At 59.9% G+C, this 263824-nt stretch overlaps 22 protein-coding genes, 1 long non-coding RNA gene and 1 other non-coding gene across 54 annotated transcripts in view; 15 read left to right on the top strand and 9 right to left on the bottom strand.

Annotated features, from left to right (window-relative positions):
• RAB11FIP3 (RAB11 family interacting protein 3) overlaps nucleotides 1-74518 on the top strand; it is an 83494-nt gene extending 8976 nt beyond the window's left edge. The window contains exons 2-15 of the mRNA XM_042921346.1: nucleotides 34919-35012; nucleotides 43820-43911; nucleotides 51035-51246; nucleotides 55076-55225; nucleotides 57405-57539; nucleotides 61489-61524; nucleotides 65407-65500; nucleotides 66033-66136; nucleotides 69024-69164; nucleotides 70913-70994; nucleotides 71758-71895; nucleotides 72151-72306; nucleotides 72485-72625; nucleotides 72707-74518. Of these exons, the coding sequence (XP_042777280.1) occupies nucleotides 34919-35012; nucleotides 43820-43911; nucleotides 51035-51246; nucleotides 55076-55225; nucleotides 57405-57539; nucleotides 61489-61524; nucleotides 65407-65500; nucleotides 66033-66136; nucleotides 69024-69164; nucleotides 70913-70994; nucleotides 71758-71895; nucleotides 72151-72306; nucleotides 72485-72625; nucleotides 72707-72820 (1689 nt within the window). The 3' untranslated portion in view covers nucleotides 72821-74518. The remainder of the gene's footprint in view (nucleotides 1-34918; nucleotides 35013-43819; nucleotides 43912-51034; nucleotides 51247-55075; nucleotides 55226-57404; nucleotides 57540-61488; nucleotides 61525-65406; nucleotides 65501-66032; nucleotides 66137-69023; nucleotides 69165-70912; nucleotides 70995-71757; nucleotides 71896-72150; nucleotides 72307-72484; nucleotides 72626-72706) is intronic.
• LOC122210255 (60S ribosomal protein L35-like) lies at nucleotides 5958-33446 on the bottom strand. The gene is made up of 2 exons (XM_042922853.1): nucleotides 33381-33446; nucleotides 5958-6294 (listed from the first exon to the last, which is right to left on the bottom strand). The coding sequence occupies exons 1-2, from the start codon at nucleotides 33444-33446 to the stop codon at nucleotides 5983-5985; spliced, it is 378 nt and encodes a 125-aa protein (XP_042778787.1). The 3' UTR covers nucleotides 5958-5982.
• A 3117-nt stretch (nucleotides 74519-77635) lies between the features above and the next one.
• On the top strand, nucleotides 77636-102169 carry CAPN15 (calpain 15). 4 transcript variants are annotated; one of them, XM_042921375.1, is made up of 14 exons: nucleotides 77636-77792; nucleotides 79875-80039; nucleotides 86749-87044; nucleotides 95074-96559; nucleotides 97315-97523; nucleotides 97599-97782; nucleotides 97864-98087; nucleotides 98793-98918; nucleotides 98990-99142; nucleotides 99590-99751; nucleotides 99837-100069; nucleotides 100177-100343; nucleotides 100424-100602; nucleotides 100772-102169. In XM_042921375.1, exons 3-14 carry the CDS (start codon nucleotides 86863-86865, stop codon nucleotides 100947-100949), a joined length of 3483 nt encoding a protein of 1160 aa, XP_042777309.1. In that variant the 5' UTR covers nucleotides 77636-77792; nucleotides 79875-80039; nucleotides 86749-86862; the 3' UTR covers nucleotides 100950-102169. The 4 variants fall into 4 exon arrangements, with proteins under 4 accessions (XP_042777309.1, XP_042777308.1, XP_042777311.1 ...); XM_042921374.1 differs by lacking the exon at nucleotides 79875-80039; XM_042921376.1 differs by lacking the exon at nucleotides 77636-77792 and having other exon boundaries at nucleotides 79431-80039; nucleotides 100776-100866.
• Nucleotides 102170-111111: 8942 nt separating this feature from the next.
• On the top strand, nucleotides 111112-113402 carry PRR35 (proline rich 35). The gene is made up of 2 exons (XM_042922325.1): nucleotides 111112-112235; nucleotides 112513-113402. Exons 1-2 carry the CDS (start codon nucleotides 111112-111114, stop codon nucleotides 113144-113146), a joined length of 1758 nt encoding a protein of 585 aa, XP_042778259.1. The 3' UTR covers nucleotides 113147-113402.
• A 1583-nt stretch (nucleotides 113403-114985) lies between these two features.
• Nucleotides 114986-117626, top strand: NHLRC4 (NHL repeat containing 4). The gene is made up of 2 exons (XM_042922232.1): nucleotides 114986-115030; nucleotides 115547-117626. Exon 2 carries the CDS (start codon nucleotides 115817-115819, stop codon nucleotides 116498-116500), a length of 684 nt encoding a protein of 227 aa, XP_042778166.1. The 5' UTR covers nucleotides 114986-115030; nucleotides 115547-115816; the 3' UTR covers nucleotides 116501-117626.
• A 509-nt stretch (nucleotides 117627-118135) lies between these two features.
• PIGQ (phosphatidylinositol glycan anchor biosynthesis class Q) lies at nucleotides 118136-130795 on the top strand. The gene is made up of 11 exons (XM_042922204.1): nucleotides 118136-118263; nucleotides 121204-121902; nucleotides 123594-123725; nucleotides 124083-124203; nucleotides 125936-126062; nucleotides 126381-126534; nucleotides 126644-126755; nucleotides 127455-127535; nucleotides 127989-128103; nucleotides 129657-129718; nucleotides 130535-130795. The coding sequence occupies exons 1-11, from the start codon at nucleotides 118220-118222 to the stop codon at nucleotides 130685-130687; spliced, it is 1800 nt and encodes a 599-aa protein (XP_042778138.1). The 5' UTR covers nucleotides 118136-118219; the 3' UTR covers nucleotides 130688-130795.
• Nucleotides 130796-137523: 6728 nt separating this feature from the next.
• RAB40C (RAB40C, member RAS oncogene family) lies at nucleotides 137524-167276 on the top strand. Of its 3 annotated transcripts, none has more exons than XM_042921585.1 (7): nucleotides 137524-137707; nucleotides 138481-138704; nucleotides 157856-157916; nucleotides 158398-158458; nucleotides 164216-164293; nucleotides 164575-164797; nucleotides 165380-167276. In XM_042921585.1, exons 2-7 carry the CDS (start codon nucleotides 138563-138565, stop codon nucleotides 165658-165660), a joined length of 846 nt encoding a protein of 281 aa, XP_042777519.1. In that variant the 5' UTR covers nucleotides 137524-137707; nucleotides 138481-138562; the 3' UTR covers nucleotides 165661-167276. The 3 variants fall into 3 exon arrangements, with proteins under 3 accessions (XP_042777519.1, XP_042777516.1, XP_042777518.1); XM_042921582.1 differs by lacking the exon at nucleotides 137524-137707 and adding an exon at nucleotides 137797-137991; XM_042921584.1 differs by lacking the exon at nucleotides 137524-137707 and adding an exon at nucleotides 138301-138348.
• Nucleotides 167277-169033: 1757 nt separating this feature from the next.
• WFIKKN1 (WAP, follistatin/kazal, immunoglobulin, kunitz and netrin domain containing 1) lies at nucleotides 169034-171669 on the top strand. The gene is made up of 2 exons (XM_042922049.1): nucleotides 169034-169447; nucleotides 170140-171669. The coding sequence occupies exons 1-2, from the start codon at nucleotides 169277-169279 to the stop codon at nucleotides 171616-171618; spliced, it is 1650 nt and encodes a 549-aa protein (XP_042777983.1). The 5' UTR covers nucleotides 169034-169276; the 3' UTR covers nucleotides 171619-171669.
• Nucleotides 171670-172070: 401 nt separating this feature from the next.
• On the bottom strand, nucleotides 172071-174433 carry METTL26 (methyltransferase like 26). The gene is made up of 6 exons (XM_042921632.1): nucleotides 173538-174433; nucleotides 173225-173387; nucleotides 173001-173060; nucleotides 172553-172620; nucleotides 172371-172449; nucleotides 172071-172291 (listed from the first exon to the last, which is right to left on the bottom strand). The coding sequence occupies exons 1-6, from the start codon at nucleotides 173732-173734 to the stop codon at nucleotides 172244-172246; spliced, it is 615 nt and encodes a 204-aa protein (XP_042777566.1). The 5' UTR covers nucleotides 173735-174433; the 3' UTR covers nucleotides 172071-172243.
• On the bottom strand, nucleotides 174153-174223 carry TRNAG-CCC. The gene has a single exon. It is a non-coding gene; the product is annotated as a tRNA-Gly (tRNA).
• Nucleotides 174434-177068: 2635 nt separating the features above from the next.
• MCRIP2 (MAPK regulated corepressor interacting protein 2) lies at nucleotides 177069-183799 on the top strand. 3 transcript variants are annotated; one of them, XM_042922175.1, is made up of 6 exons: nucleotides 177069-177246; nucleotides 178377-178911; nucleotides 179014-179131; nucleotides 182729-182856; nucleotides 183087-183188; nucleotides 183419-183799. In XM_042922175.1, exons 2-6 carry the CDS (start codon nucleotides 178860-178862, stop codon nucleotides 183487-183489), a joined length of 471 nt encoding a protein of 156 aa, XP_042778109.1. In that variant the 5' UTR covers nucleotides 177069-177246; nucleotides 178377-178859; the 3' UTR covers nucleotides 183490-183799. The 3 variants fall into 3 exon arrangements, with proteins under 3 accessions (XP_042778109.1, XP_042778108.1, XP_042778110.1); XM_042922174.1 differs by lacking the exon at nucleotides 177069-177246 and having other exon boundaries at nucleotides 177257-178911; XM_042922176.1 differs by lacking the exons at nucleotides 177069-177246; nucleotides 183087-183188 and having other exon boundaries at nucleotides 177257-178911.
• Nucleotides 183800-184649: 850 nt separating this feature from the next.
• WDR90 (WD repeat domain 90) lies at nucleotides 184650-200822 on the top strand. 6 transcript variants are annotated; one of them, XM_042922148.1, is made up of 43 exons: nucleotides 184650-184729; nucleotides 185077-185168; nucleotides 185275-185451; nucleotides 185537-185645; nucleotides 185832-186002; nucleotides 186272-186386; nucleotides 186471-186538; nucleotides 186828-186931; nucleotides 187011-187229; nucleotides 187349-187411; nucleotides 187642-187710; nucleotides 188183-188293; nucleotides 188587-188644; nucleotides 188813-189003; nucleotides 189146-189264; nucleotides 189407-189550; nucleotides 189635-189765; nucleotides 189836-189952; nucleotides 190175-190410; nucleotides 190624-190763; nucleotides 190905-191035; nucleotides 191517-191647; nucleotides 192010-192171; nucleotides 192390-192518; nucleotides 192786-192916; nucleotides 192997-193058; nucleotides 193226-193357; nucleotides 193498-193680; nucleotides 194024-194121; nucleotides 194701-194803; nucleotides 195130-195251; nucleotides 195415-195574; nucleotides 195670-195860; nucleotides 195949-196117; nucleotides 196238-196349; nucleotides 196498-196669; nucleotides 198639-198761; nucleotides 198913-199087; nucleotides 199201-199331; nucleotides 199441-199584; nucleotides 199660-199779; nucleotides 199866-199950; nucleotides 200436-200822. In XM_042922148.1, the coding sequence occupies exons 1-43, from the start codon at nucleotides 184720-184722 to the stop codon at nucleotides 200645-200647; spliced, it is 5622 nt and encodes a 1873-aa protein (XP_042778082.1). In that variant the 5' UTR covers nucleotides 184650-184719; the 3' UTR covers nucleotides 200648-200822. The 6 variants fall into 6 exon arrangements, with proteins under 6 accessions (XP_042778082.1, XP_042778084.1, XP_042778083.1 ...); XM_042922150.1 differs by lacking the exon at nucleotides 188813-189003 and adding an exon at nucleotides 188372-188517 and having other exon boundaries at nucleotides 192997-193037; XM_042922149.1 differs by lacking the exon at nucleotides 188813-189003 and adding an exon at nucleotides 188372-188517.
• A 292-nt stretch (nucleotides 200823-201114) lies between these two features.
• On the top strand, nucleotides 201115-207451 carry RHOT2 (ras homolog family member T2). 3 transcript variants are annotated; one of them, XM_042922431.1, is made up of 19 exons: nucleotides 201115-201246; nucleotides 201364-201417; nucleotides 201507-201588; nucleotides 201677-201720; nucleotides 202613-202666; nucleotides 203154-203206; nucleotides 203281-203389; nucleotides 203585-203686; nucleotides 203788-203886; nucleotides 204019-204127; nucleotides 204218-204338; nucleotides 204579-204663; nucleotides 204749-204891; nucleotides 204975-205075; nucleotides 205155-205285; nucleotides 205418-205498; nucleotides 205613-205735; nucleotides 205824-206023; nucleotides 206309-207451. In XM_042922431.1, exons 1-19 carry the CDS (start codon nucleotides 201220-201222, stop codon nucleotides 206433-206435), a joined length of 1845 nt encoding a protein of 614 aa, XP_042778365.1. In that variant the 5' UTR covers nucleotides 201115-201219; the 3' UTR covers nucleotides 206436-207451. The 3 variants fall into 3 exon arrangements, with proteins under 3 accessions (XP_042778365.1, XP_042778366.1, XP_042778364.1); XM_042922432.1 differs by having other exon boundaries at nucleotides 201359-201417; nucleotides 203809-203886; XM_042922430.1 differs by having other exon boundaries at nucleotides 201359-201417; nucleotides 206309-207450.
• Nucleotides 207452-208453: 1002 nt separating this feature from the next.
• Nucleotides 208454-211142, top strand: RHBDL1 (rhomboid like 1). Of its 7 annotated transcripts, none has more exons than XM_042921458.1 (8): nucleotides 208454-208618; nucleotides 209079-209237; nucleotides 209477-209701; nucleotides 209779-209927; nucleotides 210045-210157; nucleotides 210232-210332; nucleotides 210413-210473; nucleotides 210550-211142. In XM_042921458.1, exons 1-8 carry the CDS (start codon nucleotides 208580-208582, stop codon nucleotides 210819-210821), a joined length of 1119 nt encoding a protein of 372 aa, XP_042777392.1. In that variant the 5' UTR covers nucleotides 208454-208579; the 3' UTR covers nucleotides 210822-211142. The 7 variants fall into 7 exon arrangements, with proteins under 7 accessions (XP_042777392.1, XP_042777394.1, XP_042777391.1 ...); XM_042921460.1 differs by having other exon boundaries at nucleotides 209076-209237; nucleotides 210643-211142; XM_042921457.1 differs by having other exon boundaries at nucleotides 209076-209237.
• A 1561-nt stretch (nucleotides 211143-212703) lies between these two features.
• On the top strand, nucleotides 212704-215104 carry STUB1 (STIP1 homology and U-box containing protein 1). The gene is made up of 7 exons (XM_042921464.1): nucleotides 212704-212988; nucleotides 213518-213716; nucleotides 213803-213968; nucleotides 214181-214268; nucleotides 214393-214449; nucleotides 214539-214655; nucleotides 214734-215104. Exons 1-7 carry the CDS (start codon nucleotides 212830-212832, stop codon nucleotides 214857-214859), a joined length of 912 nt encoding a protein of 303 aa, XP_042777398.1. The 5' UTR covers nucleotides 212704-212829; the 3' UTR covers nucleotides 214860-215104.
• Nucleotides 214037-216815, bottom strand: JMJD8 (jumonji domain containing 8). Of its 4 annotated transcripts, none has more exons than XM_042921465.1 (10): nucleotides 216609-216815; nucleotides 216426-216527; nucleotides 216235-216283; nucleotides 216061-216157; nucleotides 215918-215986; nucleotides 215694-215813; nucleotides 215531-215619; nucleotides 215320-215454; nucleotides 215137-215233; nucleotides 214037-214559 (listed from the first exon to the last, which is right to left on the bottom strand). In XM_042921465.1, the coding sequence occupies exons 1-9, from the start codon at nucleotides 216722-216724 to the stop codon at nucleotides 215153-215155; spliced, it is 858 nt and encodes a 285-aa protein (XP_042777399.1). In that variant the 5' UTR covers nucleotides 216725-216815; the 3' UTR covers nucleotides 214037-214559; nucleotides 215137-215152. The 4 variants fall into 4 exon arrangements, 3 of the variants coding, with proteins under 3 accessions (XP_042777399.1, XP_042777400.1, XP_042777401.1); XM_042921466.1 differs by having other exon boundaries at nucleotides 215531-215598; XR_006197647.1 differs by lacking the exon at nucleotides 216061-216157 and having other exon boundaries at nucleotides 215531-215598.
• Nucleotides 216816-216931: 116 nt separating this feature from the next.
• WDR24 (WD repeat domain 24) lies at nucleotides 216932-222049 on the bottom strand. The gene is made up of 8 exons (XM_042921456.1): nucleotides 221007-222049; nucleotides 219842-220019; nucleotides 219020-219692; nucleotides 218346-218464; nucleotides 218146-218267; nucleotides 217947-218051; nucleotides 217527-217867; nucleotides 216932-217373 (listed from the first exon to the last, which is right to left on the bottom strand). The coding sequence occupies exons 1-8, from the start codon at nucleotides 221485-221487 to the stop codon at nucleotides 217020-217022; spliced, it is 2373 nt and encodes a 790-aa protein (XP_042777390.1). The 5' UTR covers nucleotides 221488-222049; the 3' UTR covers nucleotides 216932-217019.
• A 2965-nt stretch (nucleotides 222050-225014) lies between these two features.
• On the bottom strand, nucleotides 225015-228219 carry FBXL16 (F-box and leucine rich repeat protein 16). The gene is made up of 5 exons (XM_042922438.1): nucleotides 227453-228219; nucleotides 226265-226773; nucleotides 225761-225845; nucleotides 225353-225416; nucleotides 225015-225192 (listed from the first exon to the last, which is right to left on the bottom strand). The coding sequence occupies exons 1-5, from the start codon at nucleotides 228095-228097 to the stop codon at nucleotides 225044-225046; spliced, it is 1452 nt and encodes a 483-aa protein (XP_042778372.1). The 5' UTR covers nucleotides 228098-228219; the 3' UTR covers nucleotides 225015-225043.
• A 7354-nt stretch (nucleotides 228220-235573) lies between these two features.
• Nucleotides 235574-237700, bottom strand: LOC122209850. The gene is made up of 3 exons (XR_006197777.1): nucleotides 237549-237700; nucleotides 236929-237110; nucleotides 235574-236549 (listed from the first exon to the last, which is right to left on the bottom strand). It is a non-coding gene; the product is annotated as an uncharacterized LOC122209850 (long non-coding RNA).
• A 1337-nt stretch (nucleotides 237701-239037) lies between these two features.
• On the top strand, nucleotides 239038-245555 carry METRN (meteorin, glial cell differentiation regulator). 2 transcript variants are annotated; one of them, XM_042921423.1, is made up of 5 exons: nucleotides 239038-239128; nucleotides 241623-241731; nucleotides 242620-242679; nucleotides 242764-242970; nucleotides 244430-245555. In XM_042921423.1, the coding sequence occupies exons 1-5, from the start codon at nucleotides 239111-239113 to the stop codon at nucleotides 244870-244872; spliced, it is 837 nt and encodes a 278-aa protein (XP_042777357.1). In that variant the 5' UTR covers nucleotides 239038-239110; the 3' UTR covers nucleotides 244873-245555. The 2 variants fall into 2 exon arrangements, with proteins under 2 accessions (XP_042777357.1, XP_042777356.1); XM_042921422.1 differs by lacking the exon at nucleotides 239038-239128 and adding an exon at nucleotides 241073-241182 and having other exon boundaries at nucleotides 241331-241731; nucleotides 242764-244510.
• Nucleotides 245547-247822, top strand: ANTKMT (adenine nucleotide translocase lysine methyltransferase). The gene is made up of 5 exons (XM_042921428.1): nucleotides 245547-246634; nucleotides 246834-246938; nucleotides 247031-247171; nucleotides 247384-247434; nucleotides 247571-247822. Exons 1-5 carry the CDS (start codon nucleotides 246473-246475, stop codon nucleotides 247790-247792), a joined length of 681 nt encoding a protein of 226 aa, XP_042777362.1. The 5' UTR covers nucleotides 245547-246472; the 3' UTR covers nucleotides 247793-247822.
• Nucleotides 247823-247896: 74 nt separating this feature from the next.
• On the bottom strand, nucleotides 247897-252335 carry CCDC78 (coiled-coil domain containing 78). Of its 5 annotated transcripts, none has more exons than XM_042921418.1 (14): nucleotides 252245-252335; nucleotides 251707-252079; nucleotides 251323-251409; nucleotides 251164-251250; nucleotides 250803-250928; nucleotides 250423-250490; nucleotides 250219-250297; nucleotides 249989-250114; nucleotides 249567-249754; nucleotides 249328-249499; nucleotides 249100-249188; nucleotides 248327-248393; nucleotides 248149-248249; nucleotides 247897-248052 (listed from the first exon to the last, which is right to left on the bottom strand). In XM_042921418.1, exons 2-14 carry the CDS (start codon nucleotides 251764-251766, stop codon nucleotides 247941-247943), a joined length of 1362 nt encoding a protein of 453 aa, XP_042777352.1. In that variant the 5' UTR covers nucleotides 251767-252079; nucleotides 252245-252335; the 3' UTR covers nucleotides 247897-247940. The 5 variants fall into 5 exon arrangements, 4 of the variants coding, with proteins under 4 accessions (XP_042777352.1, XP_042777354.1, XP_042777353.1 ...); XM_042921420.1 differs by having other exon boundaries at nucleotides 249100-249143; XM_042921419.1 differs by having other exon boundaries at nucleotides 249989-250096.
• A 499-nt stretch (nucleotides 252336-252834) lies between these two features.
• On the top strand, nucleotides 252835-255667 carry HAGHL (hydroxyacylglutathione hydrolase like). 3 transcript variants are annotated; one of them, XM_042921425.1, is made up of 8 exons: nucleotides 252835-253212; nucleotides 253561-253625; nucleotides 253716-253833; nucleotides 253921-254029; nucleotides 254107-254210; nucleotides 254444-254542; nucleotides 254892-254971; nucleotides 255235-255667. In XM_042921425.1, the coding sequence occupies exons 1-8, from the start codon at nucleotides 253108-253110 to the stop codon at nucleotides 255380-255382; spliced, it is 828 nt and encodes a 275-aa protein (XP_042777359.1). In that variant the 5' UTR covers nucleotides 252835-253107; the 3' UTR covers nucleotides 255383-255667. The 3 variants fall into 3 exon arrangements, with proteins under 3 accessions (XP_042777359.1, XP_042777358.1, XP_042777360.1); XM_042921424.1 differs by having other exon boundaries at nucleotides 254441-254542; XM_042921426.1 differs by lacking the exon at nucleotides 254892-254971 and having other exon boundaries at nucleotides 254441-254542.
• A 34-nt stretch (nucleotides 255668-255701) lies between these two features.
• CIAO3 (cytosolic iron-sulfur assembly component 3) lies at nucleotides 255702-262949 on the bottom strand. Its single transcript, XM_042921417.1, has 11 exons — nucleotides 262844-262949; nucleotides 261547-261642; nucleotides 260710-260853; nucleotides 260297-260429; nucleotides 259658-259792; nucleotides 259248-259366; nucleotides 258896-259025; nucleotides 258128-258200; nucleotides 257495-257632; nucleotides 256911-257068; nucleotides 255702-256675 (listed from the first exon to the last, which is right to left on the bottom strand). The coding sequence occupies exons 1-11, from the start codon at nucleotides 262907-262909 to the stop codon at nucleotides 256437-256439; spliced, it is 1431 nt and encodes a 476-aa protein (XP_042777351.1). The 5' UTR covers nucleotides 262910-262949; the 3' UTR covers nucleotides 255702-256436.
• Nucleotides 262950-263824: the final 875 nt, after the last annotated feature.

The raw sequence follows: 263824 nt of genomic DNA, 5'->3' as shown, positions 1-263824 counted from the left end.
AGAAAGAATGCAAAATTAGAAGAGGAAATAAAATGTATATATTTGTTTCTTTTTGCAAAAAGAAATCTAGGAAGGATAGATGAGAAAGCAATTTAAAAAACTTAAGTGGGTGGGGACAGGTTGTAAGGTATATATGGGTGGGAGTGAAACTTGTTTGAGTCTGCCTTTTTATATATTTTTGAGTTTTGAGCCATCCATATATTCTACATATTAAGAAAACAAATTAAGACAATGATATAAACCAAACTGAATACACATAGGAGCAAAGGAAACCGAAAGTGAGTCGAATTACTGATATAACCACGTAAGAAAGATTAATTCACAGGTCATGAACACAGTACTCTGTATTCCTTTAGTGGGTTGTATTTAAAAGAAAAAAAAGAACTACAAAGAAACTTAATACAAAGTAGGTTTGTTGTTGATAGATCAGCATAGAAGTTCTGAAATCTCTTTGGCTGTATGTCAGAGCAAACAAGTGTACTGCTTCTGGGAACCAGGGTTCTCTGGGAGGAAGGAGGTAAAAACATTTTATGGAGGGGCACCTGTGGCTCAGTCGGTTGAGCCTCTGACTCTTGATTCTCTCTCCCTCTGCCCTGTCCCCCCACTCATGTTCTCTCTCTCCCTCTCTCTAAAATAAAATAAAAAATAAAATAAAAAAAATATGTTGTAGGAAAGGTGAGGGAGAGCCTGTTGTCTTGAGATTTAAATTGAGGGTATCGGTATGAATACGTGATTTAAAAAACAATTCCTAGCTCTGTCTTCTGAAAGAGTTTAGGAGCAGTGACACTCCAGTAGCAGTGAGGACACTTAGCCCCCCAGATACCGGTTACAAACACCATTTCCTACTAAAGCACTCAGGGGCCCTCGGAGAAGTGACTTACTTCAGGTTTGGGGCAGGCAAAATTCAATGCGAGCCTGCATTATCTTGTACCAGAAAGCAAGGAAGTGTTCAAAAATTGATAGGGACGTGTCAAAAATGGAGCAGCTTGAATGGGTTCCCAGTGGGCAAATCTGGGACATTGGGAGTGTCAGAAAAGAGTAATGATGATAACAGATACATCGAATTTAAAAAGTCTGTGGCATACAGTGAGTAACAACCAGTCCTAGTCACACTCCAAAGGAGGCGCGTAGTTCCTTACAAATGGCCTTTGAAGGAGAAAGTGACAGATTTAGAGAATCAGTGTTTTGTTGTTGTTGTTGTTTGTTTTTTTGTGGGGGGAATCAGTGTTTTGTGATGACCAAGGTAATTATTGATTCAAGTGAGGATCATCAGTGGTTGCCAAAAACAGTCTGCAGTGTCATTCCACAGATGATTGATTCCAAAGGTAAAGAGAAAAGTCCTTACATTTGGAGAAATATGTCAGACTCTACCTTGACCAGGTGATCAAACTCTGACTTCCCAGTAATGGAGATTACATTGCCCCTTGAGGGGATACAGTGGTGGGGGCGGGGATGTGTGTGTCCACATTCTTGCCAAAAATGCTTAACCTGAGTCAAGTAATGAGGAGTAACCAGATAGCCCAGAATGTAGGGCATTCTACAGTTGCCTGGACACTTGAAAATATCAGTGTCATAAGAAGGGTGGGGGCCCATCTAGATTGAGGAGGTGAGAGAATTGTAACAACTCGTGACTGGTTCTTGATTAGAAACTGGTTTAAAAGGAAACAAAACAAGTGTGAAGGCCATTATTGGGACGACTCGGAAAATTTGAATATAGATGAACTTGGGATCAGTGGTCATAATGGTATTACAATAGTAGGAGGACGGTCCTTGTTCTTAGGAAATACACGCTGAAAGGGTTTAGGGAGGCATCGTGATGTCTGTACCTTAATACAATTTTTTAAAGATTTAATGATTTTGTTTTTAAGTAATCTCTATACCCAACGTGGGGCTTGAACTCAAGACCCGGAGATCAAGAGTTGCATGCTCTACTGACTGAGCCAGCCAGGTGCCCCTCTGCGGCTTATTTTTTTTTATTTTTTATTTTTTTAAATTTTTTTTTTTCAACTTTTTTAATTTATTTTTGGGACAGAGAGAGACAGAGCATGAACGGGGGAGGGGCAGAGAGAGAGGGAGACACAGAATCGGAAACAGGCTCCAGGCTCCGAGCCATCAGCCCAGAGCCTGACGCGGGGCTCGAACTCACAGACCGCGAGATCGTGACCTGGCTGAAGTCGGACGCTTAACTGACTGCGCCACCCAGGCGCCCCTCTGCGGCTTATTTTTAATAGTTCCACAATTAAAGTGCAGGTATGTAGAAAGAGATACAAAGCAAATGTGGAAGGACATTAATAATTGAATATAGAGGAGGGATATACAGATGTTCTTTGTGTTCTTCTTTGAACTTTACAGTGGGTTCACTTCAAAATAAAAAGGAAAAGTACCATATGGGAAGTTCATTGAGGATAACCTGTACTTCATCTTGTACTGTACGTTAGATTGTGTGTCCTTTACCAATACCCGATATAACCCTGAAACCCTTTGTTCTCAAACATGTTTTAAAAGGAATGTTAGGGGCACCTGGGTGGCTCAGTCGGTTAAGCGTCCGACTTTGGCTCAGGTCATGATCTCGCGGTCCGTGAGTTCGAGCCCCGCATCAGGCTCTGGGCTGACGGCTCAGAGCCTGGAGCCTGCTTCCGATTCTGTGTCTCCCTCTCTCTCTGCCCCTCCCCCGTTCATGCTCTGTCTCTCTCTGTCTCAAGAATAAATAAAACGTTAAAAAAAATTAAAAAAAAATAAAAATAAAAAAATAAAAGGAATGTTACACATGCACACAGGTTTTACTTGTTATTAACTTCACAGCCAAGGTAGCATTTATTGATTGACAGTTACACAAGGTATGAAAGGACCCTTTCCTTTGACACAGGGGTTGAAATGGGAAATTAACAATAGCTGTACGTTGAAACCTTATTTATGAAGGGATGGTGCTTCCCCAAGAGATGTAAATATCTTGTCCAGTGTACAGATTCCCTCAGAACGAAATTTATAAAGAGCTCTCTTTTTCCCTCCCTCCCATTATTCAAATGGATAAATCCATGTTTGAATAAATACGTGAAAGGAGCTTTGAAATACTTAGGGTGTCTAAAAATTAATTTCCTGTTGCAGGGTAACTTTATGTATTTTCTGCTTTGCATTTTGTCTGGGTGTGAAAATGTTCAGTTAGATGCTGTTGTAGAGAATGAGGTGTCTCTGATGGGGTGTTGCACGTAGAAGTCCTGAGGTCATTTTGTTGTGGATTTAGGTATCAACAAAGTACAGTAAAACTGGATTTGTGGTTTGGGTTGTGCTTATGCCACAAATGTGTTAACCATATGGTTAACTATGTACTGTGACCTTTTAGTGATGGTCAGTCCTTGCTGGGCTTGTTAAAGCCCTGGACTGCTGGTTCATAAACTCTTTGTCTTAGACACTGCACATTGTGATCTCCCTCTCTCTCTCAAAATGAATAAACATTAAAAAAAAATTAAATATTAATCCATTACATGTTAACATTAATGACAATTTGTTTTTGAGAGGGCACACAGGGGAGGGGCAGAGGGAAGGAGGGAGAGAGAAAATCTTTTTTTTTTTTTAATTTGTTTTAATGTTTATTTATTTTTGACAGAGAGAGAGAGAGAGAGAGAGAGAGAGACAGAGAGACAGAGCATGAGTCAGGGAGGGGCAGAGAGAGAGGGAGGCACAGAATCTGAAACAGGCTGCAGGCTTTGAGCTGTCAGCACAGAGCCCGACTCAGGGCTGGAACTCAACATCAGTGAGATCATGACCTGAGCTGAAGTCAGATGCTCAAACGACTGAGCCACCCAAGTGCCCCGAGAGAGGAAATCTTAAGCAGGCTTCATGCTTAGTGCAGAGCTTGACATGGGGCTTGATCTCACTACTGTGAGGTCATGACCTGAGCTGAAATTAAGACTCAGACACTTAACCAAGTGAGCCATCTAAGCACCCCAACATCAATGACATTTTTTTTAATTAAAAAATTATTTTTTTTTATTAAAGAAGATTTTTTTTTAATGTTTATTCATTTTTGAAAGAGAGAGAGCACAAGCAGGGGTGGGATGGAGAGAGAGGGGTGGGGGGGGACACAGAATCCGAAGCAGGCTCCAGGCTCCGAGCTGTCAGCAGAGAGCCCGACGTGGGGCTCGAACTCACGAACCGTGAGATCATGACCTGAGCCGAAGTTGGATGCTCAACTGACAGAGCCACCTAGGCACCCCTAAAAAAAAATTTTTTTTAAACATTTATTCATTTTTGAGAGAGAGAGTGTGAGCAGGAGAGGAGCAGAGAGAGGAAGACACAGAATCTGAAGCAGGCTCCAAGCTCCGAGCTGTCAGCACAGAGCCTGATGCCAGGCTGGAACTTGCAAACCATGAGATCATGACCTGAGCTGAAGCCAGATGCTTAATCAACTGAGTCACCAGGTGTCCCGTCAATGACATGTTTTTTTTTTTTTTTTTTGATTAAGAGAAAATTTGGGGGGCGCCTGGGTGGCTCAGTCGGTTGGGCGACCGACTTCGGCTCAGGTCATGATCTCACAGTCCGTGAGTTCGAGCCCTGCATTGGGCTCTGTGCTGACAGCTCAGAGCCTGGAGCCTGTTTCAGATTCTGTGTCTCCCTCTCTCTCTGACCCTTCCCCGTTCATGCTCTCTCTCTGTCTCAAAAATAAATAAATGTAAAAAAAAAAAAATTAAAAAAAATAAATTTTTTTTTAAATGTTTATTTATTTTTGAGAGAGAGGAAGAGACAGCGTGTGAGCGAGGGAGGGGCAGAGAGAGAGGGAGACACAGAATCCAAAGCAGGCTCCCGGCTCCGAGCCATCAGCACAGAGCCTGATGTGGGGCTTGAACTCACAAGCCATGAGATCATGACCTGAGCTGAAGTCGGACGCTTAACCGACTGAGCCACCCAGGCGCCCCCCCCTCCATCAATGACATTTTTAATGAAAAATGCTTCCTAAAATAGTGAGAGGAGTGGCATTGTTTTACATTTTTGCAAGTCCCTTAAATGTCTGGCTTAATTGAAGAGAACTAGATTCTTCTGTCTGCTTCTGTGAGCAGTCTATGTGTCATGTGGCCTGCAGAAAACCCTGCTGTGCACTCGTGAGAGTGAGAGAGAAGAAAGCAGAGAAGGTCTTGGAGTGTCGTGAACCTCATTTGGTCTTGCAGAGCACCCAGGACAGTCATGGTCCCTAGGACCCCTGAACACTCTTTGAGAACAGGTGTCTTAACTGCTGAAGTGACAGACTTGTTGCCTGATCTCACATGCTTGCACACATCAGGATCACCAGAGATCCTGTGAAAGCTTCTGCATCCAGCCCAGGGTGTCTGGTTTGCCTTGTCTAAGTGGGATCTGGTAAGAAATGTTTTCTTTTGTTTTTTGTTTTTTTTCCTAAAGATGGGAACATAAATTTTATTCAACTTAAAAAAAAAATGTTTATTTACTAGAGAGAGAGAACCGGTGGGAGAAGGACAGAGAGAGAGAGAGAGAGAGAGAGAGAGAATTGGAAACAGGCTCCAGGTGTGGGGCTTGAACTCACGAGTGTGAGGTCATGACCTGAGCTGAAGTTGGTTGCTCAACAGACTGAGCCACCCAGGCACCCCGAGATGTGTTTCCAACCAGTTCCTGGTGATGCTGCTGCTCCTTGTCTGGGTTCACAGCCAGAGAGCTGCTGATCTTGAGACTTTTGAAATGTTTGCATCTATTTATTTTATATTTTCATTTTTCCAGTTTGTGTTCTCTTTTAAAAAAATTTTTTTTTTTTTACTGTTTATTCATTTCTGAGGGAGAGACAGAGCATGAGTGGTGGGGGGGGGGGCAGAGAGAGGGAGACACAGAATCCGAAGCAGGCTCCTGGCTCTGAGCTGTCAGCACAGAGCCTGACGCGGGACTCGAACTCACAGACCATGAGATCATGACCTGAGCCGATGTCGGTTGCTCGACCGACTGAGCCACCCGGGCGCCCCTGTGTTCTCTTGAAGCCAGCACTCAGGCCTTGTCCAAGTACTGCCGCAGCAGGTGCAGCTGCTCTGTCCGCTGCTGCTGCTGCTTGGTCTTCGGGTTTTCCTCGTGTCTTCTTGCGCCGCAGATCAGGGGTTTGTACTTCTCACCCGTGTGGAATTTCCTGAGGTTCTCCTTCTGAGTCTGGTTGATGACGGTGAGAATGCAGGTGATGGATTTGCGAACGACCCGGATCTTGGAGAGCTTGGAGGCCGCGCCGCCTGTCAGTTTGGCCACGCGAGGCTGGGACAGCTCCACCTTTAAATCTTCGGCTGCCTGCCTAAACACCTCCTCCTCCCCCTTCTTGCCTCACCTTAATCTTGGCCACGTCTGCACCCTCCACCTTCGCTGCCAATGGAAGAGGTGAAGGAGAGAGTTTGCGTCTCTTTAAAGACCCAGTTCCATTTGAACATCACTCTTCCTCACTCTGTATTTACTCCGACATTAATTTCACAAATGTTTACTTGGGGCCCACTCTGCTGACCCCTCAGGAGGCCTCAGGGCTGCCCTCTGCCCTCACTGCTTTCTGTTTGGTAGAAAAGCAGAGGTGAAGCCAGGACTCGGAGAGGGAAGTCCACGTGCACCTTGGCCCACCTTTGCTGCTCTGTAACTTCTGCTTGCTGTGCTCGTTTCTGGTACTTGTTTTAATGTTATATTTCAGTTTAATGTTAATTTTTATCATGTGTAGTTTGAAAAGTCAAATGGGGTACTGCACGCTGCACAACAGGAGGTAGCTGTGGTCTCCTTGCCTTTCCCGATCCTGGACTCCTGGCTTTTTCCTTCTCGGGTTCTGTCCCCCAGGTTTAGATAGTTGCTGTTGTGTTTCTCTTGGGGAAGGTACACCCGCATATTTCCCTTCCGTCTCCTCTGTTCTTCAATGTAGTGAATCCTAATGCGGATTGAATAGACCTTTTGTGTTTGTTTTAATTGCAGATAATTTCCACAACTGCCCCATGTGGTGTGCCAGGAATACATTTCCTGCCTAATGCAAACTTCAGCTTCACCTGGAATCGCTTTACATTGTTTTTTAATGGTTTTTTATTTTGAGAGAGACAGAGAGTGAGCATGACCAGGGGAGGGGCAGAGAGAGAGAGAGAGAGAGAGAGAGAGAGAGACAGAGAAAATCCCAAGCAGGTTCCACACTGTCTGCCCACAGCCTGATGTGGAGCTCGATCCCACGAACCTCGAGATCATGACCTGAGCTGAAACCAAGAGTCAGACATTTAACCGACTGAGCCACCCAGGCACCCCATTAGTTTACATTTTCACGTGTTCTGTTTTCCATGTACCCATCAATAGTTCTTGCTAGCCTGTCTGCTGGGGATCTCACCAGTCAGCATGAACTCTTGGACTTCCATTGTTGTGTCCTGGCCCCTCTTCTCATGCTGGGGCTTGTCTCCTCACCTCCAGCCTGGTGTCTACTTTTGGAGCACCTCTGCTCGTCTGTCCTGAGTCCGTATCCTGCCTGAGGTTCCATGTCAGACATTCACCCGGGCTTTTCTTGTCAGGTACGACACATGATGCCCTTTCTACTTCCTGCACTTTGCTTGGTCATCTGGCATCCTCTCTGTGGCCATTATGTTACTGTGTTCTTTGCTCTAAGTGAGTGCCCACTTATCCATCCCCGTGCATCTTCCAGAAGGTCAGCGTCTCTCCTCTGGAGCAGTGTTTTTCCAGTGGACTTCCAGGAGGGAGTGGAGAGAAACCCGGGTTTTCATTCCGTTGAACTCTATTTAAGGCCATTTCTCTCCTCGACATCCTGCATGTGCGCCTGTCAAAACTGGCTCAGTGCTTGTCTCCCTGGCCTCACCATTGTCCGTGTTGTGGGTGGAGCAGGACTTACTAGTGTCCCACAGCTAGGGGACAGTGCCGGGACACAGACTGCTGCCCCTGTCCCTTCTCCCCTGATTATTGTCTGTGGGAAATCTGTGCCAACAAATGGTTTGGTTTGGGTTTCCTTATCTTGCATTTTGTGTGTGTGTGTGTGTGTGTGTGTGTGTGTGTGTGTAAGTTTTCACATTTTGACAAAGTCCACATGCATGAAATGAGGTTTTTGTAACTCTAGAATATTCCATCACATGGATGTACTAGGTATTTATTGTTTGTTTTCTCCACCAGGAGTAATGCCTGTATGCCTCCAGCTGTACAGATTAGTTGTCACAGCTTCTAGCAAGACCTAATTTTTGTGCTGGGAAGATTGAGGTTATTGTCTTGGGCTTCGGAATTGGAGGTATTTGGAAGAAGTGTAGTAAGGCTTTCTTAGCATTTTAGAGCTTTTCTGTGGCATAGTAGAGGAAGGAGGCAGAGCGTCCTTGGCTGTGTTGTGGGAAATCCCTCGTCTGATTCAGCAAAAGTTTCCTGTTACTGGTCTAAAATGTAGTCCCTGAGGGTCCCCTGGGGGACTCAAGTCGGTTAGGCGGTTAGGGATCTGACTCTTGATTTCGGCTCAGGTCATGATTGTGAGGTCCATGGGTTTGAGCCCCGTGTCGGGCTCTGAGCTGCTGACAGTGTGGAGCCTGCTTGGGATTTCCCCCTGCCCCGCCCTGTCCCTTCCCTACTCATTCCCTCCTTCTCTCTCTGTCTCTGTCTCTGTCTCTGTCTGTCTCTCAAATAAATACATAAATACATAAATAAATAAAACGAATGAATGAGTGAAGTCCCTGAAACTGTGAGTTGAGAAGCTGCCTGCTGCCTGCGTCTCCTCCCCCTATTCGGTTTGCAGGGGCCAGCGTGGCCCCAAGTGGTCACACTTGATGTGCTAGGGAGTGGAGTGTGTGGGGGCTGTTCTTTGAGGAGTGAGGTGCTATGGCCGATGCCACGCTGGCAGTGGCACTCCTGTGTCTATGTGAGGTCTTTGCCGACCCTCAGCGAGATGTCACGTACGTTCAGGGAAGCACAGTGGTGTCGTTGGGGCCTTAGAGTCAGATCTGGGCTTTGTTTCACTCAGCAGATGTGCATGGTGGTGTTTATTGAGTATCTTCCTCGTGCCAGCCAGTGTCATAGGTGCTGGGGACAGATGATACGCCAGAGCAGCATGCTTCCTGTCCTTTTGGTAACTGCCAGCACTGCCAGGTGCTGTGAAAGAAAAGCAGAGATTATTTAAGGTTGTGTAACAGGGAGCCCGACCTAGTTAGGAGTTTCCCTCAGGGGAGTCCCTTTCTTTTTTTTCCTTTTTCTTTTTTTTGAGGTGACTCTTAAGCTGACGTTCTGAAGCTGAGTAGAATTAGTGAAGCAAAGGGTGGCAGAGGAAGGAGGGTCCCAGGTGTAGGTGCAGTGGGGAGAGGCCTGTGTGGGAGGAAAGAGGGCACAGAGCTGGAGGGGTGGAGAGGCAGGGACCTCGGCACCTGCTGGGGAATTCGGGCCTGTAGTCTCTGAGAGAGGGGTAGGTGATAGGATCTATTGTTTAGAGAGAGGGCCCAGTTAGGAGAGGACAGGAGTGGATGGGGGAGAGCAGTCGGGAACCCAGCACAGTCCCCTCACACAGGACGAGCTGTAGGTACGTGACTCCTGACAACATCGTTCACATCCGACCCTGCCTGTTCCACTCAGCATGCTGGCCACTCTCTTCATGGTCGTGGCTGCAGCTGCCAGTGTCCCGGGGTAGAAAGAGGACCCCGTCTCTCTGTCTCTGTTTAAGAAACTCCCCTGCGGTTTCCTGGGTCCACCGGCCCCCCACCCCTTCATTAGCCATGCCAGTTCACAGGTGCTTTCCAGCCAGGTCCCTGCACTGCATGGGGGTCGGGGGATTGGAGGCATTGCAGTTGGCTTGAACAGTGCCTCCCCAAGTGCTGTCCCTGGGCCTGTAGCAGCAGCAACATTGCCAAGAGAGCTGCCAGGGATGCAGCATTCACCTTGAGTGTGAGGAGTGTGGGCATCAGTGGTTAGACCAGTCAGCTTTGCTCTCTTGACCTGGCTACAGTCAGCCTTCCCTGCTGGGACCCCCCCTTGCCTCCAACACTGCCACTTCCCCTTTCCCCATTTTACTGTTCTCCCTAGCTTAGTGTTGTCTACAGATTCCATATTTTACTTATTCTCCTATCTGTCATCTCTGTCTCCATTCCCACCCACGTGCCACGAAGGTGCCTGGCAGGCCTGGCATGGAGCAGTGCTCCTGGCTGTTTATTACTGAGTCAGATGAATTAAAGAAGGATTAAAGTCTGCCGGCAAGGGAGAAGTGGAGAGTGGTGTTGGAAACCAGCCGGCAGTGACCACTGGTGCCATCCGGAGACCCCACTGGACACCTTGGGAAAACACCATTGACAGGGTCCAGCAGGAGGTGTAGGGCATGCAGGGAATGACAGGGGGAAGGAAGGCTGAGGGGCAGGGGGCCGTAATTATTTTAAGATAGGCAAGGGGGCCCTCCCATGTTGCTCAGCTGCTGTAGGCCTCTCTCTAAATGAGGACCCAGGACGCCTGGGTGGCTCAGTCGGTTGAGTGGCCGACTTCAGCTCAGGTCATGATCTTGCGGTCCGTGAGTTCTAGTCCCGCGTCGGGCTCTGTGCTGACAGCTCAGAGCCTGGAGCCTGCTTCAGATTCTGTGTCTCCCTCTCTCTGACCCTCCCCTGTTCATGCTCTGTCTCTCCCTGTCTCAAAAATAAATAAACGTTAAAAAAAAAAAATTTAAATGAGGACCCTAGGGGAACCTGATTCACAGGTGGTTGTGAGCAATGAACCAGGCAGGTATAGCACTTAAACCGTTCCTGACATTTGGGGAGTGATGTTAGTTTATTATATGTGTGTGTGTGTGTGTGCACGCGCGCGCACACTCTTTTAAAGGTTTCTTTATTATTATTAGTTTTTAACAATCTCTACACCCAACGTGGGGTTTGAACTCACAACCCCGAGATCAAGAGTTGCTCACTCTTCTGCTCGAGCCAGGCAGGCACCCCTTGGGGAGTGCTCTTTAAAGAAGTCTGCCTGATCAAGGGCTCACTGTGTGCAAAGCCGCGTTCTCTGGACTTTAATTCCCTTTTGGACATCCTAGGGGAACTTTAAAACACTGCATGTGTATTTGTGGCTTGTGACTCCAGAACTAGGCCCTGGGGTGGCTTGGGGTTACTGACACCATGTGTCGGTGTTGCTGATTGCCGACTGGGCACTAAGCTCTGGGCTGGCTTTTTATGGGAGTTGCCAAAAGAAATTAGGAAACACGTTTCCTGCCTCCTGGGAGTTAATGGTTTGGGGGCTGTTTGAATTGGGGTAGGAAGAGTAAATACTTTTCTTTTTCTTTTAATGTTTTATTTATTTTAGAGAGAGAACGCAAGGGTGCACGTGGGAGAGGGGTGGAGAGAGAGAGAGGGACAGATGCAGGGCTCGAACTCTTGAACTTTGAGATCTTGACCTGAACTGAAGTCGGGTGCTCAATCCACTGAGCCACCTAGGTGCCCCAGTACTTTCTAACTTTTAAAAGGAGATTTGGGGCACCTGGGTGGCTCAGTCAGTTAAGTGTCTGACTTCGGCTCAGGTCATGATCTAATGGTTTGTGAGTTTGAGCCCCGCATCATGCTGTCTGCTTTCAGCAGGAGTCCACTTCAGATCCTCTGTCCCCCTCTTTCTGCTCCCCCTATGCTCGCTCGCTTGTGTGCTTTCTCTCTCTCTCTCTCTCTCTTTTGAAAATAAACATTAAAAAAAAACAAAGGGAGGCTCTATTTCTTGTCTGTGGTTTTTGTGTGTTTGTTTTTGCAATGTCTGGTTATTTAGGACCCTTTGAACAGATCACTCCTTATTTTTTTCCCCCTTTTGTTGATTTCTATTTAATTTTTGTGTGAAAAGTATTTATCCTACCTCTTAGGAATCTTGTGTTCCTGTTTCTGTAGGTGTGAGTAGCATTTTCAGTATTTCATTTCCTAAAAGTAAGCATGCTGTAAAAACATGGTGTATTTACTTGGCTATGTGTTATACATTTTTATCTTATGTTATTAGTAGATTATATATCACATGACCTGGTGAACTTGTAGATAGTTTCCAAAATTGGAAAGTGCTTAGAATGTTTTTGGACCACAAGTTTCTGTGTTTCTTTTCATTGTGTTGAAGACTGAGTAAGTGGCTTAAAACGCTTGAGGTGGATGCCACCGGGGGGGGGGGGGGGGTGAAACTGCTTACCAGGCGAGGGGGACCAAGGCAGTGTCCTCCTCCTTCCTGTTCTCTGTAGGCCTGGGTGGCAATCTTAATTTCCCGAAGAACTTTTCTGCTGGAAGAGAGCACCTTGCCTTGCCCCCAGACTCCTGCCTGTTGCCTCTGAGGTCAGACATGTGCCTTCCTCACAGAGACTTTCAGAAGATACAGTGAGACTTTTTAATCTTTTTTTTTTATTATTATCACAGTCTTTTTATTTAGTATTTATTTTAGAGAGAGAGAGCGAGCTTGAGCAAGGGAGGGGAATAGAAAGAGAGGGAGAGAGAATCCCAAGCAGGCTCCGTGCTGTAAGTGCAGAGCCTGACACGGGGCTCAAACCCATGAACTGTGAGATCATGACTTGAGCCGAAATCGAGAATTGGAAACTCAACCGAGTGAGCCAACCCAGGCTCCCCAGACGCTTTTATCTTTTTAAAAATTGTTTATTTTTGAGAGGGGTGGGGGACACAAGCAGGGGAGGGGTAGAGAGAGAAGGGAACAGAAGATCCAAAGCGGGCTCTGCTCTGACAGTAGAGAGCCCAACGTATGGCTGAAACTCATGAACTTGAGATCGTGACCTGAGCCGAAGTCGGACACTTAACCGACTGAGCCACCAAGTACCCTGAGACTTTTTTTTATCTTTTATGTCAAGAGAGACTGCCTTCTGAAAAGGTGGTGTGCTGCCTCTGGACATGTCAGAGCCTGAGACCAGCCACATCAGGAGAAGTCTGTTGATGGGGAGGGAGGCTCCCTTGTGTCCTTGATGGCACAGCTGGGGACTGTGAGGTGAGGCAGGGCATAAAAAGGTGAGAACAGGCACTCTATCCACACCCACTCACCTTCTTCCTTATCCAGCCTCCTTTAGAATGGAGGAAGACAGGGGCGCCTGGGTGACTCAGTCAGTTAAGTGTCTGACTTCAGCTCAGGCCATGATCTTGTGGGTTTGTGAGTTCAAGCCCCGTGTCAGGCTCAGTGCTATGTCTCCCTCTCTCTCTCTGCCCCTCCCCTGCTCTCTCTCTCTCTCTCTCTCTCTCTCTCTCTCTCTCAAATAAACATTAAAGGGGCGCCTGAGTGGCTCAGTCGGTTAAACGTCCTACTTCGGCTCAGGTCATGATCTCACAGTCTGTGAGTTCGAGCCCCGCGTCGGGCTCTGTGCTGACAGCTCAGAGCCTGGAGCCTGCTTCCGATTCTGTGTCTCCCTCTCTCTCTGACCCTCCCCCGTTCATGCTCTGTCTCTCTGTCTCAAAAATAAATAAACATTAAAAAAAAAAAATTAAAAAAAAAACATTAAAAAAAAAAAGAATGGATGGGAAAAACTTGGGTTGATATTCCTCATAGCTAAAGTCATACTCATTTGTCCATTATTAAAAAAAAACAAAGGTTCCAGAAATGTACACCACAGGACATGAAATCTTCCCCAGTTTCTGTTGGCAGTGGGAGTGTTCTCTCACTTGGGATGAATCTCTCTCTCTGCGTGTCCCCCCAGCCCCCCGTAAAGTGCTGCTCGTTAATTTACAGGCCCGCATGTAGGCAAGTGACAGAATACCTGAAATAGTAATGAAATACTCCCTCATAGCTGACACTGCTTGGTTTCTGCCGCGAATTGGTTTCGTGTACATGAACCCTAACGTGAGCCAGGACTGGCGCAGCAGCCAGGCTGGAGTGCTCTGCCCTGAGCCGCGCTGTCGTCCTGCTGTCGTCTTGCTGTTGAGCAGGCGCACGCCGGGCTCCCCCCACGCAGGCCCCATTCCTCTTCCTACCATGTAGTGACACGTTCTTTGAGTGATTGGTGATCAGGCGTGTAGTTCTGACTTGTGTGCTTAGAGAACGGGGAACCTGGGTTCCAGTTCACAGTCTGCAGTTGGAGCCCCCTGTGTGACGCTACTGTTTGAAGTGGGTCGATACTCTCTCCAGTCTGTGTCTTGGGGGGGCTTTGGGGATGGTGATGGAAGTTACAAATGTAAACAAATGGAAGTTACAAATGTGAAAAGGATCTTTGGCTCTTTTTTAGCCCTGTCCCCTGTCTCATCCCCCAGAGTCATCCGGGACTGGGCCTGACTCTCTGCATCCCCATCCCTTGTCGGCAAGGCCTGGCTGGGGCTGGAGAGTCTGCAGCCCTAGCGCGTCCCCAGGCAGTGCTGCAGTGTCCCCTCTGGAGTTGTGGCCGCACACAGAATTGACCAAGGAGCTACAGACTAAGGGGCCCGGCTGTGCCACAGTTTCAGTCCTACTCTCTGGGGGCAGGAGCAGGAGGAGTGCGGCGGAACCTCCCCTCTGTGAGGCTGAGAAATATGCAGCGGTGACGGAAAAGCCGGCCTCCCGGAGCAGGCGGGAGCACTTGAACTTGGAGCGGGTGTGGGTGCCTCTCTTGTGTGGGTCTTATTGAACACTGTGTTGTGGGTGAGGACTGTAACCTCAGACCTGGGGGCTTGATTGATGAACAGCTCTGAGGAGGCCGGAAAGATAGTCGGTGAGAGCTATCTCTGTGGAGGGTGCCCTGCGGGGCCCTGTCCCCTGTCTGGCTCGGGCCCAGTCGGTGTGAAGGGGGAGAAACTAGGGGGACAGGATTGGTGTGGTGCACAGGCTGTGAATTAAAGAAATTTTTTCCCCTTTCATTCTGGAGCCTTTGATAATTCTCCAGAAGGCTGTCCTGGGCTGTGCTCAGGAGCTGCTATCCCTTCCGCTCAGCTCGGTCACACTGGAGGCGTTTGGATGCTTTCATGGATTTCTGCTTCTGGATCAGAAGCAGAGCTGAGTTGGTTTTTTTTGTTTTTTTGGTTTTTTTTTTTGCTGAGCTGCTAGAAGGCACAGAGGTGTGACCAGAAGGTGTTTTGCATCTGTGCTTGGGTGTCAAGGGCAGTGCCTGTGAGTGACCCCTTGTGGGCAAGAGCCTGCTTTGCTGGGTGGCTCTCTGGAGAACGGGACAGGTGGACGGTCTCTCTTGTTGGGTGTGGTTTGGAGTGTGACCTGTGCAAGTGTCTGCCCTCCCCACCCGCTCCTTGCTGCCCTCCCCCTACTTGTTTACACAGTGCCCTGTCTTTCCAGCATGGGGTGTGCTGGTTTACTTTACTAGAACCCTGGAGAAACAAGGCTGGATTTTTTTGCTGTGGGAAACAAAAAGCCCTTTTGTGAGAGTTCTTCCTTCTCAGTGTGGTTCACTCTGGCTGCTGAGGAAAGGCCACAAAGTCCCAGACACTTTCTTCTTAGTGATTTCATTTTTAAGAACCCCCTTCAAGGAACTGCCTTATGCATTTCACCAGACGTACCAGTTAGTGAGGCTTAATCAGCACCTAGAGAGCATTTGGCTTTCTCTTTTACCAAAGAACTTCCTAGCAGGAGGAATCTTAGCATTTGTGATGGTGAATCAAGAACCTGTTCTCATTGGTTCATATTGCCTTAAAATTTTTTAATGTTTATTTTTGAGAGAGAGAGACAGAGCACGAGCAGGGGAGGGGCAGAGAGAGAGGGAGACACAGAATCAGAAGCAGGCTCCAGGCTCTGAGCTGTCAGCACAGAGCCTGATCCAGGGCTTGAACCCACAAACTGTGAGATCGCTACTTGAGCCAAAGTCGGATGCTTGACCGACTGAGCCACCCAGGTGCCCCGGTTGTTATTGCCTTTAAAACAGTAACAAGAAACTTGAAAAGAAAAAAAAAAAAGGCAAATAATGTTCGTTTAAACAAAAACGTGCAGATAAATGAGAAAACAAAAACTTAGCACTGTGAATCTTTAAACTTCTAGACTCTTAAATTATTATTTATATGACTGATGGACAAAACCAGAGTCATAATTAACTTAGAGTTTTAACCTCCTCCAAATCAGTATATTGTCAGCATCTCGTGAACATATATCTACTTCCACAACATGATTTTAGTGGGTAGTTTTCCATCATATGAACGAATGTGCTGGAATTTGATTAATTCTCTGTCTTTGGTATGTTATATTTTCACTTTTCAACATTATAGGCTTTCGTGTAGCTGAATCTTCCAGCACAATCTTTATTATTTCCTTAGGTTAAAGTCTTAAAAATGGAATTGCTGGGGGAACAATATAGATTTTAAGAATTTATTTTTTGTGACCAAATTGCCCTCTAGGAATGTACTGCCAGTGTGATACAGGAGAAACGATGACCACTTACTGCTTCAATTTGCATGTTTCTTGTGACGGTATTTGATGTTCCTCTAAAGTGTTAATGAACAAGTATTTCTGTGTCATCCTGTGCTGCTGACTGGCCTTCAGCCTCCATTCCTTCACCTGTGATTGGGGGATCAGCCCAGGCACGCTCTAAAATCTGAGGGAGAAAAATCTAAAAAATGTTACAAGTTCCCGTAGAGTTCTTTTCTATTGTGTTATTTTATAAGTTTCAGAAATAGGCCATTGATCTATATCATTAAATAAGCAATAAATAGTGACTTTGTTTTGGTTTAACAGTCTGCTTTTAAAGAGCTGTGTGCAGAAGATGAAGGCTGAGAAAAATACCATGATGTTGAACACAATGAGAACTCAAAGAATGTTCTTTTTGTATGGACTTAAACGTTTTCTCCACTGTTGAATGATCTCTTGATAATTACTCAAACTATCCCTTAGACTTGAGGTCGGTTCTACAGTTTACTTTATTTAGCAGTGGTGGTCTGAGGCTCCAAGATTTCATGCTGAGCATTTTAGAGTTTCTGGAATGTTTCAGTCCTCTCAACTTTGGATCCTAGACACTGTTCCAATCTAGGAACTGTCACTTCTAGGTTTAAACCGAATCTCAAAAAAACTAAAACACAGACCACCCCCAAGCTACACAGGAATCGCTCTCATCTGGTCCGGTGTTGGGAATGAGATCTGAGGGGCGTCATCCCCAGTCAGGTGGCTGCACTGTGAGCCCCCGTACTGGGTCTCCCGCAGGGAGAAACGCTCTGCTGGAAGACCCGAGGGAGATGCAGAGCAGTGTGGCTTCTAGGCCTCACCCATTTCATCCAACACGTCGGGTTGTAAACGCCCGGCACACTCACGGGGGTCCGAGTTGGGGCTGTGGGTGGTTAGGTACTGTACGGTAGTGAGTCTTATCTGTCTCACGTACCTACGTGAGCTGTGTCTGTTCTTACCTAGTAAAATAGGCACACTCCCTTGAGAGGCTCTGCCATGTTCCCAGGCGTGTTCCCCTGCCTGCTAGAGAGCCCTCAGATGTGTGTGTGTCTTCCCAGTTCTTTTCTGTGGTTGTGTGTACCTTCCCAGGACACAGAGCGAGTGTTTGTGCCATGTCCTGATTATAGTCGTGACAACTGTGCTGGGCCCTACTGCAGGCATTCAGCACTGCCTCGTCTCTGGGCTGGGAGGTACCGTTATGAGTCTGCGCTTTTGTGATTGGCATCTTAGGCAGGCTGTCCTGCCGGGCGGCTCTGGGGTCCCTTTTCTTCCAGAGGAGAGACAGGCCTTCCCTTGAGGCAGAGCGTGGGGCCCAGGAGGGCTTTGGGTTCCCCAATGGGGAGGTGGGGGTCTGTCCCCATAAAAGGGAAACATGAAAGTTGACTCTGGACAGCCGCCCATTCCAGGAGAAGCAGATGTTCTTATGGCCACAGTCAGTCCCGCCGTAGTGATAAACCAATGAGTCTCTTGACCAGCTTCCTGCTGTTGCTTCCAGCTCCTCGTTGTGGTGGTGGATCCCTCTTTTCCCTGAGTGAATGTTCATTGAGCACCTGTTGTGGGCCAGAGGCTACTCTCGCCTGCGGGGTGTAGCAGTGAGCAAAGTGACTGAAACCCCAGGTTTTTTCTCATTGTTTTAGATGCACTGTATCTATAAAATGCAACAGGATTTAGTAATACAACAGATATGTTTCTAAAGGTTCTTTTAAAGAATGAATCATTTTTCCACTTATTCCATTATATTCTCAGAAACATGTTTAGAAAAATAAAATTCTCCACCTGAAGTTTAGCCCGAAGAAAAGGTACACATTGATGACATCAAGTTAAAGTTAACATGACTGACGTTCATCAAAGCCTGAACTAAAATCCTACATGTATCTTACTGTAGAAGTTCTTTGAGAATTGTGCTCAAAACCACTGATTAATGTGAACAATTTGAGCACGTCAGCGGCCCGCAGAAAGGGGTGACATTAAAGGTTTAAAGCCAGCATTAGATATGTTGAGTTTGTTCTAAATAGAGTTATTTGATTTAAAACAGTAGGATGGGCGCCTGGGTGGCTCAGTCGGTTAAGCGTCCGACTTTGGCTCAGGTCATGGTCTTGTGGTCCGTGAGTTCAAGCCCCGCGTCGGGCTCTGTGCTGACAGCTCAGAGCCTGGAGCCTGTTTCAGATTCTGTGTCTCCCTCTTTCTCTGACCCTCCCCTGTTCATGCTCTGTCTCTCTGTCTCAAAAATAAATAAACATTAAAAAAATCAAAACAGTAGGATGGAAGTCGTATCTCAATAAAACGGTTATTTAAAAAAAAATGTAAGGTGGGTGTGGTAGGCTAATAATGGCCCCCCCAAAAGTTGCAGGTTCCACTTCCTAGAACCCGTGAATACAACCTTATATGACAAAAGGGACTTGGCTGATGTATTTAAATTAAGGGTCTTAGGGCACCTGGGCAGCTCAGTTGGTTAAGTATCTGACTCTTGGTTTCGGCTCAGGTCATGATCTCACAGTTTGTGAGTTTGAACCCCACCTTGGGCTCTGTGCTGGCAGTGCAGAGCCTGCTTGGGATGTTCTCTCTCAAAATAAATAAACTTAAAAAATATATAAATTAAAGGTCTTGAGATGGGGTTTTCTTGATGGCCCCTACGTGTGATTGCAAGGGCCCTTCTGAGAGGGAGGCAGAGGGGGATTTGAGTGTAGAAGAGGAGGTGGTGATGTGGTGACTGAAGCCGAGACTGGAGTTTCCCGCCACAAGCCACGGAAGGCCGGCAGCTGGGGGACCAGGGAATGGGGGAACGGGCTGCCCCTGGAGCGCCCAGGAGTCAGCACTGCCACCTCAGCACTGCCACTGAGGTCAGTTCTGTCCTCATTTCAGACTTCAGATCTGTAGGAGAATAAGTTTCTGTTGTTTTAAGTTACAGAGCTTGTGGTAATTTGTTACAGGAGCAGTGAAGCGGTTTCCCGAGAAAGGGAAACAGCCAGTCTCAGCAGAGAGGTCTCAATTCAGAGCACTTCAAATAGCTGTGGGGGGAGGATTGGAAGTGGGCAGAGACCACTACCGTTTTACACGTAGAAGATGTAAAGAGGATGTAAAGGAGACGACTTGGAGAAGTCGTGTGATAGTATTTACCCAGGTAGCTTAATACCACTGTGTTGTAATTACACTGCTTGTACAGTTGAAATATTTCCACACCCACGCTCACTGCAGCACTATTCACAGCAGCCAAAAGGCGGGAGGAGCTCATGGGCCCATCGGCGGATGGGTAGAATGTGGTCTGTCCACGCAGCGGACTAGTCCTGTACCTTAAAGGGGAGGAGATTCCGACACGCGCTCGGACGCGGATGGACCTCGAGGACGCCGTGGTCAGTGACATAACGCCTGTCACGGGAAGACGGTGCGGGTGCCCCTGGGGACAGAAGGAGACGGTGGTCCCCAGGGGCAGGGGAGGGGTGGGCACAGAGCTTCCATTTGGGGCCATGGGAGAGCTGTGCGGATGGGCGGCGGTCGTGGTCCCACGCAGCAGGGATGTGCCTCCTGCCACTGAACTGCGCTTCTAGAAACGCTTAAGGCGGGAAACTTTGATTACGTACACTTTACCACAATTAAAGAAAACCAAAAACACACGTCTAAAAGAATACTGTCATAGCCTTTCTGAAAATAAAGTAGCAGTAGGCATTAAAAATGTTCAGAAAGTGAGGCTGTCGACAGAGCCACCCTGGTTCTAAATTAGGTGTGTGGAAGGCCACAGGGCTGTCCGCGCAGGCTCTGCCTCATGACGACACCCTTGCTGTTACAGCCCGCCTGTGCTCCTCGCCCTCGCGCACGGGGCCTGCGCGGCCCATCGTTCCTCCGCCTCCGCCTGGCACTCGGTTCGTCCTCTCACTGGCCTGGGTGCTCCATCCTCACCAGGGACCAAGGGCCCAGGCCCACGGCCTCCCACCCCTTCCTCTGCACTCACTCCGGACTCACTTTAAAGGTGTCCTGTGTGCCCTCAAGCCCGGCCTGCTCCTGAACTCCGGGCTCACACTCGGATATCGGATAGGCCTCTCAAACGCAGTGGCCGAAGGTTTGAGTGCCACTATCTCCGTTAACAGCAGTCCCGCTCTCTGGGGATGCAGGCCATCCCTCTTTCACATCTGGTCCATCAGGAAACCCTGTTGGCCACACATCAGCACACATCCAGAATCCCACCATGTCTCAGGTCTCCTCTGCTAACTCCCTGACATGAACCACCATGTCTCTGTGTGTGGGGGAGCACTCCTCATGCTGTCACTGCCACCAGCCCACCCTCCAGCCGCTTCTCAACAGGCGACCAACACTCTTTAGCCTAATCATGTAATGCCTGTGCTTAGGGTTTTCACTTCCTACTGCCAACCCTCTCACCTGTTCTGCTCCAGCCACCCGGCCTCCTGGAGAGTCCCTCCATACCACAGGCACACCTCTTTACTCAGGCCCTTTGCATTGGCTGTGCCCTCTGCCAGGGACACTCCCACATCTCTTCTGTCCAGGATCTCTCCTGGCCTTTTTCTACCTGGAGCTCAGAGTTTCCTCCACACTCATTAGGCGTTTGGCAGAATTCAGTTCCCCTTGCGGTCGTGGGGCTGAGATCCCTGTTTTCTTGCTGGTTGCAGGCAGGCAACAGCCTTAAGTCCTAGTGGCTCCCCTCATGTCCAGCCACCTGCGCCTGGCCCTCTCACACACCACGACAGCTCACTGCTTTGCAGCCCACTCTCTGCCACAATTAATGTGTGCGCAGAGAGATTGGCTCACCACATTGGCCACGCACAGCTCTCTCATCATGTTGACACGCCCTCCCAGGGTCCTGCCTCCAAAGTGTCCAGTCCCGGAGCAGCCAACAACACAGGAGCCAGGTTGCTGCCAGGAGTACCTGCTGGAAAGCCTGTTGTCAGTGAGCCCACCATGCAGACCACATTAAGCTTTTAATCAACTTTTAAGCGGTCACTTTTAACTATAAAGTGGCTACTTACTAACGTTTACACTATCAAGGACCTCAGATAATTGACGAAAGACTCCAACGAGAAAGGGAGAGATCATAACCAAAAACAAAAAAGAAGGAAGAGTAGAAGGCGCTTGAAGGGAAGAGAGTCAATGCAGAGAGCAGAAGAAAACTTGGAAAATAAAACTTGATTTATATCCGGTTAAAGAAGACATCGCATTAAGAGAACTAAAACATATCCTCAGAAATTAAAAATGAAATAAAAGCATCCAGTTGAAAGGTTAGAAGGTCAAGTCAAGAATAAATCCAGAGGGGCGCCAGGGTGCCTCAGTCGGTTAACCATCTGTCTTCGACTCTGGTCATGATCTTGCGATTAGTGAGTTCGAGCCCCTGTCTGGCTCTGTGCTGACAGCTTAGAGCCTGGAGCCTGCTTTGGATTCTGTATCTCCTTCTCTCTCTGCCCCTCCCCCACTTATGTTCTCTCTCTCTCTCTCTCTCTCTCTCTCCCTCCCTCTCCCTCTCCCTCTCCCTCTCCCTCTCCCTCTCCCTCTCCCTCTCCCTCCCTCCCTCCCTCTACCTCCCTCCCTCCCTCCCTCCCCCTCTCTCTCTCTCTCTCCCCCCCCCCACTCCCCCCTTCCTTTCTCAAAAATAAACATTAAAAAAAATATATTCCAGAAAGTTACTTTTTTTCCTCAGCTTTTTGTTTAAGTAATCTTTGCACCCATTGTGGGGCTCGAACACATGATCCTGAAATCAAGAGTCAGATGTTCTTCGAACTGAGCCAGCCAAGCCCCCACCCTGGAAAGTTCTTTAAAAGATAGAGAATAAGAGAGAAAAGATAAGGAAAGTACATGATTAACGAGGCATAGGACCTGACAGATGTGCCAGGGAGGAGGCTAGAGATGGTATCGGAGGCTCCCTCAGGAAGGCTTACAGAGCCCAAGGACTGCGTCTCTGTTTGAAAGAGCTCTTCCTGTGGTCAGAACAGGGAGGAAGTACCCCCAGCAGACAGGCAATTCCCGCCGATACAGAGGTTCTCCACAGCTTCCAGGGATTAAAACAGACCTCACACAGGGCATTAGGACTGGATGGTGGCAGGCACTGTGGCACCTGCAGGAGTGAGTGGAAGCGGGGCACTGACCCCTCTGGCACCAGGGAGCTGGATTTCCCACCTGCAGCTCTGTGCATGGGCACCTGTCTCGTGGAGGGAAGAGTGCAAGGTGTTGCAGGCAAGAAGGGTCCCAGGTGCATGCTGTACACCCCGTCTCAGGAGCTACAGCCGTTTCTCTGAGAGGAGGGGGCACCGAGAGAGGAGGATGCACAGGAGGCTCCTGGGGGCATCGTGGGAAACACCTAGGGGTCAGGTCATGGTGGGGAGGGTTTGAAGGGGTGTGCAGTCCTGTGGAGGGTTAGATCAATAGGGATGCAGAAAGTAAAGGCAACAAAAAGCAAGAGAATTCTTAAGTATGGAAAAAGTGTACAAGAAAGGTGGTCCTGGGGGCACCTGGGTGGCGCAGTCGGTTAAGCGTCCGACTTCAGCCAGGTCACGATCTCGCGGTCCGTGAGTTCGAGCCCTGCGTCAGGCTCTGGGCTGATGGCTCGGAGCCTGGAGCCTGTTTCCGATTCTGTGTCTCCCTCTCTCTGCCCCTCCCCCGTTCATGCTCTGTCTCTCTCTGTCCCAAAAATAAATAAAAAACGTTGAAAAAAAAAATTAAAAAAAAAGAAAGGTGGTCCTGTAGTTTAAATGAGCAACAGCAAAAAATATTTATGTAGTCAATGATGTAAACACGGCAGAAGACCTAGGCAAGCTCGGAAGCGGGGACACTGAATTCTCATATTTTTCCATAGGAGGCCAAAACACAGCATGTAAATTTTGAAAAGCCAAGAAATAGCACCAGAAGCATATTAATTAGATATGGAGGCAATGATCCCTCCCAAACTACCCAAAGTTAGAAAGAAGGGCTTCAGGGAGCAGGGTGGGGGTGGGCGAGCATGTTCCAGGCCTTACTGTGCTGTAACATTTTGCACCGTGTGCCGGTATTTGATAACTGAACTTTCTCTCGGGTCTCTGTTGGGCCATGAGTTGAGGGATGTCTGGGTTCTCTGTTGAGTGCAGCGAGGTGAGGGGGTCGGTTGGAGGCTGGAGTAGCAGTGTTCTGTGATCTGAACTTGGGTAGCTTTCCAGAGAAGAGCCGTGGAGGGGACCTTTTCCCAGCCCCTTGGAGGGGGCCTCAGGGCCAGGAGAGTCCTAGCAAGAGCTACTTTCCTTCCATTTCTCTGGTCCCCCTGACTCTCCTGACGACAGACCTGAAATGCAGAAATGCCTTGCTCTTTCCTCTGATTAACGTGGTTACGTACAAGTCAAATGTATGTGTTCTTTAGTTATTTTTATGAAGTCTGTGTTATTTCCTCAGTATGTTTGCATAAAACTTGAATGTATGCACTTGACTGTTTTTGGAGTATTCTCATGTACATTTTGAGATTTTATTGTCTTTAAAATAACACGGAGATAGCTCTGTGAATATACTAGAAAACACTGAGCTGTGCTCTGTAAATGTGTGAATTGTATGGTATGTGAACTGTGTCTCCATAAAGGTATTAACAGAAATAACACAGAGTCAGAACTGGCGCGCCCCTGAGCATTGGGAGTCTGCCCCAGACCTGGGCCTCCTGCCGGCCTCCCTGCCTCGCCTCCCCTCCCACACCAGGGAAAGCTTCAGAGTGGATGGTGAACTTGTTAGGAGAGTTGCGATCTGCCAAAATCCCAGTGATGACAGATGTAAGGAGAAGGCAGCTTCTGGGTGCTGGAGACAACCCACGCCCCTGACCCAAAGCATGTCAGGAGGAGTGAGCCAGTCATGGCTACAGGTGGGTGCGGGCAAGCTCCTGTTGATGAGGGGCACGGCTGGTGACCTTTGGCACCTACTTCTGAAAGACAGGGATTCCTGAATGTGATACACGCCTCTTGGGGGACATATAGAATGACCTTTAACATGTAAGACCAACATGATGCCTTTATTGTAGAATTTTCTAAGCCTTCCCCATGAAACTAGGGATGATTAATATGCCCATCATCACAGATCTAGGAAGGTGTTCTTTTACTTCAAGTGGAAAAACTGGGCTCCAGAGCTCCCGGCTGGTTTAGTCAGTGGAGCCTGGAAAGTGTGAGCCCCACCCCCGCTGGGTGTGGAGATTACTTAAGAGTAAAATCTTAAAAAAATAAATAAATAAAATCTTTTAAAAAATAAAGAAAAAGAAAAACTGAGCTCCAAATGAGCACATTCAGTGTTGGAAAATTTATCGTATTCAAACTGTCTTAATTTCAAATTTAAGTTTAGAAGTAAACCTACATTGCCTTCTAAGTTGCCCCAAATTAGACATTCGATTTACTGAAATGACTTCATTTTTCCCCAGCCGGACACAGTAATTCCAAAGCGATTTAGGTGTTAGGGCGACAGCACGTCTTTATCTTATGTTCACACACCTGGCTGATTTTTTAAAAAAAGTAAGTGTTCCTTCTCACCTGGAGAAATCTGTGAACAGGGTCTTCAAGTATAAATTGCCAAGCATAATCCCTGAAAAAGTTACTTGATATAATAGTTGGTGCAAAGCAGACCTACTAGGGTTAAAAAGTCCTCTGTGGTGCTCTGCATCCAAGATCCCAGAGCCCTGATGTGACACTGTCCTGTAGGCTTAGGGAGTGTAACATATGGGAAGCTCTCTCTCATTTCGTTGGTTCTCTAGACAAGGAGGAAGAGAAGGAAGCTGGAATCATCTGTTATTTGTGCCTCGCTTTCAAAGGCTCTACGAACAAAGTTGTGACATTTCTTCTTATTTATTTATTTTTCTGGTCTAAGAACTCAAACCAGTGCCCACTCTGGCTGAGCACACAGCTTTTTCAGCTTTTATTGTATTAAGTGTGTTACTGTAATGATTTATCAAGCATCTTTACACTTCTAAGATTCCTTCAGTTAACTCCAGTAAAATGAACCAACCAGCAAAATCCCCCTACTCAAGTGCATATCTGTACTCTTCATGATTACTGATATCAAGAGTTTTAGCTTCTTCGGAGTTTAAGCTAGAATAAATGACTCATTGATTCCTGGTGCTTGTGGGATTTGAAACTTATTTCCAGGGGGATGTTACAGAAAGAATTTTTACTAGTGATTTGGCTGTGTGTGACATACCTAAATCTATCAGTAGAAGTTGTTTTCTGTGATGGAGGGGAACAGGGAACAGTGTTACTGTGTATGGGCACTGTCTGCTTGTGCCTCCTCTGTGCATCTGTCCACAACTCTTCTCGTGGGTCTGTCTTTATTTTTTAAAAAGATATATACATTTATTAAAAATCTGAAGATAGTTAACAATTTATTGAAGTCAGAAAAATAAATACATAAAATTTAGAAAGGTGGAATTAGGTTTCACAGGATTTAGAAAGAATTCCTTATAAAAGTTTTTAATATTACATTCCTTGTCAAACTGGGACTTGGAGGGCTTTTGGTATTTCACCCCTGACTGCCTGCCTTGATGAGTCAGTCAGCAGAGGCACATGAAATTGTGGATGGACAGGAGATGCATATTCACTCTTATCCAAATGTAGCAAAAAGCACCATGTTTCCTACTAAATAGAATTTGTAGTTTCTTCCCCAATTCTTTAGAGCAATAAGCCTTGAGAATGGGTCTGTCTTTAAATTTTTATTTTTATTTATTTTTGAGAGAGAGACAGAGAGAGACAGAGTGTGAGCAGGGGAGGGGCAGACAGAGAGGGAGACAGAATCCAAAGCAGGGTCCAGCCGCTGAGCTGTTGGCACAGAGCCCGATGTGGGGCTCGAACCCACGAACTGAGAGATCATGACCTGAGCCGAAGTCGTGTGCTCAACTTACTGAGCCACCCAGGCACCCCCTGAGGGGTCTGTCTTATTGCATCACGTGAATTCTTTTTTTTTTTTTTTCCAAGTTATTTTGAGAGTCGGAGGGAGGGGCAGAGGGAGAGGGAGAGACAATCTTAAGTAGGCTCCATGCTCAGCATGAAGCCCAACGTGGGACTTGAACTCCCAAACCGTGAGATCATATGAATTCTTAACCCATCTCTGGTACTTAGATTTTCTAAGGGTCATCTCTGGTACTTAGATTTTCTAAGGGTCATTGTATCTGACATAATTACTGTGTGATCAGTAAGATTCCTGTAAGAAATACTGTTCAGCAAGGAAACCAACGTAGTGCTGAAAAGTTTGGATTATACTCCTACTGCCTCTCCCAGACATGGAAAATTCACTACTATTCTTTTCTTTTCTTTTGTTTAATGCTTAAGAGATTGACTCCTATGACCTGTACCTATCCTGTCAGCTCCCTTAGGTGTGGAGAGAGACTTCTGGCGAGGAATGCCGGGGTCCTCAGGAGCCCACGGTTGGGAGTGCACCTGCAGGTTGGGTGATGGCCTCTGGTGGGCTCTTTAGAATGGGAGGGATTCCTGGAAAAGTGGCAAGTGGGAATGTCCCGTCCACGGCTCTTTCCTGCTGCCTGCCTGAATTTAATAAAGGATTCTTCTTATCCCACATCAGAAGTTGTTTCCCTCCTTGGATGAAGTTTTTACTCTGCCAAAAAGCTGATTATTAATAAGTTGCAGGAAGGGAGTGCAGACTGCAAAGTAACAATAGATCTGGGATTATGATAATCAAAAGGTTTAGATTTATATAGCTGGGTTTTTTGTTTTTTTTTTTAACAATTTAAGTCAGTTAAAATGTCCTCTCAATTCAAACTTGTTCTGCAGGAAAGAACTTACCTGACATGAAAATTTCCATCATTTTAATAATCTAATAGAAAATGGCAAATGCTTGGCAAATTTGAACTTCCACACCCAGTTTTTGCTTTTTTGTGCCTCTCCCTCCTCCTTTTTTGCTTTATTAAGGTATGTAATTCTGCACTTAAAAAAAAATCTTACTGTTACGGAAATTTTCAACATATACAAAAATAAAGACAATCGTGTAACAAACTTGTGTGTGCCCATTGCTCTGCAAAACTGTCAGTTCCCGAAAGTCTTGTCCCCCCGCCATCAGTGTTTTCAAGGAAATCCTAGACCTCACATCATACTAAATACTAAATACTAATATCTAATATCATACTAAATACTTTATCTTGATACTAATATCCTACTAAATATGATTATTTAGGTTAGGGTTAGGGTAAGGGTTTGGTTAGGGTACCTCCAAAAGGTACCTCCAAAAAATAAGGATTCTTTTTTTAAAAAATCACATACCAGTATCACATCTAAATAATTAAAATAATTCTTTGGGGGGTCTGGCTGGTTTAGTTGGTAGAGCATGTGACTCCTGATGTTACAGTGTGAATTCAAGCCCCACGTTGCGGTAGAGTTTACCTAAAAAATAAAAATAAAAAATAAAATAATTCCTTGGTGTTATCAGTTCTTTTGTCAGCACCACCCAAAGTTAAATAGATGCTACCATCTGGCTGTTTTGGGGGTTCTTATTTAAGAGAGCACCCTACACACATGGTTGCAGCCTCATGCAGCCCTTTTCCCTCCTCACCTGTTTGTCTCCATTTCCCCCAGAAGAACCACAACCTTAAATGTCTACTGAGAATCATAGCTCTGTCTACTTAAAATACGCCTGGCTTATTTCCACAGATGTCAGTAAAGAAGCAAAACATAAACATCTTTCCTGACGCCTGTTCATAAACTTTGAAAATTATATGACATTTGGTATTTTCTCATTTTATCAAAATGACTTAATTTTTGCTCATCCCTAAGTAAGGAAAGTTGGAAATGGCGTCTTGAGTGTTGGTGCTTGCTGTGACGCACACCTCTGGGTGCAGAGGCCAGTGGGGCTGTCTGTGGCAGAGAGCTCTGGGTGCCTGGGGCACTGGCTGTCCCCTGCAGGTGGGCGCTGGTGGGGGTGTCCCGGCCGGTGCATCTCAGGACAGCAAGAAGGGCTTCTTCAAAGCAGCAGGGAAAACCCAGAGTATATGTGCTTTATTGGAAGAAGTGCAGATGCCAGAAGGTGGGTGAGGTTCAGAAATGATGTGTAATCAGGCTTTTGGGAGTTGCTTCCCTCCCTAGCCCCTCCTGCCCACTCACACAGCTGACCTGAAGTTTATGAATAGCTAGAGGGAGCCCCAGGAACCTTGTACTTATTTTCATGGCTTCCCCCTCCCCGCCCCCCAGTACCACAGTTTGTTCATGCATTCGTGTGTTGATGGACATTTAGGTTGTTGCCATTCTTTTGACCATTGCAACTAAAGCTTCTCTGATCATTCATGTATGAAAGGAGTTCCCAAATGGTTCTCCAAAGTGGTTGTGTAATTTTACATTCACAACAGTGCCTGAGAGTTCCAATTCCTCTGCATCCTCCCAAACCCTTGGGGTGCATGGTTTGGCCAGTCTTTTTAACTTTAGCCATCAAATAGATATGCACGTCATTGAAGTTTTAATTTGCCTTTCCCTAATGACTAACGATGTTGGTTTGAATCATCTTAAATGTATTGGAACTCGTTTTCTGTTTTCAGACTGTAGTCTCTAGAGGAATGTTACTCTGCACTCTTTTCGGCTGGAGTGTTCTAGAAGTGTGAGTTGGAGGTGACTTTCCATAAGAAAAGTTTTGTTGATTGAGAATATTACCGTCTAGGCATGGTAGTAACAACAAGGTGCAGAAATGAGGGTAGTCTGCCCTGTCCTCGTGCAGTGCTTTCAGCGTGATTGCTGGGAGAGCTGCCTCTTCAGCTGGTGCTGACTGTGGTCAGCAAAGTTGCTCTGGCTTCTCCTCCCACGTTGTGTGTCCGCATCTGTAGTAGAAATAGTATGATTTGTTAGTTTCTCAGAGGAACCCTGTAGGGAGGGACCAGCGGTATCTGTCTGAAGCTGCTTGCAGGGTGGTTTTCTCTCCCCTGGTGTTTCTGTGACTTACTGAATCCATATCCTGCAGAGGGTACGGGCTCGCTTTGACCCCTCAAGTGCATGTCCCTTGGCTTGTTTTCTGGCCCTGCTGGATTGTGCAAGAAAGGGCCTGTTCTTATTTTTCACAGTCACCTTACTTTCTCTGAAAGCTTCTGAATGGAGTACTTTGGGCTTGGAGAATTAGAATCATCCCCAAATCATCAGCCACATGGAAATTGATTTATTCTCCAAACTATAAAGAAAGCATAGTTAAAGTGGGCTTTAAAAATGTATACTTTGGGGCGCCTGGGTGGCTCAGTCGGTTAAGTGTCTGTCTTCGGGTCAGGTCAGGATCTCACAGTTCGTGGGTTCAAGCCCCGCATCGGGCTCTGTTCTGACAGTTCAGAGCCTGGAGCCTGTTTCGGATTCTGTGTCTCCCTCGCTCTCTGCCCCTCCCCCACTGGCACTTTGTCTCCCTCTGTCTCAAAAATAAATAAACATTAAAAAAAGTATACTGGGGCGCCTGGGTGGCGCAGTCGGTTAAGCGTCCGACTTCAGCCAGGTCACGATCTCACGGTCCGTGAGTTCGAGCCCCGCGTCGGGCTCTGGGCTGATGGCTCGGAGCCTGGAGCCTGTTTCCGATTCTGTGTCTCCCTCTCTCTCTGCCCCTCCCCCGTTCATGCTCTGTCTCTCTCTGTCCCAAAAATAAAATAAACGTTGAAAAAAAAAAATTAAAAAAAAAAAAAGAAAAAAAATGTATACTTTGATTCCTCTTTGCTCATACTGACATGGTAACATGTCAAAAATTCTACTCTTAGTTAATGATTTGTTTAAAAGGCATTGGGTTAATGTTTCAGAATGAGCAGCTTGGTACTTTGTGTTCAATTCGCTAGTTGCTTTGTTGTTGAAATTCTTGGAATCTTTTTTTTTTTTTTAAAGTAAGCTCCATGTCCAATGTGAGGCTTGAACTCTTGAACTCATGACTCTGAGATCAAGAGTCACATGCTCTACTTACTGAGCCAGCCAGGTGCCCCCAAATTTTTAGGAATCTTAAGGACAGATTTGTCAGTATGGATTCCAGGTTAGATCCCCGTTCATGTATCCAGCAAGATTCTCACTAGACCTCATGTGCTTTAGGAATGAAGTTTTTTGTGTGATAAGGAAGGAGGCCTTTTATAAATAATTCCCATTCAGTTGTTTGAAGAAGTCATTGGATGCATGGACTTCCAAGACCTGTATCTCAGTGGCACAAAGGCCCTGCGCTGTAGGGTCCGTGGCCCTCGCCTTCTCCGGGTAGCAGAGGGAGAAGGCGGGACTCAGTGTGTGACTCGAGGGCCCCACACCCTCAGGGTCAGTCAGCTTGAGCCGGGCCTATTCCACTCTGACTTTATGTTACCTGAATAGCGGTGAGGGGGCTGAACATGGTGGCTTCCAGCCTGCCCTGTGCCGAGGAGGCCCTGGGGACGTTTGTGGATGTCGTGGATTAGTGGGTTTGCTCTCAGCCGCGGTTCGTGCCTGCCGAAGTCTTAGCCCTGGTTTTCCACCTTTGTATAAATTGTTTGATTGTTTATTTTTGAGAGAGAGAGAGTGGTGCATGTGAGCGGGGTTAGGGCGGGGGAGGGGGACAAAGAATCCGAGCAGGCTCCACACTGTCGGCCCAAAGCCCGATGTGGAGCTCGAACCCACAGACTGTGAGATCATGACCCAAGTCGAAGTCAGGACTCAGACACTTAAGTGACTGGCCACCCAGGCACCCCTAAACATGATTTTAAAAAGCAATTTATTTGAATCAAGATCCAAAAAGCCCCTCCAGGTCACAGATTGCTGTGTGTTCTGAGTCCCTTAGTGAGGGCTTCCCGTCTGTCCTTTTTGCTTTGGAAGCAGAAGGTCACTCATCTGTGTCTGTTGGGGCCTCACGGACTGGATTCGTTGGTTGCATCCGTGCAGTGTTGTTGAAACGTGTTGCTCTGATCATTGTGTTTTCCTGCAATTTGGTAGTTGGGTTCAGGCTTCATTTAGGTGGTGCTGCAGAGTTCGGTCAGGAGCCGTGTGGTGTCTGGCCATCTGTCTTTCTGTGGCCTCGGGAAGCCCTGAGGGTCATTGACTGTGCATTACTTCACTGAGGATTGCAGGCGTGACGTTTGGTCTCCATCCTTCCCCCATTTACTAGCTGGATGCTCCGTAACTACGTGATTCTTTTCCTTTATTTATTTGTTTTCACAGTAATAACCTGGTTCACTCGTGTCCTTCATTGATGACCAGTTGGTTTTGTTTGTTTGTTTGTTTTGTTTTACCATAATTATGCCTGCACAGTTTGAGGTATGTTTGTGTTTCATTCCACTGAGCCAGCACTCTCCCCCGTGCCCGTGTTGTCTCGTTTTGGGCTGTGAAAGCGTCTTCTGGCTGGCCCCTGAGTTACTGGATGCCACCCAGTGAGTCTCTGATAGCTTCTTTGCTCTCAGGTATGACTGGGTTCTAGGCTCCGCTTGCACACTTCCTGACACGTCTCTGCGGGTCCTGGTTCCTTTGAATGGGAAGTGGGGTTTAAATATCCCAGTCTGGATGCTAGGGCAGCTTGCTTTTAATTGGACAGAATTGGAAAGTCTTCATTTTGTTTTAGTACATCGTGAGTGATACTTCACAGTGATAGTTCAGATTCAAATTCAGGGTCATGAGGTGTTTGCTGAGTACTTTCACTCTGACATCTTTTGCTTCTTTGTCAGTCACGTGAGGGTGCCTGTTCTGAACAACGCTTCAAATGAGGGAATTGTCATGTTCCTTATTACTGGGTATTCCTGCTGAAAAGTTTAATGATAATCAAATTTTCTTTTATAGTCACCTGAATTTTGCATAGCTTTTTAGAGGACGTTCTTTCCTTTAAAGTCCAAGAAACTCACCAGAGTGAGTCCCGATTGGATACTCAATACCCAATGTACTCTTTCAATATGTAGTTAAAATTACTTTTTTATTTTAAAGAAGTTTTCTTAAATATAGTTTTAATATTCTGTCCCTTTGATTTTTCTTCTCTGGGGCTTCTTTTATTCATATTGTGAGAAATCAGCCCTCCACCCCCATTAAAGGGGCACAAGGAGACTCGGAGCACAGTGAAGTGAGGCTTTAGTTGACGTTCTTGCAAGAGCAGGTGTCTGACAGACAGGGACACTCAGTGGTTATAGCAGACAACTTATCTCCTAGCACGTAAGTCCCTCCCCTGGTTCCTTATTGGCTGAGTGCTACAGAGGTTATGGCCTTACCCGGATGTCGCCTGTGCCCACGGAAGGCCAAAAAGTAGTCTGAATGGAACAAGTGTACATTCCTTGAGGTGACGCAGAGACATGAGTTTGGTGGCACATGCTCATCGCAAAGCCCGCGAAATGGAGAGGGGACGAAGAACCAGGAAGTGAGGTGTGTAAGGGTTTGGGACTCCACTGTCGGGGGCTTGGGCGGGGAGGGGGGGTTCATACATATTTCCAATAGGTTGTAAACCTATTGTTGACTAAACAGCACAGCTTTTATTTGGTATTTCTGAAAATGAATCATCTCACTTCTCACAATATAGTAAATTGTCTTTGTCTTCAATATTTGTCACTTTCTCTTGAATCCTTTTTATCTTTTTATTCATTTATTTTTAAAAGCTTTGTCAATGTGTAATATTTTTGAAATTGTTTTACATTTATTTATTTTTGAAACAGAGTGAGACAAAGCATGAGCGGGGGAGGGGCAGAGAGCGAAGGAGACACAGAATCCGAAGCAGCCTGCAGGCTCTGAGCAAGAGGTCAGCACAGAGCCTGTTGCGGGGCTCGAACCCATGAACTGTGAGATCATGACCTGAGCCGAAGTCGGACGCTCAACCGACTGAGCCACCTAGGTGCCCCTGTCGATGTATAGTTTACATGCCATAAAATTCACCCATTGTAAGTATATGATTGAGCGAATTTTAGTAAGCGTATAGGATCGTGCAGCTCCCGCAACCTAGTTCAGTGTTTCCACACCCCAAAAGGTCCCTCATGCTGCCTGCAGCCCGTGTCCGCCACCCCACACGGTTCCAGGCAACCACTGATGTGCTTTTTATGTCAGTAGAGTGGTCTTTTCCGAAAGCATTCTATAAATGAAAGAATATAATTTGTGGTCTTTTGTGTCTGGTTTTTAATTTGGCGGAATGGTTTTGAGATTCCATCCATGTTGTGTGTGTCACTATTTCATTTCTTTTTAGGGCCAGATAGTGGCCCATTATATGGCTAGACCACACCTTGTTTACCCATTCCTCCCGTAATGTGATGGACAGTGGGTTCCTTCTCCTCTTACCTGGCGGAAGTGATGCTGCTTGCTGCGAACATGTGCATGCACACCTTTGTATGTGTGGTGGGACATCCCTGAGAGCGGAGTTGCTGTGTTGTGTGGTGTAGTTACGTTTGACTTTTCAACTGCTAAGTGGTGCTCCCCACTGGCCAGACCATCTTCCCTTCCTCCTGGCATTGTGTGAGGTTCCAGGTCCCCACACCCTCCCCAGCACCTGTTGTCGTTGGTTTTTTTGGATACAGTCATTCTGGTGAGTGATGTCTCGGTTTTAATGTGCATTTATTTCCCTGAGGACTCACAATCTTGAGCATCTTTTCATGTGCTTTTCAGCCATTTGTCTGTCTTATTTATTTATTTTTATTTTATTTTTTAAAGTTTATTTTTGAGAGAAAAACAGAGCATAAACAGGGGAGGGGCAGAGAGAGATGGAGACACAGAATCCGAAGCAGGCTGCAGGCTCTGAGCTGTCAGCACAGAGCCCAATGCGGGCTCAAACCCACCCCACCTGCTTGTGAGATCACGACCCGAGCTGCAAGCTGGATGCTTAACTGACTGAGCCACCCAGGCGCCCCAGCCATTTGTCTGTCTTGTTTGGTAGAATGTTTATTTAAATGTTTTGCCCATTAAAAAAAAAAAAAAATTGTGGTATTGTTGAATTGTAAGTTTTCTTTATACATTCTGGATACAAGTCCTTTATCCAGATACATGATTTGCAAATATCTTCTAGTCTAGGTCTGGTCTTTTAGTTTTACTAACGGTGTCTTGTGAAGCACAGAAGTTTTAAATTTTGATGAAACACAGTTTATACTTGAAAGTATAAATCTACCTTTTTTCTGAAGAGTTTCATTCTCTAACATCCATGTGTGAATCATCTTACTTAAGATTTTTGATATCCAGCATCTTCTTGCCTAAGTTATTTTTACTAAGGACTCTGCACAGTTGGAAAGGCATGTCAGAATGGATAGGTGGGACTGTGCTGTAGTAATAATCTAGATACCGGCTAGAATAATATCTAAAACTTCGACACTTCCAATCTTCACAATTAGGAAGCATGACTAATTTCTTTTTCAAAGTTTATTTTTATTTGGGGTGGGGGGAGAGCAGGTGAGCGCAAGTGGGGGAGGGGGAGGGGGAAGGGGGGTGGATATGAATGAATGAATCCCAAGCAGGCTGTCAGCGCAGAGCCCAGTGCAGGCCTCGGTCCCACGAACTGTGAGATCATGACCTGAGTCAAGAGTCAGACGCTTAACCGATTGAGCCCCCAGGTGCCCAAGAAGCATGACTATTGACCTTTGAGAGCATAGCCTTAACTTCCACGATTCATGGTCCCAGGTGCCTTTGGCAGCTTTCTGCTGGGAGGCCACTTGTCTTTGGCTGGAGCTGTGGGTGGCCTTCGGATCAGAGGAATAAATGGCTCTTATTTTCAGTACCGCACCTTGCAAGAAGGCTGCTCCTCTGAATGTGGTGAAGGGGTCAGACACCTGGTGTACTCTCCCTCTGATTTTGTACGGCTTGGGTAACATACTCTCACTTGACAATTGCAGGTGAAGGACTTAACGAAATACTTGGACCCCGGCGGGCTTGGCGTGATCAGTTTTGAGGACTTCTACCGAGGGATCACCGCAATCAGGAATGGAGGTCAGTCTACCCCACCTTGTGCTTCCTTCTCGCATTCTGTCTTCCAGCCCTTGCCCTGCTGTGCCCTCAGCCAGCCTTAGGAATACCCCTCACTCCTCAGGCTCCTTTGGCTGGGCTTAACATCTTCCCTTCTCCTCAAAGCCCCTAAAATACTCCGGTTTCAGGGTGCTCTCTCACTGTTCTTTGCTCCTCACACACCCTATCTTAGAGAACTAACTCAGTCTCTTATCCATAATGTTAGAAAGCTACTGCCCCTTTCCCCAGACATACCAGAATATCGAAAGGCTTACATGTGAGCACCCACATGCATCCTTGCCGTTGGTGCCCTACAGGCCGCATGTTGCTGTATTTACATTGTTGTGTATCAGTCCATCCTCTGTCTGGCCGACAAGCCATCCTGTTTTTAACGGGATGTGTTTCAAATCACATACTCCCGTACACTCACCCTAACAAGTTGCATACTCCTGTACGTTTTACCCTAAACACTTCAGCATGTGTGCCAGTCATTACCTACAGTTCAATATTTGTTTGCAGTCTTACCTTGAGTAAAAATTTACAGTGAAATGCACAAATGTTAAGTAAATCTTAAGCCTGTCTGAATTTTGACAAATTCTTATGTCTACTAATGCAAATCGCTACCAAGTGTTACCATCCCTGCAGACCTCTTCCTGATGGCCTCCACGTGGCCTCTCTGTCCTCTCAGCACCGTCTTGGCTGATTTTCATCACCCTACGTCAGTTTTGCCTCGTAGGGGCTTTGTTGACACAAAGAAAATGATCAGTATGTGCTCTACGTCTGGTGTCTCCCTGCGTGTGACGTTTTTGAGACGCACGTATGTTGCACGGTTGGGGTCTGTGTTTCACTTGATCTTAGCCAAAAGGCCGAGAAGCGATTGGGGTCTGTGTTTCGGTTGCAGAGCAGTTCCATTGTATTCTTGTACCATGTGTCGTTTCTCTCTGCCTAGGGGTGGACACTTGTTTTGGGGCTAGTATGTTTCCAGTTTGGGGCTGTTATGAATAAAGGTCCTAGTGACATTTGTGTATAATTCTTTGTGTGGGCACATGTTTTCATGCCTTTGGGGCCTGTACACAGGAGTGGGATGGCTGGCCTTCTGGGCGTGAGCTTAGTATCTCACGTGCACTCAAGTTGCCCGTATGCTGTCCCTTCACGTCGAATTCTGGAGCTCTGGAGAGCCCTCTTTTTTTCATGCCCCAGCTTCAGCCAGGTGTGTGGGGGTGATGGTGGCCGAAAGGCACTGGTTGCAAGCAAGCCCTTCCCTTCTTCCTGCACTTGTCAGAGAAGGAAGAGGGAGAACAGGGGCAGGACCTGCAGTGGCTGAGTCAAGGGAGGCCCTTGGATTCCAAGTCTTATCAGCAGTTGTTGGCAGAGTCACCTATCTTGTCTGTCCTCTGTCTACTGTATTGCCCAACGGTGTCCTATAGGAACTGGGTTTCCTGTGATGCTGAGCCCAGGTGGTTCTGAGATGTGCTCTGTGTCTCGGGACCTGTGTGAATACTACCATAGTCTGGGGGTCCTGTGGTCCTTTGGGTCCAGAGCACATATTGAGAGAGGGAATGTTCTGTATGGTGGCAGGGGGCCATGCCATAGAACCATGCAGCCTGTGGTAGGAGCCCTCCACCACAGAGGTAGGAGCCCTCTGTGAGGAGGGCCGGAGGGGAGCCAGGTAAGGGTGGCTGGAGTGAGGTCTGGTCCAGGTGGCGGAGCTGTCCTGAGGCCTGTGATGAGGTTGGCTGAGCCCACTGATGGAAAGTCTGCAGGCCCTGGGGCCGTGGTGAGGATGCCACCATCTCCTGGGCAGATGGGGCCTGGGGAGAGACATGTAGAGCAGGTGTGAGGCAGAAGACCCTCTGGGAGGTGGTACTAGCAGGGGATGGATGACGTGGGTAACGCCATGCGGGCAGAGGGAGGAAGAAGAGAGCCCTCAGATGAACTTGGAGTGTTTAGGCTTAGCACCACATGCCTATGTCTCTCCCCTTGTAACCAGTATGTTATAATCCTTAGGTGATTTTCTGAGGCTAGACATGTAGTTAAAACAGGAAGTTGTTTAAGCCTTCACCCTTTTGCACAAAAAGTTTGATGGTGGTTTCATGCACATTTTGGCCTCTGCTCCACCTCCAGTGCCTTTGGAGGCTTCCTGAATGGAGCACATTCACTTGCCCCCAGCCATGCTCCTCAGGACCTCCCTGGGCCAGTGCACCTGTGCCCAGGACCCTTGGAATGGCTTTGTGCTCCAACAACTTTCGGTAAACCTTCGGGGGAAATCCAAGTATATGCTTTTTCCTCTGTGTTTTAAAATCCAGTATGATTTCCTTGACTCATCAATTATTTAAAAGTTATTTTAATTTCTAAGTGTATTTTTTTTTTTTTAATGTTTATTTTTGAGAGAGAGAGACAGACAGAACGTGAGTGGGAGAAGGGCAAAGAGAGAGAGGGAGACAACAGAATTCGAAGTAGGCTCCAGGCTCTGAGCTGTCAGTACAGAGTTCGATGTGGGGCTCGAACTTGTGAGCCATGAGATCATGACCTGAGCTGAAGTCGGATGCTCAGATGCTCAACTGAATGAGCCACCCAGGCATCCTGGTTTCGAAAGGTATTTTAAAATCTCACAGCCTGGAGCCTGCTTTGAATTCTGTGTCTCTGCCTCTCTCTGCCCCTTCCCTGCTCATGCTCTCTCTTTCCCTCAAAAATAAGTAAATGCTAAACAAACAAATAAAAATCTGGTCATTAGGGGTATTCAGGTGGCTTACGTTGGTTAAGCATCAGACTTTGTGGTTCAGGTCGTGATCTCAGATTCATGAGTTCTGGCCCCGTGTTGGGCTTTGCGCTGTCAGCCCCGAGCCTACTTTGTATTCTCTGTCTCCCTCTCTCTGTCTCTGCCCCTTCACTGCTCGTGTTCTCTCTCTCAAAAATAAATAAACAAACATTAAAAAAAGAAAAAAAACTTGAAAAAAATCTTGTCATTAGTTTTAAACCTAATTGTGTGTGATAGAGAATGGGATCTCTGTGTTCACTTTTTTTACGTTTATTTATTTTTGAGAGAGAGAGAGAGAGGGAGGGAGTTGGGGGAGGGGCAGAGAGAGAGGGAGACACAGAATCCGAAACAGGCTCCGGGCTCTGAGCTGCCAGCACAGAGCCCGACGTGGGGCTCGAACCCACAAACCACGGGATCATGACCTGAGCCAAAGTCGGGTGCTTAACCGACTGAGCCATCCAGGCGTGCTTCTCTATTCACTCTGTTCCTTGTTGAGTTTATTTTGCGGTGTGCCACACAGCCGGGCCTCACACGTGTTGTGTGTGTGCTTGGTGGAATACTTACTCTCTGACCAGAGTACACGGGCTCATGCGTGTACGGTTGAGACTTCCTGTGTTTGTCTGTTTGATCTCGGCGTCACAGGGAGGAGACGCACATCTCACAAACGTGGTGGCATCATTAGTTTTAGATGGCTTTGTTTCACCCTCGTGCTGGTTTGATGGTGATGGAGTCTGAGGAGCTCAGAACCGGTAGGTCAGTGGAGAAGGCTTCACTGCTCTGCCTGATGGTTTGGGGGTAAGAAGGCGACAGAGTACAGAGGCCAAGCCTAAGTCCCCAGAAAGCAGTTAACATTGCCGGGAAAAACAAGAAGCCTAAAAAGAGGGAAAACGTGCTTCTAGAATACTGCGTGGCTGGGCAATGAATGCCATTTTACGCAGTCATAGTAATTAAACAGATTAACCGTTTATGTAATCAATGACTGGGACTTAACCATTTTGGAAGGTTAGGAGAGGGAAGGTGGAGAAGCTAATGCTAAAATCCTCAAGTACTATGCAGGATGTTGGAAGAAAATTCTAGAATCCAGGAATTCACAGGAACTACTTAGAAACACCGTGTAGAGGGACAAGGACGACAGGCTAAGGGTGTGAGGACTGCCTTGTGCTGCCTCAGCCTGTCAGCACCGTTCCGTTCTCTGGCCCCGGGAGTGATGACGTGTGCCCCCTAGGTTTGTCGTGACCACTGTCCGTCACAGACAGGAACTCATCTCCCTGGGTGACCGCAGATGCACAGCGTGCTGGTCACGCCTGTCAGGTGGGAAGCTTGGTGTGTGGGCTTACTGATGGCACAGCCACAGCAGCATCCATGGGCTTCCTTGGGTCTAGGGGATTGAGCAACACAGATTCCTCTGAAGAGTCAGGGCTGGGAACAGCAGTGGCAGCTGGTCCCGTGGGCCTGGGCAGGAAAGAACCCAGTGTGGCAGCCAGCCAGGTGGCCGGTGCCGTCCGTGTGGCTCTGAGGCCCTCTCTCAGCCACAGTCCAGGATTCTGTGGGCAGGCTGGTGGCTGGTCTGCTCTGATAGGCACAGTTCATGCAAAATGGAGCTCGGCTGGAGGAGTTCCTGGAGGGTCGTGACCTGGGAGTCAGCAAGTGCTCCTGGAAAACTTGTGACCCGCTGACGCCTGGCAGGGGAGAAGAGCCATCCCTGCACAGGCTGATTCTTTATCTGCAGAGAAGGAGGGGCTGCTGGCTGTTGCCCCGTGGGGCCGTCTCGTGGGTTGCATGTGTCTTGAAGTTGAGTGACTCAAGGAGCACATGGGTATCAGTGTGGTGCGAGAAGTGGCCTGTGCCCTTGAGTCCTGATCTCACCCTGACTCATTGAGACAGGGCCTCTGCCTGCACCTGCCACCCCTCCTCCCTCCTGCTTGCCTTTGTGTGGGCTGTCCCCCTGTGTCTGTCACAGGAGCTGGCAGAGGGGAGCCTGAGGTGAGGCCCTGGGAGGGTCCTGGGCTGTGCCTGAGAGGGGCTGGCCGGAGTTGCTCTAGCCCGCTCTCCCCTGGGGCCCCCTCTCTTGGCTCCCCTGACCAGGGATACCTGGTCCCTCCCCACCCTCATGGCACCTGGCCGGCTGCGTTCTGTCTGTCCAGTGCTGCAGCTGCACTGCCTTTTGAACCTGGGAGCAGTGCCTCGCTGCTCTGAGCCTCTAAGTCAGGATACCACAGTGAAGTCCTGCCTCGGGCCGGCCCACGCACCACACAGAGCACCCACAGGAATTGTTTGAGTCTCAGTATTTTCTCATTCTTGCTGGTAATAGTTCCACTTTGGTTTAATTAAAAACAAAAACCTCCCAGTCAGTCCCAGAGTTAGCATGCATGCTCCAGGAAATAGTGCTGTGTGTTTTCCTTTGGCGAGAACATTCTGGAATAGAAGCGTCCCCAGAGGGCGAGGCTTGGTCTCAATGCGATGCCACATTGCAGGTGATGTCCCCCTGCCTGGAATTTAGCCTGCACAGAGCAGACCCCTGCTCCCAAAGTGAGGTGGTGGGCCGTGGGGGCACATTCTGCTGCCAGGGTGCATGGCAGAGGGGCTCTGGCCAGAGGCTGGGCTGAGGGGGATTGTGGCGACGAGAGCTTGAAGCGGACGGCATGAGGGCCGCAGCCAAGGGCGGCACGGCTGAGGCCCGTGAGGAGTGCGGGTACAGATATCATCGAGCCGGACTGATCTAGGCTCCAGGGACACAGCCCATGTGGAAGAACAGTGTTCCCTGCCCCTGGGAGCTGGCTTTCCAGTGGAGGACAGCCCGCAGACAGTGAGGCACGGCAGCTACAGGGGGAGGGTGAAGCAGGGGTAGGGGTAGGCGCGCGTTGGCATGTTTGGGGGCTGCAGGGAGGCCACCATGGCCAGGTTGGGCAGGCGGGGTCAAAAGGTGGAGGTGAAGGCACTGGGGACGTGGCCAGGCTGTAGGCAACGAGGGAGGACTTGGACTTCCCCACAGGGTGGGTGGGTGAGTGACTGGCCCCTGGGCTCAGTGCCAGTTCACAGGGACCACATCCGAGAGGGAGGCGCTGGGCCTCCAGGTGTCCACAGCCCATGTGGGCTCAGGGGAGGCCGTGTTGGTGGGGATGCCCCACCTGCATCGGACATACTGTCAGGTGGTATCAGGGACTCAGGCTTTGTTTTTCTTTTCTCTGTAGTTGACTTCATCTTTTAAGTTTCATTAGGAAAGGAGACTGAAAATAAAATCGTAATGAAAGCAAGTCAAAGCTGATCTTGAAGTTGTGACGTGATAGCATTTGGGAGGGTGCAGCATGTGATCACGGACCCATATTCCATGGAGCTGTCTCCAGTGCTCCTCCAGCGTGCGGGTGGCCTGTCTTGGCCGGCGGGCCTCTTCTGCACCCAGGGGCGACACACCAAGGGACGCGGTGTGTTGACCCAGTTTGCAGTGAAGCACAGGGAGATTTTCACTGTCATACCACAGGCCTGCCTTATTTCAGGAATAGAATGAGTCGGGGCGGGGGGGCGGGGGGGGCGCTGCAGATTGCTACAAATAGGCCATTACACTGGCTACGCCCTCCCCCAAGCTCTGGAAGAGTAGGATGAATGCACATTAAAAATGTCCACTTAACTGAAAATTGTTTTAATTCACATGGAGAAAACTTACAGGACAATCATACTTAGTTCCCATGAGGAATATGGCAGCACCAGCTTTGTCCCCACCCCCCCTCTCCACAGTGTGGGGCAAGACCATTTGTCCACCCCTGGAGGCTGAGCACAATCCACCACATCTAGAACGATCGGTTGTGTTTTGAGAGCTTTGAATTTTGTGTTTCAGGCTTCGGAGGGCAGGGAAGACTTAATGTCTGAGAGGGGTAATAGGCCAAAGACAGTGTAGCTTTTTACAAAGACACGTGCAAGAGGGTGATTGGGGCCCTCCACCCCCTGCCCCAGAATCCCCAAACTTGTGTCCACAGCAACCTTCACCGCGTCGCCTGCACCAGAGACCCCACCTCCCAGTACAGGGGCCCCGGCGTGTGGGTTCCCATGCTCCTCCTTGCCTGCTGCCATCCGCCCCGCTGGGATACTTAACCACACTCCTGGGGAAAATGGTGTGAAACAACAGCAACAAAAGTGCCCGTGATTCTTAAAGGCCACATAGGAGTTTTTTTGGCATAAGGGCTTTGATCAGTACTGCAAAGTAGCTTTGAGTTGACAAAGGCATCTCATAATTGCGCGATACATAAATATTTCAATTTACACTGTTGTTAAGGGAAAGCATTATTCTGTTTAAATTGAGAGTCCTTTATTAAAAAAAAAATTAATGTTTATGTTTGAGAGAGAGAGAGAGAGAGAGAGGGAGACAGAGCGTGAGCAGGGGATGGGCCGAGAGAGAGGGCGACATAGAATCCTAAGCAGGCTCCAGGCTCTGAGCTGTCAGCACAGAGCTGGACGCGGGGCTCGAACCCACGAACTGTGAGATCATGACGTGAGCTGAAGTCGGATGCTTAACTGACTGAGCTACCCAAGCACCCCAAGAGAGTCCTTTAGAGACAGGACAGAATGGCTGTGGGTCCTGCCGTTGCTGTGTGGTGAAGGGCCCTTCAGTATCTGTTCTCCCTTCCCTGCTTACCAGGGCTCTTGCGGTAACTTCAAACCACCGAGTCTTCAGAGTCCGGCTGGAGGACATGGGGATGGCTAGCAGCATTCTCCCCATGTGGTCCCATTGGCAAAGTTGTCCTCTGGGGGCGACTGGCTGGCTCTGTTGGAAGGGCTTGTGACTCTTGATCTTGGGGTTGCAAGTTTGAGCCCCACGCTGGGCATAGAGCTTACTTAAAAAAATAAATAAGGGACTGATGTTACGTTAGATCATGTGAGATATGTTAAATAACTTATGTACTTAAAATATTTTTTTTAAGTTTTCTTATGTATTTTGAGAGAGAGAGAGAGAGAGAGAGAGAGAGAGAGAGAGAATGAATCCCAAGCAGGCTCCGCGCTATCAGCACAGAGCCTGACACGGGGCTCACTCCCACGGATCGTGAGCTCATGACCTGAGCCAGAATCAAGAGTCGGACACTTAACCAACTGAGCCACCCAGGCGCTCCTAAGTGATGTATTTTAAATAAGTAATTCCTATTATGATCTGTGTTCTGTTCATAACACTGACACCAAGTATGTGGGATTTCCTCACTAAGTGATTCTCCAGTTCTCTGGGATCTCCAGTTCTCTGGGGACACCAGCTGGGTGTCCCACAATTTAATTTGCCCTGACACCAGCTGTCAGAGTTCGTGAAGACCCCACTTCACCCTCCTGGGCCACCCACACTTCTCTCTGACCTGACAATGAATCCGGGGTCCTCAGTACCCCTCCCTCAGGTGTGATAATTTGCTATAATGGCTCATAGAACCCAGGGAAACACTTTACTTACCATTAGCAGTTTACTCACAAGGTTACAAAGGAACAGCTAGATGAAGAGGTATATGGGGTGAGGTGTGCAAGGGTCTGGAACGCAGGGGATTCTACCCCATGGAGTTTGGGCTCACCTCCCGGTATGCTGGTGTGTCCACTAACCCCTTTATTTTGGATTTAAAATTTTCTTTATTATGAGATAAGACATTTATTGCTAAAGATAAAGTTCAACAAAAATGAAGGAAATAAAAACTGCCAGCGAGCCCAACACCGAGCGCAAGATGCTATTTTGGTATAGTTCCATCACACCTACATGGCCCCAAACACACACACAGTTTTAAAAAATTTAAATCTGGTACCTGATACTTTTTAAAGCCCATGAACAGTGTCATGGGCTTGAGATCTTGCTCCTTCTCTTTTGCAGTGCTGTTGGGGGTCTAAAGAAACAAACGTTTTATCATTCTGCCTCTACACCACCTCTCTGGGGGGAGGGGGCACGTGCTTCTTTCTCCCCTGGGCTTCTCACTGGCTGTCCCGAGCAGGGCTCGCCTTCACCCTTCTGGCGCCTTCCCCCATGGCCTCTGGGGCTGGTCTAGGCTTCCTGCTGAGTACTGGGTCTTCTCTCCTGCAGAGTCTGATGGCCAGCTGTGCGGGGTCGCACCTGCCCAGGACGAGGAGCCGCCCGCCTGCCCCGATGAGTTCGACGACTTCGTTACCTTTGAGGCAAGTGGTTCTCACTGAGGGGCTGAGAGGGAGTTTGATGTGACACGTCTTCCTTTCTGCCCTCTGAATCCCGCTCCACTTAGTGGTACCGGGGATATTTCTGCAGGAAGTGGCAGGGAGGGCAGGGCAGGGCTCACTCTGCAGCCCTGTGCGTGCAGCCAGGGCCTCTGGGGGGGCTCCTGGTTGCGGCAGAGGGTCGGCAGGTGTCCGCTCCACCACTGCTCACCTGAGATCATTGACGGGGGTCCCCTTGGGGCCTGTTGTCATCAGAGAGCTGGGCTGGGCTGGTAGGGCTCTCCAATGCTATTGCTGTCACCTTCTGCCAGGCTGGCCAAGCAAGGCCAGAGCAGAGGTCTTGTGTAAGGTTTTCATGTTACCGAATTTCAAGTCGTTTTTGGGGTTTAGGGACTTGTAACACCTCATGCTCCTTTGCCACCTGCCTCCAGGGTTGCTATGGTTACATGGTGTCACCTGTAATTGTGGGTGTTTTGTTCTCTGCATGGCAGGGCAGAGGTCTGTGAGCACAGGAGGCTACCACAGTTCTTCCCCCCCCCCCCCCGTTGGAGGGGTGAGCAGATGCTGGGACAGCCCATGTGGCTGGACCTGCAGTTTTTTCTTATTAAAAAATACATTAGAAACTCCTGAGCACCTGAAGAGCTGTGGGGAAGGTGGTGATGGTAGCCACCAGCCCCTCAGTCCTCTGTTGCTCAGAGGGGTGCAGGGAACAGGGCCAGGCTGTGACCCGGTGGCTGTGAGCCTTGGTGCCTTGGTAAAATGAGGGAGTTGCACAGAGTGGCTTCTCACAGTCCACAGGGACTCACTACTTTCCTTTGGGGTCTTGTGTCCTGGCTCTGAGAGGCTGCTCCAGGTATTGGTCAGACCTCAGATAACATAGGTTCACTTTCTGACGGTCTCGTCTGCTGGCATAGGCCTCTGGGCCAACTGGGAGCATTCACCACAGCTTTGTCCCAGAGTACCAGCCAAGTGTGAGCCTCCCGAGGGCAGGGACCACCCCACCTTGCATCCTGTTTGGTGAGGTTGGTATGTTCATTTTGCGTGTGACTTTGTGGGGTGTCAGGCCCGGTCCTGGCACTGGGCACCAGATGTCACATGGGGCACGTGTGGCCAAGTAGGGGCTGCAGGAGGGCAGGATTCTGATGCATCACATTTCAGATGGGCTGCCAGACCCTGTGATGTAGGGTGGCTGCTCTCATGACTGGAGCGGGGCTGGCTCCCTTTCCAGCAAGGTGGAGAAGCCTCTGTGCAGTTTGACACACCTTGAATTTTCCAGGAATGTACCTAAGGTCAGGGGAGTCCTTCTTTCCTTGTTTAGAGCATGTGAGGGGTCACAACACTTCTGCAGTCAGTGACCATCAGACCTCTATCCCCCTCCCAGCGGAGCCCGAGCACCTACATCAGGATCTTCTGCTCTATCCCTGTCTCAGGTTTCTGCTGGATCATCATAGTGGGGGCAGTGGGTTGAATGGTAGTCTCCTGAAAGGTACGATCACTTGGAACCTGTGAACGTGACCTTATTTGGAGATAGGGTCTTTGTGGATGTAATAAGTTGAGGGTTTCGAGATGATATCATTCTGGGTAGTAGGCTGGGCCCTGAATCCAATGACTGGTGTCCTTAGAAGCCAGGAAAAGACACACAGGGGCCGTGTGCTGATGCAGCAGACGCTGGAAGGATGCAGTCGGGGCCACCAGGAGCTGGACGAGGCAGGAGGGAGCCTCCCTTGGAATCTCAGGAAGAGCTTATCCTTGCTGGCCGGAATACATTCCTGTTGTTTGAAGCTGCCCGGTTTGTGCTCATTTGATGTGGCTGCCCCAGGACACTGATACAGGGGGTTGTCCCTCAGGGTAGTAGGAGGCATCAACACATTTTGTACTTCCAAGAGTTCATTTGGTCCAGAAGCGTGGGAGCCTCTGATGTTGGGGCTGCCTCTTGAACCCAGAGCAGAGCAGGCCCGGGGGTCCTGTCCAACTCTGCATCTTCCCGTCCTTGTGCAGGTGGATCCCCGAGGCCCACAGGAGTGTGGTACCCTTGGGGGTGCCAGCTCCCGCCTTGCGCTCGCTTGTCACCTTTGGAAGGCATGGTGGGAACCCGATGTTTCAAAGAATGCAAATTTCAAAGGATGCTAATTTGTTTTTCAGAAAGGAGGATACGGTTATGTTTTGTTACTTAAAAAAAATTAATACACTTTGTATTTTAGCAGTTTTAGCTTTTCAGAAAATGAAGCAGATAGTACGGAGAGTCCCCATTCTCCCCTGTACACACACACACACACACACACACACACACAGAGTTTCCTTCATCATGAACGTCTTGCATTAATTAGTGTGGTGCATTTGTTATAACTGATGATCCGGTACAGATCTGTTGCTGTTAACAAAAGCCCACAGTGTACACTAGGGCTCCCTCATGGTGGTTTCAACAAGTGGACAAGGTCATGTGTCCCCTGGATAGTATCCTGCCAAGGAGTTTCACTGCCTTCCGCACGCTCTGCTTCCTGGACTCACCCTTCCTTCCCCGATAGCACCTGGCAGCAACTGACCTTATGCTGTATGCATAGTTCTGCCTTTTCCAGAATGTCACAGAGTTGGAATCCAGTGTGTGGCCTTTGCTGCCTGGCTTCTCTTGCTTAGTAATGTGCATTTAAGGCCCCCCCCCCCCAAAAAAAAGGCTCTTCCGTGTCTTTTTATGATCTTTAGGTGTAACTTTCAGGGGACCGGAACCAGGTACTGTGAAACTTCTAGAAAGATGTTCTTTTAAAAAAGCTTGCATGTCATATAATCTTCCAAGTTCAAGGGCGCCTGGGTGGCTCCATCATTGAGCCTCTGACTTCAGCTCAGGTCGTGATCTCGTGGTTCATGGGTTCGGGCCCATGTTGGGCTCGCTGCTGTCAGTGCAGAGCCTGCTTTGGATCCTCTGTCCCTGTCTCTCTCTGCCCTTCCTCCTCCACCCCCTCGTGTGCACATACACACTTTTTGTCTCAAAAACATTTAAAAGAAAAAATTTCAGTAAAAATATGGGTGGAAAATATGGGCATTACTTGCAAATCTTACCTCTTCTGGTGATCTTCAGAGATAAATAAGCTTTGTAATGACTTCTGGCCCAGCATGCAACGGTGTGGGGGCAGGGGTGCTTTGCAGTCCACTGGTGGGCTGCTCTGGGGTCCTGTTCCCCCCCCCCCCCCCCCCCCCCCCCCCCCCCCCCCCCGCCCCCGCCGCTTCCTGTCGGCTCCTTGCTGGAGTCACCCCTAGGAGAATAAGTTATGATGTGACCTCCCTGAGGAGTGGGGGCGGGGTGAGGGCAGCGGGGAGGGGAGGGGACGAGGCAGGCGCACGGAGAGGAGTGCCCCAGGCCCTGCAGCGTGCTGGAGGCGGGGGTGGCGCTCTGCCCCCAGGGTTTCTGGAAGGGCCATGACCATGGGAGGGTCAGAGAACTGGCACAAACAGAAATGATAAGAACTGTCCCTGCTGTGCCTTCTCTGTCCCTCCCTCCTCCTACCAAGGCCCCTAGAGGAAAGAGCTTCCTTAATAAAATGATGGCGACCATGCCTTTTCTGTAAACTGTTACAACAGAGGTTTGAAAGTCAAGAACAAAAGCCACTGTTTTGAGGAGTGACTGTTAAAAACCCAGCAAGGACACTTCCTGAACTTTGTCCCCCTTCCCCCAGTCAGCACAGCAGGACGCTTAATGGAGCGTGTCTGGGAGCAGGTTAAACTTTTTTCTGAGGCTTCATTGTTACCTTCAGGGGAGCACGAAGGTTTTGCTGAAACGCCAGCACCACTTGCAGATAGGAAGGCCGCAAGGTTAGTCGAACGAAGCTAGTGACTGATCTGGACAGATGTCCCCAGTATTTCCGTGGGAGGAATTCTGAGTATTTTCTGGGGGGAGGGCGTCTGTTTCGGAGAGCGTGCCCTTCCTGGGGCTGGTGCGTGGAGCCCACTGAGGCTTCCCCGGGCTAGCGCCCGCAGGTCACGGAAACAAACAGTCACCATCCCACAGAGGGGCCATGACCTGGACAGTGAGGACCCCGGGCAGTGTTGGCCACATGGGAGCCCCTCGCCGGTGGCTCTGAACCCTGCTTCCTTGTAACCGGTGACATCAGTGCTAGCGTGTGGCGCAGCTGTCCAGGTGCACTTGATTTTCAAGTGTGTTTGTCCCAGCCTGTGAGTTTATAAGTACTCTGAAAGCAGATAGCATAGATTTGTGTGCTTCCGGGCAAAGTTGGGTCCCTTGTGGTAGCAAATTTGAGCTGATGGGGCAAGTCTGTGAGCTTGTCCCGTGTCTTTAGACTGCCCCCCCCCCCACCCCCACCCCCGAGGTGAGCTCTGCCTGCTTCTCTGAAAAGACAGATGCTTACCTTGCTGCAGGCAGGAAAACTGCCTGGCTTGCTGGGATTTTTTCAGGGCATTCTTGAATTGTGAAAGTTGACCCTCAGGGGGTGAGGAGGTGTAGAACACGCAGCTCCTGTGCCCTGAGGCTCTGACCACCGCCAGGTAAGAGGCTGTTTGCAGCTCAGCACCCCCAGCGGGTGCCTGACACTCCAGGACCCGACCTCCTCCGGGACACTATTTATTTATAATTTGGAGTGTAAGTGCAGATATGAAGCCTTCAGTGAAATGGGAAACAGGGCTCATCTCTTTGTCCTGTGTCGGAGGAATGGCTTTGCTTGAGGAACGAGGAGTGGAGGGTGGAGGGGAACATTCGCCCTGCCCTGCCCTGCCCTACCTGTTTAAAAGGTGAGTGAGTTCCCTAGAGCAGAGTTCCATGCCCAGCCTGCGGCGGGCGCTTTGTGACGCCTTTGCCTCCTTGTTTCTGTGTCCGTGGACAGGGACTTGCACCCACAACTGTCCTGGCCAAGCCCCAGGGAGGGTTTAGGCCACAGCCCCAGCCTCACTTGTGCGATTCGGGTGGGCTCCTTGCACACAGAAGAGACAGGCCCGAGTGCCTGGACCCTCCTTCCCTTCCTGGGGAGAGGGTGCTCAGCCCTCTGGCACACGCTGAGCTGCCCATCGAGGGCTCGGGGTCCATGTGGGCCAGAGAGGAGCATTGTGGGGAAAGGGCGCTCAGCCCCCTGGCACACGCTAAGCTGCCCGTCGAAGGCAGGGGGTCCATGCGGGCCAGACAGGACCATCTTGGGGAGAGGGCCCTCAGCCCCCTGCCACACGCTGAGCTGCCCGTCGAGGGCATGGAGTCCATGAGGGCCAGAGAGGAGCGTCATGCTTTTCAGAGGTGCTGGTTCGTTGGTTTTTTTTAAAAGCTGACCTCAGGAGTTAAGTCCTGTTTCCTGTTCCGTCTAGGAAATCATCTCAGGGTCCCCAGTCATTGTCTGGGGGCCCCTTGATGGACCTGTCTGGTGGGGATTGGAGGGTGTGGGTCTTGCTGGCTTCCCAAGTGTGAGGACTAAGTAGTCAAGGTGAGCAGGGCTGCGTGGGACTGTTTTGCAGATGAGGAAGTGTTTTCTTTTAGGGGTTTTCGTCTGGATACTAATAGCCAACACTGGTCTTTGTTGTTGTTTGAAGTCTAGGGGGTGGGGGAGGTCTTCCTCCCGCCATTGGGTGAGTCTCAGGCAGCCCCCCCTTTGTGAGTGTGCGGTGTCACCTGGGCAGTAAACCAGCAGCCACCCCTCAGCAGAAGCCAGGAATTGGCTGTGAATTTTGTGCCTGCTCTGTTGTGCCTACCCTGCGGGCCAGCCCCGACTTTGAGGAGCCTGCCTAGCTCACCTTGCCCGTCTCTGCCCATGCTGCCCATCCGCGGAGCAAAGAGCCAGCCCTGAACCTGGCAGAAAGTGGTACCTGCTCATTGATGGTGATGTTAAACAGTATTAGAGGCCATGCCTCTGAAAGGGATTTCCTGGTTTCAGGTTTTGAAGTGAGTGCTTTTTAGGAGTTCCTTAGTTGCCTTAGATTCCAAGGAAGATTTGGTTTTCCTTTGGAAACATAGGTAACGTCAATGAGTGCCTGCTCTCACATCATTCTGTTTCATTCTGGCCTTACAGACATTGGGCAGGGATTCTGCCTCCCCAGGGACTCGCGGGCCCCACAGTCCTCCAAGTTTCTGTACCTGCCTGTGTGGTCTCTTAATCCCAGTCCCACCTGACAGGACTCAGAGTGGTTGGGACCCCAGTGCAGGGGCATTGGGCTGGTGGATGGTGGACCACGGATGGACCCTGGCCTGTCATTGGCATGCTCGGCTCTTGCCAGCTCGACCTGGGCCCTTCACGCCTCTTCGATGGGACAAGGTGCCCCGGGAATGCAGCCAGGAGAGGCCCTCAAAGCTAGCGGAGGATGGGGGGCTTTTTGTTACCAGGCACATCTGAGCACACTGTCCCCTTGTGACACCAGAGCAACTGGACAGAATGCACTTTCTTCCAACTCCTTTTCTGGAATCTCACTTGTTTGCAAGTGGTTAACCTCAGATTCTTTTGAGCCTGAAATGTTGGCTCCTTTCCCTAGCCAGTGCACTTGCATTGGAATTACAGCTGAGGTTATAAATTGAAAATGGCCTGTTGAATAGTTCTTTGGATTTAAGTCATTTGCGCTGCCGGACCCTGTGCTGGGTGCTGGGTCCATAAGAGTGGAAATAAAGGTAGGTTCTGTGGAAAGATCTTTAACCAGTGAACACAGTGGGTTGGTTAAATAACTGATGGGTTAGAATTTTGAGGTTAGACCACGTACTTGAATTTCAAAGCAGTAACCTGAACACACATAACACATATTGATGGTGACTTTTTAATTGAAAAACGCATGTTCTTATACTGTTCTTTGGATAGAAATAATTTCAGTGCTGGTAGCCATATGGGTGGTTCCACTCACACTTAATCCTACGGTGTTGGATGCCTCCTGTTTTAGGTAACCTCTACAACTAACTTTCAAAATTGCTTTAGTACTTACTCTGCTTTGGAACATGTGCTATGTTTCAGTTTTCAAAAACATTGGATTGTTTTGTAAGCTACCGTTTCTGCTTAGAGATGCTTTGGGGGCCCTGCCTGAGGCTGTCTCTCCACGCTGTCTCTTCGATGCCTGCAGCAGAGCACTGTGTGGAGCGTCGGGGTTTACTGACATGTGACCATTTCAGGGTGTGGGACTGACCCTTGGCGCTCTCTCCTAGGCCAACGAGGTGACAGACAGCGCATACATGGGTTCCGAGAGCACCTACAGTGAGTGTGAGACCTTCACCGACGAGGACACAAGCACCCTGGTGCACCCCGAGCTGCAAGCCGAAGGGGATGCCGACAGCGCCGGTGGCTCAGCTGTGCCCTCCGAGTGCCTGGACGCCATGGAGGAGCCTGGCCACGGCGCCCTGCTACTGCTCCCAGGGAGGTCAGTACCCTGCCCCTGCACAGCACGAGCATTGGTTGCAAGACACCAACCGAGTGGCTGTGGCCGAAGGGCAGATTGGGTTTCTGGACGGGTTGGTATCAGAGAGCTGTGCAGTCATTGTGGGATGAGCCCATGCTCATCGTGGCCCCGAGCGGGCTCCCAGCCCCCACGGACCTCCCTGCCTGGAGGTGCTCCTCCTGCTGGCCACAGATGACCCTGGCTAGACATGTTGCACAACTTCCTTGGCTGTAGAGAGAAACCTGATCCTGGATTTCTCACCGAAGTTCTTAGAAACCAGGGCAGGACACCATATTCAGGGCACATCTCCCAGCAGGATCTTAGAACCCACTTGTCTTTATCGCACCCCTGCCCAGATCTGTTTTCCGCCCTCCCCGCCCCTGCTCCAGGCGTCCCCCTGTGATTGAAGACCAGCGAGGGGAGAGGGCAGGGTCCGACAGGTTCTGGGTGGCAGTTTGCCTCTGCTGTGTGGGAAGCCATCATACTTAGCTGCTTTGGAAGTGGTTTGGTTTTATTTTGTTTTGCCTGTTTTATTTGATTTCACTTTTTGTTTGGCCCTCACAGAGTTTTTGTTTTTTTTCTCTTTAACTGAAGTATGGCATACTGGCCTGTGAGTGCAGCCGTCATAGGTATACGGACCCGCCAGCAGCCTCACAGGCGCCCTCTGCCTGGCGCTTAGGAAGAGTAACTACCCAGTGGCGCCTGGGTGGCTCATTCTTGATTTCTGCTCAGGTCTTACTCTCACAGTCCATGGGGTCAAGCCCCGCATTGGGCTCCATGCTGACCGTGCAGAGCCTGCTGGGGATTTTCTCTCTCCCTCTCTCTCTTCCCCTCTCCTACTCATGTGTGCACACACTCTCTCTCAAAATAAATAAATAAACTTAAAAAAAAAAGAAGTAACCACACAGGATTGTAGCCTTGTTACACCTGGCTGCTTTTGCTTCATGTTGTGGCTGTTGCGGTTCATCCAAATTTTTGTATAGTTGTCAGTTATTTGTTTTCATTATTACTAGAGTTTTCCGCTGTATGAATGTGCTGCAGCTTTTGAATTCATTGTTGGTGGCCATTTGGGTCGGGTTTACAGCTTTGGTTCTGTGAACAAAGTTCCTATAAACACCACGTGTCTCGTGGCCTGTTTGTACCCAGGAGTGGGACAGTGCTGCATGTGCGTGTTGGGCTGTGAGGCTCCCACACCAACTGCAGTCCACACAGGTACGGATGGGGCTTCTCGTAGTTACCTGCCTGCCAGCTGCCTGCTGGGCTCTGGTCACTCCCCGTCCTCCACAGCGCCTGGGCTGCGCTGCTTTCTCGTGTGCCTTCTCCAGAGGGCATGGAGCTCAGTGTTGGTGTGGGATATTCTTAGTCGCATTTCCTTGGTGAGTGCCTTTTCTTGCATTTAATGCCCATTTGGTGAAGATCCTTTTTTGTGAAGTGCTTGTTCAAGTCTTTTGCCCCACTTATTTATTGCAGGGATCTGCAAACTTTTTCTGTAAAAGGCCAGATAATAAATACTTTTTGGTTTGCAAGCTGTATAGTCTCAGCAGCCAAGTTCTGCTGTGAAGTGGAAAGTGGCACAGCTCGTGTCTGTGTCCCATTCCTACTTTCCCAGAACAGGCCATGGATGGGATTTGGCTTCTCCTGATCTGTTGGGTTGTCTTTTTCTTACTGATTTGTAGGAATTCTTTATATATTTTAGATATGAGTGCTTTCTCTGGGATGTGTATTACAGGGATGTGTTTCCTACTCTGTAGGTTGCCTTTGCACTTTCCTGCTAGTGTCTTTGAGGAACATGTGTTTGTTTTTTTTTTTTTAATGTTTATTTATTTTTGAGACAGAGAGACAGAGCATGAACGGGGGAGGGTCAGAGAGAGGGAGACACAGAGTCTGAAACAGGCTCCGGGCTCTGAGCTGTCAGCACAGAGCCCGATGCAGGGCTCGAAATCACAGACTGTGAGATCATGACCCGAGCCGAAGTCGGACACTCAACCGACTGAGCCACCCAGGTGCCCCGAGGAACATGTGTTTTTAATCTTACTGTGGCCTGGTTCATCCATTCCTATTTTGTGGCTAGCACCTCTGTATTGTTTTAAAAACCTTTGCTTACTGAGGCGCCTGGTGGTTCAGTCAGTTAAGTGTCTGACTTTGGCTCAGGTCATGATCTCATGGTTCCTGGATTTAAGCCCCACGTTGGGTTCTTGCTGACAGCTTGGAGCCTGGAGCCTGGAGCCTGCTTTGGATTCTGTGTCTCCCTCTCTGCCCCTCCCCCATTCGTGCTCGTTCTCTGTCTCTCTCTCAAAACAAACATTAAAAAAAAAAATCTTTGCTTACTTCACACAACTATGATTACTTCTGCTTTCCTTTAAAAGCTTTTTGTTTGTTTCACCTCTGTGTTCAGATCTGTAATCTCCCCATAACTGACTTTTTTGTGTGTGGTGTGACACAGGGGTCATCTCCCAAATGGGTATCCATTCAATTCAGCCTCAGTTTTGAACAGATTCCTCCTTCCCTCACTGTCTGGTGTCACCTTGGTCCTGCGAGGTGGCAGAGTGTGTGGAGCTGTGTCTGGACTGTGCACTCTGTTCTGTCCGTTCTCAGATCAGTACCACATAGTCTTGTACTCCAGCGTGTTGTAGATTGTACTGTCTGTGTAAGTCCTCCAGCCTTGTTCTTCAAGGCTGCGAGGCTGTGTTGGTGCCTTTTGGCCCTTTGGCCTTTCCATGTGGGTTTTAGAATCAGCTTGTTGGTTTCAGGACAAAGGCATTTGCTGGGATTTGGGTTAGGGTTGTGTTCATTATAGATGAATTTGGGGAGAATCAACATCTTCACATTGTCAGATCTTCAGTCTTTGAATATAGTATCTCTGTCCACGTATCTGAATTTCAGTGTGTTTATGTATATGCCTCAGGATGATGAGAAGTGGGATCATCCCCATCTCATTTTACTCAGGTTTCCTTGTTCCTGAAAGCGAGTGTGTGTAAGACCACGGGATTTGTCCTGAGTGGCTTCAGGACTGCTCTTTGGGCACGTGCATTTCTGGGTGGGCAGTGGGCGCGTGCTCCGAGGGTTGAGCAGCCGTGATGGTCTTGGGGGCGTGCACAGGGACCCATTTCTGCCCCTGACTCTGCCTGTGAGACCCTCACTTGGTTCCCCGAGGCCCCTTTCCCCTTTGGAAAGGGGCAGCTCTCAGATCCGTGTGCCCGTCAGTGGTGATGCGCTTAATCCAGCCCTGGTGGAGGTGCTGGTGGAGCCACAGCTGTTTCCTGTTGTCTCTGGTGAAGCGCCGGGCCTCCCAGCACTGGCTCGGCTTCTGCCAGCCCCCGGCGGTGCCGGGGCACCTAGTGCTCTGGAAGCTCTGGAAAGCGGGTGTGCAGGAGTGACCTCTGTCTCAGAAGGATGGGTGCTAGCAAACCCTTTACCTTCCCTGCTTGGAATCCTGCTGTTCTGAACTTGACATCCCAGCAGACGTCTGCGCTCACACTCTCCAGCAGTTGTGTGAAGACAGCAGCTGCTGGTACGGGCACAGGTGCATTTGCAGGAGACGCGCCGAAGTGTACGGTGAACTCCCGGTTTCGAATACTTGTTACAAAATAAAGAATAAAGAGTCTTGCTTCTGAAATGATGATATTTGGGATGTGTTGAAATCTATTGTTAAAATCAATCTCACCTGTTCATTTCTTTCTTTCTAACGTGGCTACTACAATGTTTGAACCCAAGCCTGTGGCTAGTAGCACATCTCTGCTGGAAGGTGCCATCACAACATCGGTTCTGGAGCCACCAGTCACAGTGCGTTGCTTTTGTGTTGCCTTTGCAGATCCCACCTGCACAGCCAGTCCGTCGTCACGGTGATAGGTGGCGAGGAGCATTTTGAGGACTATGGTGAGGGCAGTGAGGCAGAGCTGTCCCTGGAGACCCTCTGCAATGGGGAGCATGACTGCAGAGACCCCGCTTTCCTCACCCCCAGGTAATGCAGCCCTGCACTGCCCTGGCATGTGTGTGTGCGTGCACGCGTGTGAGGAAACGTGTGCATGTATGTATTTCGGAGAACATGTGTGCATGTATGCACATATGTGGGAGAACATGAATGTGTGACCATCCGTATGAACACATGTGAGACCATGTGTGTGTTTCTGTGCACACATGTGTGAGACCACGTGTTGTGTATATGTGCGTGTGTGAGAGAACATGTATGCATGTATCAGCATACACGCGCGAGAGCATGTATGTGTGTGTCCATGTGTACACACGTGTGGAAGACCATCACGCGTACATGTGTGGGAACATGTACATGTATGTACGCGTGAGAGAGACCACATGTACATCATGTATCTATGTGCACGTGTGAGAGAACGTGTGTGTACACGTGTGAGAGACCACGTGTGTATCTGTGTGTGCACGTGTGAGAGAAAACACCTGTGTGTCCGTGTGTACATGTGTGTGAGAACATGCGTGTATGTATCCGTGCGTACACGTGTATGTGAGAGAGAACGTTTACAGTCTGCCTTCAGCGATTTCAAGTACATGATACCGTGTAGTTACCACGTTCTACGTTCGAGCCTTAGACCTTACTCCTCTTGCAGCTGCACGTTTGTACCCTTTGATCAGCCTCTGCGGGGGCTTTAACATCGCAAGTGATTCTTTGGATTCATGCCCAAATTGTCTGGAACGTTCTGCATGAGTAGGCCGAGGTGCTAGGTCTAAAGGGTGAGACCTTTGCTCATGGAGTAGATCCTCTCCAGCCCACCTTTCTCTTAGGGCTCCGCGTGTGTCCAAACAAGGGACCTGTGGACCTGGCAGTCTTTTGCTGGTGACTGGCCCATCTGAGGACGTGCCTGCCTGTGCCAGCGAGGTCCCGCCTGGCTCAGCGGCTGCTCTGCGCCAGTCGCGGATCCGCTTGGCGCCAGGTTCCTCAAACCCTCTCTGTTTGCCGACAGCGGAAGCCGAGTATCTCTGAACCTGCAGCCGTGAGGCCCTTCTTTTGCCGAGACCGTTGCCCTGGCCCAGAGGACCTGCGGCCCGGGAGAGGGCCTCTGTGGCGAGCCTCTGGGAGTTGGTGTGAGCGAAATATGTGCGTGGTTTTAGCAGCTTTTCTTTCCACGTGCGTGTTCGTGGTGGTGTGAGGCAGAGGCCAAGGACTGGACGCTGCTAACCCCGTGTCTGTCTAGTTGGGGAGTCTTTCTGGTCTGCTCGTCTGTGCCTCCCAGCCAGCCTTTTCAGTATTTTCTGTCTCAGGTGTGACTTCTGCGCTACCACTAATATTTCCCTTCAACCTGTCTTCACATGGAACTTCCAAACCAGCTTCCAAAAGCCAGCAGGTCCTAATGTCTCAAGGACATCACTGCCTTCCTGCTTTCATCTTCCTGTAGTGGGTGTCCCGCCAGTGCTGTGAAAGTCCATTTAAATTAGATCACAGGGAGGAAAACAGAAACTTGAGTTATTTTATTTAGCCAGTTAATTTATTTTTGAGAAAGAGAGCGTGTGCGTGTACAGGGCGGGAGCACAGAGAGAGGGAGAGAGAACCCCAAGCAGGCTCCGTGCTCGGCACAGAGCCCGACGCTCAGTCTTAGGATCGTGGCATCATGACCTGAACCAAAGTCAAGACTCAGACACTCAACCTACTGGAGCTACCTAGGTGCCCCTGAATCCTGAGTTTTTAATGAAGGTCTTAAAAATGACAGAATTGTTGGTGATCGTCATCCATGCATAGTTCTGACACTGGTGGGCTTTAGAGCAGCGAGTAAAGGAGCTGCAGTACAGTAAGTTAAGCCCCACCTGGAGACGCGTGCTCTGCTCTCACACTGGTGTGTTTTTGACAAAGGACAAGGCAGCAGCATCTCCAGTCATTTCGCTTCTTGTTAAAGAAGAGTTTGTGTTTTACAATGAAGCCCATGGGCTACCTATTTCCTCTGAGCACCTGACCAGGAAGGAGCAGATGTGTGGCCAAGTCCCCTCACTGCTCCAGCTGGTGTGTGTCACCGGTCCTAGAGGTGACGCTTGAGGGAGGTGGGCTCACAGCAGTCTAAAAGCAAGAGCCAGAATGTTCCATAGCCTGACACAGTGCTTTTGTCCAGCCCCTCTGTGGGGTCACAGATAACCTGACGGGTCCTCGCTGTCTTCTGAACTGACACTTCTCGTCTTTCTAGCACTGATCCGCTTGCCGCAAAGCTGCACAGCATCCTCACTGATGAGGCTTTTGAGTTTTACTGTAGCCAGTGCCACAAACAAATCAACCGCCTTGAGGATCTTTCTGCTCGCCTGAACGATCTTGAAAAGAATAGGTAACTGACTAGTGCCTGGCCTTGCTCTGTTCAAGTGGGAGGGAGACTCCAGTCACCCACAGCTCCTGCCAGTGGGTCTGGCTGGAGGCGCTGCTCGCTCGGCTGGGCTGAACCGCAGCCCGGAGGCAGGACCCCTCCCCTGCCCCCCGCCTCCCCAACCCTGCATGTGCTGAGCGTCTGCCCTCCTCGCCCTGTGCATGTGACACCCTGGGTGTGTGCTGCAGCCTGAGCCACTGCTTCTGTTCCCAGGGGAGGAGACTCCCTTCCCATGCTGTGTGTCCTGGGAGAGGGAACCCAACGTAGGAAAGAGAGTCTGCCTCCGGAAAGAGATACATGTTTCATTTTACTAAAAGGTTTCTTTAACTGGGAGTCACTCGAAAGAGCTTTGGGAAATTTAAAGTGAGATTTGGTCTTTAAAAAAAACAAATTCGTAACAGCTTTCAGAAGTATATGTTTACATCCAGTGAGCTCTTCCTTGAACTTATTACTTTATGTTGTTGGGGGTTTTTTTCCTCTATATGTTGTTTCTTTAAAGTTTTTTTATTTTTTTAAATATATTTTTAAAAACGTTTGTTGGTTTATTGTGAGAGAGAGTGAGCACATGCACTCAAGCAGGAGAGAGGCAGAGAGAGGGGGAGAGAGAATCCCAAGCAGGCTCCACACTGCCAGCACAGAGCCCGTGTGGGGCTTGAACCCACAAACCATGAGATCATGACCTGAGCTGAAGTCACGAGTCCGATGCTGAACCGACCGAGCCACCCAAGAGCCCTTAAGATTTTTATTTTTAAGTAATCTCTACACCCAGGGTGCCAACTTTGCTACCCTGTTTTTAAAATAAGCAGCCGGGACCCGGCATGTGCCTGCTGCTCCCTGGCCTTGGTCATCCCCGGTCTGTCCCTCCTCCCCGTCTCCCAGTTCTGGTTTGTGTCAGAGTGTTAGCCTCCCTCTCAGCCATCTGTACCCAGCCCTACTCAGGTTGGAGCTCCAGAAGGAGACCGTTCCTTTTGCTGGATCCCCACAGCTTCACACCCTCCAGTTAAAGAAAACATGTTTGAGTAGCTTGCACATATTCACGTCCATGGAGCATATTGTTGATTTAGGCCCCAGGCCAGCAGAGTTGGTGAGTGACCCACAAAGAGCTCTCACACTGGGCAGGAAGGGATGGTTTGTGCTGGTCAGTGGTGTGGGCTCCCAGGCGGCAATCTCAAGTGGCTGTCTGAAAAAGAGGGGACGTGGCTGGTGGGAGGTTACATAAAATGTGGCAGAAGGGCAAGCCATCCTGACAGCTTCAGCCTGTTTAGAGTGGTTTTTTTTTTTTTTTTTTAACTTTTTTAAATTTATTTTTGAGACAGAGGCAGAGCATGAATGGGGGAGGGGCAGAGAGAGAGGGAGACACAGAATCGGAAGCAGGCTCCAGGCTCTGAGCCATCAGCCCAGAGCCTGACGCGGGGCTTGAACTCACGGACCGCGAGATCATGACCTGAGCTGAAGTCAGATGCTTAACCGACTGAGCCACCCAGGCGCCCCTAGAGTAGTCTTCTAAAAATTCCTCCTCTGTCTTGAGGAGCCTGCCCCCTTAGGGCCTCAGCCCAGGGCAGCTCAGTCTTCCTGGTGGGTCCCCGTGGCTGAGAGCCCTGCTGTGCTCCTGACCGGCCTCCAGTTCCAGCTCAGGACATCTGATGTCTTCACCCCTTTGTCTTCCGTTCTGTGCAATACTCACCACACAGACCGCAATCCAGCAAATGCCCAGTTGGGTGGAGAAGATTCTTTGTGGCCAGTCGGAAGCCTCAGAGGGGAGTCTGGGGGGAGGTCCCAGCAGTACCGATGAGAACCTAGCCTTCCAGGGAGACTTGGGGGAACTGTGGCAACTAGGGATTTCGAAGACCCACTGGGCTCTTCCGTAGGGAAAACTAGTCTTCTTGTATGTGGTTAGCTGGGTGTTCAGTGCCTCAGGAAGGTCCCTCCACCCGACTGTTGAGGGGTCACCTGTCTTTCCCAAATGGAGACCGCTGTCCTGCTAAGTGGGTTTGAGTACAGGAATGCCATCTCTCTTCTTGAGAGTAAGCACGAAGACCTGTCTCATCTCTCATTTCTGAAGACTTGATGCAGAAGTGATGTTTTGCCGTGTTGAGAACCTGCCGCATAACGGCCAGGATCGCCTCTCTAGGGTCCCCTTTTGAGAGGGGGAGCCTGGGATGTGGCTGAGTGTGGCCGGCAAGTCCAGTGGGGCCTTCTGTCCAGTCTGAGCCATTCCCTGAGAAAGACCCTACCAAGGTGGGTTCATGTGCCGTTAAAATCGTTATTCTCATCAAGACACAACTGTCAGGAAAGTTGTCCTGAACACTGAAGTTAAGGAGATCTAAATCTTGCTTGTTGGTTTCCAAGAAATTGTCTCAAAATAAATGTATTTGGTTATGGTTTGTGGATGATGAAAGGTGATTTAGTCCCAACTGTGTTTGGAAGCTTTGATGTCATTTATATTTTCTACCCAGTGAACCTCGGAATGTGCCCACAGTGATCATACTTTCCAGGTACTTACCGCCTGTATGAAAACAATTCATTTTGTAGAAATTAAGAATACTAAGAAGAAGTTAAGAGTAATAAGGTCTATTTACAAATTATAAACCTCAAAACTGGACTGGCAGTGCAGCCCCTGAATAAGTAAACCGAGTCTGTCCTGTCCCATCAGCCTCAGGGAGTCCCCAGGATATTAGGGTGACATATGTGGTGTGAGTCGGGGCCCTGCCAGGAGAGGGGACACACAGGAGTGGGCGTGAGGAGTGTGATGAGTGAGTAGCCCCAAAGGGATGGAGCGATGAGGGCCCCGCGGGAACAGCAGCTGTGAAGAGGCCAGGCAGCGGGTGTCCCCCTGACGGCACACCAGTGGAATTTGCTGGGAATTTACCCTCTAGAAGTTGATGGAAATCTGCCCTCTGGCCTGTACCGGAGGCACTCCATGGCAGAACTGCCCGGGGAGGCGCTGGCCCCTGGGGAAGCTGCCAGGCAGGATCTGGGGTGAGTCCCACCAGTGTCTCTCAGAAGCTAGGTGTAGCCGAGGACACATGGGGACCCTCCCACGAGGGCCCTCTCCAGCACCCTCTGCTGGCAAAGCACGGCAAAGGAAGACTGGGAAAAACGCCCCAATCCTTTTCCACAGAATAAGTGGGGAGGAAGAGTCTGGAAGTGGGCGGCCGTAAATTGGTAGCTGACACAGTGTAGGTTTTTCTGCCCGAACTGTGCGGGAATCACAGGCGTGTCTCGGATGAGCAAGCTGAAGGGAGACGCCATGGGTCTGGTTCCTGGCGTGGGAGACGAGGGTTGTCCTTGTGTTGGAAGAGGGCGTGTGTCTTCTCGTGGGCTGAGGCCGGGAGCTTAGCAGTTACCTTTGAAAATAAAACTCGGGACTTCAGCAATGAGAGGTAAGGTAAGTTTGGCCTTTTTTGCCACCTCAGAGGATTCTGTCAGCCGGACGATGGGTCCCAAGGCGGCAGGGGGAAGGGCTTCCAGATCACCGCCCAGGCACATGAGGTTTCAGTGCCTGAGTTAAAGTTCGAGTCCGAACTTTCCTGTCACAAACAGGCTTACGTCACATTTCATGTGGGGCCTCTGACGGCCAAGTGATTGGAGGGTAAGCGTTTGGCACGTGGCACTCGTGCAGCCCACCGGTGGGTGTGGTGCTGGGCTCGGCCTCGGAGCTAAGGTCTGGTCGCGGCTCCATCTGGGACCTCTGGGAGTGGGAAAACGGGACTTGGCGAGGCCCTGGGACTGTCCCCCGTGTCCCTGAATGTTTTGCTGAGCAGGCCTTTCTGTGTATGGCGCTGGTCTCGGCGGGTGCTGCACGCTTGTGAACATGCCCCATCCCCGTATCTCTTCAGCCTGAATTTCCTGTTTCCTCCCCTTCCTCCCTGTTCTCTGACACGATTTTCCTGTTTATTTTGATTTTGCACAGTCCAGCGAAGCGGCTCTCCAGCAGGAAGGTGGCAAGGTAGGAGACCCTTGGTTATTTACAGAGATGTTCTGAAATGTATCATTAATCATAGCTCTTTAAAACGTGTTTAGAAAATAGTATCTTCCAAGATAAGTTTTTAAAACTTTGGGAAGTCACCTCGCATGGTTTGGGACTGAACATAATTCCTGGGGATGGGTTGTGAAACCAGTTTCCACCGCCACACCATGCCACGATCAGACCCTGGTTTGTGACAGGGAGGTTTGTGCTGAAAGCTTCCGGCATTGTGCCCATCTTACCAAGTCTTCGCAGAAATGTCCTCGGGCGGCCCTTGGCATCCCCACGTGTCATGTCTGCTGTAAAGTAGCCCACGGTGTTATCCGCGAGGGTCATGGCAGAGCCCTGGTCTGGGTCGGCCTCCTTCAGATGCTCTGCCCTTCACGCCCACGCTGGCTCTCCAAGGTGAGAAGAGGGTGAAGGCGAGCCAAATGCCGAGTTTCTGAAGAACACACTCTTGTGGCCATTTCTCCACCTCCCAGCTTTGGGTCTACCTGTCGGCTTCCTGCGTAAGAGGTGGCAGCACACACAAGTACCCTGTGCCCCCCAGGGCTGGCTCACCAGTTTTCACTGGGCTTGTCTGATGCCAGCGTTTCTCACAGGAAGCCATGGAATGCTCACTTACTTCCTTTCTCCGACAAGTTGCCGCTTCTGGAGTCAGTGATGGCTGTGATATTGCCACTTGCCTCGCCTTCTCGCCGCACCCCTGCCTGCCCTGCCCAGCTAGGGCCTCTGCCCTCTGCATGGGCACCATGGCTGTGGGCAGTAGCACTGTGGTCCCTGGCCTGCGCTAAGTGTGTGTTTCAGGGCTGGGGTCATGCTGCTCCCTGAACCCGTCTCCCTTCTTTTATCTTCATGTTTTTCGTTCGGCACATCTTGTAGCTTCTTGAGAAAAGAGGTGTCCAGGAGATACATTTTTGAGACCTTGCTGGATACTTGACTCCCGTGTGTGACTTCATACAGAATTTGAGGTTGGGAGCCCCTCCTCTGAGGAGCTGTGCACACACCGCCCAGTACCTCCCAGCGCTAGGGCTGCTGCCAGGGCCCTGAGGCTTTCACGTTTTCTTCGCAACTTTCTCCCTGGAAGCTGAATTTTCAGGTGTTTTCTCTATCCCTGAAGTTTAGAAACTTTGTGATAAGTCTCATGAGTCCTTCCTATTAATTATGCTGGACAGAATGACAGACTGACCGTTTAGGTCTGGGAGTCTCCACCCCTTGGTCCCGTGGACCTTTCTTAGGCTGTTGGATAGCTTCATCCATCCCCCATCCTCCCTCTGGAACCTCCTTGCTGCCCTGTGTGCCTCTGCTCTGCTTCCTCCTGTGACAGCCACAGCGTTTTCTTCGTGTCTCTTCCCCACGTCCTGGTCCGGGCCATCTTTCTAGAGACTTTTCCCTCACAACTGGGGCTGCTGCCGTCCGTGCTGCTGTGGTTGCTTACAGCTGGCGGGTGGCCTCTGGCCCATGTGTGGTGTGGATAGGCCTCGGGCCGGCTGGTGTCCCGGAGGGGGATCTGTGCTGGGCCCGTGGTGCGGCTCTCCTCCTCTGTAAGGGTGTGGTTTGGAGCCGCTCCTGTGTGGTCTCAGGTGCCGGGCCTCCCTGGGTTCTCCAGAGCGACGGGCTGGCTGCCAGCGCCTCCCTGGCCGGCCGCAGCCCTCCTACCCACTTCCGGCGTGGGCACCTTTTCTCTGGTACGGCCCAGTCTCTTCTTTGCCCTTGGCGTGGGAACCTGCTGTGTTTCTTTTTCTAGTGTCTTAGGGGTTTAGCGGAAGCAGAGGTGGAGGTTGTCAACCCTTTTCTGCACTTGTTCTCACCAACCCCCTCGTAGAGGAGCATCGAGACTCCAGGGAACATAACGTGCAGTCCAAACTACACGTTTGTTACAAGTTTGGCATTGCTTTCCTCCTCCCCACCATGTTCCACCCCAGACGGCCTACAGATGGTGACAGGAAAGAAGGTAAAACCTCTCCCCCCAGCCTCCTGCGTCCAGGATGTGGACAGGCCCTGGGGTCCCTGGGCCCGTGGGCCCGTGCTACCTCAGCTCTTAGTCTCTCTCTGCCTGCTCCTTTGAAATACCCTCTGAGAATTTGATCTTTCCTTCACAGATACCATTTGGTATGAAAGAGTCTAGTCTGCGACTGTTTATAGTTTGGTTCACAAACAGCATATTTACAGTCTACACACGCAGACGCACACACACACACACAGTTTTAATCTGCCATTTTACGCTTCAAGCCACCACTAGAATTCTAAGGAAAACTCAGTCACAGGTGCTTTCGCTGTTCACATTGTCTCAACCCTTTACATGTGGCACTGGACCGTGTGGTTTGGAACCTCCAGCTCTGGCCTCTGAGCCCTGGCTGTGTGCCTGGCCTAGATGGAAGTGGTTCTGGGGTCGGTGTGCGTACAAGGACCCGGAGGAACCTGCACACAGCACAGCCGACCTCAGGACAGGGGGCAGCACCAGCGGGATGGCCACAGGGCTGACGGCGGCCGTGCACAGAAGGCACCCTTGGGGTGCATCAGGCATCTCCCACAGCCCCCTCTCCTGGTGGGTCTCCTGCGTGGTGGTGGATTTAGATACACAAGGCCTAAAGGGGCCACACGGTGAGGCCACATATTAGGAACCCATGTTGGGGCCAGAGTCATGGAGGGGTATTTAAACACAGCAGTTGGACAAAAACAGGATGGCCCTTTGGGTTTAGCACCCTTCGGGGAATCAGATGAAATCCACAGAAAGGTGCTCAGTGTCCCACCCAGGATACCTCCGCTGGACTTCTGATCCCCAGGGGTGAAGATGTCCTCCTTTTTTGTTCCCCTTAGAACATACCTGGAAAAAGATTTAAGGAATGTATCAGCTCAGTCAGTGCTAAAAACGAAATAGAATTTCATGCCTTTGATGACGTAGAAATCTTCAGTGTAGTTTTTAATAGCATTTTATTGAATTCTTATCGTGTGTTGTGTCCTTAAAAGGAGCTGTTTATTTATACAGCCTCATTTACACCTCATAATAGCTCGTGATCCCCATTTTATAGGAGAGTAAGGCTCAGAGAGGTGAGCGGCTTTCTCAAGGCCACACAGCTGTGAGCATCAGGCTACTGAGTTTGGAGCCTGGGTCATTGTGGGTAGACTTGCTGCTGGGACTTGTGCAAATGGTCTGAGCGTTTTAAGTGCAGGTAAATTAAGCTGATACAGTGTCACCGTAGCCAGTGAGACTGCCTCTGGGGTGACTGTGAACATAGTTTGCCGAGCACCTGCCAGGGCGCCAGTGGCTGGGGAACGAAGGAGGGGCTCTGAGGCTACTGACGGCGCTTCTGCAGGTCCACCTGGCGTGGCCCACGGTGCGGGGCTGCGGCCGCAGGGGTGCTTGCGTCTGCGCGTCTTCCCAAGCTTGACCCCGGGAGAAACTCCAGGCGCGGCCTTGAAAGAGACCCCTGGTCTCTTGCTGTTACTGCCACGTGAGGAGTGTGTTTGAAAACCAGGTAGCAAGAGTGCGTGTGGGTGACGCTGCGTGCAGAAGGTATGATCCCGAATTAATGTTTCACGGGCCTGCGGCCGAGAGGAGATTAGTTCATATCACAGAGAGGAATGAAGTCGTGTTTTATTACCCGAGGACAAAGTACCCTCATCCATTAGCTTCCCAGGAAGGCGGCCAGGACGTCAGGTTCCAAAGAGCAGCGGGGCTATCCTGTGGCCCTTGGGTGGCTGTGTCCTGCCGGGACCCCCTTTGGTGGAAGCCTGGGCCCGTGGTGCTGGCTTCTGGTGTTCAGCCCAACAGATGCTCACGTTTATAGAGCTAGTGACTTTTCCTTGCTGTGCTCTGCTGAAGGACCTTTTCTGGACTGGGCTATTGTTTCTTCTCCACAGGTACCTGCACCAGTCAGGGGCCCTGACCGTGGAGGCCCTACAGGACCCTGCCCCAGACCCTGTGGAGGGCATGGAAGAGGACATTGCTGATAAGGTAGGCCCTGGACCACCTGCAGATGGCACAGCCAGGTCTGAGGACGTGTGCCGGTGCTGCCGCCTTGGGATGCAGGCCATGCTGGGGTGGGGGGTGCCAGCCTCATCAGAGGCCCCAGTGACTGTGCAGTGGAAGGAGCGTTTCCCGTTGTGCATGGAGAGGCCGGTTGTCAGCCGTATCTGTCTGTGGGCCCATCTGGCCGCACCGACGTGCAGGGACTCTGTTCCCCTGACTCCTGGAGGCAGAATCTGGGGGTGCTCGAGGTTACAGGGTGGTGACCACAGAGCCAGACAACGTGTGGAGTCAGAGTTCCCAGAGAGTCCGTGTGGGGGGTTCCTTGGGGCAGGACAGCCATGCCGTGGAAGCGACCCCAAGTTTCTCAAGGGCCAGCTCAGCCAGAAGGGAGGAGGAGTGGCAGAATACCCGCAGCTCTTCCCGGGTCCCTGCTTGCTTCCTCCGTGAGCTGGACGGACCCCGGTCCCGCCCAGTGGACACCGCCTCCTGATTCTGAAGCCCCTATGTCACTCCCGAGGTCGTCTTCCTGGAGAAACGGGTGTCGGAGCTGGAGAAGGACACGGCTGCTAGCGGGGAGCAGCACAGTCGGCTGCGGCAGGAGAACCTCCAGCTCGTGCACAGGTGAGGAGGGCGTCCGTGGCCCTGGCTGCCTGTCCGCGTGTGACCCCGCAACCCCCTTGCTGCCACGATGTGGCTCACACGTGGAAGTGCCCCTCCACCAGCCACCGGGAGCCAGGTCAGGGGATGGTGCCAGCGGCCTCCCAAGCGTGGTTCCCACTTAGTGCTGCCCCCGCCCCCGGCGTGTGTCCGGCCCCAGGGGAGACCAAAGGGAGGCACCACCTCAAGTCTCAGGAGTATGACGGCCAGCACCCAAGCTGCCTGCGCAGAGTGTCCAGGAGAGGCTGGCGGAGGTCACATGTGGAGAGTCATGGAACTCTCTGGTAGGGTTCCCGATGTGTGTCCCTGTTTGCGAGAACCTGTCCTGGCCCAGATATGCCTGGAGATGGGCTTGCTACTCTGTGACTGTTGCTGTGCTTGGTACACCCCTATCGTCCCCTCTACCATGTCCTGTGAGGCAGATGCCACCTAATGTGCCATCTCGCAGGCGAGGACACTGAGGCACAGGCCATTGTCAGAGCCAGCCAGTGGGGCCAGGAAGGGTAGGGCCTCCAGAGCTCCTGCACTGGGGAGCTGGACCCACCCTGGAGCACGCGGGCTCTTGCAGGGACGGGAGGAGAGCGGGAGCCACCGGCAGAAGGCACGCACAGTCTGGCTCAGCTGGGCATCCGTGCTGACCTCCCCCACCGTTGTTTTGTCTGCATTTTGGAACCACTCCTGCCATGTAGCCTCACACCCAGTATAAGGGAGGACGTGTCTCCTGCAGCATATGAGTTTGGCTCAGGAGCGTCAACTCCCTGGGCTGTGCCTGCGTGCAGCTGGGTGTCACGGGGACACAAACAGCATTGTGGGGACGAGACAGTGTGGGGAGGCCCTGGAGGCGGGGGGAAGGCTGGAGGCTCTGCCCTCACTGGGCGGCCTGTACCTGGGCCCGGGCCTGAGGCTGGCTCTGCCACACATTCTGTGATCTCAGGCTCACCTGAGTAGGTGTTGTGAGTGCTCCCGATGGCAGGACACAGGCCCACGTGCACTCACGGCTCCAGGGGTTGCTTGGCTCCTGCTGTGATATGTTCATCCTGGAAGGCACTGACCTTCCCCACCCGTCCTCCGGTCTCCTCTTTGGATGCTGAGAATTAGAACGAGTCGTGTTACTGCACACCTACTCCGTATGTCACTTTAACAGTAGAAACAGGTTCCCTATGTAGTCGAGGGCTTGGGCTAGGCAGCTGCATGCCCTCCAGGCTCTCACGGGAGGGTCTGCCCGTGGCCTTGCTGCAGAGTTGGGTGGGGTCGGCACGCTCATGGAGGGGCTTGGTTCCAGTGCTGCACAGAGCATCTGCCACATCTCCGGAGGCGCGTGTTCTCCCTCCTTGTTCGCGTCCAGAGGGACGTGGATGGGCCACCGCACTCATTTCTCAAGCTGACTGGTGAGGCTTCGTTTGATCTGATGACACTTATCAGTTATCCACGTATGGAGTGGAAAGTCCACGTGCTGTGCCCCGGGGCTTGCCACGTCCAAACCTGTGGTATTTCTTTAGGTGTTGCCTGAGCTCTCCTAAAAACAGCATGCTTCTGCTGCCTTTCCTGCCATCCCAGCGACAGCCCCCCCCCCCCCCCCGCCCCCCACGCAGGTTCTGGTGCTCAGCTTCGTACTTTCTGGATCACCACCCCGGATGATCACCTGGGGTGGGCGGAGAGAAGCAGGTTCTGTGAGGCCTTGTGTGTCTGCAACGTGTGTGTCTGCTGCCAGTGTGACTGGGTCTGGAGTTGTTCGGAAGCAGGGGTCCCCGGGACCTGGCAGGCAGGCTCTGGGCCTTCTGACCACACTGTGACCTCAAGCCTGGCGCTCCTGTTCTTCCTGCCCTCTGTGGGGTCTGAGTTCTCTGCCTGGATGCCGGAAGGGTCTTGTTTCCTGTGCTGGCACGTGGTTTCCAATCTTTAAATCTGGAAGCTGTGCCTCCGCTTTGGGAAGGTTTCTAGAATTATTTCTCTGCACGGCTTGTTCCATTTTCTTATTTGTCTGAACTTCTGTTAATCTAACGTTAGACCTTCTGGACTTTCTCATTTTCTTTACTTTTCTATTCTCTTTGTCATTTCCGTCTTTTAAAATTCTAATATCCTTGTTTTTCTTCTTCAGCTCTCCTGTTGAATTTAAAATTTTTTCTTCTCATGTTTTTAATTTCTGAGAATCACTTTGTAAATTCCCTTCTGGTGTCCTGTTCCTGTTTCCTGGAAGCAGTGTCTTTGCTCTGAGGCCTGGGTTACAGGGCTTTCTCCTGCATGAGGTCCTTTTTCTCTGTTTGCTTTGGCCACTTTGTGTCAACACCTTTCCCATGGTTTCTGGTGATCTTGGGCTCTCCGTTCACTCTTACGTGTGAGGCACCCCAAGGAGGTTGAGAAGCCCTGTGTGCATCGACAGCTTGTGGATGTGGGCTCCATGGGCAGGGCCCCGAGCCCTTCTCTCTGGGATGGGCATTCCCTGCTTCCTGCACGTGGGTGTGGTGGTCTGGGAAGGTGCCGGGGTCAGGGCCCCCATGTGCACGTTTCCTTTGTCTCCGGTTACTGCTAACACCCACCCGTGCCTCTCCCATGGGTGACCTGGGTGCTCAGCCTACAGTGTCCGTGCAGGGTGCTCCCGGGGGCGGGCTCCTGGTGGGCTTGTGCCCCTGGGAGGGTCTCCTGGCCACACGCCGAGCGAGCTTCCCGAGAGCGCTGGAGACCGTCCCTGCTGTCACAACTTTGCCACCATCTCGAGGCCCTGGGTGCGGGCATGGGAGGCCGAGGCTGTCTGGGGGGTACGACCCCTCCTTCAGAACCATCCTTGACCAGAGCTGTTGGGTGGGGGGGGTCTCTCTTTCTCTGCTGCCCCTCCTTCCCTTCGCCTTCACAGAGCCAATGCCCTTGAGGAGCAGCTGAAGGAGCAGGAGCTGAGAGCCTGTGAGATGGCGCTGGAGGAGGCGCGGAGGCACCGGGAGCTCGTGTGCAGGATGGAGCGGGAGCGCAGCATCGAGGTGGAGAGCCTGCAGGCCAGGTGGGGCGTGCAGCCCCGGTGGCTGCCCCTCCCAGCACATCCGGTGTCTTAGGATAAAGCCGATGTTAGAGAAAGGGAAAGCCCACGCGAGGAAAGCTGTAAAAGTGCTCAGTGTCACAATTCAGAGACTGACCCTCCGTGGATGCCTTCTGAGTCCGTCTCTAGTTGGGGTTCTCCTAGTCAGAACGCCAGGCCTCTTGCAGACAACTTGACGCAGTGCCTTTGTGCTGCTCCGGAGGTAGGAACCTTTGAAGAGTCAGGAAAAGTGGGGAAAGCAGCGTGGGTTTGCACGCCCTGCATGAGACAGCCTGTCAAGGCCCAGGAGCAGCAGCAGCCACCACGCGGGGTGTAGGCCGGACATGCGGCACACGCGTATGGTTGTCTCTGCGAGCGGGGGTCTTACAGCGTTGGGGAGAGAGAGCCCGCGTGTCCGTCAGCGGAGAAATGCTTGAACAGGCCGTCTGAGAGCTCCCCAGAGGTCCTCCCCAAGGTCAGAGAGGGCAAGGGCATCTGATGGCTCATTTCGTAGCTGAGCTGGAGCCACTTCCCGAATTCGGGACACAGCAGGTGTAACTAGATGAGCGGGTTTCCAGGCTCTGCAGCCCGAGTGTCCCTCCCCCACTCCTAACGCTGGGGTGCATTGGACTTTACTGGAGAAGAGCTCCTGTGCGTTTTTAAGAGTAGGGGTGCAGGAGGGGCTGCATGCAGGGCTGTGCCAGCCACCTGGACACGAGGCCCCCTGGCATGTAGACGCAGTGGGGTGCTGCTCTGGGTTCAGCCGGGCCCAGATTCCGGCTTCCAGAGGACAGAGAAGGACGGGAAAATGCACCTGACATAGGACACACCCGGAAACACACCTTCACCAGGCGATCCAGGTCAGCATCACCTGTGGGGAGTCGTGAGGACTCAGACACCCGATCTGGTGACGAGAAGGGCACCTCCCCCCCATGACCCGTCTCATCACGAGAAACACCAGATCAACCCAGCGTGAGGGACACTACCAAATAAGTGACCAGAACTGCTCAGAACTGTCAAGGCCACGAAAAGTCAGGAAAGGCCGGGAGACTGCCACCAGACCCCAGGGGACAAAGCAGACGAGGCAGCGTGTGCAGTGTGGCCCAGGGACTGGAGGGCACGATTGGGAGATGACATGAAGTCTATGGTTTGATGACTAGTATACCCCGCAGGGCTGTGGTAAAGGCACCACGTGACCACATGACGGGCAGATGCCATGCAGGAAGCAGTACCGGCCAGGCCCACAGGGACTCCACGCCACGTCTGCAACTTTTCTGTAAACCCCAAAGTATCCCCAACCCCAAGTGTATTTTTTTTAATGTTTAATTTTGAGAGAGAGAGAGAGAGAGAGAGAGAGAGGGGCAGAGCACAAGTGGGGGAGGGGCAGAGAGAGAGGGAGACACAGAATCAGAAGCAGGCTCCAGGCTCTGAGCTGTCAGCACAGAGCCAGACATGGGAGCTTGAACTCGTGAACTGTGAGATGATGACCCAAATTCGGGTGCTCCACCAGCTGAGCCCCTGAGGTGCTCCCCCCAAGTGTATTTAATAACTATCCCAGCGTAAGGGAAAGCTTGGGCCCAGAGCACTTGAGTGGTACGTAGGGTCGGAGCATCTGAGGAGGCCTCTGTGGCTCCCTAGGCAGCTCCTGGCAGGGCTGCCAAGACACTGGGTCTCCCTTGCCCCAAGGAGCCACGTTTCTGGGTTGAAGTCCCAGCTTTGTGCTTGTGTCCCAGGCTGCAGCAGCTAGATGAGGAGAACGGAGAGCTAAGGTCCTGCACGCCGTGTCTGAAGGCCAACATTGAGCGCTTGGAGGAGGTGAGCGGTCAGTGGGGAGCACAGAGTGGGTGGAGCCCAGCCCGGTCACATGTGGACACGCGGTCAGCCAGGCCGGCTCACGGGCCTGCCACCCTCTGCACCTCATGGGTCCTCTGAAGCGAGGCAGCCACACGGCCAGCCACGGGGTGGGACCAGAGGCCAGGAAGCTATGCTGTTCCGTAGCGCAAGCTGTTACCCTGGGCCCACCGGCCCCATACGGTGAGGACAAGGACAGCTCGGTCCCCGCCTGGCTTCCCAGCTTTCTCACGGATCCAAGAGTTCAGTTTAGATTAACCTGTGGTCTGAATCCAGGGATGATGTCCTCCAGGGGCTGACTCCCAGCTGGACCCCTCGTGCCCTGTCCTGCAGCTGTTCACTCGAGAAGCCTCTCCTCCCCTCCTCTCCCCTCCCGGTCACGTGTCCCCTGGGAAGCTCCGAACCCGGAGAACATCTAAGACCACCTGGGCTCTGACTCCCATGAACTATTCCCTCTGGGCAGCCGTGGGTCAGATCCTGCTCTTGCATGGATCCTTTCTGCCCTGCCTCGCCTGAGGAACAGTGTCTGTGGCCTGTGCAGACACCCTGCGCCAAGAGCACCCCAGGCGCATCTGCAGGCGCGGTGCTCGGGGTCAGCACTGCCCCAGGAGCACCATGCCCGGGTGATGGGATGGCTGAGACGCAGCCATTATGGGCTGAGCCCGGGGGCCACGGAAGACTCAGGAAAGCTGTGTGGTTGGGCCAGCAGGCAGGCTTATTCCCACAGGAGAAGCAGAAGTTGCTGGATGAGATGGAAGAGTTGTCCCTGCGGCTCAGTGATGAGCAGGAGAACAGGAGGAAGCTGGGGGACAGGCTGAGCCACGAGAGGCACCAGTTCCAGAGGGACAAGGAGGCAACCCAGGAGGTGAGCGTGGCACCCGGTAGGGGTGGGACCTGCGTCCCTGCGTGGGGTCCGTGCCTGTGCCCTCCACATCCTGAGACCTGCAGCTGGCGGCCACGTGGTGCTGGGCGTGAGGTGGTGTTTGGGAAGCGTGGCTGGCATTGTCCTCCCACTCGGACGTGGCGCTCGGACTGACCCAGAGGTTCTGAAGCTGAGGGCTGAGCTGCCACTTGCTGCCGCGGGTGCCCGAAGGCCTGCTCACCCTGTGGTTGCCTGCAGTTGATCGAGGACCTGCGCAAGCAGCTGGAGCACCTGCAGCTCTTCAAGCTGGAGGCCGAGCAGAGGAGGGGCCGGGGCAGCAGCATGGGTCTGCAGGAGTACAACAGCCGCACCCGCGAGAGCGAGCTGGAGCAGGAGGTCCGCAGGTTGAAGCAGGTGTGGGCGGCCACACCCCTGTATCCCCGCAGAAGCTTCCAGGAGCCCAGCATGGGGCAGGGGGCACGCAGGGAGCTGGTGCCCGAGCCAGAGGCCACTCCAGCCACTCCCTATGCGGGCTCAGCCACTAGCGGGGGCCCCCCGCCCCGGGAGTGACCCTGTCGTGTCCCCTATTCAGGATAACCGTAACCTGAAGGAGCAGAATGATGAGCTCAATGGGCAGATCATCAACCTGAGCATCCAGGGTGCCAAGAACCTCTTCTCCACGTCCTTCTCAGAGTCCCTGGCTGCGGAGATCAGCTCCGTTTCCCGAGATGAGGTAAGGCCCATCCAGGCCCGGCCACCGGGATGTGCCACAGTCTGTGCACCAACCCAGCACTGACCGCTGCTCATCCCACAGCTCATGGATGCGATTCAGAAGCAGGAGGAGATCAACTTCCGCCTGCAGGACTACATTGACCGGATCATCGTGGCCATCATGGAGACCAACCCATCCATCCTGGAGGTCAAGTAGAGGCAAGAAGGCCCAGCTCGGTGGGCCCAGGACCCCACCCGCACCCAGGAGATGGCCACGGCGCGCACACAGCCGAGACAAGCGGCTGGGCTGGGGTGCATAGAAGGGTCTGCACAGGGAAGAGGAACAGGAGCTCCGGGGCCAGGGCCCACGCAGGAGAGGGTGGGGCTGGGCCTGCTCTCTGCAGAGATGTGGGGAGCACGGCTCAGGCTCAGGCGAACCCCTCTGCGAGCTCTCTCTCATGTGGCAGATCTCTCTGCTGCCCTACTTGTCAGGGAAGAAAGGAAGGACACGTCCCCACCGGGACACTGCCATCTGCATCTGCTCAGGGGCCCTCACCTGGATGGCACAGAGGCCCCAGGACCCTCTCACCCGACGTGGTGGCGTGGGAAGGACTGCCAGGCAAGGCGGTGCACATCAGGCTCTGGCCGGGAGCTGCAGGACCCCGGCTTTCCTGGGGCTGTGACTCTTGAGCTGCTCCGCCCAGCCACCCATCCAGAGAGGGCACCGCAGTCCAGCTTCAGACCCAGGGGCTCTGCAGCTGGCCACGCAGCTGTCCCCATGCCCCAAACCCTTGCTGCGGTAACGGGGCTGGGGCCGAGCCTCTGCTCCAAAATCAGGACCTGAGAGTCCCACCACATGGAGCATGCTCCCTGCACAGGGTGGGTCTCAGGGCCCCTCTGACTCCAGGTGTGGCAGCATCGTGGTGAGAAACTGCTTCCCCATGGGTGTGGTCCCCGGCCTCCTGGAGCCCTCCCCTCCCTGAGCACGTCTCAGCTGCTCTGGGTGAAGTCCCGGTCTCCCAGGCCAGAGTCCACATGTCTGGCACCATGGTTCCTCTGGGAGTTTGAAGTCGCTGAAGTGGCCATCCTTCCCCGAGCTGCATTTTGGAGGAGGCTGGGTGGTGCGGGTTCTCTAAGTACATAGATCCGGAGCAGAGATCAAGGCCTTCCTGGCAGCTTGTGGGTTCCTTCAAGAAAGCCATTGCCTGGCTCTGTGCCACCACCACCAGGCACTGCACCACCGTGGGGGCTGCTGGGCCTGCCCCGACCCTGCGCCTGAGCACTGTCCAGGAGCCTCTGGGTGCTCCAGGTGGGTCAAGACCCCACACACAGACTGGCCACTGCTGCGTGCAAGTGCGTATGTGAGGGCGTGTGTGTGTGTGTGTGCGCGTGTGTGTGTGCGTCGCCCTGTGTCCCTCCATCCTCCGTGTGGCCCACCTTCTACACTAAGATTTAAGATGTTGCCTCGTATTGTACATTTTGGGGAAAGCCTTGGGTGTAAATCAGTGTAAACTTGGAGGAGAGATTTTTCTATCATGTAGAGTAGGTATTTTTTATAGATTGAAGGTTGATCAATTTTTTAATACTTCCAAGAGAGAAAACTATCTGTGTATACACATGAAATATATATATATATATATATGTATGATAATAAATACTGGAACTCTGCTTTCCGTGCCCAGCCCTGCCCCCGTGACACAGACTTGGATCTGTTTCTGTCCATCACCCAACGGTACCGTAGCTGTAAATATGAGTTGCAGGGAGATGTTTCATGCACACACCCAGGTGTGGACTTGCACAGTGATCCTCTGTCCTTCCCCTTGAGAAAGACTTTTCAGGCAGAGCAGTGGTGACCTGGATACTAGAGGGCAAGGCCAGGACGCTCTCACCGAAGATTAAAGCTGTCTATACCCACTGAGGCCGGCTTCTTCCTCCGTGGGGTCTGAGGGCTGGGTGGGGGTGCCATGGGCCTCGCCTGGTCCCCCAATGTATTTGGGGGTTGGAGGCTTTGCGCCACGTGAGCTCAGACAGCAGGAGACCTTCTGGTCAAGCTGGCCCTTCCTGGAGGCCCCAGGGTTGCACCTCCAGTCTGAACCCCCAGCGGAGCTCAGCCAAGGGTCCCTCCTGGGGCGGGGCCACGTGATGGGGCTTTGGGGGCCATGGGTGTTCATGGGAGGACACAGCCCGAGTATAAGCTGGGCTGAGGGGTTGCATCGCAGATCTGGGGCTCCTCAGTGTCCCCATGGGACAGCACAGGTCCCGACAGGATTTGGCTTGAATATCAGGAAGAAGGTCAGGCTGGGTGCCCAGGCTGAGGAGGAGAGCTCAAGTGCCACCGTAGTCAGGGAGGACAGTGAGAAGGTTCTATGGGCAAGTGACTAAATCTAATTTGAAGTGGGGGTTGTTGGCCAAACCCCCCAGACTCGATTCCCCAGCCCAAGTATCCATAGGAGCGGCAAACCGTGCGTTTACCACGTCCCTCGCACTAAGCTACCTGCATGCCAGTCACAAAACTGAAAGACAGGTCCAGGGAAGACCAAAGACCCCACCCCCAACCACCCAGCAAGGCCCCAAACGGGCTTGAACCCAGGTGTGCGGGCCCACCGGGCCAATAACCTGAGGGCCATGGGGAGGGGACACGGTCTGGCCTGTGGTGAGCAGGGGCCCCAGGACTCCTCCCCAGCTGGGGCTGCAGCAGCTGGACTCCAAAGGGTCACCAGGGTCAGGCCTGGGAGCCCTGGATCCTGTGTGGGTGGCAGTGAGGACACAGACTGTCATCCTGCACGTGGCCCACTTGCCCCTGGTCCAGCATGTGCGTACCACCACCGAGGGTCCCTGTGCCCGAATCCCGCTAGAATCTCCATTCCGTGAAGGTCTTTGGGTATGTCGTCTACTGCTGTGTCCCAAAGCCGAGGACAGCATGCGCACACGTGGGATCTGCACAGGGATGCTTGAGCCAACGCCTCCCACCGATACACAGGGCTCTTTGTCACAGGGCTGTTTGCGTTCGGCCCTTTCCAACCCTTCTCCAGCTCCCTCCCCTTTCCTTGGACACAGAGCCACTCCACAGTCCTGAAAACTCCTCCTGAGGCCCGCTTGTAGTGACTGGGCTTCCTCCCCCTTGACAACAGGCCCTGGCCCCTTGCTGGGAAGGGCAGGAATGCTCCTCTCTCCTTAACCCCCCCCCCCCCCCAACGCCCCTGGTGTATGGCCTGGCTCTGAAAAACTCTGCAGTGAGCGGACAGGAAATCTCGATTCAGTTGCTTATCTTGCTGGGAAGTTACATGATACCAGTTGAAACACAGCCACCCCAGGCAGTGTGCTTTGGAAGGGGCAGGGGAGGGAAGGGGACCTGTGGAGTTTGGCCCTTGACTATCTCCTGTGATTCCACAGCCATCATGCGGGGGAGGAAGCTAGGGACAGGCAAGTCACAAGCTTGCTGCTTAGAGAACTCAGGAAGGGGCACCATCCCGGCTGCAGCATGTGGAGAGTCAGAGAGAGGTTTTCCTGGGGCCTGGTCTCCTGGGAATACTGAGCTCTGTCCCTGTAGGTCCTACTGAGCTTAGCTTAGATTTTCTGGACACTGAAACAAACCAAGCTTCCACTTAAATTCTAAGTGTGACACCTGGATGGCTCAGTCTGTTAAGCATCCGACTCTTGATTTGGGTGCGGATTTGTGAGTTTGAGCCCCACACTGGGCCCGTCACTGACCCTGCAGAGCCTGCTTGGGATTTCCCCCCGCCCCCCACCCCCATGCTATGTCTCTCTCAAAACAGTTAAAAAAACACAAAAAAACAAAACCCAACTCTACCCTATCTGGAGGCAGAATTGAGCCACCGCCAAGTACTCTTCCTGACTCTCTTAGACTACATGCCTGGTTTTTCTTGTCTCTTGCATGACCAGTGCCTCCTCAGGCTCCCCAAGTGCCCCCTGAACACGACGAGTCTTTAGGGCTCTGCCCTCAGCATCCTGGCTCCCCATTCCACAGCCTCCCTGTGCTTCGGCTGCAAGTGAACGTTTTGCTGCATGTCCTGCTGCCTCCGAACATTTAGGCGGCACAGGGGCCTCCAGTTTCGTGACCTCAAGCCGTCCAAAGGGAACTTCACGGTCGAGACCGGACCTAGGAAGCTCTTTTGTGAACGGTGGTGGCGGCGGGGCGGGTGTGTTTCGAGGTCCCCGTGGAGCAACAGCAGCTTCCCGGGTTTAGGGGTCTTCCTGTCAGGCACGAGGCTGAGCGCGCCGTGGGTGGTATCTCACTTCGTCCCCCTTCACCGAGAAGGAAACCGAGGCTCACAGAAGTAATGTGAACCAAGTCACGCTGTAAGTGCCCAGGCCGTGTCTCCACCCAGGTCGGTCCCACCAAAACCGGAGCTTTTGACCACGAAGCCTTGGGAGGACCCGCGGAAGCAGACAAGTTGCAAAGAGAATTGCGGCCGATGGGAAGAGGGGAGGTGAGAGGGCTGGGGAGACCCCGGGAGGACATCACGGAGGTCTGCGGGCCCCATGGAGACGCAGGGACCAGGGCCTAGTCGGGCGCTCCTCCAGACAGCCGCGGAAGCAACCGCAGCACCACACCTGGGCCTGCAACGCATAGCCTGAAGTTCAGAGACCGGCGGGGTGGAAGTCCCGCCCCTTCCTCCAGCTCAGGGCATTCTGGGAGCAGCAGCGCAGTCCTCTCCTGGAAGGATCCCTTCCATCACTCCGAGCCAGACCCGACCCGCAGCGCCGCCCGTGGCGCGGGTCTTGGCATTCTCCAGCGGTGCTGGCGGGCGGGGAGGCCCGGGAAGTCGGCGGGCCCCTGGACGGAGACGGTCGCGGCGGCTGTTGGCCAACACCCGAGGACTACAGCTCCCGGCCTGCGTCGCGCACCGGCCACCTCCCCGAGCTTCCGTCCTGGCGGTGCCGCGCGGCCCTGTGGGAGCGGTAGTCCGCTCGCGCGATTCACAGCGCCGCGTGCGCCCCGGGCGCGCCGTAGCCGCGGGGCCCCGGCCGGGCGCTACGCTACGGAGGCGGCGTAGGGCGGGCGCCGGACGCGGGCCGGGTCGGGGCCGGGCCGGCCGCGCGGTTGCTCCGCCGCTCAGCGCGGGAGGCCGGCGGCAGAAGTTGTGGGTCGGCCGGCGCCGGCGAGCAGGCCTGGGGCCGCGCCGTCCGGGCCGCGGGGACTGAGGAGGCGTCGCCGGGTTGCGGAGGTGAGTCCGGCCGGGCCGGGCCGGGCTGGGTCGGGGGCGCGGCCTGGACCCCCGCCGGAGCCCGGGCCCGGCGGGCGGCGCCTTCCGAGCGCTGGCCGGAGCCCGAGCAGGGCTGGGGGCGCCGCCCGAGAGGGGAGCGCGCGCGGACCTGGGTCATCTGGGTCACTGGGAGACCAGCCCCGGGGTGCTGCGGACGCTGGAAGCGGCCTCAGCCCCTGCTGCCCTTGAGTGCCCTTATCTTCCAGGCCTGTCCTGATCCCGCTTGCATTAGGGGATGTGCCCCCTGCTGCCCCCCGCATCCCTGCCCACAGCGCGTCTCCGGGCACTTCCCCGGGGGCGGCGCCCTCCGGCCACCCCACACTTCCTCTTTCTCTTGGTTTGGCTCTCCGGAGACAGGGAAGTTACAGGGGTGGCCCCTGAGAACGTTTGCCAGGCTGCTGGCCACCCCTTCTCATACTGACCAGTGAACCCTTGTGTGGTCAAGTGGCCCTGACTGGGTGGCTCGGGGGGGCGCGCGGGGACGGGAGTGGGGGGGGAGGGGCGCTTCATGCAGGAGAGTTTGTGACCGGACTGCAGGCGACAGGGCTCCTGGGCCACCAGGCCTGGGAGGGCAGACAGGCCCAGCTGAGCCTGCTCTCCTCCCTGAGCCCCTCGTCGGGCCAGGTCTAGTGGGCTGTGCCATGTCCGTGACCCCCTCCGTCCCCCCAGAGACTGGGCTAGAGCAGGAAGGGGAAGTCACTGCATCCCTCCACTTCTGACTTTCTCAGATGTGAGCAGAGAGTTTCCCTGGTCTGACTCACAGAAAGAGGGCCCCAGACAGTCAGGGGGCCACACTCAGCCTGGCCTCGGGTCGGGCACATCTTACTTTCTGCTCCCAGAAGGAGCACTTCTCTCCCTTCCCTTCCGCCTCTGAAATCTCTCTGAGTTGATTCTGGGCCCACTGGCCGGTGACCTCGTGACCTCCCGAGAGCCAGGTTTAAGCCCTGCTGAGTCCAGGGCTCAGTGATAACACTGCCAGGCTGGGACCTCCGATCTCGGGTCCTGCGTCTTTGCTCTGGGTCCCCTGCCCTTCACCCAGCTCTCCGGGCCCCTGTCCTGGGTGGCTCCCTGGTAAGTCCTGCTTTCAGACGAGCAGACTGAGGCCAAGGGGCCCAGGGGGCTGCACATCCAGGTCTCCAACCCGTGAGGCTGCCTTTGTACGTCCTGGTTCCATGGCCTGTTACATTTGCGGCAGTTGGAAAGAGTATTCTGCCCTGAAATATCCCTCGAAGACCGCAGGTGTCTTTTCTGGACCCACGGTGGGTGAAGAGCCCCAGGGGGTAGCCACCCACAGGCTTGCATTCGTGGCTGTTGGACACAGAGCAGCCTCTGCCTGCCCCCCATCCCCCCCCCCCCCCCCCCCCCCCCGTACACCTCAGGCACGGGAGGGTGTGGTTAAACAAACTGGTTAGGCTTTTTTTTTTTTTTTTTTAATTTTTTTTTCAACGTTTTTTATTTATTTTTGGGACAGAGAGAGACAGAGCATGAACGGGGGAGGGGCAGAGAGAGAGGGAGACACAGAATCGGAAACAGGCTCCAGGCTCCGAGCCATCAGCCCAGAGCCTGACGCGGGGCTCGAACTCACAGACCGCGAGATCGTGACCTGGCTGAAGTCGGACGCTTAACCGACTGCGCCACCCAGGCGCCCCTGGTTAGGCTTTTTGAAGAACCAGGAAGCCTTGGTGACTGGTCACGTGTGTCCATGAATGTCTTGGGTTCCTGCTCTCCCCCGGAGTGTGAGGCTGCAGTGAGAGGCCCACATCAGAGTGGGGACAGGCATGGGGTGCCTTGGGTGGCTTCCTCATCAGATTTTCAAAGCCTGGGCCGGCATCCCAAGCAGGGACACTCCGGCTCCGGGCGTCCGGAACGAGCTCTGGGGTCACTCAGCCCTGGTCCTGCTCCCCCCTCCTACCTGGGCTGCCAGCACCTCCTCAGTGCTCCATTCCTCTGGTCCCGCCCTGCACCCCATTACTCAGCACCAGCACCCCGGGAATGTCCCAGAGCAGGACTGTGATCGTGTCTGTTGCCCAATCTCTTGTGCAGAGCTCCTCGGCATGGACTCCGACTCCCCCACCTTCTTCCCTTCCTGCTCTGCCGAGAACACCCAGGAAGCCTGTGCCGGGCTCCGACTCCACCTCTCGGGCCCTGTCCCTGGCTCCTTGTGCGCATGCGGGCCCTTGGTGCTCAGCGGTGTCCCGTCCACACCGAGTAGGTGCTCCCTGAGCTGCTTGCTCCCCACCTGCTTGCTGGCAGGTAGCTCCAGGCCTCCCAGGGGAGTACAGAATGGCACCCCACAACGTTTTGGGGGATTAACCGTGGCCTTGCTGGCTTCCGCCCTCTGTGAACGAAGGTTGGGCTGCTTCCGTCTCTCAAGCTTAGAGACCTGCCCAGCCACACCCCATCATTCTGTGGGTCCCTGCAGGGTCTGAGTAGGGGCTTGGCAGACAGCTGTGTGAATGCCGCCGGGACAGGGCCGACTGGGTGCAGGGGGCCAGGGGCCGGGGGCTGTGGGAGGACAGAGGGCTGTCCTGGCCCAGCACAGACACCCCAGGAGGGGCCGCTCGGGAAGTCAGTGACTCCGTCCCTTCCACAAGGACTAGTCTGGGTACCAGGGGTGGATTTGCAGGAGATGGGAGTGGGACACATGGTGGCTGTTCCGTGCCCTGTTTCTCTTGCTTCTGCATGCTTTGTCCCCACCTCCCTGGTGGCCAGGCTGAGGGACGTGCCTGGACGGTGCTGTCAGGTAGTCAGGGAGGAGAGCGGGTGGATAGCTGCTGCCCAGCGGTGTCACGTGTGTCTGTCCAGAGGAGGCCTTCACAGCAGCCCCTACCCACCCCTGCTGTCACAGCCCGGACCTGAGGCGGAGGGGGTTCGTTCTGGAGCTCCATCTCCCAGCATCCACACTTCTCCAAAACGTTGCCCTTTGCAATTAAATTCACCTTGAACTCCAGGGCCGTCTGCCCTGGCCTGATAGTCCCCTCCCTCCACTTAACAGGGAGGTGGTACATTCTGGAACCCTGCCGTTCGGGAACAGTGGCCGCAGGGAGGCCTGAGCCCCTGGGACCTAGGCTGCACGGCTCCCCGACTCCCCGACTCACCTTCTTCCTCCCTTAAAGTGAGCTTCAGGCTAGGTGTCCCCACGGCCCCGTGAAACCTGTGCTGCTGTGAGGCCAGAGGCCACCAGGCCTCCCTAGCCAAGGAAGGCGCCCCAAGTGAGGGGGTACATCTGGTGCTTTTTCTTTCCCTGTAGAACATATCATCTGACATTAAACAATATTGAACCTGTGAACTAAGAAACTGAGACCCTGAGAACGTCCCTGTTCCTCTGACAACAGCGTTTTGGAATGTGTACGCTTTCTCACGATGCACAGCTGAGGTGGTGTAGGCCTCCACAGACTCAAGGATGCTCAGTGACCCCGCTCGCCTCCGTGCAGGCAGCCCCGAGACCCCCGTGCGTGAGTGCGTCTGTCTGGAGAGGCCCTCCTCTCCTCTCCCCGGTCACTGGCCGCCTGTTTCCCTGTGACGAGCAGAGGTGCTCCATGTGCCCCGGCGCCGGGACCTGACTGACGTGGACAGGTCCAGAAATGCCGACGAGCGTGACCGCCATCCTGTAGTGCCCTCAGGCGGCAGCTCCTGGTCCCGAGGGCAAGGGTTTGGGACAGAGTATGGTTCCTTTCAAGTTCGGTAACGGGAAGTGCTAGGTACCCTTTCGGGGCCCACGACCTTCACCCTGCACCTGGCTCTCTGAGCTCAGCAGGCTGGTGACATCACCTCCCAGGGCACAGTGGCCTGCGAAGCAGGTGGGGGAGACCGGCCTTGTGTTTGCCTAAGGGCAACAGAGGGCTGGTGGAGGAGGCCACAGGGAGGCGGAGTCTGGGCCCTTCTGGCCTGAAGGACCGAGCAGGCCGCCGGTGCCCCTCCCCACCGCGGTCATCCCGTACCAAGGAGCACAGCTGCACACGGTTGCCCCGTCGGTGGGTAGAGTGGCCGGTGGTGCTGGGGTCTGAGTCCAGGTGAATCTCCGTAGCTGGCAAGCTGCTGGCCTGGAGCCCTGCCCGCTTGGGCACCTTTCTCTGGCAGCCCCTGTCCCCTGAGGACTCAGGGTCTTCAACAGCCCCGTCTGCCACCCTGGCTGGCCCATGGAGTTCAGGGGTCTTGAAGCAGGCAGCAAGGGGCTGGTGAGCCACGCAGCTGTCCTGGAGCCCCTAGCCTTCTCTGGTTAAGGGACAGATGCAGCTTCTAAAGGGACCTAGTCCCTCAGCCACCAACCTTGGAAGCGTTGTCCTGCTCCCTGGCACGTCAGGGTCTAGCACGACAGGGGAATCCATCAATTTGCTGCAATGACAAATAAATACATAAATCAATGTCCCATATTTATGACTGTGCAGGACCCAACTTTTGGCCCCAGTACTCTTTAAAAAATATGTCGAGACAACTCCATGATCGTACTTAAAAATAGAGACCTCTGAGACCCTTTCTGGACGCCGCCCCTAAAATTGCAAGTGCTTCTTCAGGGATGAGGTGTCCACCAGGCTCCCATCTGGACGTTTTCCTCAGGGAACCGTCCGGACGGCATACGGCCTAGACAATGAGGGTTGTTCCTCGTCCAGGCCCACGTGCCCAGGGTAGGACAGCCTTCGTGTGACCCTGGCCCGGGGGTGAGAGGCAGAGCCTGGACGGAGTGGACTCTGGCTCGTGCTGATAAGCCTGGGGGTGGGTGTGCAGGCCCAGGGCCAGAGTCCAGAACCTTCCAGGAAAGGGAGTGCCCTCCGGGTGGATGTACCGCCGGCAAGCCTGCTGTCACGGAGCCTTCCCTCTGCGTGGAGGGTCTGGCACCTGAAGCGCTGGGAGGGCCCCGTCCCAAGGGCTGTGGGTGCGTCTGGGCCACAGGGCTCGTGTGCAGTGCAGGCAACCCCTCGCCCTGCCCAGAGAGAGCTTGGCTCTCGGGGCCACCTTGCATCAGGGCGTGCTGCAGGGAACCCCTACTCGCCTGGTGGTCCAGCCCCGACTCCGGCACCCTGGCGGGATGGCCTTTGAGGGAGAGTGCTGTCCTGTCAGTCCTGGGGTACAGGGAGGTCGAAGTCTGGCTCTCCCCGGGGCGGGTCCGGCCCGATTGCACTCGGGCTGTGGGGGTGCTGAATGACCGGTTTTGTGTCTGCTGGGTGCGATCCTGGGCTTCAGCACGGTGGCTGCTCCCCCCTGTCCCCCCACCCCTGCCAGCAGGCTGCTCCCCGCCGTGCCCCCTCTGTTCTCCCCCCCAGCAAGCTGCTCCCCCCATGCCTCCCTGTGCCCCCCTCCCCCGTGCCCCCCCAGCAGGCTGCTCCCCCTGTGCCCACCCCCGTGGGCCTGTCCTGGGGCTGACCTCAGGCAGCCTGTCAGGGTTGCTGTGGTTCTCACCCTTATTGTGGGACTGGGAGGTACATGTAGACTTGCTCCCTGGGACACCTGGGTGGGGGTGTTGTGGAGCTGGGACACAAAGTTCACCTTCTCACCTGGGGAGAACTGGCACAGCACGGGGAGCATGTGCAGCGTGGACATAGTCGTGGTGCTGCGTGTTTGGGGAGGGGCTTGGGCGAGGAGTGTGCATACGGGAAGAGGCATCATTAGGCAGCATACAGCTGTGTGGAACCCGGGTCGTTGCCACACGGGACTAAGGGACCCAGGAGCACAGGACATAGTGGGCCATAAACACCCCGATTGGCTCCTGGGGTGTGACCCATACTGTGTATTCACCACCCCCCCCCCCCAACCGTGGCTTTTACTTGCCCGTAGTCTTCTCGGTTGACAAGTCACGGTGACCCCTGCGGGGTGGGTGGCCCCTGCTGGGTGTCACCTGGGTGAACTCTCGCTTGGCGGAAGCAGCTCACCTGACCCCCGCACCTCAGCACTCCACCCCTACTCTCCCCGCCCTGCGCCTGCTGAAGTCTCAGTGCTCACCCTCTCAGAGGGCCCACAGGGGCAGGGGAGGTGGGTGGGGGGACAGAGTAGTCCTCATCTAGCCCTTCTCGTGCTGGTCCCTCTGGGCGGGTCGTGCCCTGCCAGGCGCACGCCTCACCCCCCGCCGGGGGACAGGCCGCTCAGCCCCTGCTGGTCAGCACCTCAGAGCAGAGACTGCAGCCCTACCTCCGGGCTTCCATGAGGCCAGATCTAGGCCACTGCCCCGTTTAAATCTAGGGCAGCGGCTCCCGAACAAGGCCGAGGGGGCCCGGGTGGTTTGTCAGGCTGCGGGCAGGGCTTTGCCCTCGGCGCCACGTTGCCAACCGAGCACGCTGCCCTTTGCGCGTCGCGGGAGTCTGGCGCCACCACCGTGTGCGCTCTGGCTTCCCCCCAGAGACGTGATGTTCATCGCGCTTGTCCTAAGGCACGGCAGCGGAAGGGGCGCCCTTCACGCACAGGGTTCGAGTGTTGTCGCTTGCCTGGCCCACGCGGGCACCTGACGGGTGTTTGCTGAATGAGCGAAGATGCAGGAGGTGTGGATGTGTGGCCCGTGTCCACTCTTTCGCCTGGGTGAGGGCTTTGCCCACCCAGCAGGCCCTGCAGGAGAGGAGGGCGGCGTGACGCCCGTCACCCGGGGTCGGGGTGTGCTCTGTCCCACAGGAGGCCCTCCCCTGGGTTTCGTCTTAAGGGGCAGGGCCTGTGGAACAGGGTGTGGAAATGTCCCCGTGCCTGGTTGTTCTGGCGCGGAGCCAGCGTGAGAGTCCGGGACTGACCAGCGTGCCTGGCGGAATTTCCCGCACGTCACCTCGCGCAGGTGGCACTCTCGGGTTAGCACGGGGCTGGTGGCCATTCCCCAGGGGGCCTCACTCCACCAGGGTGCTCCTTCGTGGGGTCTCACTACTCCCAGTGGGGCCAAGACAGAGGATGGGATGCAGGGTGCCGTCCTCCCTGGCGGTCCCAGAGAGGCCCTCTGGAGCCAGCTGCTCTCTGGGGAGCATTTCCCCTTGCAGGGCACCCCTTGTCTTGAGCCCCTGGGGAGAGGGACCCTGTGCTGCCTCTGCCCTCCCAGGAGACGCTGGGCTGCTACCACATAGCCCACCCCAGATGGGGCCTGAAGGGTCCCAGTTCCCCAAAGACATGTCAGGAGGCTGTTGCTCAGGGAGCCACGTGCAGGGCTCCCTGAGCGACCGGGACAGGCCTAAGCGCTCACCGCCCTGCCGCCGAAGACCTGTTCTGGGCCTTACTGAGGAGCCGGTGGGTCCTCGACGGTGCTTCGGTGCTTTGGTGCTTCGGACAGCACGCCCAGCCTGTGCGAGGGCCTTGAGACCTCTTCCTTCCGGGCAGAGTCACATCCCCCTGGGAAGCCTGGGGCCACACCCTCACTCTGCTTGGGGGCTGGTTTCTCCTCAGCTCTGCCTGCCTCGGGTACGTGTGGTGCTGGCACTGACTCAGGGCAGGTGGCATGGTCCACCCCCCACCGGCCCTCTGCTCTCCCGGGGGGGCACAGGCAGAGCTCTTGGTCAGGGACGCCCCAGCCCTGGAGCCAAGCCTGAGCATCTGCGGTCCCTCCAGTGCATATGGCCCCACCTCAGGCCCCTCTGCCCTGGATTTGGCTATGAAAGGTGGGTCAGAAATACTCGGGCCCTTCCTAGGAGGGGCTCCCGCGTGGACCGGAGTCCAGGGGGCTGTTCTGATTGTTCGGGGTCTGACTCGAGCTCGTCTCGTCCACACGAAGGGGTGCCATCACAGCAGAGTCCGAGGATCTCGCCTGGAAACGCATCACTAGCTCACACGTGGTTTTACCTCAATGTCACGCTGACGCGGGGACAGTTAGGATGTGTTGGGTTGCATGAGATGCATCTTTCAGAGTCCGCTCATGTGTTTTGCCTTCCTCACACGGCTGCCGGGCGACTGGAAAGGGCATCTGTGGCTCGTGCGGCCCCTGTGGGTCGGTGCCCGCAGACATTCCTTCATGGATGGGGCGGGATGGCGTCGGTGTTGCAGGCCACGGGGTCTCTGCCTCCCAGAATCTGCTCTGGCGGTGCCCCGTGGGGAGGCCCGAGTGGTGGGGGCTGGCGCTGCTCTGTCCCACCCACGTCCCCATCCCTCCAAGGCAAGGCTGTGCACAGGACCCGGGTGATCTGGCTGGAGCTCTTATGGGGCAGGGGACCCAAACTTGTCCCGGCCCTGGCCTCCAGAGCCGCGTGTGTGCTGCTGGTCACTCTCGGCTCGGGGAGCCTCTGGCCCCACCCACATACCCTGTCCCCGTGGCCCTCTAGAGCCTGGGCGCCCACTGGCCTGCGCTGCACGGAGGCCTCCCCCGGTCCCACCCCAGCCGCCGGCCCCCTGGGGGCTGGGCTCCTTGACCCCAAGCCTCATTGGAACTTGCCTTGTTTGGGACAAGCCTCGAGGTCTCTCCCTCGTCCCATGGGGCGTCAGACGGCCTCCCCTGAGTGCAGGCCGTCTCTGCCAGAGTCCCCTTGTCTTCCTGGGCCCTTGGGGTCCGTCTGGCCTGGGAGGCTCACCCTCAGGAAGGCTCCGCAGGAGCAGGTGGATCGAGTCCGCTTGCCTCTGCCGGGCCACACGGGTCCTTGGTGCCCCCTCCCGAAGGCCGTCCCTCGGGCTGCCCAGCTCCACTGCGCACACTTCCTCGCTGCTCTGCTTTCAGCCTGATGCTCCTCCGGCCTTGTCTCTACAATAAAGCGTGACCCTGTGACTTCTTTCTCCCTGAGGGTGGGGCCCTCTGAAGACCAGCGGGACACGTGCCCGACCCCCCCAGGGGCAGGTGATGGGCTGGCTGTGGTCGGTCGTCAGGAGCGGAGCAGGGGCCCTGGTGGCGGGGTGGGGGTCCTGGGTCCCCGAGGTCGCTTGTGCCCCGGGGAGCCTCCCCAGGCTTTGGGGGTTCATTCCCGTGAGTCATGCTGTTTCTCCTCTTTCTCTTTATTCTCTCTGTGTTTATTTCTGTCGTGTGACTGACCAGCCCGGCCGCCCTGTCTCCGGCGTGGGCGCTGTCCTCCCTCCATGCTCCACCTCACCCGCTGCCGGCCGCGTGTGACCAGGCCCGGGTCTCAGCGCGGCCGCCACCGCGGGGGCCATGGGGAGCTCCGCCTCCTCGCTGGCCACCGAGACCGAGTCGGACCACGGCTTCCCCGGGGGACCGCCTTACCCTGGGCCCCCTGCAGCAGCCGGCTGGTGTAGGAGCGGCCCCGGGGGGCCCGTCTGGGGTGGTGCCCTGGTCACCCGGCAGCACCCGTCCCCGCGTCCCCGGGCCCGAAGGTAAGAGGGTGGGGAGGGGAGGGCCCAGGGGGCGGGAGTGCTGTTGTGTCAGAGTGACCCTTCCTGGGCAGAGGGCGGCGGGGGGTCCTGTTTCTGAGAATCCTCTGGCAAGTCGCTTCCCCCACAAGGCCCGAGACTTGAGAGGCTCTTGGAGAAAATCTGGGGCGCCAGCCCTCCCCCCACACGTGCAGCGTGGGTCTGGGCCTGGCTGGCTGGCGTAGTTGGGACAGGGACTGTGTGGCCTGCTTGCCAGGTACAGGGCTTGCTCTGCTGCTCCTCCTGCCGGATGCCCCTGCCCGGGCAGGCCTTCACGTGCCAGCCCAAGCCAGCTGCGGGCACGACCGGGCTCCACCCAGGTTTCTCCGCCGAGGCCGCCCATTGAGTCACCTGGGTACCCTTCCCCAGGAGTTCTGGGATGAGTGGTGGGGAGCAGCCTGGGCGCTGTGCCCACTGCTCAGGTCTCGGTGGGGAATGGGCTCAGATGGCCCACCCCTGACTTTGGCCCCTCCTGTGGCCTCGCTGGAGAGGGGAGCCTCGTGCTCAGCAGGCACTCAGGGTACCTCCAGCGGTAGCCCCTGCTCTCTTGTGACTCCCGCCAGTGGCGGCACACCTTCCCTCAGGCACCTGCCATGCTGCATGCGCTTGGCCGTCACTTCCTGTGGACGCAGCTCACTCTGCAGGACAGTCTTCTGGTGTCTGGACCCCAGGCCTGTTCTGGGGTCACCGGCTAGGTGGATAGTAGACAGGGTCCTGACGGATATCCCTTCTGGAATGGCATTGGAGGCCCCTGCAGGGTGCTGGAGAAGTGAGCCCAGCCGGTGGTGGTATCTGGCCGTCTTACCTAAGTTACCCCGGTGGCAGGAGGCACTGGGCCTGGTGGCCCAGTGAGCGACAGGAGGAGTTTCCGCTGTTCCCTCGTCACGGTATTGGTGACGCACGGGTAGACATCTGTGTGTCTCTACTTGCGTGCCCTCAAATTCACCCCCTTGTAAGCGTGCAGCTGCCTGGTTTTGGACGTCCATAGAGTTGTACGCCCAGGTCTCTGAGCCCCCGGGGACCCTGCCCATTTGCCACCCTTCCCCAAGCAGCCATCCTGCCTCCTGCCTGTAGATTTGCCTTTTCGAGAAATTTCATACCAGTGGAATCGTATAACTTTTGCATCTGGCTTCTGTCACCGAGTGTAACTTCCTCAGGGTCTGTCCACGTGACAGTGGGTGTCAGGGCTTCTTTCCTTTTTGTGGCTGAATAATAAATACCCCCTTGTACGGATGGACCCCATTGGGTTGTATCCATTTCTCAGTTAACAGATACTTGGTGGTTTCCACTTGGTTTTCATGGATCGTGTAGTTGTGAGCAATCACGTACAAGCGTTTGTGCAGACACAACGTTTTCCTTTCTCTCGGGCGGGGACCCAGGGATACAGCTGCCGAGGGTCACTGTAAGTTTGCCCGACCTCCTGAGACAGCGCCAGCCTGTGTTCCACAGCGCTGTACCGTTGTGCGTCCCTACCAGTGATGGGGGGGAGGGTTCTAGCTTCTCCCCGCCCTGGCCAACACTTGGGAGCATCTGCCTGGTTGAATCCAGACACCCTGGCGGGTGCGGGGCACTACCCCCGTGTGGTTTGGTTTGCGTCTTCCTGACTGATGACGTGGGGCATCTCCCCGTGTGACCCGTCTGTCCACACGCTTTTCACAAAGTCCCACTTCCTTCCTTCCTGGGGGTAATTCCTTACTGGGTCCTGGGGCGGGGGCTGGCCGAAAGGAGCAGCAGGCCAGGTGTGGGCCCTGCACGCCACACCCCAGCGTGCTGAGGGACACGTGTGCCCGTCAGACTTTGGATCCTGGCGCGCGCTACCGAACCGAGTCAAACTTTTTCATTCTGGCCTCCTGCCAGGCTCTTCCCCCGGGCTGGGGCACCGGCGGCTCCTCCTGTTGCCTCCTGCAGCCAGCCAGACCCGGGGCAGTCGCTGTGTGCCCTTGCGAGCAGCAGGCGAAGCAGGAGGAGTTGACAGACGCCCCGACTGCGGAAGAGAAACGGCTGGGGGCAGCTGCACCAGGCAGATGGCCGGAAATGGGGCAGGAAGGCAGGTGCCCACGCCCAACCACCCCTCAGGACCCTTCCCCTCACGCACACCTGGACGCGCGCACACACGCGTTGGGCGCTCTGCCAGTCTGGAGGGCGCCGTTCACTGGAGAGCCTCCATGCCTGGGCACGCTGTCTCCTTGGCCGGGACCGTCCCGTTGCACCGGCTTCCCTGTAACCCACCGCCAGGCCTTGGGAGCTACTCACCTTAATCCATAAGCGGTGGACGAGGGCATCGTCGCCTGCAAGCCCTGGGAACACAGAAATGAGGAGGATGACCCCAGAGGAGGGCACCTAGGCCTGCCTCGAGACCTCGGGTCGGGGGTTCTGTGGTCACGGCCAGTGGGGCATCCGGACCTTTTGGCGTGGCCTGCCCAGGACCCTAACAGCCTCAGGTCTGGCGGCTTCACTGAGGGCCTCGAGTGTGGACACCACTTACCACTCTCCACTGTCTGGGGAGGAAAGGCATCCCCCCAGGGCTGTGCTGCACCCTGCGCTGATGACCCCTAGCGTCCGTGTTCCTGCAAACGTGCGTGTCCTGGGTACTAGGGGGAGCTTACAGTGTGCCCCCAGAGGAACTCCGTAGCCTCCCTTTTGAATTGGAACCGGGTGCCGGCGACTCCCGGAAGACTGAGGGCACGGTAGGCATTTGGAGTTGGGATTTTCTGGACAAGTGCCTCAGTTTCCCATTGACTTGGCCTTCTGTTGTAAGCAGTAACTCAAGTCTTTCCGTGGGCAGCTGGCTCCTCCCAAGACACAACTCAGCCCGTGTCCTGAACTGTGTGGTGTCGTGGCGCTCGGGTGCGCTTTGTGTTGGAGTCTGGCTTGGCTCCGGGTCCCGACGCCGTTGCTTCCTCCCAGGCTGCTTGGGCGCTCTGGCCTCTCTGGGTGTCTTGTGAGCCCTCAGCTCCTCCCCGGGCCCTGCGTCACATCGGGGCGACCTGGGGTTCTGGGGTTGTGGAGTTGGAGGTGACCTGAGGGAGGTGAGGGCCAGGGGCCTCTGGTCAGCAGGTCACTGACCTCTGAGCCACTTCTCAGCCTGCCCAGTGACCCCGAGATGTGGGCTGCAGGGGTCAGTGAGGGAGCACAGCGCCCTCACCACTGCCTGTCCTGGGAACCCCTGTGCCACTGCCGCCATCCCCAGGGCCGCCCCTGCACAGGGCTAAATTTGAGTTTTGGGCACTACTTTGATTGAACCCTTTCTGAACCCCAGACAGAACCTTCCTGGTGTGTTTTGTCCACCACGATGGCTGTAAAACCTGCCGCATGCCGCCAGTGTCCCCAGGTGCTGGCCAGGACCAACAGACACCATACCTCAAGTTTACTGGGCCCAGATGGGAGACTGGCCAGCTGGCAGATTAGGAGGGCAAACGGGAATTGGGCCCCCTCCCTCCCCATGCTGTCCTTGCTTAGAGCATCTGGGACCCCCAGAGCCTTGGATCCAAGGGCAGATGTGTCCTAGAACAGGTGTCATCTCCCCTTCCTGCACCGGGGCCAGGGGCTTTTCTTTGGAGACCCCGCTCAGGAGTGGACGGTCTCCAGAGTGGCACATTAGCTCTGGTGGCCCCCGCGACCAAGCCAGGTGAGGCGTGCGGGGTGAGTGACCGTGCCCTGGTCCTGGAGCTGGGGTGAAAGCAGCCTAGGACTTAACCCATGCTTGTGTGCGTGTCTCTGGGCACACACTGTGACCCACACCCTGACTGTGGACCCTTCTCCGAGTGGGGAACGGTGTGGGGGAGGGCCCAGTGGTCTCCAGGAAGATTTCTTAGGCTTTTTGTAGCACGGAAGCCAAGGCCAAAGCTCGTGTGCCCCTCTCTGCTGGTGCTGAGTGCCTGTACTGAGCCCAGCCTGGCACCCATTCACCCCACCGCCCGTCTGTCTGCTTGGGCACTGCCATCTGTGGGCAAGGCTGTGTTGGCTCCTGAGCCTCGGCCACACAGGCTGGGAAGGTGGCTTCACAGAGTTTGCCCTGGGCCCTGAGAAACTTTCCTGTTGCTTGGGTTTTTGTTTTGTTTTGTTTTTTTGTGTTTTTTTGAAGAGGCAACTTTTCTTTCTTCCTGAACCAAAAGGTTTTGGCATAAACAGCATCAGAAGCACGGGCTTCGTGCCTTGTAAAGAACAATTGATTTTTCCGCCAGGCAGAACAGCTACAATCGGTGAGGAGACTGTGTGTCATGGAGTGTAGACGCCCCCTTGCACCCAGATTAGCCCTTGAGAAGCAGGTCGAAGGGCTCTCTCCGCCCCCAGGCATTGACCCATCTGAGGCGGCAGAGGAGCCGGGAGCACCCCCCCCCCCCCCCCCCCCGCACTGCCCTCCAGCGCTACTAGACCCATACGCGCACACGCCACAGCCCAGCCGCTGGGAGGTGCTGTGTCCTCTGTGGCCACTACACCTGGCATCTGGGGCACACGGCCGTGCCTGCAGGCTGCCCCCTCGGGACGAGGGACAGGGGCTCCAGGCAGGGTGCGGTGCACTGTGAGTGTTGCCAGCCCTGCAGCCGCCCGTCCTGGGAGGGGCACGGGATCCCTCGGGTCTGGGCACTGCCAGCACTTCGGGATAAGCTGCTGGTGGAAGGGGCTCTCCCCTTTCTCCCGCCTCCTTTGACCTTGAACACCTCCCCCGGGATGCCCCTGGGCTGGGCAGCTCCCCACCACAACCCCACGGGACTGCCAGCTGCGGGTGGGCCTCACCGGGCCTGGCCCCCGCAGCTTGGGCGCGTGCCACGGGAGGGCAGGTTCGAACGGTGCCGTGGGGCCACACAGGGCGGGCCTGCGGTGGTCTGGGTTGGTAGTGGGCAGGTGAGTGGGCAGTGGCCAGCCCCGCAGGATGCAGCCTGCCCCTCCCTTGACCCAGCGGGTGAGCCTGGACCACTGCTAGGCTGCTTTTCGTGGTCAGATGTCTGCCCAGGGTCCCCAGAGAGACCAAAGAAGTAGCTGGGCTGGGGGAGCCAGCCGTTGGCCCTGAGTGGGCATGACCCCCAGTCACTTAGGCCCTCCCCTTGAGTTCTCTTTTTTTTTTTGAGATGAAATTCATACAATATCGAGTAACCATTTCAGAGCGAATGGCCAGTGGCATTTAGTACATTCACACTGTGTGTGCCCAAAACCTCTACCCAGTCCCCGGACTTCATCACCCCGGTGCTCCTGAAGAAGCTGTCCCCAGCCCTTGGGGGCCACCACACTTCTTACTGCCTCTGGGTCTCCCGTCGTGAAGATTTCCTGTAAATGGACTCCCACAACGTGTGGTCTTCTGTGCTTTTGTGTTTGTTTTCTCTCACTTAGCTCTACGTGTTCACGGTTCATCCACATTGCTGCCTGTGTCGGAATTTCATTCTTTCTTAGGGCCAAATAACAGTGCACAGTTCGTTTACCTGTTTATTCACTGACGGGCCTTTGAGTTGTTTCCATCTTTGACTGTCGTGAATAGATCTGCTCTGAGCATGTGTGTGCGTGCCGGGGTACCAGTTGTCATTTGTGGGGGGGTGCACACCCAGGAGAGGAATTGCTGGGTCAGGTGGTAATTGCCACGTGCTGAGGGCCGCCTCCGCATGCCCGCTGGCGATGCGGCGTCGGGTTCTCTCTTCTCCGGTGCCCGTGGGTCCTTGTTGTCGTCTGCACTGTGGATTCCGGCCAGCCATCATGGTGCCTCTCGGGGGCTTCGGTTTGCCTTTTCCTGGTGGCCGGTGATGTTGAGCATCTTTCCACAGGCTTCCATAGCCACTTGTGTGTCCTCTTTGGAGAAATGTCCGTTCACATCCTTTGACCATTTTTAAAACAGAATTTTTGTTGTTATTCAATTATAGGAGTTACTTATATTTCCTGCATGCAAAACCCTTGTCAGACACGTTTGCACATATTCTCTCTCGTTTTATGAGTGATTTTTTCACTTGTCCCGCTGTGCCCTTTGAAGCATGGAAGCTGTTCATTCTAAGTCCGATTTTCCCCTTATTGGCCTGTGCTTTTAGTGTCGTAACTGGCCCATTGTCAAATTCAAGGTCACAGAATTTTCTCTTTTTTTCTTTCTTTATTTTATTTTTTATTTAAGTAGCCATTATGCCCAGTGTGGGGCTCAAACTCACAACCCTGAGATCAAAAGTTGGATGTTCTACTGACTGAGCCAGCCAGGCGCCCTTCAGGGTCCCAAAAATTTACTTGGTTTTTTTTTTGTAGGAGTTTTATAGTTCTCACTCCTGCATTTAGGTCATTGATCCATTTGGAGTTACTGGTGTGAGGTAAGGGCCCCACTTCATTGTTTAGTGCTTAGATCCTGCTTTCCCAGCACCATTTGTTGAAAAGACTGCCCTCAACCTGAGCGGCCTTGGCACCCTTATCTAAAATCATTTGACTAGGGGCGCCTGGGTGGCTCAGTCGGTTGAGCGTCCGACCTCGGCTCAGGTCACGATCTCGCCGTTCGTGAGTTCGAGCCCCGCGTCGGGCTCTGGGCTGATGGCTCAGAGCCTGGAGCCTGCTTCCGATTCTGTGTCTCCCTCTCTCTCTGCCCCTCCCCCGTTCATGCTCTGTCTCTCTCTGTCCCAAAAATAAATAAACGTTAAAAAATAAATAAATAAATAAAATAAAATAAAATAAAATAAAATCATTTGACGAGGGGTGCTCAGCTGGCTCAATTGGCAGAGCATGTGACCCTTGATCTCAGGGTCGTGAGTTTAAGCCCCACGTTGTGTGTGGAGCCTACTTAAAAAATAAGAAGTTTGACCATATGTGTGAGGGTGTTTTCCAGACTGCTCACTTCTGTCCTGTTGGTCACACAGACCATATGTAGATATATGCTTTGTCCTTGTCTTGAGTTCTTTTGCAAGATTGTTTTGGCTAGTTGAGGGGAGGGGGGTGTCCTTGCAGTTTGATACGAATTTTAGAAACAGGTTTTTCCATTCCTGCAAAAAAGAAAAGAAAAATGGGATTTTGATTGGGCTTGCATTGAATCTGATTTTATCAATCACTTGGGAATTACTGTCATTGTAACCGTATGAAGTCGTACGGTCGAGGGGGTGTCTTTCCATTCCTTCATGTCTTCTGTGATTTCTTTCAGTGACGTTTTGTACTTTTCAAGGTACAAGTCTCTCCTCCTTAGTTAAATGTATCCTTAGATATTTCATTGTTTTGGATGAAGTGGTATTGCTCTCCTAAGCTCTTGCTGGCCTAGAAACCCAGCTGACGCTTGTGTGTCAATCTCGTGCCCTGTAACGTTGCTGAATTCATTTATTAGCTCTGGTGGTTTCTCTTTTTAATGTTTATTTATTTTTAAGAGAGAGAGCACGCACATGAGTGGGGGGGGGGTGGGTGGCGGGGCAGGTGGCAGAGGGTCCCAAACAGTGTGAGGCAAGATCGGAGCTGAAGTCGGTCACTCAACCAACTCAACCACCCAGGCGCCCCAACTCTAGTATATTTTTTGTGGATTCTTGGGATTTCTAGAGGTAGTGTTACTTCTTCCTTTCCAGTTGGATGCCTCTTACCTCTTTTTCCTGCCTAACTGCTCTGGTTGAGACTCGAGTACAATGCTGACCAGCAGTGCTGAGCCCCTGGTCTTGGGAGGAAAGCACTCAGTGTGTCACCTCTGGGTATGATGTTCGCTGTAGATTTTTGAGGATGCCCTTTTTCCCGTCCAGGAAGTTCACTCATACTCTCTCCTGGAACTGGCTAAAGACTGCCCGCCTCCCCAGCAGAGCGCCGTGGCCACTAGGGCAGCATGTCTTGACCCCATTGCTCTGTTCCCACAGGTCGGCCCCTCCAGAAGGGGTCTGAGGACAGACCTGTGAGGTCCCTTGGAGGCCTTGAGGGCTCCTGACTCCTCAGAATCCTTGAGCCCCTCGTAGGGTGCGCTCTTGGGGCCGATGTCTGTTACGGCCCGGAAGGACACAGACCCTGCGGCTCAACCCCTTTGTCCCAGGTGGACACTCGGGCCTGCACTGATCAGGACCTTCCCTTGCAGCCACACGCACTCTCCTGGGTCCATGGCCGCGATTGGGGAGTGGTCCTGTGCGCGCTGCACCTTCCTGAACCCAGCCGGGCAGCGCCAGTGCTCCATCTGTGAGGCCCCCCGGCACAAGCCTGACCTCGACCACATCCTCCGGCTCAGCGTGGAGGAGCAGAAATGGCCCTGCGCCCGCTGCACATTCCGGAACTTCCTGGGCAAGGAGACCTGCGAGGTGTGCGGCTTTGCCCCAGAGCCTGTGCCTGGCACGTCCCTGCTGCCCATCATCAATGGGGTCCTGGCGGAGCCCAGGGGCAGCTGCAAGGAGGAAGCCGGCCCCGTGCGGACGGTGGGGCTGGCGGCCTCAGAGCCAGCTCGGGGGCGGCCCGAGGAGGAGGAGGAGGAGGAGGAGGAGGAGGAGGAAGAGGAGTTAGAGGAGGAGGAGCAGGAGAGGGCAGCAGAGCCTGGGAGTGGCTGGGCCTGCCAGCGATGCACACTGCACAACACGCCCGTGGCCAGCTCCTGCTCGGCCTGCGGAGGCCCCCGGAAACTCTCGCTGCCCAGAATCCCTCCCGAGGCCCTGGTGGTCCCCGAAATCGTGGCCCCCGCCGGCTTCCACGTCATACCTGCCCCACCCCAGCCCGGGGAAGGCGCCGAAGCTGACCCTCCCTCTGCCACCGACCAGGAGCCCCCCCGGGCGCCGTCCTTCAGTCCTTTCTCGCCCACCCTGCAGAACAACCCTGTGCCTCGCAGCCGCCGCGAGGTTCCCCCCCAGCTGCAGCCACTGGTGCCTGAGGCCACCCAGCCCTCACCCACTGCCGGCTCCAAGGGGCCCCCCCAGGGCCCAGGGCGGACCGCAGCCGGGGCCTCCCGCTTGGCAGAGCTGCTGTCAAGCAAAAGGCTGAGCATGCTGGAGGAGGAGGCCACTGAGGGTGGCCCTGCGCCGCACCGGTGTGGCTCCTGCTCTGTGCCCGGCCCCGCGAGCCCTGCCCGCTGCGAGGCCTGCGGTGCTGTGCCGGGCAGCGACGTCATTGACCTGGCTGGAGACACTGTGCGCTACAAGCCAGCCAGCCCCTCCAGCCCCGACTTCACCACCTGGTCATGCGCCAAGTGCACGCTTCGGAACCCCACGGCAGCCCCCAGATGCACCGCGTGCGGCTGCTCCAAGCTGCATGGCTTCCAGGAGCACGGCGAGCTCGCCACCCGCTGCCCCGACTGCGGCGCCGAGAAGTCCGGTCCCTGCTCAGCCCACAAGGCCAGCTGCCCGGTTCTCGTGGGGCCGCCCGAGCGCCCAGGCCAGTGGGCCTGCCCTGCCTGCACTCTGCTCAACACACCCAGGGCCAAGCACTGTGCCGCCTGTCACACGCCCCAGCTCCTCGTGGCCCAGCGCCGGGGCGTCGCGCCCCTGAGGCGCAGGGAGAGCATGCACGTGGAGAAGCGGCGGCAGACCGATGAGGGCGAGGCCAAGGCCCTCTGGGAAAACATCGTGGCCTTCTGCCGGGAGGTGAGCGCCCTGCTGATGGTGGCCCCGCTCCGGGTCTGGCACTCTGCTTCCACAGACCTCTCCTCTTTGTGGGCACCACCCCCCCCCCCCCGCCCCGTCCCCCGACCAAGGTGTCTGCGCCTTCTGTCCTTTCTGGGTGGTCCTTCTCTGGCCGGAGGGACAGCACCAGCACTCTTTTCCCCAAGCTCTGTGCACCAGCCTGCTCTCCCACCCCTTGCCCTTTGATCCTGTCTACGCATGAGGGTCTGTACTCCTGACCCTTCTCAGCTGTGATCTCCCGTAGATGGTGAAGCCACGGGGAGGTGGGGACACAGGTGCAGGCTTCTTGCCACAGGCAGGCCTGGTGCCTCCTCCAGCCAGGGAGACCCTGCGGAAACTCGGGGTTGGGACACTTCCTCACTCTCTTCTGCCCTTGTAGCTGTGGGGGTCCTGAGTCCAGGGGAGCATTGCCCCCCCCCCCGCGTCACTTGGAGGGACTGTCTGTCCCCCCCTCAGGTTGCTGCCCCCATCACTGCCAGCAGCCCACCCTGACGGCCTGTCTGGGGGTTTGTGCCCTGGCTTCCCCATCCCAGGTTCTCCGCACCCCCATGCCTGCCATCCCTGTAACTTCCAGGCTGGGGATGTGCAGTGTCCCCCGTGTCCACATGGCATGGTGTGGCTCACGCAAAGCCTTGGCCAGGACCTCCAGATCGGTCAGGGTGCTGGCTCTGGCCTCAGCCAGGAGGAGACTGAGTGTGAGGCCATGGCCCTTGCAGAACAGTGTGAACTTCGTGGATGACAGCTTCCCCCCTGGGCCCAAGTCTGTGGGCTTCCCCGCGGGTGACAGCGTCCAGCAGCGTGTGCGGCAGTGGCTGCGGCCCCACGAGATCAACTGCTCCGTCTCCAGGGACCACAACGCCTCGTGGTCCGTGTTCCACACTCTCCGGCCCTCGGACATCCTGCAGGGGCTGCTGGGGAACTGCTGGTGAGCGGGGCGCCCACGGGGGGCTGGGCAGCGGACGGCCCAGTGTGCTCACAGCAAGGCCCTGGTTCCGTACAGGTTCCTGAGCGCTCTGGCCGTGCTGGCCGAGCGGCCTGACCTGGTCGAGCGGGTGATGGTCACACGCAGCCTGTGTGCAGAGGGCGCCTACCAGGTGCGGCTCTGCAAGGACGGCACGTGGACGACAGTGCTGGTGGACGACATGCTACCCTGCGACGAGGCCGGCTTCCTCCTCTTCTCCCAGGTGGCGGGATGGGGGGGCCTGGGGCGGGCATCATGGGTCTCGGCGGGCGCCAGGCCTCTCGACTCCAGCCCCTCCCTGTAGGCTCAGCGGAAGCAGCTGTGGGTGGCGCTCATCGAGAAGGCGCTGGCCAAGCTGCACGGCTCCTACTTCGCCCTCCAGGCGGGGCGCGCCATCGAAGGCCTGGCCACGCTCACCGGTGCCCCCTGTGAGAGCCTGGCGCTGCAGGTCAGCTCCACTAACCCCCGCGAGGAGCCCGTTGACACTGACCTCATCTGGGCCAAAATGCTGAGTTCTAAGGAGGCTGGGTAAGAGGGGCGGGCGCTGTGGCGGTCAGCGGCGTTGGGAGGAGAGGCGAGACAAGGGGACGGCCAGGCCGGGGCCTGGAGCGGTGGGAGAACCGGGGCACGCGCCCTCTGGCCCGCACCCTGCATCTCAAGTTCGCCAGCATCTCTTACGGCAGGCAGGATGCTTGCCCATTGGCCTGACCTGGAAGGCCTCATCCTGAGTTGGGCCTCTGGTGACTGCCAGGGCCCAGTCGGAGCCGCATGGAGAGAGAGCCCCACGGAGGCACCTGGTGGGAGTGGGGCTTGCCTTCTAAGACCTGGCACGCGCTGGCCAGGGTGTCTGTGGGAAGGGCTCAGAACCTTAGGCCTGGGAGAGACGGCTTATGAGTGCCAAGACCTTGTGCTCTCGGCTGATAGTGGGCAGTATTGCTGCCCTCCGAGAGCCACAGCCCGGAGCCGGCAGGACCAGCCAGCCTCGGGAGGCTTGTGGGGACTGGAGCCCAAGGCCTCTGAGCTCCTGGACCACAGCGGAGGGGGCTGGGCCAGCAATTTCCCGAGTCCCCTGTGTCTCATGAGGGTCCCACAGGCAGGACCCCCCCCTCCCCCCACCCCTGCTACCTTCCGCTCTCCTCCTATCCCCCCCCCACCCACTGGGGGGCAGGGCCAGCAGTCGCTGAGGCTGCTTACTAAGGGCCCCCAGTCGCTGAGGCTGCTCTGCCCGTGCAGGTTCCTCATGGGTGCCTCCTGTGGTGGGGGTAACATGAAGGTGGACGATGCCACGTACGAGAGCCTGGGCCTGCGTCCCCGCCACGCCTACTCCATTCTAGATGTCCGGGACGTCCAGGGCTCCAGGTAGGGGCCGGGTGGATGTGTGGTGGAGGCGGTGGGGGCACGGCCATGGCCCTCAGCCCTGTGGTCCGCAGGCTCCTGCGTCTCCGGAACCCGTGGGGCCGCTTCTCCTGGAACGGCAGCTGGTCAGATGAGTGGCCGCACTGGCCAGGGCACCTGCGCAGCGAGCTCATGCCACATGGGAGCAGCGAAGGCGTCTTCTGGATGGAGTACAGCGACTTCATCAGGTACCCAGACGCTGCAGGCAGGCCCCATGGCAGCCCCTGTGCTTCAGCCACCTTCACCTTGGCTCACCTGATCTCTCTGCCCCAGTTGACCCATCGTGTGGTGCCCTGCCCTGGGGACCCCACCTGCCCTTCCCGACAGCTTGAGCGGGGCGGGGGCATTCCAGAATCCAGCTCAGCACAGAATCAGTGAGGGAGGGGCTTGTATTGCCAGGGCTGGGCCGCCGCCTCCTCCTCCTCCTCTTCCTCCTCCTCCTCCTCCTCCTCCTCCTCCCCCTCCTCCCCGCTTCATGATGCTCAGGGCTGGGGACCCCTGGTGGTGTCCAGGGGCAACAGGCCCGGACCAGGGCTTCCCGACCCCGGTCCCAGGAGATGCCCTGGGGCAGGGAGTGGAGAGGGTGCAGAAGTGCCTGCACCCGAGCGCAGCGGGGCTGTCCTCTCGCTGCCCAGGTACTTCGACTCCGTGGACATCTGCAAGGTGCACTCGGACTGGCAGGAGGCGCGTGTGCAGGGCTGCTTCCCCAGCTCTGCCAGCGGGCCCGTGGGGGTGACTGCTCTCACGGTGCTGGAGCGCGCGTCCCTGGAGTTTGCCCTCTTCCAGGAGGGCAGCAGGTGGGCGGGGCCCTGGGCTGGCGGTGGGCGGGGCCGGAGGTGGGCGGGGCGACTCCCCTGACCGCAGCCCCGCCTCTGGCCGCAGGCGCGCCGACTCGGGGGACAGCCACTTGCTGGACCTGTGCGTGTTGGTGTTCCGCGCGTCCTTCGGCAGCGGTGGCCGCCTGAGCCTGGGCCGCCTGCTGGCCCACAGCAAGCGCGCGGTCAAGAAGTTTGTCAACTGCGACGTGATGCTGGAGCCCGGCGAGTACGCTGTGGTGTGCTGTGCCTTCAACCACTGGAGCCCCGCCGCGCCGGGACCCCCAGCCGGCTCGCAGGGTAAGCCCCACCCCGCCGCCCCCCACCCGCAGGGAGGGCCGCGCTGTGCCCCCCCCCCCCCCCCCCCCGCCTCCCCCACTCACGCCCCCAACTCCCGCCCCCCACAGCCTCCAGCCCCTCGGCGGGAGTCCCGCGCTGCGCCCCGCAGCCGCCCGGCCACGTGCTGGCCGTGTACAGCTCCAGGCTGGTCATGGTGGAGCCCGTGGAGGCCCAGCCGACCACGCTGGCCGACGCCATCATTCTGCTCACGGAGAGCCGGGGCGAGCGGCACGAGGTGGGCCGGCGGGCGGGGTCCTGGGTGGGGGGAGGAGGGGAGGCCCGGTCCCAGCCCACTCTGTGCTGTCTGGTGTCCAGGGACGCGAGGGCATGACCTGCTACTACCTGACGCACGGCTGGGCAGGGCTCATCGTGGTGGTGGAGAACCGGCATCCCAAGTCCTACTTGCACGTGCAGTGTGACTGCTCCGACAGCTTCAACGTGGTGTCCACGCGCGGCAGCCTGCGCACCCAGGACAGCGTGCCCCCCCTGCACAGGTGGGCACCGCCCGGGCCCCGGCTGCTTCCTCGACGCCCGCCCCCTGCCCGCCCCGCTTCCTCTGCCTTCGCTGGCCCCTTCCCCCCCCCCCCCCCCCCCCCCCCCCGTGGGCACCGGCCCCACCCCTCACCCCACCCCACCCCCATCCTCACCGGCCCCCTCCCCCAGGCAGGTCCTGGTGATCCTGTCCCAGCTGGAGGGCAACGCAGGCTTCTCCATCACCCACCGCCTGGCACACCGCAAAGCCGCCCAGGCTTTCCTCAGTGACTGGACGGCCTCCAGGGGCACCCACAGCCCCCCTCTCACGCCGGAAGTCGCTGGCCTGCATGGCCCCCGGCCTCTGTGACCACCCCACCTTCCCAGCCCCCACGTGCACTTTATGAGGGAGACCCCCACAGAGGCCGCTTGAACCAGAATCTCAGGACCCCGCCCAGGGAGCCACTGGCTGCAGTAGCTTCCCCTAGGCCTTCCTCCCTGCCCCTTCCTCCTGCCCAGGGCCTCCCAGCTACCGAGCAGAATACCTCGAACCTGCCTCTGGCACACGGGGCCTGTACGCCGGCCCCCCTGACCAGCCACCTCCAGGTCGGGTTCGGACTGCCAGGGCCAAACCAAGGTGAGGCTTCTCTTCCCTGGGGGCCTGGGGCCTCCTGCCTGGGTGAGGCAGCCAGGGGCCCTGTTCCTAGAACCAGATCTGGGCAGGTCAGAAGCCAGGACCCCAGGGTGAGAGCAGGGATCGCTCCCGTGTAGGGGTCGGAGACTGGGACTCCAGGCTGAGCAGGGACCACCACCTTCTGTGGGGGTGAGGACAGGGACCACCCCTCATGGGACATGCGATCAGGAGCCTTCTCGCCTCAGCTTACCCCCGGAGCACGTTTCCCCGCCCTCCGGCCCCCACGAGGCAAGCAGGGGTCCTTGGAGTCCCAGCAGTGTGTCCCGGGAGGCCGGTGCCTGGCGACCGTGGGCTCAGGGCCAGGGATGGGGAAGGTCCCAGCTGCCCCTCTGGCGACACTATGCAATTCCTGGAGCGCCTGCCAGGATCGAAGCCATGCCCCGGGGGCTGGAGGTCAGAGCCTCCCGGTCAGGGTCCAGCCGGGCCCAGGTCCCGCCCTGCCGTTTGGCGTCCGCATCCCCGGCAGGCTCCCTGTCTAGGCACGTGTAGGGCCCGGCGGCCCCTCCCTGCTCCTCCCCCACCTCAGAAGCCCAGGGAGCCGAGCCGCCACTTGGCCACCCGGCCGTCCTCCCTTGAGGTTGCTGTCAGGCCAGAGAGCTGCAGTTGCCCGCAGACCTGTGAGGCCGGCTTTCTGGGGCCCCGGCCGGCCTCGGTGTCCTGCAGTTCCCAGTCAGCGGGCAGCCCTGCGGCCTTTTACACCTGGAGAAACGCCGGGAGGCAGTCCACTCCCCTTTTACTCGGAGCTGCGAATATTTTTAACCCTGTATATATGGCCAGCTCTTCCGACACAGAGACTGTTTTACCAATTGTCAGTCCCCATCCCCGTAGGATGGCTCCCCATGGGTGTTTCCAGACTCAGGCTCCAACGGACCAAATAAAAATGTTTTGTTTTGTAACGACGCCTGCTCGTCTGCCTGCTGCCCCTGCCAGGGTCCCTGGCCCCTCCCCTCCCTGTGCAGGCAGGGCCGTGCCGAGGGGCACCAGCCTGCCCGGTGGCAGCACCTCACTTGAGGGGGGCTTGCCAGCTGCCTGCACGTCGGAAGGGCTGGGGCCGGGGGTCCGGGCAGGGCAGAGGCTGGGGGCCGACCTCGGGGCTGCCGCGGCCAGCAGGCGGATCCCACGCACACAGCACACCCTGCCACGGTCAGCAGACCGGTCCCCACGCACACAGGACTGTGGAATCTGCTTCCAGGGGTCCCGTCTGAACCCGTCAGGCTCGTTAGGCGGGAGCAGATGGGAGTGAGGGGCTGCACCGGGAGAAAAGTTTCCGTCTGGGACGGCAGCTGTCCTGCTCCTGCTCGGCCCCAGCCAGCCCACGTCCCCTCCTGCCCATCCTGGGAGGCCCCATCCCCGTGTCTCAGGTGGCGGGCCGAGGCGGGCGTGCCGAGTGGCTCACCGGGCTGCGGTTTGCACAGCGGGGGCCGCCCCCCCACACACACACCCAGAGGCTGCGGTGGTTGGGGGGGGGGGGGGGCTGCACAGGCCGGTGCTCGGGCGGGTGTAAGAGGCCTGTCACAGGCCAGCCTATCGAATGTGAAAGCAATTAAAGCCACCAGCAGTGTTCGCTCCGGGCGGGCCTCGGGCAGCGGGGCAGCTGCCACAACACATCTCACGGGCGCCCTGCTCCACCGCGGCTGCGCCGGCCACGCTGGGCCTCGTCCTGCGGGGCGGGGGCCCAGGCGCGTCCACCTTGAGTTGGCACGGGGCTGGCCCTGCCACCCCTGGGGTGTCCCAGCATCCTGGGCCACATCCCTCCCTGGGACAACCCAGGAAGCAAGACGTGAGGACAGCGGGCTCCTGACGACATCCTTGGGTCCCGCCAGGCCGCAGTCTCCACACGAGGCTGGAGTGGGGGGGCGGGGGGGGGGCTGCTGTGTGCCCACCCCTTCCCCTAGAGCCCCGGTGTGCACGGGAGGAGGCTCTAGCAGGGAGGGGGTGGTAGAAAGAGGGGCCACGTGGCCCCAGCCTGAAAGGGCACACGGTGTCTGGGAAGGAGTTGGGGGACCCCGTAGTCCAGACCCTTAGTTTTGATTCAGGAGCTCACGGGAGGTGCTGGAAGGGGGTCGAGGTGGGCGCTTGGCCAGGATCAGGGGGCTCCTGGGGTGTGGACTTAGCCACCAAGCCCTTGGCCGTGGCTGGCCTCACCTGGACCCCAGGGCCACCAAAATGGGGATCGGGCACAAGGCCAGAGGCCGTCCCCCTTCTGTTGGGTCCCGGCTCCCCACCTCAGCCCACTGCCTCCTGTGTCTCCCACCCTCTGGCCGCTGAAGCTGCTGGTCCCGGGCCCTCCTCCCCGTCTCTGCCTGCCAGGTTGGCCTTGGGCCTCCCACAGCCCTCTCTCCTGGCCTCCCGGCCAGGCCACCTCACTGCCCACACGGCCACGGCGGCCTTCTCCAGGCGGGCGGTGGTGTGTTCTCACTTGTGAAGCGTCCCTGTCAGAAGCACTTAGTGTACAAATTAGCCGCAGCCTCCCGCCTCCCTCTGCACGGCTGTGGGCGCCGGGCTGACAGGGCCGAGGCTCCGGGCGCTCTCCCGCCTGCCCCGGGCGCCCACACAGCCCGCGTGCACCCCTGGCCGCCCGCCCACGACTGAGCAGGAGGGCTGTTCCTTGCCAACCAGCCAGGGGTCCTCCCGGGGCCCCCGACCCTGACCTGGCCAGGGAGAGGGGTGGGGGGACCACACCAGGGCAGGGCATTCAGCAAGATCCCGGGGGTCCCGAGCTCAAGGCCCAGCACTTGGACCTACCCCAGAGTTGCAGGCCCAGTGTTGAGAGCCTTGGGGGGGGGACCTAGAGCCGGCACAGAGGCTCGGCAGCCCCCACCTGCCCCTCCTGTTGGCTGGCCTGCCACTCAGGCAGGGAAAATCATGTGTGACAGGCCCAGGAAGGCCGGGCCCGGGGGGCCGCGGAGCGACGCACACAGCTCCTCTTCCAACATATGGCTGCTGTCGGCCCCAGGCGCTGCTCGGCCAACGCCGGCTTGGGAGCGGGTGGGGGCTCCGGAGGCCCGAACCTCTCATCCCACCCGTCTGGCCACACTGCTCCCTCAGAGATCGGAAAGGCCCCTGCCTTAGCTCACATGCCTCCCGTGACAGGGAGCTCACTCCTGCTGGACCTCTTCCCTGTGCCTCCAGGGAGCGTCCAGGAGCCCCCCTCCCCCTTCCCGGCAGCCCGAGGCACACAGCCACCCCATGCCCTGCCCCCGGGGGACCAAGGATCTAACATGTCTGGGGACTGATCTGGGGGTGGGGGCGGGCGTGGGGGTTTCCAGGAGAGGTAGCCCGCAGCTAGGGACACAGGCAGGCTGGGGCTGCCGCCGGACCGTCCTCCACAGGCCCGGGGGAGCTGGAGCCAGAGGGCCTCTCCTGGGGACCCTGGGGCCAGAAGTTTCCTGGCTGGGCCAACTCCCTCAGGGCGGGCCCGCTCTGCTCCCCAATTCCTGGTCCCATTCCAGTGGCCCCCTCATGGACTCTCCAAGAATTCCCCAGGCCTGGCACATGTCCCCTGTGGGCCACACTCTGCCCAGCCCTTGTTAAGCCTGCATTGGGGACCCCCAGACCCACTCACAGCCCTGCCCACGTCGCATCCCTGGCTCTGCTGCTCCCCTCACAACCCCGCCGTGAGCCTCCTGTGGCTCCCCAGTGCTTTTCGGGTCAGCAGCCACAGGCTAGCACCCGGGGCCTTCAGGTGTGACGCTGCCCCTTTTGGCCAAGCCCTGGGCCCACCCCTTTTAGCCAGGAGTCCCCGAGTTTCACCTCCAACGGGTGAGAAGGAAGAAGTACCAAGGATGATCCATGTTCTGGGATCAAGGGGCTCCTGCATGGTGCCACCCCTCTCAGGGACTCGGAGCCCCTGCCTGGGGGCTCCAGCCCCTAGATCTGTGTTCCCAGCACAGGCTGGCCCGGCCCCTATACCTGTCCCGGGGAGGGCTGTGTGCCGACACTGAGAGAGTCAGACAGGCCCGCCGTGGGCACTGCTCCACTGCCCCCTGCCTGGCCTGGCCCCGCTGTCCGTCCTGACTACTCGCCCCCCGCATGGATGTACCAGCATTAATAGAGGTGACAGGCGGACAGCCGTGGGCCAGCCAGGCAGAGGAGGTTAATGGCCAAGATGAGGCTCTGGCAGGGATCAGATGGAGGGGTTGTGGGTCCCCACTGCACCCCACGCCAGCCCCAGCTGAGGACGAGGCTGCTCCCCAGGCCCCCACTGGTGCCAGAAGCACCCAGAGACCAAGCCTCCTGTCACCCGCTCTGCAAATGAAGGGAACACGACAGGTGTCTCAGAGCTCAGGGCCACATGGATGACCAAGCCCCAAAGCCACAGGGGTCCCTGTCACTGCCTCAGGGGGCAGGAGCTATCTCTGCAGGCCCTAGATCTTCGCAGCACGCGTGGGGCGGGTCCCAGTGGGAGGTTTATGACCCACCCTCACTCCCCACTCCTGAGTGGAAAGTGTGACAAGCCACGGGCACAAGGTGTGCCAGCGACAAGGGAGCAGACGTGCCCCAGCGAGAACACCTTGGGCAGAGGGCACGGGGGTGCAAGGGGCTGGCATCAACGTCCCTGCCTTGCCTGGCCGTAGGTGCTAGGGAAGGTCATATGTGCACCCGATGGGCCGGCTTGACTCACACTCCCACGCAGAGGTATTGGGTTGCAGCCACAGCTGGTCTCTAGGGACCACCCCTCCGCAGACCCCTCCCGGAAGCTCAGAAGTGCACAGGAATCATGCCCCTTAGGGCTGGGTTCCTCTGGAGGTGCCCCCACCCCTCCTCTTACTTCAGCTTCTGGAGAAGCCCGTCCATAGCGGTGGCCTCCACGGCCGGTCCCCAGGCATATCTTCCTGGGGCTCCTTGGTCACCTGGGTGTCACTGGGTGCCCTCTCTGCATGCCGGAACGAGGGCTTCCTGATCCACGTCCTTCCTTCCCCAACCAGCCCATCCCCTGTGCTGGCGGCTGTAGCCTCTCCCAGACCCTCAGAGGGGTCAGCCAGTGAGGTGTGGGGAAGCACAGAACTGTCCCGGGAACAAGTGGCCAAGGCCTGGGACACCCCCCCACCACGCTGTCTCTGGGCGATCTGTGCCCCTGGCTCCCTTGGGGCCGTGCCTGTGCCTGTGATGAGGGGCCCAGGCCTGGCTGAGCACATCCAGGGGTCTGAGCACAGAAGGAACAGGCCTCCTGGCCTCCTCTCTCCACAGGGCTGCTGGCGTGACAGCCGCTCAAGCTGTCTCCCGGCCTAGGGCTGCCTGCACGGTCAGCTGGTCAGCTGGGCCAGGCCAGGCAGGCAGAGAGGAGAAGGCTGGCGTGCCGTGCCGCCCAGCCCCCAGCCCTGCCCCTTGGACTCGGTGAGAAGTGGGTCCCCTCAGGTGGTGCCAGGGAAGGTGACACTAGGGCAGACGGGAGCCAGACCGCAGGACCCTATTTCCTACAGATGCCTGTCGTAGTTACCAGAGCCCCAGGAGACCCGCGCCACCCTCCTGCATAGACAGGGAAACTGAGGTCAGGCTCCCAGGGTTCTGACTCTGGATCCAGTGCTCTCCTCTGTCTGCCCCACTTGAGGGATAACACTCGGAGGCCCCTAGAGGACACTCCTTCCTTCCCCAAGGTGCTCCTGCCCCCCAAATTTAGCAGGGGATACCCCAGGAAACCTATACCTGCTTCTGTGCCCCCACGGCGCTGGCCTGGAGCCTCACTCCCGCTCTGGCTGCAGACCCCATCCTGAACGTGAAACGACACGGTCACACGTGTCCCCCAAACACAGGTGAGACTCCCTGAGAGAGACACAGTCCGGCCCTGCCCCAGCAAGTCTGCGTTCGCATCTGGAATGGGACCCGCCAGTCAGGTGAATTTCTACGAGGATTTGGCTGAGAAGTGGGACCCCTGACCGTTACGTTTTGGCAGCTTGGGGAGCAACGTGGACTTTGGCATACTTTGGGAGCCGGGAGGGAAACAGGTCTGGCCGAGAGGACATTGGGGGCAGGGGTCTTAGGGTGGCTCCTGGATACCCAAGTCTTTCCCCCGCCCCCACTCTCACCCCAGGTCCTCCCGGGAGGGATGGCCAGCGAGGACCAGTCCTGCAAACGCACAGGCAGGCCTGGGCACCCGTCAGCGTCGTGAGGAGTGATGTTTACAGAAAAGGGGAAGCAAGCCCACGGTGGCCGTCCCTTCCTGAGCCCGTAGCCATCAGGGGGCAGGGCAGGGGTTTACAGGGTGCAGACCCGTTCAGCCTCCTGCTCAGAGGAGAGGAAACATCTCTGGAGTCAAGGCTTGGCCAGGGACAGCTGGCGGGGAAGGGAGGGTTGCCGCACTGTCTGCTGCCCGGCTCCGGGCTCCAGCGCTCTCAGGGCTCAGCTCCCTCTCGGGCGGGTCTGGGCTCCCATCCCATCCCCGGCCGGGCTGCGGCCCTCCCCAGGCTGGCTCCTGGCTCCCCCTGTCCCAGGGCTCAGCCTCCGGGCTTTGGCTCAGGAGGGCGGCTGTCAGGGGCCAGAGCCCTGCCCTGACGGATGAGTGCTGACGGCGCCTCTCCCCGCGCCCTCGGCCGCTGACACCCCGTCACGCCGCTGCGGGGACCCCGGGAGACCTGGCCGCCTCTGCGCACCCCCGCAGCAGCCCGCAGGCGACGGGGGCGGGGACGGTGCCAGGAGCCCCTCATTCGGCCGCACACCTGCGCCCGCACCGCCGGCTCCTCCACGCCGCTCCCCGTCCCTGCCGGTGTCACCGGCCACCGCTCGACCCAGGAGTGGCCGGCGCCGCGGAGCGAGGTGAGTGCGGCCAGCGGGAGACGCGGGCGGGGGCACCTGGGGCGGCCCCGGGGACGCCGCTCCCCCGCGCTGGCGCGTCCCCTCCCGCGTGAGCCCGGGTCGGAGGTCGCGGCGCCCCCCGAGCCCGGCGCCGTGGCGCACGCGCGCCAGTCCCGCCGCCAACTTCGGAGGGTGCGAGTCGGCGTCGGGGGGCCGCGCGCGGTCGGCGGCGGAGGCTTCGGGGGGCTCGCTGCCGAGTGAGTGACTGCGGACCGCGCGGGGGCCTCAGTTTCCCCTGCGGGAGTCGGTGTGACTGCCCAGAGGGCCTGAGCCGGGGGCGCGGGCGGGGCTGGGGCCGGAAGTTTCCGCCGCGTCCTCGGGGGACGCAGCCTTCGCGGGGCGCGCAGGTAGGGCGGGCGCGGGCGGCGGCGAGTCCCGAGAAGTTTGGGGGCCGCGCGGGGCCGGTTGGGCGCCAAGGGCGCGGGGGCGCGGGACGCCGGGAGTGTCCAGGCGCGGGGTGGGGGTGGGGGGGTGGGTGGAGGAGGCGGCCCCAGTCCCCATGTCCCTCATTTCCGCGCGGCGGACCCCTGGGCGCAGCAGCCCCATCCCTGCAGGAGGGCGCCCTCCCTCCGGGGAGGGCAAGCGGGAGAGAGTCGGGGTGTCGACCTCAGCCAGGGAGGAGGCTGGCCACCGCCTCCCTACCAAGCCCTGTGGGGTGCTCCCCAAGTGTCGGGTGGGGATGGGTGGACTATATTCCCCCCCCCGGTGGCTGGTGGTGGCTCCCGGCGCTGGGTGCCCCCTCTCCCACCCCGGGGTGGGGCCTCCCACTACTGCCCTGCCACCAGTTGTCTCCAGCACGGGGAAAGGTTAGCCGGCTCAGGGGTCCGGGCCAGCACACTGGGGGTGTGGGCCACCGAGGACCCAGAGCACGCACCCAGTCACGGGTTGGGACACGTGTGCAAATGAATGTGTTTTTGGGTGTGTGTGGGTGCATGCTACTGTCCGGGGGTGTCTTCTGCTCATGCACAAGCATGCGGGGGGTGGGGTGCGGCCAGGGTCCCCTCCGGGGTCCCCGTGGGGTCAGTAGCTGCCAAGACAGATCCTGGACAAGTCCCCCACCCCCAGGGGACGGATCTGAAGAGGGAGCACGGGAGGAGCCGCACCTCCGGAGTCCAGGGGCCTGGCGGGGAGGTGGGATGGGTGTCGGCACCAGGCGGCACAGCTGTGTGGCTCCCAGGGCTGGGTGATCGATGGCCGCGGCACAGCCGCCTCTGTCTCCCAAGCACATGTGCCCATTTGTCATCTGTGTCTCGGGGAGGGTTCGGAGGACAGGGATGGGCCCACCTCTGCACCCACCACCAAGTCCACGAGGGTCTGCTGCTCCTCGGGGAGCCCAGCTCCCTCCTCCCACCCTCTCACTTCTCTCAGCGCCCCTCCCCTCCAAGATGTGGCCGTGCAGACCACCCAGGCTCAGTCCGCCTGCCTCACCCTCCACACCCTGCTGGTTGCCATGCTGACCCCCCTCTGAAGGGCTCCTTCGGGTGGGCTGCCCTCTCCGCCCCTCTGGCCGTCCCCACACCGGGGGTGCCCACCCTCTGTTTGGGGACAGCGGACGTGACTGCCTGCCGTGTGCAGAGCCTGAAGGCTGGTGAGGAGGATGGCCTGTTCCCAGTGGCTGCCCGGCTGCCCCAGCCCTGCCCCACTCAACCCACCGGCCATCCCTGAACCCCGGGGGAAAGGGCGAGTGTATGTGTGTCCACACCTGTCAGAGTGTCCGTGACCGTGGGTGTCCTCAGATGTGTGTGCATGTGTGTGTCTGTGTGTGTGTGTGTGTGTGCGCACAATCGCCTGAGTGTGTCCAAGGGTCTACTCACACCCCGGCTCTGCTGTGAGTGCTTTCATGTGCACAGCCACTGTGCCCACTCTGAGTGGTGTGTGAGCTCCACAGTGTGTATGTGTGCGTGTGTGTGTGTGTGTGTGTGTGTGGCAGTGGGCGAGCTCCCAGGCCCCGTGCATTTTGGCGGCCGACTGACTCCGTTCCCAGTCGGCCCAGCCGTGCAGAGGCTGTGCCTCCGGGCGCCGGGTAAGGGCTCGTCTGGAGCCTGGTAACGCTTGTGTGCACACACCCGAAGCCGGTGTGCACACACTCACCGTGTGCCCCACGCAGGCGCGCACTGGGGCGGTGGATGGCCCAGGTGGCGGCCCAGATGGAGTGTGGAGCGGCTTCCGAGCGAGTGTGTGGGGCGTGGGGAGAGGAGGGTCTTGGCTGAGCTTGGCCGCTGCAGGCTCGGCCGCTGACCTGCCTGAAGCCACCCAGATGGAGCCAGGCTGAGCAGGTGGCTGGGCCGGGGGGCCATGCTGTGACGTCCACGCCCCCCAGCCTGGCCCGGCCCCACATGAGGCCGACCCCCTCAGAGACCCGCGTTGCGCACCCGGCACCCTGCCGGAGCGGAACACGCGTACGGGGGCTCAGTGGTGGCGAGACTCTCGGAGCCTTCTGCCGGGGTCTCTCACCCAGGCAGCTTTCGTCTCCGGCTTCCCAGCGCGGCAGAGGCCTCCGGAGGGGAGTGAGGAGGGCTGGTGTCCCAGGAACGGGCCTCCTCACGCCTGGCTTCTGGTCACTCACCAGATGCCCAGCGGGTAGACGGGTAGACGGAGACCCAGGCGGGGGGGGACAGAATCATCCCCGAAACGGGCCTGCTGGAGGCTGATGGGCGTGGCGGGGGGTGGCGTGGAGACGAGAGCTGGGCCCACGGATGGGATGAGACACAGGATGCTTAGTTAACCTCAGATTTCCCATAAACAGCAGGGGTTCTTAGCGTACGTTCCAAGTATCGGCTAGAACATACTTCCGCTACAAAAGTGTTTGCCGTTTACCCGGATTTAACTGGTGTCTTGTGTTTTTATCTGCCGCATCTGGTGCCCCTAGACGTGTGCGTGAAGCAGAACGGGAGGATGAGGGGGGCGGGCCAGGGAGGCAGGGCTGCAGGGCACAGGTGGGCAGAGGGGGGCGCGGAGCCGTCAGGGGCCGGCGCTGACCACGGCCCCCCTCCCCCGTGCACAGGTGGCCATGGGCCCGGGCCCCGCCCACTAGCAGGCCGCCGTCATGTCCCGAGAGGCAGGCTCGTGCCGCCTGGGCCCCGGGGCGCGGGCGCGGGCCCGCAAGCCCAAGAAGCCGCACTACATCCCGCGGCCCTGGGGCAAGCCCTACAACTACAAGTGCTTCCAGTGCCCCTTCACCTGCCTGGAGAAGTCGCACCTCTACAACCACATGAAGTACAGCCTCTGCAAGGACTCGCTCTCGCTGCTGCTCGACTCCCCGGACTGGGCGTGCCGTCGCCCCCCGGCCGCGCCCCGGCCCCGCGCGCCCACCCCCGACCGCCCCTCGGGCCCCACAGACGCGGGCGGCCAGCCCCGAGGAGGAGGAGGAGGAGGAGGAGGAGGAGGAGGAGGAGGAGGAGGAGGAGGAGTGCGGCCCCCCGACGCTCCCCCTGCGCCCGACCCGGCCTCCCCAGTCCTCTCCCTGCGCCGCCACGTCGGGGGCCCTAAGCTGGGGGCGGAGGGGTCCCCTGCGGCCCGGGATGCTCCGAAGGGTGTGGGCCTCGGCGGGCTCCTGGCTGAGTCCTGGAAGCCGGGGCCGGGCGGGGGTCCCGGGGGCCTGGCCGTGGTGGACGCGGCTGCAGCGGGCCCTGAGAGCGGGGTCCCCTGCTACCCCCCACCCGCCCCCAGTGAGTTCCCCGAGGCCCAGAGCCTCCATGTGTCCCTGCTGGGTGTCAACTGCCCTCTCGGGCCGGGTCTCTTCTCCTACCTGGGACCCTCCTTGGCCGCTGCGGCCCACATGCCCTTTCTGGCCTCGGCCAGCCCCCTGCTGCCGCCGGCTTCCACTTTCCCTTCCCCACAAGCCCCCGAGCGCCCTGCCCTCGTCCCCCGCCTATACTACCCCCTGCTCCTGGAGCATACCCTGGGGCTGCCAGCAGGCAAGGCTGCCCCTGCCAAGCCCCCAGCAGCCCCAAAGGGGCCCCCTGGGGCTCTGGCCCCGGGGCTGCTGAAAGTGCCAGTGCCTGGGCTGGGCAGGCCCTGGCCCCGAGGAGGAGCCCCTAGGGACTCAGGGCCGGAGGGGGAGCTGGAGCCGGCTGCCCAGAGTGACCCCAAGAGGAGGCTGCCCCTGGGAAGCAGTCTGGAGCCCCTGAGGGCCCCCTGTAGCGTGGTGAAGTTTGGTTCCCAGAGCAGGTAGGTGTCAGGGGCCCCTGGCCATGGGGGTTGGGAGCGGTGGGAGGCGAGCTGGCCAGGATGGCTGGGCCCCCTTCTGAGCTTAGCTGCCAGGAATGTGGGCTTCAGGCCACAGAGGGGAAACCAAGGCCACAGAGCCAGCCTCTCTATCCTTCAGGGGTCTCAAGGCCCTCAGCCAGGCTGAAAGGGGTTGGGGGGGACCCAGGGGGAGTGTGGGGCAGGGACTGGGCACGCTGAGGGGCACAGTGCAGCCTCTTGACTGGCTTCTACCCCCTAGCTTGCAGACTGGCCCCTCCGCGATGCTCTGGCCTGAGGACAAGGAGCCCAGCAACCCTGAGCCCCCAGGCCCCATGGCCCTCCTGCCCCAGCAGCCCCTGGACCTAGTGCCAGGTGGCCCCGGGCACGTGGGTGAGGACCTCACCCGGGCCCTGGGTGACTATGCCAGGGTGGAGCAGCGCCTGGGGCAGTTGGCGCCTGCCGGGGGCCTGGCCCCTCGGCCTCTGCGGGAGCAGCTGGGCAAGATTCGCCAGGAGCTGCTCACCATCCACCAGGCCCTGGAGCGGGCTGTTCGGCCGCCGGACGCACCCCTCGACCTCTCTGTGAAACGGGTGCCCACCAAGGGGCTCAAGGGGCCTGTGGGGCCCTGGGGGCAGCGGGAGCTGGGCCCCACGCTCGCCCAGGGGGCCCCCGAGCCACCCAGCATGCTGGGCCCTGCACCAGCTGAGCCTTTCTCTGGCCATACTACCAAGTGCGAGGCTGACTCCAGTGTCCCACCTCCGGGCCTCCCCCTTCAGGCCCCGGAGGACCCTGTCATTCCTGGTAGCAGTTGGGGTACCCGAGGTGGGCCTGTGGGCTCCTGGCCCCCTGAGGCTGTCCCTAGCATTCAGAGCCCCCCTGGTGCTGAGGTCTGACCACAGCTTCTGTGTTAGCTCTGCTCTTAACAGACAGGCACTCCTCTCCAACCCCGTGTCCGCTGCCTGGCCCCCCACCTGCCCCAGCCCCAGAGGCGTGGCCTAGAGCCTGTCCAGCATGCCTGTGGACTGACCTGCCATGGCTGTCGCCTGTCTATGAGGCCATGAGGGACAGTGGAGGGTCATAGCTACGTACTGATCACAATCGTGGACGTTAAAATAGAAACCATCTTCACACACCCTGTCTGGGCCTCCTTCTTCCCCTGCCTCACCAGCATCACCACTGGGACACTCTCTGACATGGAAATGTCCCCGGCCTCGGCTTCTGAGGTGGCCAGTGTCCTGGGCTATCTTGCTGGGTATTTACCTTCAGGCGCTGGCCTGCTTCCTGTAGGCTGGGCCCTCCCTGGGAGAGCCAGAGTCTGGAAACCGAATGGGGGGGGGGGTGGCTTTCCATCCAAGGCGGGTAAAGCAAGCAGAGGTGGGGAGGCCCCTGTGCATGGTCTTGGGGCCAGTCAGGCCTGTGTTTCAGCACGTTGGTGGTGGACAGGGACCCCTGGGCCTGCCTCCAGCCCTCGTGTCTGGCAGGGCAGCCCTAATGTCAGATCCATGCTGGAGGCGGCCCCCTCTGTGGTTACACGGTGCACCCACATTCTGTGGCCCAGGGCTGCTTGCCCAGCGTGGCCTTTGCTGGCCCCCCGCCAGCCCCTGCAGCTACGATAGGCATCGGTGGCCTTCACAGTTCACTGCTTCCCTCCCTGCACGGCCACACTTGGCCTTTCCCACAGGCGGGGGCAGGGGGAAGACAGGGAGGGGTGCCCGGGGGGACCCTTGGACCCAGCTAATCACTTCTCTCCTGGGAGCTGGCCATACCTCCGTGCCCACCCAGGAGTGGCCCCAGGGAGGACGGGTCCTGCCTGTGCCTGGTTCCCCAAGCTGGGCCGGCCGGGCTGGGGCCAGTCGGAGCAGGACCTATGGCTGCCCCATTAATTGTGCCGGGCAGCAGATAGCATCGGCCGCCCACCCCACCTCGGGGTATTAAGAGGCCAAGTCCAGAGCTGGGGTGTGAGTCAGCCAGGTGGGAAGTGCGGCAAGCCACAGACAGGGGCTGACCCCCCCACCTTCCAGGGGCTTCCTGGATGGGCTGCAGGGTCTGTGGGCTGAGTTGGGAGTCATCCGGAGACCTGCCCCTCCTTGGCACCCTGTTGGCACCCCCATGTGCCTACTGCACCCAGATTTCTCATCACCCCCCAGGCAGACCTGAACTTAGGAGCATCAGCCCAGTTTCACAGGTGTAGAAGCAGGATCAGAGAGACAGGACGCAACCCTGCCGGTTTTGGGGGGGCAGGATGAACACCCTGGAGGTTCCCCACCCCAGACTCTGGTGAGAGTCGCATTCAGCATGGGACGAGTGCAGCCCTTTCCCCGAAGTCCTGACCCTGCAGTCGTACCCGGGGGACAGCGCTCTAGGCTGCCTCACACGCATGTCCGCTCAGTGCCCTCTGAGCAGCAAACCCACGAATTACATTACGGCGGGTTTGGGAGGGCTGTGCGGGCCTCCCTGAAGGGGGGTGGGGGTGGCTGGGCTGACCGCGAGTGGCATCCAGACCAGGTGGGGGCAGCGGGAAGAATGTCCCAGAAGCCAGTACAAAGTCCCCGAGGCAGGAATGCGGCAGCACTGGGGCGCCTCTAGGGGTTTAGCAGCTGAGTGGCGGCTCCACAGAGGTTTCTTGGGCCACTGCTCAAACATGTTCTTGGCCAGAGTCCCACCTGCCCCTCCCACCTGCCCATGCCAGCTCATCAAGGCGGCCCCTCCCTCAGACTCCAGTTTCTAACAACAGAGGCTGTTGCTGCCGGAGCAGGGCCCAGGGCGACTAGCCCCAGGTAGGAGACCCCCACCCAGCCTCTCTGGGTGGGAGCAGGCAGAGAGGCCCAGGAAAGGCCCCCTGCCTAATCCTTCAGGGGTCGGAAGCTTCCAGGGGCTCTGTGGGGACAATGGGCAGACCCTTGGGCTGCCCCCAGGAAGAGTCATTTTCCCTGCCTGAGGGAAGGCAGGGTTCCCTGGGCAGATGAGTTTGAGAAACACCCCACCCCCACCCCCCACCCCCCACCTCAGGACCTCCCAAGGCCCGTGAGCTCATTCGGGCCTTCACAGGCCTGTGTCTCCCAGAATTGTGTCTCAGGGGCCATGTCTGGTGAAACGGGACCCAGACACATGGCTGGCTGCTGGGCTTGCGGACTGTGCCAGCACTCGGGATCTGGTGGAACTGGGTTTGAATCCAGCTCCCCACCCCCATGCCTCAGTTTCCTCTTGTGTAAAACAGGAGAACGCCAGCACGGAAGGGAGCAGGGGAATAGGGGTAGCCACTGCTTGGCCCACAGTGGGTATTTCTCTTGCAGCCCCACGCGCGGCCCAGCTGCAGGAACTCAGCTCAGAGGGGCCGAACTGTGATCTCTGCCCACCACCTCTCTGTCCTCTGGCCTCCTGGGCCTCCCCGCCCAGCTGCTCCCAAGCTGGACCCACCTGGAGACCCCACTCGCTCCCGGCAGCCCCGGCTGCTGGGACAGATCCCAGTGCCGGCAGGGGCTGTGGGAGGCCCCCGGGGTCTGCACTGCTCCCCGGATGGCCTGCTCTTCCTGACGGCTGGGGCCGCACCCTGCGTCCACGTGATGGACCTCGAGGGACGCTCCATCTGCCACCTGCCCTGCCATCTGCCGGGGACTGGGGCCTTCGTGCCGGAGGACGTTGCTGTGACGGCCGCTGGGCTTGTGGTGGTCAGCGACCTCGTCCGTGGGGCTGTCCACGCACTTCAGCACGCCGCCCGAGCCCCCCTGGGCCGCTGGGTCACGGTGGGCACCTACCAGGCCCCCCGGGGACTGGCTGTGGATGCCGCTGGCCGCCTTCTGGTGACAGACTATGTGCTCGGGGCTGTCCACAGCTTCACATTGAGCCCTGCCTTGCAGCCACTGGCCCCAGCCTCCATGCTGGGTCTGGAGGGCCCGTGCTGGGTGGGCCCAGGGCCTGACGGGGGCCTCGCTGTGAGCGAAGAGTTTGGGGATGTGTGGCTGTTCGGCAGTGCCTGCCAGCCCCTGGGCTCCCTGGGAGTTCTGAAAGGGCACGCTTTTGGGAACCCAGCAGGCGTGTGCACCGATGTGGAGGGCAGTGTCGTTGTGGCAGATGAGCAAGGGCGCCGCGTGACCCTCTTTCCTCGGGCCAGGGAGCCTGTCTGCCTGGTGTCTGAGGGGCTGGGGCGGCCCCTGGGTGTGGCCTGTGCCCCTCAGGGCCAGCTCGTGGTGGCAGACGCAGGGGACAGCTGCATCAAGGTGTACCAGTACCACTCAGAGCCAGCCTGACCCGTGGACTCAGATGGGAGCAGCACCTCGCTGCATGTGGGCCCAGCCCCCGGGGCCCTGGACCACTACGGGAGGGACATTCAGGGTTGGTGGGGTCCTCCAGGGCTGCCGGCCGTGCCTTTCTGACCCGATATAATGGCTGACAGTTGCTAAGCACCTGTTGTGCCAGGCTCTGGGCTGGCCCCGTCCTCCTCTTGGAGAGGATTCAGACTTGCCACAAACCAACCACCTCTCGGCCTCCCCTACCAGGTGCACAGCCTCCAAGTTTGGGTCCTCTCCACACCCCAGTTTAGTGGGCCCCCCAACTCACTGCCCCCATGGCCACTCAGGCCCTGGTCCTTCTGGCTCAGGGCCCTGGAGGCCTGAGCTTTGAGGCCAGCAGCTGAAGCCTGGAGATGATTGGTGTGTCGGGCTGGGCGCCCCAGGGTCCTAATCAGACAGAAGCAGGCGGGGAGGGTTCTGCTGGGCTGGGCTGGGCTGGCAGGGGTGTGGCCTCTCACTGTCCCCCATCCTCAGAGGCACCCCAGACGCCAAGCCTCTCGCAGCTTCTCTGGGCCTAACTGAGGTAAGGGAAAGCAGAGGAAGGACCACCCCTGAGGCGCCTAGGGGTGGCACGTGGCTGGGCTGGGAGCCTCCATACCCCTGGTCTCCTGCTCCCATGTAAGACTATGTCTCAGGCTGAACCTTCACTTTCTCCTCTGCAAGCGCTCCAAACTCATGGGTGGGGTGCGCTGGGAAGGTTCCAGACCGTGGTCAAGCCAGGAGAGCCTTCCTATGAGGAGAGACTCATGTTACTTGAGCACAATGAGCAAATGAGGCCCCAAAGGGATGGGAGATGAGGGCTTCCTCTGAATCTGGGGCCCGGCCAGCCTCCCAGTTCCAGTGAGGGGGCTCATTGGGAGGGGACAGTGCCTGGTCCAGTCTGTCACCAGGACAATCCCTCTGACAAGGTCCCTTTCGTATGTACCAGCCCCTGTGAGTGGCAGGGTTATGTGGTCAGTGTAAGGAAGCGTGTGCAGTAAGTGCTCAGTAAATGTAATTTGTTGCTGCTGGTGTTGGTGGTATTGTTCCCTGGGGCAGGAGGGGCCAGGGACACCTCTGACAATCAAACCAGATGGCCGCAGCCTTCCTAGCCCACTTGGCCCTGGGGGAACATGGGGGCGCCCCTTTGCAGAGACCCCTTTGGAGGGGCCAGCCTGGGGCTGGGGAGGCAGCTCCTTTCGCAACCCCATGCAGGGCTTGGGGGTTGCTTTTCACCCTCGGAGGGTGGTGGCCCAGTGAGGTTGGGGACCCTCAAAAGCCAGGTCCGCTGGGTCCCTCAGATGAGAAAATGGGGGATGGGGGAGGTTTGGCAGCTGTGAGAAGTTGGGGGACGGGAAGGCAGTGGTGTTGGGGACACTGCGGGTAGACCGGATGGGGTACAAGAGCTGGGGAGGGGACATGAATGCCTTGGCGGGAGCGAGGATGCCGCATGAGGGGGACAAGGACGCCGCACAAGCCTGCCTCCGACTCCCGGGACTGGAACGTTGCGTGCGCGGAACGCTCGGGCGGGGCCGGCGGGCAGCTCGGGCGCCTTTGGGGGCCGGACCGTCGCGCGGCAACGCTGGGAGCCGGCGGAAATGGGGCTCGTGTCCCGCGGCACGGCCGCGGCGGGGCTGGGGGCCGGGGGCCGCGAGCGCTGTCGTCCGCTCGGGCCGGCCCGACGCGGTCCCCGACCCCATGCCGACTCCGCCGCCTGAGAGCGCGGCCCCGGGGAACAGCCGGTGAGCGTTCGGCGGGGGGAGGAGGGGGGGCCGTGCGGTGTGACCTTGGGGCGCCGCCCCTCCCCCCGGGGCTGTGGGCCCCGACTCCCCGGGCGCCGCGGGACCGGGCGCGGGGCGCGGGCGAGGCTGCGGAAGGGGCCCCGGTGGCTACCCCCAGCCCCCGCCCGGCCGGCGCGGGCCTGTCGCCGCTGGAGCCTCTGTTTCCTCATCCGTAGAGTGGGGCCCGGGAGGGGCGGCGGCGGGGCCGCGTGGGCGCCCTTCGCGGGGAGCCTTGGCTCAGCGCGCTCACCGCGGGCCGGCCCTGGCCCTGGACCCTCCGGAAGGGCATTCAGGGTCAGCGAGCGGGCCTCGGCACCTCCAGGCGTCCCTGACTGCGGGAAGGCGGCGCCTGGTGGCTCATTCGGTAGGGCAGGCGACTTGTTGTTGGGGGGGCGGGGGGGGGGGGGGGGGGAGGCAGTTCAAGCCCCACGTTGGGCTTAGAGCTTACTTAAAAAAAAAAAATAAACCCAAAACCAGAATCGTAGATTGAGTTCTTCTGTAATGAGGGGTAGAAAGCAGTGTGTACCCCGTGCAAGAAAAACAAATGAACGGTTGTTGGTTTTTTAAGCACAAACTACACGGAGTAAAAGTGAATGTTCCCGGATTATGGAGGAGCAGTCGTGGGGAGGCTTGTCAGAGGACGGCTCCAGCCAGCGAGCTGTCCCTGGCCAGTCCCGTCTGCGCTTTTCCCCAGTGGCCGCTGGTGCCCAGGAGAGAAGGCAGTAGGCTTCCACCCTGTCAGGGAGACCTTGTGGGAGCAGGGCTGACCCAGCCCCCCGAGACCTGTCACCGGACAGATCGGGAAGGGAACTCGCTGGCATTGTGAACACGAGGCCGCCCTGGGCACGCGCCCTGGCTTTGTATTCCCGTCTTGAAAGAGCAGCGCTTTGCCCAAGTTACTGCCCTCCTCCCTTTGCACCTCTGCTATCGATTGCCTGCTCTTTCTTCTTTGTCTGGATGTCTGATCTGAGTAGACTTCTCTGTGTTCATCCCTCCCAGAGGCTGAGGTGGGGGTGCGGGTGGGGATTCGCCCCATGATGTGTGAAGAGTTCTCTCTCTCTGCCCCATGGATAAGAACACCAGCTTCTGCCCTCTGCTCTCCGTCCTTCCACACGAGGCGCCTTTTCTTCCTTCTTAGGCAAACTTTGTAGATGAAGCGTAACGCACACAAAGAAAACACACTCACCGTTTGTGCACAACTCAGTGAAGTTTCCCGAAGTGAAAACACCTTTGTTTCAACAGATGCAGCTTTTCCTCCAGAGCATCTGTTCGCTGTTGGGCCGATCGTTGTTCTTTTCCGGCAGTAGCCACGCGTAGTTTTCCTTAGGTCCCGTGAAAGGGGTCCCCAAGGAGGGCACGATGGTGTCGTTCGGCCAAGCTGGTGTATCTCAGTGGGCTGGCACTGAGAGGCCTAGGGTGGGATGTCTGGTCCCCCTGCTGGTCACCAAACCAGAGCTGCTGGGTTCCTCCCAGGTCTCACAGTGGCCCCTGTCAGGAGGGTCAGGAAGATAAGTTGGCCTCGATGCCTTTGATAGTGGCCGCAGGGATTTGGCCCCGGCTGCTCCAGGCCGTCCCCTGCCTGCACTTGCTGCTGGCTGCCCTCTCCGGTCGCTTGGTGAGGAGGGGGCGTTTGGGAGTCCTGCTGCTCTGCCCGGAAGGACCCTCTTCAGCTGGAACCCACAGCTGTGGGAAGCCCCCTTTACAACCGGCTGGAAGAGGCCTCTACCTTCCAGCCCCGGTCTGGGCCCCTGCAAGGGAGGAAAGCAGCCATACCAGTGATCTCTTGAGCCCTGGGCCTTTGTGTCTGCCGAAGGCCTTTCCCAGAGCCCCCCGACAGATAGGAGGAGGATGAAATGTCCTGCCATCCCAACACGTATGTCCCCAAGGACCTGGGGAACAGTGGGCTTAGTCCCAGACCTGTGTGCCTCCCTCAGGTGTAGGCTCCAGCTTGGGGGTCTTAGCCCAGGGCGGCTGTTATGCCGCTCGTGCTGCCAAGGTTGGGGAAGTCAGTGTCTGAGAACGAGCATGCTCCAAGGTGAAGCCCTCAGTGCTCTGCTGGGTGAGGGCCTGCAGCCCGCCCGGTCTTATCTGGGAGGGGCTTTGCTGAGAGACCCACATCCCTGGTCAAGTTACCTCTGGGCAGGGCAAGGCTTGGGGTCTCCCAGAATTCAGGGGTCGCAGCCACTTGGGGCCGTGTGAAGGTTGTGAGAGGCCATGAAGACTGGTGCCCCCCAGCTAGACAGAAAACAACGGGGAGCCTGCCATTCTCCAGGGTCCCCATGTCTAGACAGCTGCCTAGCTCAACTGTGACCAGAGGGAACAGTCCCCCCACCAGGAACCCAGCCCCGATGCGACTGACAGGCACAGCCGTAGGCGGTGGGGGGAGAGTCAGAGGAGTGGCCAGAGCCCCACAAGAGCAGCAAGGCTCCTCTGGTATATTCTGGGGCTCCCGTCCTGTGCCCACAGCCGCCAGCATGTGGTTTCCCTCAGCCCAGCAGGAATCTGTTTAAATTTTCATCTTTAGTCTCGCTGGCTTAGTGAGTAAATCAAGGTTCGTCAGATTTTCATCTGTATCTTTCATTGTTAATGAGATCGTGCGTTTTTCCACGTGCTACACGTAAAACACTCTCATCACTTTCCTTAAAAACAAGAAGTAGACCTTCACGTTCAGCCCTGCACACCCTTGTGAGTGGTACCGGGGTCACGTAGCCTCGCCCCCTTTCGGCCTGCTTGTCTCTGAAAGGGGGGAAAGCGTTGCCTGGCCTGGGGTGGGGGTGGGGGCGGTACCCACGCGAGATGGGCAGCTGGGGTCGACGCGGCCCCGCGGCCGTGTGCGCATGTCCGTCAGGGCCGTCGTGGGGCGGCGGCGGCCCTGAGCAGGGTCTCTCCCCTCTCTTCCAGCGTGCCCGGCATGGTGCTCAAGGCCTTCTTCCCCACGTGCTGCGCCTCGGCCGACAGCGGCCTGCTGGTGGGACGGTGGGTCCCGGAGCAGACCAGCGCTGTGGTCCTGGCTGTGGTGCACTTTCCCTTCATCCCCATCCAGGTGAAGGAGCTCCTGGCTCGGGTGCAGCAGGCCAGCCAGGTGGGGGTGGCCGTGCTGGGCACCTGGTGCCACCGCCGGCAGGATGCCGAGGAGAGCCTGGGCCACTTCCTGGAGGGCCTGGGCGCCATCTTCTCCCATGAGCCCTGGCTCCAGCTGTGCCGGGAGAGGGGCAGCAAGTTCTGGAGCTGCAAGGCCACCCGCCGGCAGGCACCTACCTGCCCCGGTGCCCCCGGCGAGGACCAGGTCATGCTTGTCTTCTATGACCAGCGCAAGGTGCTGCTGTCCCAGCTGCACCCGCCCGTGGCCCTGCCTGACCACCAGGCTGGCGATGCCATGGCCGGTGCTGGGGGCTTGGCTGCTGTCTTTGACACGGTGGCGCGCAGTGAGGAGCTCTTCCGAAGTGACCGGTTCGACGAGGGCCCCGTGCGGTTGAGCCACTGGCAGTCGGAGGGCGTGGAGGCCAGCATCCTCGCGGAGCTGGCGAAGCGGGCCTCGGGGCCCATCTGCCTGCTGCTGGGCGGCCTGCTGTCACTTGTCTCAGCCGCCAGCGCCTGCCGGTAAGTGCCCCTGGGGCCGGGGCGGGAGGAAGTCCGGCCCCTGAGCCGTAGCCCAGCCCTCTCTGGGTATGTCTGAGGCTGCCTGAGTGCTGGTTGCTGTCCGTGCCCCTTGCTCCCTGGGTAGAGCATGCCTCCTCGGCAGCGTCTGGCTGCATGGGACCCCGCTGGGTCAGGGGCCAGAGTGGACTTCAGGTGGTTCGGTCCCCTACACGGGCAATCAGGCCATGAGCAGGCCCAGGTGGTTGCCACCCGAGGGCTGGTGTTTGCCCTGCCTGGTGCCTAGGACTTGTTTGTCCTGGAGGCCTTCGGGTCCCACCCACTTGCCTGGCCCTGGAAGGGCTGGGGCCCGCTCGCTGGTGGCCGTGTGTCTGGGATGGTGGTCCCTAGCCTTGGCTCTTCTCCACAGTGGCCTGGGCTACTCCTGGCTGCAGGCCTGACTGAGGGATTTATAAAAGTCCTTGAGGGCCCTGGGGAATGCTGGCACCCCTCCCCCTGTGAGAAGCTGGCTTCCTCATGGCGCCGCCCACCTAGGTCCTGGGGTTCTGGCTGTCGGGTCTGGGGACTGGCCTCACCTCCTCACTGAGGGCTGTGGAGTGCTCTCGCCTGTGCTGGCAGAGAGCCCTTGGCAGCCGTGTGTGGACAGCACCTCGGGTTGAGGGCTGCAGGGGATCTGGACACGAAGGGCGGGTTTCGGATCTTCACTACTCCCTGGAACGAATGACAGGAAAGTGTGTGTCAGCCAAAGTACGGTTTTGGGGAGAGACGGTCCTTAGCTTTTATCAGCTTTCAGAGGACTCAAGAAAGGTTAACAGTGGCTCATGTGCCCCGAATCCTGATTAGCCCATCGGGTTAGAGCACAGGGACAGTCATGCGAGGCAGAGCTGTTACTGTGCAGAAGGGCAGCCCCCTCTTCCCCTTGGGCAGCCCCAGGGGTGCTGGCGGTGCCCTGGCCGCCCACGGCTGGTGTGAGCCTCGGGGAAACAGCTGTGCAGGAGGGGGTCTCTTGTGCAGACAGTGCGAGGCCGCCTTCCAGCTGACTGGAGTTCAGGAGGGGTGTGCTGAGCACGTCTGGCTCCTGGAGTTGGCTCAAAGACCTCCTCCTTCCTCCCGAGGGCCCGGCACTCGGCTCGTTGGCGGCTCCGCGCCCTTCAGGCTCCTGCTGGCGGCAGCGGGGACTCAGGTTCGAAGCGGAGACTCTTGAGTGTAGCCGAGTTCCGACAGGGCACTTTGCTCACAAACGTCTCCCCTCAACGTCCCACTGTCTGCAGAAGCATCTCAGTGCTTCCTTTGCCTTGTGAGAAATCAGTCTCGTGGGGCAGCCCTGGCAGCCTGGAGACCCTCGATGAGGGTCACCCGTCCAGCGGGGCGAGGCTCTGGGTGGCTGGACAGCACATTCTCTCACTCCTGGGGCAAGGTCTTGGCGCTTGGCCTTGGGTGTGCCTCAGGTCACTGCTTTGTGAGGAGGTCAGGTTCCCAGTTAACGTCCGTGAGTGCGTCATGGCCCTCACCGGGCTGCCCGCCTGTGCCCCCCGCCCTGTGCCTGTGCTGCCGAGTTCGGGAGTGTGGCCATCGGTGTTCGGGGACTTCCAGGGCCTTGCGTCGAGCCTGGTGACGGCACCAGCCAAGGGGGCCCTCGGCCCTTGGCCGCCAGGGAACCCCAGCTGAACATCCGCCTCTCGGTTCCTTCATAGGGTCTTCCAGCTGTGGCCCCTGTCCTTTATCTGGAGCAAGCTCTCCACATGTCAGCAGCTCAGGCACCGGCTGGAGCAGCTCACGTTTGTCTTCAGCACCCAGAAGGCCGAGAACCCCACCCAGCTGATGAGGTGCTGGGTCTCCACCACAGCTGCTGGTCATGCCACCAACCCGTGCCCCCAGCCCACTTCTCTACACCCAGCCCATCCACAGTGACCCTTTCGGGGCCGGCCCCCTCACCGCCCGCCCCGTCGGACCCCTCCTTCCAGAAAGGCCCCCTCACCACCCGCCCTGTTGGACCCCTCCTTCCAGAAAGGCCCCCTCACCACCTGCCCCGTCGGACCCCTCCTTCCAGAAAGGCCCCCTCACCACCCGCCCCGTCGGACCCCTCCTTCCAGAAAGACCCCCTCACCACTCACTCCCTCCCGTCGGGCTCCTCCTTCGGGCTGGTCCCCTCACCACCCACCCTGTGGGGCTCCTCCTTCCAGAAAGGCCAACGTGCTTGTCTCTGTGCTTCTTGACGTGGCCCTTGGTCTTGTGCTGCTGTCTTGGCTTCACGGGAAGGACCGGATTGGCCACCTGGCAGAGGCGCTCGTCCCCGTGGCTGATGTGAGTCGGTTGGGGGAGCCTGGCGTGTCCCAGGGGTGACTTGGTTGGGGGAGCCCAGTGTGTCCCAGAGTTGGAGGTGGGGCCCTTCCTGGGGGCGGCAGAGGCCGATCCGCCGGCCAGAGTACCATTGCCCTTTCCCTCTGTGGGGCCCGTAAGCAGCCCTTGTCCTTGACCCCAGACGGGTCCCATCCCCGGCTCCTGGCTTGGGCGCTCTGCACAGAAAGCATCGCGGAAACCTTGCGTGTGTCCAGGGCTGTCTGTGTGCGGTCAGGCTCGGGCCTCACGCCCTGTGGCAGTCAGGCCACTCGCACTGCTGATTCTGCAGTTCCCATGCTGAGTGCTGGGGGCCCAGCTTGTCCGTGGGGCTCCCTCCTCTCCTTCCACGGCCCTCCTCTCAGCTTCTACCCTGCTGCTCGTTTATGCCGGCACCGAGCCTTCGGCTTCTCTGCCTCGCCTCCTCAGAGCCACAGGCCCTGTCACTCCTGTCGGGGAGCTTGTCTCCCTGCTTAGAGCAGTCCCTCTGGCCCCTTGGGCCTCCCCCACGCCTCTGCCAGTGGCCTGCTGGCCCTGGTGTGGTCCCTGTGCGTGCCACCCCTGCCACTGCCATCAGCATCAGTCGCAGCTGTGCTCTGGGCCTGCTTGTGGGCAGGAGCCCTCACAGGCCGGGAGCCCCCATGGCTTCTCTGGGAGACCTGGTCGGAGAGGAAGAGAGCAAGGAGGGCCTGGCGGCTGGGAAGGTGGCTTGGTCGCTTCACCTTGCTTGTCCATGCTCTGCCTCTTGGCCGCTCATCTTAGATCTCCCTTTTGCAGAATTGCGCAGAAATATAAATATTTAATTTAAAAATGAAAGCTCCTTCCTGCCGCCTAGCTCTTATCCTTTAAATATTAGATAAGCTCTATTTATAAAGAATGCTTTGTTTCTTTCCTCACTGCCTCTGACATGGCTGAGGCTTTCATAGGCCCGCACAGTGGGCAGGAGGGGGGTGACAGGTCGGTGACCGTGGGGCAGTCACCGCTGTGGTCTCAGCATTGCTGATAAGGCTGAGGGTCCTTAGGCCTGTGCTCTGGGACGGGCACAGCGCTTGGACATTGGCTTCCTCCGTGGGCAACCAGGATGCGGGTCAGCTTCCTTGCTTGCCTGTGAGAGTCCCCGTGCCGTCTCTGGCCCTCGCTCACTGTAGTCGATGACTCACGTCTCATCCATCCTTTTCTCCCGGGAACTCTCTGGCCTTCTCACTGGCACCTGGGCCCCTGATGGGCTCGATACCCTTCAGGATTACCTGAGGGCACCCGCCCAGGGCAGGCCTGGGCCTCTGCAGCAGCAGGTGGTGGGGTGGGGTCCTCAGCAGAGGGGCACTGTAGACCCATGGGCTCCCCCTACAAGGTTCATGGTGAGCTGGGGTCTGTCCCTCATCTGGGCATGTGGGGCTGAGTGCTCCGGTAGGCCCAGTGGCGGGAGGGTTGGGACGCGGGAAAGGGTGATGGCCATTCGGGCCCCCATGTCCAGAGGGCCAGGGGAAGACTGTCAGCCTTGTAGGTTGTGCCTCTCAGCGGGTCCCAGAGCATCTGCGAAGAGGGATTTCCTGGCCAGACAAGCATGGGAAAGCTTGTGTGCCCGTCATGTTAGGAGACACCTGGAGGGAGGCACCCAGGCTACCTTATCCCTGCCCAGATGGGCTGGCCGCGGTGGGGTGCAGCTGACAGACCGCGTGCCCCTCCTGCATCCCTCCAGCACGTGGCTGAGGAGCTCCAGCATCTCGTGCAGTGGCTGATGGGAGCCCCTGCTGGGCTGAAGATGAACCGGGCGCTGGACCAGGTCCTGGGCCGCTTCTTCCTATACCATCTGCATCTGTGGATCAGTGAGTGGCAGCGCCCCCCGGCCCCAGTGACCCCCCCAACTCGGCTTCTAAAGCCTGTGCGCCCAGGGGACAGCCCTGGCTGGGTGGGGCCCCACCCATCCCCTTGGTCCCTGCTTTCCTCCCTCTCGGTGCCGTGTGTGTGTGTGTGTGTGTGTGTGTGTGTGTGTGTGTGTGCGCGCGTGTAGCCCTGCTCTACCAGGCCGGCTGCTCAGCCAGGAGACGGCCAGGAAGGAGAGCAGTCTGGCAGCCTCAGGCGCGCCTGGTCCGTGAGGAACTGGGGGGCCAGGACCCATAGCTGACCGTCCCCCATCCCACCAGGCTACATCCACCTCATGTCCCCCTTCATCGAGCGCATCCTGTGGCACGTGGGCCTCTCGGCCTGCCTGGGCCTGACGGTCGCCCTGTCCATCCTGTCAGACATCATCGCTCTCCTCACCTTCCACATCTACTGCTTCTACGTCTACGGCGCCAGGTGGGCGTGTGCTCCCCGCTCGTGAGCACCCTGGACGCTTGCCGGGCCCGGGGGGCTCCCGGGGTGGCCCAGAGCCCTGGCCCTGATGCTGCCCGTGTCCCTCCCGCAGGCTGTACTGCCTGAAGATCTGTGGCCTGTCCTCGCTCTGGCGTCTGTTCCGGGGGAAGAAGTGGAATGTTCTGCGCCAGCGGGTGGACTCCTGCTCCTATGACCTGGACCAGGTACTGGGCAGGACTGCAGGGGAGGGGCACCCCTCCAGGCGGCCGGCGGGACCCACAGCCGACTGCCCCCCGAGCTCCAGTCCATCCGGTCCTCTAAACGGCTTGGCCAGTGTAGCCGCTTGGCACCCTGATGGGGTGACCACACTCCTGTCCGTGGCTCACCTCACCTGCCAAGGGTCAGCACGGACACTGGGGAACATGAGGAGCCTGCAGGGGGCAGGGTGCATACGGAGCCTCAGACAGCACGGGACCTTGCCCCAGGCGGGAGGTGGACGCTGCTCTGGGGAGGGTGCCGGACCCCCGGGAGCCGCTGGGTGGCAGGGCATGGAGGTGACCCAGGCTCAGGGCCTGCCTCTGGCCTTTCCCGTAGCTTAGACCTGGCACATGGACCCTGCGTGCTGCCCTCCAAGGCCTACTTTTGCTGCCCCAAATTCACAACCCGCCCGCTTCTGGTGTACGTGCTCATGTCCTGCTGGCTGGTTCTGTCCGCCCGAGTCTGGAGGGCACGCGGACACGTCCCTCCCAGTACTGGAGAAAGCTGTCCTGAGCAGCTTTTCCTGACTTGTCTCAGGAAGCCAGAGTGTCCTGGCGGCAGGCGTCCCTTTTCCGCTCGGTTACCGGATGGGTCTGGTGGGGACGGGGCTGTTCCCGGCGTGGGGCTCTTGCTGATGCCGACGGTGGTGTCCTTTCTCCCTGCAGCTGTTCATCGGGACCTTGCTCTTCACCATCCTGCTCTTCCTCCTGCCCACCACAGCCCTGTACTACCTGGTGTTCACCCTGGTGAGCCGAGGGGCTCGCGGCCTGGGAGGGCCTTGGCCACAGCACCTGGCCGAGCCGGCCCATGGGCCTCGCCCACAGTGCTTGGGGTGATGAGTGTGTGCTCTGCCTGCCGTCTGTCCCCGAAGTCCATGGAGGGTGTTCTTCTCCTATGCTCTCGGGACACTGTGTGGTGGGCCCTACCCTCGGGGGACAAGCGGCTGGGCGCAGGACTCAGGGGCATGGCACCCAGGTGGCCCACGCCGAGGGGAGGGGCTGGTGGCGTGTTTCCCTGGGCTCAGCCACTCCCGCTCGCGGCCCCCTGCCTCCTCATACCTGGGCCTTAGGATTGGGGTGGGAACCGCGCCCTCCCCGGGGGTTCCGAGCTCCTGGTCGCCCTTGGTCGTGCCCCGGGACCCTCCCGGCTGCTCTGCTCCTGGGCGTGCGGCGTGGCTCTGAGCGCTGTCTGTGCTGTAGCTCCGGCTCCTGGTGGTGGCCGTGCAGGGCCTGATCCATGTGCTTGTGGACCTCATCAACTCCCTGCCGCTGTACTCCCTCGGCCTCCGGCTCTGCCGGCCTTACAGGCTTGCAGGTGGGTCCGTGTGCTTCTGGAAGCAGTAGTGTGGGGCATGGGGGCGGCTGGTGGGGGAGGGCAGAGACCCCTGGTGTCCACCGGGCCGGCTGCCTGCAGTGAGCTGGAGGGAGACCCACCTCGCCCTCGGGTTTAGAGGCTGCAGAGGCGACCTTTCCTCTTTCTCACCCTTTCCTGCGACGAGTGTGAGATTTGCCCTGAGGTCTGTGTGTAGTAGTGTAGGTGGCACCTGAACGTGGCTCAGAAAAGTGTCCCCGTGTGCTTGCGTGTGACTGTGTGTGCCTGCTCATGCCCTTCAGCCTCGGAGAGGACAGGCCAGGGCGGAGACTGCTGGGCTGGCCAGATCTGTGAGATAGGAGCCTCGCCCCACCCCACAGACCACTGCCCACCGGGACAGTACCCACCGTCCCAGCTGCTCCTGGCTGTGCCCCCTGTAGCTGGCTGCCCCTGTTTTCATGATGACACCAACCACTAGGTTGGCCAGATGCCCCTGAGGGGAGGCTGTCCCCACAGCAGGCCCAGGGAGGCAGACCAAACCGGTCACAGCATCGTGAGTTGGCCAGTCCCGTTCAGGGGCTTTGCGCACGTCAGGGAACACGGGGAGGGCAAACCTGGCCCTGTGTCCGGTTTGCAGCTCAGCCCCCACACCAAGCTCAAGCAGCCTCTTCCAGCCCGTTGAGGGCCAGAGGACTTGAACCTGCATGTTCCGTGGGCTTTGGGCCTAACATCTGCCTACTGGGTATCCTTGAGTTCCCTTTCCAGACCACTTCCCCTGCAGGCCCCCAGGTGGCCCATGCCAGGGGCTCCAGCCTCTGCCCATACTTTATTGCCAGGACCAGGCTGGTGAAGAGCCCGAGACCCAGGGTCTCCCTCCCCCAGCCCACAGCTCGTGGCCAGAGCCGAGTTGTTTTAACTTCACATAAAAACCCACAGATGCTGCTGCTTTCTCTCCTTTTCACTGAGTTTGCCGTGGGGCCTCTTCATCAATTGATAATTAGCTCCTGCTTCTCTTTTTAAGAACTTTCTGCCTTGGGAATTCCCAGGCTTGGGAGCCCACACTGTAGGCCAGGGGCACGGTGGGTTCCCAAGTCGGCCACGCACACAGAATTTAGAAGACCTTTAGATGCCAGGAGGGTGGCCACAACCCAGCAAGCACCCTGTCCATCCTGTGGGACAGCCCAGCCCAGCCTGCATCCCATTTGGAAAGCAGTACAGCCCGTGCCCCCGATGCCCAGCTGACTCTTCCCTGGCTCCCAGACACGCAGCTTCTGCCTTTCGGTGAAGTTCTGTGGAGGCTTTGATTCCGGCCAGGCAGCCAGCCCAGAGACAGACGGGAAGGTTGGGGCTGGGCTGGGGGCGGGTGAGCCTGTGGCGCCACCGGGGCCGTCCTCAGCCTTCTGAGTGCCACCAGAGGTGCAGGGCCCTCTGCCCACACCCACCCGCCTGTGCTGACACGAGGAGAGGGAGGCCTGGGAGGCTGTCTGCAGGCCGTGGGCCTTGGGTGGGGCTGGGGGGCTCCGCCCTCCCTCACAGCCGCCTTGCCCTTCCTGCAGCCGGCGTGAAGTTCCGAGTCCTGGAGCATGATGCTGATAGGCCCCTCCGCCTCTTGATGCAGGTGAGGCCTCTGCGCACCCCTCACGCCGCTGCCAGTGGACTAACCTGGCACCCACCTGCTGTGGTGTTGCCCAGATTCGGGGGCAGCTGGGATCTCATCCCTCTGTGCTTCCCTGGGCGTAGGGCTGCAGGGTGCAGCAGAGTTGATGGGTGGGGCCCAAGGGGAGGCTCCCTCACCTCCGAGACATCTGGGCACTGTGACCCCCTCTGCCTGGACCCTCCTTCGGCAGGACCCTGGATGGGATCCCTTGTGCTTTCAGCCACCCAGGGCTCCTGCCTGCTGGGCCTTGCACCCTTGTTTCCTGCCCTGGGTCCCACGGGCTCTCATTCCAGGTGGACAAGGACAGACTTGGTGAAGGCCTCGGGACACACAGGCCTTTTCTCTTGGGCTCTTTTCTCGGAAACAGCCCCTTTGGCCTGTGGGAGGGAGTAGGTGGGTGGCTACTGGCCGCTGGGGGGCGGGGTGGTTGGCCTGAGGGCCATATCTCAGGGACAGTCAGATACTGAGGCAGCCAGCCTGTGTGGTTTTCTCGGGATGGGGGGTGTGTTCCCAGACCACTTGCGAGGCTCCTGCGAGGTAAGTCCTTCAGTAGAGGGGTCTGTACCCCTCCAGTCTGGCCCACCTCCCCTCCCCGAAGCCGATCTCGAGGAGGGCATGCCCGTCTCGGCCAGAGTGTTCCCTTTTGAGCTGCTCACGCCACCCCTGGGTGCTGCAGAGAGGGCATGACTGGGCAGCGCCGGCTCCGACACGGGCACGATCGACAGCCCGGTGCGTTGGGGGCTGTGTGCTGGCTGACCACCGCCCTTGTGCTTTCAGATAAACCCCCTGCCCTTCAGTCACGTGATACGCACCTACCGCCTCCCCAGCTGTGGCTGCCACCCCACCCACTCCTGGGGCTCCCTGTGCCGCAAGCTTTTCTTCGGGGAGCTCATCTACCCCTGGAGGCAGAAAGGGGACAAGCGGGACTGACGGACCCTGGCCACCGGCCCGCCCGGCACCGCCACACGGCCACAGTCAGCCCTCCACCCTGCCGGGGACGCTGACTGTCAGGACGGCACGCATCCGTGCCGTTTGCCTTCTGTGCCCCCGGTTGTCTGAGGCCTCTACATCTGCCCCTGGCTCTGAGGCTGCGGGGTGCTGAGCAGGAGGTCACAGGGGCAGCCAGCCGGGCCAGCAGGCCCGTGCTTCATCACTAGCAGTGTTTGCCTCAGGACCCGCCTCCTGACCTGCTGGGATGGCATCGGCAACCCGGTGCCCCCACAGCCCCCGGGGGCCTGCCCAGGAGCCCTGCTCTGCCCCTCCCATCACACCCAGACTCTGGGAGGGGTTTGTAGGCCTCTACCCCTGACCACCACGGCCACTGCCAACGGGGCAAGCTGGCAGCTCTCCCTGTCGGGAGATGGAGGGACCCCCTCCCGGGATGCGCTCAACGGTCCTTGAGGCGGACCCCCGGCATCCCGTCCTTGGGGGTTGCTCCAGGGTCCCCAGAACCAGCAGCCCCGGTGGCCCCGAGCCCTCTGGGAAGCCGGCAGCACTGCCCTCGGAGCCTGGACCACACAAGGGTTTGCTTGATGCCACCCGGAGAGGTTGTCCTGCAGGGGGAGCTGCCGTGGGCCTTCAGGTCTCCCTGTGTGAAGCCGGGCCACGCGGGTCCCCGGAGCCGCCTTGCCAGAGACCAGACAGCCATTCACCTTGCCGCCCTGTCCCTGCCCCACACCCCTGCGGGAACAGGCCCCTTGGCCAAATACCATCTCCCTCACTGACGTCGCACAGAAGCAGGCAGCTCCTAGAGAGACACGTTTGTGGTCTCCAGCGTGTGTGTGGCGGGGGGGTGGGGGGCAGCATTCAGGCCGCGTCTGCCTGCCGGCTGGCGTGGCATCTGACTATGGGCGCGAGCCCCACAATCCCCAGGGGGAGGAAGACTGTACGTGCGGATGGCATCGTCTGTGTTTTGTCCTCCTGGAGTTGTTTGTGCTCGTGCCGTAGCCCGAGCAGGAGAAGGGGCAGCGGCCTCTGTTCACTGCGGGCACTTGGGCCTGTCCACCTCTGCCACCTGCACTCCTTGGCTGCGGGCCACGGCGGGGAGCCCCTGGGGGAGTTCCCAGCAGCTCGGCATGTGACAGGACAGGTCCTGGCTCTGCCTTTTTCTGCTGAGACAATAAAACTTCCCACCCGTTTGGAGCGTACCCTCTACCTTCCCATCGCCATCGCCACACGGGCAGTGGGTCTGAGGAGGCCCCCCACCTCCACCGTGACGGTGGTGGGGCTGAGGTGAGGTTCCCCTTCTCCTGGGGTGGTAGGACAGCTGGCCCCCGTTGTTTTTCCTACGGTGTCTGTGACACCCATTTCTTGTTCGATGCCAGCCTGGGGAGCAGTGGGCACACCATCCCCTGAAGCAGGCCTCCCTGCGGGTCTGGCAGGCGGGTATGGAAGTTCTGGCCCCTTGAAGATGTCCTGGCATGGATGGGCGGACCCAGGGTCACGCACTCTCTGGTTTTGGCCTTGCCCTGGTATGAGTGACAGGGCTGAGGGTAGGGGTGCAGGCCTCCCTGGGGCAGGGGTGAGCTGCCCTGGCTCTGATGAATAGACCACCTCAAACCTGTGGACTCCTCGCAGGGCAGGGATCCTGCCTGCCTCCCTCTACCCATCCTGCAGCCTTGAGGGACGCTTGGCTGGCCGCCTGTGCACCTGCCGTCCTGGCTTTGCAGGGAAGGGCTAAAGTCCAGAGAGGTCCGTCAGCACCTCCCAGTGCTGTGCCTCCACTAACGGGTCAGCAGAGGCTGGATGGGGAGCCCTACGAGGCCCCTGTGGGTTCTTGTGGTGCCTTTCTGGTCTGAGGCAGGTCGGTGAGAGGTCAGGGGTGGGGAGTGGTGCGGGAACCCAGTGGAGGGCCCAGAGCCTCCGAGGAGTTTGCTCAGGTCTGTCCCCAGGCCCCCAGAGCCTGCTGAGAAAAGCCTCCACCACCCGTCTTTCTTGCCGGCAGATGCCAAAACTCGAGATCACGTGGGGCCCACCGCCTCTCCTCTCGGGGCTCTGCCCAGCCCATGGGACGGTGGTGGCTACTTGACAGGCCGTGCCTGGCAGCTGTCCCCCTCTGCCCGGCTGCCTCCCCACCTCCTGAGGGCAGCACCGGTCGCTCCAGCCGCTGCCGCACCTCCCAGGCTGCTCCCATCCTCCCAAGAACAGCCTTCTTCTGTGCACGGCCTTGTCCTCACCCCAGGTCTCTTACCACCTCTGCCACGCTGACCGGGGCAGAGCCCTGTGCTCCGGCTTCCCTGAGGCTGGATCGCAGGTCGCCCCGAGAAGTGGACATTTGCCTTCCATTCAGGGCCACCGCTTCCCGCTCCGGTTCTCACGGCTGGAAGACAGTGGCCTCACGCACATCAGTCAGGAGATGAGCTCAGAGAGGGAGGGTGACTAGTTGAAGGCCACACAGCGGGCAGGTCTGAGCCCCACAGTGTCTCCGCACCGGCCCCTCCTGTGTTTGGAAGCTCCCCGTGTTGACATATTTCAAACTTACAGAAACACAGTGCACAGTACTGTCTGGCACCCTGACCCACACTCCCCATCGTTCACACTGTGCCACTTCGGGTTTTGTACTTGTGCCGTATTTTTTTCCAAACAATTTGTCACTTGCCCTTAATTTTGCCCCTAAAACGTCCAGTGTGTACCTTGCAGCCACAGCACAGCGAGGGGAGTCGATTAGCATGGGCGGGCCCCTTGCTGGGTGCCCCCAGGTGACCTCTGCGGTAGCCTGTCCTCCCCCCCAACTCCTCCGCCCCCCCCCCCCCCCCCGTCCCTGCCACACACTCGCTGTGCCGCTCCCCAGGGCCCTGTAGCCTCCGGTGCCCCCAGCCTGCCTGCCTTTCACCACAGTTACTCCGTAGGATGTCCCTCTGTGGGGCTCATCTGATGATTCTGACCAAAAGATTCAGCCCCTGGGCTCTTGGCAGGAAGACCCTGGACATGCGACTGTGTCCTTCCCAGGGTGTCACCTTGGGAGGCACATGGCGTCCGTCCATCCTGGTGACGTCTACTTGGTCGCCAGGGGTTCTCCTCCGCAAAGCCACTTACTCTTTAATAAGTAATTTGTGCTGAGATGTTTGCGACGACGTGAGTGTCCACCCTCCTCGCCCTCCGGCTCGCCGGCTGCGCCATTGGTTGTTGCTGGACGCGCACGGGGACTTCCGGCTTCCTCCTGCTGTGGGGTTTCATGGGGCCTCTCCTTGGCTCCAGCCTTGGTCTGGGGGGAGTTCCAGAGTAATTGAACTTTTGTGGGTGCCCCCAGAGAGCCTGGGCACAGGACTTTGGAGCCAAGATCTGTTTGCCCGGGGAGGGGGGAAACCCCAGACCCTTCTTGGAGAGCAGAGCTTGGGGTTCAGCATAGAGAGCAGTGGGAATCCTGGAGGGGAAGGCAAAGACATCCCAGACCACTCCCCGCCTGGACAGGAGCCGTGTGTGGAGGCCTGCGGGGGGGCCTGGGGGGTTTCTTCACTAGATGCTTCCTGAGTCTCCCGAGAGAGGGGGGTGCCGGGAACCACCCTTAACCACCTAACGCGTGGGCACCTCAGCAAGGCTGAGCCAGGACTTGGAAGCAGAGGACTGCTCTGGACTGCTTCGTTCTTGGCCTGAGGCCCTTCTTGGCAGCAGGGATGCCGTCCTGTCCCCTCCTCAGTCTGGAGAGCTGGCATTTAGCCCCAGGATGTCTTTGCAGAAGGGCACACATCTGCGTGGGAGGCAGCGCCTCTGTCCACAAGGCCTCCCGGACACCAGGGAGTTCGCCCGCCACCCCGTCCCCCCATCCCGCCCTTGTCTGGGCCCTACTGCCCCAGACCCTGTGGGTTCCTATGGTGCCTTTTTGGTCTGAGGCAGGGAGGTAAGAGTTCAGAGGGGCTGGGAGCAGTGCAGGAACCCAGCGGAGGGCCCGAAGCCCCTGAGGAGAGTTCGCCCAAGACTGCCCCCAAGGATCACACCCCCGGACGGGCCTCCAACCTACAAAGCAGGGACGGTAGCACCTGCTCCACAGGCTGTGCTGGGAAAGGCCCGGTTGAAAAGCCTGCATACGGAGCCCAATTCCTCGGTTTGTCCTGGGTGATGGGGAGCAGGCGGTGGAGCTAAAGCCACCGGAGCCTCTTCGGGGGAAGTCCTAGAGGGATGAAGGATGCTTCTGATTTAAAATCTCTGAAAAAAATTTAAAAATAAATAAATAAAATCTCTGGGGAGGGGATGATAGTGGGTTCTCACCCACCGCCCCTTTCAGGCAGCCTCAGAAACCAAGAAGGAAAGTGGCAACCCCACAGTGCTTCCAGTCCCGGAACGAGGGTCTTGGTACTTCCGAGCAGGGAGCGGGCGGCGCCAGGGCAGAGCCGCCACTGACCGCTGCGGGAGAGGCCGGTCCCGTCACCCCCAAGCACCCTCCCTGCCCTGCCAGCTCGAGGTTCAGGGGTGGGCAGACACCTGCCAGCTCCCTTGTGCTGCACCAGTCAACACTCAGTCCCTGGCCCCTCTGGGGACTCGGTCCCCCACCTCCCAACAAGACCCTGCCTTTGGCTGTTTCTGTAGCATTGTGTGAGGCGGGTGGCTGTGCCCTTCCTGTAAATGCGGAGGCTGTATCTGCTGCCACCCAGCATCCAGGGAACAGCCATTTCGCAGGAGGAGGGCGTGGCCTGAGCAAGTGCACGAGCAGGATCGTCAGGGCTCCTTTGCAGGTTACAAACGAGCCAGGTGGCCCTGCCCATCCCTAGTCAGTCTCTGCCCTCAAGTGTCCCGGCTCTGTGCGTCCCCAGAGGACCAGGAGCACCAGAGGAGAGTCTCTGAAGGCAGGTGAGGAAGGCCCAGGTGCTACTCACCCAGCAGAGGAACCAGCTCCTCAGGAAGCCCCCCAGGCACCACATCAAAATGCTCAGCGGCCTGCCCGTGGCACACTTCCCGGGAAAGGCTGCTGCAGCTTGGGGACGAGGTCACTGGTGTGGTGCCATTCACGCTGGGGTCGGCTGCCTGACAACCACCTGCTACTGGAGGGATGGCCTAGGTGACCATGGGAAGAAAGTTCTTGCAACCAGCTCCTTACTTCCTGGGTGGACATGCCAGCTGGGCTGTCCTCAGCGCAGCACACCGGCGGATGGCCCTTGTGGGGACATGCCTGTTCCCTCTGCACAGATGTGCTTTCCAGGGAGCCCTACCTCTCTGTGGCCTCTCCACTGCACGTAGCACTCAGCGCCTGTTCTGGTGAGGGCTGTGCTTGGCTCAGCTTTGGCAACTAATTCTTTTATTAACAATTTTACTGAGGCATATTTTACATATTATACAATTCACCCATTCTGTGAGCACAATTCAATGATTTTTATTCAAGGCGAAAAAAGTGCTTTTATCATTAAATTTTTAAATGCTTATTTTTGAGAGAAAGAGAATGAGCGGGGGAGGGGCAGAGAGAGAGAGAGGGAGGCACAGCATCTGAAGCAGGCTCCAGGCTTTGAGCTGTCAGCCGGGAGCCTGACGAGGGGCTCGTACTCACCAACTGTGAGATCATGACCCGAGCCAAAGTGGGAGGCTTAACAGACTGAGCCACCCAGGTGCCCCAGGGCTACTCATTATTAAGCGTCATGTGTAAATAATGTTCTCATAAAAATGTTATCAATGAAGAGAAAGCCACTTTTTTTAAAGTTTATTTATTTTCAGAGAGAGAGAGAGCGCGAGCGAGCACGTGCAGGGCGGAAAGGGAGATGGGAGTCCCCAGCAGGCTCCGCACCATCAGGACAGAGCCCATCGCGGGACCGAAATCACAAACCTTGAGATCATGACCTGAGCGGAGACCAAGAGTTGGAGCTACCCAAGTGCCCAGAGAAAGTCACTCTTGATCCGCAATCCCAGAGGAAAGGATCCTGTCATACTTCCCAGACCACTTCCTATGGACGTATTATGCTTTCATAGACCTAAACCTGGAATCAAATGTGTTGTCAGCTTTTTAAGAGCATAAACTGAAATCACACTGGATAGACCATGCTGTCATTTGCATTCTTCTCATCTCTTCTCACGACAGCGTTGTTTGCACCTCATCTCGTTCACTGTAGAACTGCATGAACGGGGTTGATTCAACAGCTCCCAAACAGCGGTCCTAGATGTTTCTGGACCTTCAACATGACTACAACGTTGTAGTGAAGTCCGTTGACCTCGTTTCTGAGGACTTCTCCAGGCTAAATTACGAGCCTGTCCGACCCCCTCAAGAGAGCTGTTTCCCACGTCCTGGCCCACAAGCGCTGTTGCCAAGCTGATGGCTGGAAGGGGAATTATTTTGCTTTAATTTCCATTTTGCAGAGTGAAAATGCGTCTTCACACGTGTTCACAGGTTCTGCATACTTCTTTGCCCACTAAGAAAAATAACCCTTTCTTCTTGTAAACAACTGCGGGCTGACTTCCTCCTGGAGGCCCCCCAGTCCTGCCCCGGACCGCCACGCCCCTCTCCTCCTGGGACCCCCACCCTGCCTGACTCGCTACGACCTGGTGGGCGGCGCGGCTCCTGCCTCGAGACCCTGGGGGCAGGCCCCGTGCTGCCGTCCTCCCAGGCGCCGAGTTTCGAGAACTTTGGGCCTTCGCAGTCGTGCACCGCGACCTAAGGACCACCGGGCCAGGCCGCGGCGCCCCTTACCCTCCCCAGTTCGCGGGAGGGTTCTGAGCGCCTCTGGCGACCCCACCCCCACCGGAGAGGAAGTCCCGCCTCCCAGGCCTCCCCTGAGCACCGATTGGCCGGACTCGTCCCGCCACGCCCGGGCCCCGCCCCAACGCGGGGAGGGCGGCTCCCGAGAGCACAGTTCCAGGGGGGCTGTCTGCCCTCGCTGAGGTCTCTGCGGGAGTAGCGACCGCAACTTGTTAGAGGCTTAAGTCCTCCGGGACCCAGCCGCGTCACCTGACCCCCGGGGACGGCCACCATCCTGCTCCCGCTTGTGGGAAGGGGGCGTATGCAAACAATCTGGAGTCCCAAGCTCCTGATTGGTGAGCATGTAGGGAAGGGAGGAAAGCACGGGGTGAGCGGGGCGGGCTTAGAGGGGCCGTGATCGACGTGTGGGCGGACCAGTGGCTCTGGGAGGATAGGCAGCGGTGGCCAATGGCGACGGGGAGGGGGCGGGCGAGGGCCGAGGTGTTGCGAGGGCAGAGAACGGGATTGCTGTTGACTCCCCGGGAGTCACCTCCCCGGGAGGTGCTCTGCGGGAAGCAACGGGGGCGGTAGAGGTGCTGACGGACGTGCCGGCAAACCAGAGGTTCCGGGAAATACGGAGGTGAGTAGCCAACGGCGACGGTGACCAGGCAAGACGGTCAGCATCTTCGCAACGCTGCGTGGGGAACGGTGGGGGCGGACAGTCGTGACGGACGTGCGTATGGGCCAATGGCGATGAGAAAATGCCGGCGGGCGACCAATGAGGATGGCGTGGAGGTGGGGCGACAGGAGGCTTCTTGGTGCTGTGTGGGAAACGGTGGGGGGGGGAGGGGCCGGCGACCGTGACGGACTTGCGCAGGGGCCAATGGGCCTGGGCGGGCGGGCGGGGCGACAGCCAATGGCAGCGCTCGGTCCGGGGGCGGGGCGGCGAGGCAGCTAGTCTCCGTGCGGGAAGCGGCGGGGCGGCGGCAGCGTTGAGGTGAGGCGGGCGGGTGGCGGCGGCGGCGGCGGCGGCGGCGGTGGTGGTGCAGGTGCAAGCGGCGGGGGCGGAGGAGCGGGCGCGGCCCGGGCCTCGCCGGCCGGCCCCACTCACCCGCGCTCCGGCCCGCAGGTCGTTCCGAGGCCTCCTCCCCGCCGTGCTCCCGCGGCCGGCGCCGTGGGCATGCGGGCGCGGCCCGCGCGCGCGTGAGAGGATGGGGACGCAGGGCAGCCCGGTCAAGAGCTACGACTACCTGCTCAAGTTCCTGCTGGTGGGCGACAGCGACGTGGGCAAGGGCGAGATCCTGGAGAGCCTGCAGGACGGCGCGGCCGAGTCTCCGTACGCCTATAGCAACGGTAAGGCCGCGCTCCGGGCCCGCCCGGCCAGCCCGGCCGGCAGTCGCGGGGGCCTGCCTTCTCGCGTCCACGGCGCCCGGACCGACCCCGCGCCGGCGGGGAGCGGGCCTGCGTCCCCGCCTCCTCTTTCTTCCCCGGAGGAGGCCCCCGGCGGCGCCGCGGCAGCCGGAGCCGGAGCTCTCGGCGGCTTGGCACTTTGCTCATCGGCCTGAGGCCTTCGTGGGGGCTGCGCGCTAGACGGGCGGCCGCGACTTGGCGGCGAGCGGCCTGGTGGCTGCGGGCCCCCGCGGGGCCGGCAGTGCCCTGAGAGGGGCTGTGAAAGTGGGGGCCAGGATGTAGGTGCGGGGGCTTCTGTGCGGCGCACAGCCCGTGAGCAGGTGTGCCAGGGGTGGCCGGGCCGCTCCCGTGACCCCGCGGCTGCGCCCGGGGAACCGGCGCCGGTGCTGGAAGGACATGCCCCGCTCTCAACGCTAGTGGCTGCGCGGCTGAAATACGCAGCACATACGCGTCCCCTGCGAAGGCAGTTAAGACGGCCAAGTGCAGCGGTGGGGCCGGTGCCCCCTCTGTGCTGGGGCCCGTCCCAAGCCACGTGGACTTGGGGTCCCTTTAGAGGAACCAGGAGAGCCGCTTCGGAACGTCAGCACCCAGGTTTTGCAAGGACCTCTGTGCTCCCGCAAGTAGTTTTATCTAATTTTACCTCTTCAGGTCTTTGTTCTCCACGCCCTTTGTTGCTTTGTTTCTTGGACTCTGGTCGGTCCTGTCAGACTGCTCTGAGCGTTTGCTGTTTGCTAAATTGCTCGCCTACAGGCGGCTGGCGGCGTGGACGCTGTTTTTCCCAACCTTTCGTTTTAGGACTTGTCAAGGTTGTTGGATCACCTGGACCGGCTGCACGCCCTTCCTGCTGGGACGGCCTCGGTGGTAGGCAGCCGCCGCCTCGCCTCCCAGAGCATGTGTTCTCAGCCCTTCTCAGAGGAGGTCCCTCGAAGGGCAAGAAGGGAGCAGCCCTGGGTGTGTTGTGGGTGAGGGAGGGGCCCTACTGGGGCCTTAGCGTGCCCCGTCATGGGCTCCTGCCACCTCGACGGTCGCTTCGCAGTGACGGTCAGAGCTGTCTTTCCTGACAGTGAGCGGTTGGCTGCCTTTCCAGGGGGAGCCGCGCTCCCCGGAGGCCGGTGGTGCGCGTTTACAAGAGCGCGAGGGGCCCTGGCTTCATCAGGGGCAGCAGCGTTTTTCTGGAACCTGGGTCTGTGCTTTTGAGGCCTAGCTCAGCCTGCCGGCAGCTACTCCAGTCGGGTGCAGTGAGCACTCAGGGCACACAGAGCCACGAGTCGGAGAGAGGGGTCCCGCCTCCTGTCCCCTCTGTCGGGTGGTGGCGGTGGCTGCCCTAGTTCCTGTGGCACGTTGACTGAAGTAGGGCCAGTATTGAGTAGAGCATGGCGACCTGCCTGAGGCCAGGGAGCTGGGCCAGGGGGAGGGCCGTCTTCCAGAAGTGGTGAGGAAAGCCCACCCTTGGAAAGGCCGCATGTGCAGTTAGGGCCAGGGCACACTCACAATTCCCATCGAGTAGAAAATACGAAGCGCCAGCCTCTGCGTAGCGTCCTCAGGGTTAAGACGTGTGCAGCAGGGGAGCGGGTGTTTGTGGTCAGGGCATCAGCTCACGGACCCCGGGGGCCAGTGCTCTTTCGCCGAGTGAAGTTGGTGGTTCCGAGAGCGCCTCTTTCTTCTCTGAAGGCTGCTTAAGGGAGACTCTTGAGGGTTTGGGGAGCTCTGGAGCAGCTGGTTCTCGGGTTTCCGTGAGAACCTAAATTCGCTTTTTGGAAGAGTTAATAACGTTCAGGGATTTTTTTTTAGTGTTTATTTTTGAGGGAGAGAATGAGCGGGGTGGGGGGGGCGGAACGGACAGGATCCGAAGCGGGCTCGGTGCTGACAACAGAGAGCCTGATGTGGGGCTTGAATTCACGAACTTCGAGATCCTGACCTGAGCCGAAGCTGGACGAAGCTTAACCAACTGAGCCACCCAGGCTCCCCGGGAATTGTTGTATTTTTGATTCTCTTGCAAGGGATATACGTGCATTTCTTTTTCCCATTCACCGTTGAAAGCCTTCAGCGTCTGTCCCGGTTTCTTTGTGTTCTGCCTGAACGTGCATGGTTCCTGTGACCAGGACCATGGTTCCTGTGACCAGGTTTCTTTCCATGGCAGGGAAATCCCCACTTCGTGGAGGACGGGTGATCAAAGTCCCTTCCTTGGGCCGACCTGATTCCTCACCTGCATCCAAGTCTCGCCTAGCTTGTTCTTGAGGCAGGTATGTGAGTGCGCGTCGTTCTTCTCGGCTTTGCAGACACGGGAGTCATCCAGGTGGCCTTCCTCGTGCTGGCACCCAAAGCGGGGACAGCCGTGTGCGACACTGTGCCTGTGCCCCAGGGAGCCCGCAGCAGGCTCTTGCTCTCTGGCCGGGCCGCTGTGCTCTGTGCGTGCAGGTCTCCGTGGTCTGGAACCGTTCCCTGCAGGAGGTCTCTGTCTCCCCTACATACGCAGCAGTGGTTGTAGAGGAGGCAGGCGCCGTCTCTGGGGGAGAGGCGTGCTCTGCCCAGAGGTCCAGCCGGGCTACCTGCCGGGACGTTACGCTCCGGAACCAACGTGCCAAGGGGTCTTGGTTGTGAGAGCTGGCTGGAAGGAGGTGCGGGTGTTTCATGAGCAACTTCTACTCCCGAGTGCACCCCGGCTCTGCGTCTGCCCTGGGGGTGTGGGCTGGCCGCCCCCGGAGCCCAGGGACGCCCTTGCTGTGGGTGCACGGGCCCGCTGCCACCTTTCTGAGGGCAGCGAACGTCTTGGCGCCCACAGGTCTTCACCGTGAGGCTCGAGGGCTGACGAGCAAGTGCCCTGTGGTCGATAGGCCCACGTTCTGAAAGCCTCCCTAGCGGACACGAATCCATCCCGGCCTGTCTGCTTCTCCCGCGGTCGGTGTGGTGGGAGCTGCTGGGTGCGCTTTGCGCCTCGGGCGTGGCTGGCGGGTCAGCAGGAGGAGCGGGGCGTTTGTGACAGGTGTGGACGGAGCCAGGCAAGCGTGACGTCTGCGTGAGCTTCTGGGGCCTGCTGGTTGCTGATGTCTGTGGGAGCGAACAGTGCTTGCCGTGCCCGTGGGGGGGGGCGGTCCCGAGCGTCGGCCACAGCCCCTGCCAGCCACCCGCTGGCTAGGCTGGAGCTCACCGTTCCCCCAGCTCCACGGTGCTTCCTCGGACGGTTCCGAACATCTCTTCCCGCCTGGCTGGAAGTTGGTGTGTGTCCTCAGCGCCAACCCAGGGGAAAGGCCGTGCTGTTTTCCCGAGCCGGGACGGGTCCCGGACGGTATGCCTGTGGCGCGTCATCCGCTGCTTTGTCCCCAGCGTTGGAGTGAGATGTGTACCCGGGAGGCATCAACTGCTGCGTGTCCTGAATGGACAAGCGGCCCGTGTGCAGCGTGTCTGTGTTGACAGAAACTTGCTGTTGTCTCTGGGCCACCGCACAACCCCTCGTAGTCTCTTTTCTTTCTCTGTGTGTGGTTGGTGCTTGTGTCTGGGTTCTGTCCGTTTTCCGGGCGATTTACTAGGCTTTACCTTTCTTCTGTCAGATGCCAGGTTCCAAGAGGGGCGTCGGCCCTGAGTGTGAGGTGTGCCCGGCACGGTCACAGTGCTGGGCTCCCCCTTGGCTCTCTGTCATCTCGTCCTATCCACCACCCTGTGACGGAAGCACCACCATCGTCCCGTTTTGCAGATGAGGAGCTAAAACTCAGACAAGCCGAGACTCTGCAGCTGTCACAGGCAGCACGGGGCCTGGCACCCATTGTCTCCCTAGGCGCTGGCTGCCCGACCCCCTTCTCCTGGGCCCTGAGCAGCTGGTTGCCGAGTTCCTGGGTGACACTTCTCTCCAGGCTTTGTCGGCCGGAGTGTGGCTGCTGGGCACCTGGTGCTGATGGGTGTGGGTGCCCTCTTCTCACCACGTGCCCTCCCTGCCACGTGCCCTCCCTGGTCCTGGAGCTGCCTCCCCCGCTGCTCTGGGACGTGGGCCCAGTCATTGAGGCCTATTTGTTCTGCCTTCACTGCATTGCTCCTGCCCTGCCTGCCTCTCTCCTAGCTGTGACCAGCGGAGCAGAGCCCCAGCAGCTCCCAGGGTCAGTGGCTAACCAGGGCAGCAAACCACCAGTTTCCAGTGTATGCGACTCATCTGTGCGGGGCTGGGTTTCTTACCTGTCCCTTTGCCAGAGGCGCTCACCTACGCTGTGTGTGATGTAGAGATCGGCCTACCCCAGCCGGACAGGGTGGCAGGCTGAGAGGGGCAACGTTCTGTTTCTGCTTCCGGACAAGCTGACTAGGCTGATTTGTAATTTGAACTGGCATGGCCTTGCCTAAATTTTCTTAAAGTGGGTAGGTAGAATATTTTACTTTCTTTAAAATTGTTTATTTTTTGAGAGAGAGAGACAGAGACAGAGAGTGAGCAGGGGAGGGGCAGAGAGAGAGGGAGACACAGAGTCAGAAGCAGGCTCCAGGCTCTGAGCTGTCAGCACAGAGCCTGTCGTGGGGCTTGGACCCACGAACTGTGAGATCATGACCTGAGCCAAAGTTGGACACTCAACCGACTGAGCCACCCAGGCACCCCATAGAATATTTTAAATTTTCAGTTTTTTTTTTTCCCTCCAACCTGCAGCAGTTTCCATAAGCTCGAGCGGATAACAGAACAGGTGTCTCAGTGACATTGCCCTGTCGTGTTGGGTACACGTAATGTCATTGTCCCCGCCAACAAGCGTGTGGCTTGGATGATGAACTAAACCGAAGTGTGTTTCAGGGAGGAGACCGCAACAGGGAGCAAAGGACGCAGGCAGGAAGGGTCTTTCAGCCACGTCACTTCCTTTCGTAACTGGTAAGGTGCGAATTTGCCGGTCCCTGAAAAGTTGACCACATACCTAGTCTGGGGCCTGTGGCCAGTGAGGAGGAGAAGGGAGAGGGTGGAGTTTCAGCCAGGCCCCCGGCAGTGGGCAGCACCTAGTGTGGGTGTTGGTGGGTCCCGGGGCCACATGGGTCAGGGCGTCGCCATCAGGCATTTGGAGAAAATGGAGTAAGGTCTCAGTGTCCAGCACCCTGGCTTGGAACAAGGTGGCCCGTGAGGCTGGGTTTACTGCCCTGGGCATTCAGGGGAAGGAGGCTGGGACTGTGAGTGCAGGTGTCAGAGACCCGGAAGGGGGCCGACTGCGCCAAGGCTGGGTGTATTGGGTCGCCCTTAGGGTGGGAAAGTGGGCCCCTTAAGTCTTTTGGGAGTGAGAGTAAATACAAGTGAACAAAATGAACTTGCACTTTGAGCCAGGGGACACCCGAGGCTTGCTTGTTGTGACTGTGCTCACGTGGTCCTGGTAGTGAAGGAGAAGCAGTGAAGTGTCCACAGCGTGCAGTTGTCTCCTGCCAAGACTGGAGCGCTGGGTACCTCATCGACTGTGGATGTGTGTCCTTCGGAGGGTAGAGGGGGGCCAGGGGAACAGAGGTGACCGGGTAAGCCTGGCACTGACGGATGTGGTGGGGACCCCGGGACACGAGCGGGACGGTGGGGTACCACCAGACAAGCTTTGGCCCTTCATGGTGCTAGGCGTTTATGTCCAGAGGGGTACGGCCCTTTGGCTGGAATGCGTGAGGGGGAGGCGATTTGGGAAGTGATTCGTGCAGGGTGAGCGGCCGGTGCTCAGAAAGACAGGGCTTCGGGATCGCGAGGAGGGAGGGAAGGTCAGGAGTGGTCTAACCAGGAAGGAATGCAGAGGGCCTGGTGTCAGGAGGCCAGCCTCCTGGAAGAGAACGTGCCGGCATCTCTCAGCAAGAACAGAGAACGGAAGAAGGCCCGAGTGCTGGCCACAGGCAGACACTTTGCGGATCTTGGAAAGTGTCAGAGTACGGACAGTCAGGAGCTGGGTCATCGCCGACCTGGGTCTTCCTGGGCAGCGGTGCCCGTCACCCAGGCCGAGCTCGGGTGAGCCCCTGGTCATCAGGTCTGTGCAACACCTCGCTCGGGGGACGGCTAGTGGGTTCGGTGACAGTATCCGGACTTGCCAACACTGTGTACGGCCTTGAGCGACGGAAGGAACAGGGTGGTTTCGTCCTTCCTGGGTCTGATGTCAGCAGTCTTCAGAGTGCCGGAAGACGTCGGGAGCGGAGTCTGATTTCCTTATAGATGCTGTTTGGACAGGGACAAGCTCTGTCCCTGAGCACAGATTTCAGCCGAGGGATGGCACGTGGCTTCGCGTCACCGTGCGGAGGCTGCCGCGCTCGTGTGTGACGTGGCTCTCCCGCGGGAGCCAGAGGTCCTGGGTGTGTGTGCACACTTACAGCTCTCGTGGCCACTGGGGCTGGCAGGGAGCAGGTTCCTGGATAAGTGACAACAACTTGGTGGCAGTATCATCAGTAAGAGGATCTCCCTCATTTTAAGTCGCTTGGCCAGGGCCACACACAGTTGTCAGAGGTGGGATTCTAACGAAAACCAATGCATGGAAAGAAGTTGAGCTTTATTTTTTTTTTAATTGTTTCTTTTATATTTGAGAGAGAGAGAGAGAGAGAGACAGCGAGACAAAGCCCGAGTGGGTTAGGAGCGGAGGGAGAGGGAGACACAGAATCCGAAGCAGGCTCCAGGCTCTGAGCTGTCAGCACAGAGCCCATTGTGGGGCTCGAACTCACGAACTGTGAGATCGTGACCTGAGCCGAAGTCAGACGCTTAACCGACGGAGCCACCCAGGCGCCCTGAGATGTTTAACTTTAAAATTACGTAAGTATATTGCAAAGTAATTGTGTAAGTATATTACAGAGAAAATCTGGTGACACTCAACGTTAAAAATGTGCCGGGGTATGTATTTTGTGCCGTAAGGGAGTCAGCAACATGTGTTATCCAGAGCCTTAAAGAGCCTTCCCTTTTGACCTAAGTAATTAGGAATCTTTGCTGAGGGATAATAGGGGACACAACTGAAGAAAGTCAAGGCTTTTTTTTTTTCTTTTTTTTTTTCTAACGGTCCAGCAGTAGATATATGGTATATTCATAGAGTGAGATATTACATAGCCTTTAAAAACGCTGGTTTGGGGGGCACCTGGGTGGCTCAGTCGGTTGAGCGTCCGACTTCAGCTCAGGTCACGATCTCGCGGTTTGTGAGTTCGAGCCCCGTATCAGGCTCTGGGCTGATGGCTCAGAGCCTGGAGCCTGCTTCCGATTCTGTGTCTCCCTCTCTCTCTGGCCCTCCGCCATTCATGCTCTGTCTCTCTCTGTCTCAAAAATAAATAAACATTAAAAAAAATTAAAAAAAAAACAAAACAAAAAAACACGCTGGTTTGGGGGCGCCTGGGTGGCTCACTTGGTTAAGTGTCTGACTTTGGCTCAGGTCATGATTTCATGGTTTGTGAGTTCAAGCCCTGCATCAGGCTTTCTCAGGTCAGCACAGAGCCCACTTTGGATCTTCTCTCTTTCTCTCTTGCCCCCCTCCCCAAATAAATAAACAAGAAAAAAAATATATATATGTATATATATATTTGTTTATTTTTAAAAAAAGAAAGAAAGAAAGAAAAATGCTGGTTTGGGGTGCCTGGGTGGCTCAGTCAGTTGAGTGTCTGACTCCTGATTTTGGCTCAGGTCTTGATCCCAGGGTTGTGAGATCCAGCCCCGTGTCGGGCTCTGCACTGAGCGTGGAGCCTGTTTGGGATTCTGTGTCTCCCTTTGCCTGCCTCCCTTCTCTCTCTCTCTCACACACATAAACAAAACAAACAATGTTTGTTTGGAGGAATGACCAGTGAATATTCAATGAAATGAGGAAATCTTTGATATCTTGTTAAGTGGGCAAAGTATGTCTAATTACATAGTGTATAAATGTGTGTCAAATGAAAGAATTGGGCAATGAAATATGAAAAAACATTATGGTGTGTTATCTCTGAATTTTGGGCTTATGAGTAATTTTTGTATTTTTTGTAAGCGTTCTTTATTTTGCCAAGTTTTGTGCACAAGGGGTGCTTGCTGTTTATGAAAGCTTTTGCTTTGGTTTGCTCTGCTGTGGGTTTTAAGGCATTAAGGAAAAGCTCTTTCACGGAAACCGGTCCACAAAGTGGCCCAGAGCCCTCCTGAAAGCCAGCATGTAGCCTAGAAAGGCATTTTGAAATTGATTAGGTAACTTCTGCTTCCTTTTCTGTCCTTCCCCAGGCAGCCCCTGCCTTCTTTCCCCAGCGACAGACTTACTTGGGCCCACAGTGGCAGACCCTGGCCTGTAGAAGGGCAGGCACTAGGAGCTAGCAGGCTGTCCCTGTTCCAGAACATCTGTGCCCTCGGCATCCAGCTCTGGTCAGTGTTCAGACCCATCTCGTAGGGTAGTTCAGCCCCTGGTGGTCAAAGGGCCTGTTAACCTAAACTCCATACAGGTCCTATCCTGTGGGTTTATCATTTTTTTAAATAAAGTTTATTGAGATCTAATGTACGTGTGATGAGATGTACCCATTTCAAGTGTATAGTTCAAGGAGTTGACCAGCGCGCATACCTACATAACCACTGCCTTATTTGGCGTAGGGAACGTTTCCACTTTGCCTACACATTCTGCCATGGCCCTTGGGAGTCCAGCCCCCGGCCCCCGAGGGTCTGCTTCCTGTCACTATAAGGTTACTTTTGCCTCTCCAGAACTTCCTGTAAATTGAGTCACGCAAGATGGTCCTTTGCGTTGTTGGTTTTTTCACCTGGCAGGACGTACGTGAGACTGGCCAGGGCGCACACCATAACCGTCTCTCCTGTTCCCGAGCCCCGTTCCTTTGCGCACATAGACCCCAATTCGTTTATCCTTTTACCTGTCAGTACACTTCAGAGTATCTCCTGATTTGGGCTGTTGTGAACAATGGCAGTATGAGCGAACGTTCTTGAACAAATCCTTAAAGTTTTTTTAAACATTTGTTTTTGTGGTACATGTGCATATTATGTTGGCCGTTTGTTACGTGTGTGATTTAGTGGCATGAAACACATTCCCAGCTCACACGTCCTTGTGTGAATGTGCCTCTGCGAGTGGGGTTGCTAGGTCACATGTGTGCGTGTCTGCCTAATTCATAAGAAATTGCCACACTGTGTCCAAAGCCCTCTGTCATTCTGAATTCCCACCACCAATACTGCGTTACATCTTGGCAAATGCTTGCTGTTGTCGACATTTTTTTTTCTTATTAATCAAACTACGAGGTATAACCTGTGTACCAAAAGCCTGGATCCATTTAAAATTTGCAGTTCAGGGAGTGTTGACAGGTGTGCACACCTGAGAAGCCATCGGACACCCGTGGTCTCTGCGTCGGCCTGTCTGCTGCCAGATCTGGCAAACTCTGGTTTTCATGTTACAGACTCATTTGTATTTCTGGGGTTTTTCTAGAAGTGGAATCACACAGCACTCTTGTGTGTCTGGATTCTCTTTCTCCGTTTTCATTTCTTTAAAAAAAATTGTTTTTAATGTTAATTATTAATTTTTGAGAGAGGCAGACACAGCATGATCAGGGGAGGGGCAGAGAGCGAGGGAGACACAGAATCTGAAGCAGCTCCAGGCTCTGAGCTGTCAGCACAGAGCCAGACACGGGGCTCGAACTCACGAATTGTGAGATCATGACCTGAGCCGAAGCTCAACTGACTGAGGCCCCCCCCCCCCCCCCCCCCCCCCCCGCGCGCCCTCTCTTTCTCCATTTTCTTTGAGATGTAGACGCACATCTCACACCTTTGTGTTATGTAGCATTCCACTTGTGAGGACTGCAGTGCGTTTATCTCTTCTTCTGCAGTGGACTTTTGCATGGCTTCCGTGTTTGGGTTTTTCTGAACGGTGTTCCTAGGAACATTCTCATACCTGTTTCTGGTGACTGTATGTATACGTTTCTGTCGGGGATACACTGGTGAGTGGGTTTACTCCAGCCTTAAAAGACACCAAACTGGTTTCCATGCGGTCCCGTGGTGGCGGGGTGACAGTTCATCTGCCTTCCTTTTATCCTGTTACTTTGTAACAGCCTTGCAGCACTGGGTCCTTAGGACCACCTTCTGTTACTTCACCACCCCCCAGTGGGTGGGCTTTAGTTTGTTAATAATGCAGTAATTAACCTTTAGTTACTTTTACACAAGGTACTCGAGCCCTGTTAGTGCTGTAACACATTATCTTACAGTTAGTTATGTGGTCACAAGTCAGCAGGGAGGACGCTGGGGGTTGGGCTCTCCTTTCTGTGGGCTTTAGGGGAGGTCTGTTTCCTTGCTCATGGGCCCGTCCCGCCCTTGTCTTTGCTGACCGTGAACCAGTAGCTGCCCCAGCTTCTAGAGACCATCCACATGCCTCGCCCACCTTCCTTTTTCTCCGCCTTCAAAGCGGGGTCAAGTCCCTTTCAGACTGAGTCTCTCCTCCTTCAGTTTCATCTCTGACTCCGCCAGGAAAGAGTCCACATCTTTTAGGGCTCCTGACACATCAGACCTCAGGCCTACCCGGATGACCCAGGGCGCTCTCCCTCTCAAAGCGCACAACTACCCAGGTGCACCTGCAGGGTCCCCTCGCCTTGTGGGATGCATGTTCACAGGCTCCAGGGATTAGGAGGAGGGCATCCCCAGGGACAGGGCAAGGGCATTATTCTGCCCACCACACCGCATGAAAAGTTCTCTGTATCTTGTTGGTTTGGTTAGATTTTTATAGGCTGGTGAGAGGGATGCAGGTCTGCATTTCTGGTAGGTACTGGTGGTCTTAGTTATTGCTGTGGACTGATGTTTGTGTCTCCTGACCCCCCAGGGAATGGTCAGGGGCGGTGCCTTTGGGAAGTGACTCAGTCATGGGGGTGGAGCCTCAGGAGTGGGATCAGTGCCCTTGTAGAAGAGACACCCCCCCCCCCCCCCAGGGCTGCCTGGCCCCTCCCGCTGTCCATGAACCAGGAAGCTGGCCCTCACCACATACAGGCTCTGCTGGGGCCTTGTCTCCAACTTCCAGCCTCCAGGGCCGCGAGAAGTAAATCTCTGTTGTTTATAAACCACCCAGTTTCTGTATTTTGTCACAGTAGCCCGAGCCGACTAAGAAATTACTACAAACATCACCCACTTTATCAGCAAATAGTTTCTGTGAGTCAGAAGTCTGGTCACAGTGTAGCTGGATGCTCACTGGGTCTCAGGGTCTTTCTCGGGCTGCAGTCAGGTGTGGGCCGGGACAGGAAGAATCCTTTTCAAGTTCGTGTTGGCATGAGGCTCGGGTCGGCAGTGCTCACTGCCTCGCTTCCCAGCTGCGTGGGGCTGGGCGTGGGCGGCCTGCCCCATCGAGCCAGCAAGGTAGACGCTGCCAGCGGCATGGTCCCATGCAACATGATCGTGGAGGGACGTCCATCACCTTGGCCCCCCTCCACAGGTCAGTAGCAAGTCTTAGTTCCCACCACCCTCGAGGCGAGGGGCGGGACCCCGGGCCCATGTGAGAGTGCCTGCCACGCTGCCCACCATTGCTTCCTGTCCGCTGGGGGCGTGTGCAGTTCCCTTGTGGGTCCCCAAGCGTGCCCTGTGCTGCGAGGCACATCTCCTCAGCACAGGCATGTGCCGTGGCCTTCCCCGGGGCGGGGGGGGGGGGGCGGCGTGAAGGCTGCACACGTACGTGCCGAGGGCCGCCTGGGCCTGAGGCCGGAGTGTGGGTCCCAGGGCGTTCTGTGTGTCCACCTGCGCTGCGGGAAGCTTTTTCCGGTTCTTGGAAGACCAGCATTCCTCTTCTGCTTCCCGTCTATCTTTGGGGACTTGAGGACAGCTCACCTGCCTTCCCTGGGGAGTAACATTTAGGAAACAAGAGCTGCCTGTGCTGGGTTTAGACGCCCGGTCCTCTTGGAAGCACACGCTGGGAGGTGGGGTCCGGGAGCTCCGTGGGTGGTGTCTCTGTGGGAGCGTGCTCGCCCCGAGCGCCGGGGACCCACTCCCGTCAGTGGGCCGCTGCGGTGGGGACAGCCTGCGGGGTTGGCCTCCTCTGCCTCGGGACACCGCTGGCACGTGAGTTTCAAAGGAAGACACCAATTAGCATTTTGTTTCGTTCCTTTTTAAATTCCTTTTTATAAATTTCCTCTCACTGTGAGGCATTTAAAAAAATTTATGTTTGGGGCGCCTGGGTGGCGCAGTCGGTTAAGCGTCCGACTTCAGCCAGGTCACGATCTCGCGGTCCGTGAGTTCGAGCCCCGCGTCAGGCTCTGGGCTGATGGCTCGGAGCCTGGAGCCTGTTTCCGATTCTGTGTCTCCCTCTCTCTCTGCCCCTCCCCCGTTCATGCTCTGTCTCTCTCTGTCCCAAAAATAAATAAAAAATGTTGAAAAAAAAAATTAAAAAAAAAAAATTTATGTTTTATTTTTTATTATTTTTTAAGTGTCTTTATTTATTTTGAGGAGGTGGGGGCGGGAGAGGCGGAGAGAAGGAGACAGAGAATCCCAAGCAGGCTCTGCGCTGTCAGCACAAGAGTCGAACGTGGGGCTTGAACCCATGAACCATGAGATCATGACCTGAGGTAAAGTCAGACATTTAACCAACTGAGCCACCCAGATGCCCCTATTTATTTTTGAGAGAGAGAGAGAGAGAGAGAGCGAGAGAGAGAAAGGGAGAGAGAGAGATCGAGAATCCAAAGCAGGTTCCAGGCTCTGAGCTGTCAGCACAGAGCTTGACGCGGCACAGATCATGACCTGAGCCAAAGTCAGACGCTTAACCAACAGAGCCAGCCAGGCCCCCCTTACTGTGAGGAATTTTTACAAAGTCCTCCTGTGGGGTGCCTGGCTGGCTCAGTTGGTAGAGCATGTGACTGCTGATCTCAAGGTTGTGAGGTCAAGTGCCACATGGAGCATAAAGCTTACTTTGAAAAAAAAAAAAAAGTCCTCCTGTGGCTTTTAATCATGTTGTACAGTAGCTGGATAATTACCCATTTAGTGTTGCCTTTTTTCCATAAAGACTGGACCCTCAGGGGGCGCCTGGGTGGCTCAGTCGGTTGAGCGTCCGACTTCAGCTCAGGTCATGGTCTCTGTGCTGACAGCTCGGAGCCTGGAGCCTGCTTCAGGTTCTGTGTCTCCCTCTCTCTCTCTGGACCGCTCCTGCTCCTGCTCTGTCTCTCTCTCTCTCAAGATACATAAACATTAAAGAAAAAAGTCTGGAAGCTCAGAGAGGTGGTGCGACACACGTGCTGTCTGGGCAGGTGACGAGACACCCTTCCTTGCCCGCTCCCGTCAGAAGGGTCCGGCAGGCGTGTGGGAAAGGGCCACTCCCAGAGGTCAGCCAGGCTGTGTGCAGGGTCTCCAATCTGAACAGCCCCTGGTCCCTCTCCACAGTGGAAAACTGAGCCAACAATCTCAGTTTCCGCACAAAGTCAAGCTGACCGGGCGGGTAGCCGAAGACACTTGGTTCTTTTTGGTGTGTTCCTCTCACCATGAGTCCCATGTAATTCCTGGTGACAGGGGGTCTTCTTGGGGGGGGGGGGTCTGTGGTCCTCAGTCGGTGCTGACAGTCGCGTGGGCATTGGTGAAGGTCTGAAGGAGGGAGCTGAGGCGGAGAGCGTGTGACCCGCGGCCTGTTCTTTATTTATTTATATATATATTTTTTAACGTTTATTTATTTTCGAGATAGGGAGAGACAGAGCATGAACAGAGGAGGGCCAGAGAGAGGGAGACACAGAATATGAAGCAGGCTCCAGGCTCTGAGCTGTCAGCACAGAGCCCGACGCGGGGCTAGAACTCACGGACCGCTAGATCATGACCTGAGCCGAAGTCGGCCGCCTAACCCACTGAGCCACCCAGGCGCCCCGACCCGCGGCCTGTTCTGTCGGGTGACTCCTGTTGGGACATCACACCTCCACTCGGGCCAGCGGCGTGGCTCTTGTGCCACCTTGTCTTGACAGGCTGGCCACGTGGCCACCGACGCCCCACCTGGTGGCAGGCGTCCCACCCCCAAGCGTGAGAGGCCAGGGGCGACAGAGGGTCATGTCCTGCTGGTTGGTGCCGCCCGTGGCCAGACTTCATCCTGCGCACGCCCGCAGCTCTGGTCACAGCACCTGGTGAGGTGGTCTCGGCGGGAGGGGCGTACCTTGGTGAGTCCCCCAAACCACCCGGGAGGGGGACACTGTCAAAACCTGGCGTTCCCGAAAGTTGAAACCTCATGACCTTTTCTGCACCGTTGCTTCCTCCTTCCACCTCCCCTCTCCGACCCGTCTCTTCGAAGAACGCCGCAGTCCTCAGCCCGTGATTATGGTGTTCCTGCCCCTCCAGCCTCTGTTGGTGTTTTCCTGGGGCCGGGAGCTGCTCACCTCGCACTGTCCGGGCTGTTGTCAAGGGCAGGGACTCGAGGCCAGTGACGCAGGGACATGGTGTCGGGGGGCGGTGGCCGGCGCCATCCTCGGCCCTGGCAGGCCTCGCTGGACCAGGGCTTTGCACACGCCCCCACCGCCCCGAAACGGAGCGGAGTGAGGCTGGTTCCGGGTCACGTGCTCTGCCTGCGCGCAGAGCCAGATCCCGCACGCGCAGGCGCGCTGCAAGGTGAAGTGGAGAAGTGCTCGCCCCCTACACCATCTGTGCTCGTGCGCCGTCGTACTAGATGCCGAGGCGGGGGCGGTGAAAACGTACCCGGTGCGTGTAACACCCGTGTTACGACGGGTGATGTGATTTTTTCCCCCAAAATGGTAAAGAACTTTCGGTAAAATTCCGCACAAACGAGACACCCGTGGTTCACAAGGTGGTGGCGTCCCTGCCAAGTGTGGTGTGCGCCTGGGACACACACGCTGCGCAGGACAGGTCAGGATCTCCGCTCAGAGTGAGGGTCACGGGAACTTCACCTGTGCAAACACCTGGCGAGATGTTGGAGGTGTTTTCAGGACTCGGGATGATTCCCTGTGCTGCACAGTGATCACGTGCATGGCAGTTCACCCGGAGTCCCTGGCCTCTGCCTCCTGAGCTTGTGACAGCAAGACATGTCCCCACGGTCTCTAAATGTCTCCCTGGAGGGACCCTGGGTCGCTCTTGCCCCCGGTGCAGCTGTGGTACAGCTGGCAGCGATGTGAGCCCCTTTACTTCCCGGAACGATGCCTGGTGTAGAGTAGGAATGTAAAGGGTAATTTGTGTCAGGTGAATTGCCACTCCACTCAGAGACCCCAGTAAAACAATAGAAAAGACAGCCTCAAAAACCCGTGACTCCGTCAGGTGAGAGAGGCTGACAGGTTGGGAAGCAGGTACCGCTGCCAGGATGAAGTGCAAAAGCCCGAAGGAGGCTGCGAGGCGCCGGCAGGGCCCCCGGGCCCCTCTGAGCTCAGCGCCGGAAGGCAGGGCTGAGCTGGGCTGGGGGGCGGCTGGGCAGGGGCACCGCAGGTCTGCTCCCGGCGAGGCTCAGGCGGGCGTGGTGGAGGGCCGGCCAGCCCTGCCTCTGGTGCTCAGGCGGTGTTCCCGTGCTGCCCCGAGGCGGCAGCCAGTTCTCTGCTGGGACAGTCCCAAGTCCAGGAGGAAGGACCTGCACGCCCCCCGAGGCTCCAGGCAGCTCTGCCGGGAGCCCCGTGTCAGTAGAGTAGCCGAACATCCTGCAGCTTCTTAGGGTCTCTCGGGTAGACATCCAGGCACTGCCCCACTGTGAGGAAGACAACAATCTACTAAGTAGTAGTGTTACCTGAGGTACAGAGATACTGGCTCCAAGAACTAGGAACACGGTGTTATTCGAAAGGAGCGTTCAGAGGGCCAGAAAGAGCGTTTAGAAGTTAAACTAGAGAGAGCAGCAGATGGGAAAGCAAACGGGCGCAGCCACTCTGGAAAACAGTATGGAGGCTCCTCAAAAAATTAAAAACAGAACTGCCCTAGGACCCAGCAATTGCACTACTGGGTGTTTATCCAAGGGGTAAATGAGTCATGACCTCGCTCTTGATGAGTTTGAACCCTGCATGGGGCTCTGTGCTGACACTGCGGAGCCTGCTTGGGATTCATTCTCTCTGTCTCTGTCTCTGTCTCTGCCCCTTCCCCACTTGCATTGTCTGTGTCTCTCTCAAAATAAATAAACTAACTAAATAAGAAGAATCGTGAATCAGAACAGCACCTGTCTCCCCTGGGTGCCTCTGGCCACCTGCCCCTGGCCCCTCCTGGCCTCCCAGTACCCTGTGGTCCATCCAGAGAGTGTTCGTAAGTCCTTGGGCCTGAGACCTGCCCAGGATGACTCCTCCTTGTGTTTGAGCTTCGTGCGTTGAGCGCGTGCACTGCGGTGGCTGGGGCCCAGCCCGTGAGAGGCCCGGTCGCCCCCGGTGCCCTCGGGCAGCTGTTCCTGCCCCCGCTAGCTGATTCTGTTCTCAGCGGTCGCGCCTGTGCCGTACAAGCCACTCAGCATTTTGAATGAAGCCTCTGGTTATCATGTTTTCCAAGAGACGCTCGGTATTTATGGACTGAGGGGCTGAAGTAGGGGGAGGAGGATTGAAATTCTCCAGCAACAGATCTGGAGACCCGAGACGTGTCCGAGCCGACGCAGCACTGAAGTCTGGTTGGTTCCGGCACAGGTTTACGGCAGGGAGATCCTGCCTTTCTCTTTGGACTCTCGTCTGTGTTTTCTAAGGCTCTAAAAAGTACGCTTTAAGTTTCTGTCCAGATTTGGGAGGTGGGGATGTGGGGCAGGGCAGTCACGAAGCTCTCTGCCCCATCTGGACCTCTCGGCCAGCGACCAGGCCACCTGCAGCTGGGCCCTGCTGTCTGCTTTCCGCAGGCCCCTCGCACGGGCTGCCCGGTCTTCCTCGGGGATGGGAGGGCATGGCTCCGAGCCGTCTCCGGGCTCTCCTGTGTGGCCTTCCCCGAGAACCCTGTGCTCTGGGAGCCCTCTGACCTAAGCTGGGTGGGCTGTGCGGCAGGAGGGGCCAGGAGCAGAGCGGACCCTCCCTCGGTCTGGCTCCCAGCTCCGAGTGCCCATCTGCGTGGGTCCCGCTGTGCGCATGGCCAGGCCTTCAGTGGAGCTGCCGGTGGGCAGAGACCGGAGACCGCCGTGGACGCGCTGCCGCATTGGGTCGGGTGGAGCGCAGGCAGACAGGTCAGCGGGGTGCCGGGCTGCACACGGTGCGGTCCACGTCGACGTCGTCTCCGGGGCCTTTCCCGGGCGCGCCCTCCTCCCTGCGGCTCCCAGCTGGGCTTCCGGGAGTTGCCTCGGGGGGACTTGGCGTCAGGGCGGCCCCTTTCCTGGGAGCCTCAGAGACGTCCTGGGCGGTGTCCAGTCCCCGAGGCCCAAGCCTGCCGGGCTGATCGCCACCCGGAGGAGATGTTGCCCGGAGGATGGGCGTCCACACCAACAACCTTTCTGGTCATCTCTGTTTCCCACATTATCCTCCTGTGGTCCATCTCACAGCAGCTGTAGAGCCAGAACCAAAAGGAGGCGAGTTTCGGGTCAAACCTGTGCTGCTTTTTTGACAGAATTACAGGAGCTTCCTCTGAGGAGGGTCAGGGGAAGGGCAGGTGTCGAGGAAAGACGGTGGGACAGGCCTGAGTTTGCTTCTTCCGAGAAGTGTCTCTGTCACTTGAGAATGTGTACAAGACAGTCTTCTCCCTTTTCTGTGTGTTGTGGTAAAGCGTACGTAGTCGAAGTTCCCCGCCTTAAGCGTTTCTAGAAGCGCAGTTCAGTGGCAGGAGGCGCATCCCCGCTGCGTGGGACCACGACGGCCGCCCATCCGCACAGCTCTCCCACGGCCCCAAGCGGAAGCTCTGTGCCCACCCCTCCCCTGCCCCTGGGGACCACCGTCTCCTTCTGTCCCCAGGGGCACCCGCACCGTCTTCCCGTGACAGGCGTTATGTCACTGACCACGGCGTCCTCGAGGTCCATCCGCGTCCGAGCGCGTGTCGGAATCTCCTCCCCTTTAAGGTACAGGACTAGTCCGCTGCGTGGACAGACCACATTCTACCCATCCGCCGATGGGCCCATGAGCTCCTCCCGCCTTTTGGCTGCTGTGAATAGTGCTGCAGTGAGCGTGGGTGTGGAAATACATCCGTGTTTGATTCCCTGCTTTCGTTTTTGGTTGTGCACCCAGAAGTGGAATTTCTGCATCATAAAGTAATGGTGTTTAATTTTTTGAGGCATCACCTGAGTGTTTTCCGTGTGTCTGCGCCCTTTTCTTTTCCTCCCGGCCGTGCACGACGGTACAGTTTCTCCACATCCTTACCAGCGCCTGTTATTTTCTGTTTGTTCGTTTGTTTTTCTAGAACTGTCTGAATGGTGCGCGGTGACATCTCGTTGTGGTTTGATTTGCATTTTTCCTGATGATGGGTGCTGTTTCCGTGTGCTTATTGGTCATTTCTGTATCTTCTTTGGAGAAATGTCTACCCAAGTCTTTGGACCATTTCTTAATTGGATTTTTTGTTGTTTTTTTCGTGTCGTGTTTCCTTCTCTATTCTGGATATCAGCCCCTCATCAGATACGTGACGTGTAAATATTTTCTCCCATTTTGTGGATTCCATCTTCATTCTGTCGAATGTCTTTTGACGCGTGGGAGCCAGGTTTAGGGGCACACTTGGGAGTTCGCCAGGCAGAGGCACAGCGAGGGTAGAGGCACCGGTGCCGGAGTGGGTGTGCCATATGCACAGTGTGAGAACAGCACCTGCATTAAAAATGCCCATTTGCAAGCCCTCTTGGAGGAAGTGTTATGAAAAGACAAGAAACCTGTGAGATATTTACGGGTTAAAGAGGTGGAGGGAAGACAGAGCTTGTGCAAAGCTTCCAGATGGCCCACAGAGCACTAGAAGATGTTACATGTAAGCTAAGTGTCCCTGCTCCTGCCGACTTCTCTTTACATGAAAGCGTGAAAAAATAAACACTAAAGATATGGCAAGCATAGGTCTTTCAGAAGGCTCTCCAGGGAAATGGCATTTTAGGAATTACTTTACCCTTAATAATGCTCCCACCACGCTCCAGTTGCCAGTACCTGGGGACTGTATTGAGCCCAAGGACCCAGAAGCACACCGAGCCTTCGGGAGGTCGACGACAGGACCTACAGGAAGTAGGTCAGCATGGAGATGAGCCATCCTCCTGCAGCCTCCCTCCCTGCAGCCGGGGCTCCTGGGGCAACACGGGGGTGGCCAGCTCGGGTTGCTGGGCTGGAGCCACAGGAAGGCTCAGGTGGGGTGGCACACCTCTCGGCCCTGGCGGGCCCGTTCCCAGGCGTCGCCTAAGCTGCCCTCTGCTTCCTTGCAGGCATCGACTATAAGACGACCACTATCCTGCTGGATGGACGGCGGGTCAAGCTGGAACTCTGGTGAGTCAGGCCATGCCAGGCAAGGTGCCTGGGGGCAGGGGCTGTGGCACCTCAGTGTCATTGCACAGTGCCTGAAGTGAGTCAGGAACTCTTAAAGAGAGCGGGGGGCGTCCTGGTTTACATTCACGTGCATAGCCATTTGCACAGACCCTATGTCAGTGTGGAATGGACTTCGCTCCGTGGAGCAGAACCCAAAAGTCCGAGCCCAGCTCCCTGTTCCCGTAGAGACTCATTCCCACAGTGGCCATGGCCCCTCTCCCCTTGCCCTTTACTGGGCTACACATTAAGGAGCATTTTCCAGAACCTCAGTGTGGAGGCGTAAAATCCCACAGGGGTGGGGTTCTCCAGCCCAGCGGGGTAGGGTTCCAGGGAACAGAGGCCCGTGGGGGTCAGCCAGGGCACGCTGTGTGTGGGGGGAGGGGGCGCGCGCCTCCCAGGATTCACGCTGTGCGTGCTGCGTCCCCCGTCCCCTGTGTTGCAGGGACACATCGGGCCAGGGCAGGTTCTGCACCATCTTCAGGTCCTACTCCAGGGGCGCGCAGGTAAGCCCAGCATCATCAGTGCGGGTGCCGTTCTCCAGGACAACCTCCCCGGCTGCTGTGTTGTCACACCCCACGTGCGTCACTCTTTCTAAGCAAGTCTTGGTGTTTGAACACCCGGCTTCCGCTAGGAGTTCAAACGAGGATGTCCTCTGAGTGACGCAGCCTTGGCCGTCAGAGCTCTGTGGCGCCAGTCGGCGTCCCGAGCTCTGCGGGAGGTGTGGTGGGAGCCTTGGGGAGCCGCTCAGTCACCGGTTCACTGGGAAGAGGGGGCTGCCCGGGCAGGCTGGCCGGGATCACTGTTGAGGACTTCAGGGACTGAGCATCGGAGCCACCGCGGAGGGGGCTGCTGCAGGCCCTTAGGGGCAGGGGCGCCTGCCCGTTTCTGTCTGCGCCCCCAGGTTCCCCCAGCGTGCTTACGCGCTGACTGGGTCTGTGTGGTTCAAGGCTAGGCGAAGGGAAAGTAGCCACACCAACAGAGCTGTGGACTCTCACTGCCGGGTCGGGTTTGTCAGCTTTGATTCAGGGCAGGCTGTGACCCCCCTGCGGAGGAGACCCCTGGAGTCAGAGCTGCCCTGCACCCCAGGCAGGGTCCCCCGTCAGGAGCACCACACACTCGTGCAGGGACCTGGCGCTTGGGCACGTGGCCGGGCCTCTGGCTGTGGGGCACGGGCCACAGGTGGGTCTGCATCTAGCAGGAGCAAGCGCTGCCTGTCACCAGCCCCCCACTCTGGCTCGGGCTTGAGGGGAGTCCCCTGGGCATTTGTTTTGCTTCGTGAGCAGGGATGAATGCCCAGCCATTCCCGTGCTACTCTTTCTGGTCCATGGGACCTGGGAAACCAGAGGGAGATTTCTTCTGTGACAGAGTCGGATGGAGTCTGAGTAGATGTCGACAGGAGCACCCAGCCCCAGCCTTTCCTCCAGGGCCTCCTGAGTGGGAGCCTCTCTGGCATGGTGATCGGGAGGAAGACCCCAAACGGGGCCCCCATCTGCTTTCTGCTGAGGTTGGGGTGGAGGACCCCCAGGCTGGGCTTGGGAGCTCCTGTCCTGGGAGCTCTGCCCCTGGAGCGGCCAGCTTGGTGATGTGACCCATGCACAGGCTACCCCCAGTGCGTGCCCGATGCCTGGGGGGGCCCTGCAGAGGTGGTGTGCACCCGGCAGGTCCTAAACTGAGCCTAAGCAAGGAAAGACAGAGGGACCTCCGGGTGTGGGTCGCAGCTTTGGGGCCTGTCAGCTTGAGTGAGCACAGGGAGAGTTTAGGCACGCACGTGTGGTCCACGGGCCGCTTTTGCTTCAAGGCGGGACGCCACGTGTGGTTTTATACATAGGAGACGAGAAGGCTGTCTTCTGACCGCTAGTGTTCATTGTCAGTGGACCATGGGTCACTGGTGAGTTCCGACGTGTTTCTTTTGCATTTTACCATTTCCTAACTTTGCTACAATAAATGCATACCACTTTTGTAATAAAACGGAAAATGAAGAGATGGGAGGAGTTACGTTGGGTATGATAATAAAGGCCCCCTGGGAGATGCTGAGAAAAGACCCGAGAGGCCTCGGCTGCCCTGCCTGCTGTGAGTGTGAACGTGGGACAGACCACAGACACCCACTTCTGTGTAGACACTTGAGGACCAAAGCAGCAGCCAGGCCTGCACGTTCGCCAGACTGTGCGTTCTGAGGAAGCACATCCTGTTACCACGTCCACGTTCTCTCCAAAGCATCCAGCCCAGTCGGTTGTGTATCAGCTGTTGCTTTTGCTTTGCTAGCCCTGGGGTGCTGGTCGTTTCGGGGCTGGGTGGCCGGCAGCGGGCGCCGAGTCTGGGGTGCTTCTGCCTGTCGTGCTTCTGTCCCGTCTGGTGGTGGCAGTGAGGACGGTGGGGTCTGCATGGTCAGCACTACCTGACTTTGCAGCTGATGATACCGCTAGTGGAGTTTCCTCTCTCCTGTCACTCTCCTACCCTCGGTTAAGGTCAGAGAGGCCTTGCGGGTCCCGTAAGGTCCAGAACACAGAAGCCCCTGGCCAGCCCCTGTGTGTTGTCACCTGCCCCACAGCGGTACTGTCTCGTGGCTCTCACCATGAGTACCTTTCTGTCCTGGACCACTGGACTGTGGCCCGTGTTTGCTGTTGCTGGGTGCTGAGGTGGCCCTGGGAGGCCGGTGCCTCCCGTGGGGGTCCCCTGGAGTCCCAGGGAGGGGACTGGGGGCCAGGAACAGGGAACGTTCTGTTCAATTGAGGGTTTGGGGTCACCTGGATTAGCACTGGGGAGAGCACGGCCAGGCGCTGGTCTGGATAGAGAGGGTTCGATCCATTCCCGTGAAAAGGGGTTTCCTGTGAAAAATGGTCTCGGGCTCACATTTGCCATTACACGATTGCTGGTGAGGGTACCAGCATGCCACCTGTCACCGCCCAGCTTGGGGGGCATTTGGGCCAGAGACCGTTTGACAGACACCTGCTCCCCATTTTCAGTGCTTGTCTTGCTCCTGGCAGAAGCCTGGGCGCGTGTTGGGGGCGTAGGCAGAGCTCCTTGGGAGCCTTACCGTACAACATGTATCACACGTGCCAAAAACTGACTTCATAAAAAGTGCACCTCTGCACCTCGGTTGGGGTGCTGGTGGCACAGGTACGTACGTTTGTCCAAGCTCGTCAAACTGCTCACCCTTAAAATCTCTCTGCATCTTCGGAGGGATAAGCGGTAGCTCAGAAATGGACAGAATGAGGACCTGGGCCCCGCACTCCCACCTCTGGGAATCCTGTGGCCCGGGTCACGTTGTACGTGCTCAGGCCTTCATCTCAGGTGTTGGTAATCACACAGTAGGTGAAGTCACCTGAGCGCCAACAGCCGCGCCACCCGCTGAGCCTGGCGTGAGGCTCTGGCGTCTGTGGGGCAGGGGGTCCCGGGTGGGGGCTGGGCAGCTTGCACCACATCCCCGTCTGTGTCAGGAATGAGACGGTAAGCGGTTATCCCTGGAGCGATGGGGAGAGCTTCTGTTTGTACCCTGGAGTACCCGCTCATTTAAAACCTCTGAGCCTGTGGTACTTTTATTAATTGAAAAAAACAGTATAGTGAGAATTTATTTGCTCCTCCTTCTGCCTCTTTGGAATGCACGGCCGACTTGGGACCCCTTGGGGTCTTCTGGTAACGAGCAGCCTCGCTTTGGTTTCTCATCGGTGCCACGTGTGCTCGATCCCACCTGTCCTTCCCGCACTCATTTTGGTCCCTGCTGCCTGCGATGTGACCAGCTCTGTGTCCTTCCTCCCTGTGATGGACCGCGACTGGGGCAGCCGCAGGAAGATGGTTGTGGGTGCAGGTTGGCGCCAGCTGGGAGGGACAGCCAGGGGTTCCACAGCCGCCTAGGGGCGTGGCTGAAGCCTGAGCCCAAGAGATGAGCTTCTGCCTGCTTGTTTGAGATTTTCAGCCTCACACAGGTGAGCAGGAGCAAGAAGGTGAGTCCCTGTCGAGCTCCAACACGTGGTTGTGCGTGGAAACTGTTGTCTGTGGGTTGTTGTGTGTTTGTACTTCTGTTTCTAAAAACTGTGCAGGGGCACCTGGGGGGCTCGGTTGGTTAAGCGTCCCCCTCTTGCTTCGGCTCAGGTCATGATCTCACTTAGGGTTTTGTGGGATCGAGCCCCACATCGGGCTCTGAGCTGATAGTGGAGTCTGCTTGCGATTCTGTCTCCCTTTCTTTCTGCCCCTCCCCCACCCCCCACTTGTGCTCATTCTCTCAAAAAAAAAAAACAACTTAAAAGGTCTGCACATCTGTGTACTTCTCACAGTCTGCTGTGCACCTCCGTGTCTTACGTTTATACCCACTTGGTACGTCCATACCTTGACTTACTCCAGTCCTGGGACTGCACGTTTAGCTGTATGAACGGGGCTGAGATGAGGTCACTACATGCGCCCTCTGTTATGTCGAAGAAGGGGGGTTTCCAGGGTTGGCGGTCAGGGGCCCCCCACTGCAGCACTAGCCAGAGGCTTTGTTCCTTGTGCCCCAGGCAACAGGGTTAACCCCAGCTGCTCACGGGTCCTGTCCAGTCTCACTCGTGGCACTGCCCCCGCCAGACTGGTGTCTCCGCCCTTGACTTCAAGTGAGTCTGTGCACATCTGTCTCCAGAGAATGTTGCTCCGGGCCTGGCTCTTCCTTCCCTGCAAGGGTCCCTCCCGGCTCGGCAAGCGGCTCTGCCCTGCCAGCGGCCTTCCGGCCCAAGAGTGGGGTTTTGAGCTCCACGTCGACAAGATCGAGGGCTACACTTCAGTCTTGCAGGATTTGAAGGACACTTTTTGAGGGGAAAGGCACATTTGGAGGTGGAGGGTGCCCTGTCCTTTTGATCTCAGCTGCATTGTCCCCGTGTATGACAGAGACACAGGCTGAATGGAGCCTTGATGGGGCAGGATGGGGTGGATCCTGTCTGCTGAGAGGTTCCGGCTCCTGAGCCTGCTTCAGAGTGGCCTGAAGGGGCAGAGAGAGGCGGGAGCCCGCAGCTACGCTCTCTGCTGGAATCACCTTTCTGCGGCTCGTGATGGAGATCTCTTGGGCAGGGACAATGGGTGAGCCAGGCAGGCGGAGACAGCCCAGAGCTGAGCTCTGACTGCTTGGTCTCTAAGGGACGTGCGGCAAAATCCCCACAGCAGATCCTCTGCCCAGTTCGGGGGGCGGGGGGCTGCTAGAGTGACTGGCGTCCTGCCTGCAAATTTGGGTTGGAAAACTAAGAACCCGTCTGCTCGTCCCCCGGGTCCCCTGAGCAGAGCTCCGTTGGACAGTGTCAGGGACATCACCCCTGTCTGCCTGCCAGGGTTGTCCGCAGGGCCTGTCCACACTGTCTGTAGACCTGTGTAGACTGTCTTAGCTTGGGTGATTTTTTTTTTAATGCTTATTTATTTATTTTGAGAGAGAGAACTCGAGAGCAGGAGAGGGCCAGAGAGGGGATGGGAAGAGAATCCCAAGCAGGCTCCACACTGTCAGCACAGAGCCTGACACGGGGCTCAGTCCCACAACCCTGGGATCGTGACCTGAGCCAAAATTAAGAGTCGGATGCTTAACCGACCGAGCCACCCAGGCGCCCCTTCAGCTTGAGTCATTTTTAAATGATCACAGGATAATGCTTACAATGTGTTTGGAGGAAAGAAATTGAAAAAATACCAGTTTTCCCAGCCAAGTCTTCAAGATAGGGAGGGAAGAGGCAGCACTGAGCCCACGAGATCCCCCCATTGCCATCACCCCACACAGAGGGTATCCAGGACCACACGGGCCTGCCCTCGGTGAGGAGATGGGGACAGGGCTGGCTGAGCCCTGCGTGCAGAGCTGATGCCAGCAATGCCTCTGAAGCGTGACAGAGTCTCAAAGCCAGGCGTTTTTCACATGGAAAACGTGTGACCCACACAATCCCCTTGAGGGGCGCCTGGGTGGCTCAGTCGGTTGAACGTCCAACTTCGGCTCAGGTCATGATCTCACAGCTCGTGAGTTCGAGCCCCACGTCGGGCTCTGTGCTGACAGCTCGGAGCCTGGAGCCTGCTTGGGACTCTGTGTCTCCCTCTCTCTCTGCCCCTAACCCACTCACATTCTGTCTCTTGTCTCTCTCAAAAATAAATAAACATTAAAAAATAATAATAAAATAAATAAAAGCTGTCTGGCTGGAGCCGAGTGGCCCTCGCCCCGCCTATGCTGGAAAGGAGTGGTGCTTGGCCACATAGGGCACTGTGCCTGGAATAGGACCCCTTCCATCCAGGCGGCCCCCGGCCTCTCGACGCCCGTGTCTCCCTTGCAGGGGATCCTCCTGGTGTATGACATCACCAACCGCTGGTCCTTTGACGGCATCGACCGGTGGATCAAGGAGATTGATGAGGTAGGTGTGCATCCATAGATAGCCCTTGCACGGTCCCTTCCCAGGGTGCACTCCCATCCCCGGCAGGAAGCTGGGGGACCCCGTTGGCTGTCCCTACCCCCGCCTCTGCCCGTTGCCCTGGCTCTCTGTCATCTTGCACACTGACTGCCACATACTCGGTGGCCACAGAATGGACAGTGAGGGCCCTGCCTGCTTTGGGGGCAGGGGGACAGTGCCAACATGGGGGTGTCCTGTGCTCGTGCCTCTGCTGAGTCCTGTGCCCCCCCCCCCCCCCCCGCAAGCATGCACCCGGGGTCCCCCGGATCCTGGTTGGGAACCGGCTACACCTGGCCTTCAAGCGGCAAGTTCCAACAGAGCAGGCACGCGCCTATGCAGAGAAGAATGGCATGACCTTCTTCGAGGTCAGCCCTCTGTGCAACTTCAATGTCATTGAGTCCTTCACGGAGCTGTCCCGCATCGTGCTTATGAGGCACGGCATGGAGAAGATCTGGAGGCCCAACCGAGGTGAGGTGGTGTCGCAGCTACGGTCAGGAGAACGGAGGCAGAGGGGGCCTCTGGCAGCCCACTCAGGGGCCTGCCTCCCCGGGTTGGAGGGGAAACAAGATCCCCGCTGCTTCCCTGACACCTGGAAGCTAAGTTAGCCTGCGCCCTGTGTCTGCTCTGTGTGGGGTCCCGGCGCTGTGCAGGGGTCTGCGCCTCGGTGCTGGGAGGGAGTGCTGTGGACTCTGCCCTGGAGCAAACAGGGGACTGGCTCCAAGCCTCCCCTCCTGGAGCTGACCCATGAAGATCCTGGCTGTGTGCTCCCCCGTCCCTCAGCCCCGTCCCACCCCAGCTGCCAGAGGGCCAGGGCTGGCTGGAGGCCTCCATCTCCCGTTAGGCCCCAGGGCAGGGCTGGCGACCCTTGGAAGCGGGGTCTCCCGGGGCACCTCTCCGCGTGCGGCTTCAGGGAGAAGTCGGGAACGGGACACCGGCAGCTGGGCTGTGGAGTGGTGGGCATCCAGGGTCCCGAGCAGGGCGAGCCTGAGCTTTGCGGACCTCTGCACCCCGCCGCCTGACCTTTCCCTCTCCCCCCGCCCCCATCCGTAGTGTTCAGCCTGCAGGACCTGTGCTGCCGGGCCATCGTCTCCTGCACCCCGGTGCACCTCATCGACAAGCTCCCGCTGCCGGTCACCATCAAGAGCCATCTCAAGTCCTTCTCGATGGCCAACGGCATGAACGCCGTCATGATGCACGGGCGCTCCTACTCGCTGGCCGGTGGGGCAGGCGGGGGCAGCAGCAAGGGCAACAGTCTCAAGAGGTCCAAGTCCATCCGCCCCCCGCAGAGCCCGCCCCAGAACTGCTCAAGGAGCAACTGCAAGATCTCCTAGCAGGACGGGCCGGGTGCCACCCCGTCCGGTTCGCTCCGGGAGGGCTCACGCTCGGGGAGCGTCTCTGGCCGGGCGCTGGGCCTGGCGCTGTGTGCAGGGAAGGCTTTGACCTCGCCGCCTCCTGGGAAGCGTGGGGGCTCACTGCGCGGGCAGTGGTCTGGGCCAGAGAAGCTCCGCGGGACCGGAGAGCGCTGCGGGGATCTTGGCGGAACAAGCCCGGGACCCCGCAGTGCCGTGCGGCTGGGAAGTGCCCGGGGGGCAGCTCTGCCCGGCCCGGCCTCAAGGGGGCGGCCCTTGGGGACCCAGGAGGCCTGGCTCCCTTTCTTATTTATGTGGAAGATGTTCACCTTTCTGTACATTTTTAAAGGACGGGCAGGGAGGCCTTTGGTGCAGCCACACGTGAGCCCCTGTCAGCTGTGGGCTCAAGCTTCGGGACCTTGGGAGAGGGAGGGGATTTGAGGCAAAGACGAGGAGGAACCCCCAAGACTTCACCCTTTGAGTTCAGACACGTCACGTGGGGTGTGGGCTGTGCATAGACCATAGGGGACAGGTGGGAGCTTCGGGCAGGGCTCTAGGGCCCGTGGCTGCCTCCGCCAGCCTGAGTACGGGGCTCCTTGTGCCCCCCTAAGGGGCTGGGCAGCCCGCACGGCTCCGGCCGTCTGAATGGTGCGGCCACACCTTCCTGGGTGACATCCTGCGCGTCTCAGATGGGCTCAGAGCTGGGGGCAATCTCCTAGGTTCCCCAGGGGAATGTTGGGGCTTCTCAGAGGGGATAGTGGGATGCACTCCCCCCGTGTCCCTCCACGTGTGGGGGCGAACAGCCTCCCCCTTGACTCTGCCCCTTCCCTTCCGGTCCTGTCTCTGTCTGTTGCTCCATGAAACCGGCCCAGCATCTCCCGTGAGAAGGCGCCGAGATCCTCAGGGGGGCTGCCAGGTGCTCTGCGGGTCTGGACAGATCTGCCTGTTTGTCTCCTGGGGCACCTGGCCTCCACTCTTGCCACCTTCCGTCTGCTGGCCTCGGGTGTGACCCCACAGCTGCTCCTGGCCTGGCGTCACCCCTCGGGGTCACACGTCACCAGAACCGTTCTGACCCAGATTTTCTTAGTGATGCTGCCTGGAGTGGTCCCGGCAGCAGAGACACCGAGCCTCTCCTGGAGAACCCGCCAGCCAGCCTCCTCCTGCCACCTGGTTGGTGACACGGCCACCGGGTCACACTGGTGCTCAGCTCTACCTCCTACTCACGGCCCCATCCTGGGCTCTGGGACTCTCCTGTCCTGGGTGTCTGGGAGGCAGGGTGGGGGCCGTGGCCCGGGTGTGCAGGGGCACCCAGGGTCCCCGTGTGAGGCCTGGCCTCAGCAGGGTCAGGCAGAGGAGGCCACACCCATCCTGTCTTGCCTGTCAGGCCCCTTTCTTCGGACTTTGAACCCCGTCACACAGACTGTGTTTTGAGGACGTGGACAGTCCTACGTTCACCTTATCAACACTACTTTTCGCTGCTGACACACCATTCCTGTGCTCATTTTGGACGGTTTTTGTTTCTTTGTACAGTAAACCTAATTCAGCTCTGATTTTCAGGCTGCGTTTTATAGAAATTAAAGCCTCTGGTTTTAACTGGCCAAGTGGTGGGTGTGACGTGGCAGGGTGGGTCCGGTGCCGCTTCGTTGACACCCCCTCCACGCCTGGCCTGGACGGCTGGTGCGCGTCTGGCTGTGAGGGCTGAGCGTGGCCGCACGGCCTTTCCCGGTGGGCCGGACGGGTGCGACGGAGACGCTCTGTGCCGCGCTGCCTCCGAGGGTAGGAACGCCCTCGATGTCCGTGGGGCCAGGGCCTAACTGCCGAGTTCGCTCCGCCGCCTGCGAGGGTGGTGGGCACAGAGCCAGGGATGCAGCGGATGACTCGGGATCGCCGCCTGCCAGCGCTCAGCACGGCACTACCCGGGCCTGGAGTTGGCGCCCTCGCCGGAAAGCCACCGGGCGACAGTGCGTGAGGCCCAGTCCAGGGCTGTGGTGGGCGCTGGGGGGTTGGGAACGACCACTCTGAACCTGGCAGCCCCGCGCTCGGGGACCCAGGCCTCTGGCCGCAGCTCTGAGGGACCGTCCTGGACCCCGTGCCCACAGTCCCCCAGGATGCATTCTCCGTATCTGGGCCGTCTCCCGGTCTCACGCTGACCAGACACGGCTTTTATTACTCTGCCTCCTAGGTCATAAGGTCAGACGTGGGGTCATGGGATGTTTTCCATCCCATCTCAGAGCAGATGCTCGTGGGGCCCCAGACCCTGGGGAAGGGTTTGGAAGGGCGGGTTCCAGCGGCTTTGTCCTGTTTTGCTGCATTAGCTCTCCCTGCCAGCCCTGCCAGGGAGGGGCTTCCGTACCCGTCTGAGGGAAGGCTCCTCCTCCCAGGCGCTTGTGCGGCTCCCAGGAAACCGCCCCCCCCCCCCCATCTCCAGGGTGCTTTTTAGGTGGCCTTGGCCTCTAGGGACTGGCCCCGCATGGGGCCACAACCACTGAAATTCAAGTCCGTCCAAGTAGATACACTCAGTGCCTCGCTCACACCAGCCATGTTTGCAGTGTTTGCTGCCTGTGCGACTGGGGGCCATACTGGGGGCACACAGTTCCCTCCCTGCTGGTCGTCCCGGGACCTCACTCTGGTGGCACGTGCCTTGTCCAGTTGTGGAAGAGCCTGGACCAGGGCCATCCTGGGGGCGGGGGCAAAGTCCAGCCCTGCATTGGCCTCCCCCAACCCTCATCTGCTGAGGGTCACCATGGAAAGGCCCAGGCCGAGCTCGCTGTGCACCCCTGTGCTTCAGGGACGTCACCACTAACTTTAGAGAGGGTTTCAATTTGACCCCGAGACCTGTTGGCAGGTCGTGACCCTTCTCCCAGGAGAAGGTTGTGGAGTTTTTCCTGGGAAGGAACAGAATGCTTACTCATTGCTGGGCTGAACACGGTACCCCTGTGCCTCTGTCTTGTCTGGAAGAAATAAATCTAAGGAAGGGGCTGGCCTGGGCCTGCTTGGGGGAGACCCAGGCCCTGGACAGCTGGGGCAGGTTGGAGAGCCCGAGGGGGTTGGCCAGCCTGGCCCCCTCCCCTGACCTGGGCTGGGAGGGTCTGAGAGGCAGCTTTGATCCCAGGGCCCTTCCATCCGAAGCCCAGCGCCCAGAGGGAGGAGGGGCTCCAGTTACAGTGTCCCCTCCCCTCCCCTCCCGCCGCAGCCAGCCCTTCTCTGGTCCTTCTCCGCCCCTTGGTGACCCTCGCGGCCAGTGTCTTCTGTGCTCCTGGGCCTCGGCCCCTCCCCAGCTCTCCTCCCCTCCCCACCCCCTGCCCTGCGCTGACCACAGAGGGGCCAGGCAGGGGAGGGGCTGGCGCCGCACGCACAGACTCAGAGCTGGGAGAGGCCCGGAACCTACCCAGCCCCTCGAACTGGGGTGTTGAGACGAAGCATCTGCTGTGGGCTTAGACCTTGGGGGTGAGGGGAGAGCCCCGGGATCAGCTGGGGGCTGGAGGGCAGGGGCAGCGACCACAGGCCTGGGGAGGCAGATGCCTTCAGGGAGGAGGCTGGGCAGGGCCTGAGGAGGGACCGGTGGTCACATCCCCCACCCCCTGTCCTGGCGGTCCCCATGCTGGCCCCGAGGCCACTCCTGCTGCCGCTCCTCGTGGTTGGGCTGACCTTGGGGGCCAGCCTGCCGCCAGGACCCAGGAGCCACCCAGGCGTGTGCCCCAACCAGCTCAGCCCCAACCTGTGGGTGGATGCCCAGAGCACCTGTGAGCGTGAGTGCATCGGGGACCAGGTAAGCAGAGGCACCACCCCCGCCGGCCCTCGTTGGGGGTGGGGGTGGGGGGCTCAGGGCATCTTGGCGGCTTGCCCCCTACCCCTGCACCCAGGCCTTGCCCACAGAGGGGGAACCCAGCAGCTGCACTATGGCCCCAATCCTGGGCCCCAATCCTCAGGCTCCCCACGCTCTGCTGCTGGTTTTGGGCTGCTGCACATACGAGGGCCCCAGGGAACACCCCCAGTCTGCGCCTTCATGTGTCTGAAGATTAAGAGCCCCCTCCTCGCTCCCCGAACCCACCTGCCCGCACCCTGGGACCAGCAAGCCAGAAAGGCAGGGGGCCATGCGGGACCTCTGCCCTGCAGCCCTGCAGTGGCCTTGAGCACGTTGTGCACGCCCCGCCCCGGGCCTCGGTTTCCTCGTTTCTGCGGTGAAACCTGCCTGGTAGGGGGAATGTCTGAGGATGCGGTGAGGCTCAGGGAGACAACACCTGTGACGGCCCCCTAGACAGCGGGCAGCTGTGGCTCACTGTAGAGAACAGGAGGGAAACTTCTGCAGACGCGCTCAGCTTCCCACGGGGGGGGGGGGGGGGGGGGACAGGTCCGGGAGGGGCAGCAGGAGCTCAGCCCCCCTCCCTCTGGACAGCCTGCCAGGCAGAGCTAGGGTCCCCGCTGAGCTGCCCCCACTGAGCTGCCCCCCCCCCCGCCCAGGACTGCCAGGCCTCCGAGAAGTGCTGCGCCAACGTGTGTGGGCTGCAGAGCTGCGTGGCGGCCCGCTTCCCTGACGGCGGCCCGGCTGTGCCCACGCCGCCGGCCTCCTGTGAGGGCTTCACGTGCGCACAGCAGGGCTCCGACTGTGACATCTGGGACGGGCAGCCCGTGTGCCGCTGCCGTGACCGCTGCGAGAAGGAGCCCAGCTTCACCTGTGCCTCCGACGGCCTCACCTACTACAACCGCTGCTACATGGACGCAGAGGCCTGCCTGCGCGGCCTCCGCCTGCACGTGGTGCCCTGCAAGCACGTCCTCAGCTGGCCGCCCAGCAGCCCCGGCCCACCCGAGACCACGGCCCGCCCCACGCCCGGGGATGCCCCGACGCCACCCGCCCTCTACAGCAGCCCCGCCCCGCAGGCCGTGTTCGTGGGGGGCACGGCCAGCCTCCACTGCGAGGTCAGCGGCCGCCCGCCGCCGGCCGTGACCTGGGAGAAGCAGAGCAACCGGCGTGAGACCCTCATCATGCGGCCCGACCAGATGTACGGCAACGTGGTGGTCACCAGCGTCGGGCAGCTGGTGCTTTACAACGCCCGGCCCGAGGACGCCGGCCTCTACACGTGCACCGCACGCAACGCCGCGGGCCTGCTGCGGGCCGACTTCCCGCTGTCGGTGGTCCGGCGGGAGCCGGCCGGGGACGCGGCGCCCACCCCCCCTGACCCGGCCGAGTGCCTGCCCGCCGCGCAGGCCTGCACCGGCGCCCCCTCCGGCCTGGTCCTCTGGCAGTACGACCCCCAGCGCGGGGGCTGCATGACCTTCCCCGCCTGCGGCTGCGAGGGCGGCGGCCGGGGCTTCGAGACCTACGAGGCGTGCCAGCGGGCCTGCGCCCGCGGCCCCGGCGACGCCTGCGTGCTGCCGGCCGTGCAGGGCCGCTGCCAGGGCTGGGAGCCCCGCTGGGCCTACAGCCCGCTGCTGCGGCAGTGCCACCCCTTCGTCTACGGCGGCTGCGAGGGCAACGGCAACAACTTCGAGAGCCGCGCGAGCTGCGAGGACGCCTGCCCCGTGCCGCGCACGCCGCCCTGCCGGGCCTGCCGCCTGCGGAGCAAGCTGGCGCTGAGTCTGTGCCGCAGCGACTTCGCCATCGTGGGGCGGCTCACCGAGGTGCTGGAGGAGCCCGAGGTGGGGGGCGGCGGCATCGCCCGCGTGGCCCTGGACGAGGTGCTCAAGGATGACAAGATGGGCCTCAGGTTCTTGGGCACCAAGTACCTGGAGGTGACGCTGAGTGGCATGGACTGGACCTGCCCCTGCCCCAACGTGACAGCTGGCGACGGCCCCCTGGTCATCATGGGAGAGGTGCGAGACGGCGTGGCCGTGCTGGACGCTGGCAGCTACGTCCGCACGGCGAGCGAGAAGCGTGTCAAAAAGATCTCGGAGCTGCTCGAGAAGAAGGCCTGTGAGCTGCTGAACCGCTTCCAGGACTAGCCCCACCCCCCCCACCAGTGTCTGCCCACCCTGCCTTCCTGTCCTGCTGAATAAAAGCCTGACCTCATGGCCTGCGGGTGCCGGACCTCCTGGTGGGACCCTCACCCCACTCAGCCTGCCTTCCGGCTGGTAACCCGCTGCCCGAGGGAGCGCTGGCTCCTCGGGCACCTCCCATGTCCCTGCAGGAGCACAAGCCATGACCGGCCCGAGATGGGCACCTCCTCTCGTGGCAGCAGAGCCAGGCAGCCAGCTCGGTCCCGCCTCGGCAGTCCCTGGGCTCTCCCTCCTTCCTCTGCTGCCGGAGCAGAGCAACACGGTCCAGGATGCCCCCGAGCCCTGACTCCACAGGCCAGACCCCTCCTACCCCTAGTACAGAGCCCCTGGAGACAACAGCCTGCCCACCCAGCACCGCCAGAAATGCCCCCAGGAGCAGGCGCGGTTAACATCAGCAATGAGCAGCAAGAAACACTTTATTCCCAGGTTCTAAGCAGCCCAGTGGCCACCAGCCAAGAGCCCCCAGACCAGGCAAGGGCAGCCCCCAGGGCCCAGCCCTGGGAGGCAGGGGCTGGCATCTGGGTTTATTCCAGAACGGGTCTTGGTGAAGACACAAACATGCGGGAGAAAGTTACTCTTTCCGGAATATCAGGCACTTATTGTTGGCTGGCATGTCCACCTAGGGAAGATGTTTTGGCTGGAGCAGCTGCCCCTGGTCCCCAGGGAGGTCACCTGTGCCCCCGGCCCTTCCCACCTACCATCCTCTCCAGGAGCAGGCCACTGGCTTGGCCCAGGTCCTCCAGAAGGGCTGTGTCCCGCAGCCCCCACTCAGGGTTCCTGCAGTGGGAAGGAGGTAGGGGAGAAGGTGTTGTGGCGGCTGGGGGGTGTCACCCAGCCCACCTGCCCTCCCAGCCAGGCCCCCCACCTATCCAGCTCTGACCTGCATCTAAGAGTGAGATCAAAGTCCACGTTACTCTGCGGAGTGATCTTCCCATTGATGGCGTAAGGCTGTGGAGACGGGAAGACAGCTCTGCCGGCCACCCACAGACACAGGGTCAGCCATTCCTCAGCAAACAGGCAGACTGGCATGCTGGCACTCAGACAAAGAAAAGAACACAGCCCTCCCCGCCCCCAAGATGGGGGACAGCTGAGGACCAGCTGGTGAGCCAAGGGGTTGCAGGGAGCCTGGCAGGTGACCAGGAGGGAGTTCGAGACAGAAGACACCGGGTGGGGTTTAACGGTGACAAGCAGTGGTGGGAGAAAGCAACCGAAAATACTGAAACCAAAATGAGAGAGTCCAGAAAGGAGAGCTCAGCATAGACTGGCTGGGATCAGGGTCAGGACTGGCCTGCCAGGGGAGGCCCATCATCTCCGGCAGGGACACTAACCCCATAGGTGATCAGCAGCGCCTTGGGTTTGAGCAGGTGTCCTGCTGCTCTGAAGAGCCCCTGGGGAGTGAGAAAACAGGGCACCGGTGAAGAGCGTTCTCTCCCCCACGCGCCTGAAAGAGCCCTCAGTGCCCCATCTGAGACGTGGGGCAGACCGCCGCCCTGCTCCCTCCCTGCTGCACCGGGAGGGGTGCTGCATGGCCCACAGACCTGCTCCCACAGACCTCGGTGCAGTTGAGGGGGCTGATGTGGATCATGTTGATGCAGAGCAGCAGGTCCAGCGACTGGGGAAGGATCCCGCCCCAATGCTCCCAATCCCAGGTCACGTCCAGGTACAGCGGGGCCTTCACGTTGGACAGGCCCTGAGCCTGAGTGGTGGCCGAGATGCTGTGGAAGGGCAGCACCTGGTTGGGGGAGCTTCGAGGGGTCTGGGTGGCGTGAGGAGTCTGGACAGCGGGACAGGCCCCGCTCCACCTGCCCTTGCTTCCCGCCCACTTTCACCAGCCGGGACCCGGCCTTCCGGGAGCCCTTCCGCACCTGTCCAGGCAGCGCTGGTCCACGTCGGACGGCTGCCACTCGGCGTGGGGGAAGGCCCGCGCGAAGTGGGCCGTGTGTTGGCCGGAGCCAGAGGCCACCTCGAGCACTCGAACGCCGCGCTGGGCCGGGTCCATGTACTGCCGCAGCACGCGCAGGATAGGCTCCTTGTTCCGCTCTGCGGCCGCAGCCACCAGCATCGCAGCAGCTCAGCCGGCCCGCGGGTCGCCGTACTCCGTCGCCGCGAGGCCCGCCGGGAGCCGTAGTCCGTCGCCGCGAACACTGCCGGGAGCTCTGGTCCGGCCTCCCCAAAGACTACAATTCCCAGGAGGAGGCGCGCAGCGCGTTAAGGGGCCCGCAGCCGCGGGAGTCGCACCGGGAGCGGCAGCCAAGCCGAGGGGACTGGGCAGTGAGTTGGGGTCACTGGTTTACAGGTGACCATCAGCTCAGCGCCCGGGTGTCCGTGGCCGCTCTGGCATTTTCAAAGCTCTTGTTCTCTGAAATCGTCTCGTTCGCGCTGCACTAGAATTGGTGCTTCCCCGGTTCTGGTTTTCTTTTGAAATTGCAGTCGTCAGCGAGTCCGTCTAGTCGACATGGGGGAAAACTAAAACTAACGCTTGCGCCGCCCGGGAATCGAACCCGGGTCGCAAGAATGGGAATCTTGCATGATACCACTACACCAGCGGCGCCGTTGTCCAGCTTCCTACCCGCGAGACTTAAGAGATTGTGACGCACCCTCTCCTCGCGCAGAAGTACTACGGTGCATGCGCGCTGCCTCGCGGGAGGCCGGCCCCTGCGCGCTGCAGCCGGCAGCCGCGGTGGCAGCACCGATCTTGGCGGGGTCCGCGTGCTGGGGGATCTCGCGGCGTCGCTTGGGCGCCCAGCGCTAGAGAGGAACGAGGGGGGCTAAGGGAGGCTGGCTTGAGGCCCGGATTCGCGCCGGCGCCGTGGAAACCATGGCAACCGCGGGCGTTCGGTGGGGCGGGGGCCGGGGCGGGGCTCCTCGTGGGCGGGGCTCCCTGCGAGCGGGGCCGCGGGCGAGCGGGGCGGTCCTAGCCGCCGGCCCCGCGGTCCTGTGCTGCTCGGGGCTTTCCGGTGACGCTGACCTGACCAGCGCTAGCCCAGGGTCCCCGGACGTTGTGAGGGGGTCGGAGCCCTATTTGTTGTGTCCAAGGGTGTTTTCCCCGTGGACGGCTTGGGGCCCGTGTCTCCTAGGGGCCCTGTTCTGCAGCCGGCCAGTTTATCTTTGGTGGGCAGCTTCTCACGAGTGAGATCCCCAAACCCGACGTCACTCTGGCCAGAGCTCAGATGGTGGCCCTGACCCGGGCTTTAACCTGGGATTGTCGTGGAGGGGCCGAGATGTGGGTTTCGTCAGGGGAGGATGGCAGTCTTGCAGCTTAGGCTGGGGAAGTGGTGTGGGGCTGGCCATTCTGGACAGGCCCCCTGGCATTCTGTACGTGACCACCATTTCACAGCCCCGGCTTTCCTTTCCTGAATGCGCTTTTGCCTCCAGCCACGTTGGGTGTACTCTGCATTTTCCTTGTCCTTCCATGTGTGGGCGTGGAGAGGAGACTGCTGTTTGTGCGTGACAAGCCCCTTTCAACCTTACCTGGGTTCCCACCAAGCAGGTGACCCTTGGGCCTTGGGGGCTGGTGGCCGGGGGACCCAACCTGTGATTAGCAGGTGGGAGACCGAGCTGATCACCCAGGACCGATGATCTCATCAACCACACCTGTGTCACGGGGCCTCCACAAAGACCCCAAGGAAAGGGGCTCGGGAGCCTCCGGGCAGGTCAAGGGACACACGGAGTTGCCGGGAGGGTGGCGCGCCCCCGTGGGGCCTGGAGGCTCCCAGCCCCCTCCGCACCCCTTGCCCTGTGTGTCTCTTCCATCCCTGTTCCCAAGAGTCCTATCCTTGACGATGGACCAGTAAACATGAGTGAGGGTTTCCCTGAGTTCTGTGAGCCGTTCTAGCAAATTATGGAGGCTGAGAAGGGGGGGGGCATGAGAACCCCGACTCAGAGCCGATGGATCAGAGGCACAGGTGACAGCCTGGATTTGTGACTGGCATCGGAAGAGGGGGTGGTCTCGTGGGACTGGGCCCTCAGCCCCGGGGGTCTGCATAATGCCGGATAAGAGTGTCAGAATTGAGTTAAGTTGTAGGACACCCGGTCAATGTCTGCAGAGAACTGCTTGGCGAGGGAAACCCACACACTTGGTGTCTAAAGGGTTGAAAGTGCAGAAAACGTTGCTTTCTTTTACACCAGATGTTCTCTTGAGGCGGGGAACCTGACTGACCGGTGTCCCTGCTTCCTCCATGCCCTATGGCCCTGCTTCGGAAGTTGTCCAAATGCTCAGCAAAGTCTTCCTTTCAACAGTACTTGACCTTAGGTTGATACCCGCCTGCCGTATTTGTCATTCCGGGCTGGACGCCATGTGAGATACCCCCTGCACTGGGCGCTCACCAGGCTCTGACCTGGCGAAGGCAGACCTGAAGCGTTTCCTGCTTGTTGTGTAGGTGAATACGTGCACATGCCTGTGAAGGCTGGTGTGCACACTTGTGAACGCACACTTTCTGGAAAGTCATGGATGTGTGTCAGATTCTGGGAGGATCTAGGCCCCCCAGCAAATGCTGAACGGTGGACCCCTGGAAGTGTCCCCTGATGTAGAAAATGTTGGGGTTCGGCACTGACAGTCAAGAAGGAATTCTTGAGATGCGTTTTGGTGCAAAAAGGTGGTTTTATTAAAACACGGGAATAGGAAATGTGGGCACAAAGAGCTGCACTGGGGGCGTGAGGAGCGATGGATTATGTACTTTCAAGTTGGGATGGGCTTAGAGATAGTATAAGTCTCTAAGAAATTTTGGAAGCAAGGTTTCCAGGACCTCGAGGGGGCCAGCTGTTGTTAGGGAAGGGTCATTACTACTGTCCAATAAATCCTAGTCATGAACCCCTTCAGGTGTAGATGAGCAGGCCATAGGCTTGGAGTGTGGTTGCCAACATGTATCGTGGGCAGGAAAAGACAAGGGCAGTTTCCAAAGGAATTTTTACATGTTAAAGTAGACTTATAGGATCGGGGGTGTCAGGCTAAGGTTGCCTTTTGCCCTTAGCAAAGCGTCATCATGGAGGCAGCTGAGCTCCCAGAGGAAGGTCACTCTGCCAGTTTCAAGGACTTGTCAACGGGCTGTAAGTTGTAAGGAAATTTCATTTTTCCTTTGCCTTTGGTTCTCACGTCATCCCCCCCGCCCCACCCCATGGCCCGTGCTCCGTGGGGCCTCCTGAGGTTTTGTGTCCTGAGGTGGAATTCAGCTCCCAGGCAGCCCTCTTGAGCTTCTCACCCACTGTGTGGAAGTTTCTGTGGCACGGGGCACCTTTCCAAGTGAGTGTTTATCCACATGATAAAATCTCTAGTGCCCAGAGAGCCACGAGCAAACAAGACATCCCCTGCCCTGCTGCCCACCCCGATGGGGGTGCACGCTTCCTCCCTAGCCCTGCCCCCCCCCCCAGCACTTCCTATTTCCTTATCACTGCTTCCCTTCCCTTGGTTTCACGGAGCTACCGTAACAAATCACCCCAAACTGGGTGGCTTAGAACAACAGAAAAATATTTTCTCCTGCTTCTGGAAGCCAAGTCCAAGGTAAAAGTGTCTGCTCACTCCAAAGGCCCTATAGGAAGATGGTTCCAGCTGCTGGTGGCCGCTGTTCTGCGTGCTGGGTGAGGCCCCACCCCTCTGTCTAGCTGCCTCTCTCCAGCTTGGGGATGGGTTCCCAGCTTCTCCACCAAAGGCCATGTTACCGGCCCCTTGCAGGGGGTTCCCAGCCAACTTGCCTTCAAGGACAGTGTAGTCTAGGGGAAGGGGAGTGAGTCTGGGGACAGAAACTTCACTCCCCAGGCTCCATCCCAAGCTAGGGTGTGTTCTGGGGGCAGCGAGGCTGAGCCGACATCTCTGGGGGAGACCAGCCCTGCTCCCTACAGGTGCCTTCCTCCTGATGTCACTACCCCCCCCCCCCCACTGGAGCTAACCCCTCACAGTTCCCACTCCCCATGTTGTGCTCTCTGCCTGTTTCAGCCCTGCTCTGAAGGGGAAGTGTAGGGAAAGTGGGGCTGCGTTTGCTCCAGGGCTACTGCCCCTCCGGTGGCAGCTCCGGACTGAGACATGGCCCCATTGGACTCCCCAGGCCCGGGTGCCTGCTGCATTCAGCCTCCTCAAATACTTGTGGGAACAGTGTAGGAGCCCCGTGGGAGCCACACAAGCCTCGGGGGTGGATTCCAAGACCCCTGGACAACTCTGGACAGAGTGTTTTCTTGGGTGGGGGGATGTTAAGGATTGAATTCAACCAAATGGAGGACGAGGGGAGCCTTGTGCTGAGCCCACCAGGTCCTCAGGCTCACAGGCTCCAGAGTGCCCTGGTTCCCCGGCCTCAACCTGAGGAGCTCGGAGCAGCCTGTGAGCTAGAACGAAGGAAGCCTGCGGGTGGGAGGCCACCTGGCCCCTACATTCCAGGCAGGCCTGGTCCCCAGGCAGCTCTGGAGGGGGACCTCTATGCCTCCAGGAGGGCGGGAGTGGCAGGTAACTGCTCCCTTCCAATTGGAGTGAAACAGGCAAACTGGGCGTCCTCACCCACCTTCTCTCTCCCCAGGATATCACCCTCACACTGGTCCCAGTCTATAAGGGGCCTCCCCTCCCTGAAGCTGGGTGGGGACCCTGGCATGGGAGGCTGAGTCAGGAAATGGAGTGCACCCACTATTCCTGTCCCCTGGAGTGGAAGGGAGATTCCCAGGGCGTTGGGTCTCTGCCCAAACCCAGGGGGCGGACCCACTTTTTCTGGTCTCTGGCCCAGCAGTCCCAAGACACAGGCCCAGAATGCCCCCTGATACTGGCCCAGGCCCACGCAGGCACCTTGGCCGAAGCTCCCCGACAGGAGCGGGGGCAAGCCTTGGTTCCAGGGTCCACACAGAGCGTTCCCAGCGCCTGCCAACGCCCCCGCCTCCCCCGCGGCTCACCTGGCCTTCAGGCGCCCGAAGGCCGTCCCAGGCCTCAGAACGCTTCCTCTGCCTTGGCCTTGAGCCATGCGGGGTGGGGCGCTGGTTACTGCGGCCCCGGCCGGCCTCCCAACAGCCCGACCTCCGCCGCGTGCCCCGAGGCCGACCGGTACGCGCGGGCCCTTTAAGGGCCGGGGGCGTGTAGCGGCCCGCCCCCTCCCCGCCGCGCCCGGCCGCCGGTTAAAGGGGCCGCGCCCTGGGCCCCCGCCGAGTGCGAGCCCGGGCGGAGGGCAGGGCAGGGCGTGCGTCCGGGCGAGCGCGCGGGCTGGCTGCCCGTCCGCACCATGTACACCATCACCAAGGGGCCCAGCAAGCTGGTCGCGCAGCGCCGCACAGGTGCGTGGGGCGAGGGGCCGGGGGCGGGCAGGGCGGCCGGGGGGAGGGTCCGCGCAGTGACCGCCCAGCCTCGGCGGCGGCTGACGCGCCCCGTGCCCGCAGGTCCCTCGCAGCAGCAGGTGGAGAGCAGGCTCGGCGAGCTCCTGAAATGCCGGCAGCCCGCGCCGCCGACCCCATCGCCCCCGCGGGCGCAGCCGCCGGGACCCTGGCCCCTGTCGAGGTGAGACGCGTGGGCCGGCCGCCGCGGCACAGAGAGGGTGACCTTGGGGAAGGTTTGCGGAGACCCGGCCACATGCCCCGGGAGGGCGCGGGGGCGGGGCATCCGACCCCGCCCGCGCGGGCAGCTCTGGCTTCCTCGGCGCCTCCACCTCACCTGGCACCTGGCTGGGTCGGAGGGGCTGGGCTGGATGTGCATGAACCCCTCACCCGCGCTGGCCCTGTGGGATCCTGGCGACCCCGAGTGGGGAGGAAGCTGACCAGCTCCTGGATCGGAGGAGCTCCACGCGGCTGACTCACATGCCCCGGGCGACCTTGGGCGGCAAGGCCGAGGTTTGAGGCGAGCTGCCCAGGAGGACAAGAGCAAAATATCCTCGGGAGTGCTGGCCCTGAAGGCCTCCTGGCGCTGGCCCCGTCCTTGCGGAACCGGCTAGGGGAGAGGGTGCACGTGGTTCCCTCTGGCCCTGCCAGGCCACTGCCCTCCACTACCCTTCACCCACAACACCCTGGCTGGGCACTGGGAGGCCTCCCACAGATGGTCAGGGCTTGCTGGAAGCTGCAGTTTTCTGCCTTTTTATGATCACCAGTTTTGCCAGCCTACCACCCCTGTGGCCCCAGGAATGGCAGTCCCAGTCAGTTTGGCCTCCACGTGACCTTGACCTGAAGGTCAGATCCTCTCCATCTCCCAGACCTGAGCCTTTTACTCTTTTGTCTCGACTCTGGGCCTTTGGTGTCAGCTCTTCTATGCATTGCCTGGGCCCTGGGCTTTCTTCTAGGCCCACAGAGGCCTGAGGCCGCCTGCACTAGGGCTGTGTGTCCAGGCAGCAGATAAACAAGGTGGCATGCTGAGGAGGGTGCAGGTGACGGGCGCCTGCCTGGAGGGGGCATCCTGTGGGGATCTTTCTGGGCCGAGACTCTTCCCCGGGGGGCCTTCTGCTGGGGGCCGGTTGACACTTGGAACTTAGTGGTGAAAACGTTCTGGGCCAGCCACAGGTGTGTCGTGGGGAGACAGGTGAACAGGGCCTTGGGGGGTGACTCCTGGGACCCAGGCTGAGCTATAATATTGCCTTGTGATTTCAGCTTGGGTCCTCACAGCTGCCCTACTGCCCAGAGGAATAAATGAGACCTAGGCATATAGCCACCTCTGGTCACCCAGGCAGACAGTCTGGGACCCAAGTGGCCCAGGCGCTCCACCTGGAGAAACTTACCACCATCTGCCCGTTGTCGCTGGCCCAGGGTGCACCCGGGACACAGCTGGCAAGTGCTAGGGAAGAAGACGGGACAGACAGCATAGAGCCCTTCAAACCCCCAGGAGGCCTCACCTTTGTCCTCATCTGGCCCTAGCCAGTTGGGCACACTGCAGCCTGCCAGGCCAGGGTGGTGCCGACCAGCCTGGCCTGAGGGAGCATGTCCCTCAGTGTCCCGCTTGCGTAGGGAGTAGTGAGGCACGCTGTGTGCTCGCTGGGCCGGCCCACTCCCTTCCCAAATCACTCCCTCTTTTGGAGCTGCCCCTGCCCCCAGTCCCAGTTGCCTTGAAAGGACCCTGCCAGGAGGCCAAAGCAGCCTGCGGGTCCTCCCTACCCCCTCTCCTGCACCTTCTCAGGCCCCCCCCCCCCCCCAAAACGGCTGCTCCGTTCCTGTTGTTTTCTCTGCAGCACCCTGACTGGCCGGTGAGAGAGGGCGTGTCTGGGCCGCTGCCGCATCCTCTACGCCTGGTGCCCTACAGGTGTGCCAGGTGTCTGACCAGCTAAATATACAGGCTGGGGTTCCAGCCAGGCATGGGTCTGGGCACGGGCCATGGTGGTGAACAGGCCACGTGGGGTCTGTGCCTCTGAGGAGCTCTTGCTCCCAGTGTGAGACCGACGGGAGAGAAAACATCAGTGGAGGTGATATCCGTCCTTGGAAAGAAAATAATACGACGCCGCGTGACCACCTGTGGTCATGTGAGCAGGCGGGGGAGGCGGCCTGGGGGTTTTACTGAGTTGTGGGCTTTGAGGTCAGACAGGTGTGCAGTTAAGTCCTGAAACTGCCACCCATACGCAGCATGTGACTTTGGGCGGGTCACTTCTCTCTCGAGTCTGGGGCCCTGGGCTGGAAAACGGGTGGGCGGTCGACCTCAGGGGTCGGAGAGGAGACTGTGTGACAAGATACCCAGGTAGGCCTGAGCAGGGGCACTGGAGCATGCCTGGGGGCACCACCCTTGGGAGCAGGCACAGTGTGGCCTTCATCTACAGGTGCACGCTCGAGCCAGTGTCCTTTCACCAGAAGGCCTGTGGAGGGGCCTTACGTAAATGACTCCAGGCAGCAGGCAGGTGGGCGCCTGCCCCTCGGGCCCCTACGCAGCCTTGGTCAGGCCACCACCGTGGTCCCTGTGATTCACAGCCTATGGCTGCAATTCCCTTTTTTGTTTTGCTTTTTTGATGCCCGGCCTCCACTTTCCTGGAACCAGCAGCCTTTGTGGGGGCGGGGGTGGCAGGCGAGGGGCTGTCCGAGGCAAGGACAAACCTTCACACCCCCTGGCTGGTGCAGCTCAGGCCTGGGAGGAGCCCCGCCCCTCTACATTTTCTTGGGCCACCAGACCCTGCCGGCCCAGAGCTGGCGGGACCGGTGCCCCTCAAGACCCTCCTCTTTATTTTAGTGGCCCTCTCAGCCAAGGAGGACCCCCGAGCGGCGGTGGGGCACCTGAGCCCAGGAAGGCGAGCAGGCCGGCGGGACCGCGAGTGCCTGGCGGAGTGGCACGTGCAGCCCAGGACTCCCGGCTCCCACCTCCTGCTGTAGGTGCGGGCCCCGCCCCCTCCACGGCCCCGTCCTGGGCTTTGTGTGTGCAGGGCCAGGCCAGCTGCCGCCAGCTGGAGCGGCCCATCACCGCCCTGGGCCCTGCTGACTGGGACAGACCCAACGGCTCCCTGGACATCCCACACCCAGTAGGCTGAGCCCTGGGCTCCCGGGGACCGCCTCTTCACTCAACATTCCCACCCCTGTGGGCAACAGCGGTGCCTGGTCTGGGGCCTGCAGGGTTGGGCTGGGGTTGTAGTCACACCTTCCCGACCCAGTGGTCTTCGGCCAGACCATCACTTAGGGCTCATCCCCACGGAGCCTGGGGCGGCCAGGAAGAGGGAAGGGCTCAGACCACCTTCTTGTTTGGGTCCTTCCTCCCACACCGGGGGTAACGGTGAGACGGAGAAGCTTTTGTGGGGGAAGAAGATGGCCGAGAATTGTGCTTGGGACAGTGACCCGGCAGTAGCTTAGGTCAGAACAGGGACTGCCAGAGGCCTGGCCCGTCCTGGGGAGGCAGGATGCAGGTGGCAGCAGGGGTGCCCGAGAGACCCTTGGACAAAGAGCACCTGTGTGCCTTGAGCAGGGAACCCTGCTGGGGATCTGGGACATGGCTGGGGACCGCAGGTGTGAACTGAGCTGCTGGGGGCTTGGGCCTGTGGGGAGCGGCCTCGACCACCCCTGCAGCCGCCCTGAAGTTCAAGGAAGTGCCTGGGCTGGGCCCGGGCCCGGGGTGGGGGGGTGTGGCCTGAACCTGCTCCTGGAGCTTTGCCGGGCATCACCTGGGCTCTGGACAGTTGCTGACTGGCTCCTCCCCCCTCCACAGCCCAGGGCCAAGGCTCGTGTTCAATCGGGTGAATGGCCGGCGGCCCCCCGTCACGTCTCCATCCCTTGAGGGGACCCAAGAGACCTATACACTGGCCCATGAGGAAAACGTCCGATTTGTGTCTGAAGGTAGCGTTGAGGCCCGAGGGTGTGGCTCGGGCCCCTGTTCCTCTTCCCCACTGCCACCTGACTCAGAGTAGCCAGAGGGCTGGGCCCTTCCTAGACTCTCTATTTGTCCCATGACCGTCCAGGGGACTGCCTGCTCCAGTTCTGGGCTGGGGTCCAGGGTGGCCACCAGGCTCTGGGCGGAAGACAGGATGCCAGGGCCCTGGCTCAGTCCGACTGCCCTCTCCCCACAGCGTGGCAGCAAGTGGAGCGGCAGCTGGGTGGTGGCCCAGCTGGCGAGAGTGGGCCCAGGCCCGTGCAGTATGTGGAGAAGACCCCCAACCCCCGGCTGCAGAGTGAGCCCTCCCCTGCCCTCAGGGAGTCCCCCCCACTCCCTCCGACCCTGACCTGGGCCCTGCTGGGTTCTAGCCCCAGGGGATTGGGGAGGGCGCTTGAACTTGACCCGCTTTTTCCTAGCGCTTGCTACATTTGGGCCTGGGTGAAGGGCTTGTGGTCAGCTCACAGGGAGAGACATTGACCGACCTGGAAGGCAGCGTCACTGCCCAGCCTTCTACTGTGCCCGCAGACTTCGTGCCCATTGACCTGGACGAGTGGTGGGCGCAGCAGTTCCTGGCCAGAATCACTAACTGCTCCTAGCCACCTTGGAAGGAACCGCTCCCCTGCAGGGCCCAAATGAGCCTCATGGTGGACCCCTGCCAGGAGAGGACCACGGCGCCCTGATGAACTGCTGAGGCGGACCATGCTCCACCCTGAGCCCGGCCAGGCGCCGGCCACACCTGAAGTGCCAGCATTTGGACTTTTGCACCTGCTGACCCCTTGGCCCGGCTGTCCCATGCTGCCAGGGGCTGAAACTGTCTGACCTCAATCCTGCTCACTGTGCCCAGGGACCAGCCCCTAGGGCTGGCAGGGAGGAGCTCCAGGCTAATAATAAAGTCGAGAACCTGCCCTTTTTGAGTGGCTTTTACTTGGTGCGTGGGGGGTGGGGTCAGGGTCCTCCTGTCCCTGTGCCGCGTCCAGCCCGACCTTTCCTTGGCTCCACAGTGCGGTTCTGCCCAGTTCTGGCCCTTCTGGGTCCTGACAGAGGTGCCGGGGCCCTGGGCCAGCTCCTCTTCCTTGGATGTCACTGGACCTACCCTGCACCACCCGGCTTTCTCTTCCCTTGGCAGGTGCTTTACCCCATCTCCAGACCCACAAATGTTACGAAACTAGCCCTGGGATATAGTCCCAGTGGCTCGGGGCTGGGGCCAAGTCTCAGGACGCCTAGTCCTGTCTCTTAATCCCCCAGAGCTGCTGGACACTGAACACAGGTGAGTTGCCCTGTGAAACACTGCTTTGCCTCTCGGGTGGGTGGGGTTGCCTGCGGCTGACACGGGACCGAGTGGAGTACCCCCGGTGTGGACGGCATCGCTAGAGGGCTGGAGGCAGCAGGTGGAGCCCAGTGTGGGCCGTCGGTGGGTAGGGACTAATTCTGCCAAGCGCGTTCCCACCACACATGGTGTTCCCGCTATACAGGTGGGCCCCAGAGAGGCCCCTCCCAGGTCCCCACAGCTAAACTTGCTAGAGCATCCCCGCAGGGTCCCGGCTTGAGAGTGGCCGCAGAGGCCCGAGGCGCCCGAGAGGCTGAGGACAGCGAGCCAGGAGCACCCTCCGGCCGTGACCCGGGCCGCGCGACCGGACTCCTGGCCGATCGCAGTCACGCGGCCACCACCGCGCGCTCTCGTGCGCCCCGCCCCGCCGCAGGTCACGTGGCCCCGTCCGCGGGCCGGCGGAAGTGGCGCCGTTGCCAGGCGGCCGTTGCTAAGCGCGCGCTGCGTGCCCTGCGTAGGGTGAGCGGCGGTCTAGGCGGGAAGTGCGAGCCGGGACGCCATGGCGAAAGGTAACGGCGCGCGGGAGGCCGGGGCTCGGGGTCCGGGGTTCGGGGACCGGAGCGTACTGAACCCGCGCTGCCCCAGCCGGGTCCGCGCGCTGTGATCGCCGTCACCGTGGGGGCGGCGTAGAGCCAGACTTTGGCCCCTCCGTGGAAGGTCTGGTGGCCCACGGAGGGATGCCGCTCTCCTCTCCCAGGACCCGCAGGGCTCTGGTACCTGGGGACGGGTCCCCCGTCCCCAGGACGCGCGGGTCTGGCACCCGGGGACAGGTTTCCCCCAAGGACCCGCGGGGGTCTGGCACCTGGGGTCAGGCCTTCATGCCCGTGGGGGTCCTCATACCTTCGTGACCCCCCAGCGTGGCAGCACCCGTTCCTCAACGTCTTCAGACACTTCAAAGTGGGCGAGTGGAAGCGGTCTACTAAGGAAGGCGACGTGACTCCTGTGACGGTAAGTGGACAAGGGACTTGGTGGCAGCAGCAGGGACCCGTTCGCTCCTGAGACATTTCGCAGAACCACCCAAGGGTCACGCGTGTGCTGCTTTGTCTCTTTTCAGGATAAGACTCTCAAGTGCACGGTGTATCGCATCCGGGGTTCCGTGTCTGCCGGGAATTACATCCAGCTCCCCCAAACCGCCACCCAGTCTTTGGGGCTGACGGGACGGTACCTGTATGTGCTGTTCCGGCCCCTGCCCTCCAAGCACTTCGTCATTCATCTGGACGTAGCCACGGAGGTGCCGGGCTCGGGAGTGGGGGCTGGGGGGTGGGCTGCGTGCCTGCAGCCCCGCTTGTCTTCTCATGGTCATGCTCTGCCTGCAGGACAGCCAGGTCATCCGTGTGTCCTTCTCCAGCCTCTTCAGGGAGTTCAAGTCTACGGCCACGTGGCTTCAGTTTCCCTTCATCTGTGAGGCCGGGACGTCTAGGAAAGGTGAGGTGGAGGCAGGGAGTGAACAGGATTCAGCGGTCCGGGAGAGGCAGCCTGGGAGCAGGGAGGGAGGTGGGCAGGCCCAGGCACAGGGGTAGGTGCTGGGGGGCACGTGTGGTTGCGGCCAAGTGGAGCGCCGTGGGCTGGCCGCCGAGACCACGGGCACTGATCTTGGCTCATGCTGTGCAGACCTGGCTGGCGTTGCCCCCTCTGGTGCCCGCTGGACGTGCCTGCAGCTGGATCTGCAGGACATCCTCCTGGTCTACCTGAACCGGCGCTATGGTCACCTCAAGAGCGTCAGGCTGTGCGCCAGTCTGCTCGTCAAGAGCCTCTACACCAGCGATTTGTGCTTTGACCCCGGTAGGCGCCGCAGCCCGCTCGTACCGCAGCGTCCCCTCCCGCTGCCCGTGTGCGCCTCCCCTCCCTCCGTCCCGGGCTTCTCAGCAGGAGGGGCTGGCATCGCAGCCGTCTTGGAGCCCCCCGACTCCTGAGGCGCCCGTGGGGGGCAAGGGGCAGTGGTGGCTGGGCTGGGGACCGGGTGACACCGTATCGTCCCCCGGTATTGAGTCTCGCCCGTGTTGGAAGAGGGAGCCGGGTGGGCTTCCTCGAACCGGTTCTGCCTTTCGTAGCCGTCACCGTTGCCGAGGCCCGGCGGGCAAAGCTGCCCGTCACTCCTGTACCTCGAGAAATGGCATTCCCGGTGCCCAAGGGGGACAGCTGGCACGAGCACTACGTCCACATCCGGTGAGCGGCTCTGCCCGTCCCGAGGCGGCTGCCGAAGGGAGGGCAGGGCAGTCTGGACACTGACTCTCCCTCCACCCCGTTAAGGTTTCCAAGTGTCGGCTCAAGAGCATCTTCCGAGCCGGCTCAGAAGAGCCGCTCCCCTCCTGAGGCAGGTGGGCCTGTGGGGTCAGCAGGGACGTGGAGTGTGGCAGGAGCGGGTGTTGACACCGTTTGGGGGTGGTGAGCCTGGCGGGATGGGGCCCGCGGGGGCCGGGCCTATTCTGGAGGCCGTCCTGGGGTGCCAGAACCGTGCGGGAGGTTGTGTGGGGTGCCTGCTGGTCTCAGACTTCACGGGGGGCCCAGGGTGGAAGGGTGGGCTGCTGCCGGAGGAGGGGCGAGGCCAGGGCCCACGTTCTCCCCAGGCCTCTGTGCTCTGCTCCACATGCGTTTGCTCTTTTCCAGTTTTCCGGGGGCACGTGCGGGAGCTTGTCCCTCCCCCAGTGGCTTTCAGTAATCCTTTCCCGGACGGCGTGTCCCCCGCGGTCCGGATGTTTGGCCCCACAGCCGTGAGTGCTCCTGCGCCCTCGGGGATGGGGCTGGAGGGTGGTGGCCCTAGGGTGCTGACAGGTACTTGTACCCCTGCAGTCTCGCCAGGCCCGGCCTGTGCCCAGGCCCCTTCCAGAGGTCAGCTTGTTCCGTGAGCACTCGGAGGTCCCCAGTATGAATGGCCCCCGTGACCGGAGCCAGGAGCCCTCGGCCAGGGCGGAGGTCACTGACAAGCACACAGCCGGCAACGGTGTTCACACGGCTGTCCCGGAGTCAGCCATGGTGCCCGTGGCCCTGGAGGATGTGGCCCCGCGCCAGGTCAGTGCCTTTTCCAAGGAAGGTAGGGGCCTTGAGTGGGGGTGAGGCCTTGAGGGAGTGGGGCCTTGATGAGGTATGGACAGGGGCTGCTGGGCTTCTGGTAACCGTTTGTTTTCCAGCCTCCTGGCAGAAAGCAGAGCAGGCCAGAGATGACTTTGGGCGAGACTGTCTTTGAACAAAGAGTAAGGAGGCACCAAGTGATCTTCAGGGGCCTTGGACTCCAGGCAGGGGCAGGAGCCAGAGTCCCCAGAGGATCCGCACTGTGGCCACATCCTGGCTCCCTGCCACAGTGCAGCTGGCAGCCATGAGGACGATGACACTTTCTCGGGAGGGAGGGACTAGCCCTGGCTGGTGCAGTCCCAGCGGGTGGGGCCTCGCCTCCTGTGTCTCACTGGGACTTTGTTTCTTTCAGAGCTTTCTTCCAGATCCGATCCTTAAGCTCAAGGGCGTCATTGGCTTTGGGGGCCACAGTACCAAATGGGTGAGGGCTCTTATGTTCTTTTTGGAACTACACAGAGGGTGTTGAGGTCCTCAATCCCATGCCTGCACGTGGCTCTGGGTTTTCTTAGTGGACGTGTGGACTTCCTGTCCGGACGTCCCTTGCTTGTTCCACGAGCACAGGCTGGGTCAGCACTGGCCCGGCTGCTTGCGCTTCTGTCGGCCCGAGAACTCACACTTGGCTGTGTGAGGCGCTGATGCTTGTCGTCTGGCGTGTGGGGCTGGGCATGGGCACCACCTCTGGGTCTCTACGGTCCTGTGCTTGCCACGAGGTTCTGTGGGTTCCGGTGTTTCGTTGTCTGGGCCCCAGAGTTTCTTGTATCGCAGACGGGGTTCAGAGGAGGCCCCGTGTCTGTGTGCGTGTGCATCCCGGAAACACAGGGTGGGGTGTGCCGGGGTTGAGGAGGCGTGAGGCCAACCGGCCTGTGACACCGGACTCTGGCCCCCGTGCACAGGCCCTGTGGACCAAGGATGGGGCTGCTGTGGTGTATCCCTGCCACGCGGTCATCGTGGTCCTGCACGTGGACACTCGGGAGCAGCGCTTCTTTCTCGGCCATACTGACAAGGTGGGCACCGCCGGCCCGTCCCCAGGGGGGCTCGCGCCTGCAGGCTGAGCCCCGTCCCTCAACCTGCCCCCTCCCCAGGTCTCTGCCCTGGCGCTGGATGGGAGCGGCTCGCTGCTGGCCTCAGCCCAGGCCCGGCCCCCAAGCATGCTGCGCCTGTGGGACTTCCAGACCGGGGGGTGTCTGTCCCTGTTCCGGAGCCCGGTCCACGCCCTCTGTTCCCTTAGGTGGGCGCGGGGCCTCTGAGGGGTGGGGGGCCAGCCCCAGCGACGCTCACCGCCCGCCTGCCCTTGCAGCTTCTCCAGCAACGGGGTGCTGCTCTGTGGCGTCGGCAAGGACCCCCATGGGAGAACGGTAACGGGCCGGGGCTGGGGGGCCGGGGCGAGGACCCCCACGGGCGAGCGGGAACAGGCCGGGGCTGGGGGGCCGGGGCGCAGGTAGAGTCCAGACTGCTTGGGAAGCAGAGCTCCCCGGCCCGGCCTCGCGCTCCGTGCACACCATGTGGTACGGCGGGTTTTTCAGCCCTCCCGGACGGGGGCAGCACTTATACAAGGCACGCTGTCCTTGCTGGCCGTGTGTTACACGTCAGCTCTTCGCAAGTCCGCTGCGTCCACGGGGTCTCCTATGCTACCGCGGGTCCGTCTCTGCTTGTGGGTCGGTGTTCGCCGTTTCCGCAGACGCGCCCGGCTTCGAGTGTCTGTGGAAGCCGCGGGGTACGCGCGTAGGCCGACATGCCCACACTCCTGGCCGCCGAGGGCCCAGGCGGGCCGGTATGGGAAGGGAGAGCTGAGGCGTAGGGGCGGCCAGGCGGGGTGGGTGGGCGGGCTTCGGGCCCTCAGCACGGGTTTGTCGCAGGTGGTGCTGGCCTGGGGCACAGAGCAGGTGGGACGAGGCGGCGAGGCCGTCCTTCTGGCAAAGACGCACACCGGCGTTGACATCCAGGCGTTTAAGGTTGCCTTTTTTGATGAAACCAGGTGATCGGACTGTCCTTGCCCTGCCCCCGCCCCTGCCCTGCCGGGATGGGTCCTGGGCAGCCCAGGGGCCCAGGTGGGGGCTGAGCCTGCCCCTCCTGCCTGGCGTGCGGACTGTCCTCAGTGTCGGGTTTCTGCCGGGCAGGATGGCGTCGTGCGGGCAGGGCGGCGTACGGCTCTGGCGGCTGCGAGGCGGGGAGCTGCGTTCCTGCCCCGTGGACTTGGGGGAGCACCGCGTGCTGGAGTTGACCGACCTGGCCTTCGGGCAGGCCCAGGACAGCCATACGCTGTGAGCCCTGCCCTCGCTCCGGTAACTGGCTGGGTCCCGCTTCCTGCTGCCCCTTCGGCCCTCAATTGTCGCTTTCCCGAGCAGCTACGTGTGCGGCCGCAGCGGCCACATCCTGGAAATCGACCACCGGCGCAGGGCCGTGCGGCGTGCTCGCCGCCTGTTGCCCACACAGACCCCTGGCGGCCACTCCTCACAGAAGCAGCCATTTGGCACAGGTGGGTGGGTCCCCCGCTGCGGGGGGGGGAGCGGTCCCAATGCTTTGGGCTGACGCTGCCCACCCCCTAGGCCCCGGCATTTCCATCAGCAGCCTCAGTGTCTCCCAGACCACGTGCGCCGTGGGCTCCGACGACGGTTACGTGCGCCTCTGGCCCCTGGACTTCTCCTCCGTGCTCCTAGAGGCAGGTGGGGCCATGACACCGACTGCCACCGCCAGAGCTGCCGCGGGAGGGCCGTGTTCTGGGGCCGTCCCTTGGCTAGAAGGCAGTCGTGGGCTCCAGAGGGCTGAGTGCTGAGCCCAGAAGCCGGTGGTTATGGGGGAGCCACAGGCCGCAAGGAGACGGGTCTGTGTGGGTTGGGTAGGGGCCGAGAGGTCGCCGAGCCCCACTCCTTTCCCCTCGCCTGCAGAGCACGAGGGCCCGGTCTCTTGGGTCTGCGTCAGCCCTGACGGTCTGCGTGTGCTGTCCGCCACCCTCTCGGGCCACCTGGGCTTCCTGGACGTCCCCTCCCGAGAATACAACACGCTGGCTCGCTCCCACACTGCGCCGGTGCTGGCCCTGGCCACCGAGTGCAGCCGAGGGCAGCTGGCCACCGTGTCCCAGGACCACACCGTCCGCGTCTGGGACTTGGCGACCCTGCAGCAGGTGGGGTGTGGCCCGAAGGGAGGCATGGCGGAGGGGGGGACCGGAAGGCTGCAGGCCACCCTGGGGGCCGGTGGGTGGGGCCCAGGCAGACATGGAACACAGGAGGGCCCGTGGGGCCTGAGGGCTCAGGCCAGCTGGAAAGGTTGGCTCCTGAGGCCAGAGGCCATCTGGTAGCCCTGCCTCTGCGTGCCCTCACGGAGCCCCGCCCTCCAGCTGTATGACCTGAGGTCCCCCGAGGAGACACCGCGCGCCATCGCCTTCCACCCCACGCAGCCAGTTCTTTTCTGTGGCTTTGCCAGCGGGGCCGTCTGCTCCTTCAGCCTGGAGAACGCTGGGGTTCTGGTACGGCACAGGTGGGTGCCCGGCGGGTTCCAGCCCCAAGACACCCGTGGTGGAAGCTGACGTGGTGTGGGGGGGCCCTCCGCTGCCCTCCGGGGACTCGGCCAGGCCCGGCTGTGAGAGGTCTGGGCAGTGGGTGTCCCCGTGTGTTACAGGCGTCACCAAGGAGCGGTCACCGGCCTGGCCGCCAGCCCCGACGGCAGCTTCCTGTTCAGCTCCTGCTCTCGGGGCACCTTGGCCCAGTACCACTGCTCTACCACCCGGTGCCACGTCCTGCGTGTGACAGGTCAGGCCCCCCGGGCCCCACTGGGCCCTCCAGCCGTGTCCTTGTCGGGTCCCTGCGGGGTGGGGCTCGCTCGCTACCCAGAGCTCCGGGGTGAGGGTGGTTTTGGAACTCCTCGGCCCCCAGGTCAGTGCAGGTCCGTGAGGGTCTGTGCCAGCCGGCTCCAGGAGCAGGTGTGTGGCCTGAGCACCAGGTGGGGGTCGGCCCACCCCAGAGCACCCCCCGAGGCCATCTGTCTGTTTTCTCTTGTGGCTGCTATAACTCGGGCCAGCCAGGTGGTCACCTGGAGAAGCGCCAGCCGCCCCAGCAGTAGCCGGGTAACCTGGTGCTCTCGCGTGCGGGTCTTGTGGGCTGTTGCTGTGTGACCTGCCAGGCTCTGGGCGGGTGTTTCCCACAGCTGGGGGCAGGTTTGGGTCCTGACCCGTGTCTCCTGCGGGTACCCTCTCTGCGCCCAGTTGACCGTGTTCCCCCGTGCTGTCGGCAGCTAACGTGGTGTGCCGGGATGCCCGCCCAACCCCCAATGCCCTGGTGGTTAGTGGGGACAGCCGCCTGCTGGCTTTCGTGGGCCCCTCCGAGTACGTGGTGACCATCGTGAGCACAGCCTCCCTAGAAGAGGTGAGTCAGCTGGAGCTTTCCGTGTGTCTGTGTCGGCCCGGCCAGCGGACTCCGTGGGGATCATCTCTTGGCTGCCGCGTGACTGTCCTGGGTTCCATCAGGGTGGAGGGAGGCAGGGAGGGGCAGGGGCTCTCCTTGGCCTGGTATGGAGCCGGAGGGAGTTGAGGGGGCAGCTGGGAGGCTGTGCTTACCTCGGAGAGGGTCTAGGCTCCGCTGCCTTGACTCAGACACAGTGTGTGAGCCACAGGCAGGCAGGGGTGCTGAGTAGGGGCCTGAGGCTGCCCGCCTCCGGCGCTCCGGCTCTGGGGGCATCAGCTCCGTCTGGAGGTCGTGGCCGGTGGCTACTTGCTGCTCTCCCCCAGCTGCTGCGAGTTGATGTCAGTGCCCTAGAGCTGGCCGGCAGCCGCCTGGACTCGGCTGTGGCCATCTGCTTTGGCCCCGTACCCCCCGGCCACCTGCTAGTGTCCACATCGTCCCACACGGTGGTGGTGCTGGATGCCGCGTCGGGCCGCGTGGTCCGGGAGGTGAGCCCGGGGCTGTGGTCAGCGGCTTGGCTTCTTTTTCTGTCTGGGCTCCAGCTTTGGTACCTGCAGTGCCTCGAGGAGTCGGGGCGCGGGGGGCCCTGGGCCACCTGCTGCTCCTCAGAGGGGGCGTTTTCCGAGAAGGGAGGAAGGAGAGGCTTCTCCCACGCGGGGCCTCTGTGAGCTTCAATCTCCCTTCACTGACAAGAGCCCTCTTGCAGCTATCAGGCGTCCACTCTGTGGCCTGCCCCTCCCTGGCTCTCAGCAGGGATGCCCGCTTCCTGCTGACGGCCACTGACCGGGTCATCAGGGTGTGGGACTACCCGGCCAAGGCCAGCCCCGGCTGCCAGGTGGGTGCCGAAGGCAGGTGCGTGGCGGGTGGTGGGAGGGCAGGTGGAGGACGATACCCTCAACTCACCCTGTGCCCGCTGGGGCCTGACACCCCGGAGGACCTCTTGCTCAGGCCCTGGTCTGGAGGGTCGGGGGGTCACGGCCAGGCCTGCAGGATGCGTCCGCTGCGTGAAGCGTGGAGCACTACTTCTGTCCCGGCACTGGGAGGACCGTGGTGCCCCGGCCATGCCTTGAGGGCCTCTGGACATGCCTGCTGTTGCCCCCAGGTCTACATCGGCCACTCAGAGCCCGTGCGTGCTGTGGCCTTCGCCCCTGGCCAGCGGCAGCTCCTCAGCGTGGCGGATGCCATCTTCCTCTGGGACGTTCTGGGTGCCCCCGGGGGGTCACCTTCGGGAAGGCGAGTGCCCGCCCTCGACCCCTGTCCACCAGGCCTTCGGCTACCTGCCCCCCCCACCTGACTCTCTTGTTGCCCCGCAGTGCCGGAGATTCACCTGGGGCACCCCCGACCTGCGAGGCTAGTGAGTGGCCCCACCACGTGGGTAGGCTTTGTGGTGATCTCTGGGGCCGGCTCTTCAGTCCCTGCGGGTAGCATAGTGCCCTGCCTTTCCTGGGGTCCCCGGGGCAGAACTGGGGTGTGTGGACACCTGTCTGTATGTGCCGTGCGTGCCCCGGGCCCTGAGCCCAGGCTGACCTCTTGTGTCTCCAGGCCCAGGTGCGAGGCAGCCGGAGGACACCGAGGCAGGCACCGGTGGGCTCCCCCGGCAGCAGGTGCCTGTGCCATCCCAGGCTTCCCCACTCCAGCTGGGCGCCCGTGCTGGGCCCCTCAAGGGTGCCGATGGTAAGGGTGGGGGTCCTGGGAGGGACTGTTGGGTGGAGCCAGCATGCTTCCCTCCAGGCCTCTGGGGAGGGGCAGGGGCAGGGACAGGGGCGAGGGAGCTCTGTTCCTTCCTCTCACCTTCCCCGCCCCCCCCCCCCCAGGTGCTTTCTCCACATCAGATGAAGAAGGACCGTCCCAGGAGAGCCACAGCCCCGAGGGGCTCCATCAGGCCTCAAGCCTGCCCATGCTGGTGAAAGAGGCCAGCGGGGCTGGAGATGGGGCCCGGGGGGCTCCCGGGGGCCCCTGGGGCTTCAGCATGCGTCCCCACCCCTGTGGCTGGGCCAGTAAGCAGAGGAGGGGCTGCAGGGTGGGGCAGGGACACTCATGACCGGCCGGCCAAGGTGTCTTGTGGGTGCCAGGTGGCCTAAGGGAGGCCCAGCTGCTGACGGGCTGAGGTTTACCCTGTGAGGTGTTCCCTGCAGGGCAGGTAGGCTGGCCTGGGGCCCCCGCCGGGCCAGGCTAGCAGTGGGATGCAGCCTGAGTGCGCCCTCGACCTCAGGTATCCAGAGCGGGTCAGGCACTTGTCCCATCCGGCAGGGCCAGCCGACCGTGTGCGAGGAGGGGTCTCTGAACGGTCACGGTCACGGGTGCTCTGACGTTCCGAGGCCTCTTCCTTCTCCCTGCCAGCTGCTCGGAGCACCACAAAAGCCCAGGCCCATCCCCCTGCTCGCCCAGACTGCTACAGGCACTTCACCGCTCGCTACAAGGCCTCCTCGCTGGTCAAGGTCAGTTGGGGGCATCCTCACGGCACCTTTCACAAGGAGATGCTGCGGGCCCCGGGGTGGAGGGGGCATGGCCCTGCGTTTTCTGGGAGCCTTCTTTCTCCCTGGGAAGCTCAGTTTCCTGGGGTCTCCCTGGGGTGGCTGCCATAGCCCTTGGGGCCAGTCCCCTTGCAGCTCTCCCGTGCACCTTGTGTCTGCACTCTGGCTTGGCTGGTCAAGGCTCTTACTGCCCTGCTTACTGCCCTGCTGACACCCACAGTGGCCCCAGGTGGTGTCCTGTGGAGCCTTCCCTTCCCCCCCCCCGCCCCCGCCGCCCCTCCCTCACCTGCGCCCTCCCGACCCAGGTGCCTCCCGCACTGCCTGCCCCCAGCATTCACACCTCTCGGCTTCCCTGGCCTCTTACACAGGCTTTGGGGCCCAGGCTCTTGTCATTTGTCTCCTGGGATCCTGCATGACCTAAGGCTTCATCCCCGGCCCCGGCCTGAGGGGGGAAGAGCTTGAGACATGGGGGGGGGGGGGGGGGGGGGGGCGGGGTGCTGGGTGCTGTGCCGGCGCACCATCGTCCTTCCCGTGTCCTCGCAGAGTGCCTCTGTCCCCAGTGCCCGAGTCGAGCGTCTGCTCCTGAAGGCCGTCGTGGGCTACAACGGGAACGGGCGGGCCAATGTGGTCTGGAAGCCAGATACAGGTGGGGCCACAGCGCACCCTGGCTCCCAGCCCAGAAGCCGCGGGGAGGGGCCCGGCTCTACCCACCCTTAGGTGGCTCTGAGGCTCTACCCAGCCTCAGAGCACGCGAGCCCTTGCCACCGCGGGGGGCTTGGGTGGCGGGCCAGGAGGGATCCCCGAGCTGAGGCGTGTTCTCCCGGTAACCTGTCCTGTGTTCCATCCCGCACGGACCCGTGCCGCCTCTGAGCTGGGCTTCCCAGGCGCGAGCGCCCACGGCTGTGGAAGCAAACAGGGAGGATGCACCCTGGGCCTGGCCGACTGGCTCAGGGGTGCCCTCCCTGCCCCCAGGCTTCTTCGCCTACACGTGTGGCTGCCTGGTGGTGGTGGAGGACCTGCATTCTGGCGCCCAGCGGCACTGGCTCGGCCACCCCGAGGAGATCTCCACGCTGGCCCTCAGCCACGATGCTCAGGTGCTGGCTGCACGCCCTACCCTGTGCGCCTGGGGCCGGAGTGCACTTGGGAGCCTGGATTCTTGAGAGCCACGCTGGCTCTCCTCCCCAGAGCAGGACGGGGCCCAGGGAGGGCCGGTGGGCCGCGCCCTCCTGGTTGACCGCCCGCCTTCCGGCCCGGCAGATCCTAGCCTCTGCCTCGGGCTGCAGCAGCACAGCCTCCTGCTGCCAGATCCGCATCTGGGATGTGCCTGGGGGCTCCTGCCGGCACCTTCTCTCTTACCACGACACCGCCGTGCAGGCCCTGGCTTTTTCGCCGGACGACGCGCTGCTCGTCACACTGGGTGAGTCGGGTTGCGGGGAGACCGTCGTCTCTGGGCTCGCCTGCCTGTCCTGAGACTCCCGGGAAGCTGATGCATCCACTGTGCGTCTTCCCCAGGGGACTACGGTGACTGCACCCTGGCCCTGTGGAGCGTGGCCACCTGCGAGCTCCTGTCCTCCGCCCGCCTGCCGGAGCCAGCGCACGGCGTGGCCTTCAACCCCAGGGATGCCAGAGAGCTCGCCTGCGTGGGCCAAGGTGCCGTCACCTCGTGGCTCCTGCAGCAACGCGGGGCTGAAGTCACCCTCCAGGTGCCAGGGTTCAGAGGCTGTGGTGGAGGGTGGGGTCTGGCTCAGCCCCGGGACGTTGCCGACCCCCGCTGCCCTTGTGTCCCTCCAGGTGCACCGGGAGCCCATCCCTGAGGAGGTGGGGGCGGGCGAGCTGACCTCGCTCTGCTACGGGGCCGCGCCTCTGCTCTACTGCGGCTCCAACACTGGCCGGGTGTGTGTCTGGGACACACGTGCCGGCCGCTGCTTCCTGGCCTGGGAAGCAGATGACGGCGAGATCGGTGGGTGCCTGACGGATTCCCTGCGCCCCCTGACAGCTCGGGGCTGGGCCTCTCCCCGGGAGCCTTCGTCTCGAGGTCTGGGCGTCTGGGGAAGGGCTCACGCCACCTCCTGCCCCCCAGGAGTGCTGCTGTGCTCGGGAGCGCGGCTGGTCAGCGGAAGCAACACCAGGCGCCTACGCCTGTGGGCGGTGGGGGCCGTGCCGGAGCTGAGGCGCAAAGGCGCCCGTGCCAGGTGGGACGTGTGTGGGTGTGTCTGGGAGCCAGTGTCCTTGACCCCTTGAGCGGGGCCCGGGGGGTCGTAGCCCCAGGCTGGGGACATGTCCCCAGAGTCCTGGGCCCCGGCTGCCACCTTTTGAAGCCACGCCCCCGCCACGCCTTAGGTCTAGCTCTGTGTTCATGGAGCACGAACTGACCTTGGATGGTGCCATCGTGAGCGCCGTCTTCCACGACAGCATGGACATGGGCGTGGTGGGCACCACGGCGGGGACCCTTTGGTATGTCAGCTGGGCCGACGGCACCAGCACCCGCCTCATCAGCGGCCACAGGAGTAAGGTGAGGGGATCTCCAAGCCGGACAGGGGCAGGGCAGCCAGCCACACACGCTGTCCTCTGTCCCTGCCTCCCCCAGGTTGTTCCCAGTCCGAGCCCAGCAGTCAGACGGGTTTATGTGGAAATGGTTCTGGAGGTCCCGCCAGGGATGAGGACTCCACAGCATAGAGATACGTGCTTACCCCTTGTGGATCCAGGACCCACAGGCGTCCCCCCAGGCCAGGACCCATAGGCGGGACCCCCCAGCCTTTTGGCCTGCTCTGACCTGTTTCTTGTGGTGCCTTTTTTTCTCTGGTAATTGATTTGCCGAAAAAACCATGTTGGCTGCCTTGGAGCCTCCCATGGCCACGGGGCCGGACATGCCTCTCTGCCCTGCGCTCCCCGGGGTCCGAGCTGTCCGGGGGCCAGGCCAGGGCCTGGTCAGGGCCAGTTTGTCCCCGTGGCACCTGCTGAGCAAGCTGTCTCACCAGGAAGCACTCGGGGACCGCTTGCCTGTCACCGATGTCCTCATAGAATGACTCACTGCTCGGGGGTGTCTTAGGCGGTGCTGGTCTGATCCTTTTCGGGAGAGACGTGCTGGTGAGCTTGCTTCCCCCGAGGCACAGCCGAGGCAGGAGTGGCAGGGTCGCCGATCGTCTGGCTTCTGGGCTGGGTGTCCTCGGTGCCAGCTTGGTCCTCAGCATCCAGCAGTGGCCCACCAGTTTGGAGTGTCTGTGAGCCGCGGGATGGAAGTGTGGGTCCCACAGCTTCGTGCTCACCGTTTCTCCTGATGCTCAGCGAGCCTTTAGGCAGTGGGAGGTTCTAGGAGTTGGTACCTGAGCCCCTCCCCCCCCTTTTTTTAAAATATCTGTTCATTTGTTCAGATATAACAGTTGCCGTCAAAGAAACGAGTGTGAGATGGGTGAGGACTGCATACTTGTTCTGTTCTTGGTGACAGCTGCGTGTTGCAACATAAGCCACGTGCCCTGTGCTTTCTCCGCTGAAAGTCCGTGGTTTTGTTACATGCACAGAATTGTACAAGCAGCACCACAGTCAAATTTCAGGGCATTTCATCTCCCCAAAAGGGGGCCCCATACCCTTTAACCATTCACCCCCATTCCCCTGCCCGGTCCTTGGTCCTCATAGACCAACCTGTTTCTGTGGATGCGCCTGCCCCGGGCATTGCTTTTTGCCTTCTCTCCCTGAGCACCATGCTTTCCGGGGCTTTCCCTGCTGTAGCCCGTCAAAGCCAAGTGCCATCCTGTGGTCCAGGTAGAACTCGTGTCCATTCATCCACTGGGGCCTGCACACTTGGGTCCTGAGGCCTTGACCTGAGCTGGCATTTGCTGGCGATCTCCCTCTCGTGTGGAACAAGGTGTTCCAGGCGGCCCTCTGCAGTTCCTCCCAGGACCTGCCGTGGCTGTTTCTTCTCAGAGCCCGGGGTGCCTCCTGTGGGAGACGACATAGAGGTCATGGTCCGAGTCCCAGAGGAACCTGTTACTGCTCAGCCAGTTTGTTATTTTATTTTTTAATGTTTATTTATTTTTGAGAGAGAGAGACAGACAGAGTGTGATCGGGGGAGGGGCAGAGAGAGAGGAAAACACAGAACCTGAAGCAGGCTCTGGACTCTGTGACGCCGAGTTGGAACTCAAAAACCGTGCAATCACGACCTGAGCCAAAGTCAAGAATTGGCCACTTAACCAACTGAGCCAGCCAGGTGCCCCAAATTATTTTTTTAAGTGAGAAGCATTATGAGTTCACGCTTCCGCTTGAAATTCACATTCAAGACTAGACCACTTGGGGCGCCTGGGTGGTTCAGTTGGAAGAGGATGGGACCCTTGATCTCAGGATCGTGAGTTTGAGCCCCACACCGAGGGCAGAGATTACGTTAAAAAAAAATGACGTCTTAAAAGAAAAAAAGACCCGGGCCTGCTGTGTCTCCTCTCTGCCTGGGGGCCACGCGGCCTCACGTGGGGCTGGCTGGCTCCCTGCAGGTGAACGAGGTGGTTTTCAGTCCCAGTGCGTCCCACTGGGCCACGTGCAGTGATGACGGGAGTGTGAGAGTGTGGTCCCTGGCCAGCATGGAGCTCCTGATCCAGTTCCAGGTGCTGAACCAGGTACTGGGGGGCACCGGGGCTGAGCCCAGACCACATCCCGGCCCTGCCTGGTGGTGGCCATGTCCTCCCCACAGTGTCCATCCCAGCCTTGGGGCTGGGCTCCTGTCCTCCACCCTCAGGGGAGTCTGGTGTGCCCCCACTGGGTCCCCAGAGCTGCCTCTGCCTGGCTTGGAGCCCTCCGTCCTGCGGGCGTCCCGAGGAGCAGCAGGTAGCAGCAGGCTACAGCGATGGCACGCTGCGTGTCTTCAGCGTCTCCCAAATTGCCATGGAACTCAAGATGCGCCCCCACCGGGCTGCGCTGACGGCCATTGCCTTCTCTGCTGATGGTGAGGGGTGGGGGCCCACAGGGGGACAGGGCAGCCCCCGCTGGGCCCAGGTCATACCTCTGGGCTGGGGTCAGGGCCTTCAGGGTAGCGGAGTGTGGCCCTGCCTGGCCTAGGTCAGACCATCCTCTCCGGAGATAAGGATGGGCTCGTGGCCGTGAGCCGTCCCCGCACGGGGATGACCTTCCACGTATTGAGTGACCACCGGGGCGCTCCGATCTCCGCCATCCAGAGCACGGACAAAGAGGTGAGGTGGCCCCACGAGCTGGCGGGGATTGGCCTTGGGGGTGCCGGCAGGGGCGGGGAATTGGGCACAGCAGGGCAGGAGGCACCCACCAGCCCTCACGCACCCCCAGTGCGGAGACCTAGGGGCAGAGGGTGCCGACCTGTGGCTGGCTGCCAGCTCAGACCAGCGGATCAGCATCTGGGCCTCCGACTGGCCACGTGGCCACTGTGAGCTCCTGGACTGGCTGAGTTCCCCCTCGCCCACCCTCACGGAGGTAAGGCTCCCGGTGGCACGGGCGGCGGGGACAGTTGCCCGCCCACCTCACCGCAGCACGCCGTGCCCTGCCCAGTTTCCCGGCCGTCCGCCGCCCTGTCTTGCTGCCTTCTGCCCCTGGGATGGGGCGCTGCTGGCGTGTGCGGGTCTCGGCATGCACCCAGAGGTGGTCTTCTACAGCCTCCACCGGAAGCAGGCACGTGCGCCCCCTCCCCCCACGCGGTGCCCGGAGCCGGGGGGATCCAAGGCTGGGGAGGGGAGGCTCATGCTCACTGCCCACAGGTGGTGGAGAGGATCCCGCTTCCTTTCTTTGCCGTGTCCCTGAGCCTGTCCCCCGGAGCCCACCTCATGGCCGTTGGCTTTGCTGGTGAGTCCTGGCGGGCAGGGACTCCAGCCCGTCCTGAGCAGGGCCGAGTGGGTCACCCATACCACCACCTGAGATGTGCCTCTCACCTCCGTGTCCCAAGCTCCCTATCCCTGAAGCGGGGTGAGGACACCTGTCCCAGGGGAGTCGTAGGGTCCAGAGATGAGTGCGGGGTGCCGATTGCTGTACCCAGCACGAGGGCCTCAGCAGAGGGACTCCGTGGTGTAGACTGGGGCCTCGAAAGCCCCATGTTGTGAGGCACCTTGGTGCTGATGGGCCCCCCTCCCCATAGCTCGGCTGCCCCTGGTCCCAGCTGTAGCAGGCCTGGGGGTATGGAGGGCACAGGGCTTTTAGCTACACGCTCCTCCACGAGGCATCGGCAGCCAGACGGGTTGGGGGACCTCTGGGCCCCGGAGCTACACAGACACGGGGCCTGGCATGCGCGGCACCCTGCCCGTCCTGCCCAACCCTGTGCCCTCTGCCCGCAGAGCGCATGCTGAGGCTGGTGGACTGTGAGTCGGGGGCCGTGCAGGACTTTGCTGGCCATGACGACTTGGTGCAGCTCTGCAGGTTCGCCCCCTCTGCCCGGCTGCTCTTCTCAGTGGCCCACAGTGAGATCCTGGTGTGGGAAGTCTCGGGCCACCGGGCCACAGAGGAGTCCCTGGGCTCAGGGTCCTGGCCAGCCTGGCGGAGAAGCTGAGCTGTCCCAGGGCCTCCGGCTGAGCCAAGGTGGTTTCTAGGCCCATGTCTACACGCCAGCGGACCTGCCGCTGTAAATCGTCAAGAGCCCGGACTTTACGAAAGTGCTCTCGGTCTGAGAGCTTTTGTATGCTTCCGCCCTGTGAAGTTCAAATAAACGTGGGTGTTGCATTCTGGCATCGTGAGATGGTCATTCCAGGATCCCGCTGCCCTGGCCTGAGCTCAGCCTGCACAGAGCGCCCAGACCTGCTCCCTGCCCAGAGTGGGCGGGTCAGGTCCTCGCGCGGAGCTGCGGGGTGGCGCGGCACCTTGGGCGAGAGCCGCGTCCCTCCGGCGCGATGCCCGCGGTGCCCAGTGTGCCCGCGCGGTGGCGCCGCCGCACAGTCCGGACGCTCTGGCCCGCCTCGCTCGTTAGTGCGGCTCCGCGGGCGGGGGGCGGAAGTGCGGGCGGGGGGCGGAAGTGCGGGCAAGTGGGAGAGCGTGGGTTGGATCCGTGATCGGGGTCGGGCTGGGGTCGAGCCGAGATCGGGGTCGAGATCTAAATCCGGATCCGTGCTGCCGCCATGAAGCGGGATGTGCGCATCTTGCTCCTGGGAGAGGGTAGGACCCCGGGCTTGGGAGCTGGGTGGGGGCCTTGGGGCCACCGGGGTCGCGGCGAGGGTCCAGCCTCATTGGGGCTGGGGCGCCGCGCTGACCGCTCCGCCCCGCGCAGCCCAGGTGGGAAAGACGTCGCTGATCCTGTCTCTCGTGGGCGAAGAGTTCCCCGCGGAGGTAAGAGCCGAGCGCGGCCGCACCCCTCGGTGTCTCTCCGGCGCGACCTCCCTCTGTCCCGGGCCACCGGTACGCCGCGTCTTTTCCAGGTCCCTCCCCGAGCAGAAGAGATCACCATCCCCGCCGACGTCACCCCGGAGAAGGTGCCCACCCACATCGTGGATTACTCAGGTAGAGCCGGCCCGCCCAGCCCACCCTCCGCCTCTGCCCAGGAACAGGCATTTGGGCAGTTCTGCAGCAGCGTGTCTTTTCTCTCCAGAAGCCGAGCAGACGGCGGAGGAGCTTCAGGAAGAGATTGACAAGGTACAGCGTGCCCTGAGGGCTCAGGAAGGGGGCGCTGATCACTTAGGGCCTGGGTGCGGGCTGCTGCCTCCGCCTGATCTGCTTCTCTCTCCGAGGGATTAGACTAAGGTGCTCCTGGAGGCTTCGCTAATCCCTCCCTGACCTCCCAGTACTGAGAGTCGTCTGGCTCCTCTGACTCCCCCCGCTGGGAGCTGGGGAGAAGAGGGGCCCTGGTACCCACACCACATGGCTGGCCAGCCCTTTGGCTCAGTGCGCCCGTTATTTGCTCTTCTGGTGGGCTCTGGGGAGCAGTCTCAGTGTTCTTCAAAGTGACCCCTTAGGCACCTCCGTGCCTTGGCCAGCTACCCTCCCATCCCGTAGTCCGGTCCACGGCTCCTAGCCTCTGGACCCTAGTGGGTGCTGTGACCACGGCTATAGGTCATCGTTGCTCGTGTGCCGTCACCAAGAGGATCTGTACCTGAACCAGGCTGCGATGGGGGAGGTGGGGGCGGGTAGCTGTCCCGGTAGCTCCTGCTGTGTTCTGGGGCATTGCTGGGCAAGGGCAGTGGCCACCGTTACTCAGAGGCGGCCTCTTCGCCACCGTCATCCTTCACGGCGTACTTCGTTATTCTCTCTGCCCGAGATGACAAGGGAATGCAGGGCTGGGGTGCCAAGTTCTGGGGGCGGCGGTGTCGGTCCTGAGCCCTCCAGGAGCCTCACTGGCCAGAGCTGCAGTGCTCGGGCCTGGCAGCCGCAACACCCCCGCCACCAAGAGGGACTTGCCAAGTCGGAGCAGCCGACGGTAGCCGGGGAGCATCGGCTAGAGGGGCGTTTCCACGGTCTCCGACCCCGTCAAGGGCAGCGTGAAGCAAGGAGCCTGTGGTCACGCCGTGCCTCACCCCCTTTCCCGCAGGCGAACGTGGTGTGTGTGGTGTATGACGTGTCTGAGGAGGCTACCATCGAGAAGGTGAGGGGGTAGAGCTCCTGACCCACCCCGGTCCTTGCTGCTGGCACCCACCTCCATGCTGCCCTCCACACAGACTTTAGCTGGACGCCTTGCCGACCCGGGCTCTGGGCGACTCGTACTTGTGTCTGGCCCCATCTCTGACCAGCGCTTCAGGAAACCTCGCGGAGCCACTCTGGGTGCGGGGGCCTGTAGCCAGGACGCCGCAGCTTCCCCCGGGGAGCTCCTGTGGCCCTGTCTCCCCACAGGGCCCGTGGGTGGTCAGAAGTCTGTGGAATGGGGTGCCGTGGGCTGCTGATCCCGGGTCCCTTGGGTGTGTCTGCCAGGATCACATGAGGTCCCACCTGCTGTCCTCTCCAAGCGGGCATATTCCCGGTATCTGTGACTTTGTCCCTCAGTGGGCCTCGACCTCCCCCTTTGGGCGTGAGTTCCAGGTGGGAGCCGTGGGGCAGGCAGGCCCCTCTCCTCACGGCTAGGCCTTGCTTTTCAGATCCGCACCAAATGGATCCCACTGGTGAACGGGGGTACCGAGAGGGGCCCCAGGTAACGGGCAGGGCCCAGGGGGGTGGGCCCCGCCAGCTCCCCCACCCACGGTGACCATGGGTCTCTCTCCCCAGAGTCCCCATCATCCTGGTGGGCAACAAGTCAGACCTGCGGGCGGGCAGCTCGATGGAGGCCGTGCTGCCCATCATGAGCCAGTTCCCTGAGATCGAGACCTGCGTGGAGGTGAGTGGCGGGTGAGACCGGGAACCCAGCACCAAGGCCCCGCGGCCCGCGCCCCTGCGCCGCTGTCCCCGGGACCTCAGCCGGTGTCCTTGAGGCCAGGTGCAGCCTTGCTTGCTACCCTGTGCCAGCATCTTGGGGGCCCTCCGAGTCCTCTGATACTGGGCACGTTTCTGAGTCTGTCTCCGTGGCCACCAGTGCTCTGCCAAGAACCTGAGAAACATCTCGGAGCTGTTCTACTACGCACAGAAGGCTGTGCTACACCCCACGGCCCCGCTCTACGACCCTGAGGCCAAGCAGGTGGGCGACAGGCAGGGTGAGGAGGTGAAGCTGACCGGCGGGGGGCGGGGGGCGGGGGCGGGGGCGGGGGGGGGTACGTGCTGAGCCGGCTGTCCCTGCAGCTGAGGCCCGCGTGTGTCCAGGCCCTCACGCGCATCTTCAGGCTCTCAGACCAGGACCTAGATCAGGCGCTCAGTGACGAGGAACTCAACGCGTTCCAGGTGCGGCCCCCTCTGCTGCTGGTGCCCACCCCTCGAGGGCTCAGCTGCGCTCCGTGCCTCGGGTGCCCTTAGTGACGCTGAGCAGTCGCTGAGGCGGCTGGCCGGCTGATGGCGACTTTCCCTCGGGGGCAGAAATCCTGCTTCGGGCACCCCCTGGCCCCCCAGGCCCTGGAGGACGTGAAGACGGTGGTGTGCAAGAACGTGGCGGGAGGTGTGCGGGAGGACCGGCTGACCCTGGACGGTGAGTCCTGACGCCCTGCCCGTCCCTTGGGGGCAGGGAGGAGTCAGGCCGCGCCCCGCGTCACTCGCCCTTCTGCCCCTTCCGGGACAGGCTTCCTTTTTCTGAACACGCTGTTCATCCAGCGTGGCCGCCACGAGACCACGTGGACTATCCTGCGGCGCTTTGGCTACGGCGACACACTGGAGTTGACCCTGGACTACCTTGCTCCGCCGTGAGTGCTGGGCGGGGCGCTGGGCTCCCCCTCTCTTCTCCGAGTCAGGCCGGTGCCCGGGGGGGGGGGCTCCTCAGCACCCCCCCTCGCGGGGAGGCAGGCTGGGAGGCACGCGTGGGCGGGCTCTGCTCTGCCGAGGGGGTGATGCGGGAGCTTCCCTGTCCCGGGACACGGGGGGTGTGGGGAGCGTGGTGGGCACGGGGCTCCCTGGGAACCAGAGAGCCCCTGCCACCCCCACAGGCTCCACGTGCCCCCCGGCTGCAGCACCGAGCTCAACCACTTCGGCTACCAGTTTGTGCAGAGGGTGTTTGAGAAGCACGATCAGGTGAGGGTGTCGTGACTCCCGCCGTGCGCCCCCCCCAGCCCCTCCAGCCTCCAGGCGCACGTCCCCACAGCCTCTCTGCCTGTAGGACCACGATGGCAGCCTCTCGCCTGTGGAGCTGGACAGCTTCTTCAGCGTGTTTCCAGCTGCGCCCTGGGGCTCCCAGCTGCCTCTTGAGGTCCCCACCGAGGCGGGCCGGCTGCCCCTGCACGGGTACCTCTGCCAGTGGACGTGAGTGCCACCCCTGCCACCGCCCCCTCCCGCTCGGCGGTGACAGCACGCCTCCCTGGCCTCACGTCCCTCCTGTTCCCCAGCCTGGTGACCTACTTGGATGTCCGGCGCTGCCTTGAGCACCTTGGTTACTTGGGTTACCCCACTCTCTGCGAGCGGGACTCCCAGGCCCACGCCATCACAGGTGGGCATCCGCCCTCTCGCCCCAAGCCCAGCCCCTCCCGGGCGGCCCCCTCAGTCACGCCCTGGCTGTCTGTCCACAGTCACGCGTGAGAAGAGGTTGGATCAGGAGAAGGGGCAGACGCAGAGGAACGTCCTCCTGTGCAAGGTGGTGGGAGCCCGCGGAGTGGGCAAATCCGCCTTTCTGCAGGCCTTCCTCGGCTGCCGTCTGGGGGTGAGCGTCCGAGTATCCCTGGCCGAGGGGGCCCGGCTCCTGCCCCGGCCCTCGCCCCGCCGCCCGAGGGGCAAGGGGCTCTGGGCAGCTTCTAGGCCGGTGGGCTTCAGACGCCTCCCTCCTCCACGCCAGGATCGCAGGGAGTCCCCCGAGGAGCCTGCCGTCTACGCCATCAACACAGTGCAGGTCAACGGGCAGGAGAAGTACCTGATAGTGAGTGTGACCCCCACCCCCGGGATAGACCCCGAGTCCGTGCTGGGGGACCTGTCTCAATGTGGCCCAGAGGGCCAAGCCCCGGACCCCTTCCTGAGACCGCCCTGTGTCTAGCTGTGCGAGGTGAGCGCAGACAGCCTGTTGGCCGCCGCACCCGATGCTGCTTGTGACGTGGCCTGCTTGATGTTCGATGGCAGCGACCCCGGGTCCTTTGCGTTCTGTGCCAGCGTCTACAAGGCAAGGCCCCCACCCCTAGTCCCTTTGGGGCAGTACCCTGGCCCAGGCCACCGGGGATGGCACCCTGACGCGGCCCCTCTCTCCGCAGCGCCACTACATGGACGGGCAGACCCCCTGCCTCTTCGTCTCTTCCAAGGCTGACCTGCCTGAGGGCATCTCGCCACCTGGCCTGTCGCCTGCGGAGTTCTGCCGCAGGCACCGGCTGCCCGCCCCTGCTCCGTTCTCCGCCAGCCCGGCCAAGCTCAGCACCGCTGTCTTCACCCGGCTCGCTGCCATGGCCACTTTCCCGTGGGTACCGGCACACAGCCCCTGTGGTGGGAGCCTGTCCTCAGCCCGGTGACCGGTAGTCTCTGTCACCGGGAGAGCAGGACAGCTGTAACCGTGTGGTTGGAGTCACGCAGGTGCGGGGCGGGTCTGGTCTCGCTGGTGGCCCCCTGCCGTGGGAGCCCTCTCGTTCCCCACGCTAACAGCCCCGTGGGCTCTGGGGCTTTCCAGGAGGCGGGTGGGGGTGTGGCAGCAAGCTTCTGGGCAGCGTCCCGGAGGCGCCTCCAGCCGGCCTCTCTTTTCCTGCAGACACTTGGCCCACGGGGAGCTGCACTCTACCTCCTTCTGGCTTCGGGTGACACTGGGGGTCATCGGGGCTGCCGTCACTGCTGTTCTCAGCTTCTCACTCTACAGGGCCCTGGTGAAGACCCGATGAGGCCTCAGGGGCCCCCGGGTGTTGGTATTGGGGTCACGTGCTCGAGGGGACCTAACTTCTGTCTGAACCTGGTTTCTGGGGACACTTTGCCCACTGCCCTGCCTGTGCCCAAGACCCGTGGGTGGGTCCCGAGGTTCTGGGGGCACTGGGGATCATGAGTGAGGAAGCGTGTGACCCCAGACTCCAATAGTTCTCAGGGCTCCACACCTTTCTGGTCCCAGGCAGCCAGTGGGCGTGAAGGGTGTCGGAAGACAGAACTTTGGGCCGGAGGCGGGGGCAGGAAGTGGTTGAGCACCGTGTGGCCTTCCTCCCTGGTTTGGAGACGGGTCCAGTGCCGCACCCCTCTCAGAAGGCATCAGCTCGGGCGTCCTGATTAAACTTTGCTGGTGTCTTTTGCATCTCGAATCCTGCTTTCGGAAGACAACTTTTCTTGAATCCGCTAGAATGTGTCCTTTGTCTCGCATGGGCTTGAAGGCTCACCACTGGCTCCCACGCCGCCTCCAGGTCTGGGGCCCACTCTGGGGTCTCATTCGCGGCCCAGCTGCAGCTTACGAGCCTCTGCACCCTTCAAGGTCCGTGCTGGCCTGAGGGGATCTGCTACCTGAGAGCCTCCCGATGCCCCGCCCCGGGGCCGGTGTGCCCCGCAGCACTGCCTCCCCACCCCCACCCCAGTCTGACCATCCTGTTAGTTAGCGAGGCTGTGGTGTATGGAAGATGGGGGACTCTGCAGTGGGACGGGGGTCCGCCCAGATGTCACCCTTCTGGTGTGGTCTGGCCCCAGCCTGGGGTATGGGGGACTCTGCAGTGGGACGGGGGCCCGCCCAGATGTCGCCCTTCTGGTGTGGTCTGGCCCCAGCCTGGGGTATCTGCCCTGTTTCCTCAGGCCCTGACCAGAGAGGCCTCTGCCCCTCTCCCTGGGCAGGGGACAGCCAGAGACCCCAGCCTGCAGGGCTGGGGGTGGGGGGGCCCGGCTTAGGGCTGGGCTTCAGCACTTCTTAGTGTTCACTCGGTATGTGTTCTGGGGTCTGGAGCAGCGAGCCCGTGGTGTGGCGGGGTGCCCTTCCTGCCATCGCAGTCCTGAGAGGCACCTTCCCCAAGTCCCAAAATGCTCTTTGCAGGAGTTGGGACGGGGGGGGGGGGGGGGGGGGCTTGCTGCTCCACGGGGAGGCTCAGGCCTGCTGAAACGTCTGGGGTTGACTCCGAAATTGTCCTTCCAACATGCCTGCCAGCCTTCCGGCCCGCTGGCCCACAGGGGCAGCTCTCACCTGCCTTAGGGTGGGGCAGGATGCTCTTTCTAGCCACTGGGGTTGCTGTGATGACACATTCCTTTGGTCTCTGTCACCTCTATTGCTAGAGGGCTCTACTTGCCGTCCCCAGAAAGTAGCGACCTTTCCTAGCCAGCTGCAGCCTCGTGTGCTGGGGGCTCTGCCCCAATGCCCATGGGTCTGTCTCGGCTCCCAGTGAACTGGAACTGGAGGTCCTGCCTTGCAGCATCGTGGCTGCAGGAGTGGTCAGGGGCCTCCAGGCCCAGACGGGTGCTGGGGCTCAGCCTCCACGGGCTGAGCAAAGAGAGCCGCACTGAGCCTGCCCGACTCCTGCTAGTTGCCCTGTTGGACTTGGTTCCCACACGGAGGGGCTGTGGTGCGTTCTTAACGCCTGGGAGCAAGCGTGTCTGGCGGGCCTGCCGGCACCTTCAAGGGAGCCCTGGCCCGGTAAGGACTCACAGGCAGTGCGGTGGTCAGGAAGGCTTCCCCGAGGAGGTGGCTTCAGCGCTGAGGCCCCGAGCGGAGGGGCGCGCGAGGGAGGGATCTGGACGCTGCCCTGTGACTCAGTTTCACAGTCGCTTCCCCGCGTAACGAGCGGCCCCGGAACGGGACGGCAGCAAGCGTGGCGGCGCGACCCCAGCTCCGGTCGCGGCTGTTCCTGCCTGCGGCGCGTCCGCAGGCAGGGCGCGCGCGTGTCCCGGCCGCGCGTGGCGGGGCGGGCGGCGGCAGCGTGCGCGCGGGGGCGGGCGGCTCTGGCTCGGTGACGCGGCGCCGAACGGAGCGGGCGGAGCGGGCGGGCCGGGGCGGAGCGGAGTCCTCCGCAGAGCAGCCCCTTCCGGCCGCGGCCGCCGACCCCGGCCCCCGGCCCCGCCTGGCTCTATGGACAGGAGCTCGCTGCTGCAGCTTATCCAGGAGCAGGTGCGTGGGGTGGGTGGGGGGCGCCGGCACCGCCCCCGCCGCAGCCCTCGGCCCAACGTTGGGGTGGGCCGAGGCGACGGAGCTCCCAGAGAGCCGCGGTCCAGCCCCCGCCTGGCGCCTAGCCTCTCAAGCCCCCTCCCCCACGACCTCGGCCCCCCTGCGTGAGACCCCAGGAGAGGGCCAGCCAGACCAGGGAGCCTGGGGAGGTACAGGAGGGAGGGAGATTGTGCTCAGACCTTGGTCCTATCCTTCCAGGAGGATGGGCAGGGCAGAAATGAGGCGGGGAGGCCCCTAAGAGCTGTAGGAGCTGAAGGCCTGGGACCCAGGCACTGGTGTCCTGGCGGCTCCGGGGACTCCGTGGGTACAGAGGTCTGGTCTCAGGGTGCTTGGAGCCTGCCTCTCCCAGCTGGCCTGACCCACCCTCAAGCCTTGGCCGGCGGCCCCCCCCCCACCCCAGCAGCTGGACCCTGAGAACACAGGTTTCATCGGTGCGGACACCTTCACTGGCCTGGTGCACAGCCATGAGCTGCCTCTGGACCCAGCCAAGCTGGACATGCTGGTGGCCTTGGCCCAGAGCAACGAGCGGGGCCAGGTCTGCTACCAGGAGCTGGTGGACCTGGTCAGTGCCATAACGGGCAAACAGCAAGGGTACGGGCCCAGGCCTTGACGGGCACAGTGCCCTGGCCAGAGTGGGGTGGGCGGGCAGCCCTCACTCCCTGCCCTTCCCGCCAGGGAGGGGTGTGCACTTGGGGCAGGGCCTCAGACTCTGCCAGAAGCTGGGTGGGGCCGAGGGGGCAGGGTGGCTGGGGTGGGCGGGCAGGGAGTACGGTGGCCCATGCTTAGGGCGCCCCCCCCCAGATCAGCAGTAAACGCTCAAGCAGCTTTAAGCGGGCCATCGCCAACGGACAGAGGGCCCTGCCCCGGGACGGGCTGCTGGATGAGCCAGGCCTGGGCGTCTACAAGCGGTTTGTGCGCTACGTCGCCTACGAGATCCTGCCCCGGGAGGTGGACCGCCACTGGTACTTCTACCGGCACCGCAGCTGCCCACCCCCCGTGTTTATGGCCTCGGTCACCCTTGCCCAGGTGTGCCCACCTGTCCACCACTCTGGGAACCGCCCCCGTGCCTGGCCTCGCCTGGCCCTAACCCCTCTGTCTCCCAGATCATCGTGTTCCTGTGCTACGGGGCCCGTCTCAACAAATGGGTGCTGCAGACCTACCACCCTGAGTACATGAAGAGCCCCCTCGTGTACCATCCCGGCCACCGTGCTCGAGCCTGGCGCTTCCTCACCTACATGTTCATGCACGTCGGGTGAGTCCGGGCCCGCCTCTGGCATCTCTCTGAGGGCGTCAGGAGGACTCAGGCCCTCGAGGCCGGGGCTGGTGGCCTGACCGCTGCCTTCACGTCTGTTTACGCCCACACGGCCAGCCTGGAGCAGCTGGGGTTCAACGCGCTCCTGCAGCTGATGATCGGGGTGCCCTTGGAGATGGTGCACGGTCTGCTCCGCATCAGCCTGCTCTACCTGGCCGGCGTGCTGGCAGGTGAGGCAGGCACGTGCCCCCTGGCCTGGTCACTGGTGAGCCTCACCCTCACTGCTCTCCCTTTGCTCACACAGGCTCCCTGACTGTCTCCATTACCGACATGCGGGCCCCTGTGGTGGGGGGCTCTGGTGGGGTCTACGCCTTGTGCTCGGCACACCTGGCCAACGTCGTCATGGTAATAGGGCAGACTGTGGGGCGGGCGTGGGGAGGGGCCCACGAGGCCTGTCTCACAGCCTCTGTCTCACGCTCCGTCAGAACTGGGCTGGGATGAGGTGTCCCTACAAGCTGCTGAGGATGGTGCTGGCCTTGGTGTGCAGTAAGTAGGGGGTCAGGGGGCTGGGGGGCCTCAGCCTAAGGCCAGGGTGCCTCCCACCTGCTGCCTCTCTCTGCAGTGAGCTCCGAGGTGGGCCGGGCCGTGTGGCTCCGCTTTTCCCCACCACTGCCTGCCTCAGGCCCACAGCCCAGCTTCATGGCACACCTGGCAGGTGCAGTGGTCGGGGTCAGCATGGGTCTGACCATCCTGCGCAGCTATGAGGAGCGGCTTCGGGACCAGTGCGGCTGGTGGGTGGTGCTGCTTGCCTACGGCACTTTCCTGCTCTTTGCCATCTTCTGGAACGTCTTCGCCTATGACCTGCTAGGCGCCCACATCCCCCCACCACCCTGATGGGCTCCTCAGGGCCACACAGGCCAGGGTGCGGGCGCGTGTGGGCCGGCCACCGGGCGAGCCCGCGTGTCCGTCCGCTGTGAATGTACATCTCAAGACTGCTTGTCCTCCGTGGGGGCCGGTGGGTCCTGTAGCCCGTGGTGTCCAGGCCAAGTCTTACATCGGCCCTGGCCACCCCCTCCCGGGCCTGGGGAGGTAGGACTGCCTGGCCAGGCAGTGGAGGTCCCCAAGTGTGGCCCTGGAGGAGACCCTGCCCCAGCCTCCCCACCACGATTTGCGGTCTGAGCCTTTTTGGAAAACGAATAAATATTTTACACAGCACCAGGTGGCTGCACCAGGGCTCTGAGGGCGGGCCTGGCCTCCTTCCCACTCGCTGAGCAGACCGTAAGGGCCTTTCCCTCCATGTGGACAGCTCGGGCTCCTCCCTCACTCTTCTGCACTCGTATGCTGTGTAGGGGGGGCAGGGGGGAGTGGGGTGGTCCTCACAGTCAGGTGAGAGTTCAGCAAGCGTTTATTGAGTTCCTGCAGCAGCCAGCCTCCTCCTTGGCCAGCTCACACCCAGAGAAACCTGTGGCCTGAGGTTACCGGGCACGTGCAGGCCCCGGGCCACACCCAAGTTCACTCAGCCTGAGTCCTGCTCTTCTCGGCTGGCACGGTGTCATCAGGTGGCCGGGCTGGGGCCAAGGTCTGGGCACAGCTTCTGCCCCACAGCCCACGTCCGTGGTGCTGTCTGCACACGGTGAGGGGTCCACAGCCCTCAGGTACTATCTAGGGAGGGGCAGAGGCAGTTTGGGGCCCGGGGACGCTGGCCAGTCTATGCTGTACAGCCGTGCATTCGCCAGCCTGACCAGGGCCTTGGATGCCCTCCCTGCCTTCCGACGGGCCCCTCCCCTCTGCTGAGGGCTGCGGCGTGGTTCTGCACCCGGCTCAGGTGCAACACTTAGGGCTTGTGGGCGTACTGCAGCGCTGGCTGGTCCGGCACCGCGGCCACTGCGGCCTTCGGACGTGAAGGCTGCCGCCTCTGGAGCTCCCGCAGCCAGGAAGGTTATGGGCAGTGAAGGGGCAGCCGTCATGCCCCGCCAGCGTCTGGACGACCTCGGCGTAGGGCTGCCGTTCCTAGGGATCCCCAAGTGTCATGGACGTGGCCCTGGGCTCACTTTACAGACAGGGTCACTAACACGCCCGGTCTCGCGACCCCGCCGGGGCGCCCAGCTCTTCCGACCAACCCGAGGCAGTCGCGAGGCCCACAATTCCGTGACGGCTGCCCGCACGTCGGCCTGGAGGCGGAGGGCGCCGGCCGAGCGCTGCACCACCAGCTCGGGCAGCGGCCGAGATCGGGGCAGATCGGGTTGGGGGTCACGGGTGGTGGACCTTACCCGGGGGGCCCGCCCCCACGCCGCGAGGCCCCGCCCCACACGTGGGAAGCCCTCACCACCCGCTTGCACGCCGGCAGCCGCTCCAGTTCGTCCCGTGTCACGTGCTTCTCCGCTCGGCCCTCGGTGGCCGCGGACACCCCTCTCTCGACACCTGGGGAAGGGCGGTGACGGAGACTCGGGCATCGGGGGTGGTCCGCCCTACCATCGGCCCAGGGCCTCGAGCCGCTCTGGCGGTCCCCGCGCGCCCGCAGCACCGCGCAGTGGAGCGCCGGGACCACGGCCCGGCGGCTGGAGGCCTCAGGCCCCACTGCCCGCGGACAGCCGCCATGTTCACGCGCGGGGCGGGGCCTCGGCGGGGCGGGGCTGACACCAGCCCCGGTTACTCTTGACGCTTCCGTAGCCTTCCGAAGTCGCGGGTCGCTTTGCCTCGAGCGCATGCTCCAGTCGGCCCCACCCCCGCAGCCCGTCGGACGCACACGCGTCCCCGCCCACCGCGGCCGGAAGTTCCGGTGGCGGATCGCTGGACCGGGCCCGAGCGGATCGCGGGCTCGGGCTGCGGGCTCGGGCTGCGGGCGCTGGGTGGGCCAGACGCGGAGCCTGGGAGCTGAGCCCAGGCTGTGCCGCGCGGCGCCATGAAGGGCAAGGAGGAGAAGGAAGGCGGCGCGCGGCTGGGCGCCGGCGGCGGAAGCCCCGAAAAAAGCCCGAGCGCGCAAGAGCTCAAGGAGCAGGGCAACCGGCTCTTCGTGGGCCGCAAGTACCCGGAGGCGGCGGCCTGCTACGGCCGCGCCATCGTGAGTGCACCCGCGCCGGGGAGGGGATCTGCGACCGGGCCAGGGGAGGGGGCGGGGCGCCGACTTCGGGCCCCGGGCCTTCGGAGGGTCCTGGCTCGTACGCGCGGATGTTTGGGCCCTGAGAGTTTAGCGATGCTCTTATTCCAAAGGTGTCAAGGCCGCTGCTCTCCAGCCAGTGCTGCTTGCTGGAGAAGTATGGCGAGTGGGGCTTCAGGGGTGCTTGAGGTTCCCGGGCAGCGGACGAGGGATCCCTGTTCCTTGAGAACTCCAGGCCCAAAGCTGGGGATCTCCACAGGGCTCGGAAATTTATCTCGGCAACATTTCGTGGGAGGCAAGAAGGTGGGCTCAGGCAGGCCTTGGGACCGGGAGCGCACCGTCCACTAATCTTTAGCACGCAGGAGCTTTGAAAGTCAGAAATTTCTGATGTCTTGATTCTCGCCGTGGGTTCCAAACTGGGATAGGGTTTAGGACAGAGGGGGGCGCGCAGAGCTCACTTCCTCACGCTGGCTGGCCCGGCCTTGGTCCCCAGACCCGGAATCCTCTGGTGGCAGTGTACTACACCAACCGGGCATTGTGCTACCTGAAGATGCAGCAGCACGAGCAGGCCCTAGCAGACTGTCGGCGGGCCTTGGAGCTGGACGGGCAGTCTGTGAAGGCACACTTCTTCCTGGGACAATGCCAGCTGGAGATGGAGAGCTACGATGAGGCCATTGCCAACCTGCAGCGAGGTGGGCCTACTGCTTATTAGGTTGTAGGGGTGCCTGGGACCAGGTGGATCGTCTGGCCAGGTGACCTGAAGCCCCTCTCCCCCCAGCCTACAACCTCGCCAAGGAGCAGCGGCTCAACTTTGGGGATGACATCCCTAGTGCCCTGCGCATCGCCAAGAAGAAGCGCTGGAACAGCATTGAGGAGCGGCGCATCCACCAGGAGAACGAGCTGCACTCCTACCTCACCCGGCTTATCGTGGCCGAGCGGGAGAGGTGAGCTGTGCAAGTGGCAGGCTCCGCGCGCCCCCCACCCCCCCCCCAAGTCAGCACTCTCGGGCTGATCCGGAGCCAAGAACACGAGTGTTTATTGAAGGCCGACACGGGCGAGCGGGAGATGGAGGGAAATGAAACCTGAACAAGGTGTGGGTGGAGCGTGGCCTCTCCTGGCCAGACCCATTTCTGACTAGCTCCTGGCTGACCCCCAGGGAGCTGGAAGAATGCCAGAGGAACCACGAGGGTGATGAGGACGACAGCCACGTTCGGGCCCAGCAGGCCTGCATCGAGGCCAAGCACGTGAGGGTGCCCCAGCCCGTGTGTGGGTGTGCGCCAGACCGCGTGCCTGTGGTGGGAGGGGGCCTGTGTCTGGGGAAGGGGGATGGGGCGTCTGGCCCACGCGTAGCTGCTTGCTTCTTCGCAGGACAAGTACTTAGCAGACATGGATGAGCTTTTCTCCCAGGTGGATGAGAAAAGAAAGGTAAGCCCGGGTAGGTCCTCTGGCGCTGGGGAGCAGGCATCGGAGCGGCGTCCCCTTCCTGGCGCCTGACCGGACGGTCTGTGCTGTAGAAGCGAGACATCCCCGACTACCTGTGTGGCAAGATCAGCTTTGAGCTCATGCGGGAGCCGTGCATCACACCCAGTGGCATCACCTACGACCGCAAGGACATCGAGGAGCACCTGCAGGTGAGGGCCCACAGGTGTTGGGAGCAGGACCCATAAGCACTGAGCGCTTTCTGACCCTGTTGTCACTGCACACTGCAGCGTGTGGGTCACTTTGACCCTGTCACCCGGAGCCCCCTGACCCAGGAACAGCTCATCCCGAACCTGGCCATGAAAGAGGTCATTGATGCGTTCATCTCTGAGAACGGCTGGGTGGAGGACTACTGAGGCCGGGCGAGCGCAAGGGCAGCCCGCCGTGCCTAGTATCCTGGCCCAGGAGGGCCTTGGGGCAGTAGCTCCCAGTCCCTGTACATAGTTTGTGTCCCTAGATCCCTGCCCCAGTGTCCCCACCCCCACCCTCATCAGTTTTGCTGCTGGACCATGAACCCCACCTCCACCTGTCTGGGCCAGAAACAGCAGGTGAGGGTGGGCTGCCGCCACCACTGTCCTGTAATAAAATCTGTGAGCACTAATAGGGGTGTGTGCTGGTGTGTGCGGGGCTCACCAGCCGCCCGCTCTGGCTAGCTGAGGAAGGTGGAGATGAAAACACTGGTGTCCAGGTTTAGTGTGGCGTGCCACCATCGGTCAGGGAAATACAGCACCTGGTGGGGGACGGACGCGGGGCACAGAAATGAGTTAGTGGCAGCCGGTCCAGCCCGGAGGCCCCTTCCTGTTGTCACCTACTGACCTCGCCAGCCTGGACGGTGCACTCCAGGGGTCTCTCAGATGGTGCCAGGGCTGGGTACACGTCCTGAAGCCAGGCCAGTGTGGTCTTATTGGGGTGGAACTCCGGTGTCTTCTCGGGGGGGTACAGGAACCAGCGCTGGGGGCGGGAGCAGCAAGGTCACTCTGTGTTGCAGTCAGCGAGCCCCAAGCCTCAGCCCCCGTCCTGTGCTGACCTTGCGGCCGTAGACCACCTCTGAGAAGCCGGGCCCATGCCAGTGGAAAGGCACCCCAGAACCAGCTCCTGTGGAGTTACCGGCAGTCGCTAACCAAACCCAGCCTGTAGTCTCCCCACCCCCTCCCTCTCTCCCATGCCCTCTGCTCCTGCAAGGTACCCACCTGCAACTCCAAAGCTGTAAGCAGCTGTGGTACCCAACAGGCTGAATGGGGGTGGGGAATAGTGCTGGAAAAGTGATGCCCATTCGCTGAAATTATTGTCCCCAAAGAAATACAAAGTGTCTGCCAGCAAAGAACACAGGACACGCAGGAACTTTGGCACCCGAGTACTTCCAATGCCCCCATTCCCTCCCACCCCACCCCAGGGCCGACCAAAGCCCACTCACCGTTGCCCAAGGAGGTAGGATCCTGGGGGTGTAACAGGTGCTCCACATACTCCTGGAAGGGCAGGTCCACTGCGGGAAAGGGGCTGGTCAGGACTGGCTGGGACCGCCTGCAAGATGCTGGCAGGCAGGGTGGGGCAGCTCACCTTTCCGGTAGGAGTAGGTGTTGGCAGTGCTCAGCCGTACCACGCTGTCCCCAAACGAGGCCAGCAGCTTTTCACGGGAGCACAGGGCCCGGAACCTCTAAGGGGGTGGGGAGAAGACTCAAGGGCTGGGCCCAGCAAGGGCGGAAAGTGGCCAGGAGGGGCGCCAGCACTCACCGAGTTGTCTGTGAGCCTCTGGAGGATGACGGGTCTGGAGAAGGCGTAGCTAGAAGGGGCAAGAGCCACGGCCAAGTCTGACCCGCGCCAGCCCCCACGCGTTAGTTCAAATAGATCTTGGGAGGAAGGGAGGACGGGCGGGCCAGAAAGGGCGCGACATCGGCGCTCCGGGGGGGTAGGGGGGGACGTACTGCTGCACGAACTCGGAGTAGCTAAGGTCGGCCCGACGCTCCACGGCACAGCGCTCCTCCTCCGCCACCGCCGCCGCCGCCGCCCCAGGCCCGCGTCGCTGCCTGCGGGCACAGCCGGTCAGCCCCCCCCCCGCCCCACCGCGTGCCCCGGGCCCCACCGCGCGCCCGGACCCCGCCGCTCACCACCCTCCGTCGCCCGCGTCCGCGGCCACCGGCCGGGCCGGAGCCGCCAGCATCCAGAGCGCGAGCAGTAACTGCAGCCGCGCCCCCGACGCCATTAGCCCGCCGCCGCGAGGCATGCCGGGAACTCCGTCGTCGCGGCAACGGCCCGGAAGCGCCTTCCTCTGGCCCGCCCCGGAAGGAAGGGTATTTTCGAAGGCGGAGCGAAGGCCACCCGACCCGGGCTAGGGCCACGCCCCACCCCCGCCAGTTCCCATGGCGACGAGGCCATCTACCCACCCCGGTCGCCCAGCGCAGAAAAACCGGGCCGTCGGCGGCGCGATGGGGTGACAGGCAGCCTCAGACCGCGGCTCCCGCGTCCTTTATTTGGTTCGCACGCCCAGCCCCACCCACCCCGGGCCCAGCGCAGATGGGTCACGAGTACTCGCACAAGTGGCCGCAGCCCGCAGGGCAGTGGGAGCTGCCCTCCAGCCACTTCATGATGTGCTGCAGATGGCCGCCGTGACTGCAGCCCTGGCACCACACGAACAGACCCTTGACCACGTGGTGGCAGACAGCACACATGCTGGCGCAGCGGTGGCACCGGTCACAGACCCAGCCACGGCTGCTCATGGGCCGCTTGCAGTGGCTGCAGTTGACGTGCAGGGTGGTGGAGGCCTGGTTGAGGCAGCTGACGGCGCGGCTGGTGCTGAGCTTGACCACCTGGTTGGACACGTTCCAGAGGCAGAAGCGCTGCAGCAGGTCGATGTAGGACGTGTACCAGTGCTCCTGGCGGTGCGGAGAGGGGAGGGAGGCAAGAGGCCGGGAGGTGGGCGCGCTGTGGGCTTCACCCTGAGCGCACCGGGTGCAGGTGAAGGCAGACGTGCGGGGGGTCAGGTCTGGGGGTGGCAGGGAGGCCCTCCCGGAGACCCGGTCACCCACCTGGGTCTGCTCGTCGATGTCCTTGCGCACGCGTTCACCCAGCACAATGAGCACGGACACGGCCATCTGCACGTCGCCCTGCTCGGCGTAGAAGCGCAGCATGTCGCACACCAGGGCGCTGAAGAAGTCAGGCGGCAGGCGGCTGTCGTAGAGGGCGTGTGATACCGAGATGAGCGAGAAGGAGGAGTCCATGGGAGCCGAGGAAGCCGCATCAGCCTCGCTGCCGCTCACGTGGGGCGAGTCGGCCTTGTCCTGCAGGTGCTCGGGGCCAGGTGGAGTGTCCACGATCTCGTGGCGTAGCGGGAAGGCCTCCTGGGGCAGCACATATTCGGGCTCCTCCGCTGCAAGGCAGGGGCAGGGAAGGCAGGGTCTGAGCCTCCGGCCCTGCCTCCCAACCCCACTCTCCCGGCCCCCACTCACGGTGTGCGTGTTCCGGGTCCAGCAGGTACAGCTCGTCCTCCTCGCCCTCCACGTCGCCCAGCAGGTAGTCTGCGGGCACATCGCTGCCCTCTGTCTCTTCGTTATCTGCCCACAAGGGAGGGTGGGCGTTCCAGAGGCGGCTGGTTCTGGGATGCCCTGGCCCCACTCCCATCAACCCCCTGCCCGCCCCTCAGCCTACCCTCATTGGTGATGAGTGTGGCTGAGGAGTCAAGCAGCACCGTGTCGCTCCGTGTGTCACCCTTGCTACGGTCCAGCCTGGTCTCACTGCCCAACCCCGGGGCCATATCCTTCAGATTGAAACTGGGGACAGGGAGGGCTGATGGGTAGATGGGTTCCAACGGTCCCACCCTCTGTGGAGAGCCACCCCCAGGCGTCTACCTGTTCATAAGTGGCAAGCCGCAAGAGCTGCCCTTGCCCACGCTGTGGTTGAGGCTGGTGGCAGGCGCCAGGCCAGGGCTACAGTAGATGATCCGTAGCATGGTCCAGGTCTGTGCCACCTAGGAGCAGCCACCAGGTACTTACAAGGAGCCTGGGTCCCTGGTGCCCCAGGCAGCACCCGCCCCCCCACGCCCAGATGGAATCACAACCTCTCACTGTTCAGCTGCCCCAGGGACCTAGCACCCTGGCCCACCCCAAGCGGGGGAAACTGAGGCCTATGCCAAAGGCAAAAATTCTAGCCTCCTTCCTACAGGGGAATAGACAAAAGCAGAAATTGAAGGCAGCCAACACGAAAATGAGCCTGCTGACCCAGGGAGACGAGAGTGGCTGCATGCACCTCTGCAGAGCGGGGACAGCTTGGGAAATCCAAAAGCAAAAACGAGCCACAAGAGGGCACTTGAACCCCATAACACCCGAGACCTGCACCCAGAGGATGGCAGTGGCCTCGGGCTCACGGCAGGGCACTGGGCACCCTGTTACCAGGGTGACGGCTGGTGGTGGGAGCAGCCAGAGCTGAGTGCTAAATCCCCGAAAGGGTTTGGATGTAACAGTCGGAGGAACCCCCAAGGTCATGGCCCCTGGGAGTCCATGGCCTCTGGGGCCACCCCGCCTACCTGGTTGCGGCCAAGCTCCCGAGCCACTTTGGCATTGTGGTCACAGAGCTCAGCCAGAGGCCGACCAGCAAGGGCATAACGCTCGGCCGTGTCCACAAACCAGCTCATGCTGCCACTGCCAGGCTCTATCTCGAAGACGCTCAGAGCACTGGACGCGAGGCCCACAAAAGGCTCGGCAGGGTCCAGCTTGCGCTTGAAGAAGATGGGGTGGCGCCGATCGCCAGCGTAGGGCTTGCGCCCAGACTCAGCGGCCACTAGGCTCTCCTTGGCAGCAAAGGCCAGGTCCCCAAAGAGGCCATAGCAGAGGCCTTCGGGGTTGGCGCGCTCAACAGGCTGGCTGGCATCACGGAACAGGTGTTGGCACAGCGTGCTGTCCTTAGAGCCGGAGAGCAGGAAAGAGGGGTCGTGTGGATGGCGCCAGGCGATGCCTGTTGTGACGTCGCGGTGCTCCTCAAACATGGCAGCCGGGACGAAAGGCCGGCGCACGTCCCACACGTAGATGTTATGGTCCACCATCATGGAGCAGGTGGCCAGGTGGTGGCGGCACTCGGGTCGCCACTTGACTCGAGCCACCGAGGCGATGGTTTGCACGCAGTGCACCTCCTTGGCGCGGTGCGTGGTCATGTCCCAGACCTTCACCATCTTGTCACGCCCACCTGTGGCCAGCCAGCCCCTGCAATAGGTCCGTGAAACCCTCAGCATCCTCTCCAGGGGTGGGAGGGCTCCCCGCTCTCTGCCTCACAGGTTCTGAGGCAGCCCTTCCATGAGCCCATCCATCCCACCCTACTGCCACCGCCCTCCCCTCCCCACCCCTCCCCACACCTGTCCTCAGGGTGCCAGTCGCAGCAGAAGACAGGTCCATTGTGGGCTGTGAACATCCTCTCACAGCGGTCAGGCCGCCGAATGTCCCAGAGCTGCACGTTGCCGTTCTCAAAGGTGGAGGCGAAGGTGAAATAGTCTCGGATGCTGAACTGGACGTCCCGCACACTCTCAGACTGGCCTGTCGACATCCATGGAGAGAGAAGGTGAGAGAGCCAGCCCACAGGAGGCTCCAGGAGAGAGGGCAGCCAGGTGTGGCGGCCTTGGAGTGACTGGACTGCAGTCACATGGCTGCCCATGACCCAGGCCGGGAAGCCTAGGAGGCGGAGTAAACACCCCTAAGCCTGCCTAGGGTGGGCGATGGTGGGCAGAGGCTTCACAGAGGAGCTCGGGTAGATCAGGTCAGGGAGCAGGATGCCAGGCATCATGTGGTTTCCGAAGCAGAAACACGACCTCGACTTTCCCTGGATCCTGCATCTGACGTGAGCCCTTGCACAAAGCTGCGGCCTGCCTTCCGGACTGGCCATAGGAGCACTGAGCGTTGTTGGGCTGTCTGCACTCCCCCGAGGGTGCCCCAGCTTCGGCCCCATCCCTTCACCTTGAGGTGGAGTGCCGGGTCAGCTCCGGGGACCGGAGACCTTAACGGTCCACATCCACCCCCTGGACCAGCACACCAAGAGCCTTCAAAGACTCCAGCTTTTTCACAGTGCAGGTAGTTCAGGTGCTTTAGGAGGCCCCCCAATTCTCTGAGGCGACCGAGGGCTCCGCCCTGTGCCGCACTTGGTCTCATCAGGGTGAATGGGCCAGCTGGCCTTGAGCCAGTGGCGGAGGAGCTGGGCCTGCTGGGAAAAGAACTTGGGGGGCAGGGGCAGGCAGCATACTCCGCCTCCTCTCATCCCTCAGCTGCGGACCTTGGAGGTCCCCGTGGCTTCCTTCATTCAGTGAAGCGGCCCGGGGCTCTGAGGCAGGAAAAGAGGAGGCAGCAAACCAAAGCGTCCGCTCAGCGGCCCAGGTTGGCCGCAGTCTGCTCAGGCTCTCCCTCATCCCACGCCCCCTGCTCCCATGCTGACCCTCAGCCACTCTGGCAGTGCTCTCGGGGAGCACACCTGAAGACTCTAGATGCACATGGTGCCCTTCTCCACCTGCCCGACCACCTCCAGGGCCTCACCAGAGAAGGTGCTGACAGAGTCCTTCCTGCGGAGGTCGAAGCACTTCATGAAGCCGTCCTGGGAGCCGCTGAGCAGCACGTGGGCTTCGGTGGGGTGGAAGCAGACTTTGTTCACCGTGCGCTTGTGTTCTGTGAACAGCTGGTCCTGCTTGTTGCGCGACGGCCGTCCCAGGTTCCACGTGACCACCACGCCGTTGGTGGCCGCCGTGGCCAGCAGGTTCTCATCCATCTGGTGCCAGACCACGTCGGCGCAGCTCAGGTTGAGCGAGGGCTTGCGGCCCACACGCAGGTTCAACTTCTCCACAAACTGCTCGTCCTCAATGGCGTAGATCTTGAAGATGCTGCGGCCCGCCACGACCACCTGGGCGGCGTCACGGCACACACTGATGGCATTGGCCGGCGCGTCCAGGTGGCAGTGCATGGTGCGGCCCGTCAGCGCGCTGCCACCCAGGGCCGTGGTCACTCGGGACATCTTCTCCATGGCTGCCCGGGGGGGTGGGGACACGAGGCCCGTCAAGTGGACTGGCCTGGTCAGCCAGGAGGGGCCTGTCAGTCCAGACCCGCCACCCTGGTTGGGTCCCCCCCAAGCTGCTTAGTCCTGGGCCGGTCAGTCTTGGGGAGCCAATCCAGGACCGTTCACCGCCCCTCAGGAGACACGTCTGACTTGTGGGGAGACCCTACCCGGTCAGTGCCAGCCCTGGTCCCCGCTCCATCCCCCAACTGTCAGACCCGGGTGGTTACTGGACCTTCGGTCAGTCAGTGCCTGCAAGGATGCGAAGTAGTCCCCACAGTCCGTCTCGGGGCCTCCAGGGAAGAGGCGGAAGGGCCAGAGGGGCGCGGCGGCCACCGACGGGACTTCAAGGGCCAAGCCGGGTAAAGAGCCTGAGGGGTCTGGCCGGACGGGAGGCAGGAGACCCCGGCGGCGCGGAGCACTGAGAGTGGCGCGCGCGGGGCCGGGGAGGCCGCGGGAACACCGCTGGAGGGATCGGAGAAGCCTCTCCCTCCGCCGGCACCGGAGCCATCGCCTAAAACTGCCGGGCGGGCCTGGCCGGAAGCGCCAGGCCGGAAGCAGCCCTTCTCTTTCCCGCCCACCTGCTCGCCGGAAGTGGTCCGTGCTTGTCAGCCCCTCAGCGGAACCGGGCACCTCACTGCAAGCGTTCCGGATGAGGGAGCCGAGTTGGTGCAGCCGGAAGGATGGTCCCGAACTGTGGGAGAGGCGCTGCCGTGCGTTCCCGCGGTTCCGCCTCAGCGGTTGGTCTTTTGATGCTGGTGCTCGCTCTCCGCCAGCAAGTCCAGCCATCCCTAAACGAGTCCCGAATCCCTGCAGTCGTCTCCACCTCCTTCCTCACTCTCCTCCCCTGGACCCACCTCGTTCCCCCCGATCTGAGCCCCGCACAGCCGCCAGGTACCACTCTTTGGTGTAAGTCCACAGGGCTCCCCACCGCTCTAGGAATAACCCCCAGACTCCCGGCCTCCGTCTCTCCTGGCGCACTTCCAGCAACGGCCGCTTACACCGCTTCTTCCAGCCCACCGAGCTCTTTCCTGTCCGGGCCACGCGATTGCTCTGCACTCTCCGCTCTGCAGAAAGCGTCTTCTCCACGCTCCAGGGCTCGGCATAAGTATCTCGTTGTCAAAGGCCTTCCCCGGCCCCCACATCTAACATGTGGCCTCTCCAGTCACTGTCACCTCCACAGTGCTTGTCAAAACGCATTCCTTCGTTTACTGGTCATGGCGTGTGGCACACGAGTGTGTATCAGGCAGGGATCATGCCTGTCTTGGTCTCCACAAACTCCGGTGCCTGACAGATCCTGCTGGTTCACACCACCCCCGGGCAATCGAATGACCCTCTCTGAGCCGTCCTTTCTTTCCTGGTTTTGAGTCCTGTTCGGTCCTTGCTGTACTGTATGATTATAGGACATCCCTGCCCCCCTCTTAACCTCAGTTACCCAATGCACGAAACAGGGCTCATTTTTGCCCTTCTGGAAGGATGGACTAGATTCTAGATATTTTGAGGTTAATCTTATACGTAATGACTTTGGTATCATTCTCTCCTCCCCAAAGCAATGAAAGCTTAGGGACCGTCTGTACTGGTCACTGCTGTGTTCCCAGTCTGCATAGTGGCACCAACCTCTGCGTGTTGAGAGAACAAGAAAGTGTGATGAGTTGAGCGGTGCACAAGAGTCCAGAGACTTGGGCCACCCTGGGCAGATACACCTTCCCCTGCCACGGTCGGATGACCTAAAAACAACTCAGACACGTGTTTTTACAACTTTTTTAATATATATTTTTATAAACAGGTCACGTGATAAAATAGCACAAGAAACACTTACCAAATATAAGGTTATATCTTCCGCATATACAGGAGAATGAGGTCGTTATGTACAATAAGAAAATGATTTTAGGGGTTGGTTGGTTTTGTTTTGTTTTCCTCTCTCCCCTTAATTTTTCCTCCTACAGTCGTTGGAAATATCACAGCTTCAGTTGCATTAATACTTTGGACAAATGGACAGCTGCCTCCTCCCCACTAGGGAGCCGTGGGGAGGAGGGGCTGAAGAAACTGGCTCCTGACCACCTCAGCCCCGGAGCTTCCTGTGGGCACTCCAGGACAGGGAAATCTTTGGGCTGTTGAACTGTTTCTCTGCTTCAACAGCATCTCTCTCTCTCTCGCTCGCTCTCGCTCTCTCTCTCTCGCTCTCTCTCGCTCACTCTCTGGCTCTCTGGAAACTGGTTACTTTCTTCCAACCAGACAGGGGGTGTCCCAAGATTGGGTGTGGGCACTGTATTTCCTGGGGCTCAAGGTTGGGATGGAAAGGGGTCCCAGCCCCCTCCTCAGCAATTGCCAAGATGTGCCAGCATCCCCAGGACTTCCGTATGTCTTGGGATTGGACAGAACATGGCGAGAGCCCATTTGGGCAGGCAGAGGTTTGGGAAGCTGGGGAGGGGGTGGGGGCAGCTAGAAAGGAGCCCTCCCTCCTCTGGATGCTGAGGGTGTGCTGGCCACCGTAAGATTGGAGTTGCTGGCTGGCACTGATCCTGAGCCTTGGCTGGGGCCCGCTTTTCCAGCTTCCACCTGACAGAGACCTGCCCAGGATAAAATGTGGCGCTGAGGAGGCTGGGCCTAGCTGGCTACAGGGACTGGTGTGGGGTCCACCCAGGGCTGTTTGCAAGGCCTGCAGGGCCTGAGGGTCGCTCCAGCTTGTGGTTTCTCAAGGTGGTGGTGTCCTGCCGGGGTTGAGGTAAGCTGCAGCCGGCTCGGTTAGTGTTGACTACACCAATATCATTGTCAGCCAGGGCTGTCCCTCCCTCAACCCAATTCCACCCCATTCTGGCCCAGGGACCCATAGACCTGCCAGTGGGGGATGGGGCGAGCAGGGGACTGCCTCATACAGTGGCCAGGAAAAGGGGAGGTCTCATGGGGTCAGGCTGGCATGAGGTGGGGCACGGGCGGGAGGGACTTGGGCTCCTTGGCGGGCCATGGCTTTGGCGGTGGCCTGTTTCCCCTCGCACCCCTCCGAGGGCCTCAGGCGCGGTGCAGTGGAAGATGCGGGAAGCCCTTGGGGCTCTTCTGGCCCCTGTGTCCTGGGGGACTCAGCTCCCCTCGATCCCTCCGGGCCCTGCCCGAGATGGGGGGACAGCGGGGAGACAGAGCGGGGTGTGGCGGGGAAGGTGGTAAGGGCGGCGGTCAGGAGAGCTTAAAGCGCCCCCTAGGACCGAGCCCCGGCCCCACCCCCCCACCCCCAGCGGGTGGACGAAAGATGGAGGCGGCTGTGGTGCGGTGGAGGGCGGGCGTGCAGTGCGGGCACGAGGGGCATGCACAGAGTCCCCGAGTGTGCGTGCGTGCGTGGGGCTGGGCCCGCCCGCCGCCCCTCCCCGCCCGGGCGGGGCCGGGAGGGGCGCGGGGGCCGGGCGGTCACTAGGTTCGCCCTGCCTCCCGCGCTGGGCCGCAGGCGCGAGGGCTCCCCTGAGGGCAGGGCCGGGAGAAGGCGTCCCGCCCCGGAGCGTGGCGGCTTCCTGCGCCGGGGGCGGGGAGGCCCGCGCTACTCGATGACGAGACAGCGGGGCAGGTGCTGCGAGAAGTACTTGAAGAGCTCGGGGGTGGCCCCGGGGCAGTTGGTCAGCTCTAGCTCCTCCAGCTCCTGCAGCTGCACCAGGCCCGACAGCCCCGTGGTGGTCAGCAGCGGGCAGCCTGCAGCGGGCGGGAGGCGAGGCGGCGGCTGAGTGCGGGGCGGGCGGAGCTCGCCCGGCGTCTCCCTCCGGACCGGGCCCTGGGACCCGGGGAGTCAGCCCCAGGTATGAATCGGCGCGAGGGACCCGGCAGGGCTAGGTGGGGGCGGGTGGGATCTCACCTGCCAGAGACAAGAGCCGCAAACTCCTCATGGCCAGGAGGTGCTTCAGCCCGAAGTCCTGCACCTGGGCGGGAGGGCAGGGCGGGTTAACGACCTCCGGTCGCGCCCTGGCGGGGAGGGGGGGCGGGCACTTCTAGGGTCAGGCCTTGGGCCTGGAGCTGTTGGAGGGGCAGGGGGGCAGGGCTCAAAAAGGGGGTTTCTCGGCCTCCCAAGGAGCCAGGAGGCAGCGGGGGAGTGGCGCTGAGGGTCCCAGGGAGTCCGGGCGCTCGGCCTATGTCGCGCGCTAGGTGTGGAGGGACCCAAACTTCCTCTGACCCTTCCGGGATCAGGGCAGCGGGCTGAGCGGCCGGGAAGGGCCGAGTCCCCCACCTCCGCTCCCCAGTCTTCGGAGGCGAGGAGGGCGGGTACCTGGCAGCACCATCGCAGGTAGAGGCTGCGGAGGGACGACATGGTGGACAAGTAGCTGAGGCCAGTATCCGTGATGCGTACACACCTGTGGGTGCAACAGAGGGGCGCTGCCCACCTTGAAACACCCCGCCCCTCAGCTCCGCCCCTTCCTGCTTTTCCCGGCGGGTCCAGGCCTGAAGCTCCCCTCCGGCGGCACAGATGAGAGCGCTTCCCTTTCCACAGACTCTCCCCAGCCAGGTCCCCCCCAACCCCCACCCTGGCTGCTTGGTGGCACCACCCGTTCCCGGGGGGGGGGGGGGCGGTTCAGCCCCACCCTTGTTACAGGGCCACTCTGGATCCCGGGTTTGTGAGCGCCCGTCCTCAACCCACTCCCCATCACGCGGCAGCGCCACTCCGCTACAGGTCGCTCCACTGGTCTAGGCTCCCCGCTCAGAAGGCCCCGCCCCGCCCCCCGCACCCCCCCCCCCCCGCACCCCACTGCCCGGGAGTGGGGGTCGCGCGCACCTGTCCAGCACCAGCTCCTCCAGGCGGTGCAGGTCGCAGGCCACGTACTCGAGCGCCATGTCGGTGATGCGCGGGCACCACGAAAGGTCAAGGCTGCGCAGCTTGCGCAGGTTTTCGGCCACGAGCTCGACGCCGTCGTCGGTGACCTTGGAGCAGCCGGAGAGGCTGAGCGCGGTGAGGTTGGGCAGGCTGTGCACCACGTTGACCACGCCGTGGTTGGTGATCTCCCAGCAGGAGAGCAGACGCAGCGTGTGCGTGCTGTGGCCCTGGCGTGCTGTGAAGTAGGCCAGCGCCGTGTCCGTCACGTGGTAGGCCTGCAAGCTCAGCTCGGCCAGGTTGGGCAGCAGCTGCGAGATGGCCGCAATGGCGTCGTCGGCCACGTTGATGCAGTCGCTCACGCTCAGCGAGGTGATCCGGGCGCTCAGGCTGGACCACAGCCCCGCCTCGGTGAAGTCGTTGCAGCCTGACAGCTCCAGGCGCACGACCCCCTGCATCTGCTCCAGCATCACCTGCGGGCAGCAGGGCGTGGTGAGGATGGGGGGGGGGGGGGGGGGGCGGGGCGGAAGGAGCCCGATGAGGGGCAGAAAGCAGTGTTCTCGAGTGTAGACGGGTGTAAAACAGGACAAGTGCACTTCGCAGTGTGTTTCTCACATCACCACCACATTCTAAGAGAAGAGGCAGAGCACGGGGGGACCTGGGAGCTCAGGGCCTCTCCAGAGCAGGGGCTGGAGAGCACTTGGTGCTAAGGATTTGATGGTTAGAGTCCTGGCCCTGGGGAAGGGGCAGCTTGCACAGCTGCTCCTCTGGCCTGAGCACCTGCTCCCTTGCAGCATCCCTCCCCCCCCACCCAAGGCTGGCCTCACAGGCATGTAGGGCTCTGAGCTCAGAGGGGGCTCCCACTTGACTGATTGCTTTGATGTTGCTGTCTTGAAATTCTTAACCATCTTTGAACAAGGGACTTGAATTTTCATTTTGGATTGGGTCCCCCCAATTATGTAACCAGTCCTGCTTCCCCTCCCCCAGAGACATGATCCACAGAGCACCAGCACCACCCTCAGCTCCTTTGCTCCTTGTATGCCTGGGGTTTCCTCCGGGGGCACCCTCCCTCCCCCCACCCCCAGCTCATTTGCTGCTGCTTGGCCCTGCCCACCCCACCCCTGTCCCTTCCAGGCCACCGGTGGGGCGCACCTCCAGGCCGGCATCGGTGATGGTGGAGCGCTTGAGGCTCATGGCCTTGACGCCCTTCTTAGAGAGGGAGTAGTTGTCGATGAACTCACAGATGTCCAGGTCGGAGACACCAACCAGGCAGAAGCCCTCAAAACCACGCGCAGCGAAGCCCTGCAGGTTCACAAACTCCTTCTCGCCACCAGGCAACACGTTGTACAGCTCCTTGGCGTGCAGCACAGGTGTGAGGCCCGCCCAGAACTTGGGCTGGTAGAGCACACGCCGCCAGGCCTTGCACACCTGGGCCAGCACGCACTTCTCACAGGCCGAGAAGTACCAGAAGAGGCCATTGAGGATCTTTTCATCTGTGGCCAGTGGTGGCCGCTCCACTGGGGGCCCAGGAACTGGGACTGAGGCTGGTCCACCAAGGGGGAGCCCTGCCGGGGGGCACAGGCCCCCAGCTAGGGCAGCCCGTGGCAGTGGGGCAGCCAGGCTGGGCGGTGGGAGGGTGGGTGGGGGTGGTGGCTGGCAGGGCCGGTTCTTGGCAGCTGGTGTGCCCTTGGTGATACTGGCTGCACCCAGGCCGTTGGGCTGGCCCGGCAGCTTTACCAGGCCATTTCGAGGCAAGCATGGAGGCTTGGGGTCGCCGTCCACACCCGGGCTCGACATCTTCCTCGCTCGATCTGCAGACAAGGTCCAGGATGGGGTAATGAGTCTCCTGCCGCAGGAGGGCTGGGCTCCTTCCCATCCCAGGGCATCTCCTCCCCTGGCACTCCCAGAACCACCCAACAGAAAGGATCTGAATCCAAGTCCCTCATTCCCCGACTGTGAGATCAGGGCTGTTCATGACTATGACACTCCCTGAGCACCTACTATGCGCACTGAGCTCAACCAGTACTCACATCTTTTTGACAGCTAGGTACTATGGTTCTCGTTTTAGAGACGAGAGAAGAGAGGCAGCGACAGACAGACACTTGCCTGTGACTGCTCCCTTCACCTTTACTACCCTGATGCCCAACATCAGTGTCTGCCAGGCCTACCTCTACCCGGGTAGGAACTGGGAAACTGAGGGAGCTGGTGTGGGGTGGCCTCTGCATCTCCACTGTGGGGTTCCGGCATGCCTCTGAGGAGTGGTTCCAGGACCCTGTCTGAGACTCACACACCAGCCCCTGAAAATGTCAGTGCCTACTGGAGGTTCTGTGGTTCATAATCTACCCAAAAGAAAGGGCGAGGTTTACTCTGATGCCAGCACAATGATCCCTGGACACATACTGTCCTGTAATCCTCCATCTAACCCATTGAGGATCGTACTATGATGATCGTGCCCATTGTTACAGATGAGGAAAATAAAGCAGCATGAACTGTTTGCCCAAGGTCACAGTAAGTGGTGGAGTCGAGGCTTGGACTAGAGCTGGCTGTGGAAGCATATTTGTAGAGAGTTCCTCATAGGGTGGGACTGAAGCCACCCCCCCAATGCGCCCCCCCCCCAACCAGGGCTCTGAGGTTGTGAGTGGGTGGCAGATGGCTTTGAGCACAGATAGCCCTGGAGAGGGGGGCAGGGGGACCCTCACAGTACCACCATCTGCTCCACATTCCAGATCTTCTCTCGCCTAGCCCCACTCTAGACATCCCACGGAAAGGCAGTGCACCCAGTGGTTCAGCCATACAAGCTCTGGGGTCACACACCCTGGCTCTGTGGCCTCAGTGAGGCACTTTTCTCTGAGACTCACTTTCCTTACTTTTGAGCCTGAGAAAGGATGATACACCCCCACAGGACAACATGTGAAAAGGGCTAAGCATAGTGTATGGCCCACAGTCAGCATTTGGAAAGTGGTGAGGAAGTTGCTTCTAGACCCCATGGCCAGCCTGAGGGGAAGGGGTAAGGAGCCATTAGGAGGGAGGGAAGTGAGCCACCCTGCCCTGCTCTACCCAGCACCATGCCTCCACTGGCTTCCAAGCCCTGGACAGGACAACCCTTGCTGGCCTTCCACATCTGTGGAGGGGTTGCTGACCTGGGCTGGGACCAGGGGTCTATGGGAACACATGGCCTCATGGCTACCAACTCGGCTTTGGGTTGAAAGGCCTTCCTGCTCTGACAGCCATGAGCCCCCAGCCTGGCAGTCCACATCAGGCCCACCCTCCCCTGGGAAGGCTCCCCAACCTTGGCTGTCCCTTTACTGAAGCTCATGACCAGATAGTAGCAGCCTCACACTGGATAAAACACGACATTCATAACAACGTCCGCTGAATGTCCACTAGCTTCATGTCGGCCCCGTGTGTGTTGGGGCGGGGGGCGGGGGGAGCAGCCTGACACGAGGGCTGCCCCAGATCTCTTAAACCAGTATGTGATGAGGAGACCGTTGTGGATCAGAAGTGCCTCATGGAGGGACAGGGTGAAGCCCACGACTGGCCGCCCACTCCTGGGACCAGAGGAGAGGCTGTCCTGTCGTCCTGTCGACTCCCTCCTGTGGGCTGTGCTGTGTTCAGAGAGGCAGCCCCAGCCTGAATACCTTCTGTGTCCCCGGTGCCGGGCGCCAGGATCTCAGGGCTCAGGGCGCGCCGCCCACCCGGCCTCCGCCGCTTCTGCAGACCAGGCGCGGCTGGCTCGGCCCCGGAGCGCAGCACCATGGACAGCGCCCCTCCAGCCGCTGTGCGCGTGCTCGGAGGCCAGGCCCCGGCGGGCTCCACCGCGGACAGCGGCTGGTGGGGGTGGGGAGGGGGGCCGGCCCCGGCAAACCCAGCTCAGCAGGCGACGGGGCGGGGCGAGAAGCCGCCCGCTCCGCCAAGATCCGGAGGAGGCGGCGGAGGTGGCACCAGGGGAGAAATAACTCAAGAGCAGTGCCGATTTAGGTTAAAGATGCTCCCAGCCACGGGTGTGCACGTGGAGTGCCTGAGTTGGTGGTGGGGGGCAGGGTGCACGTGGATGCCCCGGGCATCTGCAGGGCTCTTCCCTCCCCCCCGCCCCCATCCACCCCACTGGAGCTCACATTTGCACGCGCCCACAGTCCCATCCCCTCTTCAGGCCTCAGGGTGGAGCTGGTGAAAACAGCCAGCGGGTGAAGAGAGCCCACGGGAGGGAGGGGCCAGGTCGAGGATGGCCTCCTCCTGGGGGTGGGGGTGGGGGTGGGGGTGTCCGAGGCCTGGCTGCCCCTTATCTCACACTCACATCCCTGGCCAGAAGGCACTGCCCTGCCTGCCAGTGGGTCAGCCCTTCTGCCGTGCCTTCGCCTGGAGCTGCCTCTCGGCGGAAGCAGCTCTGAGCTCCTGACCTTGTCCATGGTCCTGCTGGGCTCCACCTGCACACTCCAGCCTCACTGACCCAGCCTGACAATCCTTGCTCTGTGGCTCAAAACTGGAAACAGCCACACCTTGGCCCAGGGGTCAGGGCTTTAGGAGAGAACCGAGCTTGCTGTCAGAGATGAGTCTTCCTGTCAGTTAGGCAGGGGGTCTCTTGCAGGGGGCTGGGACAAGTGGCCCTCTGCCTGGTCCCACCCACCCAGCCAGATGGGCTGCGAGACCCCAACCTCTTTGGTACTTGTTCCTGTCCCTACTGCATGCACTGGGGCTCAGAGGACCTGCCCGGAGTTTCTAGTCAGGATGGGGAAGGGGCAGTGGCCAGTCTTACGTGGTCTGCCTCCTCCTTTAGCACTAAGCACTAGGAGCTAACGCTAGGAAAAGAGGCGTTTTAAAAAGATGGCCAAACTTGCACTATTCTCAGCCTCAGCCCCTGGTGTCTTGTGCCTCCGTGTGGAGCGGAATTCTGGAGGAGGTCCTCCTGGGATAGGCTGCGGGGGCTCCAGGTTCCTGGGAGGACTCCAGAACTTGGTGGCTCCCAGGCCGACAGTCTCCAGATGCCCACGCTGAGGCTCTGAAAGGAATTGCTTCTTTTGCGGCCAAGTCACTGGGCCCTGAGACCTAGCAAGTCCACCTTACAGCCTCGCCTCTGGTTCCTCCCCAGCCATGGCCCTACAGTCCAGCCAGAACCCCTGTTCTGTATTCCTCATCCCCTCCCAGGGCACATGGTGGGCCCCCTGCTTGCTCAGTTGGCCTCCCTACTTCTTAATCCTGCCAGCTCCTCACCCTCCATTCTTCAGTGTGAGCGCCACCCCGGTCTCCCCCTGCGGGACTCCCCAGCCCTGCAAAAAAGCATCTCCAGGGTCTCAGTCATTACTGTCCATCCATCTGTCTCTTCCCTTGGCTGGGGACTTCTTGAAGACAGGCAGCACCATGACTGAGTGGCCTCTGAGTGCTGGCTGAATGAATGAATGAATGAGTGAATGAATAATGGCAGTCAGCAGGGTCATGCAGAAAGGGATATGGCTGCCAGATGCCCAGGAGGCTTGATGGAAGACAGGCCAGATGAAGAAGAGGGCAGTGGATGGTAGGGGAGCTGCTTGTAGCTCAGTTTGTTAATGCTGGTTGTAGCAGAGGCCACTGTCCACAGTGAGGGCAGCCACTGGGTTGGGTTGGTGCCAGAGTCTCTGAGAAGGCGCCCAAGACCCTGGGGCTTAGGGTGGGCCTTGCAATTATTCAGGCCCATGGGAAGAGGATGGCTCACATCTCTTTTTTGGCTGGGTCCCCACTATGGGAGCTGCAGGGTTAAGGAGGCTGCCTGCCCATCCCTCATAATCTGGCCAGATCCAGGGAGAGGGGACAGGAGCCACCAGAAGGGAGGGAGGAGCTGGTCCTGCCCTGCTCTTCCCAGTGCCACTCCTCTATTGCTGGTCTGAGCCCTTCACACACTGCCTGACCAGGCGTGGGGAAAGTGGGGCTCGGAGACTGAATTTTCAAAAGGTGCACAAAGCTGGGATTTGACCCCAGTTTGTCTGACCTCCAAAGACCAAGCTAGGCATTGAGGTCCAGATGGTGACCCTGGGCCCCCAGCTGGTCTGCCGCTGGCCAGGTGCACTTCCTGAGGCCTCTTCCTCTGCCCTGTTCTGCTTCTCCTGTCCCCTGTGTCCTCCCAGCCTGGGACCTTAGGCTAGTGGTCTCCCCCAGCATTATCTCTGTCATGCCCCTGCTCTCTCACCAGAGGTTGCAAGCTGCAGGACTCTCTTCTTTTGGACTGCTCGTGCCTAGGAAACCCTCCACTCCTCATGGCCCCCAACTCCGAGATCTCTTCCTTCATCCCCGATACTCTGACACAGCCCACCGTGAATGCTGGAGGGGTCTGGCCCTGATAGGACCTGCACTGACCAATTCTCCCGGCCCACTGAGGCCCATGGAGCTGGGCAGGGCGTGGGTAGCCCGAAAAATTCACATCGGGTCGATCTGCAGTGACATCCCCAGGGACTGGGGTGACAACCAGCTTGGGATTGGGGACACAGTGCGGGCTGACAAACTCCATGACAAGCCCCGTGACTCAGGCACATTCACATCCCTGTCACTTTGCACATGTGCCAGGCAGCACTCCCTTCCCGCCCCCAGCCCAGAGATGCTTCTGGGGCGCAGGCTGCCCCACCCGTGCCCCGGGGGCTCCAGGAAGTGAGCACATGGCTTCAAAAGAGACCCAATGGGTGCTTCATCAGACCCAGTCCTGCGGTCAAGCTCAAGACAGCTTGGCCATGTGGGACTGGGCACCTTGGGGAATGGGCTTGGGCTCCACGCCTCATCTTGGCTCTTTTGCTCTGGAGGATGAGCCCCCCAGTGCCTAGACTGGGGGCATCTAGTGTCTGCCTCTTTGGGTGGCTGTCTCAAACCCTCCCCCTCTTCCCCACCAAGTGAAGTGATGGGGTCCAAGCCCACCCTCTGTGACTGGTCTGGCTGCGGCTCCAACCTGCCAGTGGTGGGGAAGGTTCTGAACCACCCACTTACCCCACAGAGCCTTCCTTCACTGCCACCTCCACTCTTCCCCTCTGAGGCATGGCAGCGAGCACCCACGTGTGACAAGAAGGGGCTACGGGCAGCCGAGCAGGGCCCTACCTTGGGGTGAGATGTCTCCCTGGCTCTCAGCAGCGCAGGCTTCCTGGGCCCGGGCCAGCGGTCTCGAGGGCCCCAGGTGCCCCTACCTCAGGGCTAATTGTGTCCTTCTTCCATTGGGAGAGGGGACTCACCGAAGTGCCCTGGAAGTGGGTGTGAACTGGAGGGTAGAGCCTGTCCAGAGAGCCTGCCCAGCATCAGGGGTACTTATAGGCCTGGCCCAAGTGAGAGGTGGCTGAGGAAGAGGGGAGCCAAGTAGCGGAGACGGCGGGCCCTTGGGGCCTGAACAATCTGCCCTGCACTGCCCACGTTTACGACCGGGGTTTGGATCTCCCTTGTCCCCATAGCTCCTGGTCCAGACCTGTGGCCACCTCCTGCCAGGCCAGCAAGTCTCCATCAAGCCTTTGCCCTCTCAGGGACCCAGCCCAGGCCTCCGCTCAGAGGCGTTGGCTGAAGGAAGGGGCCTGGGAGGTGGCGGGTACCGGGAAGGGACTGACCGAGTGGGCAGGTGAAGCGGCATCCGCCATCTGTTGTCTCTTTGGAGGGAAGGCTTCCTGTGCAGAGGCCGGGAGGGGCTGGAGGAGTGGCCACTGGGCCGTGGGCTCCCTGAGGCTCCAACAGCTAGGCCTGCTTTCCTTCTGGGGTGATGGGTGGGGGACTCTCTCCCCTGAAATCCCGGGAGGCCAGACCCCTACCCTAGCAAGTCTCAGAGTGCCCGGTTTCCCTTCTGAGGCCGTCCAGCCTTGGCCAAGGCTCGACCCCTCCTCCAGGACCAGGCACGTGGCCAGCCTCCTCCTTTCCCCTCATCCTCCTGCTGTGGTGGCAGCTCCACACAGGCCCAGGTGTCCAGGGCAGACTGGGCCCCCGCCATGCATCCACATGGCTCCTGGAGTGGAACTGTGTCTAACACCTGTCTCATAGGCCCAGGGGCTCGTGGTGCTGGGAGGGAAGCCCAGAGCTCAAAGGAGGTCCAGGATCTCACCCAGCCACGCCGGCTGGGGGCCTGCAGTTCTGCTTCCACCGAGATATGGTCGGGCCGCACCGGCCCACAGCCCTGGTCCAGTGGCTGTGGGGAGCGTGCTTCAACCAGGCAGCCTCTGGGGTCAGGAGCCCTGGGAGGGCCTGTCAGGACCACAGGCTCAGTGGCCTCCGCCTGGGAAGCGGCCGCGCGGATGTGAGACCCTGGGGGTGTTGGCGGCCCTGTCCGAAGCCCCCTCCCCCCTCCTCATTGTGGCCGCCGCGATGGCGTGGCCTGGCCCCTTCCCCGCTCCACAACCTGGCCCGGTGCACACACCTTACCTCGGCCCGGGCACCTGGCTCATGCCACGCTGTCCGCCGGGCGTCTTCTCGTCATGGGGAGCCCGGCATGGGCGCTGGCGAAGCGGGGAGGCGGCCGAGGTGCTGGCCTGGCCGGCAGGGCCCAGCCGCGCCCCGCGCCCCGGCCTGGCCGGCCCCCTCGGCCGCGCCCGGAGAGGAGCTCCCCGGTGGGAGAGGATCGGCTGCCCGAGCCTCCCACCGGGGAGGCTGAGGCAGTGCCCAGATAAATAAGGCCGCTTTGCAGGGAGCCGGGCGGGCGCCTCCTCCCTCCCCGCGCCCTCCTCCCCGCGCTCCTCCGCGGCCGCCGGCGGCGCCGCGCGCGCCCCCCGCCCGGCTCTACACGCCGCGCCCTCGCGCGCTCCCGGCGCCGGGAGCCAATCCGGTTGGCGAGCCCGGGCGGGGGCGCCGAGGATGCCGAGCCCCGCCCCGCCCGCCGCGCCCTGCCGCGCGCCCACGGGCACGCGCCGGCCCGGCGGCACCCCTGCCCCTCCGCCTCGGGCGCCCGCACAACAGCAGACCCGCGCGCACGGCGGGGCGGGGCGGGGCGGGCAGGGCGCGCAGCCCGAGAGCCGCCGGCCCGGGGAGAGCCCTGCCTGCGCGGAGCCCTGCGGGGGGAGAGGACTCGAGCTCATTGGCGCCGGCGGTTGGCTCGGGGGTACGTGGTCCCGCGCAGACAGGTGCCGGCCCCGCGCGTCCCGACCCTGGGATGCCACCTTCGAGGGCAAGGACGGTGCCCCCCTCCCCCTCGCAGCCCTTCCTGCGGAGCGGAGCGGGCGGCCAAGCCCCCTTCATGGCCCTCACGTCTCCGGCGCACCTGCTGGGTGCCAAGTCCAGAACCCCCCGCAGCGGGGACGCCCCCTCTCCCGCAGAGCCGAGAAACAAGTGACCACCAGATCATTTCAAGGGAGTGACAAGCGCGATGAAATTTCAAGAGGGCCACGTGACAGTAACCGCGGGAGGGGGCTGGAGGCGTCGCTCCTGAGGACAGGACACTTGACAGGCGACCCCAAGGATGGCAGGGTGGGCGAAGTTACCCCGGAAGGGGTGTGCACGGGTTTTTAGGTTTTGAGGACTTGAGCCTGACGAGCCCGCTCTGGAACCCGCTGGAGGCGGGTGTTGGTAATGGCCGCTGTGTAGGGACCAGGCTGGGAGAGGGGCCCCGGGTGGGATGCAGAGGGAGGGTGTGCAGGGCTCTGTTCCGGCCTCCCAGCAGGCTCAGAGCAGAGAATGGAGGCTAATGGTGACCATCCCGGACCCCATCCCGGGGTCTCCTGGGAGCAGAGACTGGGGAGGGATCAGGTGTGGGGAGAGCAGAGAGGGGTCTTCATATTAGGGGAGGAGCCTTAAGGCCAAGAGGGAAGGCCCTGGAGAGGCAGAGGGAAATGAAAACAGCTGGTGTTCGCAGCCTTTGGTGGGAAGCAGGACCCAGTGGGGCTGCTGTGAGGTGGGGGCAGCTGCAGGGGGGGAGCCTAGCTGTTTGCGAGCTGGAGCGCTGCTTTCGCTGTGTGCAGGGCCCTGGATCCGGTTGCTGAGGCTGGGGTGACGGCCGCTTTCCCGTGTGGCAGGGGCTCAAGAATCAGTGTCTTGCCTTTGTGCTAATTCTGGTCGAAGCAGGGAGCTTGGCACGGGCCGTCAGAATAGGACGCGTGCAGACCTCTGGGGTGACTGAGTGTTGTCACCCACACGGTCGCCCCTGGTGTGCAAGTCCAGCGGGCTGGCCTTCCAGTTCATCCTCCACCCCGTGGGGGCCCCGGTGTGGAGGGTGCGTGACCGTGACCTGGAGGACAGGGCTTTACCTCCTGCTTCCAGGAGGTGCCAGGACCTCATGCAGAGAGCAGGTTCCGCCCTCAGCGGGGCCTCAGAAGACTCCCTGCCTTGGAAGGATCTGAGCGAAGAAAAATATTTATTCGGAGGGATGTGAAATACCGTTGTACAAGCCTGCCTCCCGAATACCAGTGGGTTCTGCTCCCTCCTCCACCTCTTTCACCCTCCCCGTCCAGCCAGCCGGCTGCTCTCCTCCATGGCTGATGGCGGCCACTGTTCTCCCCGTGGAGCAGGGGATTCGGCCCCATCCTCCTAGGGCTCTGTCTGCTCCGCTGCAGCCCAAGAAACCCCGAGTCTCCAGCACCGTCGGCCCCCAGCTGTGCCCTATACCTGGCCCCTTGCTCTTGGAGCTGTGGCCACACTGGCCTTCCTCCAGGGCCACAGTGCTCCCCTATGGTGTCCCCTCACCTGAACACCCCGTCCCATGGAGCACTCCTCACCTGGAGCACTTCTCACCTACAGCAGCACATCACCTAAAATACTCCCTCCCCTGGAGCACTCCTTGGGCTGGTGCATGAGCACAGAGGAGTCTCCCCAGGCCAGGCTGCTGGAGGTTTCCGGTTGTTTAGTCCCGGGAGGGTGAGGAGCGAAGGCTGTTGGCGCATCCCACCCTGAGTCCTTTCTATGAGACGGGGAGAAGGGTCACATCAGGGGTTGGGGCTGCCCACGATGCGGTCACTCCTCATGGCTGGCCTGGGGTTCCTTACAGAAGGTCCTCAGGCAGTTCCTTGTGGGGGCTCTGGGTACATGTGGCCTGGAGCCACCTGCCTGGCCCAAATCCTCCCGTCCGTGGTGGTGGTGGTGGGGGGGATCAGGCAAATATTTCCCCTCCTGGGAAATAGGTGTGGGGTCCAAGGGGGGTGCCCTGAAGGTCAGCACGCCAGCTAGCACAGCCCAGGCTGTGAGAGCCCCATGCCCGATTGTAATTCGGCAGGCTCTGAAGCTTCCTGCTATGGAGCCATGGGTCACACTTTCCGCCTCTGTCCCCACCCTCCCTCCCGTGCCCCAGCACCCGGGGAGGGGCCGTGTGGGGCAGAGTTGTGTGTTCTGCCGTCCTCACCACTCCACTGCTGGAATGGGCGCCCACAGGAGTGAGAACCTCAAAGCCTGGTGTGGCCATGGTGGCTGTGGGCATCAGGGGGTGGGCCCCTTTGCTGCCTTCTGCTCCCAGCCTTTCCTCCTCTTGGGACCCAGCCGACTGCCAGGGGCAGAGGGGCGGAGCAACAGGGCTGAGCATGACTCAGGGCCCAGCTGTCACCACGGCAACCCTGTCGCCTAGCAATGGCGGTCTCCCAGTAACGGTCGTCTCCTAGCAATGAGATATTTTCCTGGGCCCTGGCTGGAGCCTGGCAGTTATTTTTAGCTCAGCTACAAGTCAATCTGCAGCTGCATTTTTGGCTCCTCCAGAAGATACAAGGTGTGTGTGTGGGGGGGGGGGTGGGGGGTGGATTTCTTGTCAAGGGGAAGAAAACCCCCCCATGACAGGAACCTTGCTGTCGAGGGTCTCCAGATGCAGCATCCATAGGTGGGCAAGGCCAGATTCTCCTGGGGGTGAGGGTCAGGGAAATGGGGTGCTGGCAAAGGGGAGCCAGAAGAGTCAGCAGATACGACCATTTCCCTGATGGGGTCTCTGGGCAGGCTGGTCACTCCAGCACCTTGGGAGACCCTGGGTCAAGCTGGGTAGGGGCAATCCAGGCCAGTGCTCATGGTGGATACCATCAGAGCACATCACTGGGGGGTCCGGGTTCTGGTAGGCTCCTGGCACCCCCTGGCATTCAGTTTGGGAACTGTCTCTGCTGTCCCCAGCCCCTAGCCCCACCCCAGAGGGGCAACACATCCAGGTGGGCCTAGCTGCAAGGGTCTGGATGACCACAGCTCCAGCTGGGGACTCAGGCAGGGCTGGCCTCTGCTGGGGCCTCACCTCTCCTTCTCCCCCACTTTTGCTGAAATGAGAGCCCAGGCGAGTCTTGTGCGAGTGAAAGAACTTGACCTCTCTGTCTGGGCTTTCTTACTCTGGGGCCCTGTTCACTGTCCCCTCCAGGCCAAGTGCAGGCCCTTCGGTACCTGATGGGCCCGGGACTGGACCTGCCTCCTCCAACTCGCCACCTTCCTGGTTCCAGGTCTGTCCTGGGCTCCACACTGTCCTTGAGGCATTCCCCCTGTTTCTCGCACCTGCCGCTCCCCCAGGTCTTCGACCAGCTCAGCCCCTGCCTTGGTCATGAGGGTTCCTTGCCTGTGCCCCCAGGGCTGGGGCTTCCTGTCAGGCATCTGTTGTCCTCGGGGGCCGACCCCCTGCTTGAGTACAGGGCTCCGTGTGGATGCCCCTCCTTGTCCAGCCTCAGCTGCACCCCCTGCGAAGAACTAGGGTATGGGTGGGGATGGAGAGAGGCCCCTTGAGAGGGTCAGGGCCCTGAAGGTCCTGGAGCTGGGGGCGTGTGAGCACAGACACTGGGGTCTGAGATGTCTTTCATTCACTCATTCAGCCCTCTGTTCACTCATTGGTGCAGCCACTCACTGCTCATGTATTTACTGAACACCTGCAGTGTTTCTGGTCACTGCACTCAGTGATCGAGGGCAGGCATGGCCTGATGGACTCCTTATCCTACGGGAAGCAGATCTTTGATGGCTAACGACAGCAAGGTACTTTGCTGGTGGGAGGGCAGCAGCTGTGAAGACAGGTTGCCCCTGTGCAGGTTTTCTGAGGGAGAGAGTCGGGATTACCCACTGGGCGACGGTAAGAGGTCTGCACGGGGGAATCCTGGTGATGAGGAGACGGCTCAGGGCCAGGCCGCTGGCCACGGACACCCACAGGACATTGACTCATTCTCTGGGGGAGAGCTGGCAGTGGGGAGTCAGAGACAGGGGCTCTAGGCTGGCAGGGGTGAGTCTGCAGCTGACTCCTCACGCTGCCACCAGAGGGCGCCCGGAGCCCACTACGTGCCTCAGAGACCGCGGCTGGACACGGGCCCTAGAGACTGGTCAGAAGGTGGGAGGTGGACGCGGGCGCCTGGGCCGCAGCAGCTGTGGTGTTGTCCGGGGTGCCCTCTCCCCTCCTCCTACTGGAACCTCTTTTGCCTTCTATGTTCCCAGTACGGGCCCTGTCTACCTCTTTCATTTTTAACTGAGTAAAATTTGCTCCCTTGACCATTTTTTTAATTTTTATTTTTTAATGTTTATTTATTTCTGAGACAGAGAGAGACACAGCATGAGCAGGGAAGGGGCAGAGAGAGAGGGAGACACAGAATGTGAAACAGGCTCCAGGCTCTGATCTGTCAGCCTAGAGTCTGAGGCTGGAACTCATGAACTATGTACGAGACCATGACCTGAGCCCAAGTTGGGGCTAAACCGACTGAGCCACCCAGGTGCCCCTCCTTCCTTTCTAAGGTGGAATCACAGTCCACTGTTGGATGGACATGTTGTTTATCCTCTCCTGTGTCTGTAAACACTTAGGTTCCTTCTGCCTTTTGGCTGTTGCGATAGTTGGTTTTCACTCCACCTTGCCTGGAGCCAGGGGCCTGTTGTGCCCTGGGGTGTGTCCCCTTTCTCCTTGGGACCACCTCCCTCATGTGCCAGCCATGCCCTTCAGGCTCAGGAGTAGCTGGAGGGCTGAGTGGGGGGCAGTGGTGTGGAGGGTTCACATCCACAGATGGCAGAGAGTCTATATTGTTACCTGCAGACCCTGGTTAAAAGCTCTCAGTGACCCCAAGGGTTGGAGTACGCGGTTGGACTCCTGGCTTTGTGCCTAGAGCCTCTGTGATCTGACTCAGGGGTTTCACCCAGCTCTGGGCCTTTGCCAGGGCAGTCTGCTTCCCCCCTCCCCCCATGCCTGCAATCCTCTCCAGGCCCTACCTGGCCATCTGTTGCCCATCCCCTCTACGCAGAGGAAGTCCTTGCTCCCAGGAAATCTCTGGGCTCCCCGCCCTCCCCACACACAGCCTCCACACGCACCCTGGGGTGTTTGGTTTTAGCCCCATTTCAGTTTGTCTGGACCTCCTGATTCTGGGGCTCAGGGCTGTCCTTTGGCTCCTGGTTTTCCGTGGTGCCCACATGCCTAGCATCGGGCTCCTCATCCTTGGGGGGTTCTGTGGCCACCTCTTGGGACGAATCAGCAGGGCCAGGTCGGGGCACGATGGGAGCTGGAAGCCCAGGGCCCTCTCTTGGAAAGGGTCACCGAGATGAGCCGCCCTTCCTCCTCCCCTCCCCCCACGCCCCACAGCACCCCACCACCCGCCCCCGCCCCGAGGCTCCAGTGGGCGCCTTTCCCACCCCTATCCCGGCCGGGGCTCCAGGACATGGGCGCACACGGCGAGGCCGGGGTCGGGGGTCCCGAGCTGGGGACACACGGCACACAGAGCCCCGAGCTCGGTCCTCCGCACCTCCCCGGCCGAGGCTCGGCCTCACGTCCCTGCGAGCGCCGCTGCGATTGGTGGAAAGTTCCTGGGCCGCGCCGCGATTGGCTGCGCCCGGCCCGCCGCCTCCCGGCCGCCCGGGACCCGGCGGGACTGCCCGGCTGCCGTGCGGCGCGGGCGGAGGGGTGCGCGGGGCCGGCTGGCGACCCAGGGGCTCCCGCCGCCGCCCCGCCCGCCCGCCCGCGTCATGCCGCCCCCTGCTCTGCTTTGCGCGCTCTGCTGGGGCCTCCTGGCCACCGCCACCCACGCCGGCTACTCGGGGGACGGCTGCAGCTGGAGCGGCAGGTACGACCGCCCCAAGGCCGCGCCCCCGGGGTCCGGAGAACAAAGTGAACACAGCTGCCGCTGGCTGCGGGGGAGGGTGCAGGGCGAGCGGGCCGTGCCGGGTGGGGACGCGGGCCGCCTGCCTCAGCGCCTCCCGTCCTGTCCCCAGCGGCCTGACCCAGGAGCCGGGCAGCGTGGGGCAGCTGTCCCTGGCCTGCTCGGAGGGCGTGATCCAGTGGCTGTACCCGGCCGGGGCGCTGCGCCTGACCCTGGCCGGCTCCGGCTCCGGCACGCGCTCGGGCATCGCCTGCCTGCGGCCCGCGCGGTCCTTCGCAGGCGCCCAAGTCTTCGCGGAGCGGGCGGGCGGCGCCCTGGAGCTGCTGCTGGCCGAGGGTTTGGGCCCGGCGGGGGGCCGGTGCGTGCGCTGGGGTCCCCGTGAGCGCCGGGCCCTCTTCCTGCAGGCCACCCCGCACCCAGACATCAGCCGCCGCGTGGCTTCCTTCCGCTTCGAAACGCACGAGGACAGGTACCCAGAGCTGCCTCCACAGGCCCACGGTCTTGGTGCCGATGGTGAGTGATGAGCTGGGTGGGGGGTGGGCCTGTCGTCCCCACTGTACAGGGAGAGCAACAGGCATGAGAGCGAAATGGGTTGTCAGAGGCCACACAGCTAGCGAGGACAGGTCGGAGGGTCTGGAAAGGGGGCGGGCAATCCCTCATGATTCAGCCTAGGGAAAGAGCTAGCACTGGGCAGAATGGGGGAAAGGGGAGGCTGCGGGGACTCCTGGTCCCTGAGGGGTTGGGGGAGGGGAAGACGGAGGGACAGAATCAAAGCCTCCAGCCAAAGCTGTCCAGGGCTCCCTGGCCCGGCAGTGACCTCCCTCCCCTCCCCCAGTCTAGTACAACAAAAAGTCCAGTGTGTGCCTGGTCACCATGGAGACGCTGCCTTGCCCCCCCCTGCAGGGCACCAGGCCCAGCTCTTTACTCTCTTAGAACTTGAAGCCTGACCCCACAGGGGATCTTTCTGTTCTGCACCCTGGCCCCAGGCCAACTACTCCAAAGTCCCTCCTGTCTCCCACCAGGTTGGGCTGGTGTCTTTGGGCGGCGGGAGGCAGCTCTGGGGGCCGCAGGGTTCCCTCGTGCTGGTGTGCATATGTAAGATGGGTGTATGGGAGTGTGCCCCCAGACACCCCCTGCAGGTTGGCGAGTCCCTGTGCCCGCGCACTGGGCACGGCCCCTAGGCCCACGTCTGTGCCTGCATGAGCGTGCAAGTGTCACCCCGAATACAGCGTGTCTTCAAGATGTGTGTGCCCGTCTGCTCCCTCGGGTCCCCCGTTGCCATCAGGCCGTGAGGGGAGGGTCTGGTGGCCTGCCCTCTCCCTCCTGCCTCTAGCTGGGGGGAGGCCTAGGGGGGTCCAGGAGACGGCAGGACCTACAGTCGGGATCCCCCCTTCATGCCAGGTGTCTGCAGGCCCTGCAGCGATGCCGAGCTCCTGCTGACTGCGTGCACCAGCGACTTCGGTGAGTGTCCCCACCGCAGGGGGGTGGGGGCTGGGGTCTGCCCTGCCCTGCCCTGCAAGCCACTGGCAGCATGTCTCCTCGCAGTGATCAACGGAACCATCCGCGGGGTTGCCCACAACACAGAGCTGCAGGAATCTGTTATCACAGTGGCAGCTGCCCGTGTCCTCCGACAGACGCTGCCGCTGTTCCGGGTCGGGGAGTCCGGGGGCCAGGCCTCCATTCACACCCCGCTGCGCTGCGGCGTCCGTCCTGGCCCCGGCGCCTTCCTCTTCATGGGCTGGAGCCGCTTTGGTGAGGCCTGGCTGGGCTGTGCACCCCGCTTCCAGGAATTCAGCCGTGCCTATGCGGCTGCCCACGCCGACCACCTCCACCCCTGTGAGGTGGCACTGGACTGAGCGGCCGGGAGCAGGGCACTGGGGAGGGGCTGGGAGAGGGTGGGTGGGGAGGGACAGCCTCCTCAGGGTCCCAGCTGCTTCTGAGGTGATAGCCATAACCAATAAGAACACTGATGTCATTAGCCAGCGTAGATGGAGTGTCCCATGCCTGAGCCTGGGCCATCTAAGCCCCCCCAGCCCCACTGCTCCGATTTCTGCTTCGGAGTGGGACCCTGAGGCTCTGGGCAGTGATGCCTTGTCTAAGGCCACCCAGCTAGTGAGTGGGAGAGTGGCCCGTGCCCGTGCCTTGAAGGCGAGCTGCTGCTTGGGTTGGGGGGAAGCAGGGACCCTTCCTCCCACATGATCCTCAGCTCTGCTGCTCTTACCTTCGAGGCCAGGTTCTTCCGTAAGTGAGAATGCAAGCGGAAAAAGGGCTGTAACTCCCCAGGTCTGAGGTGAGAGGGGTCCTTTACTGGGGGACAGGCAGGAAGACAGCACTCCTAGCCTGTGAGGGAAGGCGGTGCAATCTGGCAGGATGCCAGACTTCCCTCTGTGGTCCGCTGGGAGCCCAGCAGAGTCATCCTGGCCGCGTCCGATCCTCGGGGAAGAACGGCCCCCTCTGTCCTGAGGGCCCTGAGACCTGCGTAGCATCCGGAAATGGCTCATCCTCACGGGAGCGGGGTCTGCCCTGCAGGGTCGGGCACCGTTTCTGGAGGGCAGGGTGATACAATGGGGTCTCTAAGGACCGTTTCCCGCCACTGGCCCCATTGTTGCTGCCTCCGCCTTCCTCTTCAGCCTCAGTCACATAAAAGGCCAGGGCAGTTTGGGACAAAGCCCTGTGCGGAGGCTGAATGCCCCTGGGGCGGGGGTGCACGCGAGGGCTTCTGAACCGGGACTGGCTGACTCTGCTCACTCCAACCCCACGCGTTCCTGAGGAAGCCAAAGCTCAGGGTGGGGGTGGGGCACCTGGACTCACAGGCTGAGCCCCAGAAACAGCTTCCCATCCTCATCCGCCAGTCTGCAGTGGGGAAGGAGCTGACGGTGGGCATGGAGGCCGGGGGCCGCCTCATCTTTCAGGCAGGAGCTGAGACTAAAAGAGAGGCCGGCCGGTCTGTGCAGGGCCCAGATACAGGGCTCCTTCTTCCAGATTTGGCTGACAGTTGTGGGTAGGGGAGGCGGGTTCCCAGGGGTTTGCAGCCACCCGCCCTCCTGAGGCTCACTGCCGCTCCCTTCTCCCCACACTCTCAACCATGGAGTGCTCAGGGTCACGCAGTAGACCTCTCCTGTCCCTTGATATTCACTCATCGGAGAGCTGGAGCAGCCTCGTGGCTTTAAAAACCATCAGTGTGCTGATGACCCTGTGTTTTGATCTCCAGCCTGGACCTTTCCCCTGGACTCTTCCCCTCACCGAAGAGCATCTCGGCAAAGACCAGAGGAGGAAGAGATGGGTGTACTCTCCCGATCCTCCTCCTCTGCTGGGAGGTTTCTGCTTTGTCCAGGCCCCAAGGACGGCTTCCTCTCCAAGGCTATCCTTACCCTTGGTATCTGTCCTGATTTTGTGGTCAGTTCCCCACAGCCTTTCATGGGAAGGACGCCCCTGGCCACACCCAGGGGTCACTGTGGACTGCCTCCCAGACCACCTGTCCACAAAAACGTAGGGCGGCTGCTCTGGGCTGAGCCCTTGGTTGGACACTGGTCTCTACGCACCTGTCCCAGGAAGTGCCTGAGCCTCCCATGCACACCCCCTCCGCAAAGTGCTAACTTTGCAACTAGTATTCTTTTCATAAGGTGCAGAAAGGGCAGAAGTGGGTATGGCTAACAGGGCTAAAGGAGGCCCGGGGTGCTCCAGATCATGCCCCAAAGTCTTGGGCCAGGGGCTTCATGCCTGCCCTGGGGGGCGGGGGCAAGGGGAAACGGTGTGGGTGAGCATGTATGTGGGGGCTGTGGGCTAAGGGAGCTGGCCTGTGGGGCACCTCTGGGCATGTGCACTCACACAGGTACGTGCCCGACTGCTGAGGAGCAGAGCACCTGAGTAAACATGAGAGTTGTGGGGTGTGTGCACTGAGGAGTCTGGTTACGTGCATTCATTCAGTCAACAGCTTTTATTGAGTGCCTTCTAGGTGCCAGGTGCTACCCTAGGAATAAAACAAGGAACAAAACACACAAGGGTGGGCTACTGTGTAAGCACCCCCCCCCCCAACTGCCTAGAGCCCAGTGCACAAACTTTCTTTCTGGGGAGGGCCCAGTGACAGTCCCACAGGAGACAGGACCCTGTGAGCCACGTGGGGCCGACCCTCCTCCCCAGTGCTCATTTCTTGGGAGCATGGCACTGGAGTTTCCTGCCACCCACAGGAGCCTGTCTTTCAGGACTGGGGCCAGTTGGGGACAAGTACAGGCAGGCATGTGAGGCGATGTGTACCTGAAGGTGGGGGCAGGGGTCTTGGGCATGTTTATATTGTCTGATGCTGAGGCTCCGGACCAGGGTCGCGGATGTCCAAGTAGCCAGGCCATGACCTGTGTACATGAAAGCCCCTAACATTCACGAGACATCTCACCCAGCCTCAAGGTGGGATGAGGAGATTCTGGCTCTGCCACCTGACCCAGGGCTCTGTCCCCCTATTTGTTTCTCCCACCCCCAGGCTTTGCCAGATCACCTCCGGGAACTCATTTTTTTTTTTTTTTTTTTTTTTTTTGCGTTTTTGGAGAAGGAAGGTGGTCTGCCTAGCTCTTGGGGCTCTTTCTTCCACTCCCGTGGCTGGGCCGGCTGCCAGTCGCTCGACCCCTCATATCCGGCCCCCGTCCGACCACACTCACAGCCAACATGTGCCTTCTCGGGTCAGCTAGATCTCCCGGTCAACCCTACCTCTCAGCTGAGCTCCCAACTTCCGCCGCACCCTCCCCGTCCTGTCCACTCGGGCTAATTGCCTTCAGCTGTGGGAAGGGCCCGGGAGGGTGTCCTCCCTGAGCCCGCCCCCGGGCTTGGCTGGCCTTCGGGTGTCGCGGTGGGCGGGGACCTCCACCAGTCTCTCTGAGACAGCCTTGCGGCTCGGGCCGCCCCACACCCCGGGGCTCCCTTCCCGCCAAGCTCCACGGCCGCCCCCCGCCCCCGGCTCCGGCCACGCCTGCCTGGCCCTTCCCAGGGGTCCCCTGCGTGCGCCGGCTGGGCCGGTGCGGCTGGCGGCCGCAGACGTCCCAGTAGGACCCGGAACGCGCGGGAAGGGCCCCGGGCCGCGGCGGAAAGCGAGTGGAAGGCCGCTTCCGGCGCTCCGCCCCCCCCCGCACTTCCGGCTCCCCGCCACTTCCAGTAGGGGGCGGGGAGGAGGGCCCCCTCCGGCTTCCGGCTCGCGTGTGAGGGTGTCCGACCCGAGCCCGGGAGGGGCCTTCGGGCGGGGCGACCCTGGGGCGCGCGTCCCGCCGCCATGGAGCAGGACGACCCGGGCGAGGCGCTGTCGGAGCTGCGCGAGCGGCGGCTGGGCGCGCTGGAGCTGCTGCAGGCGGCGGCGGGCTCAGGCCTGGCCGCCTACATCGCGTGGGCGCTGCTGCTGCAGCCTGGCTTCCGCCGCGTGCCGCTGCGGCTGCAGGTGCGGGGCGGGGCCATGGCTGGGGGCGGGGTCCGGGGGCGGAGCCGAGCCCGCAGTGAGTGGGAGGCGCTGCCTCTCCCTGGCGGGCCGTGGGTGGGGACCTTGAAAGCTCAGGAGGCAAGCTCTGCGCGTCTCACCCCCCCCCCCCCCAACGTGGGATCAGGTTTGGGGACCCAGCCCCGCTTGCCTCCTTGCCCAGGTGCCCTATGTCGGTGCAAGTGAGCGGCAGGTGGAGCACGTGTTGTCGCTATTGCGAGGCCGTCCTGGAAAGACGGTGGACCTGGGCTCTGGCGACGGCAGGATTGTAAGGAGTGGGATGCGGGGGGGTGTCCTTGTCGCCCCCTCTCGCCAGCGCACCTCCCCACCTTCTGGACCCACAGTTGCGTGTGCCCACAGGTGCTGGCTGCTCATAAGTGCGGTCTCCGCCCGGCTGTGGGCTACGAGCTGAACCCGTGGCTAGTGGGGCTGGCCCGGCTGCACGCGTGGAGAGCAGGCTGTGCCGGCAGTGTTTGCTACCTCCGTGAGGACCTCTGGAAGGTAACCCAGGGAGTCCCGGACCCCCAGGGGCCCCCACGCCTGGTCTCCACACTTCCAGCTCTGGGTTGGCCACCCTGCTGACAACCCCAGGTTCCCCTGCCTGCACCCGCGTGGGCTGGGGCCAGGACTTGGAAGCCACAGTTACCCCAAGCTCACCAGACCTCTTCCTCGGCTGGGGCCCCGCTCCCTGCTGGGGTGACCTCTTCTTGCAGGTGAGCCTGAGGGACTGCCACAACGTGTCTGTGTTCCTGGCCCCTAGCGTGGTAGGTCTGGGGTTTGCTAGCCCCAGGGGAGGCCCGGGCCACCCTCAGTGGAGGGGTTGGGCCTGGAGGAGCTGGGCAGGGGCAGTTGTATTCAATCCTGCCCACCCTGTCCTCCCTCCTGCTCTCTCTCCCACAGCTCCCCCTGCTGGAAGACAAGCTGCAGGCAGAGTTGCCCGCAGGGGCCCGGGTGGTGTCGGGGCGCTTCCCCCTCCCCACTTGGCAGCCTGTGGCTGTGATGGGGGAGGGTCTGGACCGTGTCTGGGCCTATGATGTCCATAGTGGTGGGCCAAACGGTCAGGCTTCCCCGGAACCCAGTTCTGCCTCAGTCCCTGGAGCCCCCCGTTCTCAGGTTGGCTGACCACTTGGACACAATAAAGACTCTGGACTACGTACTGACTCTTGTTAGGTGGAGGGTTGGGTGGCATGACCTCTGCCGGCAAGGGGGTGGTGTGAGGAGGGTTCCATGCCGGCTGCGAAGAGTTCTGCTGAGTGCATTTGACAGCTGGCTAGCGGCTGTGGGTCTTGGAGTGCTGGGGCTTGACTGGAGGGGTGGCCCCCACTTTGCAGACATCCTCTGCACCCATTAGCTTCCTCAGCCTCAGGATCTCTTGTTTGTACCTGCTCGAAGGAGTCAGGCTTAGTCACCTGCCTGGCTGTGCACAAGCCGTGACTCTCTTGCCTGGAGCTGAGGCCCTCAGTTCACTCCCAGCCCACCTGCCTAAGTGCTGGTCCACATAGTCCTGTAGCTCAGAAAGTTGCTCCTCAGCCATCGTGGCCCGGACTAGTAGCTTTGCCCGCTCACGTTCCAGCTCTGCCTGGCATGGGGAGGGCAGAAGCTCTGAGGCAGGACAGAGTGTGAGGAGGGGGTCCCCAGCCAGGCCTTGCCCACTACCTGGGTGCCATGGGAGAAGTCCCGGAGCTTCTGGTGGATCTGGGCCCAGGAGGCAGGTTCCTGGCCCCTGGGAGGAGAGAGGGAGGGGCATGTGTGAGGGCCAGCATCAGGCCAGGTGTTGACCAATGATCATGCTCAAATTGGGGCTCCTAGATTCCTGATTTGCCTGCTGGGAGCCAGTGCAGGACTGCATGGGCCCACCTGTCTACTTTGGGCCCCACTTGGGCCTTTGAGCCATCTGTACAGGAGGACAGCCTTCCCTGTACAGGGACTCAGGCCTAAGTCACGAGGTAAAATAGTGACCCCAGTGCTGTATGGATGTTGATGGAAGACTTTCCCCATTCTAGGGGTCTGCTTCTCGAAACTCGGAGTTGCGCTGACACAGTCCCTGCCCACTGTAGTCAGACACACGGAGATCTAGAGGCAAGGGCTGTGAAAGTCACCAGGCGGCCCACCCCTATCCCGTCCTGGGGCCAGGGCCTCTGCTGGCCATCCCACCACACCTCTTCATCCTTCCGTCCTCTGGGTCTTGCTGAAATGTCCCTTCCTCAGGGTCTCTCCCTGATCCTTCTAGTCACGGTTAGCCCCTCTCCTGTCAGGTACCCCCTTCACCCCAGGCACTTGGCTTTCTGTGATTGTTGATGCCCCCCATATAGACCGAGACCCAAGGACACAGATGGGCCTCCCTGTTCTCCCACCCCGCAGTTAGAGTTGGGGGAATAAATGAATGCTCTCCCCGCAGATCTCCCCAACACCCACCCCAGGGTACTCACTGTGGCTCTGATGTGCTCCCCTGGGAGGCTCCACTGGGTCCCTTCTGTAGGAACAAGAGCAGCGTCATGAGCCCATTGGACTGGAAAGGCTGTGTGGTAGGAACTCTCTGTCAGCTCAGTAAGGCAGGCTACTCAAGGGTTGGACCTTTGCTGAGCCTGTCCTGGGGCTGGGGTTTCTTCTGGGGCTCTGAGCTCCAAGGCCAGTGTAGGGCAGCAGGGAGAGCCCACCTGGGCCTGGAGCTTCCAGAGCTTCGTCTCCAGCCTGGCCTGGTTCTCTGGTAGGTGACTGAGTTCGGTGACCAGGTGCAGAGGCAGTGGCTCCAGGTCTGAGGTGGCTGCATCAAAGGTAGCCTTGGGGGTCCAGGGTGCCCCACTGGGGTCCGCCGGCACCTGCTGCACACTAAGCCACATGCCGGGTCACACAGGGCCACCCCACCCCCAGGTGCCCGTCTCAGGGACGGGCCCACCTGTGGTTGGCCAGCAGCTCCTCATGTCTACGGCTCAGATCTGCCAGGCGCTTGCGGTAGGCGCGAGCAGCCCGGGCCAACTGCTGTTCACGGTTGCGGTGTGCTGCCCGGATGTCCTCCAGAGTGGTCTCCAGGAACGTCCTAAGGGCTGCGGCTTCGGGCACCTGGCCGGTGCGCTTTGCAGACTCCTGGAGGAGATTGGGCGGGGCTGGGGGTGGGGGTGGGGCCAGGGCTGACAAGGGCGGGGCTTGGTTGGGCCCACACTTCCTCCCACGGTTTCCTCTGTGGAGCAGATTGGGCCGTGCGGCAGGCCGGGCCCACGGGGTGTCCGGGAAGCAGCCCAGCGCACTCGGGCCAGGCTTGGGCTCCGCGGGACCCGAAGCCTCCCACCCAGCACAGGGCCACCCCCAGGTGGTGCTCACGGCCACGGCTTGGGCACATCGCTGCAGCTGGATGGCATACTCTTGGTTCAGCTTCTTGAGCTGCAGCTGCAGCTGGGCGTTCTCCGCCTCAGCCTGGCGGAGCTGGCCCTGGCAGGCAGACAATACCTGCGGGTGGAGGCAGCCTTGAACCTGCGCTCCACGAGGTGGCCCTTTGCTGACGCTGTAGGACACCCGTCTACCAGATGTCAGGGGATCGGGCTGGGCCTCACCATGGCTTGTGTGGCCAGTCGCTGCCCAGCTATCTTGGCCTCCTCTCGGGCTCCCTGCAGCCGCCGAGCCAGATCTGCCCTGTAGACGTGGGCGTCAAGCTCAGCTGGGCTCAGGGCGGGGCCTCCCTCTGCCTCTTGGGAACAGCCGATCTGCGCCAGGTGCCCTCGCGGATCCTCCCCATCCCGGGTGAGGCAGCCACTCACACGCGGGTCTCCAGCGCCTGCGTCTGGGCCCTGTGCTGCTCCAGCACTCGCTGCCATTCTCCCTGTAGCTGCCGGGTACACAAGGGCTGGCTGAATGAGACCCCAAGCTCTGGGTCCCTGGCATTGCCCAGCCGCACCCTGGGCTGGGACAGATCTGCACTAATTCCCAGGCTAGGGAGCTGCACGCTCACACTGTTCCCCAGCTTCTGTTGTTCGGTCTTAGGGGTCAAGAAGTCCTCAGGCTGTGCCTGTACAGGAGAGCCGGTCCCAACCTCACTGCGCCCCTGTGCACCCCTGTTTGGCTCCCCGCCGCCCAATCCACCCAGCCAGGCCCTCCATGCACTTAGGGTGACCTGGGGTCTGTGGTGGATGGAGTGTACCTGCTCCCGGGCCTTGTGCCCAAGCCCCTGTGCCGGCTTCTGGCGGCGCCCCAGGTCAGCCTCTGCCGGGGCTGCACAATCTCCATGCAGCTCTAGCTCCAGCACCCGGCTCTCCAGCCGCAGGACCTGCAGGGTGGCCAGGGTGAGCAGGTGCGCCCGCCTGCCAGGACACCCGGGGCAGGTCAACATCATCTGGACCCACGCAGGGCACCAGAGCACACGCGGGAGAGGTGGAGACACAGGCACTCCGTGAGTGTGTACAATCACATGGGGTGCCCCTGGACCCCTCCCAGCACTGGTCCTCGGTATGCACCCTCCTCCTGTGTGTTCAGGGCACATGTGGGCACACATCGGCACCCACCTCACTCTTCAGCTCGAAGAGTTCAGCCTCGTGTTGCTCCCGCAAGTGATGCGTTGTGATCTGCAGGTCAACCAACTCCTTGGAGATCTGTGGGTGGCCAGAGTAAGAGGTGGGGTCTGTGGGACCCTCCTTGCTAGCACCCCAGGGCCCCACACCAACCTGCAGCCGCTGCTCCTCACTCAGTTGTAGATCTGAGGGAAGCTCTGTCTTGAGGCTGGTTGTCCAGTCCTCGGCCTGCCGCAGAACCTGGGGAGGAACCGCCCACCCGCACCCCCCAGGTGGGTCTCAGGCCTGGGCTGTGGCCTCCACTCCCATGGAGCCACCAGCCATGCACTCTTCCTCCCTAATATCCCCTACACACACACACACACACACACACACACACACACACACACACACACCGCCCCCACAGCCTGAGTGAACTAGGCAGTTTCTCCCATGGCCAGGATCAAATCCAGGACATGGCACCCTTCCTGGCCTTTGAGGTGATGGGGAGGCACCCTGACCCCATGACAGAAGCAGGAGTGTCCTTGAAGGACTCACATTCTCAGTGGCCCAGGGTGGGGGCTCCGGCCTGGGGCCTGGGGCTGCTGCATGCTCCATAAGCAAAAGGAAGTCTGGCCCAAGTGCAGTGCCACCTTGCCTACTGGCCTGTTGCTGCAACACAGAGGCTTGGGGCGTTGCTAAGGCCTCTGTTGGTCTCCTGCTGGTCCCCGGTCTCTGAGGGCCCCACCCACGAGGGCAGTCGGGAAGGGGAAGTTCGGTGGTGGCTGAGGAGGTGGGGAGGGGGACTCTCTCAGCTCATTCCATGGTCCGTCCTTTTTGGTTTCCGTTTTCTCCTCTCCGAAATGCAGACCAGCACCGCTGCATTTATCCTGGGCGCAGATGGAACCAGGAGTGCATGAGAGCGCCCAGCCTGGGAAGGTGTGAGACAGAGTGACCGCTGCTGTTACCGTTTTCCTCTCGCAGAGTGCCCTGCTCTACCGTGGGGGTTCACACACTCAGCAGGCGCCCCCTGTGTGCCTGCTGTTTCTGGTCGGACGCTGGGATGGGCAGGCGAACAAACTGCAGATTCTCTCACCACCAGCCTGAGGGAAGGGGGACGCAGACATTCCAGTTAAGGCCTGGGGGTCTCAAGAGGAATGGCTCAGCTCCCGAGCCGGGAAGGCTTCGCGGAGGACGCACCGCAGCGCCCCGCGTGGCGGGGCCGAACGTGCGTGCGGCCCCCACCGGGCACGCGCGCGCCCCCGCCTGCGCACGCTTGTTCCCTGCGCCGGGGCGCGGGCCGGTGGCGGCGGCCAGGCGGAGCGCCGCGCTCCGCTCGGGCCCTGAGGATAGTGCCCTGGGCCCATCTCTGTCCCGCTGTCTCTCAAGCGGTCCGCGCAGTCGGGGGGCGGGCGCAGCCCTTGCGGGTAAGGGGAACATTTCGGGACCCGTGTCGCGCCGTGACGGGAGGGGGGCCTGAGGGGCGGGGCGGGCCTGGAGAGGGGCGGGGCCTTGACGAGGGGCGTGGCTTAGGCAGAGCGCTGAGCGGCACGGGAAGGCGTGGCTCAAGGGGAAGGCGGGGTGAGTGGGGCGGGGCTGGGGAGGTCGTATCGTCGCGAGGGGAGTGGCCTGAGCGTGGAGCGGGCGGTGCGGTCGCGGGGACCGGGCCGGCGGCGGGGGGCGGGGCCTGCGCAGCGGGCGGCGGCGGCGTTGGCGTCGCTGGGGGCTGGCCTCCGCACTTGGCCGGACCGCCTGAGCTTGGGGCGTTGGCTTCCGCACCGGTCCTCCGGGAAGTCCACGGAGCAGGGGGCGGGCTCCCTTTCTGGCCCCCGAAGTGTGTGTGGAGCCGACCCCTCCCTCGCCCAGCCCTGCTTTGAGGGAAGCCCCCGCCCAGGGGAAGGGGCTCAGAAGCGGGGGGCCTCTCTAGGAGAAGACGCGGGGTGCCTGGACTTTGCGACCATGAAGGTCAAGGTCATCCCTGTGCTCGAGGATAACTACATGTACCTGGTCATCGAGGAGCACACGCGGGAGGCTGTGGCCGTGGACGTGGCCGTGCCCAAGAGGGTGAGGGCAACCTGTGGGCGGCGGGGAGCGCCGCGGCGGGCCTAGGCAACTTGGCCCCCGAGGGTCCCCCCACCGCCCCGACCACCCTGGTTGGAGCAGGCCTTTCCCCTATTTTCTAATCTGGAGTCTGCCCTCAAGTTAGGACCACGTCACCTCCGTTTTCCCCGTTCCCTGGTGCCTAACTGTTCTGTACGCACGGGGCGCTCAGATATTGTCTGCTGGGTCTCCCCTACCCCTACCCGTTCCTGGCCTGCCCGGCAGTCTGTGTACATCACACCTGGCGCCCTAGCGTGGGTGGGGGGCGGCCACCTGGCCCGGCCGAATCTCCCTAATTCCCATCCCTTTCAGCTGCTGGAGATCGTGGGCCGGGAGGGGGTGTCACTGACCACTGTGCTGACCACCCACCACCACTGGTGAGCGCGGTCGGGGCGGGCCGAGGCGCGAGGGCATCGCCCCTGCCCCACTCCGACCCGCCTCTGATCCTGCTTCCGCCGCGTCCGCAGGGACCATGCGCGGGGTAACGCGGAGCTGGCGCGGCTGCGGCCGGGGCTGGCCGTGCTGGGCGCGGACGAGCGCATCTGCGCACTGACCCGCAGGCTGGTGCACGGCGAGGAGCTGCAGGTGAGGGCCGGTCCGGGGGCGGGGTGGGGGGTGGGAATGGCGCCGCGGGCCCTCCCGCGTCACCAGCCGCTTGCCCCTCTGCGGCAGTTTGGGGCCATCCATGTGCGCTGTCTCCTGACGCCGGGCCACACCTCCGGCCACATGAGCTACTTCCTATGGGAAGAGGACTGTCCTGATCCGCCGGCTGTGTTCTCGGGTACTGGTCGCCCTACCCCACCAGCCCCACCTCCCTCTGACCCCGCCCCACCTTTCCTGACCTGCTCTCCTCCCCAGGGGATGCGCTGTCGGTGGGTGGCTGTGGCTTGCGCCTGGAGAGCACAGCTCAGCAAATGTATCAGAGCTTGGTCGAGACCCTGGGTACGCTGCCCCCCGAGACGGTGAGCCGGCATCCCTTGCCTTCCTGCAGGGTCCAGAGTCCCTGCACAACCTCCACACTCTGTACCTGCCTTGTGCCAGAGATACAGAGTGAACCTTAGCCAAGGAGTCCAGGCAGATCAGGCCTGGGGTTCTGGGGTCCAGGGAGGGTCCAGGCCAGCCCCGGTGAGCGCCTTCCCCCATCACTGCCTGTGGCAGCTCTGTGCACCCTCTGAGTGCCTCCTTTCTCCAGAAGGTGTTCTGTGGCCACGAGCACACGCTGGGCAACCTTGAGTTTGCACAGAAAGTGGAGCCCGGCAATGACCACGTGAGGGCCAAGCTGTCATGGGCCAAGGTGCGGCCACTCCTCTGAATGGCGAGGTTTGGAGGGTGGATGAAGATTGGGACGGAGGAGGGGCACTGCAGGGGGAGTCAGGCATGACTGGCCTGGAGTGATCAGACCTGGCTTAGCCTTGAGTATCCTGCTGACTGAGGCTCCTATTGGTGAGGGGAGGGATTGGTGGCCTCGGACAAGGGGCTGGGCAGCTGGCAGAACTGACCCAAGGGTGGCTGCCCTCAAGTACTAGATGGGGCGAGGCAGCCCTTCTTCTGCTCCTGCCCCCAGGAAGGGGCGGGGCTGAGTGGAGCGGAGTTGTCTGGGGCTCTCGAGACAAGGCTGTGACAAGGGCCTGTGGTCATTCCAGAAGAGGGATGAGGACGACATGCCCACAGTGCCATCCACCCTGGGCGAGGAGCTCCTCTACAACCCCTTCCTAAGGGTGGCGTGAGTACTGGTCGGCACCCCAGGCCTTCTTGCGGGGGCCCTGTGCCCACTCCAGGGGCTGTCCCACCGAGCAGGCTGCCTGAGGGCCGGCCTGCTGGCCTTAAGCCCGACTCGACAGCCACTTGGGCTCTGCAGGAGGTGCCAGGGAACTGGTTATTGGGCTGACTTGCACCAGGGAGAGGCTGCTCACTAAGTGTCCTCTGCCAGCACCCACCCGGCAGTGTCCCCAGGGAGAGTCCCCACGGCGCCCCCTCTCCCCGCAGAGAAGAGCCTGTGTGCAAGTTCACGGGGAAGGCGGCCCCGGCCGAGGTCCTGGAGGCACTCTGCAGGGAGCGGGCAAGCTTCGAGCGGGCAGCTGAGCCCCTGCAGCCGCAGGCCCGGGCTCTCCTGGCACTGCAGTGGGGGCCCTGAGCACACCCCAACAGAAGTGAGCCCCAAGTGGACCCACCGTGCGGCCCGGCAGCACATCTCTTCTCCTTCAACCCTCGGCACATTGAGCCCACAGGAGGGTTGCGTCTGGAACCTTCCATGGCCCCACCCAGCTGGCTGGCTGGCTTTGGAGGGTAGGCACCCTGGCAGGGGACATATGAGGCCCCTCTCTGGGGTGCATGTGAGCCCTGAGACCTGGGTGTTTGGGAAGCAGCCTAGTGGGGTTCACGGGGCTTTTGAACTTTGAATAAAGCTTTGAAAGACTTTTTTGATGCTGGTGGATGCTCTCGGAGAGAAACCATCGGGAGAGAGATCCCTTTATTAGACTTGGAACTTGGTAAGGAAAGGCCTGTGGGCTCAGCCTGATCTGTCCTCTCCCCCACTCCTGTAAGTGGAGAAGGGACTTCATGCCTAGTCTCAGCGGTCTCTCTCACAGAGCCTGCTTCCCATCTGGAATTCTGCCCCGAGAACGCAAGCTGTCAGGTCCCAGAGGCCATGCCTGGCATCATCAGTGCCCAGTCCCAGGCGGGGCAGGTGCTGCACCCCAGCAGGGGGTGTCGCAGGCTGGGCGCCCTTCTCCTGCCAGCATTCTACGCCGTCCAGCGCGGTAGGGTTCCTCACGCTGGGCTCCAAGTTTGACCGGCCCGGCAGGCGCAGCCCATCACTGTCCTTCACAGCCTGGCTTCGGTGGGAGCCTGGCTCCTACTTTTGTTCTGCCTTGTGCAGCCCACGGGACCGGCTGAAACCCTCACACGCTTGGGCCACAAGGCAGGAGTGGCCAGCACCCTGCTCGCAGAGCTGGGCCTGTGGGGAGGTTCTGGGACCTTGTGGACCATCTGACCTCCTGCAGTGGGCAGTCAGGACGAGCACACCTGTCCTGGCTATGGGTCCTGAGGCTCGTTTCTGTATGGGCTCCGGCACATCCCCACAGCTGACGTCCGCGTTTTGGGGGTGGTCCCCGGGGTCTCGGGACACGACCTTCCCGGGAGTGCGGGTGTGGGCTGTGGCGGGCCTAGAAGGCTGGCGAGGAGGCCTCCTACCACCTGATGCCGAGGCTGGAGCTGGCCTTCTCCACCGCGTGGTAGCTCGTGTGCAGCAGGCGGCCAGCACGCTCCGAGCCCTCGCCCTGCAGCCAGCACCTGTACAGTTCCTGGATGCCGGGTGCATCCTCCGGCGCCTCTGTCCTGACCATGCTATACAGCGTCTCCACGCGCTGGAGAAGCTCCTTGCCGGGCGTGTTGGGGGCCTTGAGCTGGCCTCCGCCGTTCAAGCAGCCTGTAGCAGAGCAAGACAGGTGAGCGCACGGTGACAGGGAGGATGCCTATACCGGGGAGTGGGGGAAGGGGCTTGGGAAGCACAGCACGACCCCTTCCCAACACCGGCCCTCCTGAGCCTCCTGACCCCCGGGCTCCGCCTCCACCCCTCCTGCCCTGGTGAGACACTGCCCGCAGCCCTGGTCCTGGAAAGGGCCCCCGTGCCCTCTGGGAGAAGCGGGCCCCACCCCAGCTACCTGCGGGGCAGGCCATGACCTCCACATAGTGGTACGGGCAGCGCCCTCGCTTGAGCTTCTGCACCAGGTTCTGGATGTTCCGGAAGCCATAGGCCGCGGCAAAGTGCAGCACGATTTGGCCCTCCTTCTCCAGGGTTACCTCCTGGAAGTCCTTGTTCCTGGGGGGAGCACAGGCCAGGCTCCCTCGGTACCCGACCCTGCAGGCACCTCTGCCCCCTAACCGGCTCCTCGGTGAGGGACGGGGAGGACAGGGATGGAAGGACAGGGTAGAAAGCTCGCTTCCGCCGTTAGGCAGGGGGCCTCAGTGTCCTGATCCTCCCTCCCAAGAATGGCCGTGAGGCGTGGCGAGGTCGCACAAAGCCCCCGGCCCTCCCTCTGTGGAAGGGAGCATCGTGTCGGGACACACCCTGTGCCAGGCGCGCCACCGTGGCCTTGGGGCTCTCACCCCCTGTGGTGTGGGCAGGGACGCGGACCGCTGGGTGGGGAGGCCGGTTCACGTGAGCGGGAGAGGAGGGCTGGTGCCCTGGGTCTTCCCCCACCCCAGCCTGCCGCCCTGTCCCCATGCTCCAGCCCTTCCCACCGACCTCAGGGGTCTGTAGGTGATCTCGTCCACGTGGATTCCAAAGAGCTCCCGGGCTGCGTGCTGGAACACGTGCTCCAGGTAGCCCCCTGAGCCCCCGCCCCGATGGCTGCTGGGCTCCTGGGCAGACACACTGCTGCACCTGGGGAGCAGAGCATGGCCTCGGTGGCAGCGGGAGCTTTCGGGTGACCTTTTGTCTCTCCCCTGTGAGGGAGCTGCTTGCTAGATGGGAGAGGAGTCCAGAACCCCCAGGGCCTCTGTCTGCGTGTCAAGAGGAAGCTCAGGTGGGAGAAATCGTTCCTCTGTTGAGTCACCTATTTGGGGAGCTCAGACGTGTGTCAAGTTTGGGACAGCTCTGATGACCATCAGTGCACTGTCCGTTGGCCATGTCATGAACTTGACCACCTCTGTGTGCACTGAGACCGGCGACAGGGCGGAGGCGGACCTGGCTGGGAGGAAGTCACGGTGGAGAAGAGGAAGGGAAGGGACGCAGAGCTGAGGTCCATCTGGGGACCGTCTACCCCCACGCCCTCACTGCTGCTGCTTGCCAGCGCGCCTGCAACCCCCCAACCCACACGTCGAGCTCCCCGACGCTGGATTCACGTTCTCCCCTCTGCTGCAGTGGGTGGTGACTTACAGACTGTCCAGGGGGGCTGGCTCCAGTTCCGAGAGTGAGACCCCTTCTTCTTCCAGCAGCTTGAAGACTTCTCCTACAATAAGACCCCAGCACAGGGGCGCTTCAGCTGAGATCTCAATCAAAACAGAACGCTGAGGAAACCCACGTCATCTGCATCCCTGGCAACCTGTACCTTAGCTCCAGAGACCCAGATGTCCACCTCCTGGCTTATGGGTGGAGGGCCAACCTGGCCACTGAGGCGAGGAAGGACGCCACTTCTGAGGACCCTCAGAAGAGCCAGCCAGCTCCCCAGACCCGCAGCCCACCCTCCACCCTCCCAGCAGCGTGGCGGGGGGTGGACATACCCATCCCTGGACCCGCCGCGGTGCGGTCGTGGCTCCCCATGAGGTGGAGAGGGGCGGGCATGTGTTCATGCAGGGAGGCCCCCCATCCCCCCCCCCCCCCCCGCCACTGTCTGGGTTCCTGAGCATTTTCTTTTCTGTATTTTAAGCACTTGGGAGACTGTGAGGCTGCTCAACTCAAAAATGGGGTGACGGGCCCATGTGAGTCAGAGTGGATGACGAGAATCCCCACCCGTCTCTTCATGCAGACTGTTTTAGAGCAAACACCCGGCCCTTTGGCCACACGTCCCCCAAGACAATGGAACAGCCGTGAGGTCTGATCTGGCACCCAGGGGAAGGCCACCGGCTGCCTCATGCATAGGGGCTGGCAGCTGCAGCCAGAGCCTGCGGGCAGGACCCGGGCAATACCACTACGTGGGACCCACACCTGTGGTGACAACACAATCCACGTCACGAGTCTGGTAGTCCTGGCTGAAAAAGTCTGGTCTGGAAGCTTCCAGCTTTTTGTCATAGCAGGGCATGACCGTCACATGGTAGATGCTGTCCGGGGTCAAACGCTGCAGGGAAATGTGGAACTGTGAAGTCGCTGCCTGACCTGATAGTAAAGGAGCCCGCAGGATAAGGTGGGGGGTGACATCACAGGCGCGGCCTGGGACACAGGCGGCCAGCGGCCAGGATGGGACCGAGATTCCTCATGCGGCCATGTACACATCGGAGGTCTTGGCTCATCTTTGAGAACAATGGCAGTGAATCGTTCACAGCTGGAATATTTTTGTTACCTGCTGCTGGGCAAAGAAGTCCTTGACCAGGGAGCCCATGACCTGCTGTGGGGACCGAACAGTGCTGAGGTAGGGGATGAGGAAGCTTCCGTGCGTCTTCTCCGCGTAGCAGATCCAGCCTGAGGCCGACACGGGGAACAAACGGGGTGTCTGAGCAGCTGGGCAGGGAGTGGCATGACCTTCTGGGGTGCACCGGCTTGTACGGGGAGTTTTGGTCCCGTTAAAGAATGTCCCTACTCCGCTGTCACTGCCGTGTGCTTCTAGCATCTGTGGGATCAGAGTCTTGGGGAACTTGGTGACCCCAGGTGGCTCTCAGGGCAGCTCCTTCTGCCGAGGCGGCCATTGTGGCAGAAGCCTCGTGTGGCCCCACCCAGCGTTCCTGTCCCCCGTGTCCCGCAGCGTGAACACACCTGGGCAGGCGGACGCGAGCACAGGCAAGGCCTGCTGGGAGCCGGCCTGTCCTCGGAATCTCTGTACAAACTCTCGCTGGCTCTCAAGGAGACTGAAGTTCCTCGAGAAGGAGGTATCGAACACGTAGTGCACCCCTGCAACACAAGCACCTGCCTCACCGCCACGAAGCGTGGCTACATCGCAAGGCCCCGATCACGCCCCTGGGAGCGGGGAACGCCACTTTCCAGGGGCGCTTCAGCTGTCTGCACAGCGGCTGTCCGGGCCAGGCCACACCTCTTGTGCCCGCCCCATGTCATCCCAGGCCTGCTCCTGGCTCACAGAGATCGACAAAGTCTTTGGGAGCCAGAGCGTGACAGGGGACCAGGGAAACGGGCCTCGAGGGTGATAGTTTAAAAACAATACAAGGGGGAGCAAATTCCAGAGAATTCCAGGAATTCCAGACTGGAGGAGGACAGCCACGATTCAGATGGCTGCCTCTTAAAAGGCTCAGCTCTCATTTGTCAAACCCAAACTTCATACTGAAGTCAACTCAGAACAGTTTCTGGTGCGTTTGAGTTCAGTGAGTCAGAGGCCGGAGGAGCCCCTCGCTGGACCCCGCACACGCTGAGCTCAGCACACACGCGAGGTCTGCTGCCTACCGATTTTCTTGAAGAATGCAGTCAGCTTCCTGGCGGTGTCTGTAGGGTTCAGCCCGAACTGTGCGGCCAGCGATGCCCTGGACTGGGGCGAGACGGACACGACAACCAGCTTCTGCTGACCGGGGGCCGCCGTCTGCAAAGCAGAGGACACATGCTCACTCGCTGTGTTTTACAGACTCCCAGGGGGCCAGCGCTGGGGGGAGTGCGTGCTGCCTCCGGCAGGGCGGGTCGCTTCCACGTACACGCAGGGCCCCACACCCCGGTGTGAAATCCTGACCAGCAATTCACGGGCATCCTGCCGACGAGACCTACAAGAGGCAGGAGGCACCAGATGGGCTGCCCTTGGCAGCGAGAGCAAAGGACACTGGGGCTGACGTCAGCTTAAAAAAGTCTCAAAGACGCCCACCACTTACCTTATTGGCATCTATAACCTTCCGCAGCTCCTCGTGGCTTTGCTGAGTGATGAGCACGGTCTCTGCCGAGGTGACACAGCCACTGCATGCCAGGCAGTCATCCAGCGAGATCTTGGCCTTCTCCAGCTTCCGGGTCCCTCCATCCTGGAAAGCACAAGCACTCGGGACTCAGAGGGCCTCTACGCAAGGACACGAGCACTCAGCATAATGGAACCTGAAGAAAGCCTTTATTCTCTGGCTCACAACACCGACAACCAATGTGGTGGGAGGCTGGCTTTGTGTGCCACTGAATTTTTAAAAATTAAATATTGGTTGGGGCGCCTGGGTGGCTCAGTCTCTGAAGTGTCCAACTTTGGCTCAGGTCAGGACCTCACGGTTTGTGGGTTCAAGCCCCTCATCAGGCTCCGTGCTGACAGTTAAGAGCCTGGAGCTTGCTTCAGATTCTGTGTCTCCTTCTCTCTCTGCCCCTCCCCTTCTCAAGTTCGCTCTCTCTCTCAAAAATAAACAGAAAAAAATAAAAAGAGAGTGTCAGACGCTTAACCAACTGAGCCGCCCAGGGGGTCCTTAACTGGAAAATCTTACAGAATTAGAACTCACAGAGGGGGGAGAGAGGGAAGGGAAGACAGGAACCACCATCTGCAAAAAGAGCTCCCCCCGCAGCTCCATGTTCTGCCTCTGTGCCCCTCCACCGCCACCCCAGGCACCATCTCTGCCCTCCCAGCCGTGACGACAGTGAATCTGACCACTCTGATGACAGCGAAAGGTCCCATGATCTCCGCACCTGTGACTGGACGGAGCAGCAAAAACAGGTGTTTGACCATCTGGGCTGGAACTTACCTGAGTGACCTGGAAGTAACTGCCATCGTCTTCGATGTGGATCTTGGCCACGCCGCTTCCCGACCTCTTATCCACCTTCATGGGCTTGATGCAATCCTGTACCAGGAAGAGACCCCAAGTGGGGGCCCGAGTGTGTGGAGGTTACCGAAGAGGAGGGGCACCACCACACGGGACAGGGGTGCTTCCCGACTCTCTTCCTGCCACAGCAGCAGTCATGGCAATACAGCTGTCACCCTGCTTGCACAGGGGCACACGTTCTAACCCCTGCCAGCACTGAGGCCTACTCTGCAGCTCAGTCAGGGGAAGGCGGCCTTGGCTGGGCCTACACACTAACGTGCCTGCGGGCACCACCAGCCCTGACCTTTACTCTGTTCAGCACAAACCGAAGGCGTGGCCACACATGGAGAGGCAGTGTTACCCTGGCTACCAAGAGGACGCCCAGGAATCACCACTTCTGCATCCCTCCAGGAACACTTGGAGTCCCCGCCTTGCCCAGTGAAATGTTCTTTTTCTCTTCAACTTCGAGTTCTTGCCCTTTCTCGCTGTCACTACAAGAGTCTCTCTGGCCATTCCCTTCCCAGAGATGATCAGCCCCAGAAAGCCCTGGTGGGGGGGGGGGGGGGCCTGTGCAAGCTCATCCCTGACCTCGGAGCTGTGACCAGCCCCATGCCCTCCCCCTCCCACCCCTGTGTGTCCTGCGCAGCTGGTGCAGTTGATAGGCAGCTACACCGGAGAAGGCCGCCTCCCGCTTCCAAGTGTACCTGACCTGTCCCCTTTAGGGCCAAGCTAGGTCCTCCCCAAACCAGCACCTAGGACGACCACCGCCCCCCCCCTCCCCCCCGTCACGGTAGGTGATTCCAAGGGACCTACTCCCCTGCCTTCCAAACTGAGATGGGATCATTCCCCGCCCCCGTCTACCAGAGTAAGCGGACAGGTTCGTCCGGCCTCAGTCCTGAGCCCGCCACTGCCCGGCTCCCTCCCGCTTCCTGCTGCCCACTCGGCACTCCCGTCCCCCGGTCGCGCCGAGGACAGCGTGATGACCCGAAACTACTTGTCCTATTGGGCGCTGCGGGATGGTGACCTGGCCTCGCCTCGCCTCGCGGCACAGGAACCCGGCTCGGGGCGCCTCCATCCCTGGCCTCGGGTCCCCATCGGTAGGAAGCTAGCCCGAGCGCCAGAGGCCCGGGGGCGGGGAGTCTGGGTTCCGATCTCGTTCTTCAGGGAAAGAAACCGAGCGGAGGGGAGTCCTCCCCCACCCCCCGCCAGGCACGGCCGCCACCCACCCGGGCCGCCCCACCTGAGACGGTCCGATGAAGTCATCCAGGTCTGTCAGCTGCAGCACCCCGCTGAAGGGCGACGCCATGGCGGCCGTACTGCGGCTGGGCGCGGGGCGCCGACGTCGCCAAGCGGCGCGAAACTGCGGGACTGTTCCGCCACGCTGCCGGAAAGCGACCCGCCTGGCGCATGCGCATCCGCGTCCCCCCGGGCCGCGCGCCCCCTGCCGGCGGGGCCCGTGCCGCGGGGGAGCGTGTCCCCTTCCCGGCCTCCTGAGCGCGGGCGGAGGGGCCGCCAGGACCACAGTGTCGCCTCCCTCACCCAGGGCTCACTGCCGGCGGGATATGCGGCCCTGAGTCCTTGCCCTGGGAGCTTGCAGAAGCAGCAGCCTTGCTATACTTGGTGGCAGGGGCGCTCGAGACCCCAGAAGGGCGCCTGCCTCCCCCCCCCCCCCCCCCCCCCCCCCCCCCCCCCGGGCGTGCAGTTCCTGTTGCAGAGTGAGGGAAATGGAAGTGACAGGGCGGGCAGCGCTCCCCACAACTCGGCGGCTCCGTGCGGAGCTTCTCTCACGGGCTCCGACACCCTGTTCTGTCATTTTGGGAGACCAGCTTGGGAAAGCGCCGTTTCCCTGTAAGGTTTGGTAGCGCGACGCGGGACTGCTGCTGGCCAGGCTCGGGCCCTGGGCCGTTATAAATCGTGTCGGGTCCAGTTTTATTGCCACTACTGACCCCTTTTTAGTGGGGCTTTCCAGACACCTGCAGGAGTTGAGTCTGGCACGTCCCGGTGTTCATCTCGTGTTTCTGAGGGCCCAGCCTGGCCTGTGCTCCCCAGTCTCCTTGCAGTACTTAACCCAGTGTGGACTTGAGTGCTGCTGACTCCCACACCTGCCTGTGGGCTTTCCCCGAGGCCCAGGGACCCAAGGTCCACCGGCAGGGGCAGCGTCCTCGGGCCCCTGCAGCTGCTCCTCTTGGCTGCCAAGACAGGACTTTCTCCTACAGCAGCT

This window comes from Panthera leo, chromosome E3 (assembly GCF_018350215.1).
Source record: "Panthera leo isolate Ple1 chromosome E3, P.leo_Ple1_pat1.1, whole genome shotgun sequence".
Classification (NCBI taxonomy): domain Eukaryota; kingdom Metazoa; phylum Chordata; class Mammalia; order Carnivora; family Felidae; genus Panthera; species Panthera leo.
This window is presented reverse-complemented; position numbering and strand designations above follow the sequence as displayed.

Bases quoted from the DNA above. Each gene is read 5' to 3' on its own strand.
- CAPN15 (XM_042921374.1), top strand. From the start codon at position 86,863: ATGGGGAGCTCCGCCTCCTCGCTGGCCACCGAGACCGAGTCGGACCAC. The intron at 98,088-98,792 runs GTAAGAGGGGCG...CTGCCCGTGCAG, and splicing joins CTGAGTTCTAAGGAGGCTGG to GTTCCTCATGGGTGCCTCCT. The intron at 98,919-98,989 runs GTAGGGGCCGGG...TGTGGTCCGCAG, and splicing joins CGGGACGTCCAGGGCTCCAG to GCTCCTGCGTCTCCGGAACC.
- CCDC78 (XM_042921418.1), bottom strand. From the start codon at position 251,766: ATGGAGCATGCAGCAGCCCCAGGCCCCAGGCCGGAGCCCCCACCCTGG. The intron at 251,410-251,706 runs GTGAGTCCTTCA...GTTCCTCCCCAG, and splicing joins CACCCTGGGCCACTGAGAAT to GTTCTGCGGCAGGCCGAGGA. The intron at 249,755-249,988 runs GTGAGCACCACC...AATCTCCTCCAG, and splicing joins GATGTGCCCAAGCCGTGGCC to GAGTCTGCAAAGCGCACCGG.
- CIAO3 (XM_042921417.1), bottom strand. From the start codon at position 262,909: ATGGCGTCGCCCTTCAGCGGGGTGCTGCAGCTGACAGACCTGGATGAC. The intron at 261,643-262,843 runs GTGGGGCGGCCC...TTCCTGGTACAG, and splicing joins ACTTCATCGGACCGTCTCAG to GATTGCATCAAGCCCATGAA. The intron at 257,069-257,494 runs GTCGGTGGGAAG...TGCTCCCCCCAG, and splicing joins ATCACCTACAGACCCCTGAG to GAACAAGGACTTCCAGGAGG.
- LOC122210255 (XM_042922853.1), bottom strand. From the start codon at position 33,446: ATGTCCCACCACACATACAAAGGTGTGCATGCACATGTTCGCAGCAAG. The intron at 6,295-33,380 runs GTAAGAGGAGAA...TGAGGCAAGAAG, and splicing joins AGCAGCATCACTTCCGCCAG to GGGGAGGAGGAGGTGTTTAG.
- WFIKKN1 (XM_042922049.1), top strand. From the start codon at position 169,277: ATGCTGGCCCCGAGGCCACTCCTGCTGCCGCTCCTCGTGGTTGGGCTG. The intron at 169,448-170,139 runs GTAAGCAGAGGC...CCCCCCGCCCAG, and splicing joins GTGAGTGCATCGGGGACCAG to GACTGCCAGGCCTCCGAGAA.
- STUB1 (XM_042921464.1), top strand. From the start codon at position 212,830: ATGAAGGGCAAGGAGGAGAAGGAAGGCGGCGCGCGGCTGGGCGCCGGC. The intron at 213,969-214,180 runs GTGAGCTGTGCA...GCTGACCCCCAG, and splicing joins ATCGTGGCCGAGCGGGAGAG to GGAGCTGGAAGAATGCCAGA. The intron at 214,656-214,733 runs GTGAGGGCCCAC...TGCACACTGCAG, and splicing joins ACATCGAGGAGCACCTGCAG to CGTGTGGGTCACTTTGACCC.
- ANTKMT (XM_042921428.1), top strand. From the start codon at position 246,473: ATGGAGCAGGACGACCCGGGCGAGGCGCTGTCGGAGCTGCGCGAGCGG. The intron at 246,635-246,833 runs GTGCGGGGCGGG...CTCCTTGCCCAG, and splicing joins GCGTGCCGCTGCGGCTGCAG to GTGCCCTATGTCGGTGCAAG. The intron at 247,435-247,570 runs GTAGGTCTGGGG...TCTCTCCCACAG, and splicing joins TGTTCCTGGCCCCTAGCGTG to CTCCCCCTGCTGGAAGACAA.
- PIGQ (XM_042922204.1), top strand. From the start codon at position 118,220: ATGCCGACTCCGCCGCCTGAGAGCGCGGCCCCGGGGAACAGCCG. The intron at 128,104-129,656 runs GTGGGTCCGTGT...CCCTTCCTGCAG, and splicing joins CCGGCCTTACAGGCTTGCAG to CCGGCGTGAAGTTCCGAGTC. The intron at 129,719-130,534 runs GTGAGGCCTCTG...TTGTGCTTTCAG, and splicing joins CCCTCCGCCTCTTGATGCAG to ATAAACCCCCTGCCCTTCAG.
- NHLRC4 (XM_042922232.1), top strand. From the start codon at position 115,817: ATGGACCTCGAGGGACGCTCCATCTGCCACCTGCCCTGCCATCTGCCG.
- FBXL16 (XM_042922438.1), bottom strand. From the start codon at position 228,097: ATGTCGAGCCCGGGTGTGGACGGCGACCCCAAGCCTCCATGCTTGCCT. The intron at 225,846-226,264 runs GTGCGCGCGACC...TTGCACCCACAG, and splicing joins GAGGAGCTGGTGCTGGACAG to GTGTGTACGCATCACGGATA. The intron at 225,193-225,352 runs GTGAGATCCCAC...CGCCCGCTGCAG, and splicing joins GCGGCTCTTGTCTCTGGCAG to GCTGCCCGCTGCTGACCACC.
- PRR35 (XM_042922325.1), top strand. From the start codon at position 111,112: ATGTCCCGAGAGGCAGGCTCGTGCCGCCTGGGCCCCGGGGCGCGGGCG. The intron at 112,236-112,512 runs GTAGGTGTCAGG...TCTACCCCCTAG, and splicing joins AAGTTTGGTTCCCAGAGCAG to CTTGCAGACTGGCCCCTCCG.
- WDR24 (XM_042921456.1), bottom strand. From the start codon at position 221,487: ATGGAGAAGATGTCCCGAGTGACCACGGCCCTGGGTGGCAGCGCGCTG. The intron at 218,268-218,345 runs GTAGACGCCTGG...CCCTGTCCCCAG, and splicing joins GGCTTGCCACTTATGAACAG to TTTCAATCTGAAGGATATGG. The intron at 218,052-218,145 runs GTAGGCTGAGGG...CCTTGTGGGCAG, and splicing joins CACACTCATCACCAATGAGG to ATAACGAAGAGACAGAGGGC.
- RHBDL1 (XM_042921457.1), top strand. From the start codon at position 208,580: ATGGACAGGAGCTCGCTGCTGCAGCTTATCCAGGAGCAG. The intron at 208,619-209,075 runs GTGCGTGGGGTG...CCCCCACCCCAG, and splicing joins TGCAGCTTATCCAGGAGCAG to CAGCTGGACCCTGAGAACAC. The intron at 210,474-210,549 runs GTAAGTAGGGGG...CTCTCTCTGCAG, and splicing joins GGTGCTGGCCTTGGTGTGCA to TGAGCTCCGAGGTGGGCCGG.
- METTL26 (XM_042921632.1), bottom strand. From the start codon at position 173,734: ATGCTGGTGGCTGCGGCCGCAGAGCGGAACAAGGAGCCTATCCTGCGC. The intron at 172,450-172,552 runs GTCAGAGCTGGA...TTCCCACTGCAG, and splicing joins GATCTCACTCTTAGATGCAG to GAACCCTGAGTGGGGGCTGC. The intron at 172,292-172,370 runs GTAGGTGGGAAG...CATCTTCCCTAG, and splicing joins GCCTGCTCCTGGAGAGGATG to GTGGACATGCCAGCCAACAA.
- MCRIP2 (XM_042922175.1), top strand. From the start codon at position 178,860: ATGTACACCATCACCAAGGGGCCCAGCAAGCTGGTCGCGCAGCGCCGC. The intron at 178,912-179,013 runs GTGCGTGGGGCG...CCGTGCCCGCAG, and splicing joins GGTCGCGCAGCGCCGCACAG to GTCCCTCGCAGCAGCAGGTG. The intron at 179,132-182,728 runs GTGAGACGCGTG...CCCCCTCCACAG, and splicing joins GGACCCTGGCCCCTGTCGAG to CCCAGGGCCAAGGCTCGTGT.
- HAGHL (XM_042921424.1), top strand. From the start codon at position 253,108: ATGAAGGTCAAGGTCATCCCTGTGCTCGAGGATAACTACATGTACCTG. The intron at 253,213-253,560 runs GTGAGGGCAACC...CATCCCTTTCAG, and splicing joins ACGTGGCCGTGCCCAAGAGG to CTGCTGGAGATCGTGGGCCG. The intron at 254,543-254,891 runs GTGCGGCCACTC...TGGTCATTCCAG, and splicing joins CCAAGCTGTCATGGGCCAAG to AAGAGGGATGAGGACGACAT.
- RHOT2 (XM_042922430.1), top strand. From the start codon at position 201,210: ATGAAGCGGGATGTGCGCATCTTGCTCCTGGGAGAGG. The intron at 203,887-204,018 runs GTGCGGCCCCCT...CCTCGGGGGCAG, and splicing joins AGGAACTCAACGCGTTCCAG to AAATCCTGCTTCGGGCACCC. The intron at 205,076-205,154 runs GTGGGCATCCGC...GTCTGTCCACAG, and splicing joins CCAGGCCCACGCCATCACAG to TCACGCGTGAGAAGAGGTTG.
- JMJD8 (XM_042921465.1), bottom strand. From the start codon at position 216,724: ATGCCTCGCGGCGGCGGGCTAATGGCGTCGGGGGCGCGGCTGCAGTTA. The intron at 215,987-216,060 runs GTGAGCTGCCCC...CCTTTCCCGCAG, and splicing joins CACCTACTCCTACCGGAAAG to TGGACCTGCCCTTCCAGGAG. The intron at 215,455-215,530 runs GTCAGCACAGGA...TCCCGCCCCCAG, and splicing joins AGGTGGTCTACGGCCGCAAG to CGCTGGTTCCTGTACCCCCC.
- WDR90 (XM_042922146.1), top strand. The intron at 185,646-185,831 runs GTGAGGTGGAGG...CATGCTGTGCAG, and splicing joins GGCCGGGACGTCTAGGAAAG to ACCTGGCTGGCGTTGCCCCC. The intron at 189,551-189,634 runs GTGAGCCCTGCC...TTTCCCGAGCAG, and splicing joins GCCCAGGACAGCCATACGCT to CTACGTGTGCGGCCGCAGCG.
- METRN (XM_042921422.1), top strand. From the start codon at position 241,085: ATGCCGCCCCCTGCTCTGCTTTGCGCGCTCTGCTGGGGCCTCCTGGCC. The intron at 241,183-241,330 runs GTACGACCGCCC...TCCTGTCCCCAG, and splicing joins GGCTGCAGCTGGAGCGGCAG to CGGCCTGACCCAGGAGCCGG. The intron at 242,680-242,763 runs GTGAGTGTCCCC...GTCTCCTCGCAG, and splicing joins TGCGTGCACCAGCGACTTCG to TGATCAACGGAACCATCCGC.
- RAB40C (XM_042921585.1), top strand. From the start codon at position 138,563: ATGGGGACGCAGGGCAGCCCGGTCAAGAGCTACGACTACCTGCTCAAG. The intron at 138,705-157,855 runs GTAAGGCCGCGC...GCTTCCTTGCAG, and splicing joins TCCGTACGCCTATAGCAACG to GCATCGACTATAAGACGACC. The intron at 164,798-165,379 runs GTGAGGTGGTGT...CCCCATCCGTAG, and splicing joins GATCTGGAGGCCCAACCGAG to TGTTCAGCCTGCAGGACCTG.